The sequence below is a fragment of the Oncorhynchus clarkii genome, chromosome 3, assembly GCF_045791955.1.
Source record: "Oncorhynchus clarkii lewisi isolate Uvic-CL-2024 chromosome 3, UVic_Ocla_1.0, whole genome shotgun sequence".
In the NCBI taxonomy this organism is placed as follows: domain Eukaryota; kingdom Metazoa; phylum Chordata; class Actinopteri; order Salmoniformes; family Salmonidae; genus Oncorhynchus; species Oncorhynchus clarkii.
The window spans coordinates 61,119,895-61,368,116 of NC_092149.1; the positions used below are offsets into that span (position 1 = coordinate 61,119,895).

The 248,222-nt window shown below is 42.8% G+C and overlaps 7 protein-coding genes across 7 annotated transcripts; 5 read left to right on the top strand and 2 right to left on the bottom strand.

The window, feature by feature from the left end:
• Positions 1-437: 437 nt before the first annotated feature.
• Positions 438-1,344, bottom strand: LOC139400697 (gamma-crystallin M3-like). The gene is made up of 3 exons (XM_071145389.1): positions 1,294-1,344; positions 914-1,156; positions 438-790 (listed from the first exon to the last, which is right to left on the bottom strand). Exons 1-3 carry the CDS (start codon positions 1,303-1,305, stop codon positions 491-493), a joined length of 555 nt encoding a protein of 184 aa, XP_071001490.1. The 5' UTR covers positions 1,306-1,344; the 3' UTR covers positions 438-490.
• Positions 1,345-6,253: 4,909 nt separating this feature from the next.
• LOC139400685 (gamma-crystallin M3-like) lies at positions 6,254-7,569 on the bottom strand. The gene is made up of 3 exons (XM_071145380.1): positions 7,480-7,569; positions 6,780-7,022; positions 6,254-6,649 (listed from the first exon to the last, which is right to left on the bottom strand). Exons 1-3 carry the CDS (start codon positions 7,489-7,491, stop codon positions 6,347-6,349), a joined length of 558 nt encoding a protein of 185 aa, XP_071001481.1. The 5' UTR covers positions 7,492-7,569; the 3' UTR covers positions 6,254-6,346.
• Positions 7,570-20,239: 12,670 nt separating this feature from the next.
• Positions 20,240-21,079, top strand: LOC139406068 (gamma-crystallin M3-like). Its single transcript, XM_071148534.1, has 3 exons — positions 20,240-20,287; positions 20,409-20,657; positions 20,760-21,079. Exons 1-3 carry the CDS (start codon positions 20,273-20,275, stop codon positions 21,039-21,041), a joined length of 546 nt encoding a protein of 181 aa, XP_071004635.1. The 5' UTR covers positions 20,240-20,272; the 3' UTR covers positions 21,042-21,079.
• An 8,244-nt stretch (positions 21,080-29,323) lies between these two features.
• Positions 29,324-30,991, top strand: LOC139406069 (gamma-crystallin M2-like). The gene is made up of 3 exons (XM_071148535.1): positions 29,324-29,405; positions 29,696-29,938; positions 30,580-30,991. The coding sequence occupies exons 1-3, from the start codon at positions 29,397-29,399 to the stop codon at positions 30,853-30,855; spliced, it is 528 nt and encodes a 175-aa protein (XP_071004636.1). The 5' UTR covers positions 29,324-29,396; the 3' UTR covers positions 30,856-30,991.
• A 3,376-nt stretch (positions 30,992-34,367) lies between these two features.
• Positions 34,368-35,319, top strand: LOC139406070 (gamma-crystallin S-1-like). Its single transcript, XM_071148536.1, has 3 exons — positions 34,368-34,456; positions 34,583-34,825; positions 34,988-35,319. The coding sequence occupies exons 1-3, from the start codon at positions 34,448-34,450 to the stop codon at positions 35,267-35,269; spliced, it is 534 nt and encodes a 177-aa protein (XP_071004637.1). The 5' UTR covers positions 34,368-34,447; the 3' UTR covers positions 35,270-35,319.
• A 3,356-nt stretch (positions 35,320-38,675) lies between these two features.
• On the top strand, positions 38,676-41,938 carry LOC139406071 (gamma-crystallin M2-like). Its single transcript, XM_071148538.1, has 3 exons — positions 38,676-38,795; positions 39,190-39,432; positions 41,592-41,938. The coding sequence occupies exons 1-3, from the start codon at positions 38,778-38,780 to the stop codon at positions 41,853-41,855; spliced, it is 525 nt and encodes a 174-aa protein (XP_071004639.1). The 5' UTR covers positions 38,676-38,777; the 3' UTR covers positions 41,856-41,938.
• A 39,051-nt stretch (positions 41,939-80,989) lies between these two features.
• Positions 80,990-235,777, top strand: LOC139406072 (diacylglycerol kinase beta). The gene is made up of 26 exons (XM_071148539.1): positions 80,990-81,212; positions 112,707-113,160; positions 126,423-126,499; positions 137,330-137,480; positions 140,635-140,697; positions 141,208-141,471; positions 143,026-143,163; positions 144,640-144,689; positions 154,080-154,154; positions 154,330-154,449; positions 154,810-154,927; positions 155,279-155,367; positions 156,220-156,336; positions 158,816-158,914; positions 159,292-159,399; positions 159,534-159,607; positions 162,937-163,011; positions 176,671-176,756; positions 176,853-176,942; positions 178,903-179,063; positions 185,651-185,715; positions 208,480-208,570; positions 211,792-211,993; positions 232,548-232,668; positions 234,463-234,523; positions 235,238-235,777. The coding sequence occupies exons 2-26, from the start codon at positions 113,085-113,087 to the stop codon at positions 235,340-235,342; spliced, it is 2,676 nt and encodes an 891-aa protein (XP_071004640.1). The 5' UTR covers positions 80,990-81,212; positions 112,707-113,084; the 3' UTR covers positions 235,343-235,777.
• Positions 235,778-248,222: the final 12,445 nt, after the last annotated feature.

Here is a 248,222-nt window from a genome sequence, read left to right on the forward strand (position 1 = left end):
CTCCTTCATCTCATCTTGCAGCGCTTAAATAGCCCGAACAATGGAGTAGGGTCCGGTGTAAACAAGGGAAAAGCTGAGTTGACGTAGGAGCCGAAATCGAGGTCGAAGTCAAGGTCGAGTTGTAGTTCAAAATTATAATGGTGTGAGCTATCTGTACAAAAAAATACGGAGAAGCAAAAAAAGTCACAAAATAGCAAAGTCAATTTGGAGCAAGTAAGATGTTGACCATTTCTGTCCGCGCCATCTTATTATTCTTCACTTCTTACATCTAAAGAAATACATATGTATTTAGATCTGAGATATCACTGGATATTATCGTACATCGAGCATACAGTACATCCATTGTATGCTTTGAAATGTTAAAGATGCAGGGATTGAAATAGTGAAATGCTTAAACATGGAGTGTTCTCAGTAAGATAATCACAAAAAGAAGTCAATTTAGCAGTGTAAATACGTTTAATCAACAATTTTCATACAACAATTGAGGAAATTACATAGTCATGTTATCCATGATACGCCTCATGCTCATGAACCTCATGCCACCGCTCATGCCTCCCATTCCCATGCCCATATCCCTGAAGTTCCTGTACTCTCCAGGCCTCATGTACATCTGCCTGCCTTTGTAATGGGGCTGCTCGTACATCAGCCAGTGGCCGTCCATCACGTTGCAGGACTGGCAGTCAGACATGCGGTAACGCTCCTGGATGGAGTCACAGTCGTCCATCATCTCGTGCATCTGACCTCCGAAGTTCTCCCTCTCGTAGATCCTCATCCTGAAGTTTCCACGGTGCTGTACGGAGGAAATAATAGGTTTCATTGATCAGATAAATCATGTGTAAACTTGTGTTATATGAGATTTATATTTTCAGGAGCAAGATTATGCTATTTTAAAGATTAAATATTTTCAACCTACCATGGGGATCATGCGGCTGGACCTGATGCAGTCGTTCATTCCCATCATACGCTGGTAGTCTGAGTACTCTCCCCTCCTCATGAAGTACTGGTTTCCCATGAAGTTGGGGCGGTCGTAGACCATGAAGCAGCCGCTCTCAACCCTGCAGGAGTGGCACCTGCTCAGGTGGGAGGACATGTCAGGGCAGTCCTGGCTGGTCTCATAGGAACGACCCTGGAAGTTCTTGTCCTCGTAGAAGATGATCTGAAAATGCAAAAATAAATCATTGGTAAAAATTATTACCAAAGAATGAAATTGAAAGATATTGCCATTGTAATTGACTAAACCAGCCATTATTCAAGCAATAAACTTAAAACTGTAGGCTAAAACGCTGTGCCTACCTTGCCCATCATGGTTGCGATTGTTTCTTTGAGCTGTGCTGTTGCTAAACTGATGTCCTGTCTGTGTTAACACTTACTTTTATACCTGACCAAACCCAAAGAATCTGTGGCCCCATTGTGTAAACCCCTGACCCAGCAACACTGCCTATAGAGTGCTGAAGTGCTTTCCCTACATTTCCATGTGACTGGATCCCATGAAGACTTTAGAATGGGGGTTTGCATTGAGAAGTAAATACAACTGAGCTTTTGGAAATAGTATACAATGGTCTGTTGTACATATGTCAGAACACACTAGGTATTTTAGTGAAACATGTTCAATAAAAGTGTTATTTTGCTTGAGTTTGTTTTTATGCTATAGCTGTGACATAATCCATAAATCTTTCCAAACAGCTTGAATTTTGGTTTCATGGGTTGGTTGGTGACTGTGAATAGCTTTAAGTCATTTGGTACATTCAATAAATTCAAAGAAAATATATTATATTAATAGTTAAGAAAATATTTTACAATCACATAGATTAATGTATATATACACTCTCGGTCAAAAGTTTTAGAACACCTACTCATTCAAGGGTTTTTCTTTATTTTGACTATTTTCTACATTGTAGAATAATAGTGAAGACATCAAAACTATGAAATAACACAAGGAATCATGTAGTAACCAAAAAAGTGTTAAACAAATCAAAATATATTTTATATTTGAGATTCTTCAAATAGCCACCCTTTGCCTTGATGACAGCTTTGTACACTCTTGACATTCTCTCAACTAGCTTCATGAGGCAGTCACCTGGAATGCATTTCAACAGGTGTGCCTTGTTAAAAGTTAATTTGTGGAATTTATTTCCTTCTAACTGGGTTTGAGCCAATCAGTTGTGTTGTGATAAGTTTTACAGAAGATAGCCCTATTTGGTAAAATACCAAGTCCATATTATGCGAAGAACAGCTCAAATAAGCAAAGAGAAATGACAGTCCATCATTACTTTCAGACATGAAGGTCAGTCAATGCAGAACATTTCAAGAATTTTGAAAGTTTCTTCACGTGCAGTCGCAAAATCCATCAAGCGCTATGATAAAACTGCCTCTCATGAGGACCGCCACAGGAATGGAAGACCCAGAGTTACCTCTGCTGCAGAGGATAAGTTCAATAGAGTTACCAGCCTCAGAAATTGCAGCCCAAATAAATGCTTCACAGATCATGTGTCTGTTCAAGTAACAGACACATCTCAACATAAACTGTTCAGAGGAGACTGTGTAAATAAGGCTTTCATGGTCGAATTGCTGCAAAGAAACCATTACTAAAGGACACCAATAATAAGAAGAGACTTGCTTGGGCCAATAAACACGAGCAATGGACTTATGGAAATTTGGACCGGTGGAAATTTGTCCTTTGGTGTGCTGTCCAAATTGGAGATTTTTGGTTCCAACCGCCGTGTCTTTGAGAGCGGATGATCTCCGCATGTGTATTTCCCTCAGTGAAGCATGGAGGAGGAGGTGTTATGGTGTGGGGGTGCTTTGCTGGTGACACTGTCGATGAGTTATTTAGAATTCAAGGCACACTTAACCAGCATGGCTACCACAGCACTCTGCAACGATACGCCATCCCATCTGGTTTGTGCTTAGTGGGACTATTATTTGTTTTTCAACAGGACAATGACCCAACACACCTCCAGGCTGTGTAAGGGATATTTTACCAAGAAGAAGAGTGCTGCATCAGATGAGTGCTACATCAGATGACCCGATGAGAAACCCTTTAATGAGTTGGTGTGTCCAAACTTTTGACTGGTACTGTGTGTACATACAGTTGAAGTCAGACGTTTGCATACACCTTAGCCAAATACATTTAAACTAATTTTTCCACAATTCCTAACATTTATTCCTAGTAAACACTCATTTAATTTCTTTCATCACATTCCCAGTGGGTCAGAAGTTTACATACACTGAATTCATATTTGGTAGCATTGCCTTTAAATTGTTTAACTTGGGTCAAACATTTTGGGTAGCCTTCAACAAGCTTCCCACAATAAGTTGGGTGAATTTTGTGTAACGCTCGTCGTGGGTGTAAGAAGAGGAGGACCAATGCGCAGCGTGGTAAGTGTCCATATTGTTTTAATAAGAATACTGAACACTGAACAAAAACAACAAAACGACAAAACGAACAGTCCTGAACGGTGAAGCAAAACACAGAACAGAAAATAATCACCCACAAAACACAGGTGGGAAAAGGCTACCTAAGTATGATTCTCAATCAGAGACAACGGACGACACCTGCCTCTGATTGAGAACCATACCAGGCCAAACACAAAACCCCAACATAGAAAAAAGAACATAGACTACCCACCCAACTCACGCCCTGACCATGCTAAAACAAAGACATAACAAAAGAACTAAGGTCAGAACGTGACATTTTGGCCCATTCCTCCTGACAGAGGTGTAACTGAGTCAGGTTTGTAGGCCTCCTTGTTCGCACACGCTTTTTCAGTTCTGCCCCCAAATGTTCTATGGGATTGAGGTCAGGGCTTGTGATGGCCACTCCAGCACCTTCACTTTGTTTTCCTTAAGCCATTTTGCCACAACTTTGGAAGTATGCTTGTGGTCATTGTCCATTTGGAAGACCCATTTGCGACCAAGCTTTAACTTCCTGACTGAATTTAATCTCCACTCTGTTATAATCTCCGCTGGCCACCCCTCATAGCCTGGTTCCTCTTTTGGTTTCTTCCTAGGTTCTGGTCTTTTTAGTTAGTTTTTCCTAGCCACCGTGCTTCTACACCTGCATTGCTTGGGGTTTTAGGCTATGTTTCTGGACAGCACTTTGAGATATCAGCTGATGTAAGAAGGGCTTTATAAATAAATTTGATTTGCACAGGATCTGTACATCCGAACATCACACCTGCGGGACAGGTACAGGATGGCAACAACAACTGCCAGAGTTGCACCAGGAACGCACAATCCCTCCATCGGTGCTCAGACTGTCCGCAATAGGCTGAGAGAGGCTGGACTGAGGGCTTGTAAGCCTGTTGTAAGTAAGTCCTCACCAGACATCACCGGCAACAACGTGCTCTTCAATGACGAGTCACGGTTTTGTCTCACCAGTGGTGATGGTAGGATTCGTGTTTATCGTTGAAGGAATGAGCGTTACACCGACACCTGTACTCTGGAGCGGGTCCGTCATTGTCTGGGGCGGTGTGTCACAGTATCATCGGATTGAGCTTGTGTCATTGGAGGTAATCTCAACGCTGTGCGTTACAGGGAAGACATCCTCCTCCCTCATGTGGTATCCTCCTGCAGGCTCATCCTGACAAGACCCTCCATTATGACAATGCCACCATGAGCCATACTGCTCGTTCTGTGCATGATTTCCTGCAAGACAGGAATGTCAGTGTTTTGCCATGGCCAGCGAAGCGCCCGGATCTCAATCCCATTGAGCACGTCTGGGACCTGTTGGATCGGAGGGTGAGGGCTAGGGCCATTCCCCCCAGAAATGCCCAGGAACTTGCAGGTGCCTTGGTGGAAGAGTGGGGTAACATCTCACAGCAAGAACTGGCAAATCTGGTGCAGTCCATGAGGAGGAGATGCACTGCAGTAATTAATGCAGCTGGTGGCAACACCAGATACTGACTGTTACTTTTGATTTTGACCCCCGTTTGTTCAGAGACACATTATTCAATTTCTGTTAGTCACATGTCTGTGGAACTTGTTCAGTTTATGTCTCAGTTGTTGAATCTTGTTATGTTCATACAAATATTTACACATGTTTGCATGTTTGCTGAAAATAAACGCAGTTGACAGTGAGAGAACGAGTTTATAAAATACTCTGCTTTCTTAAAAGGTTGTCAAAAGTTATCAAATCAGTAAATCAAGTTGAGTTGGAAAAAAAGGTAACAAAAGATTTGTAACATTATAATATACAAGTTCATACAACCCAACATTTTATGTACATCTGGAAACAAATATTTTAAAGTTGAAAAGGCTTATATTTTACAGTGAGATTGTTTGACAGCTTCTCATCACCCACTTTTCGGAACTCCCACTCCCGTGTGTCCCCTTCCCAATTCCACCCCTGCTAGTCTAACCGCTTGTTCTTTTAACTGACATTAAAAAGAACATGCAAATGGGTATGACTAAAAATAACAAGATTATGTAGTGTACCTGCTCAACAGTTCTGATGTCATCATCCCTTCTAGAATCAACACATCATCACTTCTAGAATGGCCATCATGCACAATTTAATTGTTGTTGGTTATTTCAGTAAAACAGTACATATCACATCTAAGAGCATGTCACGTATATGAAACAACTGCAGTTTTAGTAAAGTACAATGTTCCGTTACATAGTTTCTCAGAGCTGTTTAATCCATGTATTTGAGTGGTGGGGATATGTGACGATCAAAATAAGGAAACATGATTAACTGTGTTAAACTTTTTAGGATATTTTAAACTGAATTTGCATTCATTAGCACATTAACTTTGACAGCCCTGCTTTCTGAATAGAGCCTACTTGCAAGTATGTATGCATACTTTCTGTTTATGTTAAGATAGTCTTTGTGCCTTCCTATAGTACTTGACCATCCAACTATTTTGGCAAAAGCAACATAAGCAACTATTGTATGGTGATGAATCTAGCTAGTTTTAAATATGAATTTGTTGAATTTATGTAAAAAATTAAGAAACAATTGTTTTACTGTAGGTGTAACTCTGTCGATGTGAATACAATTTACCGACATTTTTGCTGTAAAAGCAACCATATTGCAGATACTTGAATAAGTAATTTAAGAAAAATGTATGCCTTTAAAAACAAATCACAAAAATGCTCCTTTTTCATTCTATTTTCTTATTATTTTTATGTATTATATAGTTTTGTATGTATAACAATATATTTTGTAGTATTTTGTAGTAGATTACTCTGATGTTTAAACATTGTGCGGTGGCATTTAAATTAAAATAAATATACTGTCACTCATAACAAATCACTGAAACTCAGAGTTTTATTGTTTTCGCTTCCATGAATTGTCCCACAGAGACTAATCAAAAATACATTTTTTTATACAACATTGGAGCATTTACATCATGGACATGTTATCCATGATACGCCTCATGCTCATGAACCTCATGCCACCACTCATGCCTCCCATTCCCATGCCCATATCCCTGAAGCTCCTGTACTCTCCAGGCCTCATGTACATCTGCCTGCCTCTGAAGTTGGGCTGCTCGTACATCAGCCAGTGGCCGTCCATCACATTGCAGGACTGGCAGTCGGACATGCGGAAACGCTCCTGGATGGAGTCACAGTCGTCCATCATCTCGTGCATCTGACCTCCGAAGTTCTCCCTCTCGTAGATCCTCATCCTAAAGTTTCCACAGTGCTGTCCGGAGGAAAGTACAGTATAGGGTTACTTAATTGATTAGTGAAATAATCAACAAACTCATGTTGTAGGAGAACACTACCATTAAAGCATTATTTTCAAAGACTAGATATATAAATGATCAACCTACCACGGGGATCATGCGGCAGGACCTGATGCACTCGTTCATTCCCATCATGCTCATGTAGTCGGAGTACTCTCCTCTTCTCATGAAGTACTGGTTTCCCATGAAGTTGGGGCGATCGTACACCATGAAGTTGCCGCTCTCCACCCTGCAGGAGTGGCACCTGCTCAGGTAGGAGGTCAGCTCAGGGCAATCGGAGCTGGTCTCATAGGAACCACCCTGGAAGTTCTTGTCCTCGTAGAAGATGATCTGGGAATTTAAATGTTTAAAAAAAATGTTTTTTAATTTAACTAGGCAAGTCAGTTAAGAACAAATTCTTATTTACAATGACTGCCTAGGAACAATGGGTTAACTGCCTTGTTCAGGGGCAGAAAAACATATTTGTACCTCGTCAGCTCAGAGATTCAATCCACCAACCTTTCGGTTACTGGCCCAAAGCTCTAACCACTAGGCTACCTGCCGCCCCAAATAGTCAACAACTTTGAATGACAAACATTTTGTCAGTAATACTGTTATAAAGAGCAGAGGAGCTACAATTGACAATGCACAACTGAGCTATGATAATGAACTACATCTGCATTGAACTACATTTTACCTGAAACTCTTTCTGACATTATGAAATTGTTGTAGATGTCAAATAGTCTATCACATAAGGTATGCAATGTAGATAAAAGAAACCGAGGGCAAAATATTTTAATTTGCCTACCTTGCCCATCATGATGACGTTTGTTCTTCAGGACTGCACTGTGACTGCACTGAATTCCTGTCTGTTTTAACACTTACCTTTATACCTGACCAAAACCAAAAGAATCTGTGGCCTCTCATTGTGTAAAGTCCTGACACAGCAACACAGCATAGGGGCCTACTGCTCGATGTGGACTTTAAATGGTTAATTTCTGTCTCTGTATGCTTTTCTGTCACAGATGCATGTGTGGCCATATTGTGTTCTACACATAAAGAGTAAAACAGAAGCTTCTGAACATCCTGCATGTATATGTAAAACACATTGTCATACATTCAGGTATAAAATTATTGTCACCCTTGATATGAATGAGCAAAAAAGACCATATGAAATAAATAATTAAAATACTGAGCTATATTGTATGCTTCCAAAAATTGAAAAATACTATTATTTTATACTAATAAAATTGCTCAGAGAAGGAGATTTTGTTTAAGAGGTAACACTTTATTTTCTCAAAAAGATAGCTGGCAAAAGGATTGGCTCTCCTAAAGATGATTAAACACTGGACAAAAATACAAAAATACAAACGCAAAAATACAAATACAACTTCAAAGATTTTACTGAGTTACAGTTCATATGAGGAAATCAGTCAATTGAAATAAATAAATTAGGCCCTAATCTATAGATTTCACATGAATGGGAATACAGATATGCATCTATTGGTCACATCACAGATACCTTTAAAAAAAATGTAGGTGCGTGGATTAAAAAAAACAGTCAGTATCTGGTGTGACCACCATTTGCCTCATGCAGCGCAATACATCTCCTTCTCATAGAGTTGTTGTCTCAGGTTGTTGTTTGTGGCCTGTGGAATGTTATCCAACCCCTCCTCAATGGCTGTGCGAAGTTGCTGGATATTGTCAGGAACTGGAACACGCTATGGTACATGTTGATCCAGAGCATCCCAAACATGCTCAATGGGTGACATGTCTGGAGGGTATGCAGGCCATGGAAGAACTGGGCCATTTTCAGCTTCCAGGAATTGTGTACAGATACTTACAACATGGGGCTGTGCATTATTATCATGCTGAAACATGAGGAGATGGCGGCAAATGAATGGCACAAAAATGGGCCTCAGGACCTCATCTTGGTATCTCTGTGCATTCAAATTGCCATAGATAAAATACAATTGTTTTCATTGTCCATAGCTTATGCCTGCCCATACCATAACCCCACCGCCACCATGGGGCACTCTGTTCACAACGTTGACATCAGCAAACCACTTGCCCACATGGCATTATTCACATTGTCTGCCATCTGCCCGGTACAGTTGAAACCGGGATTCATCCGTGAAGAGCACACTTCTCCAGCGTGCCAGTGGCCATCGAAGGTGAGCATTTGCCCACTGAAGTAGGTTACGATGCTGAGCTGTAGTCAGGTCAAGACCCTTGGTAGGATGTCAAGCGCACAGATGAGCTTCCCTGTGATGGTTTCTCACAGTTTATGCAGAAACTCTTCAGTTGAGCAATTCCACATTTGCATCAGTTGTCCGGGTGGCTGGTCTCAGACGATCCCACAGGTGAAGAAGCTAGATGTGGACGTCCTGGGCTGGCTTGATTACACGTGGTCTGCAGTTGTGAGACCGGTCGGACGTACTGCCAAATTCTCTACCATACGGCTTATGGTAGAGAAATTAACGTTCAATTCTCTGGCAACAGTTCTGGTGGACATTCCTGCATTTAGGATGCCAATTGCATGCTCCCTAAAAAATGGAGACATCTGTGGCGTTGTGTTGTGTGCCAAAACTGCACATTTTAGAGTGACATTTTATTGTCCCCAGCACAAGGTGCACCTTGGTAATGATCATGCTGTTTAACCCCCTAAGGATGATGTTCGCGCCCCAGAGGAAATCTAATTATCATAATAAAACAATCTGATCTGTTCTTACATCGGATGTGTCTCAAATCCACCACATCCACTGATGTCGCACTTCCTCTGCGGTGAAAGTTAAGAGAGTTAGAGTGTGGTTTGTCAGACCATGAGATATCCCGAAATCGGTCTTCTGACAAAATTGTCTCTAGGGTCCGAAACGGTTTGGCCTCCCAAACTATTATGGTTTAACTGCAGTGTAGGTACATTATGTACTTAATAAAAGTACATATTATGTATCTAATGTCCACTGCAATTATATCAATAAGCATTTTTCTACAGCTGGCCATGCTTTCCACTTGGCTACCCCTACCCCGGTCAACAGCCCTGCACTCCCCACAGCAACTCGCCCAAGCCTTCCCCATTTCTCCTTCTCCCAAATCCAGTCAGCTGATGTTCTGAAAGAGCTGCAAAATCTGGACCTCTACAAATCAGCCGGGCTAGACAACCTGGACCCGTTCTTTCTAAAATGATCTGCCGAAATTGTTGCCACCCCTATTACTAGCCTGTTTAACCTCTCTTTCGTGTCGTCTAAGATTCCCAAAGATTGGAAAGCAGCTGCGGTCATCCCCCTGTTCAAAGGGGGGGACACTCTTGACCCAAACTGCTACAGACCTATGTCTATCCTACCCTGCCTTTCTAAGATCTTCAAAAGCCAAGTCAACAAACAGATTACCGACCATTTCGAATCCCACCATACCTTCTCCGCTTTGCAATCTGGTTTCAGAGCTGGTCATGGGTGCACCTCAGCCACGCTCAAGATCCTAAACGATATCTTAACCGCCATCGATAAGAAACAATACTGTGCATAAACAAAGAGATCTTCTGACAATTAATCTTAATGGTTGTACAGTCGTCTCAAATAAAACTGTGAAGGACCTCAGCGTTACTCTGGACCCTGATCTCTCTTTTGACGAACATATCAAGACTGTTTCAAGGACAGCTTTTTTCCATCTACGTAACATTGCAAAAATCAGAAACTTTCTGTCTAAAAATGATGCATAAAAATTAATCCATGCTTTTGTTACTTCTAAGTTAGACTACTGCAATGCTCTACTTTCCGGCTACCCGGATAAAGCACTAAATAAACCAGTTAGTGGTAAATACGGCTGCATAGAATCCTGACTAGAACCATAATATTTGATCATATTACTCCAGTGCTAGCCTCCCTACACTGGCTTCCTGTTAAGGCAAGGGCTTTACTACTAACCTACAAAGCATTACATGGGCTTGCTCCTACCTATCTCTCTGATTTGGTCCTGCCGTACATACCTACACGTACGCTACGGTCACAAGACGCAGGCCTCCTAATTGTCCCTAGAATTTCTAAGCAAACAGCTGGAGGCAGGGCTTTCTCCTATAGAGCTCCATTTGTATGGAATGGTCTGCCTACCCATGTCAGAGACGCAGACTCAGTCTCAACCTTTAAGTCTTTACTGAAGACTCATCTCTTCTGTGGGTCATATGATTGAGTGTAGTCTGGCCCAGGAGTCTGAAGGTGAACGGAAAGGCTCTGCAGCAAGGAACCGCCCTTGCTGTCTCTGCCTGGCCTGTTCCCCTCTTTCCATTGGGATTCTCTGCCTCTAACCCTATTACAGGGGCTGAGTCACTGGCTTACTGGTGCTCTTTCATGCCGTCCCTAGGAGGGGTGCGTCACTTGAGTGGGTTGAGTCACTGAAGTGATCTTCCTGTCTAGGTTGGCGCCCCCCCTTGGGTTGTGCCGTGGCGGAGATCTTTGTGGGCTATACTCGGCCTTGTCTCTGGTTGAAGCTGTCCCTCTAGTGGTGTGGGGGCTGTGCTTTGGCAAAGTGGGTGGGGTTATATCCTTCCTATTTGGCCCTGTCCGGGGGTATCATTGGATGGGGTCACAGTGTCTCCTGACCCCTCCTGTCTCAGCCTCCAGTATTTATGCTGCAGTAGTTTATGTGTTGGGGGGCTAGGGTCAGTTTGTTATATCTGGAGTACTTCTCCTGTCTTATCTGGTGTCCTGTGTGAATTTAAGTATGCTCTCTCTAATTCTCTCTTTGTCTCTTTCTTTCTCTATCTCAGAGGACCTGAGCCCTAGGACCATGCCTCAGGACTATCTGGCATGATGACTCCTTGCTGTCCCCAGTCCACCTGGCCGTGCTGCTGCTCCAGTTTCAACTGTTCTGCCTGCGGCTATGGAATCCTGACCTGTTCACCGGACGTGCTACCTGTCCCAGACCTGCTGTTTTCAACTCTCTAGAGACAACAGGAATGGTAAAGATACTCTTAATGATCGGCTATGAAAAGCAAACTGACTTGCTGCACCCTCGACAACTACTGTGATTATTATTATTTGACCATGCTGGTCATTTATGAACATTTGAACATCTTGGCCATGTTCTGTTATAATCTCCACCCGGCACAGCCAGAAGAGGACTGGCCACCCCTCATAGCCTGGTTCTTCTCTAGGTTTCTTCCGAGGTTTTGGCCTTTCTAGGGAGTTTTTCCTAGCCACCGTGCTTCTACACCTGCATTGCTTGCTGTTTGGGGTTTTAGGCTAGGTTTCTGTACAGCACTTTGATAATATATATATATTGTTTTTTAACCTTTATTTAACAAGGCAAGACAGTTAAGAACAAATTCTTATTTTCAATGACAGCCTGGGAACAGTGGGTTAACTGTCTTTTCAGGGGTAGAACGACAGATTTGTACCTTGTCAGCTCGGTGATTTGAACTTGCAATATCAGCTGATGTACGAAGGGCTATATAAATACATTTGATTTGATTTTGATTTGTGCAGCCGTATTCATTGACCTGGCCAAGGCTTTCGACACTGTCAATCACCATATCCTCATCGGCAGACTCGATATCCTTGGTTTCTCAAATGATTGCTTTGCCTGGTTCACCAACTACTTCTCTGATAGAGTTCAGTGTGTCAAATCGGAGGGTCTGTTTTCCGGGCCTCTGGCAGTCTCTATGGGGGTGCCACAGGGTTCAATTCTTAGACCGACTCTCTTCTCTGTATACATCAATGATGTCGCTCTTGCTGCTGGTGAGTCTCTGATCCACCTCTACGCAGACGACACCATTCTGTATACTTCTGGCCCTTCTTTGGACACTGTGTTGACAACCCTCCAGGCGAGCTTCAATGCCATACAACTCTCCTTCCGTGGCCTCCAATTGCTATTGAATACAAGTAAAACTAAATGTATGCTCTTCAACCGATCGTGCCTGCACCTGCCCGTCTGTCCAACATCATTACTCTGGACGGCTCTGAATTAGAATATGTGGACAACTTCAAATACCTAGGTGTCTGGATAGACTGTAAACTCTCCTTCCAGACTTACATCAAACATCTTCAATCCAAAGTTAAATCTAGAATTGGCTTCCTATTTCACAACAAAGCATCCTTCACTCATGCTGCCAAACATACCCTTTTAAAACTGAACATCCTACCAATCCTCGACTTCGGCGAGGTAATTTACAAAATAGCCCCCAATACCCTACTCAATAAATTGGATGCAGTCTATCTCAGTGCCATCCGTTTTGTCGCCAAAGCCACATATACAACCCACTACTGCGACCTGTACGCTCTCGTTGGCTGGCCCTCGCTTCATACTCGTCGCCAAACCCACTGGCTCCAGGTCATCAACAAGACCCTGCTAGGTAAAGTCCCCCCTTATCTCAGCTCGCTGGTCACCATAGCAGCACCCACCTGTAGCACGCGCTCCAGCAGGTATATCTCTCTGGTCACCCCCAAAACCAATTCTTCCTTTGGCCGCCTCTCCTTCCAGTTCTCTGCTGCCAATGACTGGAACGAACTGCAAAAATCTCTGAAACTGGAAACACTTATCTCCCTCACTAGCTTTAAGCACCAGCTGTCAGAGCAGCTCACAGATTACTGCGCCTGTACATAGCCCATCTATAATTAAGCCCAAACAACTACCTCTTTCCCTACTGTATTTATTTAGCTCCTTTGCACCCCATTATTTCTATCTCTACTTTGCACATTCTTCCACTGCAAATCAACCATTCCAGTGTTTTACTTGCTATATTGTATTTACTTCGCCACCATGGCCTTTTTTTGCCTTTACCTCCCTTATCTCACCTCACTTGCTCACATTGTATATAGACTTATTTTTCTACTGTATTATTGAATGTATGTTTGTTTTACTCCATGTGTAACTCTGTGTTGTTGTATGTGTCAAACTTCTTTGCTTTATCTTGGCCAGGTCGCAATTGTAAATGAGAACTTGTTCTCAACTTGCCTACCTGGGTAAAAAAGGGGAAATAAAAAAATTAAATAGAAATACTCTCTGTGAAAGTAGTGTAGGAGTGAAGTGGGATGTAGCAAAGGGTTTGAACAATGCCACACAAATGTGTCTGACCTCAACTGTCCTAGTCGGCAACACATGACCATTTTTTTTTTTTGAACATTCATTTAAGTAAACAGCGTACACGTATAATCTGTTTTTCATGATTTATACACGATTACACAGTGCCTTCAGACAGTATTCATGTGGAATTCCCTTGACTTATTCCACATTTTGTTGTGTTACAGCCTGAATTCAAAATGGATTAAATGTATTGTTATTATTATTTTTTTAATAATACTGAAATACAGAAGTATTTCATTAACATAAGTATTGACACCTTAGAATTACCTTTGGCAGCGATTACAGCTGTGAGTCTTTCTGGGTAACTCTCTAAGCGCTTTACACACTTCAATTGTACAATATTTGCACATTATTATTATATTTAAAATTCTTCAAGCTCTGTCAAGTCAGTTGTTGATCAGCCATTTTCAAGTCTTGCCACAGATTTTCAAGCCAATTTAAGTTAAAACTGTAACTAGGCCACTTAGGAACATTCAATGTCGTTTTGGTAAGCATCTCCAGTGTTTAATTCGCCTTCTGTTTTAGGTTATTGTCCTGCTGAAAGGTGAATTAATCTCCCAATGTCTGGTGGAATGCAAACTTAACCAGGTTTTCCTCTAGGATTTTGCCTGTGCTAAGTGTCATTCCATTTATTTTTTACGTTGAAAAACTCCTCATTCCTTAACAATTACAAGCATACCCATAAAATGATGCAGCCATCATTATATTTGAAAATAAGGTGAGTGGTACTCAGTAATGTGTTTTATTGGATTTACACAAAACACAACACGTATTCAGGACAAAAAGTTAATTGCTTTGCCAATTTGTTTGCAGTATTACTTTAGTGCCTTCTTGCAAACAGGATGCATGTTTTGGAATATTTTTATTCTGTACAGGCTTCCTTCTTTTAACTCTGTCAATTAGGTAAGAATTGTGGAGTAAAATGTTGTTGATCCATCCTTAGTTTTCTCCTATTATAGCTATCAAACTCTGTAACTGTTTTAAAGTCACATTCGTCTCATGGTGAAATCATTGTGCGGTTTCCATCCTCTCCGGCAACTGAGTTAGGTAGGACGCCTGTACCTTTGTAGAGACAGGGTTATTGATACACCATCCAAAGTGTTATTATTAAGTTCACCAAGCTCACTCGTTATTTTTTCACTGCTCAACTGAGGGACCTTCCAAATAATGTCAAATCAATCTAATTTACCACAGGTGGACTCCAAGTTGTACAAAACATCTCAAGGATGATCAATAGAAACAGGATGCACCTGAGCTCAATTTCGAGTCTCACAGCAAAGGGTCTGAATACTTATGTAAATATGATATTTCAGTTTTTTATTTTTAATAAATCAACAACAATGTCTAAAAACCTGTTTTTGCTTTGTCCTTATTGGGTATTGTGTGTAGATTGCTAAAGATGTGAATTTATTTGATATATTTTAGAATAAGGATGTAACGTAACAACATTTTGGAAAATAAAGTTGTAAAGAGGCCACGACAAAACCCATTCTCCTTCAGGAGAGACCATCGAGAGCATTCTGACGGGTTGCATCACTGCTTGCTATGGCAACTGCTTGGCCTCCGACCTCAAGGCACTACAGAGTGTAGTGCGTATGGCCCAGTACATCACCGGGGCCAAGGTTCCTGCCATCCAGGACCTCTATACCAGGCGATGTCAGAGGAAGGCCCTAATAATTGTCAAAAACTCCAGCCACCCTAGTCATAGAGTGTTCTCTCTGCTACTGCACGGCAAGCGGTACCGGAGCACCAAGTCTAGGTCCAAGAGGCTTCTTAACAGCTTCTACTCCCCAAGCCAGAAGACTCCTGAACAGCTAATCAAAAGGCTACCCAGACTATTTGTACACCCCCTCCCATACGCTGCTGCTATTCTCTGTCATTATCTATGCATAGCCACTTTAATAACCCTTACCAGCATGTACAGTTGAAGTCGGAAGTTTACATGCACTTTGGTTGGAGTCATTTAACTTCTTTCGGACAGGGGGGCAGTATTGAGTAGCTTGGATAAAAAGGTGCCCAGAGTAAACTGCCTGCTATTCAGTCCTAAAAGCTAGAATATGCATATATTTAGTAGATTTGGATAGAAAACACTCTGAAGTTGCTAAAACTTTGAATGGTTTGAATGATGTCTGTGAGTATAACAGAACTCATATGGCAGGCAAAAACCTGAGAAAAAATCCAACCTGGAAGTGGGAAATCTGAGGTTTGTAGTTTTTCAACTCTTTGCCTATCCAAGATACAGTGGAAATGGGATCATATTGCACTTCCTAAGGCATCCACTAGATGTTACCAGTCTTTAGAACCTTGTTTGATGCTTCTACTGTGAAGGAGGGGGGAATGGGAGCTGAATGAGTCAGAGGTCTGCCAGAGTGCCTTGAGCTGACCACGCGCGTTCAAGAGAGAGTTAGCTTGCATTCCATTGCATTTCTACAGACAAAGGAATTCTCCGGTTGAAACATTATTGAAGATTTATGATCAAAACATCCTAAAGATTGATTCTATACATTGTTTGACATGTTTCTACGGACTGTTATGGAACTTTTTGACTTTTTGTCTGCTCACGCCTCATGAATTTGGATTACTGGGCTAAACGCACAAAAAAAGGAGGTATTTGGATATAAATTATGGACTTTATCAAACAAATCAAACAGTTATTGTGGAACTGGGATTCCTGGGAGTGCATTTTGATGAAGATCATCAAAGGTAAGTGACTATTTATAATGCTATTTCTGACTTTGTTGACTCCACAACATGGCGGATATCTGTATGGCTGTGTTTTTCTGTGACTAGGTACTGACCTAACATAATCGTTTGGTGTGCTTTCGTCGTAAAGCCTTTTTGAAATCGGACACTGTGGCTGGATTTGTGTATCTTTAAAATGGGGTGAAATACTGGTATGTTTGAGACATTTTAATTATCATGCACTAAGTTGACTGTGCCTTTAAACAGCTTTGAAAATTCCAGAAAAGATGTCATGGCTTTAGAAGCTTCTGATAATTATAATTGGCATCACTTGAGTCAATTGGAGGTGTATATGTGGATGTATTTCAAGGCCTACCTTCAAACTCAGTGCCTCTTTGCTTGACATCATGGGAAAATAAAACTAAATCAGCCAAGACCTCAGAAAAAAAATTGTAGACCTCCACAAGTCTTGTTCATCCTTGGGAGAAATTTCCAAACGCCTGAAGGTACCACGTTCATCTGTACAAACAATAGTAAGCAAATATAAACACCATGGGACCACGCAGCCGTCATACCGCTCAGGAAGGAGATGCGTTCTGTCTCCTAGAGATGAACATACTTTGGTGTGAAAAGTGCAAATCAGGCCTAGAACAACAGCAAAGGACATTGTGAAGATGCTGAAGGAAACAGGTTCAAAAGTATCTATATCCACAGTAAAACGAGTCCTATATCGACATAACCTGAAAGGCCGCTGAGCAAGGAAGAAGCCACTGCTCCAAACCACTATTAAAAAGCCAGACTACGGTTTGCAACTGCACATGGGGACAAAGATTGTACTTTTTGGAGAAATATCCTCTGGTCTGATTAAACAAAATTAGAACTGTTTGGCCATAATGACCATCGTTATGTATGGAGGAAAAAGAGTAGGCTTGCAAGCCGAAGAAGACCATCCCAACCGTGAAGCACGGGGGTGGCAGCATCATGTTGTGGGGGTGCTTTGCTGCAGGAGGGACTGGTGCACTTCACAAAATAGATGGCATCATGAGGGAGGAGAAGTATGTGAATATATTGAAGCAACATCTCAAGACATCCGTCAGGAAGGTTGAAGCTTGGTCGCAAATGGGTCTTCCAAATGAACATTGACCCATTGCATACTTCCAAAGTTGTGGCAAAATGGCTGAAGGACAATAATGTCAAGGTATTGGAGTGGCCATCACAAATCCCTGACCTCATTCCTATAGAACATTTATATGCAGAACTGAAAAAGCGTGTGCTGAAATAAATCATTCTCTCTACTATTATTTTGACATTTCACATTCTTCAAAAAAATGGTAATCCTAACTGACCTAAAACAGGGAATTTTTACTAGGATTAAATGTCAGGAATTGTGAAAAACTGAGTTGAAATGTATTTTGCTAAGGAGTATGCAAGTTTATTGCATTCAGATGACTCGTAATGTCACACAGAAAAGCCATTTCACACAGAAACATTTCGTCTCGGAGTTGTGTTGTGTCTTTCCCTTTGCTGTCCAAGAACAGACAAATCTCCTCACGAAGCTCGAAACATCTTTGAAGCACCTTTCCCTGGCTTAGCCATCGCACCTCTGTGTGATAAGGCAAATCACCATGCTCCGTTTCTAACTCCGTCAGAAATGCCTTGAACTGGCGGTGATTCAAACCTTTGGCTCTGATAAAGTTAACTGTGCGCGTGATGATGCTCATTACATGCTCCATTTTCAAGGCTTTACCGCACAACGCTTCCTGGTGTATGATACAATGATAAGCTGTCAGCTCACCTGTCGCGTTTTCCTCTTGCATCTTTTCCCGTATCTTCGCCACCAGTCCGCTCCTGTGTCCACACATCGCAGGTGCTCCGTCGGTTGTCAAACCCACGAGTTTTTCCCAAGGCAGCTCCATCTCATTTACACATCTTGACACCTCTTCATACAAATCATGCCCCGTAGTTGTGCCATGCATAGGACGTAAAGCCAAAAACTCCTCTGTCACGCTTAGGTTGGAGTCCACTCCGCGGATGAAAATTGACAACTGGGCAATGTCAGAAATGTCGGTGCTCTCATCCACAGCCAAGGAATATGCAATAAAATCTTTTCCCTTTTTCACAAGCTGCTCTTTTAGATTGATGGACAACTGGTCTACTCTCTCGGCAATGGTGTTTCTGCTCAGACTCACATTTAAAAAGAGTTGCCTTTTTTCTGGGCAAACTTCGTCACAAACTTTAATCATGCAGTTTTTGATGAAATCCCCCTCCGTAAATGGCCGGGCTGATTTAGCGATCTCTTCTGCCAAAATAAAACTGGCCTTGACAGTTGCGTCCGCGTGTGTGTCCGCGTGTTTCGTTTCATAATGTCGTCTCAGATTATACTCTTTCAGTACCGCCACACTTTCTCCACACAGAAGACACACAGGGTGGTGTATGTAAAACCTCCAACTTCAACTGTACATAATTACCACAATTAATTTGACACCTGTGCCCCTGTACATTGACACATTGACTCTGTACCGGTACTCCCTGAATATAGCCCCACTATTGTTATTTAGTTATTTGTTTTTCTTGGCTCTTACTTTTTTAAGTGGAATTTCATAAAACTGCATTGTTGGTTAAGGGCTTGTAAGTAAGCATTTCACTGTAAGCATTTCACTACACCTGTTCTATTCTGTGCATGTGACAAATACGATCTGATTTTATTTGAAAAGTCAAGGGTTCTGAATACTTTCCAAAGGTGCGGTCACGGGCATCGTAAGAAGCGGACCAAGGTGCGGCGTGGTGAGCGTACATATTCCTCTTTATTAGAAATGTCGCCAACAAAAACGAAACAACCGTGACGCTTAACAGCGCAACACATAGAATGCCCACCCCCATCACACCCTGACCTAACCAAATAGAGAAATAAAACGGCTATCTAAGGTCAGGGATTGACAGATGCTATATATTTGCAGAAAGGCACAACACAAAATAGAATTGAATAGAATAATTGGGTACTAGGGTACTAGGGTAGGCTTGTATACCAAACAAACTTCCTTAAATCCTTTCTTAAAAGCTTCCCAACCTTGCTTATGTTGATGGTATTTTAGGAAATACAATAACTCAGTCTCTTGAACTAAATAGATTTACGTAATGAGTACATAATGCTTGCATTTACTTCTGAGTGAAGTCCACACATTACTGTTGACTCCAAGTGATCTAGCTTAGACTAGGGCTTCTTGTACTTTAGACCTAGTCCTAGCTGAGACACTTCAACATACAGTATGAATGACTGCAAACCTTTTTGAATGATAGTTTTAGGTCGATTTTAAGTTTAAAGATCTCAATGTAGTACCAAAAATGATGTTATAATCACAATTGTGTGCATTTTCTGTGGCCAAACACTGAAAACCTTAGCAACAGGTGTCAGAGATTGCAACCACAGGTATCACAGAGTGATTTCAACGTAACAAAAAATAGTGGCAGACCCATACTCAGTGTTCTAGTGAACCTCCGTTTTCTTTTGTAGTTGGCACAGTTGGCGGTGCGCCAACCTCCATCTCTACTTCTAGGTCATGTACATATTGTTTTGAATTATAAAGCACAGTTAACGTTCCATGAACAAAGCCATAAGTAATTGACATGTTTCATTTTCTACAGTATACTAATTCATTGAAACATTATGCAAGTTCTACTAAAAGTAATAATATTGAACCTGCTTTCGTTTACATTACATTTCATGGTGATGACTCAGGAATTTAACACAATGTGGTCACATATGCTGCGGATATCTAACAAGGTATAAAAGGGCAAGGGAGCCACTAGCATTGACAGTCAAGCTTAAAAAACCAACAGCCACCATGACCATGGGCAGGGTAGGTGGATTTTCAACTATTTTCTTAATCATTCTAACTAAATGAGTGCTTTACATATGTGTTCACTATACCTTACTGCTGCAATAGGTGTTGTATCGCATTCTTACAACTTGTCATGCAGATCATCTTCTACGAGGACAAGAACTTCCAGGGTCGTTCCTATGAGACCAGCCAGGACTGCCCTGACATATCTTCCCACCTGAGCAGGTGCAACTCCTGCAGGGTTGAGAGCGGCTGCTTCATGGTCTACGAGCGCCCCAACTTCATGGGACACCAGATGCTGGTCAGAAGAGGAGAGTACCCTGACAACCAGCGCCTAATGGGCATGAGCCAGAGTGACTGCATCAGATCCAGCCGTATGATCCCCATGGTAAGGAAAAGAGAGCATTTCCTCCTTTAAATTACAAAGTAGGCTTCTTAAAATGTCAGACCTTGGTATGAATACAAATTGTTTTAAATTCTCCACCAACAGCACAGAGGCTCCTACAGAATGAAAATCTATGAGAAGGAGAACTTTGGAGGTCAGAACATGGAGCTGATGGACGATTGTGACTCCATCCACGATCGTTACCGCATGTCCGATTGCCAGTCTGCCCAGGTCATGGATGGACACTGGCTGATGTTTGAGCAGCCCCACTTCAGAGGAAGAATGATGTACATGAGGCCTGGAGAGTACAGGAGCTTTAGGGATATGGGCATGGGTGTCAAAGGCATGAGGTTCATGAGCATGAGGCGTATCACTGACATGTGCTAAATCATCTGATTGTCAATAAAAACATTTTTTAAACGGTATCTACCAGTATGTCTTACTCATTACATACACCCTCTTCAGTTTGAAATATCACTTTCATTTTATAATATATTATGTCATAAGACATACTATACAGTGTTGATCTGTGCATGTACACCTATTTTATAGGAGTTACAGCATTTCCATAGGTATTTTTCTCCTCTAAAGAGCTGTGCTCTCACTAAATCGACTGTCCATAAGTAACTACTTTACATGCTATTTGGTCACATGAGGGAGCAACAATAAACCTGTACATCTAAAACTCTTTACCTATTTGACGTGGAAGTGACGTGACTGGCACACAGACATTGTGGAGCCAAGAGATAATTGGTTCCCCCTCAATCATCCCTTCACATGGTTTAAAATAGACGTTTACATATGAACATTAATAAAACATCTTATTTATAAATGTTACCTAAAGGTTTCTGATTCTGCCACGACAGGCCCCTCAGAGTTGCATGCTCAGTCCCCTCCTGTACTCCTTGTTCACTCATAACTGCACAGGCCCCCCACAACTCCAACACCATCATTAAGCTTGCTGATGACACAACAGTGCTACTTCTGATCACCGACAACGATGAGAATATAGGGAGGAGGTCAGAGATCTGACCGTGTGGTGCAAGGACAACCTCTCCCTCAACGTGATCAAGACAAAGGAGATGATCATGGACTACAGGAAAAGGAGGACCGAGCAAGCCCCCATTCTCATCGACAGGGCTGTAGTGGAGCATGTTGAGAGCTTCAAGTTCCTTGGTATCCACATCACCAACAAACTAACATGGTCCAAGCACACCAAGGCAGTCGTGAAGAGGGCACGACAAAACCTACTCCCCCAGGTCCAAGCTTCCTACCATCCAGGACCTCTATTACCAGGCGGTGTCAGAGGCAGGCCCTAAAAATTGTCAAAGACTCCCTTAAAATTGTTAAACACTCCAGCCACCCTAGTCAAAGACTGTTCTCTCTGCTACCGCATGGCAAGTGGTACCGGACTAGCAAGTTTAGGTCCACAAGGCTTCGAAGGTACCAGTCAAAAGTTTGGACACCTACTCATTCAAGAGTTTTTCTTTATTTTATTTTGTCTTGATGACAGCTTTGCACACTCTTGGCATTCTCTAAACCAGCTTCATGAGGCAGTCACTTGGAATGCATTTCAATTAACAGGTGTGCCTTGTTAAAAGTTAAGTTGTGGAATTTCTTTCCTTCCTAATGTGTTTGAGCCAATAACTTGTGTTGTGACAAGGTAGGGGTGGTATACAGAAGATAGCCCTATTTGGTAAAAGACCAAGTCCGTATTATGGCAAGGACAGCTCAAATAAGCAGCAAGAAATGACAGTCCATCATAACTTTAAGACAATCAGAAAAATGTCAAGAACTTTAAAAGTTTCTTCAAGTGCAGTTGCAAAAACCATCAAGCGCTATGATGAAACTGGCTCTCATGAGGATCACCACAGGAAAGGAAGACCCTGAGTTATCTCTGCTGCAGAGGATAAGTTCATTAGAGTTACCAGCCCTCGAAATTGCAGCCCAAGTAAATGCTTCACAGAGTTCAAGTAACAGACACATCTCAAGATCAACTGTTGAGAGGAGACTGTGTGAATCAGCCCTTCATGGTCAAATTGCTGCAAAGAAACCACTACAATGGAGTGCTGCATCAGATGACCTGGCCTCCACAATCCCCCGACCTAGACCCAACTGAGATGATTTGGGATGAGTTGGACCGCAGAGTGAAGGAAAAGCAGCCAACAAGTGCTCAGCATATGTGGGAACTCCTTCAATACTGTTGGAAAAGCAATGTGCAAAGCTGTCATCAAGATCAAGGGTGGCTACTTTAAAGATTCTAGAATCTGAAATATATTTTGATTTGTTTAAAACTTTTTTGGTTACTACATAATTCCATGTGTTATTTTATAGTTTGATGTTTTCACCTTTATTTAACCAGGTAGGCTAGTTGAGAACAATATTTAATTTTGGATTGGAGATGTTTAATATGAGTCTGGAAGGAGAGTTTAAAGTCTAGCCAGACACCTAGGTATTTGTAGTTGTCCACATTAGGGTCAACCGATTAATCGGAATGGCCGATTAATTAGGGCTGATTTCAAGTTTTCATAACAGTCGGTAATTGGCATTTTTGGACACCAATCATGGTCGATTACAATGCACTCCACAAGGAGACTGCGTGGCAGGCTGACTACCTCTTATGCAAGTGCAGCAAGGAGCCAAAGTAAGGTGCTAGCTAGCATTAAAAGTATCTTGTAAAAAACAGTCAATCTTAACATAATCACTAGTTAACTACACATGGTTGATGATATTACTAGTTTTTCTAGCTTGTCCTGCGTTGCATATAATCGATGCAGTGCCTGTTAATTTATCATTGATTCATAGCCTACTTCACCAAACGGGTGATTTAACAAGCGCATTCGCGAAAAAAGCACTGTCGTTGCACCAATGTGTACCTACCCATAAACATCAATGCCTTTCTTAAAATCAATACACAAGTATATATGTTTAAACATGCATATTTAGTTAATATTGCCTGCTAACATGAATTTCGTTTAACTAGGGAAATTGTGTCACTAATCTTGCGTTCTGTGCAACAGAGTCAGGGTATATGCAGCAGTTTGGGCAGCCTGGTTATTTGCGAAATATGAAGACTATTTCTTCCTAGCGAAGACAGCCAACTTTGCCAAATGGGGGATGATTTAACAAAGCGCATTTGCGAAAAAAGCACAATCGTTGCACGAATGTACCTAACCATAAACATCAATGCCTTTCTTAAAATCAATACACAGAAGTATATATTTTTAAACCTGCATATTTAGTTAAAAGAAATTCATTTTAGCAGGCAATATTAAACTAGGGAAATTGTGCCACTTCTCTTGCGTTCATTGCACGCAGAGTCAGGGTATATGCAACAGTTTGGGCTGCCTGGCTCGTTGCGAACTAATTTGCCAGAATTGTACGTAATTATGACATAACATTGAAGGTTGTGCAATGTAACAGGAATATTTAGATTTATGGATGCCACCTGTTAGATAAAATACGGAACGGTTCTGTATTTCACTGAAAGAATAAACATTTTATTTTTGAAATGATAGTTTCCGGATTTGACCATATTAATGACCTAAGGCATGTATTTCTGTGTGTTATTATGTTATAATTAAGTCTATGATTTTATATTTGATAGAGCAGTCTGACTGAGCGGTGGTAGGTAGCAGCAGGCTCGTAAGCATTCATTCAAACAGCACTTTCGTGTGTTTGCCAGCAGCTTTTTGCAATGCTTCAAGCAATGTTTATGACTTCAAGTCTATCAACTCCCAAGATTAGGCTGGTGTAACCGATGTGAAATGGCTAGCTAGTTAGCGGGGTGCGCGCTAATAGCTTTTCAAATGTCACTCGCTCTGAGACTTGGAGTAGTTGTTCTCCTTGCTCTGCAAGGGCCGCGGCTTTTGTGGAGCAATGGGTAACGATGCTTCGAGGATGGCTGTTGTCGATGTGTTCCTGGATTAAGCCCAGGTAGGGGCGAGGAGAGGGACGGAAGCCATACTGTTACACTGGCAATAATAAAGTGCCTATAGGAACATCCAATAGTCAAAGGTATATGAAATACAAATGGTATAGAGATAAATAGTTCTATAATTCCTATAATAACCTCAACCTAAATCTTCTTAACTGGGAATATTGAAGACTCATGTTAAAAGGAATCACCAGCTTTCATATGTTCTCATGTTCTTAGCAAGGAACTTAAACGTTTGTTTTTTACATGGCACATATTGCACTTTTACTTTCTTCTCCAACACTGTTTATGCATTATTTAAACCAAATTGAACACGTTTCATTATTTATTTGAGGCTAAATGGATTTGATTGATGAATTATATTAAGTTAAAATAAAAGTGTTCATTCAGTATTGTTGTAATTGTCATTATTACAAAAAAAAAAAAAGTAAATAAATTGGCCGATTAATCGTTATCTGCATTTTTTGGTCCTCCAATAATCGGTATCGGCGTTGAAAAATCATGATCAGTCGACCTTAAGAGCAGTTGGAGGCCACGGAAGGAGTGTTGTATGGCATTGAAGCTTGGTTAGAGGTTTGTTAACAGTGTCCAAAGAAGGGCCAGATGTATAGAGAATGGTGTTGTCTGCGTAGAGGTGGATCAGGGAATCACCTGCAGCAAGAGCGACATCGTTGATATATACAGAGAAAAGAGTCGGCCTGAGAATTGAACCCTGTGGTACCCCCATGGAGACTGCCAGAGGTCCGGACAACAGGACCTCCGATTGGACACACTGAACTCTATCTGAGAAGTACTTGGTGAACCAGGTGAGGCAGTCATTTGAAAAACCAAGGCTGTTGAGTCTGCCGATAAGAATACGGTCGAAAGCCAGGTCGATGAAGACGGCTGTCTAGTACTGTTTTTTATCGATGGCGGTTATGATATCGTTTAGGATCTTGAGCGTGGCTGAGGTGCACCCGTGACCAGCTCGGAAACCGAATTGCACAGTGGAGAAGGTACGGTGGGATTCGAAATGGTCAGTGATCTGTTTGATAACTTGGCTTTCGAAGATTTTAGAAAGGCAGGGCAGGATGGATATAGGTCTGCAACATTTTGGGTCTAGAGTGTCACCTCCTTTGAAGAGGGGGATGACCGCAGCAGCTTTCCAATCTTTGGGGAACTCGGATGATACGAAATAGAGGTTGAGCAGACTGGTAATAGGAGTTGCAAAAATGGCACCGGATAATTTTTAGAAAGAGATTGTCTAGCCCAGCTGATTTGTACGGGTTCAGGATTTGCAGCTCTTTCAGAACATATGCTGTCTGGATTTGGGTGAAGGAGAAGCTGGGGAGGCTTGGGCAAGTAGCTGCGGGGGGTGCGGATCTGTTGGCCGGGGTTGGCGTAGCCAGGAGGAAAGCATGGCTAGCCGTAGAGAAATGCTTATGAAATTCTCGATTAACGTGGATTTATCGGTGGTGACAGTGTTTCCTAGCCTCATTGCAGTGGGCAGCTGGGAGGAGGTGCTCTTTTTCTCCATGGACTTTACAGTGTCCCAACACTTTTTGGAGTTAGAGCTACAAGATGCAAATTTCTGTTTGAAATGTCTGCCCTGGAAGTTAATGTCCTCGTAGAAGATTATCTGCAAGAGACCACACATCAAATGTTCAATTCCCTGTCTCAAGTCGTTTGCTGAAGTTCTGTGAAGTTCTGTTAGTAATACACGAGGATAGGCACCCTACTATTAAGCAATAAGGCCCTAGGAGGTGTGGTATATGGCTAAGGGATGTGACACATGACGCAACGTGGAGTGCCTGGATACAGCCCTTATCCATGGTAAATCGGCCATATACCACAAACCCCGAGGTGCCTTATTGCTATCAAGAACTGTCTACCAAAGTAAATAGACCAGTAAAAAATATTTTTTGTCGCGGTCTGATACACCACGGCTTTCAGACAATCATCCTTCATGTCTCAAACCACCCGGTTTATAATATGCAATAAACTATGATGATCTAAATATCCATCCTTACCTATCTTTATTCCATTTCAAGCTATCTCCTGTACTTTTCCATTAGCTGAATCCAAGATTGGGCTGTGTTAGAGGACTGACAGGCTGACCCAGAGCTGGCTGATATGTGCACACCTTGTTTGATGTTCTTTGTGGGATTCTGTCCAATGACCTGCGGCTGCCAGTGGGATTTATACTTTATACGCACCGTAATGAGGTTTTGTTATTCACATTTTATGGAACCTGATGAATAAGCAGGTATGCAATCACTGTCTTTCTTTTTCGCTATCACAACTCACAACGAGGGAGTGCCCAAGGCGCTGAAGACACAAGGAGGAAGCAGGAATGTAAAGAACAGAGTGGATTTCTTAAAGTCCAGTGAAAATGCCACTTTTAAAAATGTATATTCTGTTAACTCATACCCAAATAATGTTGAACAATGACTCGTATTTGTGGCAAAAGCATTGGAGAAAAAATGTAATCCCACCTCAAACTTGTATTTCAAACAGAATGCTTGCTATTTCCTCATAGTGTATGATATCATACTCCTGAGGTGGATGAGCTGGCCAATTAGTGGTCTAGAGGAGGATGAGCTGGCCAATCAGCGGTCTACTTGCATGAATGTTTTTTATGACTGATATACTCCTACACCATTCTGTTGAAAAATGAAAAGCTGCATTTTAACATACTTAGTTTTTAAAATATTGGAAGGAAAACTATGCTGTAGGTCATATTTCATTTAAATCTGGAAACTGGACAGTTACTTGCATGTTTAGGAGTCTACCGTTTTTGAATGCTGTACAGATGCACAAAATTATGGTATTTATGAAATATTATGTTAATAATCGGCTAATTTCGGGAAAGTGAGTTTAAACATTGAACCGTCAATATCACACTGAATTTATTGCTCTCTTTTTCAAGAGAGAGACTTGTCTATAAAATACATTTGTCAGTCCCATTTCCCACAATAGTAACCCTAATTTGTGGGAACTGTCATAATGCAACTGTCATAATCTCTGTTAATCTCTGTTAATCATAATCTCATAATCTCTAATTAACTACAGTGTATATGATTGTGTTGTCATGTGTGTCTTTGTAAACAAACAAAGTATAGTTTGAAAACGTTCAAAGCTATCATTTCAATCTCATGGACAGTCAATCCTTGCATCCATAGCTCTGTTGTTACGTTTCCCCAGCCCCATCCCCCATACAAAGCCAAGTGGTGGAATTGCCATTGGGCTGAAACAAACTCAGGATTGTGGCTTCAATCAAGGGCATGCTTCAAAGTACCAATAACAGTAGTTCGAGAATAAGGGGCTCAGCCTTTACAAAATTGTTTTTGTAAATGAATGTATTGAAGGATGTAGGCTTTAGCTCAGCAAGTTTATACAGTCATGTGATGGTCAGCAGACCCAGGTTTGATCCCAGATGGGTCTCTTTGTGAAGGAGGTTCAAGTGGATCGGAGGTGCTTCAATAAAGTACAGTCATGGATTTTTGCCTGAGACATAAAGACTTCACTAAGCTCCCTGAAGTAACACTGGCTTACAGGGGACACACATAGCAAAATCACAAGTGTTAAATGTAACACTCAAAAGTGTCTATATAGTGCCATACCACACAGAGTTAACGTTACTGCTTCTGTCACTGGCCAACAATATTTGTTGTAATCACTTTGCACTGGTGTTAAGTGTTTAAAATATTTTTAATCATGTAAAGGAGATAAAATAACCACTCAAATTCATGGACAGAGATATGGATTTAAGAAAACATGGTCCATGAGATTACCAGCAAAGTTTCAAACATTTTGAGGCTATACATTGTTTGTTAACAAATACTAAAAGCTCTGAGGAAGGCCTTTAGGCTGATAAGTAAAGTGTATTAAAGAGCAGTGATATTAGCAAGAGCAGCGTGCGGGTTTCTTCTTTTCTTTTTCTCTCTCTCTTGTTAACAAATACCAAAATTACAACAAAATCAAACGATGGCATAATACAGCTGTAGATTGAGGGTTAATATCTCTAATCTGTGGTTTCAGATTTGTTTGTTATCGAGTCACAAAGACCCTATAGTCATCCAAGAACTCTCTACTCTGACTGCACATAGCCCACAGAGGAGTTCCGTACACACTTTGTCATTCTTGAAATATCTCAATAATTGTTCCCGATCTGAATGAGACATAAATTGAAGGATTGAAGAAAGTAATTCATAGTGGTCACACTTTCAAAATGAGAAAATATCCCTGTTCTGGTTCAGAGTTTACGTTGTGTCAATCATTTGACAGCTTTCTTTACAATGCATTGCCATGCTCTTTCCTCTGTCTCCACAGTAAATTAAGAGCACATCAAAAGCCACAAGAGGATCCCATCAGCGACTACTAAATTCTGACTCGATATTGACTATTGGGATGAAAGTTCAGTCATTATCGCTCCTACAACTTCAGACTTGCACGACGAGACAACACAGTTGCAAAACGAGACAGTTCCTGAACATGATGCTAAAGACAAAATAAAATCACAAAAAAAAATGTATTTTAGATCGAACAATACTAGATGCCATAAGAAACCAATAAAGATTCCATGATAGCAGACTGCTTGGATAGGCTGGGAGAGGTGGCCATTAGAACTTTCACATCACAGTTCTGGAAATTCTTTGATACGGAGCCATTGCAAAGGGAAATTAAACTTGAACAAAACATTTGGCTGATATGCAAATCAGGCTAATTTGCTTAACAAAGGCTTTCCTTTGTCGGCACATTCTGCATTTCCATATAAACCTCAGCAGTACAGCTGGTGAGTGGGAGGTGAGCAATAACAATAAAAAATGGGGAAGGTAAGAAGGAGTCTTTAGATTATATAGATAATATCATAGAATATTTGTAAAACGTGTATGAGAAACTTTGCTCGACAGAAAAAGTGCTTATGCTTTTAGTTATGTTAATTTGCCTTGATTTGACTACTGACTTTGATTTGATTTTTTGTCACTTCTGTAACTTCAAGCAGCATTGTAGGTATTGCAGCTTGGCAGAGGAGCAATCATTACAGCCACATATTGGAAGAAGTACTGTATAAAAGGTATGGCTTGCATCTTACCAGGCTTTTCTGTATCTATCTCTCTTCCAGATTGTATTCTTTGAGGATAAGAATTTCCAAGGTGGTAGTTATGAATGCAGCAGTGACAGCCCAGACCTGCACTCCTTCTTCAGCCGCTGTAACTCTATCAGGGTGGAGAGCGGCTGCTGGGTTCTGTACGAGCGCCCCAGCTATGCAGGCTACCAGTACATCCTGACCCCTGGGGAGTACCCTGACCACCAGCAGTGGATGGGCTTCAACGACAGTATCAGATCCTGTCGATCTATCAAAAACGTAAGACTACCTACCAAAAGTACAAACTGTAAGCCTAGTTTGAAGATGGGACTGACAAATCTGACGTTTATTTGTGTCAGTAGATAGATACTGACAACTTGAGGCAAGAAGTTCATAATCATTGCTCAAAGTCTCCAGGAAACAGTTTATTGATTTGCATTACTTCTAGCATTTATTTTGCTTTTTGACAGATGTTTTCTCGATCTTAAATGTACCCATTTTAAATCAGACAGACATCACTAACTTGTTTTTATTTATTTTATGCTTGTATATTTGGGTTTTGGCAATTAGGATGTTAAAATGTGTCTGACCAGATTTGGATGCAGGGCAATGCCCAGCTTGAATGGAATGCCCCAGGGTGCACCAACCAGGCAATGATCAGTCAAAAGCCAACAGACAATAAGGATAGATAAAAGGCTCATGTTTTGGCAGCAGTTTGCCTCATGTCCAGGCCCATCTACATCAGTTGTTGAAGGAAACCAGGACAACAGCCAATAAACCAATTTAAAGAGGCATCCCACATTTCTAATATAATTTTGCATACTAGATGAATGACAATTCAAATAATTAACATGATTACTTTAATATGATTAATTAAGGATACTGGCATTTATATATTTTTGGTTGTATTTATTTTGCAGGTCTATGGAAATTCCTACACAATCAGATGCTATGACAGGCCAGATTTTGCTGGCCATATGGCAGAGTGGAGTGAGGACTGCCCATTGGTCCACGAAGCATTCAAGTTCCATGAGTTCCACTCTGCTGTGGTGATGGACGGTGCCTGGGCATTCTACGAGCTGCCCAACTACAGGGGGCGCCAGTACTTCCTGGAGCGCAAAGAGTACCATAACTTCACGGACTGGGGCGCCGCCTCCCCTGTCGTGGGCTCCTTCCGCAGGATCACAGAGTTCTAGAACCTTACAACCTCTAGAGTTCTAGAGCCCTACGATGACCCCTTTCCCAGAAACCTCTCTGCAGTGCCTTATGACACCCACCTCTGTGTGAGAGTGTTGCAGTCTAACAATTAAAACTCTGTCTGATTCCCACATACCCCATTGTCTTCATTAATTTGACATGGGAATCACCGGGCACAAGTACTGTATGTCAACACCAGTAGATCTACTCACACTGTTTCTTTAGTCGTCTTTGCAACCATATCAACAACACTAAAATAGAATGTAACAGAATACAATACAATCCTGTATTGCCTTCCAAGGAACAAAGTCTTTACACAATCCTATAGGAGAAACCCATACAAATGAACACACAAACAGTTTGTAACACGGTACAGTGTCACACAATAAAAAGCCAGTTAAACATGCACAGTCTAAGGGGCAGCGTTACATTCCGTAAAGACAACCCTAGATGTCATCGCTCAACAGAAAAGGGAACTAACAAAGTAGTCACTTTGACAACCAAATCAAAACAGAAAGTGTTTCAGACGGGTTCTGAAAGATACCCATGAGGGTGTCCACAGAATGTTGGCAAAGCAACTAGAAAGACAACCCCTATGGATGCCCACTTGAATTCCTCATAAATTCCTCATAAAAGACAAATTAAAATAAAAAACTGACAAAAACTTAGGATAGGGAGTTACAAAAAATGTAGACCAAACCTAAAAGGGGATTAAGATTACGGCTTTGTTTGGCTACCTAAAGTGGAAGCGCTAATGTGAGGCGTAACTCTCCCAACATCTCCTTTTCCAGCAGATGTACTGGGCTAGCAGGTCTTAAATACCAGCTGGGCCAGCACTGGTGAAACACATCCTCACTAACGAGATCACTCTCTGGGCCAGCTCAGGTGTAACCCATTTTAACAAGGTAACCAACCTCGAAGTGGAGAGAAAACCCAAAGCCAGTAATAGCACGCACAGCAGACAAATACAATTCTGAGTTAAAAGTTGGATGATCGACACTTACATGTTTAAATTCAAGATGCATTACAATGAATCAGATTGTATGCAATTTTGCATTACTTTACCACTCAAAGACTTCTAAATAAAATGCTAGCATACCATGACATCTCAGCACACAACACAACTCATCAAGAGTAGGATTAAAAAGGTATTTCTCTGAGCAATGCACGCACTACCCATCTAGTATTTAAGTTTAGAAACAAGGGATATTCAGTACAACGGCCCATGTCAACATAAGCCCTTGTCACTGTGACAGTTTGCATATTACATGTGATGTACTACAACAACTTTATCCAGGATAATATTCAAATGTTCTGACTGTGAAACATGTTCACTTTGATGTTACACCTGCATCGTCATTTAGTTGTGTTGATCCTGGATCGTAATGGAATTATGTTTATCCTGTATTCAACCCCCTGAGTCGATACATATTAAAATCACATTTGCCGGCATTTACAGCTGTGATTCTTTCTGGGTAAGTCTCTAAGAGCTTTGCACACTTGGATTGTACAATATTTGCATATTATTATTTTTAAATTATTCAAACTCTGTCAAGTTGGTTGTTAATCATTCCTAGACAGACATTTTCAAGACTTGCCATATATTTCAATCCGTTTTAAGTCAAAACTGTAACTAGACCATTAGGAACATTCAATGTTGTCGTGGTAGTCAACTTCAGTGTCTATTCAGCATTGTGTTTTACGTTTTTGTCCTACTGTTTCCCAATGTATGACAACCAGATTGTCCTCTACGATGTTGCCTGTGCTTAGCTCTATTCCGTTTATTTTTATCAACAACAAAAAACTCCCTAGTCCTTGCCGATGCCAAGCACACCCATAACATGATGCAGCCACCACCATGCTTGAAAATATGAAGAATGGTACTCAGTGATGTGTTGGATATACCCCAAACATAACACTTTGTTTTCAGGAGATAAAGTTCATTTCTTTGACACATTTTTTTTAAAGTTTTACTTTGTGCCTTATTGCAAACAGGATGCATGTACAGGCTTTTCACTCTGTCAATTATGTTAGTATTGTGGAGTAACTACAATGTTGTTGATCCATTGTCAGTTTTCTCCTTTCACAGCCATTAAACTCTGTAACTGTTTTAAAGTCACCATTGGCCTCTTGGTTAAATCCCTGAGCGGTTTCCTTCCTCTTAAGAAGGAATGTTAAGAAGGATGCCTCTATTTTTGTAGTGACTGGGTGTATAGATACACTGTCCAAAGTGTAATTACTAACTTTAACCATGCTCAAAGGGATATTCAATGTCCTTTTTTTACCCTTCTACCAATAGGTGACCTTTGCGAGGCATTGGAAAACCTCCCTTCATTTGTAAAAAAAATAATATATACAATTACATTATGGTGTATTGTGTGTAGGTCACACACAATCTCAATTTAATACATTTTGTAAAACAACAAAATGTTGAAAAGGTCAAGGGGTGTGAACACTTTCTGAAGGCACTGTAGCCATAATATATCGATCCTGGATTGTAATTGAACTGTTTATTCCTGGATCTGTCTATATACATTTTGTGAATCAGAGCAAAAACAATTCTAACAAAAATGTGTCCTATTCATTTGAGATAGCTACAATCAGGACCATAAAACTATATTGACTTACAAAAGTTGTTAGAAATCTGTCTTGGAGTTGTGCTAGTGGGCTGTTTGAAACTGAGCTACGTATATGGAGGACCTCTGCACAAAAGAATTGAGGGTTTCATCAACAACGGCATGAAAGCTAGCAGTTGGCATGAAAGTGGTATGCTGATAATACAGGACTGCATTTGCATGAACTGTATGAACTGCATATAGAATCATATTTGGCCTTTTTAAGACTTTGCGTTTAAGACATTTACTTCTGGGTTCTGTAAGAGTGGCCTAGCAACTACTTCCTCCCTTCCTCTATAATGAAAGGTTGCACATATCATAATGAATACATAGACAAAAGGGCATTTGTATTCCCATAAAGACAGAATCATGTATTTCATTCATTACAAAGTTATTACAATGTATTACTGCTGGACTTTAAAAAAATTATTTTAACAACATATTAGAATGACACAATACAATAGTTTCAATATTTTATTTTCATTTTGATGTGAAGATAAGGGGTTATCTAGAATAAGGGATACTGAAACAGAGTAGTACAGTTGTAACATTTAGTTGTTTGTCCATTCGATACAGACAGCCTGTTAAGAGCTTGTGAAGTCCTGGCCTAAATGTATCATGACATGGATTTTCATGGGTTAAAACATACAGCGAGACTCATTCGATTTCCCATTCAATTTATTTGTTTAATGTTTATCTTAAGCTGCCCTTGGCGGCCCTGGATTGTTTTGGATCCCTCATGAACTGACTGAAATGTGGCACTTTCTACCTGCTATTGTGTGTGGATCAGTGATTCAGTGCTTTAGAACAATGCGTTGAGCCTAGATAAATATTTGAATAGCTGATTGAAATATCTGATTCACTTTGTGCTAACCATGTGCTTGGTGTTATTGTCTCTGCCATCTATAAAGAGTATACTTGCAGGCCCTGAGCTTTAGTGTCATTTACTGTGCCTGGTATTCTGAACTCTGAAGAGATGGAGAAGGTGAGTTGTGTTCCGGTGGAGATTCATATAATGAATGAGCACCTGTTCCAAAGTTTCATAGTTCTGTAATTTTTTGAACTATATGGAATTCAGAAATGTCACACGCTGTCTCTTCTCCTCCAACAGATTGTGTTTTATGAGGACAGGAACTTCCAGGGGCGGTCCTACGACTGCAAAGGAGACTCCGCTGACCTGCATGACTTTTTCGCTCGATGCAACTCTTGTCGGGTGGAGGGCGGCTGGTGGGTCCTCTATGAGCGCCCCAACTACATGGGTTACCAGTACATCATAGGTCCCGGGGAGTATGCAGACTACCAGCACTGGATGGGGTTCAACGACTGCATCAGATCCTGTCGGGTCATCAAAAAGGTAAGTCATGTAAACTAGGAGACTAACATTCTTTTTTATAGAGAAACATGATCATGGCCTTATTCAGGTTACTATCAGAACTTAGGTAGGCCCACACCTTTCAGAACTTCATAAACAGCCAATAATGACACATTCTTCGATGTTTGATCAACTTTTTCCCAGACCACTGGCCCCTACAAGCTGAGGCTGTTCGAGAGGCCCAACTTCGATGGTCAGTCCCTGGAGGTAACGGAGAACCTGCCCTCTGTCCAGGAACGTTTCCACAGCCGCGAGATCCACTCCTGCAAGGTCCAGGAGGGTTCCTGGGTCTTCTTCGAGCACCCCAACTTCCGCGGCCGCCAGTACCTGCTAGAAAGGGGGGAGTACCGTCGCTACACCGAGTGGGGAGCTCTGCATGCCACCGTGGGCTCCATCCGTCGCATCATAGCCACTGGAGAGAGATGATTGTAGTCGCATGGTGAGATTCGAATAAAGTTTTCTGATGATAAACATGAGCTTGATTCTGAGTATGATTGAGGTCACATGGAAGTTATAGAAGAACATGGAACTTTTATATCAAAAGGCATATATTATAAAACACAGTGGTCAATATCTTAGTAAATATAAATAGATTTGTATAATAACAGTTACTGTATACAATGAAAGGTGTATTTAAGGAATCCAAGAAGTAAAAACACAGAATGTTGCTCTGAGAATAAAAACACAGAATGTTGCTCTGAGAATAAAAACACAGAATGTTGCTCTGAGAATAAAAACACAGAATGTTGCTCTGAGAATAAAAACACAGAATGTTGCTCTGAGAATAAAGAATGTTGCACATAATGTTGCTCTGAGAATAAAAACACAGAATGTTGCTCTGAGAATAACAACACAGAATGTTGCTCTGAGAATAAAAACACAGAATGTTGCTCTGAGAATAAAAACACAGAATGTTGCTCTGAGAGTAAAAACACAGAATGTTGCTCTGAGAATAAAAACACAGAATGTTGCTCTGAGAATAAAAACACAGAATGTTGCTCTGAGAATAAAAACACAGAATGTTGCTCTGAGAATAAAAACACAGAATGTTGCTCTGAGAATAAAAACACAGAATGTTGCTCTGAGAATAAAAACACAGAATGTTGCTCTGAGAATAAAGACACATAATGTTGCTCTGAGAATAAAAACACAGAATGTTGCTCTGAGAATAAAAACACAGAATGTTGCTCTGAGAATAAAAACACAGAATGTTGCTCTGAGAGTAAAAACACAGAATGTTGCTCTGAGAATAAAAACACAGAATGTTGCTCTGAGAATAAAAACACAGAATGTTGCTCTGAGAATAAAAACACAGAATGTTGCTCTGAGAATAAAAACACAGAATGTTGCTCTGAGAATAAAAACACAGAATGTTGCTCTGAGAATAAAAACACAGAATGTTGCTCTGAGAGTAAAAACACAGAATGTTGCTCTGAGAATAAAAACACAGAATGTTGCTCTGAGAATAAAAACACAGAATGTTGCTCTGAGAATAAAAACACAGAATGTTGCTCTGAGAATAAAAACACAGTGTGTAAGTTTTCCAGTTATTTCAATGAATGAAATATCCTTGATTTGGAAGAATAGGTAACACTTCACTGTAAGCACTTTATGTACTGTACTTATTCATAAAGCCTTCATAACTACTACATAAGAAATGATCAAATCTGTCATAGGCCGTTATTAACGATATGAACAATGGCATAAGATGTTATGAAGATATTTATAACGGCCTATATGACTGGCAAATCTGTTGTCACATGCTCTTCTATCAGCTGTAACAAGTGACTTAAGTATATCTGCATAATACTGATTTTTACTTAACCTAGTTGACTTGGATCTCTTGACCACATCTACAGGCACAGCATTTAAACATCTTCCCAGATTCCACTAAAAAAAGTAAACAGTTCATGCAAACAACTAGGTAGGCTAATATATATATAAAATATTGTCCTTGCCTTTGTGGGTTGTAGATTTTAGTTCTATAAAATAAGTGGGTAGCTTCATGCTAAATTCACAGGGTGGCACTCTTTCTGTTATAATTGACCACTTTGACAACCAAGGGCTCTCTTCGGAAAAAGACACTAGTTGTGTTGCCTTTGGAATCCACAACATCCATTTAGGGATCCAAGTACTTTGCTTGAGAGAGTTTTAACTCCTGATAGAAATATGCAATACGCATGGGTAGAAATTATTATTAAGTTCAAGCAAATATGAAGTTGGGCATAAATGGCTAACTAAGAAATTGGAAGATACATAAAACAATATACCACAATGTTGCATTAACCTTTATAAAACACACTTTTACTAGAAAACCCTTTAAAAGTGTTAAATGATAAATAATGGTGGATCCCTGGTTGTGACTCCACTCTCCGAAGGTGTCTCAGGGGGAGTGGGATGTGTAAAAAATACATTTCCATTTCACACCACACACTTGTACAGGTTACACACTTGTGTGAAACGGGACAAATATAAGCACCCCCTATTTGCATTGTGTGATTGTCCTTTGGATGCTTGCCCAAAGCTGAGCTTATACGTGGTCAGAGTCATGACCCTTTTTCTCAGGTGTGAAGGCATTTAGTGTTACTGACTTCAAGAAGAGTGATCAGAAATTACAATCCATCTACTGTATCTGAGTTAAAACTTCTTTGGGATCGGTGTCCCTTCCACGGGACAGTTGAGCTAACGTAGGCTAATGCGATTAGCATGAGGTTGCAAGTAACAAGAACATTTCCCAGGACATAGACATATCTGACATTGGCAGAAAGCTTAAATTCTTGTTAATCTAACTGCACTGTCCAATTTACAGTAGCTATTACAGTGAAGTAATACCATGCTATTGTTTAAGGAGAGTGCACAATTTTGAACATGAAAAGTTATTAATAAACAAATTAGGCACATTTGGGCAGTCTTGATTCAAAATTTTGAACAGAAATGCAATGGTTCATTGGATCAGTCTAAAGCTTTTGACATACACTAATGCCATCTCGTGGCCAAAATCTAAATTGCACTGGGCTGGAATAATACATGATGGCCTTTCTCTTGCATTTCAAAGATGATGGTACAAAAAAAATAGAAAATAACGTTTTTCTTTTGTATGATCTTTTACCGGTTCTATTGTGTTATATTCTACTACATTCCTTTTACATTTCCACAAACTTCAAAGTGTTTCCTTTCAAATGGTACCAATAATATGAATATCCTTGCTTCAGGGCCTGAGCTACAGGCAGTTAGATTTGGGTATGTCATTTTAGGTGAAAATTGAAAAATAGGGGCTAATATTTAAGAGGCACTACAATGTTAGCCAACTCCAACTCTAAATGTGGTAGATGAAGGGTGAGGCATTGGTGTTGGAATCTTGAGGTGTATTGAACTGTAAGGACAGTCAAGACTTCATAAATACTGATCGGAGACAATAATCCAGCTATTCTTTCTGGGTAACTCGATGTTGGTCGACTCTTTCTACAGTAAATGTGGTGGTGTGCTGTGTACAGTAGCCTAGATGGAGGGTGGGGCATGATGGTTGTTGGAAATGCACCTGTCAGTTCCATTGCAGATGTTAAAGCTTACAGAACAGAGCAGTTTGGCCAGAAGCCAACTTCATGGAGGCCATCGCACAACCAGCAACCTGGAGAACAATTTAATTACATCAATAAATCAGTTTCTGGAATCAGGCATTGTAAGATCAAAAGGTCAACCTGTATACAATCACTGGGTAAACATTGTATAAAACGGGCACACTTTTAAAACAGTTGCTGCATCAGCTATTGTGCCGATATAAATGCTGAGGCTATCCAAATGACAATGATTCCCCTGGCATTGCATTTCAATGTCCCACATATATAAATCTGGCCCATGGCAGTGGTGATACCACTGTATGTGAAAGGAGGCATAAATATTGAGTTATCAAAAAAGTCGGAGATAAGCCCCAATCATGGACCGCATTGGAAAGGTAGGTCATTTAACAGTCATTTTCCTTTTTGCCCCGTCTCTATATTCGCACCAAATTGGGTTGCAAAAGTCCAGAAACTTTCCAAAAGTTACCTGTTTTTTCAGAAATCCTGGTTGGATGATCCTCGGAATCAGGAGGGAATGAGCAGAGAAGGAATTATCCAATTTGGAATCCTCCAACCAGGATTTCTGAATATTATGAACTTTGTGAAAGTTTCAGGAAATTTACAACCACCTAATTTACCTTGCATACTCCCACCTACTTGCCTGGTCAAGCAAAGTGACCTCTGCGCTCACATTTAGTTTTACTTAAAGTTAAAGAAAATGTGGGCCACCGTGAGATCAGTCTGGTTTCACAAAGCTACTGACCCACCTCCCCTATTTTGAATCCACAGATCGTCTTCTATGAGGACAAAAACTTCCAGGGTCACCACTTTGAATGCTGTAGCGATTGCCCTGAGTTGAGTTCCCACTTTAGCCGCTGCAACTCCATCCGTGTGGAGAATGGGAACTGGGTGTTGTACGAGAGGCCCAACTACCTGGGCACTCAGTACATTTTGACCAGTGGAGAGTACCCCGACTACCAGCGCTGGATGGGCTACAATGACAGCATCAGGTCCTGCCGCGTCATCCGCAACGTGAGTCCTATCAAGGAGGCAAAGGGTTTGGCTTGAAGATTGGGGGCCATGCCGGGCAATATTAGTTTGGGTTAATGCTGATTGAGAATACAATTATCTCCTTTTTATTTCTCCCCATCTCTCTCTCTTTCTCTCTACCTCTCTCTCTACCTCTCTCTCAATCACACAAATGTATACATACAGGTTGGCACACACAAACCTGCGTGTTAATACATACAGTGGGGCAAAAAAGTATTTAGTCAGCCACCAATTGTGCAAGTTCTCCCACTTAAAAAGATGAGAGAGGCCTGTAATTTTCATCATATGTACACTTCAACTATGACAGACAAAATGAGAAAAAAAATCCAAAAAATCACATTGTAGGATTTTTAATGAATTTATTTGCAAATTATGGTGGAAAATAAGTATTTGGTCACCTACAAACAAGCAAGATTTCTGGCTCTCACAGACCTGTAAATTCTTCTTTAAGAGGCTCCTCTGTCCTCCTCCAGTTGAAGAAATCAAGCAATTATTAGGAAATGGAAGACATACAAGACCACTGATAATCTCCCTCGGATCTGGGGCTCCACGCAAGATCTCACCCCGTGGGTTCAAAACGATCACAAGAACGGTGAGCAAAAATCCCAGAACCACACGGGGGGACCTAGTGAATGACCTGCAGAGAGCTGGGACCAAAGTAACAAAGCCTACCATCAGTAACACACTACGCCGCCAGGGACTAAAATCCTGCAGTGCCAGAGCATTTGGATGATCCAGAAGAAGATTGGGAGAATGTCATATGGTCAGATGAAACCAAAATATAACTTTTTGGTAAAAACTCAACTCGTTGTGTTTGGAGGACAAAGAATGCTGAGTTGCATCCAAAGAACACCATACCTACTGTGAAGCATGGGGGTGGAAACATCATGCTTTGTGGCTGTTTTTCTGCAAAGGGACCAGGACGACTGATCCGTGTAAAGGAAAGAATGAATGGGGCCATGTATCGTGAGATATTGAGTGAAAACCTCCTTCCATCAGCAAGGGCATTGAAGATGACACGTGGCTGGGTCTTTCAGCATGACAATGATTCCAAACACACCACCCGGGCAACGAAGGAGTGGCTTCGTAAGAAGCATTTCAAGGTCCTGGAGTGGCCTAGCCAGTTTCCAGATCTCAACCCCATAGAAAATCTTTGGAGGGAGTTGAAAGTCCGTGTTGCCCAGAAAAATCCCAAAACATCACTGCTCTAGAGGAGATCTGCATGGAGGAATGGGCCAAAATACCAGCAACAGTGTGTGAAAACGTTTGACCTCTGTCATTGCCAACAAAGGGTATAGTAACAAAGTATTGAGATAAACTTTTGTTTTTGACCAAATACTTATTTTCCACCATAACTTGCAAATAAATTCATAAAAAATCCTACAATGTGATTTTCAGGATTTTTTTTCTCATTTTGTCTGTCATAGTTGAAGTGTACCTATGATGAAAATTACAGGCCTCTTTCATCTTCTTAAGTGGGAGAACTTGCGCAATTGGTGGCTGACTAAATACTTTTTTGCCCCACTGTATGTCCTGTGCAGGCTTCTGAGGAGACAGAAAAGAACACAAAAATGGTAGATAAGAAAAATGTTGCAGCCAAGCTGTCACAACTCAAAACCTAGAGCAGTGGAGGATGCTTCTTGGAGAAGGAGAGTCAAATGTCTTCCCACATATTTTTGTCTGTGTTAAATTACTGCCACCGCTCTGGAGCCACGTCATGTGGGACCTAACGTTGCATATCTCCACCCAGCATTTTTCCCAATAGCTTTCCCAATAGCTCTTCCCATGTTCTCATCAATCATAATGTACAGCCATATGACGTGAATATTCTGTAGTGTATTCAATCAAAACCACTGACCAGGTATTCGAAATAAGCAAAGAAAATGTAACAAACATACTAATATGCAGGTGTATTTTTTTCAAGCTGAGTGGGGTGTTAGACTAGTTAATTACATGAATCCTAAAGTGCAATTTCACAGCACAAATCTGTAATCAGATATGCAATGCCTTAAAACAGTTCAAAAGTTATGAGCATGGGTGTGCAAATATGAAACGATACAATATATGTATAATGTATATTTGCATATCCTAAATACAAATCCTATTGGGTGTTCCCCCCCTACCATCCACCCTCCCCCCAGACATCTGGCAAGTTCAGGATCCGCCTCTACGAGCGTCCCGACTTTGCAGGTCAGATGATGGAGTTCAGCGAAGACAACCCTAACATCCCCGAGCACTGGCGTCACCCCGAGGTGCACTCCTGCAACGTGATGGATGGCGCCTGGGTGTTCTACGAGCTCCCCAACTACCGCGGCCACCAGCACCTACTGGAGAGGGGCGAGTACCGCCACTTCAACGACTGGAGGTCCAACGTGGGGTCCATTCGCCGCGTTCAGAACCTTTAGAGCTGCCTCACAGCATGCCTGTTTATAATCATAACTTTTATTTTCACATTTATTAATAAAATGAAAACGTTGTGCTCAAATGAGAGATGGCTCTTTCTGTTCTTTCATCTGACACCTGAATGTCCCCACCCCTACTGGTGCTTCTACACCTGCATTGCTTGCTGTTTGGGGTTTTAGGATGGGTTTCTGTACAGCACTTTGTGACATCAGCTGACGTAAGAAGGACTTTATAAATAGATTTGATTGATTGATTGATCACTGCTTTCACTACTACACCCAAGAATGGTCATTTAGAAAACAGCACATTCTTTTACATGGGGATTGACCTATCATCAGAGGAAAAGTAAGCTTGACTTGACAAATTAACTTAAAACACCTGTGATATCACAAACTATCGTCAAACTCCGGTGTTATATTTTACTGTAAACTGAGACCCCTCTATACTGGTGGTTTCTAAAACAAGGGGTATATTTCATTAATTTAAATTACTTTAACGGTTAAAAAGTAGTCACTTCAATTAACTTCAGCCATGAAAAGTTTGGATGCTGCAGCTATCAAGACTTATTGCTGTCAGACTATCAAGACTTATTGCAGTCAGACTATCAAGACTTATTGCAAAGTAAACTCCTTGCAGATGATAAAGACGTACAGCAGACTATCAATACTTATTGCAGTCCAACAATACTTTTTGCAGACAATCAAGATTTAATGCAGACTAGCAATATTTGTTACAGACTGTCAAGACTTATTGCAGACTACAAAAACTGTATCGTAGACTATCAAAACATATTGTAGACTATAAAGACCAACAATCAGAATAAATCACAATCACTTTACATTCTAATTTGACTTAGTGAATAGGTGCTGCCAGCAATAGACCATGTACAAACAGAATACAGACAAAGTCAACATAGTCAACGTACAGGATATATAATATAAGTATAATAAACATAAAACATAAAACTCTGGAGTAAAAGTTGATTTACAGTGAGGATATACAGTGCATTTTACAGAGGGAATATATATCTATATATACAGATGAAGGGATGCTGCCGTGACAAATACTTTATATAAAGTGTATATACAGTGTAGTGTAGATGTGTACATAGTGCAAATGCAGTATAGTACAATCAAGACTTATTTCATACTATCAAGACTATTGGAGACTATCTAGACCTTTCAAAATCTATAAAGACATATTGGAGACTATCAAGACGTATTGGAGACTATCAAGACATATTGGAGACTATCAAGACATATTGGAGACTATCAAGACGTATTCAAGACTATCAAGACGTATTGGAGACTACCAAGATGTATTGGAGACTATCAATACGTATTGGAGACTATCAAGATGTATTGGAGACTATCAAGATGTATTGGAGACTATCAAGACGTATTGGAGACTATCAAGACTATCAAGACATATTGGAGACTATCAAGACATATTGGAGACTATCAAGACATATTGGAGACTATCAAGACGTATTGGAGACTATCAAGACGTATTGGAGACATTCAAGATGTAGTGGAGACTATCAAGACGTATTGGAGACTATCAAGACATATTGGAGACTATCAATACGTATTGGAGACTATCAAGACGTATTGGAGACTATCAAGATGTATTGGAGACTATCAGGATGTATTGGAGACTATCAAAACGTATTGGAGACTATCAAGACTAACAAGACATATTGGAGACTATCAAGACGTATTTGAGACTATCAAGACATTTTGGAGACTATCAAGACATATTGGAGACTATCAAGACGTATTTGAGACTATCAAGACGTATTGGAGACTATCAAGACATATTGGAGACTATCAAGACGTATTGGAGACTATCAATACGTATTGGAGACTATCAAGATGTATTGGAGACTATCAAAATCTATTGGAGACTATCAAGATATTTTGCAGAATCATACTGTCAATATTTGCGAAAGCATTTCACTCTTCTTTGTTTCCTGACTCTCTATTCTCTCATTGAGCCAGCATCTACTGTACATTGCCTCCCAGCCTGGTTGTCAAATTGAAGCTTTCCCTCAATCATGCAACACTCCCCTCTACTGGAAATGCTCAAAAAAAAACTTTCATTACAGAATTTTGTGGGGAAATCATTTTTTTATTGTTATTTTATTTTATTACCCGTTTTCTCCCCAATTTCATGGTATCCAATTGGTAGTTACAGTCTTGTCCCATTGCTGCAACTCCCGTATGGACCCAACCAAGCCGCACTGCTTCTTGACACAATGCCCACTTAACCCGGAAGCCAGCTGCACCAATGTGTTGGAGGAAACACCATACACCTGGAGACATTTCAGCGTGCATTGTGCCCGGGCCCGCCACAGGAGTCGCTAGAGCGTAATGGGACAAGAACATCCCTGCCAGCCAAACCCTCCCCTAACCCGGACGATGCTGGGCAAATTGTGTGCCGCCACATAGGTCTCCCGGGCGCGGCCGGCTGTAACAGAGCCTGGACTCGAGCCTAGTTGCACAGCTAGCACTGTGGTGCAGTGCCACTCGGGAGGCCAGGGGGAAATTAATATTGAATACATTTCTCAATGGGAGCACTTCTCTTGACTTCTGATCAATACAAATGTTTTCTGTCAGTAACATGAAATGCTATAACGCTTTAAAAATTGCACTAAAACTTGTAGATAGAGATCGAGTGTAATTACTGTAGGGAGACTGTGAAGTTTTCAAAAAAATGATGTGGTAAAGGTAGTAGGACTGTGTATCGTCTCTGTTTGTAGGCACTAGGTGGGAGGGTTGGAGAGAGAGGGGTGTGTGTGATGCGTCAGGTCAGGGGGTAGGCCTACGTGCATCCGCAGAGCGTGTAATGTGGTATGCCAGGAGTGCAGCACCGTTACCATTGAAGGTGGTCAATAAGCAGCATGCAGTTAAACCTTCTAACAAAAAGGTCAGACCACCGTGCTGATGACTCATGGGATTTGCCAACAAGGGCCCAGAGCATGCCAGTCCTGCTTTGTGCTGATGTGAGCAGGCACAGGGCTATCTGAAACAACACAGGCATTATCAACACAAAGGCCAGCACTTTCCCCCAGCTGGGTCACTGACCTCTACTGTACCCTTGTTAACCTACACTGGCCTCTTCTAGCATGTGTAGAGGTTCAGAAAGACAGACAGGCTATACAGTGCCCTCTGCTGTTTGGTTTGGTGTGTCACACCAGGGTCATTTGGTCATAGCATAATGGCCTCCATCCAGATGGGGAAGCCAGCCAGCCATGCTTGCCCTGGTCAACAACTGGGAGGGAACACACTTGAATTGCCAATACAGGGAATGTTTCAGTGTTTTGACTTTGGGCATGGATAAGAATACCTTCCAGGAAGATGTATCAAGCCAAAGCCATGCCACCAGGCCAATTCAGGTGTTAATTACCTGGTACCTGTGGGATCTGCCACTGCATCTCATGCCAATGGAGCATCTCTGTGTCCAATGGAGACATCTGACACAGAGACGTAGCAGGTTGCCACCATAAGATCACAGCTTGGGGAATTAGGCTACTCTTCAGAGCCTTGCTGCTACTCATCTTCCGCTGGGGCGCAGGGAATGACAACTGACACAGAAGGAAAAACTACCAAGCAATATAGTACAGAGATGCACTATAGAGGATATATACTGTCAAAGTCATGGAGAGATAAACAAACATGTCCCTCTCCGATATGGCAGTGGTGGAAAAAGTACCCAATTGTCATACTTGAGTAAAATTTAAGACACCTTAATAGAAAATGACTCATGTAAAAGTCACCCATTAAAATACTACTTGAGTAAAAGTCTAAAAGTATTTGATTTTAAATATACTTAAGTATCAAAAGTAAATGTAATTAAAAATATATACTTAAGTATCAAAAGTAAACATATAAATAATTTCAAATTCCTTATATTAGGCAAACTAGACAGCGCAATTTTCTTTTTTCTTTTCTTTTTCTTACGGATAGTCAGGGGCACATTCCAACACTCAGACATCATTTACAAATGAAACATGTGTGTTTAGTCAATCTGTCAGATCAGAGGCAGTAGGGATAACCAGGGATGTTAACTTGATAAGTGCGTCAATTGGACCCTTTTCCTGTCCTGTTAAGCATTCAAAATGTGACGATTACTTTTGTGTGTCAGGGAAAATGTATGAAGTAAAAAGTACATTATTTTATTTACGGACTGTAGTGAAGTAAAAGTAGAAGTTATCAAAAATTAAAAAAGTAAATTATGTACAGATACCCCCAAAAAAGTATTTTTTACTTAAGTACTTTAGACAACTGCGATGGTCATGTTTGTGGTTTGTGAGCTGGACCACACTTACATGCTTATGGCCCCAAACCTCTTCCTCCATCCAAGATTCAGGCCAACATCCCCCATCCTCTGAGCTATTTATTTATGTTGGGGTCAGTGATAGGGCCCCACAGCTGAAATGAATTACTTGAATCCTATTGGAAAGAATGTGAAAATAAACTTTCCAGACCAGAGAGTTGCCATGTATGGCTGTGATGAATGAAAGGGAAAATAAAGGAACTTAGCTAGAGAAAGAGAGGGAGAGCGAGAAAGAGAGAGAGAGAAAGAGAATCTGAAAATAAAAAATGACAATAAAAAAACAGGAGAGAAGCAAAAAAGAAAGAGAAATGAGAGGTGGTGAGGTAACTCCTTGACAAGGGCCTAACCATCTCTGTAGGTTGACTGAGTACGACCAACACAACAGTGTTATATATCTCCTTGGGATAAAATTGCACCAGGTTTAATACCTGACAACATTATTATATTACACTAAGAAGTTAACAATGCTGCCAATACAGTTAACAGCCAGAAGCTGTGATGAAATCCTTCCCCTGCCCCCCCCCAGAGGTCTGTCTAAGAGGTTGACATGCTGAGGTACCTCTTATAGCGAGGGTTTTGCACACCAAACCCGATGCCAAGCCTAACCCGACATCAGCTATTCTCATGATCAGTTCTCTCTGCAATAATCTTAAAAGACTGTTCAATAAATGATGACCATTTAGGCACGTAACACAAGGGGATAAAATTAAAGCCATATTTGACTCAGCTCAAACGGATTTAAGACGATGAGGTCCAGTGTTACTAGAATGTCTCTGATCCAAAATGATGCTTTGATAAAAATGATCTTGGCTATAAATAGCCATACATAATGTATATACATACTGCAATATTTAGTGTGGGGTGATAGTTTTTGAAGTTTCAATGTTTTATGACAAATGCAATATGTTTTTTTTTATGGCAGTGTCCCCTTTTCAGCCGAGCTTTTTGTAGTTCATCTAAACCACATCCACTTTTCAGCCATCAGGTCCGGAGATTTAATTCAAACAAACATTGTTGCTCATGAAAGCTTTTCATTAGTGTCATGTCACTCACAAACCCTTCTTTGGACGGGTGCAGAAAGAGATGAAACAGAAGTAACCTTTTCCTCACACGTTGTTTAACAATGATGTAATGATGGGAGCCATGAAAGTGCTTTTGTAAACAACATAAACAAATCCAATAAATAAATGTTTTAATTTGTCAGACTAATGTCTTTAAACATTCACAATTTACGAACTCAATTACAAGATCCATTTTAAAACCGGCGTCTATCATCCCGAGAGACAAAAGCATTATGGGGAATGACTTTGGAACGATGGGGATGGGAAGATAGATATATAGTTGAGTCATTTGTCTGCTATGGCTTGTGATCAAAATATTCTCCCTAAAAAGCAAACAAGGGTCACACAACCCTAATTAATATTCAGCTTGCTGCTGATAGTGTTCTTAAAATAATCTTCAGTCCATTAGGGTGAACAGAGGTGCATCGGTCTTAATGATTTTCTCTCAGCAAGTGCTCATGAATTGATCGTCTGACAGTGCCACTCTCCCTCCATCTCTCTCTCTCAGTCTTTCTGCTAGTAAGAGAGGAGCGGCCACGCTGACTTACTGTATTTCTGGACATGCAAGCAGACAACTGCCATCTAAACTAGTTGTATCTAGTGTAAGAACCATAGAGTGAGGATGCATCAATAATTCTAGAATTGATTCAATGTTTTGGAGGCCATGTGGTTGAGGTCACGTTAGGTCAGTGTGCTGTGGATTGTCTGCCCATCATACTCCCAGCTGGCAGTGACAACAACCTCCCTGCCCGCCACACAAAGGCATGCTGGGACATTAATTAGGGCCCATGGGCCAAGCAGGGAGGACGTCCCACTGGTCCTATACTGAACCTGTCAGTAAGTCAATACGCATCTCTCTCTCTCGGACCTGTTGGACACAAGCACCACCCTCTGACAGTGCAGATGGAGAGTGGGATGATTAGGAGTCACGGTTTAGGATTATAAGCATGTGGCTAGTAACAAAAGGGGATTTGTCCACAACACTATCTAGTCCACATCAGTGACAGATAGTATTGGACACACATTGCACATTGTCGGTTGTCATGTGTGCAGTAGAGCCAAAGATTAGTATGAAATAAACCAAGATAGAACACAGCCTGTCGTTTCTAATGGGGAAAAAATTGCCATAGTGGGCAGAACAAGCACAAGCTATCAAGGTCCTATTGGCACGTTCTAGCATCATCTGCATATTTCCGCTAGGAAAGTGCGCACGTGCAATAACTAAATTCTAAATAATGCATTTAAAAAATATACTTTTGCAAAGGGTTAGGTTACAAACCTTAGTCCACTCTGTTCATAACAGATTTTAGTTTGGGGAAAAGAAAACTCTATTGAGATCAAATGTTTCATCAATGAGAAAGGTTGCAGAATGTCGGCAAAAATTCATCTCGTTCCGTCTTCTCCCACTACCTGCCAGTGGGCTTCCTCTGGAAATGCCAAGCGGATGCTTCACATTTAAACATCCAGTGAAACATCTGTCTCATTGTTCGATCTGTGGCAGAGCTCTTTAAGGTCAAGCTTTGTCTAATACTACACTATTTACAATGTTATTTTGTCACCAATAGGTGGCAGCATTGCTCATTACAGTCCTTGAATGTTGGTTGACTTTGAACATGAACACATTATGAAGTCTGTCCAAACTGGGCACCTTCAAAGCATCATTTTTGCATAGTCTTACCATTTTATATACAGTTGTGACATTGCTCAGTGTTCAAGTCAGCAGAGTTAAGATGTATCCCTATCAATACTGTATGTGTCATATTTGTACTGTATCAGGTTGGTGTCCTGTAGCTCCATTTTACAGTAGAGTTGCTGATTTATAATGTCCTTATCAAGCCATACAACACAACCAAACTGAAGCAAGGGTGAGGTGTAGCCTATAATTACGCAGAAACAGCAATATGACTGTCTGACTTTGTCCTTGATCAAGGCAGTCAATAGACAACTCAAATTACTGTCATCTTCCTCTAGCTATCGATCCTACACATGCTTTCCATCCTCTCTCTATATCTCTCAGTCACGCACACGCGCACACACACACACACACACACACACACACACACACACACACACACACACACACACACACACACACACACACACACACACACACACACACACACACACACACACACACACACACACACACACACACTAACCTTTGTGCAAAGGATTTACCAGAGGCAGATGTGACGTCAACAAACCTGAATAAAAGGATTGCCATGGAAACCCATCTCCCTCCTCCTTTTCCCCATCCTGCTGGATCTTCAGGCATGAATGCAGTGCTCCTATGACATCAGACTATTTTCAACACATACATCACATCAAGAAATTGATCACATTTTCTTACATGCATGATGTAGGCCTAGTACATGCTTACAAACATCAATTATTAAGGTTTCTCTCCCTTACCACTTACCAGTAATCATTTATTCACATGTTCGTATGGCGTGTAGGTCTATTTGACACAGTCCTACTTATGCTTAAGGCTATTTGTTAGTTTGCTTTATACATGACTGACTTGCAGCAAAACATTGTGTTTAGATTTGTTGAATAAGTTACAGGCCCTACACAGACTGTAGGAATGGTGTATTGATTAGCGAGTACTAGACCTAGCCTACACATCACATTTATAATGTCAGGAAAAAACTTCATTTGCATGTTGCTTTTAAAAGGCCCTCTAAAAAATAAATTGTACAATATTGTAACATGGTGACCTCTCACAAAAATGCTTTCCCCTAAAATTCAGTACAACATATTATCATGCCAAAATAAATCTGAAATATTGCTCTTTATTTTATAAATGTAAGACCAATTTCAGAACAACATTTTGCAACATTCACTGTGACTGCATCACCTTGGGTATGGACCGATTTTAGTGGCAATAATTCTTAATTTGTATTCGGTTATTGAATTTGAATGTAATACTTTTGCATTTGTAATGCACAAATTAAATCATTGAATTCATAAATTGAACTTGTATTTCATGATTTAAAACTGAATTGAATGAGTATTGCATTCAGTTAAAAAAAAAAAAAATCAAGTTAACAGTTGTAAAGTATTCATACCCCTTAATTTATTCCGCATTTTGTTGTGTTACAGCCTGACTTCAAAATGTATTAAATATTTACTTTTTCTCAACCATCTACACACAAAGCACCCCATAATGAAAAATGTAAATCATGGTTTTAGACATTTTAAACTGACTGAAAATGAAATACAGAAATATCTAATTTACATCCTGTAAGTATTCACACCCCTAAGTCAATACATGTTAAAATCAACTTTCGAAGCGATTACAGCTGTGAGTTACAGCGGTAAGTCTCTAAGAGCTTTGCACACCTGGACTGCGCAATACTTGCACATGATTTGTTTTAAAATTCTTCAAGCTCTGATGGTTGTTGAGCATTTGTAGACAGCCATTTTCAAGTCTTGCCATAGATTTTCAAGCCAATTTAAGTCAAAACTGTAACCAGGCTACTCAGGAACATTCACTGACTTCTTGGTAAGCAACTCCAGTGTATATTTGGCCTTGTGTTTTAGGTTATTGTCCTGCTGAAAGGTGAATTCATCTACCAGTATCTTGTGGAAAGCAGACTGAACCAGGGTTTCCTCTAGAATCTTTCTTGCGCTTATAGCTCCATTCCATTTATTTTTCATCCTGAAAAACTCCCCAGTCCTTAATTACAAGCATGCCCATAGCATGATGCAGCCACCACTAAGCTTAAAAATATAGAGAGTAGTACTCAGTAATGTGTTGTATTGGATTTGCCCCAGACATATTACTTTGTATTCAAAACAAAAAGTTTGCTTTGACAGTTTTCTCCTATCATACTCATTAAACTCTGTAACTGTTTTAAATTCACCAATGGCCTCATGGTGAAATCCCTGAGCGCTTCCCTTCCTCTCCAGCAATTGTTAGGAATAACTTCTGTATCTTTGTAGTGACTGGATGTATTGATACACCATCCAAAGTGTAATTAATAACTTCACCATGCTCAAAGGGGTATTCATTTTTATATTTACCTACCACCAATAAGTGCCCTTCTTTGTGAGGCATTGGAAAACCTCCCTGGTCTTTGTGGTTGAATCTGTGTTTGAAATTCACTGCTCAACTGAAGGACCTTAGACATAATTGTATGTGTGGGTACAGAGTCATTCAAAAATCATGTTAAACACTATTACTGCACACAGTGAGTCCATGAAACATGTGACTTGTTAAGCACATTTTTAGTCCTGAAGTTATTTAGCCTTGCCATAACAAAGGGGTTGAATACTTATTGACTCAAGACATTTCACCTTTTCATTTTTAAAACATAATTCCACTTATGAGGTATTGTGTGAAGGCCAGTGACTCAAAATCTCAATTTAATAGATTTTTTAATTCAACCTGTAACACATCAAAATGTGAAAACGTTCTGAATGCACTGTATTAGATTTGATTAGATATTGCATACATTTTCTGTGTATGTAACGGTTTTCTTAGTGAGAAGGAGAGTCGGACCAAACTGCAGCGTGTCGATTGCGATCCATGTTTACTTAAACAAACGTAAACACGACTAAACACGAACACTACAAAACAATAAACGAAACGAAAACCGAAAACAGCCTATACTTGTGTCAACTAACATCAAACAAGGACCTCAAGACACTCAAGACAATCACCCACGACAAACTCAAAGAATATGGCTGCCTAAATATGGTTCCCAATCAGAGACAACGATAAACACCTGCCTCTGATTGAGAACCACTTCAGACAGCCATAGACTTAGCTAGAACACCCCACTAGCTACAATCCCCATACATACACACCACATACAAAAACCCATGCCACACCCTGGCCTGACCCAATACATGAAGAAAAACACAAAATACTTAGACCAGGGCGTGACAGTGTATTACGTTTAGAAACTGACATTTCAAGTTTCATATTCAATTTCCTCAGATTAATTTTTCCAATTCAGCTCTCTAAATTCAGATTAAAAGCCAAAGACAACATCCAGCCAGGAAAGGTAGAGGAGAACAGATATAATCAAATGCTCTCTCTGTAGTAAAAGTCACTTCTGGCAGGTTATGAAGACAATGTGGCATGTTGAATTTATTGTCTTCCTACGAATTTGTCTCTAGAGTTTGGACCATTTTAACTAAACTCAGCAAAAAAAGAAATGTCCCTTTTTCAGGACCCTGTCTTTCAAATATATTTTGTAAAATTACAAAGAACTTCACATATCTTCATTGTAAAGGGTTTAAACACTGTTTCCCATGCTTGTTCGATGAACCATAAACAATTAGTGAACATGCACCTGTGGAACGGTCATTAAGACACTAACAGCTTACAGATGGTAGGCAATTAAGGTCACAGTTCTGAAAACTTAGGACACTAAAGAGGCCTTTCTACTGACTCTGAAAAACACCAAAAGAAAGATGCCCAGGGTCCCTGCTTATCTGCGTGAACGTGCCTTAGGCATGCTGCAAGGAGGCATGAGGACTGCAGATGTGGCCAGGGCAATAAATTGCGATGTCTATACTGTGAGATGCCTAAGACAGTGCTACAGGGAGACAGGACGGACAGCTGATCGTCCTCACAGTGGCAGACCACGTGTAACAACACCTGCACAGGATCGGTACATCTGAACATCACACCTGCGGGACAGGAACAGGATGGCAACAACAATTTGTGCATTACAAATTCAAAAATATAAAATTCAAGTACAGTTTCTGTTGTTACTGAAATATCCCCATACCTGGGACTCACTTTTGCGGGAAAATGATCGAGACTAACTCTACACGGATAGTCAACCAGACACAGCAGGACATTTCAAACAGTCAACGAAGGGGTTGAATTTCTTCAAATGTTTTGCGTTTGTTACCTGAAGGATGAATGCCACGTTCTAGACAACTGGGAACTCGCAAAAAAAAAAGCTCATAATGGGAAAAGTTGTTTTGAACGGTTATCCGGACGTGCTACCTGTCCCAGACCTGCTGTTTCAAACTCTCTAGAGACAGCAGGAGCAGTAGAGATACTCTGAATGATCGGCTATGAAAAGCCAACTGACATTTACTCCTGAGGTGCTGACCTGTTGCACCCTCGACAACCACTGTGATGATTATTATTTGACCCTGTTGGTCATCTATGAACATTTGAACATCTTGGCCATGTTCTGTTATAATCTCCACTTGGCACAGCCAGAAGAGGACTGGCCACCCCTCATAGCCTAGTTCCTCTCTAGGTTTCTTCCTAGGTTCTGGACTTTCTAGGTAGTTTTTCCTAGCCACCATGCTTCTACACCTGCATTGCTTGCTGTTTGGGGTTTTAGGCTGGGTTTCTGTACAGCACTTTGAGATATCAGCTGATGTAAGAAGGGTTAAATAAATACATTTGATTTGATTTGATTTATCCAACTCGGAATTCCAAGATGGGAACTCCGGCCTCTTTCTAGAGTACCGACTTGGGACAGGTACATGATGGCAACAACAACTGCCCGAGTTACACCAGGAACACACTATCCAGCCATTAGTGCTCAGACTGTGCAATAGGCTGAGAGAGGCTGGACTGAGGGCTTGTAGGCCTGTTGTAAGGCAGGTCCTCACCAGACATCACTGGCAAGAACGTCGCATATGGGCACAAACCCACTGTCGCTGGACCAGACAGGACTGGCAAAAAGTGCTCTTCACTGACGAGTCGTGGTTTTGTCTCACCAGGGGTGATGGTCGGATTCGCGTTTATAGTCGAAGGAATGAGTGTTACGCCGACGCCTGTACTCTGGAGCGGGATCCATTTGGAGGTGGAGGGTCCGTCATGGTCTGGGGCGGTGTGTCACAGCATCATCAGACTGAGCTTGTTGTCATTGCAGGCAATCTCAACGCTTTGCATTACAGGGAAGACATCCTCCTCCCTCATGTGGTACCCTTCTTGCAGGCTCATCTTGACATGACCCTTCAGCATAACAATGCCACCAGCCATACTGCTCATTCTGTGGGTGATTTCCTGCAAGACAGGAATGTCAGTGTTCTGCCATGGCCAGCGAAGAGCCCGGATCTCAATTCCATTGAGCACGTCTGGGACTTGTTGGATCGGAGGGTGAGGGCTAGGGCCATTACCCCAGAAATGTCCGGGAACTTGCAGGTGTCCTGGTGGAAGAGTGGGGTAACATCTCAAAGCAAGAAGTGTCAAATCTGGTGCAGTCCATGAGGAGATGCACTGCAGTACTTAATGCAGCTGGTGGCCACACCAGATACCGACTGTTACTTCTGATTTTGACCTCCCCCTTTGTTCAGGGACACATTATTCAATTTCTGTTTGTCACATGTCTGTGGAACTTGTTCAGTTCATGTCTCAGTTTTTGAATCTTGTTATGTTCATACAAATATTCACACATGTTAAGTTTGCTTAAAATAAACACTTGACAGTGAGAGGACGTTTCTTTTTTGCTGAGTTTATCAGCTATTATGACCCCATTCCTGAAAGCTTAGACTCTGTGGAACATGGGACCGCGTTTTGTTCTCATCACAGGCCCTGCAGGACATGTTACAATCAAAGCAATAGAACTGTATTTGTCACATGCACCGAATACAACAGGTTACCGTATAATGCTTACTTACAAGCCATTAACCAACAATGCAGTTTTAAGAAAATGAGAGTTAAGAAAATATTTACTATATAAACTAAAGTAGAATAAAAGTAACAATAAAATAACAACAAGGCTATATATGCACAGGGGGTGACTATGCATAGTCAATGTAAATAGTCCGGGTAGCCATTTGCTTAATTTTTCAGCAGTCTTATGGCTTGGGAGTGGGAGCCTTTTGGACCTAGACTTGGTTCTCCGGTACCTCTTGCCGTGTGGTAGCAAACAAAAAAGTGTATGATTTGGGTGGCTGGAGTCTTTGACAATGTTTTGTGCCTTCCTCTGACACCGCCTAGCATGGCGGTCCTAGATGGCAGGAAGCTTGGCTCCAGTGACGAAGCTCTCGACCCACTCCACTACAGCCCCCTTGATGTGAATGGGGGCGTGTTCAGCCCTCCTTTTCCTGTAGTTCACAATCAGCTTCTTTGTCTTGCTCACGTTGAGGGAAAGGTTGTTGTCCTGGCACCACTCTGCCAGGTCTCTGATCTCCAACCTATAAGAAGTGTCACAAAACGCAATTTGGCCCCCATAAGAATTTAGTTAAATAGTACTGTCATAGCCCTTCTGAGGACTTTGCGCCAAACTTTCAGGTCTCAGACAAGTTAATCATGTTCCAGAGAGTCTAAGCTTTCAGGAATGGGGTCATAACAGCTTATAGCCAAAACGGTCCAAACGCTAGAGCCAAATTCATAGGAAGAAACTAAATTTAACATGCCACATTGGCTTCAGAAACCACCAGAATGCTTCTGTTGATCTGTGCTACCTTTTCTGGCTGGCAAAGTACCAGGATTTTGTCTCTGGTTTTGAATATGAATTTAAATTACTGAATTTGAAAACTGAATCTGAATGCATCCGAGAAGTTGAATATATGAAACTATTCAATTTGAAATTATAGTTTGTTAATATCTACCATATTGAAACTGAATATGTAAATATTGAATTTGAATATTCAATTAGATAGAAAATTCATTTGAAAACTGAATGCAATATTAATTAAATTTCAAATCATGAAATACGCATTCAATGATACAATTTGTGCATTACAAATTCAAAAATATTAAATTCAACATCCTAATACAAATTCAAAATTCTGAAATTCAAGTACAGTTTCTGTTGGCACTGAAATATCTCCATACCTGGGACTCACTTTGCGTGAAAATTATAGAGACTAACTCTACACAGATAGTCAACCAGACACAGCAGGACATTTCAAACAGTCAACGAAGGGGTTGAATTTCTTCAAATGTTTTGCGTTTGATACCTGAAGGATGAATGCCATGTTCTAGACAACTGGGAACTCGCAAAAAAATAAGCTCAGAATGTGAAAATTTGTTTTCACCGGTCTTCCAACTCGGAATTCCAAGATGGGAACTCTGGCCTCTTTCTAGAGTACCGACTTGCCGACCTGAAGATCACAGCCATCATGATTTGACCTAGTTCTTTTCAGCACTATGAAATGAGCCACCTGCGATTCCCAACATGGCAGCATCTTGTCATTGTTGCTAGCTCTCTGAATGTTCAGAATCATAACAACTCACGCCTTCCGGCCACATCAATGCATGAGCATCATTTCCATAAAGTTGTCAGACAACCCATCTATAGAGAACAATAGTAATGGCGTCTTTTTGTAGGCACCATAGTGTCACGCCCTGATCTGTTTCACCTGTCCTTGTGCTTGTCTCCACCTCCCTCCAGGTATCGCCCATCTTCCCCATTATCCCCTGGGTACTTATACCTGTGTTTTCTGTTTGTCTGTTGCCAGTTCGTCTTGTTTGTGCAAGTCAACCAGTGGTTTGTATCTGCTCCTGCTTTTTCCCACTCTCTCTTTTCTGCCCTACTGGTTTTGACCCTGACCCTGAGCCCGCGTGCCTGACCTCTCTGCCTGACCACTCTGCCTGACCACTCTGCCTGACCACTCTGCCTGACCTCTCTGCCTGACCTCTCTGCCTGACCTCTCTGCCTGACCTCTCTGCCCAACCTGAGCCTGTCTGCCGTCCTGTACCTTGGCCCCACTACTCTGGATTATCGACCCCTGCCTGCCTTAACCTGTCGTTTGCCTGCCCCTGTTGCTGTAATAAACATTGTTACTTCAACACAGTCTGCATTTGGGTTTTACCTGAAACGTGATACATAGAGATAGATAAATAAATAATGTGCCTTTAAGCATCTGTGACAGCATGGGAGCGCCATTGAAGCTACAACCCATAGGAATCCACACCCAGTTGACTACATTGACTACTTTAAAATGGTGGAAGGCCTCAATGACAATGTCCATGGTAAAACACAGGCTAATGAGATCTTTACTTCATTCAATTTTAAAACATACAATCTACCTTCAGTGAAGACGCTCAAACATTTACATTACATTCCGTCATCTGGCAGACATCCCATCCAGAGCGACCCACAGGAGAAACCAGGGTTAAGGCTTACGATATCTTATATGTTTTGCTCTATTATTTCATCTTCATCAGCTAACATCACTTTTGGTGAATTTTTAAGGATTTATGTAATCAAAAAAGGCACATAAAGGCTTCATAATTCAAAGGTCATTCATTCTAGTCATATCTTATCCAGAGCAACTTACAGTAGTGAGTGCGCATATTTTCATATTTGTTTGTACTGTTCCCCCGTGGGAATCGAACCCACAACACTGGCATTGTGAGGTCCATGCTCTACCAACTGAACAAAACATATAAGATCTCCTAAGCATGTGTTAACCTACCTCAGACCTTATTTTCGCCATATATCCCAAAACCCTATTCTTTCCCCATTAATTTTCCCTGTGGGGGAAAAACGAACCATAGGTAACTAATTTCCGTTTTTTAGGACTACAAGCTGGCGAGCTATATGGGATAAACACCGAAAATAAGGTCTGAGGTAGGTTAACACATGCTTAGGAGATCTTATATGTTTTGTTCTGTTGGTAGAGCATGGACCTCACAATGCCAGTGTTGTGGGTTCGATTCCCACGGGGGAACAGTACAAACAAATATATAATGATTACATGTAAATATCCTGTCCATAGGGGTTTCAAAACATCAAGAAGAACATAAGACCAGTTCTCTTCATACATGCTTGGCAGTGACTCCAACATCTGCAAGTTTAGTATAAAATTAATTTACTCCCATTCAACACAGCCTAGTCTACATGAAGAAGATAGCCTTTTCTCAACTGTCCTTTGACATTACTGTGATGTGCTGTATCAGCGCCAAGGTGTCCCAGATTTTAGGGTAGATGAATATTGTTGTTTTTCAAACCACCTGAACTGAGCCATAAAGACTACATCAATAAGATAACAGGGCTTGTCCAGCTCCAGTCATTAAAAGGCTTGATATCATCTTTATAGGATCCTAGTAAATTCATCTGAGATCCTCCTACCATAATCAACCGATGACTGGCAATCTTGCTTTTCACTTTGATTTTGTATTTTTTCTTTAATTCAATTGAGATGATGATATGCATCAGCATTACACGTCTTGGATGATCTAAATTGAACCTTTATTTATACTGGTTAGACTGTTGTTGTAGTGATTGTAGTAACATTGATTGTACAGTAAATGCCTCAGAGCCTGTTTAAGTAACACCACAGATGGCTTTCATTGTATCCTACCTCGTCCTCGCTTTCCCGCTTGATTATACATTGCCTGCCAATCTAAACATTGGTTTAAATGGGATGAGGAGCAGAGCAGCCCAGGCTGTAGGGCTGCAGAGTGTCTGCCTGTGCAGTGATGCTGCCTGCTGTCGCTGGGCTGGCTCAGAGTGTTTATAGTGTGAGGGGGGGGACTCCTAGGAGGCTGCTATTTTTAGCTCTGCTTTCATCATACCTCTCTGCTCTGCACAGCGTGGAAGTAAGGGATGGTGGGAGGGAGCCCCGGGCTGCATTCTAATGAATATGACAGCTGAATCTGAACAACTCTTTCTGTAAGGTCGCGTGTGTGTTGTGTGTGTGTGTGTGTGTGTGTGTCGGCTGTGAAACAACTCCATCTGCAAAGGGGGGCCCCTTCTCTCTCTATAGCAACGTTGTGATGGTTGTAAATCCATGGAATGAGCTAGCTGAGGAGGGGATGGGATGGGAATTAAGAACCACTCTTTGGTCCCTTTCATTTTCTTTCCCTTGTTATTTTGTTGCATGTTGTTTCCTCACTGTTTATTTATGCTGCGTTGAGAGTGAAAGTGCATCACACAATCAGGATGATGTAATGGTGTTCGAATTGTATCTGTTGAACAACTACTACAGTAGAACAAGCTATGCTATTGTGTGTCTTGTAGAGCGACACATTGGAACCCCAAGCAGTGTTAGGGTTTATTGTGAAAGATGGCAGACAGCTTTATGTAGTGCAGTCTTGTGTAATGCATTCAGTGACACTCTGGCTGCCCAGCCAGTGTTTCTCCTCAGGTTGCCACAACAGATGGTAAAGTATTCTTTCTGCTCTTTATGATTTTTAAAATGACGTAATAGCCCCTTCATATATCATTTTTAAACAATACACTTCATAACATAATCACAAGACAAAGAGTAGGCTAATCTTCCCTTTCTGAGGTTGTGACCAGATGGGTAGGATACAAAGCAGGATAAATGAGTTAGCCAGCTAACATGCCTAAATATTATGAAATAACTTTGTCTTTTTTGAAAGATACTTTTGAAATGGGCATGGTCTACTCAACAACCAAAAATACATATCCAAGTTTAGCTTTCTTAATTAACCTGAAAATCAATAGTTATTTCTGGTTGTTTGTCAAAGTTAGCTGGCTAACTTATTGATATTGCTTTGTATGTAGTATATCCCTCAGCTCTGGTATATAGATGTATGCTGGTTAAGGCCCTTGACTGTAATTAGAAACATTAAACACACACACACCTCAACCCCTCATGGAGGGCCATTGGAGCATGAGACCTCTAGGAGTGAATACTCATGAAATGAGAATCTAACCAATACCTCCCTGGCCTTGCCAGTCAGTCCATCCTCTGTGTGTGTATTTTTGGATGTATTTAAAGTGAAGCTATAACATGTCCTGAAGGAATCACCATGGAGATAAATGGCAAAACAAGCAGATAATGGAAACAAAGTTCCCTCAGTCGAGGCCTATGTTAGACCTCTGGTCTGAGGGAAGAGAACAGATATCTATTTGATCATTAAGAGTGGTGTGTTTTGAACCTCTGCTCCTGTCACTATTGCCCTCTGTTCTGTTTGTCCAGATCTTGTAACTGGAGGCTTTTGTTCTATCTGAAGTCTTCATTTAAACTGGAAGGATTTATAACAAGAAACGTTACCAAGCAGAACTATTCTCAGTAACACAAATTGAGTTTGCAGACAAGTCCGACCTCCCGAAATGCCTCAGGATTCAGCAGCACGTATTTGTCTGTGGCTCGTGGCAGGTTGCATCACAGGGTAGAAAGCAGGGACAGTTATAATATAGCTGACACTCTCTGTGAAAACAATGTCCTCATGAGGACTAGGCTAGATGGGCTAGACAGTCCCTGCAGTGAAAGCTAAATAGACACATTACACCTTCAAAACACCTTGTCTGCATCCCCGATGGCACCCTATTGCCTATATAGTGCACTACCTTTAACCAGGACCCATAGCGCACTATATATGGAATACGCTGCCGTTTGGGAGGCACACACTGAGATTTTCCATCATGTGATGAGAGTGCCGAGATCGCTGGGCAATCTTGCCAAGGCTCTTGACTGAAGAATATCCTGCTGGATGTTATGTGGCTGTTTGAGTGAAACCACAGGCAGGTTAAAAGAAAGTTGATATATTTTAGTCGTCATTTTTCTCACCTTCTCTCCCCCACCACCAACCTCATCACTCTTTCAACACCTTGTTTTTCTTTGTCTCATTATATCCCAAAATAGCTAGATTATTTGTCACAAACGGCAGACAAGCATCGATCATCATGTCACCAGAATAAGTTCGATTTATTTATTGGAAAGGAGCATCTAGCTCATCACCGTGCACTTTCACCACCCTGTGAAGTTCATCATAACATACTGTATTTCATCTGTAGCATAACAAACTGCATGCTTTCCTGAGTCATTCCCAAGTCATAGTGGGAGGACCTCACAGCACATCATCGCGTGACTCCAAGTTTGCTTTGATATAATGGTTATTATATCAATATTTGCACATAAAGGCGTTTCCACTGTAATTTGTCATATATATTCATTTTACAGACACGAAAAGATCCCACGTTGTCTAGCGTACTTAGTTTTGTCGACATTTGGAAAGTTTACAGAAAACGTTGCTGTTTCCATCAGGCCTGTCATGAAATATTTTATAGGACTTGCACTTTACTTGCATAAAAAAGGATGGATGGAAACCTGGTTAGTGATTTCAAAGGATAGTGTTGTTTTAGTCTTTGTAAATGTGACTTGGATTCACTCAGCCAATAACACAGTCAGGCGATCATTTAAAGTCCAATTGTTCTCTTTATTGGTATACATATAGCTGTGATGAGAAGACAGAGAAAAGAAGAGCCTGGTTAAGGTCATCATCCATCATCCTCCTAAATACAGCTGCGCTTGTCTTGTTTGAATGTGTGTGAATTTGATTTACAACGTGGAATAACAGAGGAGGTTAGGGCAGATGAGTCAGTTTCACCAAAGAGAAGGAGCCCACTACTGTTTATTCAATTTATCCAGGAAGACAAATAGTGGGATTACCCACAAATAAAAGAAAATAAGATTTTAAAAAAAGTGAGATTTTGCAGTATAATGCCAGTGCCTGGCTTCTCTGGAATCAATAGTCCCTGCCTCTATGGTCGAAAAGAAGCATAAAGCCTAAATTAAAGTGTACAGTACAGCTGGTTAAATTTCTCAGCCACATAATATGGCTTGTTGTAACGACGTTCGTCTGTAGGAGGAGAAGCGGACCAAAAAGCAGCGTGGTGGTTATTCATGTTCATTAATGGAAAACTGAACGATACATGAAATAACTCAAATCTACAAAACAACAAACGGACCGTGAAAACCTATACAGCCTATCCTGTGACAACAAACACAGTGACAGGAACAATCACCCACCAACACACAGTGAAACCCAGGCTACCTAAGTATGATTCTCAATCAGAGACAACTAATGACACCTGCCTCTGATTGAGAACCATACTAGGCCGAAAACATAGAAATGCCCCAAAACATAGAAAAACAAATATAGACTGCCCACCCAACTCACGCCCTGACCATACTAAATAAATACAAAACAACGGAAATAGAGGTCAGAACGTGACACTTGTTATCTATCTAAACAATATTAATCAGCCTTACTAGCCAAAACAGCTTCTCTCATATACATTCATTACATTATTCTAGCCTGTACATTGGTGGCTAGAACAGAAACGCTATGTGAAACAACCTGCACTCTCCACACACACACACACACACACACACACACACACACACACACACACACACACACACACACACACACACACACACACACACACACACACACACACACACAATAGACACAGAGGACGATTGATGGTGTGTTCTAAAGAGATTGGAGACAGGGGTAATCGTGTGGGACACTACAGAGCGTCTCTCTCTTAAGTAGCTGCAGTTACTCTGACATCGCTGACAAGGTGAGGGTCGCCAGAACGGGTGGGACTGAGCGCAGGCGGATATGGCTCCTGTGTAGTGATGATTATCTGACAGGAGATAATATTTGCATCCCAAATGGCTCCCTATATAGGGCACTACTTCTGATGAGCCCTATGAGCCATGGTCAAAAGTAGTACACTACATACACTAGGTAATGGGTTGCCATTTGGGACAAAGATAATGACAGAAGTTGGCTCCTCAGGTACAGCAGGCAACGAGGCTGGTACAGAAGAGGATAATTTTAGGACAGTGTTAGCAGCATTATTGTTATAATGGCCTGGAGTGGCTGGGGAGAACACCGTGGGTGAAAAACACAGAGGAAAGGAGGGAGAGATAAAGTATTTCTGTACAGGGTAGGGAGGTGTGTGTGTGTTTGTCTTTTCTTCTGTGTATGTGTATGTATTTTTTCTTTATTTCTGTGAGCTTGTGTGTGTGTGTGTGTGTGTGTGTGTGTGTGTGTGTGTGTGTGTGTGTGTGTGTGTGTGTGTGTGTGTGTGTGTGTGTGTGTGTGTGTGTGTGTGTGTGTGTGTGTGTGTGTGTGTGTGTGTGTGTGTGTGTGTGTGTGTGTGGAATGTAGTAACTGAGTTACAGTTCATATAAGGAAATCAGTCAATTGAAATAAATAAATTAGGCCCTAATCTATGGATTTCACATGACTGGGAATACAGATGGTTGGTCACAGATACCATAAAAAATGGTAGGAGCGTGGATAAAAAAAAACAGTTTGTATCTGGTGTGACCACCATTTGCCTCAAACATTCCTCCTTTGCATAGAGTTGATTAGGCATTGCGGCCTGTGGAATGTTGTCCCAATCCTGTTCAATGGCTGTGCAAAGTTGCTGGATTTTGGCGAGAACTGGACACACTGTTGTACACGTCAATCCAGAGCATCCCAAATATGAGCAATGGGTGACATGTCTGGGTATGCAGGCTATTGAAGAACTGGGACATTTTCAGCTTCCAAGAATTGTGTACAGATCCTTGCGACATGGGGCTGTGCATTATCATGCTGAAACATTAGGAGATGGTGGAGGATAAATGGAACGACATTGGGCCAGGATCTCGTCACGGTGTCTCTGTGCATTCAAATTGCCATTGATAAAAATGCAATTGTGTTCATTGTCCGTAACTTATGCCTGCCCATACCATAACCCCACCGCCACCATGCTGGCCTTCTAGGCAGAGTTGCAAAGAAAAAGCCATATCTCAGACTGGCCAATAAAAATAAATGATTAAGATTAAGATGGGCAAAAGAACACAGACACTGGACAGAGGAACTCTGCCTAGAAGGCCAGCATCCCGGAGTTGCCTCTTCACTGTTGACGTTGAGACTGGTGTTTTGCGGGTACGATTTAATGAAGCTGCCAGTTGAGGACTCTAGACACTGTTTCTCAAACGAGACACTCTAATGTACTTTTCCTCTTTCTCAGTTGTGCACCGGGGTGTCCCACTCCTCTTTCTATTCTGGTTAGGGCCAATTTGTGCTGCTCTGTGAAGGGAGCGTTGTACGAGATCTTCAGTTTCTTGGCAATTTTTTTATAAGAAAAAGCCTTCATTTATCAGAACAAGAATAGACTGACGAGTTTCAGAAGAAAGGTCTTTGTTTCTGTCCATTTTGAGCCTGTAATTGAACCCACAAATGCTGATGCTCCAGATAGTCAACTAGTCTAAAGAAGGCCAGTTTTATTGCTTCTTTAATCAGGCCAACAGTTTTCAGCCGTGCTAACATAATTCTAAAAAGGTTTTCTAATGATCAATTAGCCTTTTAAAATAACAAACTCTGATTAGCTAACACAATGTGCCATTGGAACACAGGAGTGATGGTTGCTGATAATGGACCTCTGTACGACTATGTAGATATTCCATAAAAAATCTGCCGTTTCCAGCTACAATAGCCATTTACAACACTATATTTCTGATCAATTTGATGTTATTTTAATGGTCAAAAAATGTGCCTTTCTTTCAAAAACAAGGACATTTCTAAGTGACCCCAAACTTTTGAACGGTAGTGTATATATGTCCCCCCCACTTCTAAAACCAAAGTTACATATTTGTGCACAAAATCGGAGAGAAATAAAACAGAAATAAATAAACTAGAATGCCCACCCTAGTCACACCCTGGCCTACCCAAAATAGAGAATACAAGCCTCTCTATGGCCAGGGCGTGACATATCTCTTATTTTTCTTTTTCTTTTATCCCATCCCTGTGTATCTTATCCATCTCCCGTGTGCATTCTCTCTTGGCTTTATGATTTATTAGGGTACGAATGGAGCATTCGCTGGGAGATTGCATTGGGGCAAATCTGATTAGGGGTTGGAATGATCATCTAGGAAATACAATAACTTGTTTTTGGAAATCCATCCAACCGGTATCCACTCCCCTCATTATAGAATTGTATGGTCATTAGGTTCAACTGGAAATCGGAAAGAAATGTAGGCAACCTTAATCTATTTCCAGACGATGATACTCTGATGACAATTTTATTTATTTGACTAGGCAAGTCAGTTAAGAACAAATTCTTAATTTCAATGACGGCCTAGGAACAGTGGGTTAACTGCCTGTTCAGGGGCAGAATGACAGATTTGTACCTTGTCAGCTCGGGGGTTTGAACTTGCTGATTACTAGTCCAACGCTCTAACCACTAGGCTACCCTGCCGCCCCAGGGCGTGGTCCATCAGATCAGATAATATGTTTGACGTATAGAACATCCTCTGCCAAATCCTCTGCCAAACCGAGGGAGAGGAAAATGACCATGTGAGAAGAGAGCACTCCAATCACAGAGAGAAAAATGATTTACATTGGTTGTGACAAGATCCCAGTAGAGGAGATTCATATCAGGCCAGCGCAGGATTTAATCATCAAATGAATCTACTCAGTAAGTATGGATCACAAGTGTGTTTAAGTGTGTGTGCGTGCATGTGTATGCGTGCGTGTGTGTTTTGGAAGGGCTGAGGGATTACGTTGTGAAGAGCCTGCTTCTTTAGTAGATTGATTCATATTTCAGGGGAATGTTCATCATGTCATGGTAGTGTGTGACGATTTGCAAATCCGACATTTAAAACTGATGCATCATGGGTGCTTTCTACTTTGTGCTTTTCTTCATTGTTTTAAGAGAATTATGTTCTTTTCTATTCATACTATATATCTTCAGTACATTTTGAGAACGGGCCAGTAAGTCAAAAATGAAATAGCTTATTTCCTCCTTATTTTTAAATGGGCAATCAGTCTTAGTTCCAGTCAATAACGGTATAACAAACCCACACGGTATTTAAAGGACCGGGAGGGTATCGTTTCTAATGCACTGTGGTGAAACCACAGGACAAAGTCAGCTGTCTTGAGATGAATACACTAATATATTCTGGTGTATTCTCCCTGCCAAGCGTGGGTAGTTGGTACAAATGGAGCGTTTTAATAAAAAAAACTGCTAAGACACAGTGAACCAGGATGAAGACAGGCTGGCAGAGCAGTGCCAAGGTCTCCCACACATAGCCTAGCCTACACACTAGGCTTGGGTGATATACAGTTTATACCGTATTCAGGTTTTTTCCAAATACCAATGCTATGATTTTCAATACGTAACAAAATAAATAAGTAAATAAAAAATAAAACAATTATATATATGTATATATATATATATATATACTTTATTTTAAGAATGTGAAATGTCAGAATAATAGTAAAGAGAATGATTTATTTCAGCTTTTATTTCTTTCATCACATTCCCAGTGCGTCAGAAGTTTACATGCACTCAATTAGTATTTGGTAGCATTGCCTTTAAATTGTTTAAGTTGGGTCAAACGTTTTGGGTAGCCTTCCACAAGCTTCCCACAATAAGTTGGGTGAATATTGTCCCATTCCTCCTGACTGAGCTGGTGTAACTAAGTCAGGTTTGTAGGCCTCCTTACTCGCACACGCTTTTCCAGTTCTGCCCACAAATGTTCAATAGGATTGAGGTCAGGGCTTTGTGATGACCACTCAATACCTTGACTTTGTTGTCCTTAGGCTGACCAGATGGCTCATAAAAGGACAGAGAAATGACACTGTAACTTGACTGCATGTGTTTCTTCTGTCAGACAGGCCATCCACAGCCATGTTGCCTTTTAGAGAAGTCAGAGCATGTGGCCCAACTTCTAATATTATGAAGCATTCTGTTTTATCACAAAGATGTTATTCCTCTATAAACCTGTCCTATACCATGAAGCATGCATTTTTATGTATATTGTGGTTATTATAGTATGTTATGTGCATAGTACCTCTATGATGTTAACATGTCCATCCATTCATCTACTGTGTTGTATGATTAGTGTTCAACATGGTTTTCCAGTATTTCCCTGGTTTTATAGCCGTGCAACACATCGCATCGTTATGCACGTGTCAATTGAGATGTTTTCCAGCGCGTTGGCCTCCTCCATCTCTGCACGGCCAAATCCAGGGAGATTACCGTTGTTATGGTTACAGAAAGCTGCTGATGTAATTCGGCCAGTTCGTCAGGTTGGACAAAGGTGGGCAGTGTGCTTCCCCCCTCTCCCCCTCCCTCCCTCTATTCTTTTCCCCTCCCGTCTTCCCTTCTTTCCCGCCCCTTCTCCAGTGAGAAAATTGAGGAAACCAAAACATCATTGATGGGTTGGTTACAACATCATTGATGAATAGTAAGGTGATTAAAATGAGATCGTTCTCTAAATCTCTCTTTTCACGTGACTAATTTTCGAGGTGAATAATTGGAAAAACGAAACAAGGTGGTTATTTTGGGTACATTTCCCTCTACCCCCCCCCCCCCCCCCCTCTCAAATTGGTAATCAAGTCCCCTTCATAACGATGGTTGGAAGCATGGTAATCACATTATAGCCATATTTACTGGCATGGGAGGGTCAGGCTGGACAGACAGGGTGTATATTTACTAGGGTGCAGCTGGAACACATCAATAATCGTGAGCGGAAATGCAAGGAAATGTTCCTAGGATGTCTTTCTAACCAAGTGTATTTGGTTCCCATTAATTTGGACATTAAACCGGGCAGCTAATTGTCCATTAGGGCTTAATGTATTTTTTTCCCCTGCAACTCCAGTCCTGGTGTGTCTTATGATGGCAGTGTTGTTGCCATTGACAGGCTACACACTGTAATAAGACAGAGAGAGGCAGCAAACTAAAATGTGAGTCGCTGTGACTTAAGTTATTGGGTAGGCCCCACTGTAGTCATTACAGAGCAAACTCAATGGACCAAGTACAGCTCTCTCTCTCTCTCTCTCTCTCTCTCTCTCTCTCTCTCTCTCTCTCTCTCTCTCTCTCTCTCTCTCTCTCTATGTCTCTCTCTCTCTCTTTCTCATGTCCAGGAAATGGTCAACGAAGATAGTGGGTGTGGTAAGGATCGACCATAAGTTAATCAAAGAGTCATCTATCTATGATGCAGGTTGCCCTGGTGAACTGGTGCGTTCTGCATTGTGTGCATGTACCTGATTTGAAAATGCCATTGGTCTGATTTGAATGGCAAATTTGAGGAAGTACCCATCGTCGTGACATTTCAATGTTTGAATAGAGGTAGGCTATCTGTGCCACATGGGGCCATTGTCCCTGTGAACGTGAAGGGACTCCCAGTCAAGCCCTGGTGCAGGACTGCCCTGTTCCGTTTTGTCCTTGAATAGCCAGGTGCAGCCTAACTCAATAATTCATCATGTAGACTACTTTGAATGGCCTTGAAAGTGTGTTTCAGGAGAGCAGAAAAAACGGTTTATTAAATACTACAAGACTGCATAAAGAATGCCCCTACCTCTCCCTCTGTCCTCTCCCTACCCCTCCCCTCGCATCCCTTACCTCTCCATCTGTCCTCTCCCTACCCCTCCCCTCCCCTCGCATCCCTTACCTCTCCCTCTGTTCTCTCCCTACCCCTCCCCTCACATCCCTTACCTCTCCCTCGGTCCTCTCCCTACCCCTCCCCTCGCATCCCTTACCTCTCCCTCTGTTCTCTCCCTACCCCTCCCCTCGCATCCCTTACCTCTCCATCTGTTCTCTCCCTACCCCTCCCCTCGCATCCCTTACCTCTCCCTCTGTCCTCTCCCTACCCCTCCCCTCGCATCCCTTACCTCTCCCTCTGTTCTCTCCCTACCCCTCTCCTCGCATCCCTTACCTCTCCCTCTGTTCTCTCCCTACCCCTCCCCTCCCCTTACATCCCTTACCTCTCCCTCTGTCCTCTCCTACCCCTCCCCTCCCCTCGCATCCCTTACCTCTCCCTCTGTCCTCTCCCTACCCCTCCCCTCACATCCCTTACCTCTCCCTCTGTCCTCTCCTTACCCCTCCCCTCGCATCCCTTACCTCTCCCTCTGTCCTCTCCCTACCCCTCCCCTTGCATCCCTTACCGCTCCCTCTGTTCTCTCATTCCCCTCCCCTCCCCTGCCTCTCCCTCTCCCTCTGTCCTTTCCCTACCCCTCCCCCTGTTACACTCCACACTGTTTACCTTTCCACCACGACCACAGCGGCCTCTCAATAAACAGCAGCATCTTCAGTTCAGTCGTTCCCATGCAAATACACACAAACCCCCAAAAGATATGATTACGAGAGTAGCAAACACACTCAGTGGGCTGGATTGACTCTCAGCTGCTGTTGCAGCCAAGGTGACAGTAAAAACAATATGAGGAACTGTGGAAAAAGCAGTTAAATGATATAGCCTACTGTAACTAATCATGGCCCAACACTGTGTTTTATTACATTACCAGCTAAACAATGGTTATCTATGGAACTGTAAATGGAAAAACCTCATTGGGTTATTTTTCCGTTGGTCTACCCACACACACACACAGCGATAATCTGAAGCAGAATGGGCGATATCACCAAATGGATAAGGAGTGCCTTGCGCAAATGTGGGTGTTACTTGACAGTTTATTACGGGTGATGTTTTGTTATGCAAGTTATGAAGTTGTCAACCAAGAGTCAGAAGCACCAATTCAACCAATGAGCTTTAGAGTTGCTCCCCACGTGCTTTATCTTGAGTCTTGAAAACCTCTGCACTATCGAAACAACCTTTGCTTGAGGGGTCTAATGCACTTGAATGTTTTTATGCAATTTCTGCATTTTTTTAAAATTAAAGATTGAATAATTGAAACTTGGGTGTTTAATTATTAAGAGGTGTTCAGGAAGCCAAGGTTTGAAGGATAGGGCCAGCGATCCATAATAAGGACGCTGGCAGCAACGGGGTGGCAGGTAGCCTAGTGGTTAGAGCATTCGACTACTAACCGAAAGGTTACAAGATCAAATCCCTAAGCTGACGAGGTACAAATCTGTCATTCTGCCCCTGAACAAGGCAGTTAACCCACTGTTCCTAAGATGCAATTGAACGTTAGAATTTGTTCTTAACTGACTTGCCTAATTAAATGAAGTTAAAATAAATTAGAATGAACATATTCTCAATAGGAGTTGTTATGGGGAAGGAGACAAGGCTTGACAAGGCCTGTTCTTCCTGGAGAGTCCTGCATGCTACTTATACTTGGAAAAGTCTTCTCATTAGTGTAGGTTGTCTGCGTGTGTGTGTGTATGTCACCGGGTGACCATCCTCTCCAGGGACACGGGATTCCCTATAGCCTCTAAACTTAGTGTCAACTAGATCCACTCACACACACACCTCCTCACCTCCAGAGGCAAAGGTCAATGTTTCCCAATAAAGCCTTTGGTTTGGACAATATTAAAGAATAGTGGATGGAAAACGTAATTCATAAAACCATTCATCAATATGCTGCCTTGGCTTTATTGTTCACCTGGGTGGAGCCAATACTTAAATGTACAGATGGGTTTCCTGTCAGAGGTGTAGTTGTATGTAAAGAGAATGAGCACTACCATTTATGACTAGTTTTATAGGTTTGAATACATTAGCAGGGCTTGTCATTAACTTTTTTAGCCACTTATCTTTCGGTAGGACTGATGTTTTTCTTGTCTGAAAGCTCACGTCACTAAAAATAGACTGGTCTGTAACGCCATGGGCCAAAAATGTGACTGAAAATTGTGTTGTATGATGCAAGGAGCCACTTTACAAAATAAAGTGAATTATTATAATTATTATTACCCTACCGAGAATCAGACAACATGTAGGCTGCCCTCTGCCTAGAGCTGGGCAATAGGGCCAAAAAGTCATATCATGATAAATGAACCCATTGAGCTCATTAACTTTTAAATGCACAGTTACTTTCCATTAGTGGCAGAAAAGTAGACATACAGTACTTTATCCAGTGCCAAGTCGGACATGAAAGAAGTTAGCTATTTAACTAACATGTTCAGGGAATGCATGATGGATATTTTGTCAAAATAGGATCCAGAATGATCAGATTTATTTTGGGGTCTGATGAGATACCTTTTCTTTAATATATTTGGTGCATGTTTGCCTAAGCTATAGGCCCCATGCTACATACTGTATTTCAGGATGTGGGAACGCAACACATATTATCTAGATTGCTAACCTTAAATACAGTCGTGTAAAGCAGTTAAGTAAAAATACTTTAAAGTACATCTTAAGTAGTTTTTTGGGGTATCTGTACTTTACTTGACTTTTTATATTTTGGACAACTTTTACTTTTACTTCACTACATTCACTCCATACATTTTCCCTCACACCCAAAAGTACTGTTACATTTTGAATGCTTAGCAGGACAGGAAAATGGTCAAATTCACACGCTTATCAAGAGAACATCCCTCGTCATCCCTACTTCCCCTGATCTGGCAGACTCACTAAACACACATGTTTCATATGTAAATGATGTCTGTACATTAGAGTGTGTCCCTGGCTTTCCATAAATACATTAAAAACATTAACATTTTGCCAACTAGTTTTCTTAATATAAGGAATTTTAAATGATTTGTTATTTTACTTTCACTTTTGATAATTAAGCATATTTTAGCAATAACATTTTCTTAACATAATTGCAAAAAGTTTTTTTTGTTGATCCATTAGCCTTTTAAAATGATAAACTTGGATTAGCTAACACAGTGTGCCATTGGAACACAGGAGTGATAGTTGCTGAGAATGGGCCTCTGTACGCGTATGTAGATATTCCATTAAAAAATCTGCCTTTTCCAGATACAATAGTCATTTACAACATTAACAATGTCTACACTGCATTTCTGATCAATTTGATGTTATTTTAATTGGACAAAAATAATGTGCTTTTCTTTCAAAACCTAGGAAATTTCTAAGTGACCCCAAACTTTTGAATGGTAGTGAATGTTTGAAACGAAATACTTTTAGAATTTTACTCAAGTAGTATTTTACTGAGTGAGTTTCACTTTTTCTATTAATAAGGTATCTTTAATTTTACTCAAGTATGACATTGGGTACTTTTTCCACCACTGCTAGAATATATGATATTGTTAATAGATAGAAATTACTGTTACAGTGCCTTGCAAAAGTATTCATCCCCCCCATCCCCGTTTTTCCTATTTTGTTGCATTACAACCTGTAATTTAAATATATTTTTATTTGGATTTCATGTAATGGACATACACAATATAGTCCAAATTGTTGAAGTGAAATTTTGACTTGACTTGTTTCAGAAAATAAAAAACATGCATACGTATTCACCCCTTTGCTATGAAGCCACTAAATAAGATCTGGTGCAACCAATTACCTTCAGAAGTCACATAATTAGTCAAATAAAGTCCACCTGTGTGCAATCTAAGTGTCACATGATCTGTCACATGATCTCAGTATATATACACCTGTTCTGAAAGGCCCCAGAGCCTGGAACACCACTAAGCAAGGGGCACCACCAAAAAGCGGCACCATGAAGACCAATGAGCTCTCCAAACAGGTCAGGGACAAAGTCGTGGAGAAGTACAGATCAGGGTTGGGCCTCCCGGGTGGCGCAGTACTACAGCGCCAGCTGTGCCATCAGAGTCCCTGGGTTCGCGCCCAGGCTCTGTCGTAACCGGCCGCGACCGGGAGGTCCGTGGGGCGACGCACAATTGGCCTAGCGTCGTCCGTAGCGTCGAGGGATTGGTCGGTAGGGATCTCCTTGTCTCATCGCGCACTAGCGACTCCTGTGGCGGGCCGGGCCAGGGGGCGCTAGCCAAGGTTGCCAGGTGCACAGTGTAGCCTCCGACACATTGGTGCGGCTGGCTTCCGGGTTGGATGCGCGCTGTGTTAAGAAGCAGTACGGCTGGTTGGGTTGTGTATCGGAGGACGCATGACATTCAGCCTTCGTCTCTCCCGAGCCCGTACGGGAGTTGTAGCAATGAGACAAGATAGTAGCTACTACAACAATTGGATACCACGAAATTGGGGAGAAAAAGGGGTAAAATTCAAAACAAAAAAAACTCTGCGCGCTCAACGATCACTTGTGTCTCTCAATGCCCACATTATTTTTCCGTATAGCAATGATAGGAGTGACCATGTGAGGATTTGACAGTACTCAGTAACTCTTTATCTAATTTCACTTAATGTGACACTTGAAATCCAATCGATTGTCATGAATGTGAATTGTGAGTTCAGTTCCTCCTTTGCTGTCTAGGTTGTTTCTAGTTTGCACACACACACACACATCAAATCAAATCAAATTGTATTTGGTCACATAGATGTGATTAGCAGATGTTATTGTGGGTGTAGGGAAATGCTTGTGCTTCTAGCTCCGACAGTTCAGTAATATCTAACAAATTACACGACACATACCCAATACACACAAATCTAAGTAGGAATGAATTAAGACTTTATACATATGGACGGGCGATGTCAGAGCGGAACGGACTAAGATACAGTAGAAGAGTATAGAAAACAACATATACATACGAGATGAGATATGTAAACATTAATAAAGTGACTAGTGTTCCATTCCTTAAAGAGGCCAGAGATTTGTAGTCTATGCCTATAGGCAGCAGCCTCTAATGTGATAGTGATGGCTGTTTAACAGTCTGATGGCCTTGAGACAGAAGCTGTTTTTCAGTCTCTCGGTCCCCGCTTTGATGCACCTGTACTGACCTCGCCTTCTGGATGATAACGGGGTGAACAGTCAGGGGCTCGGGTTGTTGATTTCCTTGATGATATTTTTGGCCTTCCTGTGACATCGGGTGCTGTAGGTGCCCTGGAGGGTGGGTAGTTTGCCCACGGTGATGCATTGGGCAGACCGCACCACCCTCTGGAGAGCCTTGCGGTTACGGGTGGTGCAGTTGCCATACCAGGTGGTGATACGGCCCGAAAGGATGCTTTCAATTGTGCAGCTGTAAAAGTTTGTGAGGGTTTTAGGTGACAAGCTTCCTGAGGTTGAAGAGGCTCTGTGGCGCCTTCTTCGCCTCACAGTCTGTGTGGGTGGTCCACACACAAACACACAGATGTACAAACAGTTTGATGACCTAGCTTCCTGTCTCTCCCCCTGCCCTGTTCCGGTGGGGCGTCCCGGGCCACTGGCTGCTCGATGTGCCCGATATGGATCTGATTATTGGCTGCAGTGTAATGTATCTGCATGGCTGGGCTCAGACTGGCTATCACCCAGCTGGGAGACTCATACATTATCACAGGTAGAACCATGGTCCTACTCTGGTGAGGGATTGTTACGGCTGTCTAGGTGTGTAGAGAAGAATCAGGCGCAGAGATTTCCAGGGGAAAGATGCACTTTAATGCGGCACCAAAAGTAAATGCCCAAACACTCAGGGCGCAAAACACTGACCATCCCAAAACAAGGGGTAACACGGTTCAGAGCACAAACAACACCAACGACCCAACGTGGACATCAAAATAATCCCGCACAACAAAGGGGCGGGTTCCACACGCTAAATAGGGAAGCAAATCAAACACACACAAAATGGGAACAGGTGAAACTAATGAGACAAAACTAACCGAATAGAAAAAGGGATCGGTGGTGGCTAGTAGGACGGTGACGACGACCGCCGAGCACCACCCGAACAGGCAGGGGAGCCAACTTCTAGTAGGCCGGTGACGACGACCGCCGAGCACCACCCGAACAGGCGGGGGAGCCAACTTCTAGTAGGCCGGTGACGACGACCGCCGAGCACCACCCGAACAGGCAGGGGAGCCAACTTTGGTGGGAGTCGTGACAGGGATGGGTGTATTGGGACTAAGTGGCCGAAGTGGTTGTATTTTGTACTGGATTGTGTAATTGTATTTTTAAAATATCAACATCAAATATATCTTCTATCTAATCTGTCAACCAGTAAGTTGTAGTTTGGCATTAGAAAGCTAGTAGTTATTATAGTACCTTCTCCCACCTATATATATATATATATATTTTTTTTTTACCTTTATTTAACTAGGCAAGTCAGTTAAGAACAAATTCTTATTTTCAATGACGTCCTAGGAACAGTGGGTTAACTGCCTGTTCAGGGGCAGAACGACAGATTTGTACCTTGTACCAGCTCGGGGATTTAAACTTGCAACCTTTCGGTTACCAACGCTCTAACCACTAGGCTACCCTGCCGCCCCATATTACTGGTAAGCATTATTGAGATGGTGTTCTTACATTTTTGTTCCTTGCCTACATTGATGAATATAATGGCTTTAGTGAGGTTTAGACATAATAATTCTGTGAAACTAATCCTGTGAAACTAAACCGAAGATCTCAAAGGCATCCAACACACTACTCAGCAGGTCAAATATTTACACTCCAATGTCTTATAGTTAACAAATACATTGTTCTTCTGTTTTTCCTCTCAACAAACCCACAAACAAATAAAAGCATCCAATTTCTCCCTGTGCACACTTGCTGTAGCTATTCTATTGTGGCCACTTTTCACGAGATGGTGTATTCTCACACCTACCAATCCATGGGGGTTCAGTTCAGATCACCTACCCTTGACTGTCTGATTGAACCATTTTCTTCCAGGTCTGCTCTCTCTGTGAGCTCTGTGGTCCAGTCTGAGGTGCCAGGGAACCACGCTGCTCTACCATGTGTTACTCGGATTACTAGAGGTTTCAGTCACAGTCAAACCCCCCGCACTGCAGGGATGCACACGCATGCACATGTACGTATGTACCATGCACGCCCATACTGTATGCATGCACATATGATAACACATGCACACCCACACACAGGAGATTACAGCCACCACGCAAGACGTAGGAGGAAGTAAGAGGCCGTAGATCAACATACATATTGGATGTATAGGGAACGTAGGGACACACAATCTCTGTTACAACAGCAGCAGGTTCTCCCCACGACAATCAACCCCTCACCTCAGTCCCCCCCCCCCCCAACCCCTGTGTGTGTTAGTATGTGGAAATGCATGTCTATGTGATACAATTTTGATTGTAAACTAAAACTGTGTGTGGTTTCTGGTTTGTGATGCTATCGGTGATACTCACTTGAAAAATAACAGACACATGAGAATAGGAACACGGCAGGAAGTGAAACAGCACACCACAATATTACACACACACCTCCCATACACAATGACACACCTACACCTTCGCATGCCCTTTAGAGCATTTGTTGACAGTGTGCGTTAAGTGCTGTCATTCACTCGTGTAGTTTATAACTCAATGTTTCTATTGTATTACGTAGACAGTATTATGTATAAAGTTGTACATCCAGTGTCACTATTATGTACAGTATTTACGTTTTATGATTGTCTATTGTCTATTGTCATTTACATTTTTGTATATATATATTTTTTTACTGTATATTCAATTTCTATATACAGTTGTTTATCAGGTTCTTGTTCTAGACTCCAAAACCCATACAGTAGTTGGTTTTGTCACCCTATTCCCTATATAGTGACTAAGTACAGAATAGGGTGCCATTTTGGACACATCACACATGCAGTACCTTCAAAAAAGTATTCACACCCCTTGACTTCTTCCACATTTTGATGTGTTACAGCATGAATTTAAAAGGGGATTCAATTCAGATTTTGGGGGTCACTGGCCTACACACAATAGCCCATGTTGGAATCAAGATTTTTTTTTAATTAATAAAAAATGAAAAGCTGAAATGTCTTGAGTCAATAAGTATTCAACCCCTTTGTTATGGCAAGCCTAAATAACTTTCATGAAAATGTGCCTAACAAGTCACGTAATGAGTTGCATGGACTCACTTTGTGTGCAATAATGCTTTTTGAATGACTACCTCATCTCTGTACCCCACACATAAAATTATCTGGTAGGTCCTTCAGCCGAGCAGTGAATTTCAAACAGATTCAACCACAAAGACCAGGGAGGTTTTCCAATGCCTTGAAAAGAAGGGCATCTATTGGTAGATGGGTAAAAATAAAAATGCAGACATTAAATATCCCTTTGAGCATGGTGAAGTTGTTAATTACACTTTGGATGGAGTATCAATACACCCAGTCACTACAAAGATACAGGAGTCTTTCCTAACTCAGTTGCCGGATAGGAAGGTAACCGCTCAGGGATTTCCCCATGAGGCCAATGGTGACTTTAAAACAGTTACAGATTTTAATGGCTGTTATAGGAGAAAACTAAGGCCATATCAACAACACTGTGGTTGTTCCATAATACTAACTTAATTGACAGAGCTTTCTTTCTTGAATTCAAAGTGTTGTGTTTGGGGCAAATCTAAATTAACATATTACTGAGTACCACATTCCATATTTTCAAGCATAGTGGTGGCTGCATCATATTATGGGTATGCTTGTAATCGTTAAGGACCTGGGGGTTTTTCAGGATAAAAAATGAAACGGAATGGAGCTAATCCTACAGGAAAACCTTGTTCGGTCTGCTTTCCACCAGATACTGGGAGACGAATTCACCTTTCAGCAGGACAATAACCTTAAACACAAAGCCAAATCTACACTGGAGTTTCTTACCAAGAAGACAGTGAATGTTCCTGAGTGGCCAAGTTACAGTTTTGACCTAAATCTACTTGAAAATCTATGCAAGACCTGAAAATGGTCATTATGGGAATAGTGTGTAAATGGGCAAACAAACACAAAAATAATCCATTTTGAATTCAGGTTGTAACACAATGAAATGTGGAATAATTCAAGGGGTACGAATACCTTCTGAAGGCACTGTAAGCTCTCCAGAGGAACTGTATTGTTGTGATGTTTAGTGGGTGTTGCATGGGAGGCAGGCCATCTCTATTTAGTGCGGTGACACTTCTGTAATTTCAGAGAAAACCACCCTATCAGGCACGCCTACGAAACCTTCCCAAGGCGGTTAGACACTTAAAGGTCATCAACGACAGAGACCACACATGTGCCCAGTGCCCCCACCCTTATTAGCCAACTTGAACTTAATGTGTGAGGCTGAGGGAGGATAGGGTGCAAGTGGAGTCGTGAACAGCACTGCAGTGAATCAGAATTGATTGATTTGAATTGATTAGATAAATAAAAGTAGTAGGCATCTCCAACCGGAGACACCATTTACATACAAAATTATCGAGGATAAAAACACAATAAAGACTGGAAGCTTATTTCCATTGTCCTCTTTGGCAGCAAGGTGGCAGGTGGGCAAGATGGACACTTTACACTCAATTCAATCAAAAACAACAACAGTAGCACCAATTAAAAATATTTACAATTTACAACAATATCAACAGCCCAGAGCCCGTTTAAGAGTCACCTCGTAAAAGAATACCCCTAATCAAATCACCATGTTATTTCTCCTTGACACATTACAGTGATACTCTTATGACAGTTTTCTGGTAGCTTGGTAAACTGTTCCACAGAACAAGGAGATTTGAGGTTGTAACTGAAGCAGTAACCTTTCTTCTACTTTCCTTGACAGTTGTTGCATCATGGAGCTTTGACTACAGGTTGTCTACCAACATGAAGGACTTGAGCTAAATAAAGTTCTCTAAGAGTAGTGCTGTACTGTAATTGCGGCTTTGCCAAAAAAGAAAGAAAGAACAAGCCAGATTAAAACAGTCTGCTTTTGATCAGGCAGGAGGGGTGGAGCACTCTGGAGCTATTTTTATCCCTTTGTCTGCCACTCAAATAAAGCAATGGACTGTTGGTATTACTAAAGCCCCTTGCACTTTGATAAACTAAAGGCTGGCTGAGATTCGGGTGATAAGAACATATAGCTTTGTCTGATATTCAGAGTGGTAAAAACATAGCTAATATTTGAGCTGATAAGAACATTATTTGGCTGATATCCAGGAGGGAAAGAAAACCCTTATTGTTATCCTCCCAATCTGACCTTTAAGTTAAGTTGCATCATCCCTCATGACATTTTAACAGCCTAGAATCTTCTGAAAGTCTCACTGAATATCAAAACATTCTTTAGAAAGTGGAAAAGACTTTAGATACAAGTAGTTTTTTTCTGATGCTAAAGCATTTTACTGGCACTGTGGAGGAACTCAACAAAAGCAATGTTCCTTTGAGTACGTATTCACCCCCCCTAGGGTATTGTTTCTGTTGCCTGTCCAGGGGCTCGTTCTGTTTGGGACGAGGCTTTCTTATGGCATTGTGCATGTCCTTCTACAGAGCACTCATGGCATAGGGCTGTTCTCTCTGTATACTACCACCCTTCTAGGTGCTTGGCATTATGCCCCCTGCCTATCCACGTTATTAGAAAGAAGGTGAAGAACCTAAAGAACCTAAAGAAACCTTGTTGGTTCCGGGTAGAACCCTTTTGGTTCCAAGTAGAACCATTTTGTGTTCCATGTAGAACATAGGGTTCTACATGGAACCCAAAATGGTTCTACCTGGAATTAAAAAGGGTTGTACCTGGAACCAAAAATGGTTGTCCTATGGGGACAGCCAAATAACCCTTTGGAACCCTTTTTTCTAAGTGTGCATGGCTACTTGTATCACTATAGTTCTTGTTTTGTTTGGCTGATGTCCTTTTAGTTGTGTCAGAGAAATAGCCATAACTCTTTTAATAATTACAAATGTATTGAGTTAATTTATTTAAAGTAACTGTCCAGTGTTTCCAGATTTCTATGAAATATGACATAATTAATTACGATATGAGTGAAATACGTACTTTTCTAAGTATGAGTGGGTGTATATCGGTCATAAAAATATTCACATGAGTAGACTGCTGATTGGCAAGCTCAGCCAGCAGAATGACATAATTCTCTATGAGGAAATAGCAAGTTTGAGGTGTTTTTTAAAAGTGTTTTTCCTCCAATGTATGGTTTGGGCACAAATACAAGTAGAAGACGAGTCAACAACATTATTTGGGTATGAGTTAACAGAATATTAACTTTTAAAAGAAAGATTTTCACTGGACAGCTACTTTAATGAAGCTGAAATAAGTTCAGTGTAAGATTAATTGGCAAACAAACAGAGGTGAGGTAGTGAGAGACAACAGAAGAGATAGAAAAGACTGAGAGAGAAAGAAAGGGCATGCTCTCTCCTGTTTCTCTGACTATACATTATCCCTATTTAGCTCACATTTGCCAGGAAATAATGCAGGATTTCTGTCAAATTAACATCAACTTGTGTGTGTGTGTTACGCGATTGTGTTTAGAGGTAGGTGAAGGAGTCAAGAGCAGGAGAGCAGAGATGTCCGAGTAACGTTTTTTACCGGGCAAGTCCACAAACATATAGGTCAGGTACAATACCAAAATAACGCCCTCGACAAAAGAGAAACCAGTTACTCACGGAAAGAGGAAAAACTACGCTCCTAAACTTATACACACTCGGTATAATACGTGAAAATAAATAAGGCACAACCTTAACGAGCAAGATGACACGAACAATCCCACACAAACCTAAGCAGGCAACAGGGGTAATTATACACACAGAAATTAAAGCAAATGAAAGCAGGTGTGAAAGAAACAAAGACAAAACAAACGGAAAAGAAAAAAGGATTGGTGATGGCTAGGAGGCCGCTGACGCCGACCGCCGAGCCCCCCCCCGAACAGGGAGAGGAACCACCTTCGGTGGAAGTCGTGGCAGTGTGTGTTGCTGTGCATGTGTGTGATGATGGTTGTTTTTGAGTGGAAGACACACTTGAATTTTCCCATGAATTGTCTTTTCTAAGAAATGGCCTGCGCAATAGGCCAATACATTGAAATTATATATTTGGAATTCTCTGAGATATACATACTACCAACACACAGGATGCACTGTGAGTGTGTGAGGGAGGGAGGGAGATGGGGAGGGAGAGGGAGAGGATGAAGGGGAGGGGGAGAGGGAGAGAGAGAGGCACGAGCTCTAGTGGTTTACAGGGTAGGGGGGCTGGAGGCGTTGTGGCAAAGCAGTGTCGATAAGAGAGAGAGAGAGAGAGCGAGAGAGATAAAGAGAGAGATTGATGGAGAGAGCGGGAGAGTGAACAGATCTATGTAATCAGGGTGTCAGAAAAGAAAGTGCAGGGACATTTTCAGCCTGCTAAGGCTGGGAAAATAATCACATAGGATCTGCAAAGCAACACTCACTAGGGCAGAGATAGAAACAGAGAGAAGAGAGAGAGAGGGACGAAACTGAACAGAGAGAGTCGGTGACAGTGAGAGAGACAGAGAGCGAGAGAGAGACAGAGAGAGAGGAAGCTATATAGCAACAGAGCAAAGGAGAGGAACTAAGCAAAAGGGAGAGAGAGGAAAAAAGCTTAATTAATTCAGGCTGAATGGGAGGGAGGGATGTTGCTACCTCTGCCGGGGCTCCAGTGCCTTTGCTGTGCCTCTCTGTGTAGCTGGAGCTGTGTTGTGTAGCTGTGGCTCTGCTCTTTGTAGCTGTAGCTGCCGGTTTGTGTTGTGAGGGGCTCGCTGCTCTGCTCACGGGGGAAGGGAGAGCAACCCATGCCCCGGGCAGCTTGGAACGGACTGCCTATCAACCCATACTGAAGGAAGGAACACACACACAGACAGCAAAACTGCTGGGATGGGCAGAGGTATGGGACAAGCTGTGATTCTCTGTATCTCTTTCTCTGTCACTGTGTTTCTCTCTGTTTCTCTGTTTATCTCCATGTTTCTCTCATTCTCTGTTGATCTCCATGTTTCTCTCTATCTCTTTTCGCAGACAATCATTGTCCATTGATTATTACTTTCTGACCAGCCCTTGACCGCTTTCTCGCTCTCGCCATCTGTCCCTGTTTCGCTGGAATGTGTGTGTGCGTGTGTGTGTGTCTGTGTGAGTGTGTGTGCGTTTATTTGTCCTTCCATCTTGCCAAGTGCCTTTCACTTTCACTCATTCTGTTTTGTCCTAAGTAACAGTGTGTGTTGATATCTTGGTTGTTGTGGTCAGTCTCTTAGTGAAAATGATACTAAAACTTGTTTCGGCCTAATGGGGGCCAGTGTGTGTGCTTGTGCTGATTGTGGCTATGATGGATGTATGGGTAATATGGTGGAGCCATAAAGAAACACAGTTACTCTGTCATTCCACTGAACTCACCCTACTGTCCTTTCTCTCAGACACATCAAGCAGGATTTATTTCTTATATTTAGCCATGCTGGATGATGTCTAAGACGGATAGTCATGTTTTGGACATATTTGTAGAATGTCTACATACACAAAAATGTGGATGAACAGTAGGGGAGAGTGGGGTAAGTTTTTACATTCAGCATCACTCCGTCAAGGGAAATATAGTGTTCTTTCTATCAAAGATATCTACATATATTTCAGGATGTTGTGTATCCCTGGAAATAATCGGAATTATTGTAAACAAAACAGTTTTGAAAAAATTGCTTGTCCAAAATAAGTGGTCTCTTGGCACAACTCAGGGTAAGTTAAGCCATCTACAAATTTCTGTACTGAATTAAATATTACCACTACCTTTTTAAAACCATGTCCATCTTTATTTATTTTATCTTTATACCCTGATGAAGACAGCTTGTCTGTCGAAACGTTGGGCATAAATATTTTTGCATCTGAGCTCCTAGAGTGTGTGGCTCTCTTATTTTTTTTAAGTGTTCCACTCCGCTAGCCAGCACCTCGCCTAAATAGGTGTGCGTTTCTTTCACCTCTAGATCTTTATTTCACCAACACAGTTCAAGACAATCCCAATCACGTTTTCGTCTTTTAATCCTTTTAAGCATATTTGAAAACAGGCTTAACACCTAAAACATCTTTGTTATTTTTTTTTAAAGACTTGTAACACAGGCTCTATTGTTGCCCCATATACCAGCGATAATGCCTTGCAATACGCCTGGGAAGAAACCACTTGCTCAACTTGCCATTGGTTCAACCATTGGCTCAACCTACCTCATGACCATTGGTTCAACTTACCCAAAGGCAAACATGTTGATAATATTAGCCCACACAGCTATAAAGATGCATTTTCTTGTTAGGTTAAGGACTTCATACTCGAGCTTATATTGCATCCTCCTAACTGATGTTTAGAACAATCTGAAAATGATCTACTTTGGTTTAGAAACGGGCATCAGGAAACCTCTGACATGATACATTCATTTGACTTGGTGAAAATCATTTGATTTTTACTTTACTTGCTTATCACTTTTCCCAAGTGGTTTCTTCCTTTACAGACTCCATGAAATGATGACCTCTTCCTAAATATTTTGTCAAATGATCCATTTTGAGTATGGTTTGCCAGAAACAAGGGTGGCTCAACTTACCCCCTTTTTGTCATGGTTTATTTCTCACAAGAACTTGTGTTGTCAGAAGAGTTGCATTCTCATAAATAGATTCTAATGTTGCACATTTTCACACATTAAAAACCACGCAGCACATTCTTGACTGTGCTGCTGTGAGACGGGTCGAGTGATAGCTGTCACAGATTTCCAGTCCTCACCTCTGTTTGTCAAGGCTGTCACCGTTTACCTCAAGCTTTGCTCTCTCTCTCTCTCTCTCTCTCTCTCTCTCTCTCTCTCTCTCATTCTCTCTGTCTCTCTCTCTGTCTCTCTCTCTGTCTCTCTCTCTGTCTCTCTCTCTGTCTCTCTCTCTGTCTCTGTCTCTGTCTCTCTCTCTCTCTCTCCCGCTCTCTCTCTCTCTGTCTCTCTCTCTCTCTCTCTCTCTCTCTCTCTCTCTCTCTCTCTCTCTCTCTCTCTCTCTCTCTCTCTCTCTCTCTCTCTCTCTCTCTCTCATTCTCTCTCTCTCTCTGTCTGTCTCTCTTTCTCTCTCTCTCTCTCTGTCTCTCTCTCTCTCTCTCTCTGTTCCATGTGATTCAGGCGCCAGACTTTGATCAAATCGAATCAGCACTCTTAATTACGCCTCATCATCCAATTACTGAAAGCAATGGTTATTCACGCCCGGACCGGATGCCTGAATCGCAGGCTGGGTAATAAACAATGTAGGATGCTTCTGTTCTTGCACGATACACCGAGTGAAGACCTGCCTGTCTACAGAGAATGAGGAGGAATGAGAGTCTCATTCACCACCACCACTAATTGACTATGCTGATCACGTTCTCTGAGCTCAAAACAAATCAAATCAAATGTTATTGGTCACATACACATGGTTAGCAGAAGTTATTGCGAGTGTAGCGAAATGCTTATGCTTCTAGATCTGACAGTGCAGCAGTATCTAACAGGTAATATCTAACAATTCCACAACAAAATCTAATACACACAATCTGGTAAAGGAATGGGATGAGAATATATAAGTATAAAATATATGGATGAGCAGTGACAGAGCAGCTAAGATGCAATAGATAGTAAAGAATAGATAGTGAAGGATACAGTATATACATATGAGATGAGTAATGTGAGATATGTAAACATTCTTAAAGTGACATTAATAAAGTGGCTAGTGTTCCATTTATTAAAGTGGCCAACAGAAAATTGCATCCCAAATGGCTATTTTCTATGTGGTGCACTATATTTGCTTGGAGCCATACAGAAGTAGTGCACTGCCATTTGGGATTCAACCAAAGACATAAGTTAAGCCTAGTTATCAGAAAAGGCAAAGATGCCCATCTGTAACCATATTATTAGAATGAGAGGTTCTATGTCCATTCTATTCATTTCTAATTGTGTGGTTACAGCTTATCATCTTTGCCTTTGAATGGAGAATCCTGTTCTACTCATTCTAATTCTATGGCTGTAACTAATGTTGGGTGACATGTTGTTGCTTTCTCTCTTGAGAAGTTGATCAATAGTCCTAGGTAAAATTAAGATAATGCAATGTCTGATAATAGTGATTTCATTACAATGGTAGTTAATAGTGATTTCATTTGTCAAACAAGTCAAGTGCAATTGGACAAAATAGTCGTAACCCGTGGTTTATACACTTTTCTCTTGGGTATTCGATCTAATGTGGAGTCGTGCTGAATTATCAAGTTAGTTATTGCTTTTGTAATGAATAACCCATCCTGCGAATGTCTGTAGATAGGGAGCCGCCTCTCTGTGCTAGTGGTGGCAGTTTAACAATCTGATGGTCTTGAGATAGAAGCTGTTTGTCCTTGATAATCTTTTTTGCTTTCCTGTGACATTGGGTGTTGTAGGTGCCCTGGAGGGCAGGTAGTTTACCCCCGGTGATGCGTTGTGCAGACCGCACCACCCTCTGGAGAACCCTGCGGTTGTGGGCAGTGCAGTTGCCGTACCAGGTGGTGATACAGCCCGATAGGATGCTCTCAATTGTGCAGCTGTAAAATTTAAGGAGGGTTTTCAGGGACAAGCCACATTTTTCCAAGCTCCTGAGGTTGAAGAGGCACTGTTGCGCCTTCTTCACCACACTGTGTGTGTGCGTGAACAATTTCGGTTTGTCAGTGATATGTACACCGAGGAACTTAAAACTTTCCACCTTCTCCACTGCTGTCCCATCTATGTGGATAGAGGGGTGCTCCCTTTTCTGTTTCCTGAAGTCCACGATCATCTCTTTTGTTTTGCTGACATTGAGTGAGAGGTTATTTTCCTGACACCACACTCCGAGGGCCCTCACCTCCTCCCCTGTAGGCTGTCTTGTCATTGTTAGTAATCAAGTTTACCACTGTAGTGGTGTCTGCAAACTTGATGATGGAGTTGGAGGCGTGCATGGCCATGCAGTAGTGGGTGAACAGGGAGTACAGGAGGGGGCTGAGAACGCACTCTTGTGGTGCCCCAGTGTTGAGGATCAGCGGACTGGAGATGTTATTTCCTTCCTTCACCACCTGGGGGCAGTCCATCAGGAAGTCCAGGACCCAGTTGCACAGGGCAGGGTCGAGACCGAGGGTCTCAAGCTTAATGATGAGTTTGGAGGGTAATATGGTGTTGAATGCTGAGCTGTAGTCAATGAACAGCATTCTTACATAGGTATTCCTCTAGTCCAGGTGGGATAGGGCAGTGTGCAGTGTGATGGCGATTGCATCGTCTGTGGACCTATTGAGGCGGTAAGCAAATTGGAGTCGGTCTAGGATGACAGGTAGGGTGGAGGTGATATGATCCTTGACTAGTCTCTCAAAGGACTACATGATGACAGAAATGAGTGCTATGGGGCAATAGTCATTTAGTTCAGTTACCTTAGCTTTCTTGGGAACAGGAACAATGGTGGTCATCTTGAATTATGTGGGAACAGCAGACTGAGATAGGGATTGATTGAATATGTCCGTAAACACACCAGCCAGCTGGTTTGCGCATGCTCTGAGGACGTGGCTAGGGATGCCATCTGGGCCGGCAGCCTTGCTAGGGTTAGCACGTTTAAATGTTTTACTCACATCCACCATTGAAAAGGAGAACCCACAGTCTTTGGGAGTGGGCCTTGTCGGTGGCACTGTATTGTCTTCAAAGCGTGCAAAGAAGTTGTTTAATTTGTCTGGGAGCAAGATGTCGATGTCCGCGACGGGCTGGTTTTCTTTTTGTAATCCGTGATTGTCTGTAGACCCTGAGACACACGTCTCGCGTTTGAGCCACTGATTTGCGATTCCACTTTGTCTCTATACTGATACTTTGCTTGTTAGATTGCCTTACGGAGGGAATAACTACACTGTTTGTATTCGGCCATGTTTCCAGTTGCCTTGCCATGATTAAATGTGGTGGTACATGCTTTCAGTTTTGCGCAAATGCTGCCATCAATCCACGGTTTCTGGTTAGGGAAGGTTTTAATAGTCACAGTGGGTACAACATCTCTTATACACTTCCTTATAAACTCGCTCACAGAGTCAGCGTATACATCAATGTTATTGTCTGAAGCTACCCTTCCTGTTTTAGTTTCTGCCTATTTGATTGTGAGGAATTCTAGGTCAGGTGAACAAAAGGACTTGAGTTCTTGTACAATTACACCATGAGTTGTTAATCATGAAACATACACCCCCGCCCTTCTTCTTACCGGAGAGATGTTTGTTCCTGTCAGTGCGATGCACTGAAAATCCTGTTGGCTGTAATGACTCCAACAGCATGTCCCCAGCTAGCCATGTCTCCATGAAACAGAGTATGTTACAATCCCGGATATCTCTTTAGAAAACAAATCTTGCCTTAATTTCGTTGACTTTGTTACCTAGGGACTGGACATTAGCGAGTAATATACGTGGAAGCGGTGGGTGGTGTGCACGCATCCGAAGCCTCACTAGAAGACTGCTCCGGCACCCTCTTCTCCAACGGCTTTGTTTTGGGTCGGCGTCTGGAATCTGTTCAGAGAGATAGAGACCTCTGGGAAATCAGAGGGTGTGCATGCCTGTGTGTGCGTGTGTAGTGTGTGCGCGCCTGCGTAGGTGTGCGTAAGTGTGTATATTATGTGTGTGTTTACTGTAGGAGGGTCTGTGGTGCCACTTAGATTAATGTTTACAATCATCCACGATATAAGGAGGTTGTCAGGGTTAAGTTAGGTTTGTAATAGCAGGTAGTGGTTAAGGAAGTTAAAAGATGGGGGACATTGACAGTGACGTCCCACTGTAGCCGTTGTGGACAGCTCCTGTTTCGTGACATGGAGTGAAAAAGGATCAATAAGTGAGTAAGAATATTCCTCCAGTGGTTCCATGTGATTAACATGACCAATCTCATAGGATGTCTCCAGGGGATTGATTACTAACAGAAAATTGCATCCCAAATGGCTACTTCTTATGTAGTGCTCTATATTTGCTTAGTGCACTGCGTAGTAAATAGGGTGCCATTTGGGATTCAACCAAAGACATCTGTTAAGCCCAATTATCAGAAAAGGAAAAGATGCCCATCTGTAACCATATTATTAGAATGAGAGGTTCTACGTGTGTGGTTTCCGCTTATCATTTTTGCCATTGAATGGGGAATCTTGTTCTACTCATTCTAATTCTATGGCTGTAACTAATGTTGGGTAACATGTTGTTGCTTTCTCTCTTGGGAAGTTTATCAATAGTCTGATAATAGGGATTTCATTACAATGGTAGATAATAGTGATTTCATTTCAAACTATTACAGACTACAAAGGGAAGCACAGCCGAGAGCTGCCCAGTGACACGAGCCTACCAAAGGAGCTAAATAACTTCTATGCTCACAACGAGGCAATTAACAATCAAACATGCATGGGAGCATCAGCTGTTCCAGACGACCGTGTGATCACGCTTTCTGCAGACGATGTGAGTAAGACCATTAAACAGGTCAACATTCACAAGGCCACAGGGCCAGACGGATTACCAGGACGTGTACTCCGAGCATGCGCTGACCAACTGCCAAGTGTCTTCACTGACATTTTCAACCTCTCCCTGTCTAAGTCTGTAATACCAACATGTTTCAAGCAGACCACCATGGTCCCTGTCCCCAAGAACACTAAGATAACCTGCCTAAATGACTACCGACCCGTAGCACTCATGTCTGTAGCCATGAAATGCTTTGAAAGGCTGGTCATGGCTCACATCAACCCCATTATCCAAGAAACCCTAGACCCACTCCAATGTGCATACTGCACCAACAGATCCACAGATGATGCAATCTCTATTGCACTCCACACTGCCCTTTCACACCTGGACAAAAGGAACACCTACGTGAGAATACTGTTCATTGACTACAGCTCAGCGTTCAACACCATAGTGCCCTTAAAGCTCATCACTAAGCTAAGGACCCTGGGACTAAACATATCCCCCTGCAACTGGATCCTGGACTTCCTGACGGGCCGCCCACAGGTGGTAAGGGTAGGTAACAACACATCCAACACCCTGATCCTCAACACGGGGGCCCCCAGGGATGCGTGCTCAGTCCCCTCCTGTACTCCCTGTTCACTCATGACTGCACGGCCAGGCACGACTCCAACACCATCGTTACGTTTGCTGATGACACAACACTGACAATGTTGAGACAGCCTATAGGGCGGTCATAGACCTGACCGTGTGTGGTGCCAGGACAACAACCTCTCCCTCAACGTGATCAAGAAAAAGGAGATGATTGTGGACTACGGGAAAAAGAGAACCGAACATGCCCCCATTCTCATCGACGGGGCCGTAATGGAGCAGGTTGAGAGCTTCAAGTTTCTTGGTTTCCACATCACCAACAAACTAACATGGTCAAGCACACCAAGACAGTCGTGAAGAGGGCACGACAAAACCCATTCCTGCACAGGAGACTGAAAATATTTGGCATGGGTCCTCAGATCGTCAATAGGTTTTACAGCTGCACCATCGAGAGCATCCTGACGGGTTGCATCACTGCCTGGTATGGTAACTGCTCGGCCTCCGACCGCAAGGCACTACAAAGGGTAGTGCGTACGGCCCAGTACATCACCATGGCCAAGCTTCCTGCCATTCAGGACCTCTATACCAGGCGGTGTCAGAGGAAGGCCCTAAAAACTGTCAAAGACTCCAGCCACCCTAGTCATAGACTGCTCTCTCTGCTACCGCACGGCAAGCGGTCCCAGTGCGCCAAGTCTAGGTCCACGAGGCTTCAAAACAGCTTCTACTTCCAAGCATTAAGACTCCTGAACATCTAATCAAATGGCTCCCCAGACTATTTGCATCCCCCCCAACGCTGCTTCTACTCTCTGTAATTATCTATGCATTATCCCTTTAACTCTACCTACATGTAAATATTACCTCAATTACTTCGACACCCTCTGTATTTTGTCCCGCTATTGTTATTTACTGCTGCTTTTTAATTATTTGTTATTCTTACCTCTTACCTTTTAAAATATATATTTTTTAAACTGCATTGTTGGTTTTAAGGGCTTGTAAAGTAAGAATTTCACTGTAAGGTGAAATACCTGTTGTATTTGGCGCATGTGACAAATAACATTTGATTTGATTTGTCAAAAAAGTCAAGTGTAATTGGACACAATAGTCGTAACTCGTGGTTTATACATGTTTCTCTTGGGTACTCGATCTAATGTGGAGTCGTGCTGAATTATCGAGTTAGTTATTGCTTTTGTAATGAATAACCCATCCTGTGAATTTTTATATTCAGAGCCCGTAGTAAGATACTCTACATGACTAAATCTAAAATATGTTTTCATGTTCCATAAAAAACCCTCTTACCTCTGATGTACAGGTGTTCATTTTCATCATATAAATGTTTGCCTCTCAGTCTGGTTGTCTCCCAGCCCCAGGCCTCTTCAGAACCAGCCCTCCCAATGCTGGAGCTGGTCAGAAGGGCTAAGGAACAACCTGAGTCTGGGATGTGAACAGGTCTGGTCTTGCTTGCCCATGCATGGCCTTTAGTATCTAGTACAGTATACTGTAGCTTGGCTTCACCACTACCACAACAGACACAGTTCCACAATGTCATACCAATCCCCCTGTTGCCATGACACCCAGCAGCCCCTCCATAAATACTTGTGGTATTTCTGAGCCTCCCCCCGCCCTCAAGAGAATAGAGAGCCCTAACAGCCTGGCTGCTGAGCTCTGATGCTTTCTCAGCTAAGGAGGTGCACAAGGGGGAGAAAGCTGAATAAAAACAGTCAAGCTACATTTTGTGTGATGAGGAGTTAGGGGAGGCACTAAGTACAAGATCCTATTTAGAAAGATGACGAAGATGAGTTGTGATTACATGGATGAGAGGTGCTAATTCTGTGTTTGTCTCAGATCAAGAAGAAGGATTGTGTGTGTGTGTGTGTGTGTGTGTGTGTGTGTGTGTGTGTGTGTGTGTGTGTGTGTGTGTGTGTGTGTGTGTGTGTGTGTGTGTGTGTGTGTGTGTGTGTGTGTGTGTGTGTGTGTGTGCGCATGCGTGCATGTGTGTGTTGGACTGTTTCAGCATCCTGTCTGACGTACCGACAGCGCAAATCATGGACAAATACCATTTATGGGCAAAGTCCAAGCTCCCTCAGTCCAGGGCCCTAAGGTTGACTATGCTCCAGTTCTCTCACTAAACTAACAGGAGATGAAAGATTTGACTTGAACTTTGCCTTTGGTCTGTACCCCTTTCCTCATGTCCTGTCAGAACATCTAATGAAGTTCAGTCCTCCAATCCACAGTTATCGGCACAAGAGTGATGAGCTGCTATACTGTAGCTGATAATGAGCCTGGCTGAGTCAGGAAGGACGATCAAAGAGCAGGGCTCAAGTGGTTCAATCCATTTTAGACTGACCTGTATACCCTACTAGACCTCAGTGGGCTGCTGGATGCTCAATTAATAAGACATGATGCTTTTTCCTCTGTGTATCAATCCGAGTGTGTGTGTCATTCAAATGTACTATTAGTCCCATTCAAATTGAGTTATGGCAAGGCAGTTCATAGAGCTTCATGGAACTGATCCTAGATCGATGACTGTGATCGTTTGAGAATAAGCTAATATAAGACATATTTTAAGGTGTTGCCTATGTGGTCTTCACAATGATGAAGAACACACATGCAAAGCAGGTGGCACCCAAATAAACAGTAGGGGGATTGCAGGTGTGCGCAGGTCAGGCCCATTCCTTACGGATGGATGTTCATAGTGACCTTATAGGTTCAGGGTCAGTGCATATCAGAGATAATTGCGTGCTAGTGTTCTTTAGCTATGATACCTGAACATTTATTTTGCAAGCTATGAAAGAATCCCTGACATTTTTCTTTAGGGCATTGATTTTTTGGTGAGTAGCTGTTTGAGGCTCAGCATTCATAATGAAAAAAAATAATAATTTAAAAAAGTTGATCTTTATTCCTTCTTTGCATTGCTTTAAACACTAAGTGGACTACACAATTGCAGTTTAGTATTTAGTATTCAGTTGTTTGGAGTTTGGGCTGTGATGCTGCAACATGCAGGCCAGGCAGACACAGGCTGTTGTATTGTGTGGTAGTTCAAGCTGAGCTGTTTTTTTTTTTTTTTTTAATTGCCCAGAAAGTCATCTGGACCTCCAGCTTGTCTGTAAACAGAAACTGTCTTTAGATTTTAGGTGCAACTGCCATGACAAAATTCCTTCCTCAACCATCTGTAATTGTCTTTCCTCGATTGCCCTCTCACACACTGAGACCATTAGGGTTATGGAAAGGGTTAATGTCAATTCCATTCAGTCAAGTCAGGAAGAGTTTTTCTCATTCAGTGTATTTATTGAATTGGCTGAATTTAAATTAATTTGACCCTTACCCTGGTTACAGTCGGAAGCCTTTGACACAGTGACACTTTGGTTCAACATTAGCTTGTCCTCTTTCCTGAGTGCCCCACTGTTGACATGGTTTTCTTTTGTTACCCAGTAAATGGGTTATGTTTTTTCCAGACCAGCAGTTATTCCTATTTCTGTCCCCATCTCATCTCTCTTCCCTACACACACACAGGCACATAATATCAAGTGGAATAAATAGACAGTGAGTGACGATAACTTGGCTATACAGTATACACAGGGTACCAGTGCCGAGTCAACTGGCAGGGATACGAGGTCATTGACTAATGATTAGAGCATTGGGCCAGTAACCGAAGGGTCGATGGTTCAAATACCCCAGCCGACAAGGTGAAAACCTGTTGATGTGCCCTTGAGCAAGGCACTTAACCCCAATTTGCTCCAGTGGCACCATACTACTATGGCTGACCCTGTAAAATAACACATTTCACTGGACCTATCTGGTGTACAAAACATTAAGAACACCTGCTCTTTACATGACATAGACCGACCAGGTGAAAGCTATGACCCCTTATTGAAGTCACCTGTTAAATTCACTTCAATCAGAGTAGATGAAGGGGATGAGACAGGTTAAAGAAGGATTTTTAAGCCTTGAGACAATTGAGACATGGATCTTGTATGTGTGCCATTCAGAGGGTGAACGGGCAAGACAAAAGGCTTAAGTGCCTTTGAACGGTAGTAGGTAGAAGGTGCCAGGCACACCGGTTTGAGTGTGTCAAGAAATGCAACGCTGCTGGATTTTTCACTCTCAACAGTTTCCTGTGTGTATCAAGAATGGTCCGTCACCCATCCAGACAACTTGACACATCTGTGGAAAGCATTGGAGTCAACACGGGCTAGCATCCCTGTGGAACGCTTTCAACACCTTGTAGAGTCCATTCCCCGAATTAATTTGAGGGCAAAAGGCGGTGCAACTCAATATTAGGAATGTGTTCCTAATGTTTTGTACACTAAGTGAATGTGACAATAAAAACATTTATTCATATATTTTTTGGGAAGGGATAAAGTGACTATGCAACAGGCTAGATAATAAGCAGTAACATTTAGTATTTAGCAGCCTTATGGCTTGGGGGTAGAAGCTGTTCAGTTTCAGACTTGGTACATCGGTACCGCTTGCCGTGCGGTAGCAGAGAGAACAGTCTATGACTTGGGTGGCTGGAGTCTTTGACAATTTTTAGGGCCTTCCTCTGACACCACCTTGTATAGAAGTCATGGATGTCAGCTCAGCCCCAATGATGTACTGGGCCATGCACACTACACTCTGTAGCGCTTTGTGGTCGAATGCCAAGCAGTTGCGATACCAAATGGTGATGCAGCCAGTCAAGATGCTCTCAATGGTGCAGCTGTAGAACTTTTTGACGATCTGAGGGCCCATGCCAAATCTTTTCAGGCTCCTGATGGGAAAGAGGCGTGGTAGTGCATTCTTCACGACTGAGATGATGTGGACACCGAGGAACTTGAATATCTCGACCCCCTCCACTACAGCCTATGTGGATGGGGATGTGCTTGGCACTCCGTTTCCTGTAGTCCATGACCAGCTCCTTTACTGAGGTTGTGGGACTGCCAGGTCACTTACTTCCTCCCTATATAATGTCTCATCGTCATCGGTGATCAAGCCAACCACTGTTGTGTTGTCAGAAAACTGAATAATGGTGCTGGAGTCGTGTACTGCCACACAGTCATGGGTGAACAGCGAGTACAGGAGGGGACTAAGCTCACACCCCTGAGGGGCCCCCGTATTGACAGTCAGCGTGGAGGATGTATTGTTGCCTACCCTCACCACCTGAGGCCAGCTCATCAGGAAGTCCAGGATACAGTTGCAGAGGGAAATGTTCAGTCTCAGTGTCCTGAGCTTAGTGATGAGCTTGGAGCTCACTATGGTGTTGAACACTGAGCTATAGTCAATGAACAGCATTCTCAAATATGTTTTCCTTTTGTCCAGGTGGGAGAGGGCAGTGTGGAGTGCAATAGATATTGCATCATCTGTGGATCTGTTGATGTGGTATGCAAATTGGAGTGGGTCCAGGGTGTCTGGGATGATGGTGTTGATGTGAGATGCTCTCAGACATGGTTCCGTGTTGCTTGCCTCGAAGCAAATATAGAAGGATTTTAGCTAGTCTGGTAGGCTAGCATCACTGGACATCTCACGGCTGGGTTTCCCTTTTTAATTCATGATAGTTTGCAAGCCTTGCCACATCCCCACACTCATACAAACAAGTCACTTCAAGCTGACAGCAGATAGAGGGTCAGGGCCTATACTGACTGATGAGGAGACATTGTGATGCTTTTATCATGAGTACCACAGTCACTTCCTGAAGAGGGGATCCTGCATTCCATTGTTGCTTCCTGCCAGCAAGCATGTCCACATTGGCACAATGTGTTGCTATCAAATATATTTCTATACTTGAGATGTTTCACATATGTCACATGTACTTTATTATTGGCAGTGTACAAGTTTCATTTTTTGAGGACTTTACACCAAGGAACATTTAAACTGGAATGGCACTCTCAGTAATGGTTGCACAAAAATAACTAGTGACCTTAGAACTATAAGGTTCTATCTGAAAAAATATGTTTCCAAGATAATTGGTTTTAAAGTTCAGAACACTCATTGGTTTGAAAGATGGCAGCAATTTTTAATAAATATCATGAATTGGGTAATTTGCAAACCACGCCCTCAAATATTTTAATGAGCACCCATCTCTACATTATGAAATAACTGGGCTTGGTATGGGCTAGCCCGTGCTGGGCTTGGTGTGGGCTATCCCATGTTGGGCTGGTGTCCTCTAGCCTGTGTTGGACTGGTATGAACTTCGTGTGGGTTAGCCTGTGGTGGGCTTAATATGGGCTAGCACCTTGTTGGGCTGATGTGAGCTAGCCTGTGCTGGGCTAGTGTAGGCTAGCTCATGTTGGGCTGGTTTAGGCTAGCCCGTGTTATCTGAATGGAAGATAAACTGAATACTGGGTGAAACATGAGTGTATCAAGAGTCTCAGAGCAGGAGTGCTGACTTAGAATCAGACGCCCCATCTATATAATCTTATTCACTATGATCTAAATTGATACTAGATCAGTACCGAGATGCTTGTGGATTTGAGTCCTAGCTGTGCCTGTCTGGCATTGGCTGTCTTCTCATTACCTTTGACTGATTATGCTCTTTCAAACTACCCCTCACTCCATGTATTTCCTTATCTCTCTCTCCCACTACCTCTCTCCCCCTCTCTCGCTCCCCCTCTTTCTCTGCCTCCCTCCCTTTCTTCCTCCTCCCCTCTCTCCCCTTCTCTCTCTCTCTCTCTCTCTCTCTCTAGGGAAGGTGATGTCTTGCACCTCCATTCCTCTTTTATCGTCGTGGTGATCAGTATCCTAATTTGGCAGTGCTGTCTCTCTAACATGCTCCAGCCATTCAGGCGAGATAAACGGCTCACTCCAGTGCAAGTTGTGCATTTATGTTTCAGTAGGTACTAGCGAGGTGGAGTACACTCGAGGTGGAGTACACGCTCACTCCCTTTAGTACTACCTTGATTTTTCTTTACACGTTTTGCAGGTCGTTCTTAACACATTTTGCATGTCTGTTTCCTGAAATGGGAGAGGACCGGTAAACATTTGCCCTGGTTGTAATAGAACTAGGGAGGGACGGTAAAGTTTGTTTCCCTTGGCAGTGTAAAGATAAACAGATCTGGGATCAGACTGTGCTGTCTTGACCTTGAATACTGGCAAGACATCACAAACAGATCTGGGACTAGGCTACCCTTGGAGAGGAATACGATTCAGATGCTGATCAGTAGGTGGCTGATTGTGCTCTCAGAATTTGGACACACACAGGTGGAAGAGGAAAGTGTGAGTGTTATTTTGATTGCTGTGTTCAAAAGAGACTGTAGGTGAGTGTGTGTAAGAGAGAGAGGTAGAATCAACTTACAGTATATAAATGTAAATATGTTCCTTTCAATTTTGTTTTTAAATCACATCAACACAAGCATTTCGCTACACTCGCATTAACATCTGCTAACCATGTGTATGTGACAAATAAATTTGATTTGATTTATTATTACTTTTATTATTACGTGTTATACCTTTTATATTATTTCTCTATTTTCTTTATTTCTGCATTGTTGGGAAGGGCCCGTAAGTAAGCATTTCACTGTCAGTCTACACCTAGTTCACCCTGTTTACGAAGAATGTGACAAATACAATTTTCTTTGACATTCTAGTGTGAGAGAGAGAATACTGTGTCTCTAAATATGGTGGGGAAAAGTGTACATTTGGCAAGCCCTGGGTGGCACTAAAAGTATACTATAGGGGAGAGTGGGATAAATTGAGCCAGCCCTTCCCACTGGGCACACATTAGTTGAATCATCATTGTTTCCACTTAATTTCAATGAAATTATGTTGAACCAATGTGGAATAGACATTGAATTGACGTCGATGCCCAGTGGGTTGTTTCTAGGAAACCAGATACAAAATGAATTATGTGGCAAATAATTAGGAAGAGGTCATCATTTCATGGAGTAGATGAAGGAAGAAACCACATGGAAAAAGTGGTAAACAAGTTAGATAGAGAAAAAGGACTTTCCAGCCAGGTCTCATAGACTAGATGTAACATAGTACATGAAAATCCAGGACACGCAAAGACAGAAGGTTACTTCACAAAAATGAAAGGAGGGTGGTTTGTCAGGGTGTATGGGTAGGTGTATGAAGCGAACAACTAGAAACCCAAAGGTTGCTTGTTCAAATCTTATCATGGACAAGTTTAGCAGTTTAGAAACTATGCAACTAATTACTACTGTTTAGTTATTTTGCAACTACTTAGCATGTTAGCTAACCCTTCCCCTAACCATAATCATAACCCTTTAACCTAATTCCTAACCCTAACCCCTAGCCTAGCTAATCTTAGCCACCTAGATAACATAAGCATTAGTCACCTAGCAACCTAACTAACGTTAGCCACAACAAATTGTCATTCATACAAAATGGATGATGGAGATCCACAAATGAATACATACCATAAAACGTTACATATCAGACTATATTGAGTTTCCCCAGATTTAATTTTACTATGTTATGTCTACCCCTGAGTCCAGGTTAGATTTTGACAAAGTCAAATGAATGTATTGTGTTATAGGTTTCATGATGCTTGTATCTAAACCAAAGTTGAACGTTTTAAGATTGTTTTGTACAGCATTTGAGGTTCCAAACCTAGCATCTTTTTAACTGTGTGGGATAATATAGTCAGAATATTTGCCTTGTGGTATGTTGAGCCAATAGCCAACATACAAATGATTATAACATGTTGCCAGTTTAATGCACAATATTGTTGCAATGTGTCATGCATATGAACTCAGGATAGTGCATTGTTATAGAGCAGATATCATCATGCCCTGTGTTCACAAACGTAAAACAAGTAGGGGTCTAGCCCCTTCAGGTTCTTGAGCGAGCAGGCAAGGAAGTGAGAGAAGGGAAGAAGTCCATTCGAGCAGCATCAAGGGATGAACAAATAAACTGAATGGCACTGAAGACATACAGTACATGGACAAAAAAGAAAACAAACATGTACCTGTTCGAAGGAGAGGCAATGATACAGTAGCAGAGGCACACAAGGTCTTTTCTGACTACATGGAGGCTGAGCTTGCTAATTATATTAAGAATCTGGTGGACCAGTTTCATGGGCTTAGTAGCCTCAAATTGGCACATTGAAACAACATCCCCGTCCCAGACAACTGGTCAAGATTTGGAAGGGTAAGTGATATTTAACAGAGAGATCTATATCTAAATACAGGCATACATTTAAGATATGCAATATACCACATCCCCAGAAATTAAACCTTGACCTACCAGCACCATCACCCACTGTCACAGGACACCGCCACCCACTTACCCCAAGGCGGCTCAACTTACCCTGTCCCTATGCCAAGAGACCACATTTTTGGAAAAGCTACGTTTTCAAAACTGTGATGTTTACATGAATTCCAAGAATACACAACATCCTGAAATATACAAAAACACCTGAAGTGTACAAAACATTGCACCCTCTTTTGCCCTCATAACAGCCTCAATTCATTGGGGCATGGACTCTACAAGGTGTTGAAAGCATTCCACAGGGATGTTTACCCATGTTGACTCCAATGCCTCCAACAGTTGTGTCAAGTTGGCTGGATGTTCTTTGAGTGGTGGAACATTCTTGATACACATGGGAAAATTTTGAGCGTGAAATACCCTGCAGCGTTGCAGGTCTTGACACACTCAAACCGGTGCGCCTGGCAACTACTACCGTACCCCATTCAAAGGCACATAAATATTTTGTCTTGCCCATTCACCCTCTGAATGGCACACAGATACACAATCCATGTCTCAAGGCTTAAACATCCTTCTTTAACCTGTCTCCTCCCCTTCATCCACATTGATTGAAGTGGATTTAACAAGTGACATCAATAAGGGATCAAAGCTTCCACCTGGATTCACCTGGTCAGTATATGTCATGGAAAGAGCAGGTGTTCTTAATGTTTTGTACACTCAGTGCATGTAAATATCTTTGTTAGAAGGAATATTATATTTCCCTTAACTTCTATCAAGTTAAAGTAGTGATGCTGAATGTAAACAATGGCTCAGCATACCCCATTCTCTCCTACTTTACAGAAGAGGTGGTCAGACAATATGGAGGATCCACTATTCTAAGGGCATTAGAAAACATAAAGAGACCTTTGTCTGTACATAGACTATGGGGCAGCATCTAGGCCTATTTTCAGTACCTATTCTTAATACAACCAAACACAGATGGTCTGATCTCTATGAGTGTGGTCTGTATTTGTCCATGTTCCTGTCAAATCATCCAGTTCCTGGAAAGTCATTTGAGAGCAGATTGTCTGAGCTTGTGTGTGTGCTCATCCAATATTTTCTTACTATTTGAGGGAGCCTGGCAGGGAGCCAGGTGGGTGTTAGTGTCCCGATATAATTAAAGTGCCCAGTTGGTGTTTGATTTGGGCAGTACTTTGCCAGCACTGGGCCAGGTTACATCTGTCAAGCTAGCCTGGCACAGCTTTATCAAACCTGAGGTACAATATCTTCTTTCCTGTTCATTTTGATCATTAGTGTGATCCAGAGTTTCATAACATAATTTTTCAGTTTGTCCATTAATCATGGCTGGTGTTATTTCTGTTACTCTCCCATAACAGCAATAAACAGGAATATGTTTCCTCACAGGAACAGTTTACTTCCAACTCGGAGTCCCAAAAAAATAGAATATTATCATATTCCTTTGAGAGTACTAAGCTAGTGGAATATATGGAAATCATCATATTTGGAGCTAGCGAGGTCACGTCTCAGTTCTCCTGCCTATCAGTTCTTAACAAATGACTCGATGAATCAATCAATATCCATTGCTCAAGTTCTATAAGTATGACTTTTGCTCAGGTCGACACCTGGTTATGCCATTACTTCACAAATTGCTGAGTGGACTATCCTGACTAAATATAGATTAATTGATTGAATACACTTAAACTAATGAAGATTTGAGTTTGTGTAGGCCTATCTCAAGGGTGAATGGATGTAAAAACCCAACTGTGAAGCACCACAGTGTCACTTTCAGACAGTGACATTTCTTGGCATTTTCCCAGACACGGCCATACTGTTTCTGTAAACAGATGAGTTGAATAAAGGTGCTATGGGTTTGAGAATGAAGGAAGGCAAAAAAAAGAAAGAAAAAGAAAAAAAGAAAGTATGAATCCCAATTATTGGATAATCAAGCCTGAAAGGAAGTCTAAAAACAGAAATGTGTTCAGAACTGGTCAGCCTGCGGTCATGTACTTTGTAAATATACTAAAATAGACCAAACAAACATTCTCCATGTGTAGCCTATCAGTCTCCCCTTTCTCTCCTCTGTCTCACAGCCAGTCACAGGCTGTAATGAGTGCGTACTGGTGGCAGAGAAGTCAGACGCAGGAGAGCAAAGGCTGTGTTACAACGGCGCAGTTTAACCATAAAAATCACTGTGAACAAAAACAATATATACAATGGGACAAAACCCCTTCGCACGCCAGACATAACGTGCAAATACATTTACAATAAACAATTCCGGACAAGGACATGGGGGAAACAGAGGGTTAAATAACCAACATGTAATTATGGAATTGGAACCAGGTGTGTGGGAAGACAAGACAAAACAATTGGAAAATGAAAGGTGGATCAGCGATGGCTTGGAGGCCGGCGACGCCGACCGAACAAGGAGAGGGACCGACTTCGGCGGAAGTCGTGACACAGGCAGACAGGGAGAAAAAGGTGTTGTTCCAAAATGAAAGTTCTGTCGTACCTGATAACTTTCCACGTCCAAACAACATTCAAGGGTGGCATGTGATAATGGGGCAGCAGCACAGCATGCATGCTTGGATATTGGAGACGTACAGTGGAGGTGGAGGACAGAGAGAGGAGTGGAGCTGGTTGTCTGTGTGTGTGTGTGTATGTGTGTGTGTGTGTGTGTGTGTGTGTGTGTGTGTGTGTGTGTGTGTGTGTGTGTGTGTGTGTGTGTGTGTGTGTGTGTGTGTGTGTGTGTGTGCGTGTGTGTCATTTCACAAGAAAATTTGATCTTGTTACTTACTTGGAGTTCCCCGAAAAATCTGAGAATGACTATGATGCATGTGATATGCAAACCATGATGCCTTCACTGCACGTCATCAGAGTATGTGGGAAGACAGAGCATACTATGAGCTCAATTATACAGACTAGGAATCGGGGAATCCTTTTGATACACACCTCCCCCAGTCTGCAGGACAATGACAAACATGACCTGTGAGTGGTATGAGTAAGGCTTCTATTTTTAAGTTTTTCCACAGGAAGAAGAGTCAGGTCTTGTGGTCCCCCCTGATGATTGAATGAATCATGCAATGAGCAACATGCAACCCTTATTATTTCTGAGTCAGAAACTTTCCAAAAGCCAATGAGAAAAAAGCCCACACAGACACAGACAGAGAGAATCAATCTAACCATCCTTTTGCCAGACCTCCTCTCTCTATTTAGTGTTCTAATGGACTGCATGCAGTAAGTTGTTCAGCCATTTAGACTGTTGATTTTGTGAAGAAAAAAGAGAGGAAAGGAGAGTGGATATTACCACCTCTAAGTTTATACTCAGCCTTCCATCTCTCAGCTCTGTAGAGCACTACCACTACTACACTGTGATAATGAGGCTGCAGCAAGGCTAGTTCAGACGTAGAGCATGCATGCTTGGAGATTGGAGATGTACAGTGGAGGTGGAGGACAGAGAGAGGAGTGGAGCTGGTTGTGTGTGTGTGTGTGTGTGTGTGTGTGTGTGTGTGTGTGTGTGTGTGTGTGTGTGTGTGTGTGTGTGTGTGTGTGTGTGTTTGTGTGTGTGTGTGTGTGTGTGTGTGTGTGTGTGTATAGTTGTGTGTGTTTGTGCATGAATCCGGGGGAAGGAGAGAGGGTAGGGTAGTGGAAATGAGGGGAGGGGCCGAGGGGGAGGCAGAGGCACTTTCCGATCAACGGGATGGGACTTCCCCTCTGTGCAGAGGGATTCTGTTTGCTCACAAGGTTGCCTAGCAACTCTGACGTCATACAGTAAGTGTGCACACAACAAGCACAATAGGAGGAGGGGGAGGTAGGGGGAGGTTCAGCAGCAGAGTGGCACCTTGTGGATCAGTACTCTCGACAGTTTATATGTCTAGAAAGGTACAGTACCAGGCCAGTCTGGCTGTATTTTTACTTCTGATACTAAGATGCTCTGTCTGTTGCAGATCATCATTCTCCCAAGTCGTCCTATAATAACCTGGCAGGCCCCGTTTTTCAGGAAAGCTTAAGGTGCGCTCTGCCTCCTCTCCAATCCAAGCAGCTTTTCCACACACCTAGAACCTAACGCTTCAATATAGTCAACATATTTGTTGTTTAACTTTTCAAATGTGTTACATTTTATATGTGGCATAATCACAACCAGTCACAGTGTTTTAATCTGATTAGGCTACTTAAAAAGTAATTCCAGCATCATCAACATGGCCTAACATTAACCTGGTTTCCATCCAACCTTTTTATGTGAGTAAAGTACATGTCGGATAAAAAGGTCACAACATCATGTGAAAGCGTGCAATATATTAGGCTAGATTAAACAAATGATTATGAACTTCACAGGGTGGTGAAAGTGCATGTTGATGAGCTTGATGCTCCTTTCAATAAATACTGAGGGTCTTATTCTGGTGACATGATAATCGATGCTTGGCTGCCGTTTGACAAAAAAAACCCACAAAAACCCCACTTTTGTCCATAATTATCTCATCATGTAGTAGACTATACCTGCATTGTATGTGCGAGCTGTTCGCTGGAACACATGTGTAGTACCAGAGTGGGCACACTCGCTGTACCTACGCAACATTTTTTCGTGACAAAACCATCAGACTTATCACGGACTCAGCCCCCAGGAACTTAACTATTTTTCATTTGTTAGAGATGTACACCAGCGTATTACCAGAGCCAGAGACGCTAATATTCACTGTTTTAAATATACCAGTGCGGTTGAGTGGAACAAAGCAACTCAAAACCATACCAACCATAACCACTTTTAAAAAGAATGTTAAAAGCTGGCTAATGTGTGAACATTTGTATGCATCTCTGTAATGTGTCTGTATCTCTGTAATGTGTCTGTATCTCTGTAATGTGTCTGTATCTATGTAATTGCATGTACTGATAGGGACCCCGATGGAAATAAGTCCCTTACTTTAATGTGCAATCCCGGTCACTTGTTTTTTTTTTTACTCTTTGTGTTTATGCATTTTTTTGAACTGACAAATAAAATCAACTAAACAATCTAAACTGTGCGGCGGGCATTTGATGAATGAAAGAGACATCTGTTACAAAACACCCAAAATATGAATGACATTCGGAGATACTGACAAGGGAAGGAGGGACCTATTTTCTGTTTGTCGAGATTGAAGTCAGTGTGCTTTGTTTATTGCATTGTCACAAAAACCTGTTGGTGGAACATTTGTTGCATGTATTTTATATAATTATAAATATGGCATCTTCATTTGGAAAATCAGATTTCCCACTAGCTGATCATTGTCTGCTGCCGGCTTTGGTCATAGTGTAAGCCTAATGAAACAGGCAGGGAGAGGGTGCTTGTCCGCGGTGGTCGGCAAACCCTCAACCTTCTGTCCCGTAGCCATGCGTGACATCGACTGTGCCACAAAAGCATGCTGAAGTGGCAAAGTTAATACCACGTTTATAAACACAGGGTCGCTACAGTTATTGTTATGTGTGGTCGTAAACATTATTCTTAGTTAATTCTATGATGGGGAGGATGTGCAAAAAAACATTTCAGTACAAAAGAAGTGCTGTCCTTAATGAGCTGCAGTGAGTCAATCAGCCATTCAGACTGTTGATGTGGGAAGGAAAATAAAGAGGAAAAGAGAGTGGATATTACCACCTCTAAGTTCATACTCAGCCTCTCGTTTCTGCAGAGCACTACCACTACTACACTGTGATAATGAGGCTGCAGAAGTACAGACGTAGAGCATGCATGCTTGGAGATTGGAGACCTACAGTAGAGGTAGAGGACAAAGAGAAGAGTGGAGCTGGTTGTCTGCGTGTGTGTGTGTGTGTGTGTGTGTGTGTGTGTGTGTGTGTGTGTGTGTGTGTGTGTGTGTGTGTGTGTGTGTGTGTGTGTGTGTGTGTGTGTGTGTGTGTGTGTGTGTGTGTGCGTGCGTGCGTGTGTGTGTGTGGGGCCGAATGGGAGACAGAAGCACTTGCCAATCAATAGGATAGGGCCTCCCCTCTGTGCAGAGAGGGATTCTGGCTTGCTCACAAGGTTGCCTAGCAACTCTGACATCATACAGTAAGTGTGCACACAACAAGGAGATGCACAATAGGAGGAGGGGGAGGTAGGGGGAGGTTCAGCAGCAGAGTGGCACCTTATGGATCAGTTTCTGTCTTAGTGTGGAGTATGTGTGCATGGGCATGTGAATACACACAAAACATGATCGTTTGCAGTGCAAGTCAACCTGTGACGTCCACACACGATGTGGAAGGACCAATCCACTATCACAAATTATCGTGAAATAGACGCAAATTACTTTTGCTAAACTCGTGATAGAAAAACGAAAAGAAAAAAATGGTGTCAACCACAATTATTTTTATACAGTGCATTTCAATCACAGATGAAGGTAGTAAGTTATTAAGGCAGAAACAATAGGAGGGAGGTTGGTTGGGAAGGATGGGTAGGTGAATACGCAGCCAAAATGTTGTGTGTTTTAACCACATGATAGACAAATGTAGCATTTTAGTTAATTACTAACTTTGCAACTACTTACTACTTTTTAACTACTTAGCTAGCATGTTACCTAACCCTAATCCCTACCACTAACACTCATACCTAGCCATAACCCCTAATTCTAACCTTAAGCCTTAACCTAGCTAATGTTCGACACAACAAGAAAAACGTGAATTGGGCACGAATGCTTTATGAAGAACATTTTGTGGTGGACACAAAAAACTTTGTGTGCCTGTCACAAATTTCAAACAAGTAATTTGTGTTTATTTAATGATAATCTGTGATGGTGGGTTGAAAGGACAGAGTATACTGAATGAACTCAATTACAGTGCATTCGGGAAGTATTCAGACCCCTTTTACTTTTTTCACATTACATTACAGCCTTATTCTAAAATGTATTAAAATGTTGTTTTCCCTCATCAATCTACATACCATACCCCATAATGACAAAGCAAAAAACAGTTTATACACATTTTTGCTAATTTAAAAAAACAACAACAGAAATATCACATTTACAGTACTTTGTTGAAGCAACTTTTGCTGTGATTACAGCTTAGAGTCTTCTTGGGTATGACGCTACAGGCTTGGCACACCTGTATTTGGGAATTTCTCCCATTCCTCTCTGCAGATCCTCTCAAGATCTGTCACATTGGATGGGGAGTGTCGCTGCACAGCTATTTCCCGGTCTCTCCAGAGATGTTCAATCAGGTTCAAGTCCGGGCTCTGGCTGGGCCACTCAATGACATTCAGAGACTTGTCCCAAAGCCACTCCTGCGTTGTCTTGGCTCAGGGTCGTTGTCCTGCTGGAGCAGGTTTTCATCAATGGATCTCTCTGTACTTTGCTCCATTTATCTTTCCCTCGATACTGACTAGTCTCCCATTCTCTGCCGCTGAAAAACATCCCCACAGCATGATGCTGCCACCACCATGCTTCACCGTAGGGATGGTGTCAGGTTTCCTCCAGATGTGCTGTTTGGCTTTCAGGCCAAAGAGTTCAATCTTGGTTCCATCAGACCAGAGAATATTGTTTCTCATGGTCTGAGAGTCCTTTAGGTGCCTTTTGGCAAACTCCAAGAGGGCTGTCATGTACGTTTTACTGAAGAGTGGCTTCCGTCTGGCCACTCTACCATAAAGGCCTGATTGGTGGAGTCCTTCTAGAAGGTTCTCCCATCTCCACATAGGAACTCTAGAGCACTGTCATAGGGACCATCGGGTTCTTGGTCACCTCCCTGACCAAGGCCCTTTCCCCCGATTGCACAGTTTGGCCGGGCGGCCAGCTCTAGGAAGTGTCTTGGTGGTTCCAAACTTCTTTCATTTAAAAATGATGGAAGTCACTGTGTTCTTGGGGACCTTCAATGCTACAGAAATGTTTTGGTATCCTTCCCCAGATCCGGTCTTGGAGCTCTACGTACAATTCCTTCGACCTCGTGGCTTGGTTTTTGCTCTGACATGCACTGTCAACTGTGTGACCTTATATAGACAGGTGTGTGCCTTTCCAAATCATGTCCAATCAATTGAATTTACCACAGGTGGACTCCAATCAAGTTGTAGAAACATCTCAAAGATGATCAATGGAATCAGGATGCACCTGAGCTCAATTTTGAGTCTCATAGCAAAGGATCTGAATTATGTAAAAAAATAAAATCAGTTTTTTATTTAGAATACATTTGCTAACATTTCTAAAAAACAGATTTTGCTTTATCATTATAGTATATTATGTGTAGATTGATGTGGGCAAAAAATATTGTTTCCATTTTAGAATAAGGCTGTAATGTAACAAAATGTGAAAAAAGTCAAGGGGTCTGAATACTTTCCGAATGCACTGTATGCAAAATGTTAAATGGGGAATCCTGCACTCGAGTCTCCTTCCTGACAAAACAAGGTCTATGAGTGGTGTAAAGCTTCTATATTTCTGTAATTTCACAAGAAAATAAGATATTGTTAATTGGAGTTCCCCGAAAAATTCTAGATTTAATATGATGCATGTATACGAAATGCACAACATGGTGCCTTCACTGTCATCAGAGTATGTGGGAAGATAGAGGATTCTTTATGAGCACAATTATACAGACTAGGAATCGGGGAATCCTTGCATATACACCTCCCCCAGTCTGCATAACAAATGACAAAACATGGCCTGTGAGTGGTATGAGTAAGGCTTCTATTTTTAAGTCGTTGCACAGGAAGAAGAGTCATGGAATGAGCAACGTGCAACCCTTTTATTTATGAATCAGAAACTTGCCAAAATTAAATGAGAAAAAAGCTCACACAGACTTCCTCTCTCTGTTCAGTGTTCTAATGGACTGCAGTGAGTTTTTCAGCCATTCAGACTTGATTTTGTGAAGAAAAGAGAGGAAAGGAAAGTGGATATTGACGACTTTGTGTTCATACTCAGCCTCTTGTCTTTTTTTGTCTCCCAGCTCTGCAGAGCACTTCCACTACTACACTGATGGGGCAAGGTTTTCTCTATCTCCACTCAACATGCTCTATCTGTTCCCTGGTAAAAGTCGGCTTTTGGTCGCTAAAAAAAACATAACATAACATAAATGCACAAATTGAAACGTAAATGCATAACTTGCACTGGAGTGAGTCGTTTATGGCTGGAGCATAAAAAAAATGAAAAGCCGCTAAGTAAAACTGCTGCCCGCCAGCTGTCTGTGAGAATTAAAAACATTTTGCCTATTCATTGATGGAAATACCAGTCGATGTAAATACATTTCACTGATCATGTTTATCGGTCCATAGGTTAATTTGCATAATTTTGTGGAATTAAATTGCCGGGTGACTATTTTCGTTTGTCGTTATCTTTATCAAACAAGCACAGCATACAGATACAAAGCTTATGAACAGAACATCTCAGACAGTGCGAGAGCTGCTGCTACAGCTTCTCAAACAGCTTCTTCATTGCTGCTGGAGTGAAACGTGCTTTTATAAGCCCAATCATTGTATAACAATTCTAAATGCAATCCCATGTTAAAAAACCTTTAAAAAGTGCTACTATTTTTATTTCTCAACTAGTAATTGAAGAGCGCTTCCCATTCGCCATTCAAGTGTATATAGGCAATGGTAGGCAGGCTTCAGCGCATCACACACCACTTTGCAATGAGCTGGAAGCACTAGGCATTTTGAAAACATATACTTAAAGCGTAGGAAGCCTTTCGTTTTTACTCACCAATGTAACAACACAGTGTGGTCAAAAACGTAGTAACTTAGTTATAGTCACGATCTGGTTACCTATAAGTGTAAACATAGTTGTTTAGAGTTATTACATATTTATTCACTTATTTCCGGATAACCTCTAAACTACCCACAATGCACTATTTCTCAACGTTATGAGGACGATCTACTTTGTGCTACCGAGTTTGCATGCTAGCTCGGTAGCTAGTGCAAGCTGGCCGCACCTAATACTATTCACATTTGTGGCTGTTTTATTTAGTGGGAACCCATTAGTGCTTTCTTGCTGTGGGTTCAAAACTAAAGAGAAAATCATAACTGCTACCTCTTTGTGTAGTACTTTGTCTGTTCTCCTTTTTGTTTTGTCAACTTTTCGGCATGTTCTCTGTGAAGTAGGCTAGAGAAGTCTTGTAAATAAGTAGCTCTCTAGCTGACTGACATCTAGAATTGAGCTATTTTGGATTTCAGCCAGGTGAAGCACCCACCTCCCCTTCGCTTTGATAGCTAACTCAGTCTGCACTCATTGGATGGGCCCCAACCATCAATCTGTAAGTCTCTGCTTTCTCTTTGCTTCTAATATGCGGTTATGTTTCAGTAAATGTGGTGGTTGGCTAGGGTGGCTAAGCTAATAGCTAGTTGGCTAAATAGCTAACTTTAGCTGGCTGGCTAGCTTTCTGGCTAAGATAAATGCATATAGCTAACATTATTTGATAACTGGTTAGATGGCGTTATGTATTTCCAAAACTTTATTTTATTTTAATGTAGCTGTAAGCTAGCTATTAATAGCAACTGGCTGACTCATTCAGTTTTAAAGTAACATTAGCTGGCTGGTAGGGCTATCGTTAGCAGGCTAGTTGGCTAGCAACATTGCCAGTTGATTTGTTACAATAATTTCATTAAGTATTTGCTTGTAAGTTGGCTGACAATTAAATTGTTATACATCACACACATGAAATCGCTGACATCCCACTGGGCACACACTGGTTGAATCAAGTTGTTTCTACGTCATTTCAAAGAAATTATATTGATCCAACGTGGATAGATGTTGAATTGACGTTTGTGCCCAGTGAGATGTGCTTGGCACTTCTGACAAAGGTGTTTTCCAGCTAATTGCATTATGCAATGAACATTTGCGCGTTGCCTACTGCCTATAATGTGGGCTCCCAAGTGGCTCCCAAGTGGCTCCCAAGTGGCTCCCAAGTGGCGCAGCGGTCTAAGGCATTGCATATCAGTGCTAGAGGCGTAACTATAGACCCTGGCTTGATTCCAGGCTGTATCACAACTGGCCGTGATTGGGAGTCCCATAGGGCGGCGCACAACTGGCCCAGCGTCGTTAGGGTTTGGCCGGGGTAGGCCGTCATTGTAAATAATAATTTTTTCTTAACCTACTTAATAAATGTCACATCTCCTCCTCCTCCTCCTCCTCCTGTACGACGTCGCCGGTAACCACCGTTCCACCATTGTTCATCATTACGCACACCTGGCGCTCATCATCACGCGCACCTGTTAATCATTATGATGCACACCTGGACTTCATTACCTTCATCATTTCCTCCCCTTTATATGTCACTCTTATGTTCACTCACTAGTTGGTATTATTCTTGTGTACCGGCTTGTAGCCACATGGAATTGTCTCATTCCAGGTTTTGTTTTATTAAACGTTTCACCTGCTTCCCGACTCACAGTTCCATTATTACAATAATGTAGCCTAGGTCTAGTGGTTGTATGAATTTGGGATCTATTGTCCTACAACTGCCCCAAAGTCTGTTTGGAATAGACCATTTCTTTCTTGCACAGAACGAAAAGCTGACCAATATAATAAGTTAACTTTTCTACTATGGGAGATATTAGATTGATATAGGCTAGTGATTTTGCTGTTCCTTACTTGTTGGCTGATGAAAAGTCAATGTAGCAGTTTTTTGAGCATCTTTAAAGTGCCCATCGGAATTAGGTAAGAAGGATGCACGCTGATTCCTTGAGTTGCATTTTCTGTTAAGATGAATAACCATAATCAAAATGTGATTTCTGTCATTCTGAGCACCATGGGTGGTTACGCACCCAATGCATATGGGTCTGCTAAATTCCTCAAATGTCTGTTAAATTAAAATGATGCCAGTCAACCCCTGACCTGTCTGGTACTGTAGAGACAATGGTGACTCAGAGGTTTTCTATGTCCTCAAGCCATATGCAGTGTCGTCAGACAGTACACTGAGTACTACTCTCTCCAGACTCACTGACCACTGTTTCTTCCTCTACTGTAAGCTTTAATATTTCATTCGGCTGAGGTTTTTGAAAGCTCTATATCATATATACATAGTTCCGACAATGCAGTAATAACCAACGAGTAATCTAACCTAACAATTCCAAAACTAATACCTTATACACACAAGTGTAAAGGGATAAAGAATATGTACATAAAGATATATGAATGAGTGATGGTACAGAACGGCATAGGCAAGATGCAGTAGATGGTATCGAGTACAGTATATACATATACATATGAGATTAATAATGTAGGGTATGTAAACAAAGTGGCATAGTTTAAAGTGGCTAGTGATACATGTATTACATAAAGATGCAGTAGATGATATGGAGTACAGTATATACATATACATATGAGATTAATAATGTAGGGTATGTAAACATTATTAAGTAGCATTGTTTAAAGTGGCTAGTGATATATTTTACATCAATTTCCATCAATTCCCATTATTAAAGTGGCTGGAGTTGAGTCAGTGTGTTGGCAGCAGCCACTCAATGTTAGTGGTGGCTGTTTAACAGTCTGATGGCCTTGAGATAGAAGCTGTTTTTCAGTCTCTCGGTCCCTACTTTGATGCACCTGTACTGACCTCACCTTCTGGATGATAGCGGGGTGAACAGGCAGTGGCTCGGGTGGTTGTTGTCCTTGATGATCTTTATGGCCTTCCTGTGACATCGGGTGGTGTAGGTGTCTTGGAGGGCAGGTAGTTTGCCTCCGGTGATGCGCTGTGCAGACCTCACTACCTTCTGGAGAGACTTACGGTTGTGGGCGGAGCAGTTGCCGTGCCAGGCAGTGATACAGCCCGACAGGATGCTCTCGATTGTGCATCTGTAGAAGTTTGTGAGTGTTTTTGGTGATAAGCCGAATTTCTTCAGCCTCCTGAGGTTGAAGAGGCGCTGCTGCGCCTTCTTCACGATGCTGTCTGTGTGGGTGGACCAATTCAGTTTGTCTGTGATGTGTACGCCAAGGAACTTAAAACTTACTACCCTCTCCACTACTGTCCCATCGATGTGGATAGGGGGGTGCTCCCTCTGCTGTTTCCTGAAGTCCACAATCATCTCCTTAGTTTTGTTGACGGTGAGTGTGAGGTTAATGTCCTGACTCCTCACCTCCTCCCTGTAGGCCGTCTCATCGTTGTTGGTAATCAAGCCTACCACTGTAGTGTCGTCCGCAAATGATTGAGTTGGAGGCGTGCATGGCCACGCAGTCGTGGGTGAACAGGGAGTACAGGAGAGGGCTCAGAACGCACCCTTGTGAGGCCCCAGTGTTGAGGATCAGTGGGGTGGAGATGTTGTTACTTACCCTCACCACCTGGGGGCGGCCCGTCAGGAAGTCCAGTACCCAGTTGCACAGGGCGGGGTCGTGTATTGATAACAATGTGTATTGATAACTTGGCTATTCTGGTAACTATACACATGGGTATCAGTACCGAGTTGATGTGCAGGGGTATGAGGCAATTGATGTAAATACTGTATACATATAACTAGGAATAAAGTGACTAGGCAACAGGATAGATAATAAACAGTAGCAGCAGCGTATGTGATAAGTCAAATATATCTATATATGTTTGTGCAAAAAGGGTCAATGCAGATAGTCCGAGTAGCTATTTGGTTTACTATTTAACTAACTATTTAGCAGTCTTATTGCTTGGTTCATCGGTACCACTTGTCGTGCGGTAGCAGAGAGAACAGTCTATGACTTGGGTGACTGGAGTCTTTGACAATTTGTAGGGCCTTCCTCTGACACCACCTGGTATAAACTTCCTGGATGGCAGGGAGATCAGTCCCAGTGATGTACTAGGCCGTACGCACTACCCTCTGTAGCGCCTTGTGGTCGGATGCCAAGCAGTTGTGGTCTGCCTATATCAAACTAGGTCTCTCTAGTCATCCCTCCTCTCTGGGCCTTTCAAATCAGCTTATGCTTTACAATACCTAGAAGTAATTTTAGTTTTTACTATTCTGATTCTCTCAGAATTTACACTGTATTCTCTCTCATTATTGTTCTGTCAGTCTACACTTGAGGTCTACCTAACTAGTATACTAAATCTCTCTTGTAATTTCCCTCTCCTCTTTCTGCCAATCAAGTCATCCCATGCCACAGTACTGTTAAATATTGTAGTTTTACCTAGAAGTCATTTCATCTTTACGACTTCTAGGAAGAGAATGCATCAGAAAAGCTCTCATAGAATTGGATCAGTTGCAAATCACAGTGTGTGTCTATTCAGTATTCTTGCACATGTTGCATGCACGTGTGTAAATGTGTATGTGAACATGAATGTGTGTGTGTCTGTGTTTGTGCATCTGTATACGCGCGCGCGCGCGCGCGTGTGTGCGCGTGTGTGTGCGCGTGTGTGTGCGCGTGTGTGTGCGCGTGTGTGTGCGCGTGTGTGTGCGTGTGTGTGTGCGTGTGTGCGTGTGTGTGTGCGTGTGTGTGTGCGTGTGTGTGTGCGTGTGTGTGTGTGTGTGTGTGTGTTTGTGTTAGTACATATGTGGTTGACGAGATTCAACTTTGATCTCTCCACACCAACCCCAGGAGTCCAATCTACACCTCTGTGATGAGCTCCCATGGCTAACATCATCACCTAACTCTCACTGAGGGTAGGGCAGCTATCATCACACAACCTTGGCCTCAGTTATAGGTCCTCTCCCCGATCCTTCCCCTGTGTTACTGTTTCTCCTTCTGTTGCATTTACACCAAGTGTCAAACTCATTCCACGGTGGGCTGAGTGCCTGTGGGTTTTCTTTCCCCTCTTGATTGATACATTTGATTGATAAATTAATGTCACAAATTGGTAAGGAGCTCCCCTCACCTGGTTGTCTAGGTCTTAATTAAAAGGAAAAGCCAAAAACCTGCAGACACTCGGCCCTCCGTGGAATGAGTTTGACACCCCTGATTTACACCTTACAGATGTTTGATGCTTGAATCTTTCTCCCCACCCTCCTCCCTGTCCATGAACGAGTACATTTTGTGTGAGTGTGTGTGTGTGCGCAAACATGTGCGCATTTGTGTGTGTGCATGTGTGAGTGTGCGTGTGTCTATGAACTGGTAAACTGCTGTGCATTTTCCACCTGGCTGCATCCCTGTGAGGATGTCCACCCAGAGAGATGTATTGATTTCTCATCCACAGAGCAGAGCTGGCTCCATTTAGGAGCGACACTTTTTAACTCTACGTACTGTATGTGGTTTTTGTTTATCCAGGACGGGATAAACAACAGGGGTATAACCTTTCTGTTTGTATTCTATGTATGTACTCTGTGTTCTTAAATGGTGAAAGATGGTTTGATAAAAGCTAAGCTGCACCTTCTCTCTACCCCCCCCCCCCCCCCTACCTATCTAGGTCATTATAGGTCATTGGTGCAGCAGACCTGCTAAGGGACCCTGTGTGGACTGACTGTGGGCTGTGGACATATCACTTCCTACCAGAGATGAGGGGAACAGCTTGAGTCTGACGTCAGAGAGCGGGAAAGACCTAGAGACCTGCCTCTAGCTGGACCTCCATATCACATACTGCCCGTCCTTATCCCCCTTCCCCCACCCCACCATCTCTGGCATCTGTTTCTACCACCACCTCCACTCACTGGGAAGGATTTGGGATGACAGTTAACCTCCTCAGCTCTACCTCACTCCTCTTCACCACCCAGGGATAACCAGCACTAGAACCTCTGTACCCTGAGAGGCACACTACCATCCTCCCTCACCTCCCCCAGCTGGCATCATGATGGGAGATGGAGTTGGGAACTGGGAGTGTTTGAGTCCGTCTGAGTTTGGACAGCTGCAGCAGTACAGCGAGTGTGAGTACTAGCGATACCTGTTATACCCATAGGTAAATTGAGCTAAAAATGCCAATACCTTTGTCAGACCTGGGTCAAATACTGCACATACAAACACTGATCTTGAGTTAATTTTCGCCAAAAGTGTAAACTAAATCAATGCATTTGACCCAGGTCGGATACCTGTGATACCCTTAGGTAACCAGCATGAGAGTCAATTGCCAGGTTGTGCAAGGAGTAGGGATGGAAATTTGAAATAATTTCACTATTCGAATAATATCCAGATTTTTGGAGGGAATATCCGGATAGTCGAAATACATGTGTTTTTAAAAAAAAGGTTGTTTGTACTGGGGTACTTGCATGCTGCTGAAGCTGCGAAACACAGGGGAGAGCGGCTTGCTGCTGTTGCAGCGGGGCTGGGGAGGGGGAGGCAGAGGCTTGGGATATTTTGTTGCATTCCCCGTTCTTGTCTACAGCAACTCCATTCAGACTAAACATCAGCCTACCTGTCAGTTGCTCGTTGTAGCCTACTCCTTCTCATTTTTATTTTATTTTTTTTATTTTACCTTTATTTAACTAGGCAAGTCAGTTAAGAACAAATTCTTATTTTCAATGATTTCCTTTGAACAGGGGTGGCAGGTAGCCTAGTGGTTAGAGCGTTGGACTAGTAACCGGAAGGTTGCAAGATCAAATCCCTGAGTGAACAAGGTAGAAATCTGTCATACAACCATCATTAAAAGTAAGAATTTGTTCTTGACTGACCTGCCAAGTTAAAAAAGGGTCAAATTAACAGGAACATTTAGCTAACTTCATTCTGATATTTTAATTCCAATTTGCATGGATTAGAATGGAGTCTCTGACTGCAGTGCCACTTTGATTGGCTGACAATAACAACAACTTTCACGAGTGAAACCTGTGTGGGCTGCACTGTCTTTTTATGGGGCGAACGTCATAAAAACTACATTCAAAGTGTGTTTCATCAAATTAAGAGCTTGAAATGTCATGTTATATCATTGTGTGTAGCAATGTCACATGGATCATGTAATCAAGTAAGTAATCAAATACTAACATCCATTCGGATATTTGAATATTTTATTTATTTAACCTTTATTTAACCAGGAAGGGCTCATTGAGATTTAAAATCGCTTTTTCAAGAGCGTCCTGGCCAAGATAGGCTGCACCAAGTCATTAAACAACATGAAAAACTACAAGTAATCTATTAAAAACAATAGAATTCACAAGAGTATAACAAAATCAAAAACAGCAAATTAAAAACATTGACAGGTCAGGGAATCAGTCTCAAGATCATTCATCAGTGATTTAAAAATACCAATCGGGACAAGTTCTTACAGTTTAAAAGTATTTTGTAAGGCATTCCAAGACCATGGCGCAGAGTACATAAAAGCCCTTTTACCAAATTAAGTTCGGACATTTGGAACAGTTAACAGGATAAAGTCCAGCGAACGAAGAGTACCCACCACATTTCTGAACAAGAAAAATGCCCAAATAAAAAGGTAGTAACCCCCCCAAATGGCTTTGTAAATAAAAGTATACCAGTGCCTGAGCCTACGAGTGACTAGAGAAGGCCAGCCAACCCTGGTATACAAAGTGCAGTGGTGCGTAAGGATTTTATAGTTTAAAATAAATCTCAAAGTGCCATGGTAAAGGGTGTCAATTGATCTCAAACACTGAGCGGGAGTATTCATATACAAAATATCCCCATAGTCTAGTAAAGGCATAAATGTAGCTGATACTAGCCTTCTTCTGGCTTCAAAAGAAAAACAGGCCTTATTTCTAAAATAAAATCCCAATTTCAAATTCAATTCTTTTGTAGGTTGTTGAATATGCAATTTAAAAGAGAGGCCGTCATCAATTAAAATTCCAAGATATTTACATGAGGTTACAACCTCAATCTCCTTGCCCTGACAGGTTGTAATAGGTGAAAAGGTTCAGAGGTCTATTTCTTGCATTAGAAAACACCATTAGCTTAGTTTTGTCAGTATTGAGGATAAGCTTCAATTGACACAAGGTATGTTGAATAGTATAAAAAGCAGTTTGCAAGTTCTGGAAAACTTTTGTAAGAGACGAGGCACAACAGTAAATAACAGCATCATCAGCATAAAAATGACATTTTGCATTTTGGATATTTTTGTCTAAATCATTTATATAAATAGTGAATAAGAGAGGACCAAGTACAGAGCCTTGGGGCACACCATTAAAGACAGACAATTTAACAGACATAAGACCATCAAATTGAGTGCACTGAGTTCTATCAGACAGATAGTTAGCAAACCATGCAACTGCATGCTCTGAAAGACCTACACTCGACAATCTCTGCCTTAGCATGATCAACTGTATCTAAAGCCTTAGAGAGATCAATAAAAAGTGAGACACAGTGCTGTTTTTTATCAAGGGCTTCAGTGATATCATTTAAAACCTTCATGGCTGCTGTAATTGTGCTATGCTTCTTCCTGAAGCCTGATTGGTACGTTAATAAAATAGAGTTAGTAAATAAAAACTATTTTAGCTGTTCATTCACAAGCGTTTCAAGAATTTTCAGCAGGGGTGACAGCTTTGAGATTGGCCTATAATTATTTAAAAGAGTTGATCTCCCCCTTTTAAAAGTGGTAGGGTGAGATTATTCCAGGGTTAGATTGAACAGATATGTAAGTGGTTCAGCTATGAAATCAACTGCCAGATTTAAAAAGCAGGGATCCAAAAGATCAGGACCTGCAGGCTTTCTCTGATCTAAGGATTTCAAGGCTTTATGTACCTCCTGCACTGAGAATGGCAAAAAGCTCAAAGTTTGACCAGCTCTCACTGGTTCATCCACACAAGGTTGAACAGAGACAGAGGACACTGAATCAAACAGCCTACCAGATGATACAAGATGCTCATTGAAACAATTCAGCATTTCAGTTTTGACATATACAGCAACAGAGTCCTTCAAAACACATGCCGGTAATTCATTAACATTACTGTTACCAGACATAGACTTAATAGCCTTCCAAAACGTTCTAGGGTCATTCAGGTTATCAGTGGTGACAGATAAAATATTCAGTCTTGGCCTTCCTGAGAACCAAGAAAGAGAAGAAAGAAATATTAGAATAACCATGGCTATTCCGAGTAAGGAGAGGCCAAAGCAATGCAGCTCCCCCTTTGAAGCCTAACTTCCTACACATTTGCCTAGGTGGTATAACTTAGGCTGTTGTTTTTCTTTGTGCTTGAAGTTAAGTGATTCATGCAGACTAGTATTTTTCCCCTCCCAATTGACTATTTCTAGCATTACACTATTTTGCTTGATTTTTCCATTAATGAGGTGACTCATCCGTATCAGCAGTCTTCCCATCACAGACATTTGCTAGTCAAAAGAGAATACATCACTAGTCTGGCTTTCCCTGTAATAGATTAGGTTTCGTTTTTCACTTCCTTACAACCTATTGAGCAGATACAAAGCCACACAACAACTAAATAGATTGTGGTGTCTGAGAGAAACCCAGTTTTTCTATCTGAGGATTCCTATATGCATAGACCTACTGTACCTAAGAACACAGTACTTATATTCCTTGGACATATGCAGTACATCTGTTGTCTAGGGATATACTCAAGTGTTGAGTGAGCTTGTCATTGAAACAGAAATGGATTAAATACAAAGTCTAACAAATAAACGGTTCTGTGTTAGATTACATCACCTCTAGTAAGGACAAATTGCTATTGTATATCTCTGCCTTGTACATCTGTGTAATTTATTGACAGCCACAGCTAACAATACTACTCCTGGCTCTTTCTTTTTCATTCTCTCTATCCAGAAACACTTGTTTGTTTTGGTTTATTTTATTTGATGTAGTTTGGCTCAGTAACATACATATGGCGATCCAGATGAGCTGGAAGTAAGCAATACTGTATGTGACTCCATATGTGTCCATGGTGAACAGTCAATCTCTACAGCCAACTAAACCACTTAAGTGGTACTGTACACTCCTGCGTTGAAACAGGTGAAAGGTACACACTCAGTAGGTGCGTTTGTGTGGATGCTAAATATCACCCAGTATTAATTCACTGGCGTATCACTGGGCCACTCAAGGACATTCAGAGACATGTTCAGAAGTCACTCATATGTTGTCTTGGCTTTGTGCTTAGGGTCGATTTCCTGTTGGAAAGTGAACCTTCGCCCCAGTCTGAGGTCCTGAGCGCTCTGGAGCAGGTTTTCATCGAGGATCTCTCTATGCTTTGCTCAAGTCATCTTTGCCTCGATCCTGACTAGTCTCCCAGTCCCTGCCGCTGAAAAACATCCCCACAGCATGATGCTACCACCACCATGCTTCACCGTAGGGATGATGCCAGGTTTCCTCCAGATGTGAAGTTTGACATTAAGGCCAAATAGTTAATTCTTGGTTTTATCAGACCAGAGAATCTTGTTTCTCATGGTCTGAGAGTCTTAGGTGCCTTTTGGCAAACTCCAAGAGGGCTGGCAAGTGCCTTTTACTGAGGAGAGGCTTCCGTCTGGCCACTTTACCATAATGGCCTGATTGGTGGAGTGCTGCAAAGATGGTTGTCCTTCTGGAAGGTTCTCCCATCTCCACAGAGTAACTCTAGAGCTCTGTCAGAGTGACCATCGGGTTCTTGGTCACCTCGCTGACCAAGGCCCTTCTCCCCCGTGAGGCCAGCTCTAGGAAGAGTCTTGGTGGTTCCAAACTTCTTCCATTTAAGGTTGATGGAGGTCATTCAAATAAAATAAAATAAAATGTATTTATAGCCCTTCGTACATCAGCTGATATCTCAAAGTGCTGTACAGAAACCCAGCCTAAAACCCCAAAAAGCAAGCAATGCAGGTGTAGAAGCACGGTGTGTTCTTGGGGACCTTCAATGCTGCAGAATATTTGTTGTACCCTTCCCCAGATCTGTGCCTTGACGCAGTCCTGTCTCGGTGCTATACGGACAATTCCTTCGACCTCATGGCTTGGTGTTTGCTCTGACATGAACTGTCAACTGTGGGACCTTATATAGGGTGCATTCATAAATTCACTCTGGAGTGCCAAAGAACTTTCAGAATGTGCTCTGGGCATTCGTAAATTCATAGAGTTGTCAGATTGTCTGTTTGTAAATTCAGGGTGTTTTGCTCTCGGAGCGTTTAGAGCGCACACTGGACGCTCTGGCCGAGGAGTAGGGTTGATGCGAGCATTCTGACCTCACAACGGCAGTCAAGCACCCAAGCTAACTGGCTAAAGTTAGCTGGCTTGCTAGCTACTTCCAAACATAAATACAGTGCCTTGCGAAAGTATTTGGCCCCCTTGAACTTTGCGACCTTTTGCCACATTTCAGGCTTCAAACATAAAGATATAAAACTGTATTTTTTTGTGAAGAATCAACAACAAGTGGGACACAATCAGGAAGTGGAACGACATTTATTGGATATTTCAAACGTTTTTTAACAAATCAAAAACTGAAAAATTGGCCGTGCAAATTTATTCAGCCCCCTTAAGTTAATACTTTGTAGCGCCACCTTTTGCTGCGATTACAGCTGTAAGTCGCTTGGGTTATGTCTCTATCAGTTTTGCACATCGAGAGACTGACATTTTTTCCCATTCCTCCTTGCAAAACAGCTCGAGCTCAGTGAGGTTGGATGGAGAGCATTTGTGAACAGCAGTTTTCAGTTCTTTCCACAGATTCTCGATTTGGATTCAGGTCTGGACTTTGACTTGGCCATTCTAACACCTGGATATGTTTATTTTTGAACCATTCCATTGTAGACTTTGCTTTATGTTTTGGATCATTGTCTTGTTGGAAGACAAATCTCCGTCCCAGTCTCAGGTCTTTTGCAGACTCCATCAGGTTTTCTTCCAGAATGGTCCTGTATTTGGCTCCATCCATCTTCCCATCAATTTTAACCATCTTCCCTGTCCCTGCTGAAGAAAAGCAGGCCCAAACCATGATGCTGCCACCACCATGTTTGACAGTGGGGATGGTGTGTTCAGCTGTGTTGCTTTTACGCCAAACATAACGTTTTGCATTGTTGCCAAAAAGTTCAATTTTGGTTTCATCTGACCAGAGCACCTTCTTCCACATGTTTGGTGTGTCTCCCAGGTGGCTTGTGGCAAACTTTAAACAACACTTTTTATGGATATCTTTAAGAAATGGCTTTCTTCTTGCCACTCTTCCATAAAGGCCAGATTTGTGCAATATATGACTGATTGTTGTCCTATGGACAGAGTCTCCCACCTCAGCTGTAGATCTCTGCAGTTCATCCAGAGTGATCATGGGCCTCTTGGCTGCATCTCTGATCAGTCTTCTCCTTGTATGAGCTGAAAGTTTAGAGGGACGGCCAGGTCTTGGTAGATTTGCAGTGGTCTGATACTCCTTCAATTTCAATATTATCGCATGCACAGTGCTCCTTGGGATGTTTAAAGCTTGGGAAATCTTTTTGTATCCAAATCCGGCTTTAAACTTCTTCACAACAGTATCTCGGACCTGCCTGGTGTGTTCCTTGTTCTTCATGATGCTCTCTGCGCTTTTAACGGACCTCTGAGACTATCACAGTGCAGGTGCATTTATACGGAGACTTGATTACACACAGGTGGATTGTATTTATCATCATTAGTCATTTAGGTCAACATTGGATCATTCAGAGATCCTCACTGAACTTCTGGAGAGAGTTTGCTGCACTGAAAGTAAAGGGGCTGAATAATTTTGCACGCCCAATTTTTCAGTTTTTGATTTGTTAAAAAAGTTTGAAATATCCAATAAATGTCGTTCCACTTCATGATTGTGTCCCACTTGTTGTTGATTCTTCACAAAAAAATACAGTTTATATCTTTATGTTTGAAGCCTGAAATGTGGCAAAAGGTCGCAAAGTTCAAGGGGGCCGAATACTTTCGCAAGGCACTGGAAGAGAACACCTTACTCTGACCATTTTACTTGCCTTAACATAGCTGGTTAGGCTGTTTTCATGTTATCCAGAGCTTTGGTGACCGTATCAATTGAACTAAGCTTTTTTGTTTACTGACACCGGCCATATTCAGCGGGTGTTGAGTGTTCGTAAATGTATCAGTTATTCTGCGCTCTTGCACACTCATGTCCAATCAATTGAATTTACCACAGGTGGACTCCAATCAAGTTGTAGAAACATCTCAAGGATGATCAATGGAAACAGGATGCACCTGAGCTCAATTTAGAGTCTCATGGCAAAGGGTCTGAATACTTATGTAAATAAGGTATTTCTGTTTTTTGTTTTAATACACTTCTAACAAATTCTAAAAACCTGTTTTTGCTCTGTCATTATGAGGTATTATGTGTAGATTGATGAGGATTTTTTTTCTATATAATCCATTTTAGATTAAGTATGTAACTTAAGAAAATGTGGAAAAAGTCAAGGGGTCTGAATACTTTCCGAAGGCACTGTGTATATATATTATTTATCCTGAGCTCCACTCTGAGGCCTGTTTTCTGTCCCTGGCTGAACATCCCCTTTCCGCAGAGCAGAGTGATAAAGGGCTTGTTTATTTTGATGCTGCTGTGCTAATGAGAGGAGGATATTTGATATCTATTTATGCTGGGTTGCTAATGGGCCCTCAGTCACATGTACTGTAGCACCTAGACCCCTGGTGATGGTGATGGAGATGTGTCTGGGACCTGCTGTCAGGGACCACAATGCTGGCGGTGGCTGAGTGGGTGGGTAGATGGGTGGGTGGGTGGGTGGCAGTGTCTGTTATACCGTACAGCAGATTGGAGTTAATTAAGTACTTGTTTATCTTTCAAATACTTTTTGTGTTTTATTGAGCCTGCCTTGAGGTGGGATTTGCACTTTTGGGACTATTCCATTTGTTCCATTGTGCGAGACAAGCTCAGTCAAGTGCATATGAAATATTTGAAAGAATGCAAATACTATTTGAACCCAGGTCTGGTGTGTTGGATGGATGACCGTGTCTGTGTTCATGTTACTATATACATGACATGTGTCTGTTTCCAATATGGGTTAATAAAGGAGAGATATAATATGTGAGGTGAAAGGTTAGTGTCCATTACAAAGCCACATGTCAGTTCAATGAGCCCAGCTGCACTACACTGAAAAGCTTGCTTCGTCCCAACTGGCACCCTATTCCCCCACAGTAGTCTAGCGTAATGTACTGCACTGTATTGAGAATAGGGTGCCGTTTGAGATGCAGACGTTCTTTTACTCAGTGTTCTGGTCTTATCTTCCCCTTGCGTTACATACTAATTGGCTCAGTGCTGTTTTTCTCTTCTATAAAGAATTAATAAAGGAAATGAAGTTGAAGGCAAAGGAATGCTGATGACGTACGATGCTGATTTACTGTTAACCTTCAAGCTATTGGCTGTGATTCTTCAGTCCCCACTGCATTTAGCCTACTGGCTTCTGTTCTGTTGTGATTCAATGAGAGTCTGCCTTAAATTTACATCAAAATGTTGGTCCTTCAGTAGATGCTCTTATCCAGAGTTGTAGTGACAACAAAGAAAACAGATTAAACTAGCTAGAGCTACAGTCTAGTTAGCTGTCTGATCTGGTTAATGGATGCTGTTATGGTAAATACACTGGACATACTGTAGCATATGTTGTCTCAGTTCATGATCCATTAATAACTGATTCAGCAAGCAAATACTTTATGATTGCTCAGATCAGAGATTTGCCTCGGTGCGTGTACCTGTGTACACTCATACCTGCATGCATAGATGTGTTTGAGCAATTTAGTGAATGAGAATGCCTTCTCCAGAGCGGCCCTAGCCACTGGGCGACATAAGCGACCGCTTAGGGCAGGGTTTACCAAACTCGGTCCTGCACCCCCCGGGTCCACGTTTTGTTTTTACAGGACTACACAGCTGATTCAAATAACCAACTCATCATCAAGCTTTGATCATCTGAATCAGCTTTCTAGTGCTAGGGCAAAACACTAAACAGAATGTAGTTTTTTAAGTGCAATTTCTAAATTTGGTTGTACAACAAGTCAGTCACTTTTTTTCCCCAAGATGGCGTAGCAGTCAGACATGTGTTTATCTTGTCCCGTGTACATAGTAATTTCCTCTGTTTTTTTGTATATACTTAGTATATATTTTAATCTCACTTTCCATCTACGAACCGAATATACTTTCCTGCAACCCTCCTCACCCAATGTGGTATGGATCTGCTATTTTTATACTTTAGAATCGGAACCCCCATCAGAAGCAAGCCAGCTAACTAGCTACTAGCTAGTAGTCAGTTAGCCACTGCTAGCAATACCTGCCAGTCTGCACAGCGCGATATCAACCTAGAGATTGGTGTGGTACGAACTCATTGGTGAGACCCGGGTCCATGCAGATTCACGGGCTATACGACGTTCAGAACGAGATTGGTAGAGGCAACTGGTTAATTAGCGGCTGTGGTAAAATCGATATTCTGATATTCTTTGAGTTAATTTGGGAAATAGAAACTCAATAAAAAACTACTTTTCCCATGGTGCCCCAGGTTAATGAGTTAAATAATTGCTTAATTCAGTTAATCACGCAATTAGAAACTTTAATCATTCGATGAACAACAGTTGTCACATTAACTAATACAACGTCACGACAGGTGCCACAGGGTTCAATTCTCGGGCCGACTCGTTTCTCTGTATACAGTATATCAATGATATCGCTCTTGCTGCTGGTGATTCTCTGATCCACATCTGGCCCTTCTTTTGACACTGTGTAAACAAACCTCCAAGCGAGCTTCAATGCCATGCAACACTCCTTATGTAGCCTCCAACTGATTATAAATGCTAGTAAAACTAAATGCATGCTCTTCAACCGATTGCTGCCCGCATCCGCCTGCCCGACTAGCATCACTACTCTGGACTGTTCTGACTTAGAATATGTGGATAACTACAAATACCTAGGTGTCTGATTAGACTGTAAACTCTCCTTCCAGACCCATATTAAGCATCTACAATCCAAAATTAAATCTAGAATCAGCTTCCTATTTTGCAATAAAGCCTCCTTCACTCATGCTGCCAAACATACCCTTGTAAAACTGACTATCCTACCGATCCTTGACTTTGGCGATGTCATTTACAAAATACCCTCCAACACTCTACTCAGCAAATTGGATGCAGTCTATCACAGTGCCATCCGTTTTGTCACCAAAGCACCATATACTACCCACCACTGCGACCTGTATGCTCTCGTTGGCTGGCCCTCGCTACATATCGCCTTGCCTTATCTCAGCTCACTGGACACCATAGCAACACCCACCTGTAGCACGTGCTCCAGCAGGTATATATGCTCCACTCACTCAGTTTCCCACAACAAAACACCAGAAAATTGCCAAAAAGGGTAGAACCACACTATGATTTGACTATTAGATGTTCAATGTTTATTTGTTTAAAAGTTAATTAAAAGTTTCACCTTATTAAAATAAGAGTTCAGCTCACATAACAGGGTTGACCTTAATGACCTTATACAGAATAAATAATCATTTTCAGAAATGACTGTGAAAGCAACAAAAATAACTTGGGCTCTACAATGATGGTGAAAACTTGGGGAAATGTTGGGGTTAATGGGGTTGAAATATTACTGGATGTCTCAGAGGATGCACAGAGGAACTGTCACGATCGTGTGTAGAGGCGCAGCGGAGGTTGAGTTCCACATCTTTATTTCTAAGTGAAACTTAAGCAAAACAAAACAATAAAGAAACAACGAACCGTGACTAAGTGGTGCACATGCACAAAACACATAAACAATATCCCCCAACCCACAGGTGGAGAAAAAAAAGGCTACCTAAATATGATCCCCAATTAGAGACAAATCGCCAACATAGAAAAACAAAACTAGAACCCCACATAGACATAATAACCTGGACTAACCCCCCAGTCACGCCCTGACCTACTCCACCATAGAAAATAAAGACTCTCTATGGTCAGGACGTGACAGGAACATGTCAAAATGCTGAATTTTTGCACTTTAGGAAGTCTTTACCATATTACAAATCGGATTTATTGAATTCTCCATGTGGTCTATATTAAAGGTCTCTTCATTAAATTGTCAGGCTTTTAAAATTCAGTATTTGATGCACAATTTTGCATTACTTAAATTATCAGAATGACACCAAAGGCACTCATTTTGTGGACCCAGCTATCTAAACTTGTAGTTATCATGGTCGAATTACCGACCGGGTACGCAGGGCATGACCTTCAAGAAGAGGACATGGACCGAACAACTGGGACCACAGTAAAATTAACAACTTGTTCTGTTGTTGTTCAGACATCCCAGGAGTCAGACACTAGACACTTTCATTTTATTGTAAACAGCAGAAAATGTTGTATAGATCTGTTTTTTCAGACACATTTGTACTATTGTTCAGGAATATTTGTATCTACACTCTGACACTAATTATATTTAATTGACACCTGCTATTTACGTGTATGTTCTTCGCAGAGACTTTTGAATTGTGGTTTACATTGAGACCATATGCATAATAAAAGTTTACGTTTGTGTGCAGAAATAGCTATGTTTCTTCATCTAAATACAAGATGTTTCAATGCATTCCATTTGAACATCCAGTGCTGGGAACGTTGAGAAGAGCTGTGTGCCACAGACTTTACAGTCTTTGTTCTACTTGTGTGGCGCGGTTCAATCTAAATGAATGGACACAGACATCATAGAATCAAGTTCAATTGTATTAACAAGATTTAAACTTTACACTTTAGCTCAAAGTTCAAGAAATAAGAACTGTGTGAGTCTGCGCATCCATCAATGTGTGTGTGTGTGCAGTCCAAACAAATGCCTATTCTGCATGATTGGCTGGCCTTGGGATGAGTTGTCCTCTCCTAACAGTGTCTTCCTGCCATGGCACACATCCAGATGGGGAGAGGAACAAGTCCCTTAGCTTGTTTCTTGTTTGACTTGCAAGCCGTTACACCCTGGAATGAGAGTCTCACTAGCTCTTGGAGATTGTTGTCCCCTGCCACGACCCTCCTCCACTCTCCAGGTTGGTAGTTGCCGGAAGGGAGGGGCGTGTCAGCAAAAGCAGGAGGCATGTAATTGCGAACCAAACGAGTGTGCCCGCATACTCCCTCAACAGACCTTGGAAAACAAGAAAAAAGCAGCAATAGTACTGTTTGTCCATCTTGAGACGTCGTAACCAGTATGCACCTCAAAATAGTCCGAATTAATCTAAGATAACTCAAGAAATGTGCCATTAATTTTGACGTAAGATGTTTGGTCCAGTATTTCGCAAGTCAAAAAATGTGCATGTAAATGATCCCTGCTGTTGGTCAATCACCGATGAAGGGGTGTAGACTTCAGCTTGCCTCGAGAAAATCTTCACAAAATGTCGTCATAACATATGCATGACCTGTTTCGAACATTTTTTGATGGGAAGCATGTGGACACCGTTAAGTCAACTTACCTGGTTAGATAAAGGTTTAACACTGCATTCCCTGCATCCCTGCCTTGCCTCAGTATGACGTAACTGACGTTGGGAGGAGGACAGGTTATCTCTGGGTCTGTTGGGGGAAGCCTCCTGTAGCGTCTTTCAGCCCTGAGAGAGATTAGCATCTCTGGGTGTAAATCCCCATTACCCATGGCCGGTAGGAACACACCCTACCCTGGTCCCTGTGACTCACACCCTGCCTGGTCAGTCAGTCTCCTCAGATCTCCCAACACCTCGTTGGCCTTTGTTTTAGAGAGAGGAGAGAGCGGGTCCAGCCTTACTCCACAAAGATGATTTACTTAGATAAGGTATGCTATGTTTTTTCCAAATCTAAACTACTCAGCTCACCTAACACGAACTGGACTGCTGCATATTAGAGAGAAAGTGTGAGGCATGCAAACCATAGATCTAATTCTATACCCAACTCCAGAGATGATTCCATATATTTTAAGGTATTTTGTACTAGAGAGAGTAGAGAGAGAGTGGAGTGTTTATCCAACCTATTATATTTCTGTGGTCTATATTTCTTAACTTAAATTATTTAATGTGCTATTTCTTGTATTAGAAAGAGAAGAGAGAGTGGGGTGTCCAGTGTAACTTCACAGAGTTGATACATTCAGATAATGTTTGCTCTGAGGGTTTTTTGTATTTCAAGGAAATTTCCTGGCTTAATTGGTCTATTTGTTTAATTAATTAGCTAAACTTATTTTCACCTCTGTGAAATGTTTGCCTCATGATCTACCCGGATGTTCCTCTCAAATACAGCTAGCGCCCAAAAGACAATCATCACATCCAGCAGCACTTTCCCGCTAAATGATACGCCTGGTGCCAAAATGACTAAATTATGAGGTTTGTAAAGCCTCTCTCATCCCTGTCTCATTCTCAGATTCCACCAAGAAGCTCAAGGATGTTCTGGAGGAGTTTCACGGTGAAGGAGTCCTCTCCAAGTACAATCCTGAGCAGGTACAGTACGTCACTACCTCAACCCTTCTCTCCCTCCCTCCCACCTATCCTCTCTTCTACACTCCACTCTTCTCTTCTCCTTTTTCCCTTCATTTTTTCCCTCTCCTTTCCCTTCCTCTCCTCACTGTCATTCTTATCCTTTCCTCTATTCTCTTTTCCTCTCCTCCCCTCCTCTCTTTTCCTCCCCTTCCTGAGTGAGATCATCATTATTTTTGTTAAGACCCTGGCAATCCCCTGACTCAGTCCCTGCTCCATCACTGATACACTAAGTCATCCTCTGTGTTTAGACAGTAGTAAGGTGAGCAACACTTCCTCCCTCCCTCGCACTCACCATCAACGTCCAACTGACGCCCTTTAACTTCGAAGTGACGACAGAGGGCCGACGAGTTATGAAGGACAAGTGGAGCTGACATTTTTATTATGGTCTGTCTGAATGGGTCACCGCCCCACTCCCCCCCCCCCCCCCCCCCCCCCCCCCCCCCGCCCCACCACCCCCGCCCTACTCCTCTCCCAGCCAGGGTGCATCCCTTCTTCCTCCTTATAACTCCAGCACTGTGATATGAGTAACAGCCTCACAGAGGCTGGTTGGCGCCATCAGAGCCCTGTTGAATTCAGACATCATGTGGCCTGTGGTGTGATCACCAAAGCCAGCAAGTGCAGGCGCCAGGCCAGTGGTATTTTCTGCACTGTGTGGGAAGGAGCGAGGTGACTCTTCCCACTGGGAACAAACTGGTTGAATCAACATTGTTTCAACATAATTTGTTAAAGTATTGTGACATGGAATCTACGTGGAAAATACATTGGATTTGAAAAAAAGTAATCAACATACTGTGGTTTTGAGGGTAAGATTTCAACCACAGGATTATGTCATCATGGTAACCACTTTTTAACATTGACAAACCTCGTATAAAATATGTTGAATTTATACCTTTGAAACAACGTCAGATGTCAGATCTTCAACATAATATCCACTAGAAGAAAAAAACAATAGGCAGGGCAGCACCTCCTCTTGGAGAGTTGATCTATCTACAGCTATTAATTCAGTCTACCATCCAGGGTTTTAACCAAGCCCAGTCCTGCTTAGCTTTTCTATCTGTCACTGACTACTACCAATGTGCTATCGTGAGAATGATTGCTTAGAAATCTCCACTTAATAGATTCACTGTTGCTATCGAAGTAGGTTCAACAAAGCAAATTAAATGTAACCATACTATAGCAATCCTATATCATCAATGATGCTATTTAGGCCTATATAGCATTTGGGAAGTCATCAACAGCTATTGTTTAAATTCAGCCCAGGATTTAACTCAACATTGACAATACATATTGGCCTAGGGTTTAAAGTTTTGGTTGATTTCAAATGGAATCTACAACTTAATAATAAATATGTTGGATTCACGTCTCCATCTCAACCAAAAACAAAAGTTGAAGAAGAGGATTTAAATCAAATCAAACTGTATTTAAAGTGCATTTAAAATTTGACTATATTTATTCCTATTCTTTACCTTAGGTTTTTGGTTCAAATGAATAAGTGAATCCAACACATACATTATTCATTTCTAGACCAACTGGAAATAAAGCCAGACTCAGTGGCACAGATGGAGCTATCCATGCAGAAGATACATCTCCTTCAAAAGTTGATATTTGGTTGCGTTGACAACCAAACACAATTCAATACCACTTTTGCAATACGTTGAATAGCCTATTAACTTTTCCACAAGTTAACAAATGATATGTTGGACTCAGGTCTCCATCTCAACCAAAACTAAAAGTTAAAGTATAGGATTAAGATTAAGACAGTGGCTCAGATGGAACTATCCAAGCTGTAGATACAGTGCATTCAGAAACTATTCAGACCCCTGGAATTTAAGAAAATGTATTAAAAAAAAAACACTGAAATATCACCTTTACAATAGTATTCACACCATTTACTCAGTACTTTGTTGAAGCACCTTTGGCAGCGATTACAGCCTCAAGTCTTCTTGTGTATGACGCTACAAGCTTGGCACACCTGTATTTGGGGATGTTCTCCCATTCTTCTCTGCAGATCCTCTCAAGCTCTGTCAGGTTGGATGAGGAGCATCACTGCACAGCTATTTTCAGGTCTCTTCAGAGATGTTAGATCGGGTTCAATTCCGGGCTCTGGCTGGGCCACTCAAGGACATTCAGGGACTTGTCCCGAAGCCACTCCTGTGTTGTTTTGGCTGTGTGCTTAGGGTCGTTGTCCTGTTGGAAGGCGAACCTTCACCCCAGTCTGTGATCCTGGGCGCTCTAGAGCAGGTTTTCATCAAGGATCTCTCTGTACTTTGCTCTGTTCATCTTTCCCTCAATCCTGACTAGTCTCCCAGTCCCTGCCGCTGAAAAACATCATGATGCTGCCACCACCACAGTTCACCGTAGGGATGGTGTCAGGTTTCCTCCAGATGTGACACTTGGCATTCAGGTCAAAGAGTTCAATATTGGTTTCATCAGACCAGAGAATCTTGTTTCTCATGGTCTGCGAGTCCTTTAGGGGCCTTTTGGCAAACTTCAAGCAGGCTTTCATGTGCTTTTTACTGAGGAGTGGCTTCCGTCTGGCCACTCTACCATAAAGGCCTGATTGGTGGAGTGCTGCAGTGATAGTTGTCCTTCTGGGAGGTTCTCCCATCTCCACAGAGGAAGTTCTTTAAAGTTCTGTCTCAGAGTGACCATCAGGTTCTTGGTCACCTCCCTGACCAAGGCCCTTTTCCCCCGATTGCTCAGTTTGGCCAGGCAGCCAGCTCTTGGTGGTTCCAAACTTCTTCTATTTAAGGTTGATGGAGGCCACTGTGTTCTTGGGGACCTTCAATGCTGCAGACATGTTTTGGTACCCTTCCCCAGATCTCGGCCTCGACACAATCCTGTCTCGGTGCTCTACGGACAATCCCTTCGACCTCATGGCTTGGTTTTTGCTCTGACATGCACTGTCAACTGTGGGACCTTATATAGACGGGTGTGTGCCTTTCCAAATCAATTTCTGACATGGAATAGCCTTCATTTCTCATAACAAGAATAGACTGATGAGTTTCAGAAGAAAGTTATTTATTTCTGGCCATTTTGAGCCTGTAATCGAACACACAAATGCTGACGCTCCAGATACTCAACTAGTCTAAAGAAGGGCAGTTTTATTGCTTCTTTAATCAGGACAACCGTTTTCAGCTGTGCAAACATAATTGCAAAAGGGTTTTCTAATGATCAATTAGCCTTTTAAATTATAAACTTGGATTAGCTAACACAACGTGCCATTGGAACACGGGAGTGATGGTTGCTGATAATGGGCCTCTGTACGCCTATGTAGATATTCTATTAAAAATCTGCCGTTTCCAGCTACAATAGTAATTTACAACATGAACAATGTACTACTTTTGTAAGACAGTAAATAGCCTAATGTTAAGGCTATCTTACAAACTAATGTAACAGTATTTACTCAACCTTAAAATGAGTAACACATCCATGGCCACATTTTGAGTTTACTGTAACAATACATGTCTTATGAAAGCGTGCATGTTCAGGGTCACAGGTCTGTGGAGATCTTCACAATTGCTATAATAATCTGCGCAGAATCTCAAACGGCATTGATCACTTGTACCATGTAATCTCAACTAACTGCAATCCAGGTCATTTGGTTGTGCTATTAGATCAAGCACAGTGATAACACATTAAGTTGCTGTGTAAATAAACCAAATATCTGACATCTTGTTCCCATTTGAACTTTGATGTACTTTTAGATAGTTGAAAGCATAGTGATACATATTGGGAATTCAACAAACTTGTGGCTGTCTTTTTGAGTGGGTGAAATAGGTTAGAATCTCATTGATCAACGTATCTACCAAATATTACCCAGTTCTCCACGTTGAAATGACATGGTGTGCCCAGTAAGTTGTACTCGTGTCATCAATTATTCGTGCTCTTGGTGACTCACCAATCCTCGCCTGTCCTGGAAGCTGCCCTAAACGCCAGTGACACCCCATCAATGGCCTCGCCTCCCCCATCTCTGACTGTATTTCTCAGGCAGACAAGGGACTGTAAACTAAGGGTGGATGGGTTTCCACACACACACACACACACACACACACACACACACACACACACACACACACACACACACACACACACACACATTTCACAGCAGGCTCTGAAGGGGGGGAATGTCAATCAGGTAGTCTAATTCACGACTGGGCCATTCAGTTGAGCTCATCTGGCTGTGAGACTGTCGTCCCTGAGAATGTACAGTGGCAAGAAAAAGTATGTGAACCCTTTGGAAATACCTGGATTTCTGCATAAATTGGTCATACAATTTGATCTGATCTTCATCTAGGTCACAACAATAGAGAAACAGATGGCTTAAACTAATAGCACACAAACAATGATACGTTTTCATGTCTTTATTGAACACGCCATGTAAACATTCACAGTGCAGGGTGGAACAAGTATGTGAACCCTTTGATTTAATAACTGGTTGACCCTCCTTTTAGCAGCAATAACCTCAACCAAACATTTTCTGTAGTTGTGGATCAGACTTGCAAAACGGTCAGGAGGAATTTTGGACCATTCCTCTTTGCAAAACTGTTTAAATTCAGCAATATTTTTGGGATGTCTGTGAACTGCTCTCTTGACGTCATGCCACAGCATCTCAAATGGGGTTGAGGTCAGGACTCCAGAAGGCGTATTTTCTTCTGTTGTTGATTTACTTCTCTGTTTTGTGTCGTTGTCCTGTTGCATCACCTAACTTCTGTTGAGCTTTAATTGGAGGACAATTACATCTCATAGTGTTGTGTGTTCCTTCCTTACAAACAACACAACTTTAGTTGAATCTGTCCACAGAATATTTTGCCAGTAGCGCTGTAGAACATCCAGGTGCACTTTTGCAAACTTCAGACACAGCAGTGGCTTCTTCTGTGGTGTCCTCCCACATACACCATTCTTGTTCAGCGTTTTATGCATCGTTGACTCGTCAACAGAGATGTTAGCATATTCCAGAGATTTCTGTAAGTCTTTAGCTGACACTAGGATTCTTCTTAACCTCATTGAGGATTCTGCGCTGTGCTCTTGCAGTGATCTTTACAGGGCGGCCACTCCTAGGGAGAGTAGCAACAGTACTGAACGTTCTCCATTTATAGACAATTAGTCCTACCGTGGACTGATGAACATCAAGGCCTTTAGAGATGCTTTTGTAACCCTTTCCAGCTTTATGCAAGTCAACAAGTCTTAATATTGTGTCTTCTGAGCTCTCTTTTGTTAGAGGCATGGTTCACATCAGACAATGCTGCTTGTGAATAGCAAACTCAAATTTTGTGAGGGTTTTTTATAGGGCAAGGCAGCTCTAACCAACATCTCCAATCTCGTCTCACTGATTGGACTCCAGGTTTGTTGACTCCTGACTCAAATTAGCTTTTGGAGAAGTCACTAGCCTAGGGGTTCACATACTTTTTCCAACCTACACTGTGAATGTTTAAATGATGTATTCAATAAAGACAAGAGAAATACAATAATTTGTGTTAATAGTTTAAGCACACTGTTTGTCTATTGTTGTGACCTAGATGAAGAACAGATCAAATTTAATGACCAATTTATGCAGAAAAACAGGTAATTCCAAAGGGTTCACATACTTTTTATTGCCACTGTATGTCACTTTAGTGACGAGGACCCGAGGAGTGACGAGAACAAGTTAATATGTATTGAGAGCACAGGCAGGGTGGAGAGACAGAGTTTGCTGTGCTGCCATAGTGTGGTGGTTTGACTTGTGCTCTGGTGATAGGTCTATACTTGAGTTTTTTATGCAACATTCTGCAGTGTTTACTTCTTTCTCATGGCTTTCTTGGCTCAGATAGCATGGCGTCTCCTTATCCTTACCCTTTACCCCCATCATAACCTCTCTCTGTCAAGACTGCATGTGCCCTCCAATTTTAATCATAAATATATCCGAAGGGCGAGTATGATGACACACCTAGCTAGCGTGTGCACATTCTTTTTTACATGTTGTGTTCGCATGGCTTCCAGAATGGATTTGATTGATTTCTCGAGGCCATCAATGCTAAAAGGGAGATGGAGACAGCTGGATGGAGACATTCCAGAAATGCCTATCAAATCACTCTGGGTGTTCTTATTGCAGACAAGGTTGTCTGTCTTACGATATGTGACCTTATGGCTCCATCTTTTTTCTTTTTTTGGATACGTTTTTGGAACTTGTGTGCATGTTTGTGTGTGCATTTTTCTCAAAATCTGCTGTTACATGATGCAAAGTAAAGCTTCACCAAGGAGGAGAGGAGAGGAGAGGAGAGGAGAGGAGAGGAGAGGAGAGGAGAGGAGAGGAGAGGAGAGGAGAGGAGAGGAGAGGAGAGGAGAGGAGAGGAGAGGAGAGATATGAATGATGGTTCAGCGGGTCTGGCCTGCCAGCCCAGTGCTCTCTGTCTCTCTGTTTGGGTTAGATCAACAGCACAGAACCACTGCTGTGAGGTCCGTCAATCATACAACACATTAATAAGATATAATCAGATTCAGAATCACCTTTATTTACCAAGTACAATTACACATATCCAGAATTTGCCTTAGTGAGAAAGTGCTGCCAGCAATAGAAAATATACAAAAACAATAAAGACACATAGACATCATAAAGAATATACAATATTGGAACAGTAAACATACAACTCTGAAGTATAGGCTGATTACAGTGGGAATATACAATTTACTGAGGGGATATACAAATTTATACTATATATACAAAGGTATGTGGACATGCCTTCAAATTAGTGGATTCTGTTGCTGGCAGGTGTTTAAAATTCGAGCACACAGCCATGCAATCTCCATACACAAACATTGGCCGTAGAATGGCCTTACTGAAGAGCTCAGCAACTTTAGACTTGGCACCGTCATAGGATGCTATCTTTCCAACAAGTCAGTTCGTCAAATTTCTGCCCTGCTAGAGCTGCCCCGGTCAACTGTAAGTGCTGTTATTGTGAAGTGGAAACATCTAGGAGCAACAACGGTGCAGCCGTGAAGTGGTAGGCCACACAAGCTCACAGAACGGGACCACCGAGTGCTGAAGCGTGTAGCTTCACTCTGTTCTTGGTTGCAACACTCACTTCCGAGTTCCAAACTGCCTCTGGAAGCAACGTCAGCACAAGAACTGTTCGTCGGGTGCTTCATGAAATGTGTTTCCATGGCTGAGCATCTGCATACAAGCCTAAGATCACCATGCGCAATGCAAAGCGTCGTCTGGAGTGGTTTAAAGCTCGCCACCATTGGACTGTGGCGCAGTGGAAACGCATTCTCTGGAGATATGAGTCACACTTCACCATCTGGCAGTTTGACGGACAAATCTGGGTTTGGCGGATGCCAGGAGCATGCTACCTGCCCGAATGCATAGTGCCAACTGTAAAGTTTGGTGGAAGAGGAATAATGGTCTGGGGCTGTTTTTCAAGGCTCGGGCTAGACCCCTTAGTTCCAGTGAAGGGAAATCGTAATGCTACAGCATACAATCACATTCTAGATGATTCTGTGCTTCCAATAGTTTGGGGAAGGCCCTTTCTTGTTTCAGCATGATAATGCCCCCATGCACAAAGCGAGGTCCATACAGAAATGGTTTGTCGAGATCAGAGTGGAAGAACTTGACGTGGCTGCAGAGAGCCCTGACCTCAACCCCATCTAACACCTTTTGGGATGAATTGGAACACCAACTGCGAGCCAGGCTTAATCGCCAAACATTAGTGCCCGACCTCACTAGTGCTCTTGTGGCTGGCTGAATGGTAGCAAGTGCTGGTTACAACGTCTAGTGGAAAGCCTTCCCAGAAGAGTGGAGGCTGTTATAGCAGCAAAGGGGGGACCAACTCCATATTAATGCCCATGATTTTGGAATGAGATGTTCGAAGAGCAGGTGTCCACATATTGTTGGTCATGTAGTGTATCTAAAAGGCTTGATTCTGCATACATACTGTACATGTGGCATTGTTCGTTCAGATAGGAGGGAAAGGCCAGTGCCAGTTGCGCACTGCAACATCACCCACCTTACAATCTGAGCGGAGGCAGACGACATTTTCAAACTATTTAAACATCACCCACCTTACAATCTGAGCGGAGGCAGACGACATTTTCAAACTATTTAAACATCACCCACCTTACAATCTGAGCGGAGGCAGACGACATTTTCAAACTATTTAAACATCACCCACCTTGCAATCTGAGCGGAGGCAGACAACATTTTCAAACTATTTAAACATCAACTTAATTGTTTAAAACCTGGATAATTTTTTGGTCATTTTATGAGGTATGTCTCACCTTGTTCCAACCGTAGGAATGTTAAGGGGATTGTTTTATAAAGACTTCCTCACATGCCATTGAAACCAGTATTTATCTTATGTTCTGAACTTTCTTTGATGTCCAGCAGCAGCCACTTCTAGTCCTATTAACAACCCACGCTTGTTGTTGCATCTTTAGATCTTCCCTCTTTCTACATTTCTGAAGTATATTTTCATCGCTGTCATTAAAAAACACTCACATTTGCAGTGCACTTTTGACAACAGTGTTTTCCAGCTAATTGTGTTTTGGGACATTATATCCTACTGCCATGTGCACATTGCTGCACTTTTAATGCGAAGAAACAGCTTAACAGTTTATCAACATATAAGCTAAACGTTCTTATCTGTTGCATCAGCCTACTTGGTTTTAAAATATTTGTTTTATCTACAGGGATTGTATTAATTTGGGATCTATCGCGTTCCACAACTGTCCCAAAGTATGTTTGGAATATTTAATTTAATAGAATAAGTCAACTTTTGTACTATTGGGGATATTAGATTGACATAGTGGATTGGCTAGTGCTTTTTCTGTTCGTTACACATCTTTTGTTGGTTGACGAAAAGTAAATGTGGACAGTTCTTCTAACATCTTCAACATGCCCCTCGGAATTCAATAAGAAGGAAATCAAATGTGAGTGAGAGGTGCTTCGGATCACGGCCTATTGCAGCCGGGAGAAGGGAATTCTAATTATTATATTCAGCCCAAGGGCACAATGGCCAAAGTGGCCGTAAGGCATTATTTTTTTTATCAGGCATTATGGCCGTCGATGCCGCCGGGAAATTAGAGTCCTGTACTTATGACTTAGGGGTTAGAAGCTGTTCTCGGTCTCGTCATCGTCGGTGATCAGGCCTACCACCGGCATGTCATCAGCAAACTTAATGATGGTGTTGGAGTCGTGGGCAGCCACTATATAAGCAGAGGGAGGGATGCTGCTGTGGCGAATATATACAGTGCATATACAGTGTTTTGTGGATGTGTACATAGTGCAAGGTAGTACACTGGTACTGGCATACTGTAGGTAGTACACTGATACAAAGGGTTGATAGGTAACCTGAATAGATGCATTATGTCCCACAAACTTGCCATAGGCACAGCATAGCTTGTTCGCCGTTTTTATCTTGAATTATTAATGCATAGTGCATACAGGTTAATTAATTTGATAAATTTTTGGGGTTAACTATGGCAGATATTGTCTGTAAAAAGTCCAGAGATTGGATGCTGCATGCATGCGTGTGTGGAAGGGAATGAGGACTAGCTTCCAAAAGAGGGTGTGGCCTCACCCCTGGCTAACCCTAGCTCTAACTGCTTCCACACCCTTTACTACTGCTGCCAGACCACTATAAAGTAACCCCTATGTCTCCTTCTTACCTCTTCCTGTTCCCTCTGTCAAACAGAAGCAAGACGTTCTCAACCAAGTAAGCCACACCCACTGCTGGGGGCTGCATGATCTGTGGTTTCCGTGTATACATGTACGCTACAGACTGCATGTAACATGTAACATACTTAACCCTATATCATCAGAGGCACCAAGGCAAAGGTCAAAGGTCAGGTGTCAGAAACCTGTGGTTTCAGTGTCTAACACTACAGAATGCATGTAGTATACAGCACATAACCTTATCCCATCAGACACCTATAGCATGATGTACTACAGTACTCATAATGCTCTCCCACAGTCAGAGGTCAAAGGGGTCAGGTGAAGTGCTTCAGTTTGCCAGCTATGTGTCTTTGTGACGCTCAATTTACCAACATGTATCAACAGTGTTTCCATAACAGAGGAATGTTGATGTGCCGTTTTTTTCTCTTTCTTTTTCATTTGTTTTTCAACCGCAAGACTAATGGCACTGATCACTGTCTGAAAGCCAGTTCAGACAACCTCATGTTGTTTCTGTAAAGGTATCTGCCCTGAGTAATCTCTGTCAATTATTTTACTGTCTGCTTGCTGATAAAGTGAGTCAGGATTGTTTCTGTGTACTGTCTGTATGCCTTTTACGTTTGAAGGTTTATACTAATATTACACTTTTAAAGGCTAAAACCACAGCCAGCGCACCACCCTGTCTGAAATCCATGAAATCAACTGATTTATGTTTTCTCCAAATTGACCATTTCCAGTCTCCTCCAATCCGTAAAGCTTTTTTCAAAAAAGGCCCAAAGCGATAACTGTTATCATCATGCTCTGTCTGTGTTGTAGAGAGATGATTGAATACGACATACTTATCTAAAACACAATACTGCAGACCATCAATAGAACTTCCAGCATACAGGCAAACAACTTTTCTAAAGGATTCAGTCCTTTTATATACTGAAACAGATTGTTTCTACTGCAGCAGTATGTGGTTTACAACACTTCACAGGTGTTGCCTTCCCACATAAACAAATTAGGGACGTATGGTCACAGCCTTTCACTCAATGTCACCATTGTGTACTTTTTTGCTGCCCAGACTCTGTTGTTTACAATATTTATATCCAAGGTATCTGACTCTTCTTTTTCTCTATCTCTCCATCCATCCGTGTGAGCAGCCCATAGACTATGAGGGTTTCCAGCTCTTCATGACCACATACCTGGAGAACGACATCCCTGAGGAGCTGTGTCAGCACCTGTTCACCTCCTTCAAGAGCAAGACAGGGGGCTGCTCTCCTGAGGTGCCCCGCGCTGGAGCAGGACTGCTGGGTGAGTAGTGGCCTCCTTCAACCTGGTGGTGATTTACTCTGGCTGGGACTGGTGAAAACCTGGGTTGTGTTCAGTAGGGTTTATTTTTATTTTTTGTGTTATTGGAGAAGTTCAGGTAATACCTTCCCGTTCCAAATTGTTTCTCAATGTTTTCTCACAAACTGAACATGACCCTGGTAGATATCAACAGTGTCTTTCCTGGCCCTCAAAAGTTTTTTGGATGGAGTTAGGCTAAATCGTTGGTGTACTATTGTATGCATCTCCCAAATTAGATTCCCTCGCAGGTTAATGCTTGTCTCAGGGAGAGTGTCCCTCGCTACAGATTGTAGTCAAGGGAGTTAGTTGTAGTCTGCACTCACAAATTCCTCAAAACACTTTCCAAAAAAAACACACAATGCAAACACTGCTGCTTTACTTGCCATGGCAGATCCCTCAGGAATACACACACGCACACATGTTCATGTACCATTTGATTGAACTGTTTAAGCCTAAAGTGGTGCTGGAGTGGCCACAAACAATGACAGTGGTTTAGGGAGAGTGGTTCAGGTTCATTACTTCCACTGCACCTGGACAGCTTGTAAACTGTGTGTCCTCCTCCACCATATGGGTTTATATGTGGTCTCTATCAGCCTGCCTGGCTGTCCCTCACTGCTGAACGGCTGAACACTAGGGGACAGATGGGAGTAATCTAACCCCTCTCCAAATGGAAAGATGGAGGGATTTGCATGCGAGCCCACCCAACCATCTGAGATGGAGAGATGGAGCGATAGAGAGAGGGGGGGAGAGGTGGTGTTACTCCTGAGCCTCTTCATTTGATCAGATGTGGAGAAGAAGAAAAAGGGCAGCCTACACTGCCATCTGGTGTTTGATCTCTCTACTAACCTCCGTGGGTGTGCAGAAATGAGAGGATCAGATAGATAGATACACATTTACCCAGCTAGTGTCTGTCTTTCTCTTGTTTTCCTAATCTGTCTGTCTGTCTGTCTGTCTGTCTGTCTGTCTGTCTGTCTGTCTGTCTGTCTGTCTGTCTGTCTGTTCTTCTCTCTCTCTGTTCTTCTCTCTCTCTTTTCTTCTCTCTCTCTTTTCTTCTCTCTCTTTTCTTCTCTCTCTCTTTTCTTCTTTCTCTCTCTTTTCTTCTCTCTCTCTTTTCTTCTCTCTCTCTTTTCTTCTCTCTCTCTTTTCTCTCTTTTCTTCTCTCTCTCTTTTCTCTCTTTTCTTCTCTCTCTCTTTTCTCTCTTTTCTTCTCTCTCTCCTTTCCTCTCTTTTCTTCTCTCTCTCCTTTCCTCTCTTTTCTTCTCTCTATCCTTTCCTCTCTTTCTCGCTCTCTCTCTTGCTCTCCCTCTGTCAGAGTCCCATCATGGTTTTATCATTCAGGACCAGAGAGGCTTGCGTTTCCTTGCCTGAATCAATCTCCCAGTCCCCAACAAAAAGAGACAGGGAGAAATAAGTATTTTTAGTGTGTTGTTGACATTATTTTTCACTCCTTTGTCTTGATAGAAGGTCTCTTTTGTTGTGTGTTGGGCAGGCAGGGGCCACAGTTCTCTAATAGGTTGATATTCTGCTTTCCTCTCAGGGCCAAACAGACTATCTGTCTTTCTTTTATGACTTTTGTGACTTCCTGTCCTGTCCTTCCTTGCCTACAGCACCAGTAGAGGATTTTACTATACGGGCCAATAGGTACCTGCTATTGACCCTAGCAATGCATGACCCTAGCAATGCACTGGTTATAAGAATGTTTGTTGTTTGACTATAGACAAGGTCCCATAATTTGTCAATAGTCATTGAAGCAATAGTCCGCTTCTTTAGACTACTGCAACCTCTAATCTGCTTTGCCTTTTTATATAGCTTTATCTTCTCTTTAAAATGTCACCAGATAAATTTTTACTGTATTTTATTATAGTTTTATTGAATTTGAATTTTTTTGAATTTTGCCTTGGTTATAAATAGAATCCACCCTCATATTGCCAGACATTCCTATATATATCTGACTCCTTCTCCTTCCCCTTTAACACAGCCTATATCACACTCCTTCTGTTTCCCATTTAACACAGCATATATCACACTCCTTCTCCTTCCCCTTTAAAAACCTCTTAGCGCACAGATCCTGTTAATGGGATCAAAATCGAACACATCCGGTGAAGCTAGAGTGCGCCAAATTCAAATGACAAAATTGTAATATTAAACATTCATGAACATACAAGGGCCCTACATCATTTAAAAGCTTAACTTCTTGGTAATCCAATCGCGTTGTCAGATTTCAAAAAGGCTTTACGGTGAAAGCATACCATGCGAATATCTGAGGACATCGCCCCGCATACGAAAGCATTATAAACATTTTCCAAACCAACAGAGGCCTCACAAAAGTCAGAAATAGCGATAAAATAAATCATTTACCTTTGAATATCTTCCTCTGTTTGCAATCCCAAGGGTCCCAGCTACACAACAACTGGTTGTTTTGTTAGATAAAGTCCTTCTTTATATCCCAAAAAAGTCAGTTTAGTTCTCGCGTTTGATTCAGTAATCCACCCGTTCCACTAGTTCAACATGCGTACAAAGGAATCCCAAAAGTTACCAATAAACTTAGTCCAAACAAGTCAAACAATGTTTCTATTCAATCCTCAGGCACCCTAATATGTAGATAAATGAGCCACCTTGAAAAATTACAACTGCTAATTTCTTTTTCAGAAAACAAGGCTGAAACCCTTTCTAAAAACTGTTGACATCTAGTGGAAGCCATAGGAACTGCAATCTGGAAGCTATTTATTTGTATATCCCATAGACAAGCATTGTAATGAACAGTGAGCTCAAATAAAAAACTTCTGGATGGATTTTCCTCTGGTTTTCACCTGCAATATCAGTTCTGTTATACTCACAGACATTATTTTTAACAGTTTTAGAAACTTCAGAGTGCTTTCTATCCAATGCTACACTCCTTCTCCTTCCCATTTAACACAACCTATATCACACTCCTTCTCCTTCCCCTTTAACACAGCCTATATCACACTCCTTCTGTTTCCCCTTTAACACAGCCTATATCACACTCCTTCTGTTTCCCCTTTAACACAGCCTATATCACACTCCTTTCTCTCCCTTCCTCTATTTCACATCCTCTCACTTTCTCTGTCTTGCTTTTCTTGCCCTGATGTGTCTGCAGAGCCACGTTCCATTGATGCAGGCATCTCTATACAGACTGAAGTGGCCTGTGCCCCCATAACAGGTACCACTGCAGGACAACAGGGCAATGTTTAGATAATCCTACTAAGACTCATGGTCCAGCTACTGTCTGTCAACAGTGTTTGACTGCTGTTATAAAGTTACTTGTGATCTGTGTTTTGGAGCAGGTGACATGATAGTAGTCTGTACCATGGCTCAGTGGAATTTAGTTTGTTGTAAACTGTTGTTTTGTGTGTGGAGTATATCTCACCTGACCTTTCTTGTTTCATCTGTACCATCCTTGTTATTGTTGTGAAAAATTGAAAAAAATGTCTCGTTTTTGGTTGTTGTGAAATGCTGAAACGTTTTCTATTTGTCATTTTGAATCTCTCTTCATGACCCATGGTTGGAAAGTGAGGTATCTTTACTTTGTGTATTTTATTGTGTAGGCTTAATCCTCAATGCTAAATGTCTGCTTCTGTAAACACAACTGTTTGCAAATTAATGAGTCCACTGCCTACCTATCTCGCTTTATCTTTCCTGAAATCATCTTTCCCCCTTATCTGTCTTCTAGGAATGAATGGGAAGAGCATCCTGACAGCAATGGGCCGGCACACACCAGAGCATTCCATTGTGATGGCCACATGTTCAGGTGCCGTGTCTACCTCTCCCTGCTCCTCCCATTCCTCCTCACAGCACTCTGGGACAGGGGCCCACACACCCGGGGGTTCCTACCACTCACCTGCCTGCACCCAAGCCAAACTCTCCACAGGTAGCAGTAGTAATGCTCTGACCCCCACCCCAGCCAAGTCCCCAGCCTCCCCTCGCCTCTCCCCAGGTAAATACCTTGTTCAGGTGCTGTAGGCAATTACACTGTTTTCCTGGAAAAGTTGTGACGCATGCTGTATTAGACTATGGTATTGCCGTAAACAATGAATTCCAATGACATCAATGTTAGAGAAATGTTGTGCCTGGAACATTACTAATACCACAGCACTAAAAAACACTACATGACCAAAAGAATGTGGACACCTGCTCCTCGAATATCTCATTCCAGAATCATTAATATGGAGTTGGTACCCCCTATGCTGCTATAACAGCCTCCACTCTTCTGTGAAGGCTTTCCACTAGCAGAATCCACGTAAAAGCACTAGTGAGGTCAGGCATTGATGTTGGCAGATTAGGCCTGGCTCGCAGTCAGTTCCAATTAATCCCAAAGGTGTTCGATGGTGTTGAGGTCAGGGCTCCGTGTAGGCCAGTCAAGTTCTTTGACACCAATCTCAACAAACCATTTTTGTATTGACCTCACTTTGTGCACGGGGGCATTGCCATGCTGAAACAGGAAAGAGCTTTCCTCAAATTGTTTCAAGTTGGAAGCACAGAATCGTCTAGATTTATCTTCACTGGAACTAAGGAGCTAAGCACGAACCATGAAAAACAGACCCAGACCATTATACCTCTTCCACCAAACTTTACAATTGGCATTATGCATTCAGGCAGGTAGGGTTCTCCTGGCATCCGCCAAACCCAGATTCGTCTGTTGGACTGCCAGATGGTGAAGTGTGATTCATTACTCCAGAGAACGCGTTTCCACTGCTCCAGAGTCCAAAGGCGACAAGCTTTACACTGCTCAAGCCAACACTTGGCATTGTGCATGGTGATCTTAGGCTTGTATGCGGCTGCTCAGCCATGGAAACACATTTCATGAAGCTCTGGACATTCCCGTTCAGCACTCGGGGGACCCATTCTGTGAGCTTGTGTGGACAACTACTTTGCGGCTGAGGAGTTGTTTCACCTAAACGTTTCTACTTCACAATAACAGCAGTTACAGTTGACCGGGGCAACACTAGCAGGACAGCAATTTGACAAACTGACTTATTGGAAAGTTGGCATCCTATGACAATGAATGTCACTGAGCTCTTCAGTAAGGACATTCTACTGTCAATGTTTGTCTATGGAGATTGCATGGCTGTGTGCTCAATTTTATACACCTGTCAGCAACGGATGTGGCTGATATAGCCGAATCCACTCATTTGAAGGGTTGTCCACATACTTTTGTACTGATTATCACTCACAGCAGGGCATTTTAGCTAGCAGTTTGATAAAGTGTACTGGTTAATATTGTCTGAGCTGTGGCCATTGGTTTCTGTTAGCTCAATACTTTGCATGGCAATGTAGGGCATGTGTATTGGTAGCTACCTAAGCTTTACCAGCTTTACACAGGCTATGGTATTTATTGGATTTGATTTATGCGCCTATCACATCATATCACCATATCTATATCACCATGCCATATCACATTTCAATCTGCCATGTTGCTTAGTCCTGCTCATGGTCATTGCTGTATAACATCCCCATCATCCATTGATCTCTTGTTACATTACATCCATAGAGAGGATCAGAACGGAGAAGAGGAGTCCATCACCCCAGAAGGGCTCCCCTTTACTCTCCCCCCAGGTGGTGTTTCTGAAGGACATTGTGTGTTACCTGTCCCTGCTGGAGAGGGGCACACCAGAGGACAAGTTGGAATGTGAGTTATAGGAGTTGGTTGGAGGCAAGTTTGTAATGACTTGTGGTTGAAAGACCAAGAGGGTCATGTGGAGTCAAAAGGTCTGTCCCTAAACCACTCAGAAAGACATCCTACCATCATTTGCGAGGATTAGTCTAATTAATTAATTCAGGTAATACACTCAAAAGAAATCCTGGGTTTTAAACAACCCAATTTTGGTTATTTGGTGACCCAGCGCTGGGTAAATATTGGACAGAACACATGCTGGGTGATTTTGACCCAGCCAGTTAGGTTGCGTGAATAACACAACAGGTTGGGTTTTCAGTTGGGTTTTAATTCACTTTCATACTGGGTTGACCCAACAGCTGGGTCTTTTTTTAATGGAATAGGTTATTTTCAGGAGGCGTGGCCTATTAGGGGCGTGGCCTTCAGATCGTTTTATGGGGCCACATGTGAGTGTAAATGTAATTCCTGCTCAGGTTGTTTGTACACTGCAAATTAATATTTTTGCATATTACATATTTTAGAATAAAATTACAACATTGGGATATGCATACGCTCTTGAAGAACTCATATGTGTAAGCCTCATTAAAGCTACAAAAGTGTCAGTGTTCAACTTTATCATGTGATAACAATACAACAGACAGATAAACCAGAATGACATTTACTCTTGCGGGTGACCAAAAATAACTATCTGAAAGCTACGCCCTACTAAGCCACACCTTCAGTTTTCTGATCTGACCCACTGGGTCATATTTCAATAGCCCAGCATCAACAACCCAACCTCACTATTTTTAAAGAAAACCACCCAACTAAGTGACCCAATGCCTGCAAACCAGCAGTTGGGTCATCCAAAAAACCCACATTTTTTTAGATTGTACATTTAATTATTTAAGCAAATAATGTTTACAGACATATCTATGTGGCCAAATACAGTCGAGCTCTCACACAGGCACACACACACACACACACACACACACACACACACACACACACACACACACACACACACACACACACACACACACACACACACACACACACACACACACACACACACACACACACACACACACAACCTGCCTACACACCTGCCTGCAGTGGCCTCAACACTCAGCAGTACAGTGTAAGTGAGTGACTGGTTGCTAGCAGTAAATCAGGAGCAGGGCTCCCCTGGGGATTATCTCAGCACCTGTCCTTGTTAGCCCCTTGACATCCTGAGCCGTGGTGTGTCTAATAGACTTCTTTAGCATCAGGAGCTATATCTGCACACCCTGACACAGCTAATCTCAGCTAACCGATTCCGACATCTCAACAACACAGAAGTACATGTCACGCTCTATTACCTCCCCCTGCTTCAACACAGGAGTGGTGTCGTGTAGCGCTCTAATATTTCCCCTGCTTTCCAGAGGGGGGTCTGACTGGGAATGTTAGCAGTGCTAACAAGAACTCATTATAGCTGAATCATGGGGTCTCTTTTCTCTCTTTCCCCTCTAGTCATGTTCCGGCTGTACGACACAGATGGCAATGGAGTACTGGACAGCTCGGTAAGTCTGGCCCTCTCTCCTCTTTTCTCATCTCCTCTTCTCTCCCCTTTCTAGTCCAATTACATACCAACCTTCCCACTGGGCAAGACGTTGATCAATGAGATTACAACCTTTATTCACCCAGTCAAGTAGAGCCAAAAGTTAGTTGAATTTCAAATGTGTTATCACTAGGCTTTCAACCATCTAAAAGCACAACCAAATTCCAAAGAATAAACTATCAGATTTTTTTGTTTAGTTGTCACCCAAATGTCTATCACTGCACTTTCAACCATTTAAAATCACAGCACATTTCAAGTGGGAATACAATGTCACATATCTTGTTAATTTATACAACAGATTGTGTTACTTATCAATGTGCTTCATCTAATAGCAGAACCAAATGACCTGGATTGTAGTTGAGATTGCATTAAAAGTACATGGTGCAAGTGATCAATGCCGTTCAAGATTCTGCACAGATTATTATAGCAATTGTGAAGATCTCCACAGACTTGCGACAACCTACGTATGCTATCTTGAACATTCACACTTTATATGATTACATAAAGATACATTTATAGTTACAGTACTTCTCCATTTCAACCAAAAATCTATCAAATCAAACTTTAAATGCACGTTTTAAATAAAGTTTAATTTGATTTAGTCCTATTCTTTAGCATAGATTGTTGGTTGAGATGGAGATGTGAATCCAACATATCAATTATTAATTTGAAAGATCTAGTTTATCTAAAAAACTGGAGGCCTCTTATACTTCAATGTTGTGATGCAAAAATACTAGGGAAATGCCTAGCACTCAGAATTAAAAAGGTTTTACCGGGTATTGTTCATCCTGATCAGACAGTTTTTTTTACATTTTTGATACATTAGAGATAATATACGACAACTACTAGAAATAATAGAACAACATGAAACATCTAAGAAGCCATGCCTGGTATTTATAGCGGATTTTGATAAAATAAGACTTGATTCTAGTTATAAATACCTGGATTTTTTTCAATTACAATGAGTCTCTTATAAAATAGGAAAAAGTTATGTATAGCAACCCCAGGTGTAAAATAGTAAATAGCAGTTACTTCTCAGAAAGTTTTGATTTGTCAAGGAGTTAAACATGGGTGTCCACTGTCACCATATCTATTCATTGTGGCCATCGAAATGCTATCAGCTCAAATAACAACATTAGAGGATTAGAAATCCAAGGCTTAAAAACAATGTGTCCATGTATGCTGATGACTCAAGTTTTATATTAAGTCCGAAAGCTATATTCCCGCAATGTCTCATTGAAGATCTAGATAACTTCTGGACTCTCTGGACTAAAACCTAATTACGGTAAGTGTACAATATTACGTATTGGATCTTAAAAAAATTCACGTTTTACATGACTTTGCAGTTTACCTATAAAATGGGCTGACGGTGAAGTAGACATACTTGGTATTCATATCACTAAAGACATAAATGAACTCTCCACAATCAATTTCAATAGAAAACAAGTAAAAATGGACAAGATCCTGCAACCATGGAGAGGTAAATGCCTGTCTATTTATGAAGAAATTACACTGATTAACTCCTTAGTCATATCTCAGTTTACTCACTTACTTATGGCTATGCCTACTTATGATTATTCGTTTTTCAAATCATATGAAAAAAATATATTTTGCTTTATCTGGGATGCTAAACCAGACAAGATAAAACGTGCCTATCTATATAATGAAAATGAACTGGGTGGGTTGAGATGATTAAATATAAAAACTCTAAACCTCTAAAAGTTTCACTTATACAAAAGTTTTAATTGAACCATAAATGGTTCTCAAGTAGATTATTGAGAAAAGCTCATCCATTGTTTGAAAATGACGATTAATTGAAAATTAAACCTTTTTCAAAGTCTCTCTCTTTTCCAAACCAGCATTGCTGTAAGGGCGTTCGTCTGTAGGAGGAAGAGAAGCGGACCAAAGCGCAGCGTGGTGGTTATTCATGTTTTAATAAATCACTACACATGAACAAACTAACAAAAACAAGAAATGTGAAAACGCAAAACAGTCCTATCCTGTGACACCAAACACAGTGACAGGAACAATCACCCACAAACACACAGTGAAACCCAGGCTACCTAAGTATGATTCTCAATCAGAGACAACTAATGACACCTGCCTCTGATTGAGAACCATACTAGGCCGAAAACATAGAAATGCCCCAAAACATAGAAAAACAAACATAGACTGCCCACCCAACTCACGCCCTGACCATACTAAATAAATACAAAACAACAGAAATAGAGGTCAGAACGTGACAGTACCCCCCCCCCAAAGGTGCGGACTCCGGCCGCAAAACCTTGACCTATAGGGGAGGGTCTGGGTGGGCGTCTGTCCGCGGTGGCGGCTCTGGCGCGGGACGCGGACCCCACTTCACCATTGTCTTAGTCCGCCTTATTGTCCGCCTCCCTGGCTTACTCACCATGACCACCCCTCTCAATGACCCCACTGGACAGAGGGGCTGCTCGGGACAGAGGGGCAGCTCGGGACAGAGGTGAAGCAACTGCTCGGGACAGAGGGACAACTGCTCGGGACAGAGGGACAACTGCTCGGGACAGAGGGGCGATAGCAGCTCGGGACAGAGGGGCGGCAGCTGCTCGGGACAGAGGGGCGGCAGCTGCTCGGGACAGAGGGGCGGCAGCTGCTCGGGACAGAGGGGCAGCTGCTCGGGACAGAGGGACAGCTGCTCGGGACAGAGGGGCGGCAGCTGCTCGGGACAGAGGGGCAGCTCGGGACAGAGGTGAAGCAGCTGCTCGGGACAGAGGGACAGCTGCTCGGGACAGAGGGGCGGCAGCTGCTTGGGACAGAGGGGCGGCAGCTGCTCGGGACAGAGGGGCAGCTGCTCGGGACAGAGGGACAGCTGCTCGGGACAGAGGGACAGCTGCTCGGGCGGCCCCTGGCTGACTGGCGGCACAGGCGGCCCCTGGCTGACTGGCGGCCCTTGGCTGACTGGCGGCACTGGCGGCCCCTGGCTGACTGGCGGCACTGGCGGCCCCTGGCTGACTGGCGGCACTGGCGGCCCCTGGCTGACTGGCGGCACTGGCGGCCCCTGGCTGACGGGCGGCACTGGCGGCTCCTGGCTGACGGGCGGCACTGGCGGCACTGGCGGCGCTGGGCAGACGGGCGGCACTGGCGGCTCTGGGCAGACGGGCGGCACTGGGCAGACGGGCGGCCCTGGCGGCGCTGGGCAGACGGGAAGCTCAGATGGCGCTGGGCAGACGGGAAGCTCAGATGGCGCTGGGCAGACGGGAAGCTCAGATGGCGCTGGGCAGACGGGAAGCTCAGATGGCGCTGGGCAGACGGGAAGCTCCGATGGCGCTGGGCAGACGGGAAGCTCCGATGGCGCTGGGCAGACGGGAAGCTCCGATGGCGCTGGGCAGACGGGAAGCTCCGATGGCGCCGGACAGGCGGGAGGCTCCGGCAGTGCTGGACAGGCGAGGCGCACTGTAGGCCTGATGCGTGGTGCTGGCACTGGTGGTACTGGGCCGAGGACACGCACAGGAAGCCTTGTGCGGGGAGCTGCTACCGGAGGGCTGGGGTGTGGAGGTGGTGACGGATAGACCGGGCCGTGAAGGCGTACTGGAGATCTTGAGAGCAGGGCTGGCACCAACCGCCCTGGCTGGATCTTCACCCTAGCGCGGCAGATGTGGGGAGCTGGGATGTAGCGCACCGGGCTAAGCACGCGTACTGGGGACACCGTGCGCACAACTGCATAACACGGTGCCTGACCAGCACCATGCCCGCCACAGTTAGCACTGCTAGGAGCACTGTAGTGCTGAGATGGCACAGGACGTGCAAGGCTAGGGAGATGCACAGGAGGCCTGGTGCGTGAGGCTGGCACAGTCTTCACCAGACCCCTCGCACGCACCTCAGGATGAGTATGGAGAGCTGACCCCGGTGCCATTAAATCCCTGACACGCTCCGTCGGGCGAATGTCGTGCCTCATGCACCAAACCAGCAAGTCCCTCATATCACTCTCCTCCAATTTCCCCATTAACTCCTTCACAGTCTCTGCTTCGCTCACCTCCAACACCAGCTCTGGTTCTGAGCTCCTCCTTGGCTCCTCACGATAAACGGGGAGAGTTGGCTCAGGTCTGACTCCTGACTCTGCCACACTCCCCCTGTGCCCCCCCCCAAGAAATTTTTGGGGGTGACTCTCGGGCTTCCGTCCGCGCCGCCGTGCTTGCTTCTCAGAATGCCGCCTCTCTGCTTTTGCTGCCTCCAGCTCGGCCTTGGGGCGGCAATATTCTCCTGGCTTAGCCCAGGGTCCTTTCCCGTCGAGGATTTCCTCCCATGTCCAGAATTCCTTACTACGTATCTCCTGCAGCCGCTGTTGCTTCTCCTGCTGCTCCTGCCTGTTGACACGCTGCTTGGTCCTGTTGTGGTGGGTGATTCTGTAAGGGCGTTCGTCTGTAGGAGGAAGAGAAGCGGACCAAAGCGCAGCGTGGTGGTTATTCATGTTTTAATAAATCACTACACATGAACAAACTAACAAAAACAAGAAATGTGAAACCGCAAAACAGTCCTATCCTGTGACACCAAACACAGTGACAGGAACAATCACCCACAAACACACAGTGAAACCCAGGCTACCTAAGTATGATTCTCAATCAGAGACAACTAATGACACCTGCCTCTGATTGAGAACCATACTAGGCCGAAAACATAGAAATGCCCCAAAACATAGAAAAACAAACATAGACTGCCCACCCAACTCACGCCCTGACCATACTAAATAAATACAAAACAACAGAAATAGAGGTCAGAACGTGACAATTGCAGAGCTGGTTGCAATTTCAATTTCATCTCCCTGAAAAATAGAACAAATGTTACAAATACTATGTCTGAACTCAAATGTGCTGGTGGATAAAATACCTGTATTTATGAAAAGGGAATAACAAACAAAAAAAGATATATTGTACATTGGAATGGTAGAGTTGTCATTCATGCAGTTATCTTTATTGTTGGAAAGGTCTGCTCAATCCAAGATTACAACCAATTGATTACAGCATTACCTAAAAAATGGAGGAGGCAGGTGGCAGCGGGAGGAATAAAAATAGCATAAATAGGAAAGTATACCAGTTTCATTTGAGGACCAGGATGTTGACAGCTGTGCCATGCAGATTACAAAATACTTGAGAAGAGATTTGATGGACCGATTCTATGGTAGAGCATGTATGAGTTGATATATAAAACGAAGCAAGATTGAAGAATTCATGCTTTCATCTTAAATTATAAATCTTTATCTCACAATCTGTGGATTCTATTCGATTAGATAGAAATTGCACGTTAAACATCACAGCATAGTTGAAAGATACAGTGCCTTGCGAAAGTATTCGGCCCCCTTGAACTTTGCGACCTTTTGCCACATTTCAGGCTTCAAACATAAAGATTTAAAACGGTATTTTACTGTGAAGAATCAACAATAAGTGGGACACAATCATGAAGTGGAACGACATTTATTGGATATTTCAAACTTTTTTAACAAATCAAAAACTGAAAAATTGGGTGTGCAAAATTATTCAGCCCCCTTAAGTTAATACTTTGTAGCGCCACCTTTTGCTGCGATTACAGCTGTAAGTCGCTTGGGGTATGTCTCTATCAGTTTTGCACATCGAGAGACTGACATTTTTTCCCATTCCTCCTTGCAAAACAGCTCGAGCTCAGTGAGGTTGGATGGAGAGCATTTGTGAACAGCAGTTTTCAGTTCTTTCCACAGATTCTCGATTGGATTCAGGTCTGGACTTTGACTTGGCCATTCTAACACCTGGATATGTTTATTTTTGAACCATTCCATTGTAGATTTTGCTTTATGTTTTGGATCATTGTCTTGTTGGAAGACAAATCTCCGTCCCAGTCTCAGGTCTTTTGCAGACTCCATCAGGTTTTCTTCCAGAATGGTCCTGTATTTGGCTCCATCCATCTTCCCATCAATTTTAACCATCTTCCCTGTCCCTGCTGAAGAAAAGCAGGCCCAAACCATGATGCTGCCACCACCATGTTTGACAGTGGGGATGGTGTGTTCAGCTGTGTTGCTTTTACGCTTTTAACGGACCTCTGAGACTATCACAGTGCAGGTGCATTTATACGGAGACTTGATTACACACAGGTGGATTGTATTTATCATCATTAGTCATTTAGGTCAACATTGGATCATTCAGAGATCCTCACTGAACTTCTGGAGAGAGTTTGCTGCACTGAAAGTAAAGGGGCTGAATAATTTTGCACGCCCAATTTTTCAGTTTTTGATTTGTTAAAAAAGTTTGAAATATCCAATAAATGTCGTTCCACTTCATGATTGTGTCCCACTTGTTGTTGATTCTTCACAAAAAAGTACAGTTTTATATCTTTATGTTTGAAGCCTGAAATGTGGCAAAAGGTCGCAAAGTTCAAGGGGGCCGAATACTTTCGCAAGGCACTGTATGTTGCATAGAAATCCGAAGAGGGTGGCCAGCAGAGATAGGTGGGAAGGGCTGAGGGAAGCTGAGGGTTGGGATTGGTTTATTTTAGTCTGAATAATTTTGAGGGGGGGGGGGGGGGGGACGACTGTGAGGGGTGGGTCTCGGATGGTTGAGGGGCAGCTCTCTGGGAACTGTGGGAGGGGGGCGGGGGGGGGGGGGGGGGGATCTTGGAGGGCTGGTGGCCTGGCAGTTGGGAGCTTGGGCCAGTGGCTGATAGTTCGCTGAGATCTGTCGACATGCACTTGAGCAGGGCGTTGATCCTGGTTGCTTCTGTGGGTCGCCCTGGATGTTAGTCTGTTAGATGACTGAATGTAATGTAAATGCTGAGTGGCTTCACTGCAAGTACATCATATGTTTAAATATTCAACAAACATTTTACAAAAATTTAAAACAAACTGGAATTAAAGCTACACAGATGGAACTATCAAAGCAGAATATACATCTTCAAATGTTGATATCCTGTTGCTTTGACAACCAAACACAATGAAATGTAACTAAATATCATTACATTTGAAATCAACCAGAGCTTGAAACCCTAGGCCTTAAGAAAATAGTCACACATCTTGACTTTAACATTTTGTTCTGTAACAGCCTGAATAAAAAATTGATTACATTTAGATTCTGTCTCACTGGCCTACACACAATGCCCCATAATGTCGAAGTGGAATTATGTTTGAGGAAATTTTACAAATTAATACAAAATTCAAAGCTGAAATATCTTCAGTCAATAAGTATTACACCCCTTTGTTCGGGCAAGCCTAAATAAGTTCAGGATAAAACATTATTGCATAACAAGTCACATAAGTTGCATTGACTCACTGTGTGCAATAATAATATTTTTGAATGACCTCCTCTCTGTACCCCACATATACAATTATCTGTAAGGTCCCTCAGTTGAGCAGTGAATTTCAAACACAGATTCAACCACAAAGACCAGGGAGGTGTTCCACTGCCTTGCAAAGAAGGGCATATATTAGTAGAAGGGTACACATCTGACATTGAAGTTATTAAATACACTTTGTATGGTGTCTCAATACACCAAGTCACAACAAAGATACAGGTGTCATGTCACGGTCGTTGTATGGAGGACACCAAGGCGCAGTGTGATAAGCGTACATTCAATTTTATTAAACGAATGCAACACTGAACAAAACTATACAAAATAACATAACAAACAGTGACGCAATATGACTAGTCCTAACAGGCAACTAAACATAGAAAAATAACCCACACAACCAAAATGGCAAATGGCAACCTAAATAGGATCCCCAATCAGAGACAACGATAAACAGCTGCCTCTGATTGGGAACCAATTCAGGCCACCATAGACCTACATATACCTAGACATACTGAAACCCCATAGAATTACAAAAACCCTAGACAGGACAAAAACACCTAGACAATACAAAAACTAAACCAACCACCCTTGTCACACCCTGACCTAACCAAAATAATAAAGAAAACAAAGATAACTAAGGTCAGGGCGTGACACGTCCTTCCTAACTCAGTTGCCAGAGAGAAAGGAAACCGCTCAGGGATTTCACCAATGGCTGTGATAGGAGAAAACTGAGGATGTATCAACAGCATTGTTGTTACTCCACAATACTAACCTAAATGATGGCGTGAAAAGAAGGACGCCTGTACAGAATACAAATATTCCAAAACATGCATCCTGTTTACAATAAGCCATTAAAGTAAAACTTCAGAAAATGTGGCAAAGAAATTAACTTTATGTCCTTAATACGAAATGTTTTGTTTGGGGCAAATCCAACACAACACATCACTGAATACCAGTCTTCATTTTTTCAGGCATGGTGGTGGCTGTATGATGTTATTGGTGTGCTTGTCATCAGCAAGAACTATGGAGTTTTTTTAGGATAAGAAAGAGTGGAATAGAGTTATTCACAGGCAAGATCCTAGAGAAAAACCTGGTTCAGTCTACTTTCCTACAAACAATGGAAGATAAATTCACCTTTCAGCAGGACAGTAACCTAAAACACAAGGCCAAATATACACTGGATTTGCTTACCAAGACGACATTGAATGTTCCTGAGTGGCCTAGTTACAGTTTTGACTTAAATTGGCTTGAAAATCTATGGCAAGACTTGTCAAGCAATGATCAACAGCCAACTTGACAGAGCTTGAAGAATTTTTTAAAGAATCATTTTCAGATATTGTACAATCCAAGCGTGCAACGCTCTTAGAGACTTACCAAGAAAGACACAGCTGTAATCGCTGCCAAAGGTGATTCTAACATATGAATGAGATACTTCTGTATTTAATTTTCAATAAATGTGCTAAAAATGTGTTTTCACTTTGTTATTATCGGGTATTGTGTGTAGATGTGTGTGGGGAAAAATCTATTTAATCCTTTTTGAATTACGGCTGTAACACCACAAAATGCGGAGTAAGTCAAGGGGTATGAATACTTTCTGAAAGCACTGTATTGTCTATTTGAGGTTAATCCTGGGTTTAATTGAAAAAAATGTCATAGCTAAGCAGGGCTGGGCTAGGTTGAAACCCTGAATGGGAGACTGAATTAATAGCTGTAGATTTTCTTCTTCTTATAGTGGATATCATGCGACGTTGTTTTAAAGGTACAAATTCAATATACAGTACCAGTCAAACGTTTGGACACACTTACTCATTCAAGGGTTTTTCTTTATTTTTACTATTTTATACATTGTAGAATAATAGTGAAGACATCAAAACTACGAAATAACACACATGGAATCATGTAGTAACCAAAAAAGTGTTAAACAAATCTAAATATATTTTATATTTGAGATTCTTCAAAGTAGCCACTCTTTGCCTTATGTGTGGATGAGGTCATTTATTATCAAGAAGACTACCACAATGTTGTTGTTGTTGTGGTCTAACGTTTTGCCCTCTTCCTGTGTGTGTAGGAACTGGACCGCATCATCAATCAGATGGTCCACGTGGCAGAGTACCTGGAATGGGACTCTACAGAGCTGCGACCAGTAAGAATGCACACAGCCTTATGTGTCTTGTTTTCCCTGGTCCCAACATATTGGAGCGTTGGAGTAGGTCGACCTGAACAGGCTAGCATAACTACAGTGACAAGGAAATAACGGAACGAAACAGTATCACAATTTGGCAAGACTTTACTGGACTTTCCTCCCCGTCTCCTCCTAGATCCTGAAGGAGATGATGGAAGAGATAGACTATGACCGGGACGGAACAGTCACCCTGGAGGAGTGGATCAGGGGAGGCCTCACCACCATCCCTCTGCTGGTCCTGCTGGGCATGGAGACGGTGAGGCACTTTGTGTGTGTGTGTGTAATATAATATGATAATGGATGCCATTTAGCAGATGTTTTTATCTAAAGCAACTTGCAGTACAGTGAGTGCATACATGAGTGCATACATTTTAGTAAGTGTATGATCCCTGTGGGGAGAGAGAGAAAGTGTTTGTGTGTGTCTCTGTGAGTGCGTTTGGGGCGGCAGTTCCAAAAAATCAATTCTGAAAGATCTTTTTGTGGTGATGGATTACTTTAAAAAAAAAAAGGATTAGCCATCTCTTAAGCACTCTGGTCTATCATGCCATTCTCTCCACTGATCTCTTGCTCTCTCTCTCTCTCTCTCTCTCTCTCTCTCTCTTCTCTCTCTCTGTAGAATGTGCAGGAGGATGGGCAGCATGTGTGGAAATTAAAGCACTTCAACAAGCCAGCCTACTGTAACTACTGCCACACCATGCTGCTGGGAGTCCGCAAGCAGGGCCTCTGCTGCTCTAGTGAGTCTGTGTATGGCCCTCAGTTCCACTCTCTCTCTCCTTCAGTCCCTATTTCTGTCCCTTGTTGGCATTCACTACTCTACTCTCTCTGTTCTGTCGCCTCCTGGGTGCCTTTCAGTTCCTCTCTCTCTTTCAACCAGATGCTTGTCTCTATTTCTCTCTGACTCTGTTATCCCATCCTCCATTCTGTGAATAACAAACATGATTGCGTGACTAATTAATGATCTATTATCAAGGCAAATGTTATGTTATCGCTGGGTCATTTTATTACATGTTTCAATGAAAGGGTTGGTCTGGTGTTTGGTGTTCATCCATTGGTTAACTGTCTCTCTGTGTACCTCTGTGTTTCAGTATGCAAGTACACAGTCCATGAACGCTGTGTGTCCAAAGACATCGCTGCCTGCATCAGCACCTACGCCAAGTCCCGCAGACACACTAATGTGAGTACTATACATACAACTAAACACACACACAAACACAGACAGTAATGATATTGTCATGTGTGTCATTGCAGTATCTATTATGTGCCTATGTTTTAGAAAAAGTGTGACAAATATTGAGAAATGTAGGTCTACACTTTACTATATGACTCACAATTCTCTTGCGTGCATTACTCATTCTAGTGTAATCCTCTCAGTCAGTGAGCTTGACTGTGACTCAGGCCTACAATATCCTACCTTAAGTGACTCTTTAGTGTGATGCCTTAAGCTGAGAGCTAACCCACAGCTAACCCCTAACCTCCATCTGACTAACGTTGTGTGAATAGAACGCCCTGTCGTTGCTAAGCAACCTGTTCTGGCTGTTGGCCGAGTGCTAAGGACTGGAGAGGAGCAGGAGGATCATGGGAACAGGGACTCACACACACACACACACTCTCTCTCTCTCTCACACACACACACACACACACACACACACACACACACACACACACACACACACACACACACACACACACACACACACACACACACACACACACACACACAATCATGGCGGCAGGGAGATCATGCAGAGCTACTTATGTTGTTAACCGGTCTCTATATATAACCTCTGATTTAATTAGACCTCTTCTGGAACTCACAGACCTTGAAATTGTCCCTACTCTGTTTCAGCTCCACTTCACTTTCTCAAGTCTGGTTCACTAGCAGATGATGTCTTTCAGAAGGCCTTTTATTTTTGTAGATATCTGGCACTAAATATAGCCCATTTAGCACTGGATTTATGTTGTGACCTCGTGATAGTTACTGTCTCTATCTTTCTCGTTCTTTCTCTCCCCCCCCCCCTCCCTCCAGGCTATGCAGCACGTGTGGATGGAGGGAAACTCTCCCACTAAGTGCGACCGCTGTCACAGAAGTATCAAGTGCTACCAGGGCTTAACGGGCCTACACTGTGTGTGGTGTCAGATCACTGTGAGTAGTACTAACTCAGGGCCATAACTACATATGAGGACACTGTGTGTGGTGTCAGATCACTGTAAGTAGTACACACTCAGGGCCATAACCACATATGAGGACACTGTGTGTGGTGTCAGATCACTGTGAGTAGTACTAACTCAGGGCCATAACCACATATGAGGACACTGTGTGTGGTGTCAGATCACTGTGAGTAGTACACACTCAGGGCCAAAACTACATATGAGGACACTATGATAATACAAATATATATATTTGTACACAATAAAGAAAATCAATTATGAGTAAACATGAAAATATTGCTCCCAGCATTGATCAAAGCTCAGAACACTTATATTCTTGCTCTGACTGAGTTCTAATCGCGACTGCCTCTTTGCGAACTAGTGGAATCATGAACAGTTTTTTTTTCGTTATGTTCGGCTGCGTCCCCTGGATTTGCTTCACAGATTTGCATTTTTAGCAGCACAGGCCGAGGGCCTGAGACGTGAAACGAACTACCCCAGCTCGGTCAAGCAAGCAAGCTGCTGACAGTGTGTTTGCCAGATGCCAGACAAAAGGCAATTTTAGAGCTGCCAGCAATTCGTGTCGCGTCTACAGACATCCCCCAAACAAACAAAAAGCAACTCTCGGAGTATGACTTGGAAAATAGTTGCTTAAAAATGTTTCAGTAATGTTGAATTGCTCTGGCTAGTATTATTATTATTTTTAATGTTATTTTTTACCTTTTTTTCATGATATTCAATTGGTAGTTACAGTCTTGTCCCATCGCTGCAACTCCCTTACTGACTCAGGAGAGGCGAAGGTCGAGAGTCATGCATCCACCGAAACACGACCCTGACAAGCCGCACTGCTTCTTGACCATCAATCAATCAATCAAATGTATTTATAAAGCCCTTCTTACATCAGCTGATGTAACAAAGTGCTGCACAGAAGCCCAGCCTAAAACCCCAAACATCAAGCAATGCAGGTGTAGAAGCACGGTGGCTAGGAAAAACTCCCTTGAAAGGCCAGAACCTAGGAAGAAACCTAGAGAGGAACCAGGCTATGAGGGGTGGCCAGTCCTCTTCTAGCTGTGCTGGGTGGAGATTATAACAGAACATGGCCAAGATGTTCAAATGTTCATAGATGACCAGCAGAGTCAGAAAATAGTAATCACAGTGGTTGTAGAGGGTGCAACAGGTCAGCACCTCAGGAGTAAATGCCATTTGGCTTTTCATAGCCTTTCATAGCCTTTTCATGGCTTTTCATAGCCGATCAGCCGAGTATCTCTACCGCTCCTGCTGTCTCTAGAGAGTTGAAAACAGCAGGTCTGGGACAGGTAGCACGTCCGGTGAACAGGCCAGGGTTCCATAGGCAGAACAGTTGAAACTGGAGCAGCAGCACGACAAGGTGGACTGGGGACAGCAAGGAGACATCAGGCCAGGTAGTCCTAAGGCATGGTCCTAGGGCTCAGGTCCTCTTAAATCTTAAATTCACACAGGACACCGGATAAGACAGGAGAAATACTCCAGATATAACAGACTGTCCCGAGCCCCCCGACACATAAACTATTGCAGCATAAATACTGGAGGCTGAGACAGGAGGGGTCGGGAGACTGCTCGCTTAACCCGGAGGCAAGCCACACCAATGTGTCGGAGGAAACACCGTACAACTGGCGACCGTGTCATAGGCCTATATTAAAATGCAAAAAATACAGTTCTAAAAATGTCATACGTTTTCATTTATATCGTTTGTTGTTTGTCTTAATCTCGATCACCCACTGGAGTTGATAGTTTACCCATTACCTAGCTTGTTTTTACCATTACATCACTGATATTAATATAGAATTGTAAGTGATTAATACAATCATCTGTGTGCTCCATTGATGTCTGTTTGTGCGGAGGTTGATTAGTAATGCCTACGAATACAAAGTGAAAGCTTCATAAAACTCAAACCCTGATTATGGCCCTGTACGCACTCCCCTCTACTGGATAACTCCTAGAATTGGGGCAATGTTTCTGTTCATAGTGCCTCAAATGCCTCAGAGAGCTTCTGATGATAACAATGAACCTGAGGAAGTTCACGGGAATAGTTTGTAATCTACCTATTTTCTCATTTCTACTTTACCTTATATGTCCACTAGATGTCCCCATTTAGGTAAATGCTCAGATGAAAATTCAAACTGTGGTACCTCAAACCACCAGTAAGGGGAGTTCAAAGATCTTGCTAGGGTTGTCAATTGATATATATACTGTATATATAGTTTAGTAATGTGCTCATCCCTGTAGCATCACAGCAGGCATTTATTCATCCTCAGTCTTAGAAGCAGCTACTGTACTTTACATTATATCTGGTACTGTTATGCAATATCTGGCACTGTGTCAAATGCCTATTTTTGTTTTTCTTTTCCACTCTTCTCCTTCGCCTCATTCTCCTTCTTCTACTCCTTCTCTGCTCCTTTCCTCCCTCCATCCTCCTCATCCTCCTTCCTGATCAGCTCCATAATAAGTGTGCGTCCAACATGAAACCAGAGTGTGATGGAGGAGCCCTTAGAGACCACACTCTACTCCCATCCTACATCTGCCCTGTAGTCCTGGTGAGATCACATGCCGTAAATCACACTCTGAATCTCTAAATGTTTTATCTCCAATACTTTCAATGCTGAAAAAAAAAACTTGAAATATATAATTATAGACCCACAAAAGTATACTGAGGGGTGGACGGTTCATAATAATGGCTGGAATGGGCTGAATGGAATGATATCAAACACATGGAAACCATGTATCTGAGGTACATTTATTCCATTCCAGCCATTACTATGCACCCGTCCTCCCCAATTAAGGTGCCACCGGCCATCTGTGACATACATCTTTTGTCCAATTTCTCTGTCACAATTCATATACGCATTAACACATTTATATTTCTGTCTATTTATGTGTCTCTATGCCTGCTGGCCTATCTATCTGTCTATAGGACCGTCATTCTGTTGTGAAGCGGGGTGAAGGGGACTCCCCGCCCAGCACCAGCCCTGACGACCCGAGTCAGAGCTTCAAATTCACAGGAGACGGACAAGCACTGCAGGTGAGTGAATCGAGCCCAGAGCATCTTCAGAGCCTTGGAGTCTGTTGTGTTAGCTCATGGCAGGCTAAAATGTTGATTGTGTATCTATGGATATACAAGATATCTCATGAGACTGTCTCTGCTCTCCTGTCCAGATCACTCCTCTCCCAGGCACACATCCCCTCCTGGTCCTGGTCAACCCAAAGAGTGGCGGGAGACAAGGGGAGCGGTAAGTGACAGAGCACAAATTTCCTAGGTGGTAAAGGTCCGGAGGGATATTGTCTATCGGCATAGTAACAAACCCCCCCATCTCGTGACCCATGTGACCCCAAACTGTTCACTCCCCTCTTGTTGGCACAAAGAAAATATTGCCTTTCTAAAGCTAATTTCCTGCAATTCGACAATTTTGACATAGGGCAGATAATTTGTTTTGCAGGTTTATAGCTAATTTCTTGCAATTCTACATATTTTGCCATGTCTTATGTGTGTTCATATGATACCTGAGCGAGCCAAATTGGCACCTTTAATTGGATGGGTAAAACAAAAAAAGCAGATATGGTGAAGTTATTAATTACACTTTGGATGGCGTATCAATACACCCAGTCACTACAAAGATACAGGAGTCCTTCCTAATTCAGTTGTTGGAGAGCAAGGAAACAGCTTAGGGATTTCACCATGAGGCCAATGGTGACTTTAAAACTATTACAGAGTTTAATGTTTGTGATAGGAGAAAACTGAGGCTGGATCAACAACATTGTAGTTACTCCACAATACGAACCTAAATGACAGTGAAAAAAGGAAGCCTGTCCAGAAACAAAATATTTAAGTAAAACTGCAGAAAATGTGGAGAAGAAAAATACTTTATGTCCTGAATACAAAGTGTTCTGATTGGGGCAAATCCAAATCAAGACATCACTGAGTACCACTCTTCATATTTTCAAGCATGGTGGTGGCTGCATCATGTTATGGGTATGTGTGTCATCAACAAGGACTAAGAAGTTTTTTAGGATACAAAGAAACAGAATAGAGCTAAGCACAAGCAAAAACAAAAGAGGAAAACCTGGTTCGGTGTGCTTTCCTACAGACACTGGGAGACAAATTTACCTTTCAGCAGGACAATAACCTAAAACACAAGGCCCAAAAAACTCAAGCTGTCAGGTTGGATGGGGAGTGTCGCGGCACAGCTATTTTCAGGTCTCTCCAGAGATGTTGGATCGGGTTCAAGTCCGGGCTCTGGCTGGGCCACTCAAGGACTTTCAGAGAATGGTCCCGAAGCCAGGGCCGTTGTCCTGTTGGAAGGTGAATCTTTACCCCAGTCTGAGGTCCTGAGCGCTCTGCAGCAGGTTTTCATCAAGGGTCTCTCTGTTCTTTGCTCCCAGTCCCTGCCGCTGAAAACCATCCCCACAGCATGATGCCACCACCACCATGCTTCACCGTAGAGATGATTTCCTCCAGACATGATGCTTGGCAGACATGCCAAAGAGTTCAATGTAGGTTTCATCAGACCATAGAATCTTGATTCTCATATTCTGAGTGCCTTTTGGCAAACTCCAAGCGGGCTGTCATGTGCCTTTTACTGAGGAGTGGCTTCTTTCTGGCCACTCTTCCATAAAGGCTTGATTGGTGGATTGCTGCAGAGATGATTTTCCTTCTGGAAGGTTCTTCCATCTCCATAGAGGAACTCTGGTGCTCTGTCAGAGTGAGCATTGGGTTCTTGTTCACCTCCCTGAACAAGGCCCTTTGTTCTTGGGGAGCTTCAGTGCTTGTGTGGTACACTTCCCCAGATCTGTGCCTCGACACAATCCTGTCTCGGAGCTCTACAGACAATTCCTTCGACTTCATGGCTTGGTTTTTGCTCTGACATGCACTGTCAACTGTGGGACCTTATATAGACAGGTGTGTGCCTTCCAAAATCATGTCCAATCAATTGAATTTACCACAGGTGGACTCCAATCAAGTTGTATAGTCATCTCAAGGATGATCAATGGAAACAGGATGCACCTGAGCTCAATTTTGAGTCTCATAGCAAAGGGTCTGGGTAGCTATGTAAATAAGGTTTTTCTGTTTTTGTTTTTGCTAAAATATCTTAACCTGTTTTCGCTTAGTCATTATTGGGTATTGTGTGTAGATTGATGAGGATTTGTTTTTATATAATCCATTTTAGAATAAGGCTGTAACGTAACAAAATTTGGAAAAAGGGAAGGGGTCTAAATGCTTTTTGAAGGCCCTGTATAATATTCATTTTTTTGGTCACGACCCGTGGTCCGTATTGACCCCATTCTGGGTCCGGATCCTGACCGCTGTCCACCAGTTGAGAATGGCTGACATAGAACGTCTCAGATTATTCACTCTGATTGAAACACTCCTGCAATATGTGTTTTATAGAGTCCTGTAATGCTACTGCCAAAGTGTTCTAAACCTTTGGCTAGCTACTCATCATATAATCTAAATAATGTGAAGCTAACATAGCTAACAACAATGACTACATTCAAGAATTTTAAGGCTTTGTAATTGCAGAGGATTTTAAATTTGGTAAATAATTATGGTCATTTCGTTGTTCCGACACAGTCCTAAAGTCCCAAGTGCCATTCTGGCTGTAAATGAATGTGTTCACTGTTTCAGTTCTCTCTCCTCTGTCCTCCCACCATGCATTTCATAGCACTGTGAGGACACTATTTTGGCTTCAGAAACACCATCACCATAGCAACATAGTCTTAAATACCACTTAAAGGTAGAATTATTCTCTATTAATAGATGTGTTCTCATAACAAAAATATGCATTTACTCTCTGAGTACAAAAAGCAAGCCTATTTATTTCTCCCTTTGATGTAAATAAGGAAATGTTGGTGTCACTAATTGGTCTTGTTTTTGTAAATGAGCATTTTAAATGACATACAGTTCTCTTAAATTAAGTAGTATATCTCTACTATTTTCTCTTTTTTGGGTGAACTTGGTAACACTTAAATTGAAGTGTTCTTTATGACACATTCATAACAGTATCCTAACACGTTTACTGCCCAAGTAATCTGCCACACTACTGTACATAGTATGAGTTGCATTCTAGGACAAATGGTTAGTTCATCGTGACGCATTCTAACCTAGCTGTCGGTTTTCCGTTGTCTCCTCTACCCACTCCTCTTCATCCTCTGTTCTCACTCTGACCAAAGTGCTGTGTGGGTATCGGAAGCTAACACAATTACCAGTGCAAGGCTCCATGAAGAGCACTGTGGAGGCTTCAATAGAATAGTCCTCTGATGCATCTCCCGCTTTTCAAGGTTACAGGAAACTACTGTGTCATTGGGCACAGTAAGCTATAGAGATATTGACCATTTGTGGAGCAGAACATTTACTGTAGACGGTGCTTTTAAAGTAAAACTTGTACTATTTGGATGGTGCTTCTTTACATGTTATATGTCTGTCTTTGTATCCATGAAATATTACCTCTCTCTCTCTCTTTCCGTCTCTCTCTGGCTCCATTTGTGCACAGACAGTTTGTGAGTTTGTCAGTTTGTGTGTGTGTGTGCAGTAACTCTAATACTGCTGTTATGTCTCCTGCAGGGTATTGAGAAAGTTCCAGTACCTGCTGAACCCCAGACAGGTGTACAGTCTAGACCGAGAGGGACCCATGGTGGGGTAAGTCTCACCCTCATCACTCACAGTCCCATGGTGCCACTTCTCAAGGCAACACTTGCTCTATGATTGGATCTATACAAAAATATTTTTTTGTTTGTTATAACATTGTTGTGTCTTTGGCTATGCCGGATTAAGTGATATGACATGCTATTCTATAAAATAATTTCTCCGTAATTAATATCACCTGATTGAGCTAATCATGTAAGTGTAATTAACTAGAGAGTCGGGCACCACAAAATAATATTTATAGACCTGTTATCTTCCGAATAAACTCTTAAAGACCTAGTAATATTTTACATCAATAGCAGTCAATATTAATCCTCATCTTAATTCAGTCTCATCTGAAAGTTGTAATTTCTTGGTTATCGGCACGAACCCTGGCTAACAATTTGAATCAGCAATACAAAATTGGGTTTAGTTATTTATTTACTAAATACCTAACTAATCACACAGAATCACCCATACACATAATTAAATCATAACTTGATTACAAATTACATCATAAAGTAAAACGTCCCTAGCGGGCGGAACAGATATGACAGCTTGTTACACAAAAGAAAAGGGGCTGGGTTTGAGTGAAGGTGCGGGAAGACAGGAACAAAGGCGAAGCTGTGCAATCGTAAATACAGTACCTGATGCATTCTAAATTAACGCCCATTCAGAAAAGGGAAATGCAGTAAATATTTACTCTGAGCTGCGCTTCAGTAGGTTGGTGGTAGATGGAAGGCCGTGTTGCCCAACCATGTCCTTTGAAGAATGTCTCTGGTTGTCAATTGGATACGTTGTAGCAACGTCGTTGGGTGATAGACGGAATACTCTGTCTGTTCCTTCCTAACCCTCGCTGTTGCTAACTCAACGTCTAGGAGGTATCACTTCTGTAGTGAATAAGAGTTCAAAGTTCATACCATTCGCAACCAAGCTCACGCGTAGTTATTATCTGAATCATTCTGACATTGGACCATCGTCCTCACGTCATTGGAACAGAAAGTTATATTGTCGTCAAGGGCTTATATAGGAAGGGAGAGGAGGGCGTGTTTGAAAAGTTTTATAGCCCTTGTCCCTTCACAGGGCGGGCCACTGATTGAGCAGAGCCATATCTTATGAAAACCCAAATCTCACATTTTAGAAGCTAAGATCACATTTCATCCCATCACGAATAATTTCATATTCAAACATTTAAATTGAACAACAATTCCATGTGAATCCGATAACTCTGATGTGTAGACTTTCCACTGTAGAGTTTATGTCATCTTATCATTGAGGAGAATGTCTCAGATGACCACCTGCACCATCACCACCATATGTTCCATTGGTCGGATTACCAGAATGCACCATCCTCAGTAGGGTAGAGAGAGGAAAAAGGGGGGAAGAGGTATTTATGACTGTCATAAACCTAGACAACAACATGCAAAGTCCATGTAAAAAAACGTTTCGGATCCTCTCCACACAAACACACACACACACACACACACACACACACACACACACACACACACACACACACACACACACACACACACACACACACACACACACACACACACACACACACACACACACACACACACACACACACACACACACACACACACACACACACATGCATACTTCACCCACTTGACACACAAACACACACCTGATGTGCGTATCATCCTAGCCAGAGGGACACCTTGTACCTGAGTTGTGCAATATGGAACAGTTCATTCAGGAGAAATGCCCTATAGAACATCAATAGACATGAATCCTTTCTCTGAGAGCGGCCAACCTATTCTATCCCTGCCTCCCCCACTCCTCCCTCTGCTGTCACGACTAGGGCTGCTCTCTCTCTCAATAGCCCATTGTAGGAGGAGAGACAAACTACAGTGACGCACTTCTCTCCCGAAGATGACCACTAGTAGATAATGGACAGGGCATCAGGACAGTCCAGGTTAAATGAACATGATGTAATGCCATTATTGTGGTAGTTGTATAATTATTTGTGATAAGTTGCACTGCCTGTCATAACGAGAGCAGTGATGAAACTGATGATGGTGTATGTATGGGGTAGTAAAACACGCAGTCGGTCACTCTGTGTAACATTATATAGTAGGGATTAATTGAAGCTCAATGTTAAATTCAAATCTCCCTACTATCATATTTAAGCCAATATGACACCAATGTCGACATAACTTGGCAAAATCAACTTGATTTGTATTACCGAGAACAAAATACTAGATTTTTAACGGGGTCTTTAGCATTAAGAAAAAATACAATTTCTTGTCCTGACCTAGCTCAATATCTAGGTGTTGGATAAGAGCAAGATTACAGCATCCATAAAGTGACCATTAGACATGCCACCTTTCGGACTGAATACGTTCGTAAGGGCAACAGCTTTAATTACATGTATAATTTACTGCTCTCATGTGCCAATAGAGAACCAAAGATGTGCTACTTTTTTGTAGCATTTCTGACAATGCTAATATCTTTTCAGCTGAATCTCAGTTCTAAAAAAAGAAAAAGAAAAAGTACCCAATTGTCATAACGCAAAACACCAGTATCAATGTCAACAGTGAAAAGGTGACTCATGGATGCTGGCATTCTAGGCAGAGTTCCTCTGTCAGTGTCTGTGTTATTTTGCCCATCTCAATCTTTTCTTTTTATTGGCCAGATATAGCTTTTTCTTTGCAACTCTGCCTAGAAGGCCAGCATCCCAGAGTCGCCTCTTCACTGCTGACGTTGAGACTGGTGTTTTGCGGGTATTATTTAATGAAGCTGCCAGTTGAGGACTTGTGAAGCATCTGTTTCTCAAACTAGACACTCTAATGTACTTGTCCTCTTGCTCAGTTGTGCGCTGGGACCTCCCACTCCTCTTTTCTATTCTGGTTAGGGCCAGTTTGAGCTGTTCTGTGAAGGGAGTAGTACACAGTGTTGTACGAGATCTTCAGTTTCTTGGCAATTTCTCGCATGGAATAACCTTAATTTCTCAGAACAACAATAGACTGACAAGTTTCAGAAGAAAGTGCTTTGTTTCTAGCCATTTTGAGACTGTAATCGAACCCACAAATGCTGACACTCCAGATACTCAAATAGTCTAAAGAAGGCCAGTTTTATTGCTTCTTTAATCAGGACAACTATTTTCAGCTGTGCTAGCATAATTGCAAAAGGGTTTTCTAATGACCAATTAGCCTTTTAAAATGATAAACTTGGATTAGCTAACACAACGTGCCATTGGAACACAGGAGGGATGGTTGCTGATAATGGGCCTCTGTACACATATGTAGATATTCCATTAAAAATCACTCAGCCGTTTCCAGCTACAATAGTCATTTACAACATTAACATTGTCTACACTGTCTTTCTGATCAATCTGATGTTATTTTAATTGACAATAAATGTGCTTTTCTTTAAAGTGACCCCAAACTTTTGAACAGTAGTGTGTGTGTGTATATATACAGACTAAAAACATGAAACATGGACAAATAGATACAACTGAATGTTTATATATATTTTTGGCTTTACACCATAGTTTTCCCACTAAATAATAATTGGTGTCATTGTAGGAAAGGGTTGTTTTCTTAAATGGAGAATTACAGCAAACTAAAAGTGTAGAAAGTGATATCAGGGACACACATAAAGTATAAAATAATAATAAATGCAATAATCATGAGAAAAAAATGTTATTGATGAAAGAGACTTTATGTAGGACTATAAAATAATGAAGAAAGATTTTAATCATTTAATTATTTTATGGCTAATATTTCTTGTGGAAGTTGATAATTAACACCAGGGGACATGGCAAAACCGCTTACATCCACTATCAAGTGTTTAAAATGCATAGAATTCCCTTTCAGGATCCATATTTTTGGTGTTTTTAAGGTAAAGGACACCTGACCTTATATTTAAAGCCTTTTGGAATTCAAATTTTACACTAAATAAGATCTGATAATTCCTGGGGACAGAAAAAGGCACTGCATTGTAGGAATGAGAAGCAAGCTACAAGCAAAGGAGGTAGCTATATTTTGCTATAGAAGGTTTTTATATGACTGAAGTCATTGGTGTAAACTAAACCAGAGCACAAATATAGCTATGTCCTTGGCTGCTATTATAGCTAGCCAGTTAGCTACTAGCCAACGAGACTGTTGCATAACTGTATAGATCGTAGACCACAACTCAACATTGACAATATCTCCTAGCTAGCTACATTCTTCCATAAAGCATAGCTAGCTAAGTAAAGTTCATAGTCAACAACTTTGGGAAAACGTTTTCGAGAGTCACGTCTGTGGACGTCGAAATCAAGACCACACCAAAAAAAGGTGTCCGGTCCGGACAGGACCATAAAAAGAGGTCCAAAAGACATCCTCCATAGGTCCCTTTAGTGAGAAGTAACAAGTAATAAACTGGACAGGGTTCTGGGGGAACTCCCACAGATATTTGCAGGGATTTCTTTCCAAATGCTCACTCGGCAAACTTATCAGTACTTTGAGAGTCACTTACATAAACTGGTATGTTTACGTTAACGGGATCGATATGACAACAGCCAGTGAAAGTGCAGGGCGCCAAATTCAAAACAACAAAAATCTCATAATTAAAATTCCTCAAGCATACAAGTATTTTACACCATTTTAAAGATACAACTCGTTAATCCAGCCACAGTCTGATTTCAAAAAGGCTTTACAGCGAAAGCTCCACAAATGATTATGTTAGGTCACCACCAAGCCACACACAGCCATTTTTCCAGCCAAAGATAGGAGTCACAAAAAGCACAAATAGAGATAAAATGAATCACTTACCTTTTATGATCTTCATCATATGACTCTCATAGGACTTCATGTTACACAATACATATCTGTTTTGTTCGATAAAGTTCATATTTATATAAAAAAATCGGAGTTTACATTTGCGCGTTACGTTTAGTAGTTCCAAAAACATCCAGTGATTTTGCATAGCCACATCAGTTTACAGAAATACTCATCATAAATGTTGAAGAAAATACAAGTGTTAGACATGGAATTGTAGATATACTTCTCCTTAATGCAACCGCTGTGTCAGATTTCAAAAAAGCTTTACGGAAAAAGCAAAACATGCAATAATCTGAGAACGGCGCTCAGAAAACATTTATATATATCCGCCATGTTGGAGGCAACAGAAGTTAGAAATAACATAATAAATATTCACTTGCCTTTGATGATCTTCATCAGAATGCACTTCCAGGAATCCTAGTTCCACAATAAATGTTTGATTTGTTCGATAATGTCCATCATTTATGTCCAAATAGCTACTTTTGTTAGCGCGTTTGGTAAACAAATCAAAACTCACGAAGCGCGTTCACTAGTTGCAGACGAAATGTCAAAAAGTTCCATTACAGTCCTTTAGAAACATGTCAAACGATGTATGGAGTCAATCTTTAGGATTTTTTTAAACATAAATCATCAATAAGGTTCCAACCAGAGAATTCCTTTGTCTTCAGAAAAGCAAAGGAACGCAGCTCCCTCTCATGTGAAATGCGCGTGACCAGCCTGTGGCACTCTGCCAGACACCTGACTCATTCCCCTCTCATTCGGCTCCACTACAACGTTGAAGCCTCAAACAAGTTTCTAACGACGGTTGACATCTAGTGGAAGCCTTAGGAAGTGCAACTTGACCAATTGTTGAGTATTCGTAAATTCATCAGTTATTCTGCATTCTTGCACAAGTACACTCAGATAAGAGTGCTCTAAAATTGGAGTAGATAGCCACAGCGAATTTACGAAGGTACCCAAATGTCCATTAAAAACGCACAATGACTATACCACTTAGCTAAACTATGAATGACGGGAATAATCAAGTCAATAAACGTTGGGTAGTTAGTTTGATACAATATAGTTAATATACTGGCAAGTTCGATGTATTAGTAGCCAACTAACATTAGGTAGCTAGCTAACATACCGGTACATACTGCTGTAATGATATGCTATGTGGTTTAGTAACTTTAGTAACGGTGGTTTTAGGAAACAGCTGAAGATTTAACAAAGGTTTTAACGATGAACTTTGTCTTAAGATATTTTTTGGGAAACCGGGCCTTAAATTAAATTATGTGTGACTAAACACGTCTTTTTTTATATTTTTATTTTTTTTACATAATTTGAAGCTCAACTTAAATTTTCGAAAGACACCTTTTGCATGTGGAAATGTTGTATAATTTTGTATAATCACCTTCCGGTGTAAAAACCATGGAAATTAAAAACAAACAAATATGTTTTAAGTGAGGAGTAGGGATTGGCCGAAAAAGAAAGGAAATCCACATGAGCACCACAATGCCGACACCCATGGTCTACCAAGATTTTCCAGTACACAACATGGATCTACTACAGTAGCTATGTCGGTCTATTGTACAATGTGTATGCAGGTTGCTTGAAATTCAAACCTTCTCAAACAGCCTAATTTGTACTCTTCAGAAGAAGATTGGACTTTACCGTGTCTTGCTATATACAGTGCCTTCAGAAAGTTTTCATTTAGTTTTCTTACAAGGTGGGATTGATATGGATTTCATTGTCATTTTTTGTCATCGATACACACAAAATACTCTAATGTCAAAGTGGAATAAAAATTAAATGAATTGACTACATAAGTATTCAACCCCCTGAGACAATTCATGTTAGAATCGCCGTTGGAAGTGATTACAGCTGTGATTCTTTTTGGGTAAGTCTCTAAGAGCTTTGCACACCTAGATTGTGCAATATTTGAATTTTTTGTATTATTATTTAAGCTCTATCAAGTTGGTTGTTGACCATTGCTAGACAGACATTTTCAAGTCTTGCCATACATTTTCAATACGATTTAAGTCTAAACTGTAACTAGGCCACTCCATAGCTCTATTCCGTTTCTTTTCATCCTAAAAAAACTCTCTAGAACTTGCCGAGGACAAACATACACTTTACATGATGCAGCCACCATCATGCTTGAAAATATGAAGAGTGGTATTCAGTAATGTGTTGTTGTTGGATTTGCGCCAAACATAACGCTTTGTATTCAGGACATGTTTTTGCAATTTTACTTTAGTTAAACAGTATGCATGTTTTGGAATATTTTTATTCTGTACAAGCTTCCTTCTTTTTACTCTTTCATTTAGGTTAGTATTTTGGAATAACTACAGTGTTGATTGATCCATCTCCTGTCACAGCCATTAAACTCTGTAACTGTCTTAAAGACACCTTTGGCCTCAAAGGGAAATCCCTGAGCAGTTTCCTTCCTCTCCGGCAATGGAGTTAGGAAGGACGCCTGAATCTTTGTAGTGACTGGGTGTATTGATACACCATCCAAAGTGTAATTAATAACTTCACCTGTCTCAAAGGGATATTCAATGTCTGCTTTAAAAAATACCCATCTTCCAATAGGTGCCCTTCTTTGAGAGGCATTGGAAAACCTTCCTGGTCTTTGTGGTTGAATCTGTGTTTAAAATTCATTGCACGACTGAGGGACCTTACAAATAATTGTATGTGTGGGTACAGAGATGAGATAGTCATTAAAAAATAATTGAAAATACTATGATTGCACACAGAGTGAGTCCATGCAATTTATTAGGTGACTTGTTAAATATAAATATACATTTATTTAGATTTGCCAAAACAAAGGGTTGAATGCTTATTGACTCAAGACATTTCAGCTTTTAATATTCAATTAATTTGTAAGAATGTAAAAAAACAGAATTCCACTATGACATTATGGGGTATTGTGTGTAGGCCAGTGACACAAAATCTACATTTTAGGCTGTAACACAACAAAATGTGGAAAAAGTCAAGGGGTGTGAAAGCTTTCTGAAGGTGCAGCATTGAAGGTCCCCAAGAACACAGTGAACCTCCATCATTCTTAAATGGAAGATGTTTGGAACTACCAAGACTCTTCCTAGAGCTGGCTACCTGGCCAAAATTGAGCAATCGGGGGAGAAGGGATTTGGTCAGGGAGGTGACCAAGAACCCAATGGTCACTCTGACAGAGCTCTAGAGTTACTCTGTGGAGATGGGAGAAACTTCCAGAAGGACAACCATCTCTGAAGCACTCCACCAATCAGGCCTTTACAGAAGCCACTCTTCAGTAAAAGGCACATGGCAGCCCGCTTGGAGTTTGCCAAAAGGCACCTAAAGGACTCTCAGACCATGAGAAACAAGATTCTCTGGTCTGATGAAACCAAGATTGAACTATTTAGCCTGAATGCCAAGCGTTACGTCTGGAGAAAACCTGGAACCTTCCCTACGGTGAAGCATGGTGGAGGCAGGGACTGGGAGACTAGTCAGGATCGAGGGAAAGATGAACGGAACAAAGTACAGAGAGATCCTTGATGAAAACCAGTACAATGACCCTAAGCACACAGCCAAGACAATGCAGGAGGGGCTTCGGGACCAGTCTATGAATGTCCTTGAGTGGCCCAGCCAGAGCCCATACTTGAACCTGATCGAAACATCTCTGGAGAGACCTGAAAGAGACTTGGAGAGACCTGAAAATAGTTGTGCCAAGACCCTCCACATTACTTATGTAAATGTTATATTTCCAATTTTTTTTTTTTATTCGAAAAAATGTCTAAACATCTAGTTTTTGCTTTGTCATTATGGGGTATTGTGTGTAGATTGATGGGGGGGGGGGGGGGGGGGGGGGGGGTGGAATCATATATTTTAGAATAAGGCTGTAACGTAACAAAATGTGGAAAAAATCAAGTGGTCTGAATACTTTCCAAAGGCACTGTATTTGGATAAGGTTATTTGGCTCTGTTATGTAATCCTTACCGGCCCGTTTCAAGGAGAAACAAAAATAGGAATCAGCTCTCCTTTTCACACCAAAATAAACACAGTTCCTTTCTCACATTCAGACACGGTTGTCAAGAGTGGTAGATATGAAAACAAGGATGGCATAAAAAACAAATTACCCCAATCCTCAGGGTGGCACTCTGCCCATTCAGGAGATAATGTATGGGAGACTGGCAGTGTGCTCCGTCCAGTGGCGGGCGTGCGCAGTTTCACCATGGGTAAAGAGGACGGTGACAAAAGGGTACGGTCTGCAGTTCATCCTCCTCCTTTTCGTGGTGTCATTACGTCAATGGTCTCCGAGGTCCTAGCGCCTGTCTTTGTCGCTAGTCAGGAGATTTCCTCTCACCTTCAACAACAGGCTATTCAGGTGGTGCCCGTGTCAGAAGTACAGAGCGGTTGGTGCAGCTGGTACTTCTTACTTCCTAAGAGCGATGGAACGTTGCATCCCATCCTGGACTTGTGTGTTTTATACAACCACCTCAAGGTTTGCATGTTCAAAATGCTGACACTTTGCTGGCTATTGCAGTCGGTGCGTCCCAGTGATTGGTTCACGTCCATAGATCTGAAAGATGTGGCTATACTGTACATCCTCCCCACAGAAAGTTTCTGAGATTTCATTTTGAGGATGTGGCCTACACGTTTCTGGTCCTGCCTTTCGGGCTCTCCCTATCGACCCCGCACCTTTTCTATGGTGGTGGAGGCGGCTTTGGCACCGTGCCATGGGATCAGAGTATTGGCCTGTCTGGATGATTGGCTGGTAGTAGCGGAGTCGAGAGAACAGGTGGAGCGCCACACTACCATGCTAGTTTCCCATATTCAGTCTCTGGGGTTCATAGTGAATAACAAGAAAAGTTGCTTGACTCCGGCTCAATGCATTCAGTTTCTTGGTCTGGTTGGGAATAAATGCTTTGGCGTATCAGTGTCTGTGGGCCCTGCTCTATGAGTTTCCTCCGATGGACCTGATTCAGCCTACCGTGGAGAGGGTCCAACAGCAGGGTATTTTTATTCTGGTTGCTCCCTGTTGGCCCCGACAACCCTGGTTCCCGGACTCATGGAGGATTCCATGCCGTTGGGATCTATTGAGTTTGGCACCCACAAACGCAGATATGGAATCTGTGGGTTTGGTCCCTGAAAGGTTGAATTTTGACAGCATGTGCCCCCTATATGAGAGGGTTGTATACATATAAGTGGTGCGTTTGAGGGTTGATGTCAGGTTAAAGGAGTTTGTCCTTTTCAAAGATCTTTGGTGGACATTGTTATGTTCTTGCAAGAGCTTTTTGAACAGGCCTTTTCTTTTTCCACATTGAAGGTTATTATGGTAGCCATCTTGACGTGTCATGTAGGGATTGATAGCTCTACCCCAGGGTCTCATCTTCTGGTGGTGATGTTCCCTAAAGGCATGCGTTGGCTCAGACCACTGTCAAAGCCTACGGCACCGACCTGGGACCTGGCTTTGGTCCTGGACGCTCCGTTTGAACCATTGGACTCTGTGGACCTGAAGGTATTTTCCTACAAGCCTGTCCTGCTCATGGCTTTGGCATCACCCAAGCACGTTGGGGATCTCCACGCATCAGTACACCCTTCCTGTTTGGAGTTTGCGCCTGGCAACTCCAAAGTGACGGTAGGTCTTAAAGCAGCTTTTGCTCCCAAGGTTATGCCTATGTCTTATTTCCTTTCTCACATCCTCGGTTTGCTTCCAGTGAACAACAGAGGTTGCATGGCCTGTGTCCGGTGCGCGCATTACGCACGTATATGGATAGGACCAAGGATATCCTCGTTTGTGACAACTTTTTCTTTCTCTAATCCAGTTTGGGGTAGGGCATTCTCTAAACAGTGTCTTTCTCATTGGATTGTGGAGGCATATGACAGCAAAGGACAAAGGTTGCCTAGCGGTGTGGGTGCTCACTCCACTAGGGGTCTGGAGGCTTCTTGGGCATTGTTCAGGGGCATGACGATTGGTGATATCTGTGCTGCAGCGAGTTGGAGTTCTCCACCTTTGTGAGGTTTTATCACTTGGGTGTAGGGCTGTTACAGTGGCCCTATTACCGCTACACCAGCAGTCAGGAGTCATGACCGCAGTCAAATTCCAGTAGCCTTCTCCAAAACTGTGCTCTGATAACGCTGATGGTCATTAGTAGCCTACCAATAACTCTGACATCAATACAAATGCAAACACTTCATGAGAGCCCTGGCATTCAAAGTTAAAGTGGAATAGGATCATGGAAAACGAGCATAGTGTAAAGAGTAATTGTAAAATCTAAACCGCTGTGAAATATGTTTTCCATAATCAGAAATATTGTACAAAACTGAAAGTAAAGGATGCAAAAACAAAACTTAAGACTGGGAAGCATAGAAATAGCACACATAGAAGTACGTAGAATATTGGAAATGTGTTTTGAAAGTTCAGTTTATGTTGCGCTGCTGATTCAATCATATCATATTTTGGAACCAATCTTATTTGTGTCCTATGGAATTCTATAAAATCTTATAGGATAAAGTTCTATAGGATGGGTCATATAGGATTCTAAAACTATAAATATCAATAACTTTAAATGCTGTTTGTTCATATGCTGTTTTATTGACATTCGAGTGTAAGGCGCAGTCCAATGAATGTCAACAATCTTTGAGAGTTTAATATTGATGAGGGTTGGAGGTTATAAGGAAGATAATCCACTATTCACATAGCAGTCTGGGTGGTTACGGGGTATCCTTACATGGAAAACATATTATAGTGTGAGACTGCTGTTGTGTGATTGTTATGTAGGACTTTTATTTGGATTAGCCATTAGCCATTAGTCTGGCTCTTGATAGCTTTACTCATCATATGTGTTAACCTATTTTGTTGTTAGCTAATGTTATGCGTGGGTTTGTTAGGGAACACACAGGAGTCGTGGGTGAAGTTTAGCCATGCTTTATTGTAATTACCTGCTGGGCCTCTGCACATGTCATGTCATCAATAAACCCTGATGAAGACAGCTTGCTGTTGAATAAATTATTGCATCTGAGCTTCCAGAGTTTGAGAATTTTCCTTTTCTTTTAATGTCATCAATACATGCCAGCGTGGTGGATCAATCTGATGTCATGACAAATAAGTTGCTATCTTCATTCTCTCCTCGTCTCTTGTATAACTCCTCCATTGTTGGTCATCCTTGCATCACTTACAAAGGCATATTTGTCAGGACAGTGTGGATAGATACATATCTCAATACTGTATGTAGAGTTGTAAACCAGCCCAAGCTGACCTAATTTGTACACTGTCCAAATGTATATTTGTCAGGACATTATGGATACATATCTTAATGCGTACAGCCAAAGACAGGCCTAATGTTGTCTGGCTATATAGCATAGCAGACACGGGGTTAATATAGACCCAGACAAATTCTCCAGTGTCGTTACCATGGGCTCCATGGCAACAGGCTCAGTCACCACCAGGCTTTTCGAGTGGCAGATTGAAGCTGAGTGATTTGTTTAGAGAATACAATTAGTTGTTTTGTGTTGATTAAGAGTGATGTCTCCATCCTAATGCAGATGGTCGTTTGGCCCCGTTGTTGATGCGCTTTCTCCAACTAAGCCCACATGCATAAAACATTGTCACGATTTGTCAAGCCTCATGTGGTGAGGTTAAAGGATATTAATGTTTAATGTTGATGTGCAAATGTTTTGTTAAATGTGATACATACGCAGCTCGGTGCTGTACCTACAGATTTCCCTGGAGTGCTGGCATGCTTGTGTTGTGCGTCACTAAGGGAGAGTGCAGTTCACTTCAACTACCAGGAGAGAGGGCAGTCTGTCGCACTGTTGTCAACCACCATGTCAGTGATACACAGAAATCAAATCCAATTTTAATAGTCACAGGTGCCGAATACAACAGGTTGTTTCACCTTACAGTGAAATGCTTACTTATGAGCCCCTAACCAACAATGCAGTTTAAAAAAAATATGAATAAGAAATAAAAGTAACAAGTAATTAAAGAGCAGCAGTAAAATAACAATAGCGAGACTATAAACAGGGGGGTACCGGTACAGAGTCAATGTGCGGGGGCACCAGTTAGTTGAGGTAATATGTACATGTAGGTAGAGTTATTAAAGTGACGGTTTGCTGTGTGGTAGCAGAGAGAACAGTCTATGACTAGGGTGGCTGGAGTCTTTGACCATTTTTAGGGCCTTCCTCTGACCACCTGGCAGGAAGCTTGGCCCCAGTGATATACTGGGCCGTACACCCACCCTCTGTAGTGCCTTGCGGTCAAAGGCCGAGCAGTTGCCATAGCAGGCAGTGATTTGATTTGATGCTCTCAATGGTGCAGCTGTAGAACCTTTTGAGGATCTGAGGACCCATGCCAAATATTTTCAGTCTTCTGAGGGGGAATAGGTTTTGTTGTACCCTCTTCACGACTGTCTTGGTGTGCTTGGATCAAGTTAGTTTGTTGGTGATGTGGAGCTCTCAACATGTTCCACTACAGCCCTGTCAATGAGAATGGGGGCGTGCTTGGTCCTCTTTATCCTGTAGTCCACAATCATCTCCTTTGTCTTGGAGATGATTGTGGACTACAGCCGCACACTTTGTGGATTGTGGACACAGAAGCACACTTATGCACACACACACACACACACACACACACACACACACACACACACACACACACACACACACACACACACACACACACACACACACACACAGGGTGTTTGTGATGTTTGCACTGCAGCTGTTTTTTGGGGGCACATGAAAACACCTTTGTCCTGGCCCAGATTCAAGGTTGCTTTGAAGGTGACCCAGACACTCTGTAAGGCTGGACACCAGCCACATTAATGCATTGGTCTCTTGCTTTCTTCCTATCTCTCTTTCTCTCCGTGACTGTGTGTGTGCGTGTGTATTTACATATTTATGTATTTATGTCTTCCAGGCTCAACTTCTTCCATGATGTCCCTGATTTCCGGGTGCTGGCATGTGGAGGGGATGGGACAGTGGGATGGATCTTAGACTGTATTGGTGTGTCTCAATTCTATTGGATTAAACTCATGTACTCATGTGATGCAATCCACCAGAATTGTAATCATTATCTTATTGTTATCTGTCCATCTGCAGACAAGGCCAACTTCACCAGAGATCCCCCTGTGGCCATCCTCCCTCTGGGCACAGGGAACGACCTGGCAAGATGCCTACGCTGGGGCGGAGGTGAGGAGTGTGTGTGTGTGTGTGTGTGTGTGTGTGTGTGTGTGTGTGTGTGTGTGTGTGTGTGTGTGTGTGTGTGTGTACATCGAACGCAGTGAGAGTCTTGTTTTACTTTTTCCTGCTCACTGAAAGCTTCAGTCAGCATTATTTTCCCCAATATCCTCACAATGCTCCTGTTGTGTCCTTGTGATCCCTAACAAATCCTCATAGACCTTATATGAAAGTGCTATATAATGCAAAGCAGAGTTCTTATATAATCCCTGTTTGCTTATTGGCTGGGCCTGTTTTGGGGCCAATAGTTGTGACCCTGATTATGACTGACTGCTTGACCTGACCCTGGCTTGTAGAGGCCAGCAGAGCACTTTAGCCAGGCGGCAGGCATATAATGTTATGATGCTTGTAAACTAAATAGACAGATAGTTCCCAGGGGCTTTTTGACCAAGCACAAGTTGAATACATTATGTTCTCTGAAAAATCATTTAAAAAGCAGCTGGATTCTTTGAATTTTTCTGACCAGATGTACAGCTGTACAGTATTAGACAGTAGCTGTGAGTGACTGTGTGTGAGAGCGGTAGCTGTGTGTGAGAGCGGTCTTTGTGGAAACATATTGCACATGCTTTTTAATTCCTAGCACAGTAAACCAATCATCAAAATTGTGTTTGGTGATACAATTTCCTATTGGTCTCCTATTAAGTGGTAGATGTTATATGACAGATGGTATAGGCCTGTTGTAACTATATGAGGCAGGATTGGGCTGTATGTTAGCCTGTGTGTGTCATGGGTATTAGAATATACTTGTATGCTTTTGCAAACATGAATGAGTATAAGTAGTCTGTGAATTGTTTGTTTAATATTCAGGGTATGAAGTATGCTAATTGACTTGTTACATTACATCCTCATTGCTTTCTCCCTCTGTGATTTGGTATAAGTGTGAGCTCAGACTGTTGGAGATCACATGAGGGGGAACAAGTGTCATCACACATGGCCCCTGGCTAGGAGATAGGAGAATATTCAGCCTCTCCTGGAGGACAAATAGTAGAAGTAGATTTCAGATGTTTCTTTATTATTACAACGAACGTGTTTCAGCGTGACGCCCTCTTCAAAACCCTGGAGCTCCCCATGCGCCTTGTTTAGAGAGGGAGGTAGCAATAGTTTTCCTTTCCCTTAAGTCATCATGTGTTAGTAGCACAGGAGGGGGGAACATGTGTCATCACACGTTGGCCCCGGCTCTCAGGACGTAAGTGGCAGAGTCCCCTGGTGTTCTCAGTGTGATGGGTCCTCATTATACGCTCACACCCCCATGACAGCCAGTGATATAACACTAACGGCCCACCTCTCAGCAGCACTGAGCACAATCATCATCAGAGTCATTGTGGTTCAGACCCACTGGGTCTCAGACACAGAGGACCTGGTTACCGGAGCCTGAGATGGGGTTCTATCCCATGGCACAGTGTAATGATGGCTCTATTGTGTAGGCTCATACTGTTTACCAACACTCTCTCAGAGAAGCCCGTCAGTTGGTTGGAGTTCTATTTCCTGGCATTGGACTTACTTACTTGCTCCTCTTCATCCCCTCTGGGACATAAGGCCACAATGAGGACTTTACTGTGTACACTTATACCATTAGGCTGTTTTGTCATTCACTGTGTGATGACTTCTTAGTCCTCTGGAGACACGCAGGAGGAGAGGGCTGTGGGTCTTTTCAGATGTACTCCCTTGAAACCATTTCCTTTTTCTCTTTGCTTGCTTCTAGGAATCGAAGGCCTCTGACCTCACATTAAATTAAATACCGAAAGCACTATGCAACTTGATGAATACTAGACCTACTTGCATTTATAAAAGTTGGTCTGAGAGCCCGGGTCTGAGAGTGTGGGTGACCTTAGTGTGTGTGATGGCTTTGATGGCTTTATCTCGTTGCGTCCTATGTCTGACTTCTCACCTGTCTCTATCTCCTTTCCTGTAGGTTATGAAGGAGGCAGCCTTCTGAAGTTCCTGCGGGACATAGAGCACAGCACAGAGATGGTTCTGGACCGATGGAACATCGACATCGTCCCTGTTGACAAGGAGGAGAAGGGAGACCCTGTCCCCAACAGCATCGTCAACAACTACTTCTCCATCGGAGTGGTGCGAGAGCAGCACACACCTCTACACATAGACACACTACACACGTAAACAGACATCCATACATGCATGCACACACACACTCACATACACACACACACACACACACACACGCTATAGTTATTCGTTTCACCAGGAAATGTTCGTTGACATGCAGAACCAATTTTCACCCTCAAATTCTTATCCTTAAAACAGACACACAATCCTACATGCCTGGCTCTCCATATTTAGTTCAAACCATAAGCAGGACATAGCAATGGTCAAATTGTGGTGTAGATATTGGGGGGGGGGGGGGGGGGGGGGGGGACACAGTAGACAGGGGTTCCGGTGGTCCTTCCCCAGAATTGCTTTGACATTTTAAAACAAATTTCCTACAATTCTACACAGTACGACATGACTTATTATGCCTATTTTGAGGGGTACATGGGTATTTTGAGGGGTACATGGGTATTTTGAGGGGTACATGGGTATTTTGAGGGGTACATGGGTATTTTGAAAACTCAGTATAAGTGGAAGGATACGTGGAAGGACAATTCTTCACCATCTTTTATGAAGGTATTTCAAGGCAAGTATTAGGAATCCATAAAAGATGAAGACTGAGTTGTATTATAGTCGGACTTCGACTACCTTATACCCAGTCCACATGTCCCCCTATCCCCCGTGGCAATTTCGCTTTTGGGACATAGGCTCAGTACTATGCCACAGTATGGGATTGCCTATCCCAGCAGGAGTTAAACAATTTGCAGAATCCCCTGAGGTTTTTAAGCCTCTCAGGCAGGTTAATTACTGTATTTCCCCTTTTAATGGGAAGGAACCAGCATCGCCCTGGTCCCTGTTGCTTAGCAACCATTTATCGCTCTCCTCACGGTCCCACTGTTCAAAACAAATTACCATGGGCATGCCTCAAACGTATTAGACTAGAGGGACCAGAAGGACAAGGTCAAATGGGTGCTGTCTCAGTTGTCGACACTTCAGATGGATGTTTTATATCTCTGTTATCAAATCTATGGTTGCTTAACAGTAAGGTGCCTGCAGCACCTCATTTGAGAAAGCAATCCCTTTTATGGTCTTTCCTCTCTTTATTTTCCTTTGCAGGGAAGCCTAAAAATACACAAACAGCCAGGAGTAGACAGTGAGACTTAGCCGAAGTTTGATTGGTTCAGACATATTATGTACCAATCACAGGTAGGACAAGGATGAGGGAGGAAGGGGCGAACTTGGCAGGGATACGAGGCACTATTGTGATGTTATGCAACCCGGCCTCCCACTGGTCCCAAGCCTGCCACATATTCAGCAGGTTTCTGCCAAACACATGAATCTACCATCCTGTTACTGCTGTGCTATGAGTACACCTTAGCTTGCTGGACCCATATACTGTATGTTTGTCCTGTATTGCCAACAATGACAATATTGAAAGCAGTTGACTGGGATCAGTACTTTGTCTCATAATTTTCAGCATATTGCTGATCGAATGGAAAGACAAAATGGTTTAATTAGAATGTGGATGTTATTAGCAAACGACCAACCCTCTGACCTTTCTATCTAGACAATGGGTCTTTCTCCACTGTGTAATGCCTGTGTCAGAAGGGCCAGAGGATGAAGGCTAGGGGGTGGCCAGGGGACAATGCCCTCTCTGTGGGATTCAGATGTGGGCCGGGTGGGTGGTAGTGCCAGTGCCAGGATGGTCCAAACTTTGGTTGCAGCCACTGTCAAGCATTTACCCTGGCTGTACACCATTTCTAAAGAAGTGCTGGCTACATTTAAAACTGTTATTGATGATATAACAGTGATTTACAGTCCATTTACATTCAAATATATCTCAATTCTGTGTTCCTGAGAGGACCTTTTAAGCTCAAACTGATCCCTTCGAAGGATTCTGTGTTTATGTAATCCACTATGCCCAATGCCATTCCCATGTTGTTGATGGCACTTTTGGTCTGCTGTAGGCTAGTCCTAGCTCTCTGCCCTGATCTAATGCGGCATGGCATGGCCCTGTAACAGGGCAACAGATCTCATCTCCATGGCTTCAGTTGCCATGGACAGATGGCTGCATATCTGTGCACCAATGACACCTGAGCAAACGAGCGCTAGCGCGATGACTCACGCCGTATCATGATGTAATCATTAGCAGCCCCGAATCAGGTTCAATGTCCATATCCATATTGGGGCATCACTTCCTGCCATCACAGTCACAGACCTTCCCCTCCCGGGACAGGGATTGGGTTGCCATGGCGTTGGCGCTCTCAAGGCCAATTTTCGAATCTCAACTGTCATCTGTTTCTTGTTGCAGTGAGTTAATTGAGGATGACGTGGTAGCCATATTGACTGTCACTAAGATAATGCTCTAGGCTAGAGATAAAGATGTGTTTTGTGGTATTGCTAATTTGTTCCCTGCCTCAGATTACTTTGTATTGCTTTTGGGCATCAGTGCTCTGCACTAAGTACACACTAAAACTTGATCATATTAAATAACAAATAAAATCTAACAAAATCATACAACATACATCCTAAGAAGAGTCAACCATAAATCCATATTGAGAAGAGCTTCATATAAAATCCTTCTCTGGTCACTGTCAAACTTTAGTCTGGATACAATGACTGAAGCGTGTCTACAGGAAACCAACTCTTTGACAAGATGGCTTCATGTCAGCCATTCTGGATCTATTTCACCATACAGACACTACATTAACATTAACCCTCAGTCATTACTGTAACCCTAACACACTGATCAGATGGGAGAGGAGTCTACATGTACATATGGCAGGCGCCTTGGGTTTCAACCCCAAATCCTGAGCCTCACTTCAATACCACATCCCCATATTGCATTCCAAGACTTCCTTCCTTCCTTCCCTACCTTGCCTTGCCCTCTTAAAACCCCTGTAATTCAAACAATTCAGCCCCACTTCAGTCTCACATCCCCACGGAAATCCCCAAGACTTCCCTCCCTGCCGTGCCTTTACAGTACTGTATGTATTAGGCACTCCATATACTCCTATAATGTATTGCATCCCTGCACCCTGAGTGATCCCGTTCCCAACCCTCACCCTAAAAATAATCTGTGTGAGGAATTAGTGAGAGGGAAATCACACCATGTCAGCAGCCATTAAAGAAGCCACCTCACCCCTTCCTCACCCCAGCCCCTTAGCTTGAGGAAGCCGATCTCTCCAGGGTGCGAGAGAACGATGAAACGGGTCCTGCCATCAACAAGCTATCTGCTCTCCAAGCGTGGCTCTATGCCTAGCTATGAGAAGTGGAGATTGCCTGGGACTGGCTCTGACCCTTCTACCATGTAATGCTCTCTGGCTCTCTAGCTATGTGTTAGCTACTGCTACTTACCCACCGTGTTACTCTGTGGTCTGTGGATCCAATCCACAGTGACCTGTCCTGTGTGTTGACAGCAGGGTGTGTAGTGCTTGCTCAGGGGACAGCCAGGCCAGGCCTCTAGGGAGGGTAGAGGGAAGTGAAGGTTAGACTGGGGGGATAAAGATGGGAGAGAGAGAGGTGCAGGGGGAGGAGTAGTGCTGGCAACACCAAAGGTCAGGGGAAGTATCAGTGACAGGAAGTTAGCGTCTGCCAGGTTCAGACCAGGTTACCGCGGTAATGAATGACAGTGCTGAGTGACACCTGGCTGGGTCTTAAAGATAGGGAGGGAAACAACCCCCCCACCCCGTACTCTTCTCTATGTCTGTCGGAACACACATGCACTCACACAGATACACATCATAGGTACTGTACACATCATACACAAAGATACAGTATAAACCCTTTTACAAAATGAACCCACATATTCACACAAAATATTTGTCTCCCTTTCGCACACACACACACACGCACACACACACACACACACACACACACACACACACACACACACACACATACACACACACACACACAAACACACAAAGATACTGTATATAAGCAGAATGCATTGCTTACATAAAAACACAATTCTCTCAGGAACAGGTCCCCAGCGTTAGCGTTAGCACCTGCTACCTACAGCTATGATGACAGGGGCACAGATGGACTCCACACAGGCACAGTGGCACAGCAGCTTGCTACAATAAGCTCACTATGACCCTGTATGGGCATTCAGATCTAGAGCTCCGGTTCCGTTTGACCATCCTAATTTATCTTATTCAAAAGCAATTTCAATGGAAATTCTCAATTTAGAATTTAGTCCAAGCCTTGGCTTAATCTGTGTCCAGGAAACCAACCAATAACAGTTTTGTAGAGCTGTATTTGTCAAATTGCAGAGTGTGATGCCCCTAACCAATGGGTGACTGGACTGGATGGATGGCTTTGAAGTATGTCCCAGTGCTGCAGAATGGGGTGAGGGTTGACGGGGGGAGGTAGGGGTGAGGGTTGACAGGGGGGAGATAGGGGTGAGGGTTGAGAGGGGGGGATAGAGGTGAGGGTTGAGAGGGGGGAGATAGGGGTGACACCCACTTTTCCCCAGATCACACTTTGATGTTCCCGAAAGGGCACCAACCAAAATGGGTTGAAAAAGCAACCTATTTCTACCTCTATCTGGGGGCTGTGATAGAAATGGTTCTGAGGTGACATTTATTTTCCAGCGAGTGATTTGTTTGTTTGTCCACTCCCCATCCTCCCTCCCGCCCCCACCATGTGCCAAACATCAAATGGCAAGATCAAAACAACCTTCGTCACACAGAGTCAACTATGGTGGATAGCAAATGTCACATATTTACAGTGACAGTATTTGGGGACAGTATAGGCTACTGGCCGGTGCTTGCTCTAGGAGCACTGGACACAATCCAGTGTCACATATAGTTGCTATTTGTTGTGTTTTTTCGGAGGCTGTTGTGATACTGTGACACTGCGAGTCACATTAAGGTATTGCCCTAGATACAGGACATGCAGTCCTTCAATAAAAACAAATGTCATGATTTCTTTCCCACCTCTCTCCCTCCCTTTTTTAAACATGGCTCAAGGCCCAGAGGTTAACAACAAACCAACTCCCTGCATCCACCTATGTTCTAATCACTATGCCTAGTATTTGGCGTATGGTGTGTGGTTTTCATCCAGACCTCCAATAACACCTGTCCCCCCAGGTTCCAGTTTAAATGCATCCCATATTCACAGCCAAAGAGCCTGACCAAGTGGGCAGGTGCAGAGCTATTTTGGGACCCACTAGTTGATGATGTTGTGGGACATGTGTTAAGTTTGATGGAGGGAGAGCCCTGGAGATGACACAGGTTCCAAAGGATAGTGGGGGGAGGGTGACAGGGTGAGGGTGATTCGGCGTGCCTTACCCCCAACCTTCCAATCTTTTCCGGTCTCCTCTCTGGCGACCGCTGAAACACCTGCACAGGCGGGCAGGAATCCAACCAATGCCCTCTCTGTAGGGCTCCAGGTCCGTTTCCTATTAGTGCCATGACCTGTGCCAGGCTGAATGGCGACCTGAACTCTGGTCCCTAGGGCAGTGGCTGGCACGCAGGGGTCTGGTCCCACTTCCTCCTTCTGTCCCATGTGGTGGGAAAGGAAAGGGAAGGAGGGAGAGAGGGGAGAGTGAGAGAGAGAGACCTGCTGACTGCAGGATGTGGTAGTGTTGAGCTGCCTGCCAGTCAGCATTCGACTGCCTGCCTGCCTCCAGTCTAAATATAGGAGCAGATCTGTTACAATGACAGGTCTGATTTGTCAATTATTCCCTCCTTCATTCTCTATGACTTTCTCTCTCACTCTCTCTCTCTATTGCTCTCTGGATCTCTCCCTTGTCTTTTCTCTGGCAATATCTCATTCTCTCTCTATCTCTCTCTTCTTCCACTTCTCTCTCTCTCTTTTGACATTCTGTCTTTGCTTTAATCATTCTTTGTGTTAGCAGAATGTGCTCTAGTTTCAATTTCAGCAATGTCGCCAATACTTTTTTCCATTGTTGAGAATAGGTTTGACCTGATGGCCTTTCCAAAGGTTCGTTGTCCATTTATTTCTATGAGCAGATCAAAATGCCAAAAATAATTGCCATCTTCATTGCAGTCTAGTAACTATTCTCATAGCCACCATCATCACCATCACCACAACTGGTAGGAAGCCAGCTGTCTATCTTTCAGGACATGACGTCCATCGCCGCATTGACCATTTCCTCCATACCCCATCTTCTCTGCCTGTCCATTACCAGATAACCTCTCCTCCCCATCTAGTAAAATCACTTATTCATCCAGCGTGATGCTTTTTATCCTACAGTACAAAGTCACCATCTCTCATTCTGGGCTCTGTCCACCACACAATACTAATATGAGTGAGATCACCCTGCCCTCAGGCCTCAGGTCATGGCAGAGCTAAGACGGGCTCTGGAGAACACACACACCCATACCCCATATTTATAAGTGGGGTCATTCCTAGTGTTGGAGCCATTTGACTGATTACGTTGACCCCCTACCCCCAGAGGTCATCCAGGGCTGGGGTCAAACATACAACACAGGGGGTAGGCAGGGCATGGGGATAGGTGGTGACTTTTTAACCCTGTTATCATCCCCAGCGCAGTCCTAGGATCACATAGGCACAGGATCACAAGCACAAAGGTGATGCCCCAGTAGTAGCTTATAACTGCTCTATGTCTCCCACTATAGGATGCGTCCATCGCTCATCGCTTCCACTTGATGAGAGAGAAGCACCCAGAGAAATTCAACAGCAGGTGAGAGATTGATATAGACTTTGTTTCACTTAACTTAAGATGTATTGGTGTCCCTGTATTGTCTCAAGCTGCTACTGACACAGTGAATGGTCACTACTCATTAGCTGCTCTCAACTTCCATCAACCAGATTGAGTCCCTCCATGCTGGGAAAACCTATAGCATATTAGAATAAATGAATAATCAATGGTCAGGAAAAACCCTGCCTGCTTAGTGACATCAATAGATTGGCATTGCCTGGCTTCTGTCTATGATGGTAATGGAAACTAGCTAGCTGATTTTGTGACATAAAGAAGGGATCCATGCAGCCAAAGTACAGTGTCTATGCTAACTGACTAGCTGGCTGGCTGGCCGGTCCTTACTACCATTTTGAGTCCTGTTCTGATGCAATGGCTGTGAAATTTTGTACATGGGTCAAACATTTATGGAAGTAGTTATGCACACCGGTTTGTACACAATTTGTAAAAATATTTTATTTTACTGAGGCATTTCTGACATTTTGCATGGTAATATGCAAAGATATTGTCCAATTTGTCACAAATTGTCTGACGAAGGAAAACATTTGTTAACTTGTGGCTTGATTGAACAATATTATGCAGTAAATGTGGGGAGCCAGGTAGCCTAGTGGTTAGAGCGTTGAGCCAGTACCCGAAGGTGCTGAGCTGACAAGGTAAAAGATATCTGTCGTTCTGCCCCTGAACAAGGCCTGTCCCACTGTTCCCCGGTAGGCCATCATTCTAAATAATAATTTGTTCTTAACTGACTTGCCTACTTAAAAATGTTTTTTTATTAAATGTGTGATGATAGGTTGAAATTGCAAGCCCTTTTTTTGTACTGTAGTGATCAGTCAGATTTATGCAATAATATTGCAGGCAGATCGCTCAAGAGTGGCTTCAGCGGGAAGTGCCTTCAAAACCGGACACTAGGGGCAACAGTGAGCGCTATTACCATCAAGTAGGCTTGAGTTTTGCTAGGGAGATGTGGATCAGAAGATTTTTGTTGTTATTTGTTTTAACCCTATCCCAAATCTTAACCGTTACCTTAACCATTTGGAATGAGTGCCTAAATTTCATGTTTTAACCCCATCCAAAACATTAACCCTCAACCTTCTAAATTTGACGTTTGAAGCAACTTAGAAATTTGACTTTTGGAGAAACGGAATAATACTGAGTAGGAAGAGTCAACCCAGGGTGTCAAAAACACAGAAGTTTGACATTTGGAGCAACTTTGAAATTTGACATTTGGAGGAATGTGGATAAATGTCTAATTCTGCAGTGTGAGAGCTTGTTGTTGATTTAACTGTTTTATGCAGTAATAGTGCAGTGATTGGACAAATTTACAAGTCCTCACAGAATCACAAAATCCTGACGGGACTGAATATTGTCCATTGAATTCCTTGCCAGTCAGTCCTTGTGTAATATAAATGCTCATAATAGAAGCAGCCGGAATCCACGCAACTCTTACTACCAGTCAAATGAATGACATGAATCATTTAGAACACCGGCTCCAGCTCTGGCCTTCAACTTTCCTTTCATAATGTTTTTTTTTACTTTTTATGATTACGTCACATTATAGTATATTTAATCAAAGGGTTATTTTCCTTACGACAGACAGACAGACAGACAGACAGACAGACAGACAGACAGACTAAATGCTGCCTGTCAATGTCAGTTCACACAATGGAGGCTTGCTTCACATGACGGAGGTAGATTCAGATTCAGAGTGTTTAATAGTCACATGTACAGGGTTGCAGGTGTGATTGTAGGGTACAGTGAACATCTTAGGCTTCGAGCTCCAATATGCAGGACTAAGTGAAATAAAATATTGAAAATGGTCGTAAAAAACAACAATAGAAACAATACTATATACAATGCATTCAGAAAGTATTCTGACCCCTTCACTTTTTCCACATTTTGTTATGTTACAGCTTTATTGTAAAATGTATTAAATAAATGTTATTCCTCATCAATCTTTACACAATACCCCTTAAGGACAAAGTGGAAACAAGTTTTTAGAATTTTTTTCAAATGTATTAAAAATAAAAAACAGAAAAACCTTATTTGCATAAGTATTCAGACCCTTTGCTATGAGACTTGAAATTGAGCTCAGGTGCATCCTGTTTCCATTGATCATCCTTGAGAAATCAGCCAGTTGAAATCATGAATCAGCTGACATAATTTGTATGGATATATACAAAGAAATGAAAATTGAAAAAAAGGTCAGACAAAACATTTTCGATTTCCCGGTGAAATTGCGCCACATTAGCTCATTATCCAAATACATGTCACTAGAAAACAGCTGAAACAAATGCAAATGCTGCTACTTTGCTGTTATTCTGGCTGCAATTTGATGTGACTGTAAGTTAGCCTTAGTTGGCTAGCTAGCAAGGGATAAGAACGTTGCCAGCCAGTATGACAGTGGAACATTGAGAATGGTTTGCCAGCCCTCCACTTCGTCTCGGGCCTAACAACACCCATACCGATATAACCTCCAAACACCGGCTTCTCAGGCATTATCATTTAAATAACAACTGTGGCAGTGATGAATAAATTAATGTCCATTTGGTGGAGACAGAGTAAAGACTGTTGAAGAGGTGGGGGGAATGGCCATAGGGGGAGCAGCATGACCATAAAAAAAACAAATTAAAATTGTAATAAAAAAGTTATGATATACATATTAACAACTGCAACAGTGATGAATAGGGGGGGGGAGCAGCAGGAGAAAGAATGTAGTTAACTATCACTACGGTGTCCGTGTGGTTAGATCATTTCAGCCTCTCTGACATGTGTACGCAGAGGAATTTGAAGTGATTGACCATCTCCCACGGTGGCCCCGTTGATGAGGATGGGGGCGTGTCCAGCCTGGTTCCTCCTGAAGTCCATAATCAGCTCCTTTGTTTTGCTAACGTTGAGGGAGAGGTTGTTTATCTGGCACCAAACCGTCAGAATGAGAGAGACCACTGTGACTGACCCAAAATTAAGGAAAGCTTTGACTATGTACAGACTCAGTGACCATAGCTTTGCTATTGAGAAAGGTCGCCATAGGCAGACCTGGCTCTCAAGAGAAGACAGGCTATGTGCACACTGCCCACAAAATGAGATGGAAACTGAGCTGCGCTTCCTAACCTCCTGCCAAGTGTATGACCATATTAGAGACACATATTTCCCTCAGATTACACAGATCCACAAAGAATTCAAAAACAAATAATCACATTTCTATGAAATCCCAAAACTATTGGGAGAAAAGGCAATGTAAACATGTTTTCCGTGCCAATAAAGCCCCTTAGAGAGAGAGAGACTCCCTGACTGACTGAGGTTGAAGCTGTCATCTCTATTTAAGGAAAGGGAACAAAGTGTAAGAACCAAATCACAGTTCTCAGCTCAATTATGTCCCATTGTGTCAAATTGCAGCAATTGAGGGAAAGAGGAACATCATTTGGGAGGTTGATGGGCTTAATGGGCAGCAACAGTGATGTCATGATGTCTCGATGTGTGACTGAACTGTACTGTATGTACTAAATACCTTGTGGATTTTTTAAATAAAGACGTTTCTCAGAACTGGATTGTCCCCCACCCCGTCACACACACACACCCTCCCAGTGGTCTTTTACAGTGCATCGTAAGTCCTTTGATGTTCATCTTTCATTTCCAGTCTTTGCTTGTCTTTAACCCCCCCCCCCCCCCCCACATGCCTCCTCTACTCACTGATGACTTTCATTGAGATGCGCAGTAAAAAGCACACATAACATAGCCCAAAGCTGGATGGGCTTTTGAGAATGCAGTTGGAAGTGTATGGCCTGCCTGTCTTTCCTCTTTGATGGCAGTCGCAGTGTGTGTGTGTGTGTGTGTGTGTGTGTGTGTGTGTGTGTGTGTGTGTGCGTGCGTGTGCGCACGTGCGTGCAGCGGCTGGTTCAAAGAGGGCTGTGTGTAGTGGCTGGTTCAGGAGAGGTGAGTGGAGAACTATTGCCTGTATAGCTGCTACTGCTGCTGCTGCCAGTGAGCCTGGCAGACTGTTTGGAACTGATCTACAAGGCACTCGGTGGGGTGCTTTACACAACCGGAAGTGAAAGTGTGTGGGTGTGGGTGCGTGCTAATGTGTACCTGTGTGTGTGTCTGTCGGTGAGTTGGTAGGTACAGTATGTGGGACATATAATCTAGGCCAACACTGAACCTTTTCCTTGGTGACTAGGGGATGTTCTTTTACTTTGTCTTTGTTGTGGTGTTCAGTGAAGTATGTGTCAGCAGGTGGTCTGTGACTGAGAGGGACAGTGACTGATTTAGAGTCCTATCTCCCTGTTGCAGCTCTTCATGTTGTATCTATGACACACACATACACACATGGGTGCCTCTGTTGTTGTTTACCACTGCGTCTAATTAGCCATATGTAGGCTAGTCCATGTATGGAAGTTCTAAAGAAGGAGGGGGGAAGCTTGTTACCAGTTTGAAACTTAATAATTCATGCGCAAGACAAGACTTATGTCTCAGACCTAGATTTCCTCTCCCCATTCATCCAAAGACACGTGGCAGAACAACAGGAGGTAGAAGGATGGTTGAAACAGACAGGCTGTTATGGTGAGTGAATGAGGACCCAAAAGCGAACTAACTTAAACAGAGCTTCTTTAATAACCAAACATAGGTAGGCTCAGATAGACCGGCAGATTCCGACAGGACAGGACAAGGTTACAGCAAACATGACGATAGTCTGGCTCAGGCATGAAACACAAACAAGAATCCGACAAGGACAGGAACAGAAACAGAGAGAGATATAGGGACCTAATCAGAGGGAAAAAGGGAACAGGTGGGAAACGGGGTGAATGGGTAGTTAGAGGAGACAAGGAACAGCTGGGAGAAAGCGGGGGAGAAAAGGTAACCTAACAACGACCAGCAGAGGGAGACAGGGTGAAGGGAAAGGACAGAGACAAGACACAACATGACAGTACCCCCCCACTCACCGAGCGCCTCCTGGCGCACTCGAGGAGGAAACCTGGCGGCAACGGAGGAAATCCTCGATCAGCGCACGGTCCAGCACGTCCCGAGAGGGAACCCAACTCCTCTCCTCAGGACCGTACCCCTCCCAATCGACAAGGTACTGGTGACCACGGCCCCGAGGACGCATGTCCAAAATCCTGCGGACCCTGTAGATGGGTGCGCCCTCGACAAGGATGGGGGGGGGGGGGGGGGGAAGACGAGCGGGGGCGCGAAGAACGGGCTTAATACAGGAGACATGGAAGACCGGGTGGACGCGACGAAGGTATCGCGGAAGAAGAAGTCGAACTGCGACAGGATTAATGACCCGAGAAATACGGAACGGACCAATGAACCGCGGGGTCAACTTGCGAGAAGCCGTCTTAAGGGGAAGGTTCTGAGTGGAGAGCCAAACTCTCTGACCGCGACAATATCTAGGACTCTTAGTTCTACGCTTATTAGCAGCCCTCACAGTCTGCGTCCTATAACGGCAAAGTGCAGACCTGACCCTCTTCCAGGTGCGCTCGCAACGTTGGACAAAAGCCTGAGCGGAGGGGACGCTGGACTCGGCGAACTGAGATGAGAACAGCGGAGGCTGGTACCCGAGGCTACTCTGAAAAGGAGATAGCCCGGTCGCAGACGAAGGAAGCGAGTTGTGGGCGTATTCTGCCCAGGGGAGCTGTTCTGACCAAGACGCAGGGTTGCGAAAAGAAAGACTGCGTAAGATGCGACCAATAGTCTGATTGGCCCGTTCTGCTTGACCGTTAGACTGGGGGTGAAAGCCGGAAGAGAGACTGACGGAAGCCCCAATCAAACGGCAAAACTCCCTCCAAAATTGAGACGTGAATTGCGGACCTCTGTCCGAAACGACGTCTGACGGAAGGCCATGAATTCTGAAAACATTCTCGATGATGATTTGTGCCGTCTCTTTAGCAGAAGGAAGCTTAGCAAGGGGAATGAAATGGGCCGCCTTAGAGAACCTATCGACAACCGTAAGAATAACAGTCTTCCCCGCTGACGAAGGCAGTCCGGTGACAAAATCTAAGGCGATGTGAGACCACGGTCGAGAGGGAATAGGAAGCGGCCTGAGACGGCCGGCAGGAGGAGAGTTACCGGACTTAGTCTGCGCGCAGACCGAACAAGCAGCCACGAAACGACGCGTGTCATGCTCCCGGGTGGGCCACCAAAAACGCTGGCGAATGGAAGCAAGCGTACCCCGAACGCCAGGGTGGCCGGCTAACTTGGCAGAGTGAGCCCACTGAAGAACGGCCAGACGAGTAGGAACGGGAACGAAAAGAAGGTTCCTAGGACAAGCGCGCGGCGACGGAGTGTGAGTGAGCGCTTGTTTTACCTGCCTCTCAATTCCCCAGACAGTCAACCCGACAACACGCCCCTCAGGGAGAATCCCCTCGGGGTCAGTGGAGGCTACTGAAGAACTGAAGAGACGAGACAAAGCATCAGGCTTGGTGTTCTTAGAGCCCGGACGATAAGAAATCACGAACTCGAAACGAGCGAAAAACAGCGCCCAACGCGCCTGACGCGCATTAAGTCGTTTGGCAGAACGGATGTACTCAAGGTTCCTATGGTCAGTCCAAACGACAAAAGGAACGGTCGCCCCCTCCAACCACTGTCGCCATTCGCCTAGGGCTAACCGGATGGCGAGCAGTTCGCGGTTACCCACATCATAGTTACGTTCCGACGGCGACAGGCGATGAGAAAAATACGCGCATGGGTGGACCTTGTCGTCAGAGAGGGAGCGCTGAGAAAGAATGGCTCCCACGCCCACCTCTGACGCGTCAACCTCGACAACGAACTGTCTAGAGACGTCAGGTGTAACAAGGATAGGAGCGGATGTAAAACGATTCTTGAGGAGATCAAAAGCTCCCTGGGCGGAAACGGACCACTTAAAGCACGTCTTGACAGAAGTAAGGGCTGTGAGAGGAGCGGCCACCTGACCGAAATTACGGATGAAACGACGATAGAAGTTCGCGAAGCCGAGAAAGCGCTGCAGCTCGACGCGTGACTTAGGGACGGGCCAATCAATGACGGCTTGGACCTTAGCGGGATCCATCTTAATGCCTTCAGCGGAAATAACAGAACCGAGAAATGTGACGGAGGAGGCATGAAAAGTGCACTTCTCAGCCTTCACAAAAAGACAATTCTCTAAAAGGCGCTGGAGGACACGTCGAACGTGCTGAACATGAATCTGGAGTGACGGTGAAAAAATCAGGATATCGTCAAGGTAAACGAAAACAAAGATGTTCAGCATGTCTCTCAGGACATCATTGACTAATGCCTGAAAGACAGCTGGAGCGTTAGCGAGGCCGAAAGGAAGAACCCGGTATTCAAAGTGCCCTAACGGAGTGTTAAACGCCGTCTTCCACTCGTCCCCCTCCCTGATGCGCACGAGATGGTAAGCGTTACGAAGGTCCAACTTAGTGAAAAACCTGGCTCCCTGCAGGATCTCGAAGGCTGAAGACATAAGAGGAAGCGGATAACGATTCTTAACTGTTATGTCATTCAGCCCTCGATAATCTATGCAGGGGCGCAGAGACCTGTCCTTCTTCTTGACAAAAAAAAACCCCGCTCCGGCGGGAGAGGAGGAGGGGACTATGGTACCGGCGTCAAGAGCTACAGACAAATAATCCTCGAGAGCCTTACGTTCGGGAGCCGACAGAGAGTATAGTCTACCCCGGGGGGGAGTGGTTCCCGGAAGGAGATCAATACTACAATCATACGACCGGTGTGGAGGAAGAGAGGTGGCCCTGGACCGACTGAACACCGTGCGCAGATCGTGATATTCCTCCGGCACCCCTGTCAAATCACCAGGCTCCTCCTGTGAAGAAGAGACAGAGGAAACAGGAGGGATAGCAGACATTAAACATTTCACATGACAAGAGACGTTCCAGGAGAGGATAGAATTACTAGACCAATTAATGGAAGGATTATGACAAACTAGCCAGGGATGGCCCAAAACAACAGGTGTAAAAGGTGAACGAAAAATCAAAAAAGAAATGGTTTCGCTATGATTACCAGAAACAGTGAGGGTTAAAGGTAGCGTCTCACGCTGAATCCTGGGGAGAGGACTACCATCCAGGGCGAACAAGGCCGTGGACTCCCTTAACTGTCTGAGAGGAATGTCATGTTCCCGAGCCCAGGTCTCGTCCATAAAACAGCCCTCCGCCCCAGAGTCTATTAAGGCACTGCAGGAAGCTGACGAACCGGTCCAGCGTAGATGGACCGACAAGGTAGTGCAGGATCTTGAAGGAGAGACAGGAGTAGTAGCGCTCACCAGTAGCCCTCCGCTTACTGATGAGCTCTGGCTTTTACTGGACATGAAGTGACAAAATGACCAGCAGAACCGCAATAGAGACAGAGGCGGTTGGTGATTCTCCGTTCCCTCTCCTTAGTCGAGATGCGGATACCTCCCAGCTGCATAGGCTCAGCTCCCGAGCCGGCAGAGGAAGATGGTAGTGATGCGGAGAGGGGGGCAACGGAGAACGCGAGCTCCTTTCCACGAGCTCGGTGACGCAGATCAACCCGTCGCTCAATGCGAATAGCGAGTTCAATCAGGGAATCCACGCTGGAAGGGACCTCCCGGGAGAGAATCTCATCCTTTACCTCTGCGCGGAGACCCTCCAGAAAACGAGCGAGCAAAGCCGGCTCGTTCCAGCCACTGGAGGCAGCAAGAGTGCGAAACTCAATAGAGTAGTCTGTTATGGATCGATTACCTTGACATAGGGAAGACAGGGCCCTGGAAGCCTCCTCCCCAAAAACAGATCGATCAAAAACCCGTATCATCTCCTCCTTAAAGTCCTGATACTGGTTAGTACACTCAGCCCTTGCCTCCCAGATTGCCGTGCCCCACTCACGAGCCCGTCCAATAAGGAGAGATATGACGTAGGCGACACGAGCAGTGCTCCTGGAGTAAGTGTTGGGCTGGAGAGAAAACACAATATCACACTGGGTGAGGAACGAGCGGCATTCAGTGGGCTCCCCAGAGTAACACGGCGGGTTATTGATTCTGGGCTCCGGAGATTCGAAAGCCCTGGAAGTGGCCGGTGGATCGAGGCGGAGATGGTGAACCTGTTCTGTGAGGTTGGAGACTTGGGTGGCCAGGGTCTCAACGGCATGTCGAGCAGCAGACACTTCCTGCTCGTGTCTGCCTAGCATCGCTCCCTGGATCCCGACGGCTGAGTGGAGAGGATCCGAAGTCGCTGGGTCCATTCTTGGTCGGATTCTTCTGTTATGGTGAGTGAATGAGGACCCAAAAGCGAACTAACTTAAACAGAGCTTCTTTAATAACCAAACATAGGTAGGCTCAGATAGACCGGCAGATTCCGACAGGACAGGACAAGGTTACAGCAAACATGACGATAGTCTGGCTCAGGCATGAAACACAAACAAGAATCCGACAAGGACAGGAACAGAAACAGAGAGAGATATAGGGACCTAATCAGAGGGAAAAAGGGAACAGGTGGGAAACGGGGTGAATGGGTAGTTAGAGGAGACAAGGAACAGCTGGGAGAAAGCGGGGGAGAAAAGGTAACCTAACAACGACCAGCAGAGGGAGACAGGGTGAAGGGAAAGGACAGAGACAAGACACAACATGACACAGGCAGAGATATTACAGCATACCTCAGGTTAATCAGGATATTGTCGTAAAACTGTTGTGAACTGCCACAGATTGATAGCCTGGACCCAGATCTGTCTTGCCACTTAGGTGCCTTCCAGATTGAGACCAAGAGCCAGAGACGAGCAGTGGATAAAGAGATATGTGTAGGACACATTCTAGTCTTTATTTCAGTTCTATTCTAATTTTAGAAATAAAATAAAATCTACTTCTGCATGGGGAGTTATTTCATGTGGCTTGATTATTGCTACAATTCCAGTCAGTGGGTTTCCAAGTCAAACATTATATTTATGCTGTTCCCAAATGCCACTGGACCTACGAAAAGGAGAGAGGTTGCCATGGAGTTATCCTGCTGACAGAATGGCTGGTTATCATGATTGTTATTTTGTCACATTGTAAAACTATTTAACAGAAGATAGACACTGTCTGGGCATCCCAATTGGCACCCTATTCTAGTGCACTACCCTATTCTAGGGCACTACTTGGACCATAGGGTTCTGAAAGTATTCCCCAGAATATCAACACTGTGATGCTGTTGACTCTGTGACTGACTGACTCTCTGTCTGTGCCATTTGGCTGGCGTTCCGGACACAGAGACAATGGTAGCACTGCTGGCCAAGGATGTTTGCAACAAGGCTGTAACACATCAACTTTGGTTTGTAAAACTTCTGGGGCTTTTTTGGTGCAGGACAGTGGCTCTATATCTAGAGATGATTAGACTACCAGGCACTTTGGTCTCCCATTACTGTGAGAGCCAGAGAGAGAGAGGGGGGACTGGTGAGAAAATATCACTCAATGAGTGACCTTTGACATGGCTGAATTCAGAGAGTGAGTGGCCTAATGGACTATATGCCTGAGTGCTTTGTTGTGCTCCATGTCACACACAAACACACACACACTCACACACATACACCCACCCACCCACCCACACACACACACACACACACACACACACACACACACACACACACACACACACACACACACACACACACACACACACACACACACACACACACACACACACACACACACACACACACACGGCCCCTCTCGCCACTGTGTGAGATCTGACACCTTAGCCAATGGAGGAGCCATCAGCATGTGTAAGCCTCAGTAGCCTCAGTAGAACCAGTAGCCCCAGTAGTACCAGTAGCACCAGTAGCCCCAGTAGCCCCAGTAGCTCCAGTAGCCCCAATAGTCAGACCACAGGGAGCGAGGAACCTTGGTGCTAATGACCACAGAGACATAGCACAATGCAATGGGGTGCGTGCATGTGTGCGTGCGTGCTTGCATGTGTGTGTCGGGCCCCAGGGGGAAGGGGTGGAGAGGAAGTTTTAGATTAGTGTCAGATTGCCCTGTGAGAAAAAAGTAAAACATCTCTTGATGCTTTTGTTGGTCTCATTACAATGACACTGTAAGGTCTTGGTTAAGTCCAATGGACAATCGGTTTCCCAATGGTTTCCCAGCGGTAACAATGCAGATTAGAAGAGAGGCAGGGCGTCTAGGCTGCATTTAGTCAAAGAATGTAACAAAAGACCGAGCCTCACCTTTGACATTATGATATATTATATTTCACTCTTACAATTCAGCCACCACAGAAAGAGGAGGGGGCAGGGGCTTTGACAGGAATTGTGAATGACACCCACCTAGATGTGAGAATGGAACACTCCTGGCCTGAATGGGCTAATGGGGCTCCTCCTTCTCTAGGGGAGAAGATCTTTATTCGTTTATTCATCCCTTTACAGTCAATATGTAGTAGACTACAATAGACTTTTGTTGGGCACTACCAAGAGCATTCACACTCTGAGCACAGAGCACTGACCTGGATCTGTGCTGCTGTGCCAGCTGCTGTCAATATGAATTATTCTCAAGCTAATCGGGGCATTGCTTCATTATTTTCACATTGATGAATCAAGTTCAATCAATGCAATCTGCTTTGCTTTGTGTGTGATGAGCAGAAAGAGACTCTGTCTATAGCAAGGTCATCAAAATTGTTACATTTACAACACATATATATAGGTTATATATATATATATATATATATATATATATATAATTAATGTAATGGTTGAACAATATATGAACATACTCCAAACATTTAGAACGTTTAAAATCCATCAGATATTGACTGAATTGTTGCACATAAAACATTTTACTGGCACAGACAAATAATTAATGGAGTTCAGGGATTTTTGTGAGAATTAAGGTATTCAATTTATTCTAACATTTCTTAGAAGGCACTCATTCAGTGCATTCAGAAAGTATTCAGACCCCTTCCCCTTTTCTACAATGTGTTACGTTATAGCCTTATTCTAAAATTGATTAAATAAAACATTTTCCTCATCAATCTACAGGTCTGAATACTTACAGTTGAAGTCGGAAGTTTAGATACACTTAGATTGGGGTCATTAAAACTCGTTTTTCAACAACTAAATTTCTTGTTAACAAACTATAGTTATGGCAAGTCAGTTAGGACATCTACTTTGTGTATGACACAAGTCATTTTTCCAACAATTGTTTACAGATTATTTCACTTATAACTCACTGTATCTCTGTATTCCAGTGGGTCAGAAATTTACAATCACGAAGTTGACTGTGCCTTTAAACAGCTTGTAAAATTCCAGAAAATGATGTCATGGCTTTAGAAGCTTCTGATAGGCTAATTGACATTGTTTGAGTCAATTGAAGGTGTACCTGTGGATGTATTTCAAGGCCTACTTTCAAACTCAGTGCCTCTTTGCATGACATCAATGGAAAAGAAATCAGCCAAGACCTCAGGAAAAAAATTGTAGACCCTTAGGAGCAATTTTCAAACGCCTGAAGGTACCACGTTAATCTGTACAAACAATAGTACTCAAGTATAAACACCATGGGACCACGCAGCCGTCATACCGCTCAGGAAGCTCTGTCTCCTAGAGATTAATGTACTTTTGTGCGAAAAGTGCAAATCAATCCCAGAACAACAGCAAAGGACCTTGTGAAGATACTGGAGGAAACGGGTAAAAAAGTACCTATATCCACAGTAAAACGAATCCTATATCAACATAACCTGAAAGGCCGCTCAAGCAAGGAAGAAGCCACTGCTCCAAAACCACCATAAAAAAAGCCAGACCACGGTTTGCAACTGCACATGGGGACAAAGATTGTACTTTTTGGAGAAATGTCCTCTGGTCTGATGAAACAAAAATAGAACTGCTTGCAAGCCGAAGAACACCATCCAAACCGTGAAGCACGGGGGTGGCAGCATCATGTTGTGGGGTAGCTTTGCTGGAGGAGGGACTGGTGCACTTCAGAAAATAGATGGCATCATGAGGAAGAAAATTATGTGGATATATTGAAGCAACATCTCAAGACATCAGTCAGGAGGTTGAAGCTTGGTCGCAATTGGGTCTTCCAAATGGACAATGACCCCAAGCATACTTCCATAGTTGTGGCAAAATGGCTTAAGGGCAACAAAGTCAAGGTATTGGAGTGCCCATAACAAAACCCTGACCTCAATCCCATAGAAAATGTGTGGGAAGAACTGAAAAAGCGTGTGCGAGCAAGGAGGAATGGGCCAAAATTCACCCAACTTATTGTGGGAAGGTTGTGGAGGGCTACCCTAAACAATTTAAAGGCAATGCCAACAAATACTAACTGAGTGTATGTACACGTCTGACCCACTGGGAATGTGATGAAAGAAATAAAAGATGAAATAAATCATTCTCTCCACTATTATTCATACATGGCTTCCCTGAGTTATAACTTAATCTCCTCCCAACGAATCAGTATAGTTGATCTGGAACTGGGATAACCATTGTATCACTCTTACTTAATAAGCACCTTTATCAACTGCAGGTCTTTAGGTTGATGTAAACTGGTCATCTGATTGGATTAACTGAGATCCCAGAACAGGGTTAGTTACTGGGATTAGTATTCCCCAGCATTCACACACGCACAGCCCCTCCCTAGTCTTGCCTCATCTCCCACTTCCAAACCAAACACCCCAGGCATTTCACAAAATAAAATGGTGATTTTAACTGACCTAAAGCAGGGAATATTTCATCGGATTAAATGTCAGGAATTGTGAAAAACTGAGTTTAAATGTATTTGACAAGGTGTTTGTAAACTTCCGACTTCAACTGTATGTAAATGTGATATTTCTGTTTTTTTCAAAGTTGCTAACGTTTCTAAAAACGTGCTTTTGCTTTGTCATTATGGGATATTGTGATGTCATTATGGGATATTGTGATGTCATTATGGGATATTGTGATGTCATTATGGGATATTGTGTGTAGATTGATGAGAGGAAAAAACTATTTCATCAATATTAGAATAACGCTGTAACCTAACAAAATGTGGAAAAAGTCAAGGGGTCTGGATACTTTCCGAATGACAATGTACTGTATTGCACTGAGCCCATTTCAGCCATTACCAGGATGTGTTTGACAGGTCATTTCAATTATTTCCGTGGTCGTAACATTAACGGGTTAAAATAAAGCAATCAATCCAGTGAGATTTAAGTGACAAGTGGATTTGTCATGTCTCAAACACAGGAAATAAATAGATTGCTGGAAGACAGATCCTCACGTGGGCAGGGCATGCGTGTTGCTACTGTCTGCCTCCCATGGTAGCACTCCAGCTCTCTGTTTATGTAGTGTGTGGTCATGTGTTGGCCTACAGTATGGTTTTGAGTGTCCAGATAAGTATAGCACACTGTGTGTTAATGTTTATTTTAACCGTTTAAACCGGTCATGTCGTGCTGTTGTGTTCCTGTGGTGTAAAGGATAAATATACCTAGTCGTCTCTGTTGCCTGACTCTCTGACTCGCTGCCAGACATTAGCTCTCCACTGACATGCTTCCTCAGATCATATGGCATGTTTCATATGGTGTTTTTATTTTTAGGACTCTGAGAAAGATCATACACCATGTGCCTTTATAACTAGTGGATCTGTGTCAGATTTATTGGTGTGTGTGTGTGTGTGTGTCCCTTCATATCAACTGTTACCCTACAAGGTCCAGAGCCTGCTGGTTTATTGTTCTACCTGATAACTAATTGCACACCCCTGGTGTCCCAGGTATAACTCAGTCTTTGACTAGAGGGGAACAATGAAAAAATACAGTGGAACTGGCTTCAAGGTACAGAGTTGAGTTTGGGGGCTTTATACAATAGGTGAGCCAGGTCACTTACTCTATCTGTCTTTTCTATTCTCAGATCGGTATAAACCCTGTGGCTCCTCTCCTCACCCCACAGACTCTCTGTCTGCTGCTGCAAGCTACCTCGTCAGTCATTGGCAGAACCTGTCAGTGTAGTGGGGAAAGGAGAGGGTCATCAGGGCTTGTCTACAGCCAGGAGACGGGGTCAGAGGTTATCAAACCATGGGTGGGGTTGTGTCAACACAACATTTTAAATGGTTATTCATACATGGCTTCCCTGAGTTATAACTTAATCTCTTCCCAACGAATCAGTATAGTTGATCTGGAACTGGGATAACCATTGTATCACTCTTACTTAATAAGCACCTTTATCAACTGCAGGTCTTTAGGTTGATGTAAACTGGTCATCTGATTGGATTAACTGAGATCCCAGAACAGGGTTAGTTACTGGGATTAGTATTCCCCAGCATTCACACACGCACAGCCCCACCCTAGTCTCGCCTCATCTCCCACTTCCAAACCAAACACCCCATGCCATTTTATCATCAGCACCTCCCTCTCTTCTGCCTCCCACCCCCTCCTATCTCTGGGTGTAACAGTGCAAGCCATGGCACAGCCATACACACACAGCCTCCCTCTGTCTGTATCTCAGTCAGGATCAACCAGATAAAGGCTGCTGGGTCCTTCCATCAAATAAGTACCTTTTGGGTTGTGTACCTCAGTCAACAAAGTTTTATTTCACCTCATTTTAACTTTCTGTCATAAATTGTTCAAGTTAATACATTTTAAAAAATCCATCTTAAGAGGTTAAATAAAAGCATAGTAAGTGCCTATTAAGTGCAAAATAAAGTAACCTTGCATGCATCATTTTTTCCCCGCAATGGTTGGTATTCTTAAATGTTGACCTTGACGGGAAAGTGTGCATATCTCCGCGTAAATCTCAAACCCTGCTTGAACACAACTTCTAGAAGGTTGATCAACTGTATGGCAAGCAAATAGGCTTATTGTTAGTTTGTGGGAAATGGGAGGTGTTTGATGCACCTCCCATAATCATGGTAGGCTAAAAAGAACATTAAAACGTAGGCCTAATGATAAAACGGATGCATTTTCCATTGGTAAGGAGATCGCATAGCTGCATGTCCTCTAATAAGTTTATTTTACTTGTATTATATAGGCTTAAATCATAATCATATTGCAGGACGTCTCTCTCCTTTTCTGACATAACTAGTTTCAATTATTCCCACGACACAACAAATAGTAGGCTACTATTTATCAATCGCTCATTCAATAGCCAAGCATGCTGGAAAGTAAATAGACCGGTAGCCTTGACAGTAGACCTAATCCTATGTGACAGTATGGGTAGGCTCCAGTATTGCTGTGCAATAGGATTAGGAGCGTGAAATCGTAGCCTAACCTATTTAATTTCAGAGCCTATACCAAGCCAGGAGATATCAATATATGATTGTGTTTATAAACAAAATATTGAACAACAATTCATAATTTGCATGGAAGTGTGGAGTGTAGCATTTACTTTTAAATTGCTTGAAAGGACAATCAATCCTGCAGAATGCACGGCCAGTGCTTGGCATTCGCTAGGCAGCGTGCATTTTGTTGTTTGGAATGGTCACTGTAACATTCTGCCCACACCTCTACAGAAATGTGATCAAATTTGCCATTGCACTTTCTTTTAGGAACTATCATGGCCCAGTTCCAACATCTCAAAATAATACAGCAAACGAGGGCGTTTTTGTTACCATAAAATGTGAATGGAGGGTGTTTTCCAGGAGGTATTGTAGCACTCGTTCACCACCGCACAAATATAATATGGCTCTAGTTTATCAATGAAAATATGTATATATGTTGTGCGCGACAGTTTGATAAATCCCAATCATTTGTGGCGCACAAAACTCCTAGACCTAGAATCTAATTGTATGCCAGAATTGAATAAGAAATGTAGCACGGTTGATAAATGAGGCCCACAAAACGGCCAATAAGAGCAGAACCAGGTCACCTGCTTCTCCACTACGATTTGACTATTAGTTGTTCAATGTTTCTTTTGATATATTTTTTTTCAAAAGGAATAGTTTCACCATTTATATGAAACTTCAGTTCACGTAACAGGGTTGACCTTAAAGTGAGGGATAGATATTTCGTATGATTAGATTAATCACTAATCACATTAAATAAATAATCATTTTCAGAAATGACTGTCAAAGCACCAAAATAACCAGGGCTTTACAATGATGGTGAAAACTTGGAGAAATGTTGGGGTTAAAACAGAGGAACGTCAAAATGCGGATGTCTTTATTCATATTAAAAATCAGATTCATTGAATTTGCCATGTGGTCTATATTAAAGGGCACTTCATTTAATATAACAGGATTTGAAAATGAAATATTGGTGCACAATGTCATATTTTCGTGGAACGACCCTACTGTTGCTGCCCATGCAAGCCGAGGTAAGCTTTGACTGATCTGTACCAGAGATACAGGAAGGGAGGGAGGGATGAGGAAGCAGAGGGGAGGTCAGTTGGTCACTGCTCTCACTGGGGATTAGGAGAGATGGTTATCACTCTGATGGGGGTGGGGGGGGGTTTGAAGGATGAGTGGGCGTAGGGGTTTAGTGCCCCAAGGACTTTTGTGAATCTGAAGCCACTGTTTTAACCACAACACTGTCATTTCATACCACCTGTATCTAGGTCTACGTTTGTATCCCCCTCCCTTTCCCATCCTTAAGATGCTGCTAACCACAATGTCCTCCCTCCCGTAATTAAATATCAATCCATCCATCAACGTTGGTTCTCTCTCTAGTGTGTTTTGGCTGGGCTCCAATCAGGAAGACTGATCAGTCTTTGCCTCCTGAGGCCACAGTTAGCCCAGTTTGAACCTGTGAACCCATTCCTTTCCATTCACCAGCCCTACATACAGACAGGCACAGCTTTGCATGTTGAGCTGGAACTCTCAAAGCATATGAATGAAAAAACCTTTTCTCATCAGTATACAAAATGGTCTCTGAGTCTGAAACACTAGTGCCAGAAGGCTGTGAGCCTAGGCCAAATGCAGCTTTTATTCAGTACATTTTCTGAAGGTTTTTCTCAGCACTCAGGGGGATACAAGCAGGGCTTGTGGAGGTACCTTTCTCTCCCTGGCGCTCTCCTCTGTCCAAAAGAGAGAGAAAAAACATTTCAGTTAATTGCATTTTTACAGGGCTTCTCAAGTGGAAGCTAGCTAATGAGGTTAGGCAGTTTGGCTCATTGAGAATTGAAACCGTGTCTAATTGTGATCTCAAATATGCTCATAATCCTATAATTGACAGAGCAGGGGTTTCTAGTGAACCGTGAGGTGAGTGTGAGGAAGACTGAACATTGAACTATGTCTTCAAGTAACACTGGATGATTATGGGGTAGTTACTGAGGTGGCAAGCTGCTTTGAACTATACTTACAGTTTGAGACTCTGGAGGGACATATGTTACAAGTACCTAGCTAATGTAGTAAAAAGCATACACTACCGGTCAAAAGTTTTAGAACACCTACTCATTCAAGGGTTTTTCTTTATTTTTACTATTTTCTACATTGCAGGATAATAGTCTATTTTTATATTTGAGACTCTTCAAATAGCACCCTTTGCTTTGATGACAGCTTTGTACACTCTTGCCATTCTCTCAATCAGCTTCAAGTGGAATTCTTTTCCAACCGTCTTGAAGGAGTTCCCACATATGCTGAGCATTTGTTGACTGCTTTTCCTTCACTCTGCAGTCCGACTCATCCCAAACCATCTCAATTTGGTTGAGGTCGGGGGATTGTGGAGGCCAGGTCATCTGATGCAGCACTCCATCACTCTGCTTCTTGGTAAAATAGCCCTTAACACAGCCTGGAGGTTTGTTGGGTCATTGTCCTGTTGAAAAACAAATGAAAGTCCCACTAAGTTCAAACCAGATAGGATGGTGCATCACTGCAGAATGCTGTGGTAGCCATGCTGGATAAGTGTGCCTTGAATTCTAATGTCTAGTCTAATGTCCATTGCTCTTGCTTCTTGGCCCAAGCAAGTCTCTTCTTCTTATTGGTGTCGCTTAGTAGTGGTTTCTTTGCAGCAATTCGACCATGAAAGCATGATTCACACAGTCTCCTTTGAACAGTTGATGTTGAGATGTGTATGTTCCTTGAACTCTGTGAAGCATTTTTTGGGCTGCAATTTCTGAGGCTGGTAACTCTAATGAACTTATCCTCAGAGGTAACTCTGGGTCTTCCATTCCTGTGGCGGTCCTCATGACAGCCAGTTTCATCAGGGCACTTGATGGTTTTTGCGACTGCACTTGAAGAAACTTTCAAAGTTTTTGAAATTTTCCGTATTGACTGACCTCGTCTTAAAGTAATGATGGACTGTCGTTTATCTTTGTTCATTTGAGCTGTTCTTCTCATACTATGGACTTGGTCTTTAACTAAATAGGGCTATCTTGTGTAAACCACCCCTACCTTGTCACAACACAACTGATTGGCTCAAACACACTAAGAAGGAAAGAAATTCAACAAATGAACTTTTAACAAGAAACACCTGTTAATTGAAATGCATGAAGCTGGTTGAGAGAATGCCAAGAGTGTGCAAAGCTGTCATCAAGGCAAAGGGTGGCTAGTTTGAAGAATCTCAAATATAAAATACATTTTGATTTGTTCAACACTTTTTTGGTTATTACATGATTTCATATGTGTTATTTCATAGTTGTGATGTCTTCACTATTATTCTACAACGTAGAAAATAGTCAAAATAAAGAAAAACCCTTGAATGAGTAGGTGTTAGAACATTTTGGACCGGTAGTGTATATCTCCCTCTAAAGCTTAGATTGACACATTGTGTTTGTTTGGTTTATTCCCACTGTACTGAAATACACTGATGTCTAGTCTAGAGAGCCCTGCTGCACCACTGTGTAACAGTAACATGGTACCGGCTTTGCCCACATGGCAACAGAGCTCGCTTTACCAATAACCATGTTGTCAATATCAGCAAGACAGCTAGACCTGTGTTTGCCATGTTTCTGGAACACACTGTAAAACTGACCTGATTTCTTGTTAGCATAGAAGAAGTACAACACATGACTTTTTGTTTTGACCAGACTGACCGTGAAATAATTGTGCCTTTCACTGTAGTCGTTGAGTAGAACAAGTCCTCAGGGAAGCAGTAAATGTTCTGAGGCCTGGTACAGGATGAGGTGCAGACGGAGGTGTTGTGTAGGACCATGCAGTGAACGACTGAAGGCTGATTCTTGCAGTCTGAAATGTACAGCCTTGTCTGTCTGATTGATCAGTATCGACACACTGTCTCTGTCTGTCTGTCTGTCTGTCTGTCTGTCTGTCTGTCTGTCACACACACACACACACACACACACACACACACACACACACACACACACACACACACACACACACACACACACACACACACACACACACACACACACACACACACACACACTCCCAATACTGGCTCATGTTGCCCTTGGGGATTTGAATCTCTCTTCACAGCCAGTGATGTTCCTTTCCCACACCTAACAGCTGTCTCACTGAGGTTTCTTTGTGTAGCCCATCAACCTTTCACCAGGACTGGGGAGGTACAGTAGAAGAGATGAAATAGCAGGGCTCAGTAGGACAGTAGAGTCCAAGTCTTTACAATCCAGATCCATTTAGATAGGCAATTCTTTCCCCTGGGGACAAGGATGTTGTAATCTGATCATAAAATGGAGGAAATCAAAATGATTCATTATAGTTAAATGTAATTGCAGTTAAGTTAATTTCCTTACCTCTCTGTTCAGTTCCTCTCTCTCTCTTGAATCCAGGCTGTGTTGACAGTCAGAAGCATTAATCCTTTGTCTTTTGTTACATGATTCTTTGTTGTATCATGATGCAGGACTAAAGCACTAGGGAGAATCCTTGGACAGTGTGCAGGGCTTCCCTTTCTTAATCTACCGTATGTTTTGCCCAGTACAGGTTTTCTGAAGTTTAGGATGTGCATATCACCTCTGTATGCATCTTTGTTACTAGTGTAAATCACAGAAAAAGTGATACATCTACATTTACAAAAATGCCACACAGGTCTCCTCTGGCAAGCCAAACTCCAGGGCAGAACTAAACATGAACTTCAACTTTGTAGGGCTAAAGGTTGTTGTATGTTTTTGAATTGGGGTGGTGGTGGGGGGGAGGGGGGTCATTAAACATGATCTTATGGTAGGCTTGGTCGCTGTTCCACACCCAAAGTCATTGTTGTCATGCAAGCCTTTGCTGAAGCGAAAATGACCATGTGGAGGTGTCCTGTGTGCTTCATTGCTCTGAAAATGAAATGCTGTCCCCTAGTTGAGTTTAGGTGTTGGGCTGCATTAGCAGTGCTTCGACCTGATCCTCACATGACAGCAAACATGACAGAAAACTGTCAAAAGTTGTTGTGTTTAATTTCCCTACCCTGACAGGACTTGGATAGTAGACAACTAAACTCAGCAAAAAGAGACACGTCGCTTTTTCAGGACCCTGTCTTTCAAAGATAATTCGTAAAAATCCAAATAATTTCACACATCTTCTTTGTAAAGGGTTTCAACACTGTTTCCCATGCTTGTTCAATGAACCATACACAATTAATGAACATGCACCTGTGGAACGGTCGTTAAGCTTACAGACGGTAGGCAATTAAGATCACAGCTATGAAAACGTAGGACACTAAAGAGGACTTTCTACTGACTCTGAAAAAAAACAAAAGAAAGATACCCAGGGTCCCTGCTCATCTGCGTAAATGTGCCTTAGGCATGCTGCAAGGAGGCATGAGGACTGCAGATGTGGCCAGGGCAATACATTGCAATGTCCGTACTGTGAGATGCCTAAGACAGTGCTAGAGGGAGACAGGACGGACAGCTGATTGTCCTCGCAGTGACAGACCACGTGTAACAACACCTGCACAGGATCGGTACATCCAAACATCACACCTACGGGACAGGTACAGGATGGCAACAACAACTGCCCGAGTTGCACCAGGAACGCACAATCTCTCCATCAGTGCTCAGACTGTCCGCAATAGGCTGAGAGAGGCTGGACTGAGGGCTTGTAGGCCTGTTGTAAGGCAGGTCCTCACCAGACATCACCGGCAACAACGTCGCCTATGGGCACAAACCCACCATCGCTGGACCAGACAGGACTGGCAAAAAGTGTTCTTCATTGACGAGTCACGGATTTGTCTCACCAGGGGTGATGATCGGATTCGCATTTATCGTCAAAGGAATGAGCTGGAGCTGGATCGATGTGGAGGTGGAGGCTCCAATGAGATTGTTGTCATTGCAGGCAATCCCAATGCTGTGCGTTACAGGGAAGACATCCTCCTCCCTTATGTGGTACCCTTCCTGCAGGCTCATCCTGACATGACCCTCCAGCATGACAATGCCACCAGCCATATTGCTCGTTCTGTGCGTGATTTCCCGCAAAACAGGAATGTCAGTGTTCTGCCATGGCCAGCGAAGAGTCCGGATCTCAATCCCATTGAGCACGTCTGGGACTAGTTGGATCAGAGAGTGAGGGCTAGGGCCATTCCCCCCCAGAAATGTCCAGGAACTTGCAGGTGCCTTGGTGGAAGAGTGGGGTAACATCTCACAGCAAGATCTGGCAAATCTGGTGCAGTCCATGAGGAGGAGATGCACTGCAGTACTTAATGCAGCTGGTGGCCACACCAGATACTGACTTTTACTTTGGATTTTGACCCCCCCCCCCCCCCCTTTGTTCAGGGACACATTTTTCCATGTCTGTTAGTCACATGTCTGTGGAACTTGTTCAGTTTATGTCTCAGTTGTTGAATATTGTTATGTTCATACAAATATTTACACATGTTAAGTTTGCTGAATATTAACACAGTTTATTCCATGTACCGTAGGCTTCCTATGCGTTGACATATTCTGCCAAAGAATCAATGAATAATGGAAATACAGTAAAAACCAGTGCAACTGTAGTACCCCTGATGACACTTCCTCTCTTTCTCTTCCTGTTCCTTCCTGTTTGATTGACAGAATGAAGAACAAGTTGTGGTACTTTGAGTTTGGCACCACAGAGACCATCTCCGCCACTTGCAAGAAACTCAACGAGTGTATCGAAGTGGAGGTGAGTCACCGGTATTCCCTTTAGCTGGACTTTTTTTGACAGCACCAAAATGTTATTTTCTCTCTCTCTCTCTCTCTCTCTCTCTCTCTCTCTCTCTCTCGCTCTCGCTCTCTCTCTCTCACTGTCTCTGTTTCTCTCTCGCTCTCTCTCTCTCTCTGTCTCTCCCTCTCTGTCTCTCTCTCTCTCTCTCTCTCTCTCTCTCTCTCAAGAGTTTCACTTTGGCTGGAGATCAGTTGGTGATTTAAATTGTTTATCAACACATCTTATGGACATCTTGGGATGACAAAGTTTAAACAGTTCACCGCTGTTGTTTTAATTTTCTTTTAAATGACAGACTTTAACCTGCAAACAAAAAAAGACATCTTAAAAGACATCAAAGTGAAATTAAAACAAATTATTTTAATCCCATGGGGAAGGTAGCTATTCTTATCTCTCAGCGAAGGCTTCATTATACACACAACAGTGGCAGTCAGTGCTGTTTAAGATTAAGGAGGATGATCCTGTTTTTGTGAGCATGGCCTTATTTCTATTGCAGCAAATTGGATGACTGTCATTCATATTCCATTCACCCAGCTTAATGTAACATCTATAGGTTTAGGCTACTACATTATACTCAAATTTTCCCTGTACCCATCATGAGGTTGCTACAAAGTAGGTGCACAGGTCGATATAATGTTTTGTAATCAAGGTGACAGACAGTGACACATTCAATACCGCCTTGCACACTGCATCTATACACCCCTGATCACACGTAAACACAGTTCACTTTCATAGCAGCCACATAAAAACAGCATGATCCTTCTCGCAACTATCTACACGCTCTCCTCCTCTCACTTTTTTCCTTCGCTTGTGGACTTCAGTGCACAACACATCAGCTGTTTGTAACCAGGTGAAAAACGTTCATATAATGACCGCTAACCACTACACACAGCCTACATCGTTGTCACGTCATAGTCAACATACTGTATCTACTAGAACTAACACAAGTACCGTGTACAGTCAGAAAGTAGCAATTACACCGGCGGGCCCCAGTGGCAATAAATTAATAAAAATCTAAAGATTGCCTTGAATTGGAAGAGTTCCGGTGTTGGATAGCCTGCTAGCTAACATAGCATCCCTCTCTGTTTGAGCCAGGTGTTTGAGTAGGCAAAAACAATACAACCAAATATAGCTAGCTCTCTTTCTCTCTCGCTTCTCCTTAATTTTGGAATAAATTAATTTGTTCAAAACTGTTCAACTATTGTCTTTCTCTCTCTTTGAGTCAACTACTCACCACATTTTATGCACTGCAGTGCTAACTAGCTGTAGCTTACACTTTTAGTATTAGATTCATTCTCTGATCTTTTGATTGGGTAGGCAACATGTCAGTTCATGCTGCAAGAGCTCTGATAGGTTGGAGGACATCCTCTGAAAGTTGTCAAAATTACTATATAAGTCTATGGAAGGGGGTGAGAACCATGAGCCTCCTAGGTTTTGCATTGAAGTTAATGTACCCAGAGGAGGACGGAAGCTAGCTGTCCTCCGGCTACACCATGGTGCTACCCTACAGAGTGCTGTGAGGCTACTGTAGACCTTCATTCCAAAACAGTGTGTTTTAATCAATTATTTGGTGACGTGAATATATTTAGTATAGTTGCATTCAAAAAGGATATCTTTAATGTTTCGCTTTTTATTTTTATGAAATTCACTGAGGAGCCTCCACTATTTTCAGTGTGTAACAGACACACACACAGACAGACCTGACAGACAGACAGACAGACAGTCTGCCAAGCAGTCAAATCCCCGGTTTAATGCCTTGAAGCAGAGAACAGAGTGATGGGTGGTAAAATGTGGTGTAGCAGGATTCACCACTGAAGTTATATCGCCCTGCAAGATGTAATTAAACTGGGCTATTAAAAGCTTCACAGAGTAGACTGACAATGAAAGCACTTTCTAGACTGTGTGTGTGTGTGTGTGTGTGTGCGTGTGTGCGCGCGTATGCGCGTGAGAGTATGTGTGAGTCATATTCTGTGTGTGTTCCTGAAACTGTTTTTCATGGGCACTCAAACCTAAATATTTCTTTGCTCTGACAGCACTTGTGGGTTGAGGTACATTCAAACATCATTTGCTTTCACCGAGGGTGGTCGCTGAATATTGTGAATGTGTTTTCTTTTTCTGTTTCTACATTAGCTTATTTGAACACATTTGTTGATAGGGACTTTATGGAAAAGTGCACACTTGGACCGACAATGTCGAAGTGTACACAAAGAATGTGTACATTTTCTAGTTAATCACTAGCTGGGACACAGAGGTTGTTTTCTTCTAGAATTTCGATACACAGTCTGGTAGAACGCTCAAAGGCAACATTATGTAATGTATTGATACAAACATGCACTGTGATGCTACTGTAAAAATGATTCATTGTATACCATTGCTCCTCCCAATATCCACACATGGATACTGTTATAAACAATATTCTATTATTCTCCATCACAGTAGAAGGCCCCTTTGATTTTCAATCTGTAACAGATAGCCTTATACTGTCTGTGGTTCACATGAAACATACTGTCAGGTGACACCATTCATTAGCATAGCTTCAATGAAAACACAAGGATGTAATCTCTATAGTTCTTGCCTTGAATGGATGTGCAGAAAAGACAATTATCTCTAAGTACCTTTTGAAGAGGAGCCCTTTTTGACACTGTTTTTTAAATTTAACTAGGTAGTCAATTAAGATCAAATTCTTATTTACAATGACGGTCTAAACCGGCCAAACCCGGACGACGCTGGGCCAATTGTGCGCCGCCTTATGGGACTCCCAATCACGGCCGGTTGGGATACAGCCTGGATTCGAACCAGGTTGTCTGTAGTGACGCCTCTAGCACTGAGATGCAGTGCCTTAGACCGCTGCGCCTGTAATTAGCAAGTAGCAGCGCTGCGAAGCCTCCTTGAAGATACTCTAGGCTATCTATTAGGGTCCACAGTTCTGTCTCAGCCATTGTTTCAAGTATTTGTTCATGATCTCTCTCTCTCATCTCCCCTCCCCTCTGTCTCTTTCACTCTTTCTACCTCTCTCTTTATCTCTCCATCTCTCTTTCTCTCGTTCTCCCTCTCTCTCTCTTTATCTCCCTCTCCCTCTCCTCCTCTTTCTATTTATTTATTTCTCTCTTTCTCTCCTTCCCTCCCCCTCTCTCCCTCGCTCTACCCTCCTCCATCACTTCCCCTCTCTCTTTCTCCCTCAGTGTGATGGTATCATCCTGGACCTCAGCAGCACGTCGTTGGAAGGCATCGCCGTCCTCAACATACCCAGCATGCATGGCGGCTCCAACCTGTGGGGCGAGACCAAGAAGAGGAGGAACTACAGCCGTATGAGCAAGAAGGTTCCAGACAGGATGCCCGCCAGTACCGTCATCGATATAAAGGAGCTCAAATTCTGTGTTCAGGGTGAGTCAACTAAACTCGCCCTCAGCAACACCAGTGTGATGTACCCTTTTCACACTATCCTGATCTTTTCCGTGTCCTTTTCAGAACAGTTCCAGTAACTAATGTGGATGCATAACCAGGCCAGCTCAGTACAGTTTGGTTCAGCATGGCTTGCCTCAGCTCTATAGTGGGAAAAGGCCTAAGTTGGGAAGTGGGGCCAGTTCTGGCCTCTTCAATATACCACTATATAATGTTCTTGATTTCAGCCATTAGGATTTAGTGTAATGTGGTTCAATGGGTGTCAAAGGATCCATTGTGTCTGATTGGTCTGCCATTTCTTGACCACATAAGCCTCGTAGTTGTATGCCAAACACTATGTCATTTCCACACTTAGGGAAGTCTTGTATTCCCTTCCCTCTCTTCCCCTTCCGTAGCCCAGGCTTGCCATATGGAACGAGTTAGCCTGCACTTTCTGTTGAAGCTTGTCTGTGAGAGACTGGGAGGGATCACTAAACAGTTCTAGTGTCATTTTGTAAGTGTTCATACTTTCACCCACCAGCCAGCGACCAGTAGAATGTCAGCTCTTTTTTTATTTACTTTTTAATTTGACCTTTATTTAACTAGGCAAGTCAGTTAAGAACAAATTACTATTTACAATGACGGCCTACCCCGGTCAAACCTGGACAATGCTGGGCCAATTGTGTGCCGCCCTATGGGACTCCCAATCACGTCCGGATGTGATACAGCCTGGATTTGAACCAGGGACTGTAGTGACGCCTCTTGCACTGAGATGCAGTGCCTTAGACCACTGCGCCACCCGGGTGATGCTGTGGCCCCCATGAACATCTGCCCCAGAGGACATTGGGTACGAGCTGCGCCGAGCCGCTGACACACACACACACATTGTGGACGAGCTGTGCTTGCAGGACCTGGTGCACACTGGCCAAGGTCGGTGACAAGCAGCTGTTTTCGGATGCCATGAATTAACCAAGAACACTGAACACTTCCTCAGAGGCTGGGCTGCTGGATGCTGGGCTAGCGGGTCTGTTTCACTCTGCTGAGCGGAGGAGAGGAGAGGATAAGAGGGGAAAGGAGGGAAGGGGAGAGGAGAGGAAGGGAGGGAAAGATAGAGGAGGGGGGGAAAGAGGAGAGAAGGGGAGAGGAGGAAAGAGGAGAGGAGGGGAGGGAAAGATAGAGAAGGGGGGGAAATAGGAGAGAGAGGAGAGAAGGGGAGAGGAGGAAAGAGGAGAGGAGGGGAGAAGAGGAAAGGAAAGAGGGGAGGAGAGGAGGGAAGGAGGGAAACAGAAGCTCCCTCTCCTCTTATTTAACTGCCCCGCACCCCCTCTATCTGTCCATCTCTCTTTCTCTTGTGCCTACAGTCTTCTCTGGCCTCATTATTACTGTCCCAAAACATGCCCTGTGTGTAAGCAGACAGACATATGGTAGTGAGGACGATGGTAGTGAGGATGATGATGATGGTAGTGATGATGACGATGACAGAGAGGATGATGATGATGATGATGATGATGATGGTGGTATTAAGGATGATGATAATGGCAGTGATGATGATAACGACGATGGCAGTGAGGATGATGATGATGGTAGTGGTTATGATGATGATGTCGATGGCAGTGAGGAGGATGATGATGGTATTAAGGATGATGATGATGATAATGGCAGTGAGGATGATGATGGCAGTGAGGATGATGATGATAATAATGGCAGTGATGATGATGATGATGACGATGGTAGTGATGATGATGATGACGATGGCAGTGAGGATGATGATGATGATGGCAGATTCTTTGCAGTGAAAAGGCAGATTCTTTGTCCTCTATTTGTTACATCACTTCCTGTCTATGACACTCTCACTCTTCCTCCTCGCTCTTCCTCTTTCATTCATCCTCTTTCTCTCTCTTCCTTAACCACCCCGCATCTGTGCTTCTCGTTCCTGACTGAACTAGTTTGAATCCTGTTTCCATGGAGACCTTCGGCTCCACTGAACCAGAGAGAGAGGCAGAAAGAGACAGAGAGAAATGAGAAAGGGGTGGAGAGAGGGAAAGACAGAGAAAGCTGGAGAGAGAGGGGAAGCCAGAGACTGAGAGAGAAATGAGAGAGGGGTGGAGAGAGGGAAAGACAGAGAAAGCTGGAGAGAGAGGGGAAGCAAGAGACTGAGAGAGAAATGAGAGAGGGGTGGAGAGAGGGAAAGACAGAAAGCTAGAGAGAGGAAGACAGAGTAAGCTAGAGAGAAGGTAGAAAGAGTAAGTGAATGAGAGAGAGAGAGAGAGAGAGAGAGAGAGAGAGAGAGAGAGAGAGAGAGAGAGAGAGAGCAAACAAGGAGGATTTGCTGCCAGCTGTGTGACTCATATCATTAATCTTTAACTGCCCTCCAGGCAGCCTTCACCGGGCTCAACTGCTTGTGCCTTAGCAACAGTTGAGCCTCTATGACCTGCCCTTCAGCACTACCGTACTGTAACATACTGTACAGTACGCTCTCACGTTGTCACCCTCCCCCCGGCCTCTCACCTGACCACCTAAACACGCTCCCTCCGAGGCCAACGCCCCAGCTTCTCTCTCTCTCTCTCTCTCTCTCTCTCTCTCTCTCTCTCAAGAGATTACTGAGTGACAACCCTGTCCCCTCCTGTCCCCTCTCAGATGCATACACACAAACAGAGTGTATATGAATGCATCTCACGCAATGTCATATTGGCTGTGAGCACAGTAACTTTTGTTGTTGTTTTGTGGACTATGGTGTGAACGTGTTTTGGCAATAACTTTGGTAATTGACCAGTTAACTGAGACATGAAGACATTTCATTCTTTCATTTCATTCTCAAATAGTCTGTTTTGTGACTTGTGAAGTTTCATAACATCATTGTCTCATGTCAGATAGCCGTCTACACTGATCTGCCTGATAACTCACAAACACTCATACAATATTCTGTCCTAACATTCAAAAATGTCACAAAGGTGCCATCGTCCACTGAACCCTCTTTCATCCTCAGTCAAAAAAGTGTCAGAGTTAATCTCACCAAAAAAACTATAAACCTGTAGCTAATATTAACGGTTTTTAATGAGAAAGTATTCATTACCTAATTCTACATTTAGCTAAGGTGTTTTGTGATGGTAGAATCAGTATTTATGAAATTTGAAATGTGCATGAAAATGATCTAACTAAGTCTCTGAACCAGTCTCAAATCAATCCATATGAAACAAAAGGCGGGGATGCTAACAACTCCTGTTCACACACTCAATGTGACGTCATCTGACATGAGACAATGTCCATTGCATCTTATCATTGGTGTTGCCCCATCTGCATTTCTGACTCCTGAACACCGCAACAGTGAACTGTCATGGCTCCTACTACTAGCCTAATTACAGTCTGGCATTCCTGGCCCTTTTCAGGTCAATGAAAAATCGATATCATCAAATGTCAAGCAATGTTTGTTTGCCTCAGGCACACTGATTAACAGTGCTTTTAAGCTGTCAGGTCATGACTTACCTTTAAACGATCTGCCTTGCTTGCTATTTGCACTACGCTCACAGCACTGTGTTTTACGACTTTTTGTTTTGCATGAGTGTCTGTGTGTCAGTATGTATATGAGTGTCTGTGTGTCAGTATGTATATGAGTGTCTGTGTGTCAGTATGTATATGAGTGTCTGTGTGTCAGTATGTATATGAGTGTCTGTGTGTCAGTATGTGTATGAGTGTCTGTGTGTCAGTATGTGTGTCAGTATGTATATGAGTGTCTGTGTGTCAGTATGTATATGAGTGTCTGTGTGTCAGTATGTGTATGGGTGTCTGTGTGTCAGTATGTGTATGAGTGTCTGTGTGTCAGTATGTATATGAGTGTCTGTGTGTCAGTATGTGTATGGGTGTCTGTGTGTCATATGTGTATGGGTGTCTGTGTGTCAGTATGTATATGAGTGTCTGTGTGTCAGTATGTATATGAGTGTCTGTGTGTCAGTATGTGTATGGGTGTCTGTGTGTCAGTATGTATATGAGTGTCTGTGTGTCAGTATGTGTATGGGTGTCTGTGTGGCAGTATGTATATGAGTGTCTGTGTGTCAGTATGTGTATGGGTGTCTGTGTGTCAGTATGTGTATGAGTGTCTGTGTGTCAGTATGTATATGAGTGTCTGTGTGTCAGTATGTGTATGGGTGTCTGTGTGTCAGTATGTGTATGGGTGTCTGTGTGTCAGTATGTATATGAGTGTCTGTGTGTCAGTATGTATATGAGTGTCTGTGTGTCAGTATGTGTATGGGTGTCTGTGTGTCAGTATGTATATGAGTGTCTGTGTGTCAGTATGTGTATGGGTGTCTGTGTGGCAGTATGTATATGAGTGTCTGTGTGTCAGTATGTGTATGGGTGTCTGTGTGTCAGTATGTGTATGAGTGTCTGTGTGTCAGTATGTATATGAGTGTCTGTGTGTCAGTATGTGTATGGGTGTCTGTGTGTCAGTATGTGTATGGGTGTCTGTGTGTCAGTATGTATATGAGTGTCTGTGTGTCAGTATGTGTGTCAGTATGTATATGAGTGTCTGTGTGTCAGTATGTGTATGGGTGTCTGTGTGTCAGTATGTATATGAGTGTCTGTGTGTCAGTATGTGTATGGGTGTCTGTGTGGCAGTATGTGTATGGGTGTCTGTGTGTCATGTGTTTGGTTGTCTGTGTGTCATATGTGTATGTGTCTGTGTGTCAGTATGTGTGTCATGTGTATGTGTCTGTGTGTCAGTATGTGTGTCAGTATGTGTATGGGTGTCTGTGTGTCAGTATGTGTATGGGTGTCTGTGTGTCAGTATGTGTCTGTGTGTCAGTATGTGTGTCTGTGTGTCAGTATGTGTATGGGTGTCTGTGTGTCAGTATGTGTATGGGTGTCTGTGTGTCAGTATGTGTATGGGTGTCTGTGTGTCAGTATGTGTATGGGTGTCTGTGTGTCAGTATGTGTGTCAGTATGTGTATGGGTGTCTGTGTGTCAGTATGTGTATGGGTGTCTGTGTGTCAGTATGTATATGAGTGTCTGTGTGTCAGTATGTGTGTCAGTATGTATATGAGTGTCTGTGTGTCAGTATGTGTATGGGTGTCTGTGTGTCAGTATGTATATGAGTGTCTGTGTGTCAGTATGTGTATGGGTGTCTGTGTGGCAGTATGTGTATGGGTGTCTGTGTGTCAGTATGTGTATGGTTGTCTGTGTGTCAGTATGTGTATGGGTGTCTGTGTGTCAGTATGTGTGTCAGTATGTGTATGGGTGTCTGTGTGTCAGTATGTGTATATGTGTATGGGTGTCTGTGTGTCTGTGTGTCAGTATGTGTGTCTGTGTGTCAGTATGTGTGTCATATGTGTATGTGTCTGTGTGTCAGTATGTATATGAGTGTCTGTGTGTCAGTATGTGTATGAGTGTCTGTGTGTCAGTATGTGTGTCAGTATGTGTATGAGTGTCTGTGTGTCAGTATGTGTATGGGTGTCTGTGTGGCAGTATGTGTATGGGTGTCTGTGTGTCAGTATGTGTATGGTGTATGGGTGTCTGTGTGTCAGTATGTGTATGGGTGTCTGTGTGTCAGTAGTGTATGGTTGTCTGTGTGTCAGTATGTGTATGGGTGTCTGTGTGTCAGTATGTGTGTCTGTGTGTCAGTATGTGTATGGGTGTCTGTGTGTGTCAGTATGTGTATGGGTGTCTGTGTGTCAGTATGTGTATGGGTGTCTGTGTGTCAGTATGTCTGTGTGTCAGTATGTGTGTCTGTGTGTCAGTATGTGTGTGTCTGTGTGTCAGTATGTATATGAGTGTCTGTGTGTCAGTATGTGTATGGGTGTCTGTGTGGCAGTATGTATATGAGTGTCTGTGTGTCAGTATGTGTATGGGTGTCTGTGTGTCTGTGTGTCAGTATGTGTATGGGTGTCTGTGTGTCAGTATGTGTATGGGTGTCTGTGTGTCAGTAGGTGTATATGGTGTCTGTGTGTCAGTATGTGTGTCAGTATGTGTATGGGTGTCTGTGTGTCTGTGTATGGGTGTCTGTGTGTCAGTCAGTATGTGTATGGGTGTCTGTGTGTCAGTATGTGTATGGTGTGTCAGTATGTGTATGAGTTGTGTGTCTGTGTGTGTATGGTTGTCTGTGTCAGTATGTGTATGGGTGTCTGTGTGTCAGTATGTGTATGGGTGTCTGTGTGTCAGTATGTGTATGGGTGTCTGTGTGTCAGTATGTGTATGGGTGTCTGTGTGTCAGTAGGTGTATGGTTGTCTGTGTGTCAGTATGTGTATGGGTGTCTGTGTGTCAGTATGTGTATGGTTGTCTGTGTGTCAGTATGTGTATGGGTGTCTCTGTGTGTCAGTATGTGTATGGGTGTCTGTGTGTCAGTATGTGTGTCAGTATGTATATGAGTGTCTGTGTGTCAGTATGTGTATGAGTGTCTGTGTGTCAGTATGTGTGTCAGTATGTGTATGAGTGTCTGTGTGTCAGTATGTATATGAGTGTCTGTGTGTCAGTATGTGTTTCAGTATGTATATGAGTGTCTGTGTGTCAGTATGTGTATGAGTGTCTGTGTGTCAGTATGTGTATGAGTGTCTGTGTGTCAGTATGTGTATGAGTGTCTGTGTGTCAGTATGTGTATGAGTGTCTGTGTGTCAGTATGCATATGAGTGTCTGTGTGTCAGTATGTGTATGAGTGGCTGTGTGTCAGTATGTGTGTCAGTATGTGTATGAGTGGCTGTGTGTCAGTATGTATATGAGTGTCTGTGTGTCAGTACGTGTATGAGTGTCTGTGTCAGTATGTGTGAGTATGTGTGTCAGTATGTGTGTCAGTACGTGTATGAGTGTCTGTGTCAGTACGTGTATGAGTGTCTGTGTCACTATGTGTATGAGTGTCTGTGTCAGTATGTGTATGAGTGGGTGGGGAGTTTTTGCATTTTGAATGTTTTCTAGGCATATGCAATTGAATGGTTATTGTCATTTACTCTTCAGCACTGTGTTTGTGTGTCTTTCTTGTGCACGTGTGTCACAAGTGCGTGTGTATGCATGTTTGTGTGTGCATGTGCATGTGAGGGAATGTTGTGCTTTAGTCTAGCTACATCCCACAGAGTTGAACCTTTATTAAATTAACTTCTGGGAAACAGAATGCAGAGAAGAGTGGAGAAGGACGTCTCTTCGAGAGGCAAAGGGAAAGGAGTGTGTGTGAGAGTGTGTGTACTTGGTTTCCTACATTATCAGGACCCCAATGTCCTAACATTTCACCTTAATGTCCTGAAAAGGTTGGAAAACAAAACTGTTTGGAAAAGAGGGTTTTCATCAGGTCCTGAATTTGTTCCAATTCTATTTTAAGCTTAAAGGTCTGGTTTAGGTTAAGGGTTAGGTTTAGGGGTAAGGGAACATAGGATTTTTAATGGTGATAGCATTTTTACAACCCAAAGAAATCCAGAAATTTCCAAAAAACACAGCTGTGTGCATGTACGTGTGTGTGTACAGCATATGACTAATTGTTGATGACACTTGTTTACTCTGCAGCAATAAGATCATGCTTTTTTAAGCTGTGCTCTACAGATAATACAATCAGTCAGTTTACCACAGAGTGAAAACCCTGCTGGCCTGATTCTCCAGACTGACACCTCAAATTTCTGATTCACCTCCTACAAATCTCCTACAACTAGAAGGTTCACCCTATGGAAGTGTCACACAACTGGGAACAGGAGATAGCTAGAGTCAAGCCAGCTCGAGTTACAGAGCAAGGAAGGAAAGTGGTGAGTGTAAAATACTGTCTGTCTATAGATTAAGTCAGGGGTTATTTACTGCTGTTGACGGGGAGGAAATGGATAATGGTCAGAGGAGGGGAACACTTGAGAGGAGGTGCTGATGGGTCCTTTAGTGACCGGGACAGGGCAGGAAGCACCCTTGTTACCACCCTCCTCCTCCCCAACTCTATCTCTTCAGTCTCTCTCTATCTCTCTCTCTCTCTCTCTCTCTCTTTCTCGCTCTCTGTCTCTCTCTCTCTGTCTCTCTCTCTCTCTGTCTCTCTCTCTCAATTCAATTCAATTCAAGGGGCTTTATTGGCATGGGAATCATGTGATAACATTACCAAAGCAAGTGAGGTAGATAATATACAAAAGTGAAATAAACAACAAAAATTAACAGTAAACATTACACATACAGAAGTTTCAAAACAATAAAGACATTACAAATGTCATATTATATAATATACAGTGTTGTAACAATGTACAAATGTTTAAAGTACACAAGGGAAAATAAATAAGCATAAATATGGGTTGTATTTACAGTGGTGTTTGTTCTTCACTGGTTGCCCTTTTCTTGTGGCAACAGGTCACAAATCTTGCTGCTGTGATGGCACATTGTGGAATTTGGGAGTTTATCAAAATTGGATTTGTTTTTGAATTCTTTGTGGATCTGTGTAATCTGAGGGAAATATGTCTCTCTAATATGGTCATACATTGGGCAGGAGGTTAGGAAGTGTAGCTCAGTTTCCACCTCATTTTGTGGGCAGTGAGCACATAGCCTGTCTTCTCTTGAGAGCCATGTCTGCCTACGGCGTCCTTTCTCAATAGCAAGGCTGTGCTCACTGAGTCTGTACATAGTCAAATCTTTCCTTAAGTTTGGGTCAGTCACAGTGGTCAGGTATTCCGCCACTGTGTACTCTCTGTTTAAGGCCAAATAGAATTCTAGTTTGCTCTGTTTTTTTGTTAATTCTTTCCAATGTGTCAAGTAATTATCTTTTTGTTTTCTCATGATTTGGTTGGGTCTAATTGTGCTGTTGTCCTGGGTCTCTCTCTCTCTCTCTCTCTCTCTCTCTCTCTCTCTCTCTCTCTCTCTCTCTCTCTCTCTCTCTCTCTCTCTCTCTGTCTCTCTGTCTCTCTGTGTGTGTGTGTGGTAAAAGGTGTGCCATTGCAGGTTAAAGCCTGGCCAGGTTCCCACAACCTCTCCCCTGCAGGAGTCATCTCCACCCACCCTCCCCCTGAACAGCTCCTAGTTTAAGTCCCTCCATTGCCATAGTGTGGGCTATTTCAGGGCTCTGCCATACAGATTATTGTTGTTGCTCTCTCTCACACAGCTAAAACAGAAGGGTTAATTTTTCATTTCCCTCCTGTGTTGTTTGCCATGACAGAAATAGATACAAATATAATAAAACTACCCACCCAGAGAGGATTGTGGGAAGAGCTATTGCTTCCTGGCACATACTTACAACAGTCTAGAAATTCTGGTTCAATGAGCCAGGCTTTCTTATGGGATAATAGGAGCCTTTTCAGAAGTGTCCCTCATATCTGAAGAGTTTGAAGTTCAATTGGGTTTTTTCCCTTGAGAACTGAATCATAAAAGATCTGTGTCGTTTAGGAATGACATTAGAACATAGTTTGGAGCATCTTAACAAGAGATGCATAGACAGCTAAAGAGTATGTGAATATTATTGTTATATTAGATAGCATGTGTTATGTGAACAGAACGTGTATAAATATACAGCATGTGAGAAAGGAAGATGTAGGAAAGGTTAGTGAGAGGAGAGGAGCTAATAATGGGTATGTGTATCATTCCTGTATACTGTCAGCAGGCCAAGCAGGCCACACCTGCCCACACACCTTTACTGCCCACGCACCTTTACTTTACCGGAGTAACAGTTTCATGGTGGGGTCTAGTTCCTCTTGACCATCTGTCCTCACTCCGGCCTCCACTGCGGCCACCCCGAGACAATGACATCCGGACTGAGCCAGGAGCTAGGGGACAGAGGAAGGAAACAACAACAAACACTAGTTTATAAATAAATACCAGAGCAATTATTGGAACAAGTACTGTACTTAGGGGCTGTTCTGGTTGTTCTCAGGGGGTTCACATCTACATATAGTATCATCAAAGCAATTGTATCCAAGTGGTTCATTATGAAAACTATTGAACTGGTGTGGAGAATAGCAGGACTGGTTGCCAAGGACTGATCACAATCCTCAAACATTATTTTGTAGAACTGTTTCATATTTCTCCTTTTCTCCTCTCTCTCACAAACACATCCCATTCAAAAATGTAGTCCTTTGAACTGTTGTGTGAACAGTATGTTTCACTGCATCACATTAGTCTTAACCTAATTGTTGAGCATCTCTGTACTATACCCAGCGTGGGTTTGCCAGTGGCACGGCAGGAGCAAAAGTCGTTTGGCCAGCTACCCGCCATCCATCCCACAATGCACTGGGTTTCTGTGTTATGTAAGAGCTCTATTCTGCTCTATTATTAGTTCTACCTCATTGTCGAAGCGCTGCAGTACAGCATCTCAGATCTGATGGAGCGGGAAACATTGGAGAGGAGAGAAAAAAGTATCATGGTGATTCTCTCTCTCCCTCTCTCTCTCTCTCTCTCTCTCTCTCTCTCCTCTCTCTCTCTCTCTCTCTCTCTCTCTCTCTCTCTCTCTCTCTCTCTCTCTCTCTCTCTCTCTCTCTCTCTCTCTCTCTCTCTCTCTCTCTCTCTCTCTCTCTCTCTCTCTCTCTCTCTCTCTCTCTCTCTCTCTCTCTCATTGCTTTATTGGCTTGAAATACAATTTGTAGATATTGCCAAAGCTGTATAGTGGTACAGCATTTCAGTAAATGCAATGAGGATAATGAAATCCAGTTTATAATAATCATGTATACAGGTACAACGCTACTGCTGTTGTATTGTGTAATCTTTAGTTGATACATTTAATTCAATACAAATATGATTATGAAAAAATGAACAAATAAAAAACAAATGTACATGGATGATGGTTACACTGTGTATCACTTGTAAGTTACAGTGCCTTGCGAAAGTATTCGGCCCCCTTGAACTTTGCGACCTTTTGCCACATTTCAGGCTTCAAACATAAAGATATAAAACTGTATTTTTTTGTGAAGAATCAACAACAAGTGGGACACAATCATGAAGTGGAACGACATTTATTGGATATTTCAAACTTTTTTAACAAATCAAAAACTGAAGAACAAGGAACACACCAGGCAGGTCCGAGATACTGTTGTGAAGAAGTTTAAAGCCAGATTTGGATACAAAAAGATTTCCCAAGCTTTAAACATCCCAAGGAGCACTGTACAAGCGATAATATTGAAATGGAAGGAGTATCACACCACTGCAAATCTACCAAGACCTGGCCGTCCCTCTAAACTTTCAGCTCATACAAGGAGAAGACTGATCAGAGATGCAGCCAAGAGGCCCATGATCACTCTGGATGAACTGCAGAGATCTACAGCTGAGGTGGGAGACTCTGTCCATAGGACAACAATCAGTCGTATATTGCACAAATCTGGCCTTTATGGAAGAGTGGCAAGAAGAAAGCCATTTCTTAAAGATATCCATAAAAAGTGTTGTTTAAAGTTTGCCACAAGCCACCTGGGAGACACACCAAACATATGGAAGAAGGTGCTCTGGTCAGATGAAACCAAAATTGAACTTTTTGGCAACAATGCAAAACGTTATGTTTGGCGTAAAAGCAACACAGCTGAACACACCATCCCCACTGTCAAACATGGTGGTGGCAGCATCATGGTTTGGGCCTGCTTTTCTTCAGCAGGGACAGGGAAGATGGTTAAAATTGATGGGAAGATGGATGGAGCCAAATACAGGACCATTCTGGAAGAAAACCTGATGAAGTCTGCAAAAGACCTGAGACTGGGACGGAGATTTGTCTTCCAACAAGACAATGATCCAAAACATAAAGCAAAATCTACAATGGAATGGTTCAAAAATAAACATATCCAGGTGTTAGAATGGCCAAGTCAAAGTCCAGACCTGAATCCAATCGAGAATCTGTGGAAAGAACTGAAAACTGCTGTTCACAAATGCTCTCCATCCAACCTCACTGAGCTCGAGCTGTTTTGCAAGGAGGAATGGGAAAAAATTTCAGTCTCTCGATGTGCAAAACTGATAGAGACATACCCCAAGCGACTTACAGCTGTAATCGCAGCAAAAGGTGGCGCTACAAAGTATTAACTTAAGGGGCTGAATAATTTTGCACGCCCAATTTTTCAGTTTTTGATTTGTTAAAAAAGTTTGAAATATCCAATAAATGTCGTTCCACTTCATGATTGTGTCCCACTTGTTGTTGATTCTTCACAAAAAAATACAGTTTTATATCTTTATGTTTGAAGCCTGAAATGTGGCAAAATGTCGCAAAGTTCAAGGGGGCCGAATACTTTCTCAAGGCACTGTATATACAATGTAAATACTTCAGAGAATGAATGTTCATGGGATGTCCCTGAGGCTATGGCAATCATATACATATCTGGCAGGAACATTTGTGATTTCTTCCTCACCCAGAATAATTCCCAGTTTTGTGTCATTAGTAAATACACAGACGTTGTGAATTGATTGAGATATATACAGTAGCAGTAAAAAGTTTGGACACAGATACTCATTCCAGGGTTTTTCTTTATTTTTTAAAACTATTTTCTACATTGTAAAATAATAGTGAAGACATCAAAACTATGAAATAGTGTTAAACAAATCTAAATATATTTTTTTATTTGAGATTCTTCAAAGTAGCCACCCTTTGCCTTCGCACAGTCTTGGCATTCTCTGAACCAGCTTCATGAGGTAGCCTGGAATGTATTTAACAGTTGTGCTGTGTTAAAGTTCATTCAAAATCAAATCAAACTTTATTTGTCACATGCGCCGAATACAACAAGTGTAGACTTTACCTTGAAATGCTTACTTACAAGCCCTTAACCAACAGTGCAATTCAAGAAGAAGAAAATATTTACCAAGTAGACTAAAATAAAAAGTAACACAATAACAATAACGAGGCTATATACAGGGGGTACAGGTACAGAGTCAGTGTGCGGGGGTACAGGCTAGTTGAGGTTGGGGCGAAGTGACTATGCATAGATAATAAACAAACAGCAAGTAGCAGCACTGTACAAAAGGGAGGGGGGTCAATTGAAATTGTCCGGTGGTAATTTTATGAATTGGGGGTAGAAGCTGTTGAGTAGCCTTTTGGTCCTAGACTTGGCGCTCCGGTACCGCTAACCGTGTGGGAGCAGAGAAAACAGTCTAAACTGGGTGACTCGAGTCTCTGACAATTTTATGGGCTTTCCTCTGACACCGCCTATTATATAGGTCCTGGATGACAGGGAGCTGGGTCCTAGTGATGTACTAGGCTGTTCACACTACCCTCTGTAGCGCCTTACGGTCAGATGCCAAGCAGTTGCCATATCAGGCGGTGATGCAACCGGTGCTCTCGACCCATGACAAATCTTTTCACTCTCTGAGGGGGAAAAGTTTTTGTTGTGCCCTCTTCACGACTGTCTTGCTTTGTTTGGACCATGATAGTTTGTTGGTGATGTGGACACCAAGGAACTTGAAACTCTAGACCCTCTCCACTACAGCCCCGTCGATGTTAATGGGGGCCTGTTGGGCCCGCCTGTAGTCCACGATCAGCTCCTTTGTCTTGCTCACATTGAGTGGGTGAACAGGGAATACAGGATGGGACTAAGTACACACCCCTGGGGGGCCCCAGTGTTAAGGATCAGCATGGCAGACGTGTTGGTGCCTACTCTTACCGGCCCATCAGGAAGTCCAGGATCAAGTTGCAGAGGGAGGTGTTTAGTACCAGAGTCCTTAGCTTAGTGATGGGCTTCGTGGGCACTATGGTGTTGAACGCTGAGCTGTGGTCAATTAATAGCATTCTCATATAGGTGTTCCTTTTGTCCAGGTGGGAAAGGGCAGTGTGGATTGCGATTGCGTCATCTGTGAATCTGTTGGGGCGGTATGCGAATTGGAGTAGGTCTAGGGTGTCCAGAATGATGGTGCTGATGTAGGCCATGACCAGCCTTTCAAAGCACTTCGTGGCTACTGACGTGAGTGACACGGGGCAGTAATCATTTAGGTAGGTTACCTTAGCTTCCATTGGGCACAGGGACTATGGTGGTCTGCTTCAAACATGTAGGTATTACAGACTCGGTCAGGGAGTGGTTGAAAATGTCAGTGAAGACACTTGACAGTTGGTCCGTGCATGCTTTGAGTACACGTCCTGGTAATCCGTCTGGCCCAGCAGCTTTGTGAATGTTGACCTGTTTAAAGGTTTTGTTCACATCGGCTACTGAGAGCATTATCACACAGTCATCCAGAATAGCCGGTGCTCTCGTGCACACTTCAGTTCACACTTCACACTTCTGGTTGGGATATGTACGTACAGTCACTGTGGGGACGACTGTGGGGACGACGTCATCGATGCACTTATTGATGAAGCCGATGACTGAGGTGGTGTATTCCTCAATGACATTGGATGAATCCCGAAACATATTACAGTCTGTGCTAGCAAAGCAGTCCTGTAGTGTAGCATCCACGTCGTCTGACCACTTCCGTATTGAGGGAGTCACTGGTACTTCCTGCTTTAGTTTTTGCTTGTAAGCAGGAATCAGGAGGATAGAGTTATGGTCAGATTTGCCAAATGGAGGGCGGGGGAGAGCTTTGTATGCAACATATATGTGTGTGGAGTAAAGGTGGTATAGGATTTTTTTCCCCTGGTTGCACATGTGACATGCTGGTAAAAATGTGGAGAAACTGATTTAAGTTTGCCTGCATTAAAGTCCCCGGCCACTAGGAGCCGCTTCTGGGTAAGAATTTTCTTCTTTGCTTATGGCCTTATAGAGCTGGTTGAGAGCGGTCTTAGTGCCAGCTTCATTTTGTGGTGGTAAATAGACGGCTACGAATAATATAGATGAGAACTCTCTTGGTAGATAGTGTGGTCTACAGCTTATCATAAGGTACTCTACATTAGGCAAGCAACACCTCGAGACTTCTTTAATATTAGACATCGCTCACCAGCTGTTATTGACAAAAAGACACACACCCCCACCCCTTGTCTTACCAGAGGTAGCGTCTCTGTTCTGTCGGTGCATGGAAAATCCCGCTAGCTCTATATTGTCCGTATCTTCGTTCAGCCACGTCTCTGTGAAACATAAGATGTTACAGTTTTTAATGTCCCGTTGGTAAAATAATCTTAATCGTAGGTCATCGATTGTATTTTCCAATGATTGCACATTAGCAAGAAGAATCGAAGGCAGTGGAAGTTACTCGCTCGCCTCCGGATTCTCAAAAGGATGCCCGATTTGCGGCCCCTTTTCTGGCGTCTTTTCTTCACGCAAAAGGCGTGGATCTGGGCCTGTTCCAGTGAAAGCAGGATAACCTGCTCGTCGGACTTGTTAAAGGAACAAGTTTTTCCAGTCCACGGTGAGTAATTGCTTTTCTGATGTCCAGAAGTTATTTTTGGTCATAAGAGACGGTAGCAGCAACATTGTGTACACAATAAGTAAATAAATAAGTTACACAAAACGCAAAGAAAATGACAAAATAGCACAATTGGTTGGGAGAATGTAAAACGTCAGCCATGTTCTTCGGCGCCATCTTTTGGCATTAATGCGTTTGAGTCAATCAGTTGTGTTGTGACAAGGTAGGGGTGGTAAACAGAAGATAGCCCTACCTTTGCAGCAGAGGGTACATTTATTAGAGTTACCAGCCTCAGAAATTGCAGCCCAAATAAATGCTTCACAGAGTTCAAGTAAGACATCTCAACATCAACTGTTCAGAGGAGACTGCGTGAATCAGGCCTTCATGGTCGAATTGCTGCAACGAAACTTCTACTAAAAGACACCAATAATAAGAAAATAATTGCTTGGGTCAATAAGCACAAGCAATGGACATGAGACTGTTGGAAATCTGTCCTTTGGTCTGATGAGTCCAAATTTGAGATTTTTGGTTCCAACCACCATGTCTTTGTGAGGCGGCGAGTAGGTGAATGGAGGATCTCTGCATGCGTGGTTCCCACCGTGAAGCATGGAGGAGGTGTGATGGTGTGGGGGTGCTTTGCTGATGGCACTGTTGGTGATTTATTTACAATTCAAGGCACACTTAACCAGCATGGCTACCACAGCATTCTGCAGTGATGCGCCATCCCATCTGGTTTGCGCTTAGTGGGACTATCATTTGTTTTTCCACAGGAAAAACACACCTCAGGTTGTGTAAGGGCTATTTTACCAAGAAGGAGAGTGATGTAGTGCTGTATCAGAAGACCTGGTCTCCACAATCCCCTGGCTTCAACCAAAATGTTTTGGGATAAGCAAAGCTGTCATCAAGGCTAAGGGTGGCTACTTTGAAGAATTTCAAATATAACATATATATTTAGATTTGTTGAACACTTTTTGTTTGCTACATGATTCCATAAGTGTTATTTCATAGTTTTGATGTCTTCACTGTTCTACAATGTAGAAAATATAAAAAATAAAGAAAAACCCTTGAATGAGTAGGTGTGTCCAAGGAATTTTAATTATAAGGATATAGGAATATATCAATGTAATAAACAAAAGTAACATAATACAATATGTAAATATTTAACATTTGTATAACATTTCTAACATTTTGCTATATAATTATTAGGCAATGAATATATCCAGCTATTAGATATAGAACATGTTCTATTAGGTTGAATATTCTCTATGTGTTTATTTACTCAGCTCTGCTCTTATTAAATCATCTCATGTACCAAGAAGAGCTCTGCTGTTTCTGGATAGTCCAGTCCCTGTAGAGTCCCATCTGTCATGTGAAACCTGCGTATGTACTAGTGGCTGCATAGCGTTCATAGTGTCACTAGTCCCTCCGCCACTAATCCAGGGCTATTCATGCCCAGTTTTCTCTTAATGGATCGCAATCCTATTATTCTTTCTGGGAAAAACTACTGGGACTGAGCCTGAGGTTGCATCCCAAATGGCACCCAATTCCCTAAATAGTGCACTACTTTTGACCAGACCCCTAGGGCATAGGGTGCCATGTGGGACACATGTCGAGGGTTTAGTTAAGACGCGTCCTTGGTGCTCTAGTCTAGTCCCCTGGGTTGTGGAAGGACGAGGCATTGGCTGGCAAAATAGCCACCACCACTGGGACGCCCTGGGTTAAATGTCCCCAGTGGACCAGGGAAACAGAAAGATGGGGGTGTTTGTATTTAGGATGTGTCCCATGTCTGATCAGTCAGGGGGCATCCAGGGCACAGGAGCACAAAATGGCCCCCATAGGCCAGGCAGGCAGGCAGAGGGATGGGGGATGTTTGTATTTAGAGTGATTTCCCCTGCTCTGACTGATTTAGGATGGTTTCCCCGCTGGTTGATTAAGGACGGTGTGACCATAACTGATGAGTGGGCATATACCCGGGGCACAGGGGTAAAGGGGAGAGGCTACAGGGCTATTTGTTCCCATTTGTCCCCATGGCAAGGGTGTTTTGTCTCCTCGGTGAAACCCAGCAGATCTATTCTCACAGCAATCAGTTATTTTCTGTGCATGTCAAATACTGCTTTCTCAGCCCAAGCATCATTTCAGTTGTGTAGAAAAAATTGAGACCACAAAATGTATTTAGGATGACTCACTCTGAAAACTAAAGTCAAAGCAGAAGTACATTAAACATCAGATTTCGCTGTAGGATTACACTGTGTGTTTGTAGTTTCCAGTGTATTAATGATACTTTACAGTTGTATTTGCTTTAACCCCATAGGTAATGTGTCATGCTGTGGAGCCAGCATCTTTACTTGTGTTTTACCTTTGGTGATTTTGAATGGTTCACCCCATCCCTCATCTGTCATTTGCTGCAAAATTGTCATGTAAAATATTTAAGAGTGCGAGAGACTTACTGACTTACTTATTCCCATATGAACTTTAACAGCATCTAGCGTGAAGCACGAAATGGCTAAATTCTTAAAATGGAACACACATGACCGGTACTTTATGTATTGCGATTCCACAGAATGCAGCACAGCATCAACAGTATGTTTATAAAGACTTTAAGTAGTCAAAATCTAACTTAAAATAAGCATAAACTCCAAAGAAGTAAAAATCCAATACTTCACACTAGTGTGTGTATTTTGTCTCATCTGCTCAGCTGTGCTGAAGATATAGATCATTTTAGCGAGAACAATGTATAGCCACTTTGACCTCTCACAGACTTTGTGGAAGTAATCTCATTTCCTTTGTGTACATTACTAAGTGTTCACCACCAATGACAGTTCATCTCACACAAGCTTCAGCTTGCATCAGATCCCTTGTGCAAGCCAAGCCAGTCGTCTCCTCCCTCCCTCTCAAATAAAGCAGCCACGCGACCGTTTCCTGTTTGTTGCATAAAGGCAGAACGGTTCGGGTGACAGCGATGTGAAACTGCCCAGGGCCGTACAGCACGCCTATAGCCCTAGTCAATCAAAACAGGCATGACTACACACACACACACAGTCACAGTCCCCCTATAGCCTAGTCAGTCAAAACAGGCATGACTGCACACACACACACACACACACACACACTGTCACAATTCGACTATAACCTAGTCAGTCAAAACAGGCATCCCTGCATGTTAGGGCTTGTATGGGACAGGAGTGAAATTAGGTACGGGGCCCTTTGAGATGGTCCGATCAGTGCTGTGTGTGTATGTGTTTGTGCGTGTCTCTGCGTGTGTATGTCCCTCACTGGGCTGAGGATGGCTCCAGTGATTCACTATCGCAGACAGACAGGCAGGCTCAGCTCTCTCTGTGTGGATAAACTAGGCAGGATATCTTTAGGTGGTCAGCTGGCAGAGCACTGGCCCTGCACTGTTAATCAGTTCAGGAGCACCTGAGATCTGCTCACACTGACATGGCTGATTAACTGGGGATATGGTTAAGTTAGACAGAGAGTGAGAGGGAGCAAATGAGAGACATTGAGATTGTAGTGGGTAGAAAGTAGAGGAAGAAACCAGACCTGAATAGTTGAAGAATCTATTTAAATTGTATGCGGAAAATCTATTTCCTGGGTGCTTTATGAAGGCATTAATTATCTTCTTTAGCTATCTAAAGTTCCTGAACCATAAGCAGATGAGGATGTGTGTATTCTTAACGAGAGGATGAATAAAAATACATCAGTAGAGAGATAAAGTGGAGTCGCAATTCAACGACTCAGACACGAGACGTATGTGACAGGGTCTACAGACAATCACGGACTACAAAGAGAAAACCAGCCACGTCGCGAACACCAACGTCTTGCTTCCGGACAAGCTAAACACCTTCTTTGCCCTCTTTGAGGATAACACAGTGCCACCGACCAAGGACTGTGGGCTCTCCTTCTCCGTGGCCGCCGTGAGAAAGACATTTAAATGTGTTAACCCTCACAAGGCTGCCGGCCCAGACGGCATCCCTTGCCGCGTCCTCAGAGCATGCGCAGACCAGCTGGCTGGATTTAAACGCTCCCTATCCCAGTCCGCTTTCCCCACTTGCTTCAAGATGTCCACTATTGTTCATGTACTCTGCAAACTGAACTAAATGACTTTCGCCCTGTAGCACTCACTTCTGTCACCATGAAGTGCTTTGAAAGGCTAGTTAAGGATCATGTCACATCTAGCTTACTTGACACCCTAGACCCACTTCAATTTGCTTACCACCCCAAAAGATCCACAGATGATGCAATCACATCGCGCTGCACATTGCCCTATCACATCGCGCTGCACATTGCCCTATCACTCTGGACAAGAGGAATACCTATGTAAGAATGCTGTTCATTGACTATAGCTCAGCATTCAACACCATAGCACCCTCCAAGCTCATCATTAAGCTCGGAGCCCTAGTTCTGAATCCCGCCCTGTGCAACTCGGTCCTGGACTTCCTGACGGGCCACCCCCAGGTGGTGAACATCGGAAACAACATCTCCACTTTGCTGATCCTCAATACAGGGGCCCCACAAGGGTGCTCAGCCACCTCTTGTACTCCCTGTTCACCCATGACGGCATGGCCACGCACGAGTCCAACTCAATCGTCAAGCTTGCAGATGACACAACAGCAGTAGGCCTGATTCCCAACAATGACGAGACAGCGAAAATAACCTCTCACTCAATGTCAACAAAACAAAGGAGCTGATCGTGGACTTCAGGAAACAGCAGAGGGAGCACGCCCCTATCCACATCGACGGGACAGCAGTTGAGAAGGTGGAAAGCTTCAAGTTCCTCAACAGGTGCACCAAAGCTGGGACAGAGAGACTGAAAAACAGCTTCTATCTCAAGGCCATCAGATTGTTAAATAGCCATCACTAGCCACCTTCCACTGGTTATGCTACCCTGCACCTTAGAGGCTGCTGCCCTATATACATAGACTTGGAATCACTGGTCACTTTAATAATGGAACATTAGTCACTTTAATAATGATTACATACTGCTTTACTCATTTCATTTGTATATACTCTATTCTATTCTACTGCATTTTAGTCAATGCCACTCCGACATTGCTCGATCCAGTATTTATATATTTCTTAATTCCATTCTTTTACTTTTACATTTGTGCGTATTGTTAGATACTACTGCACTGTTGGAGCTAGGAACACAAGCATTTCGCTACACCCGCAATAACATCTGCTTTATATCTGTAAGTGACCAATAACATTTGATTTGATTTATTTAAAAAATAGGGGCCACAATCAAAAGGTACTACAGCCTGTCTTTAGCTGTTTTAGCGCCCTTCTATGACCTAACTAAAACTCTTCAAAACTCGTTAATGCACTTTACCATTCTCCATTTCCTTTGTTCTTTCTTTGCTCAGAAAGTATTAACTGATCTCCCTCTCCCTCTCCCAGACCTGAGCGACCAGTTGTTAGAGGTGGTGGGTCTGGAGGGTGCCATGGAGATGGGGAAGATCTACTCAGGACTGAAGAGTGCTGGCCGCAGACTGGCCCAATGTGCTAACGTCACCATCAGGTCAGGACCCTTTCTGCAACTATCCCCTCTGTCTCTCCATCCATCCCTCCACCCCACTTCCATCCCGTTGTGTCTCCGTCACCAAAACCAGAGCTGAGTCCCGCAGACAGAAGTGTCTCCTGCTCCCTTCTCTTCCTCACTTCACACTCTTTAAAACGGAAGTGTCTCCTGCTCCCTTCTCTTCCTCACTTCACACTCTTTAAAACAGAAGTGTCTCCTGCTCCCTTCTCTTCCTCACTTCACACTCTTTAAAACAGAAGTGTCTCCTGCTCCCTTCTCTTCCTCACTTCACACTCTTTAAAACAGAAGTGTCTCCTGCTCCCTTCTCTTCCTCACTTCACACTCTTTAAAACAGAAGTGTCTCCTGCTCCCTTCTCTTCCTCACTTCACACTCTTTAAAACGGAAGTGTCTCCTGCTCCCTTCTCTTCCTCACTTCACACTCTTTAAAACAGAAGTGTCTCCTGCTCCCTTCTCTTCCTCACTTCACACTCTTTAAAACAGAAGTGTCTCCTGCTCCCTTCTCTTCCTCACTTCACACTCTTTAAAACAGAAGTGTCTCCTGCTCCCTTCTCTTCCTCACTTCACACTCTTTAAAACAGAAGTGTCTCCTGCTCCCTTCTCTTCCTCACTTCACACTCTTTAAAACAGAAGTGTCTCCTGCTCCCTTCTCTTCCTCACTTCACACTCTTTAAAACAGAAGTGTCTCCTGCTCCCTTCTCTTCCTCACTTCACACTCTTTAAAACGGAAGTGTCTCCTGCTCCCTTCTCTTCCTCACTTCACACTCTTTAAAACAGAAGTGTCTCCTGCTCCCTTCTCTTCCTCACTTCACACTCTTTAAAACAGAAGTGTCTCCTGCTCCCTTCTCTTCCTCACTTCACACTCTTTAAAACAGAAGTGTCTCCTGCTCCCTTCTCTTCCTCACTTCACACTCTTTAAAACGGAAGTGTCTCATGCTCCCTTCTCTTCCTCACTTCACACTCTTTAAAACAGAAGTGTCTCCTGCTCCCTTCTCTTCCTCACTTCACAATATTTAAAACAGAAGTGTCTCCTGCTCCCTTCTCTTCCTCACTTCACAATATTTAAAACAGAAGTGTCTCCTGCTCCCTTCTCTTCCTCACTTCACACTCTTTAAAACGGAAGTGTCTCCTGCTCCCTTCTCTTCCTCACTTCACACTCTTTAAAACAGAAGTTTCTTCTGAGCCTCTGTGTCCAGTAAACAGAACATTGACCTGCTGACTCACTCATTACAGCCACAGAGAGTCTGGTCATCATGGCCTGACAGATTAGCTTTTTCACACGTCTGAGGGCACTCAGGCCACTTTTGGATATGCCAACCAACCAATCTGTTTTAGAAAAGTGGAATTAGTTCACATGTTGTTGTTGCTCTAGCAGTTCCCGCTCCATTAAACATTCACAGTAAGGCCAGTTAAAGTACAGTTTATAGCGTACTCAGTCAAAGCTTTCCCCTCACCAGTTTCAGCCTACCCTTAATATTTTCCGAAAACAGAATTAAAATAACATTCATCAGTCATTCTCCCATACTGAGTTTCCCTAGCTGGTGAGGCATACATGAAAGGCTTAAACTATCTTTGTGTGTGTGTGTGTGTGTGGGGGGGGGGGGCAGGTCTGTGAGTTTGTTTAGAGTGGGGGCCTGACTGGGAAAAGGACTTGTGGGAACAAAGACAGCAGTGTTTGACTCTGGTCCTGGGATGGTATGGACAGTATGAATGGGAAAATCGGGCCTCAGAGGTGCATGTGATCTGACTCTGACCCCCTATCTCTCTACTCACAGGACATCCCGGCTGCTTCCCATGCAGATCGATGGGGAGCCTTGGATGCAGCCCCCATGCACGGTCAGAGACTCACCACACACACTAACACACACCCTACACCCACGCTACACCTCCACCTGCCTCCCTTCCTGCTCCCTATGCCGTTTTAATTTCCTTCTCTCCTTCTCTCTTCCCTCCATCCCTCTCCATCACACTCCCCACCTTCACTGTGACAGCTGTGTTAATTGAAACAGTGTTTTGTCACAGCGTACCACTGACTGGTTATGTCATTAGAGGAGGAGGAAATGCTCGCTGGAATCCATTCACACATCACGTAGCAACAGCAAAATGCCCTCTGCTATATATAGAACAATTCAATTTAAATAGTGTTGAGAAAAGAAGTGTGTCACCCTAAACCTCAGCGCCCCATCCTCCTTTATGCAGTTGAACCTGCGGGGATGTCAGGCTGAGCTGAGGCACAGTGTTCGATGTTCTGTACTTTGTTGGTTATTTGGATTTCAAGGTCAGATAGTTGCTCTGAAAAGTGAATCTTCTATCTGTGGGTTAGCATGAAAAGCTGGCTATTTCTTTAGCAGGAAATGATGGTAAAATAACATAACTTTATATGTTAAGGATTTAGAAGTAGAAAAGAAGGACCAGACTTTTGGACACTTCCTGGTCAAATGTCCTCTTGTCCCTCCTATGGATGAAGGAACATTGGTTTCTGAAGCAAACTTCCATTGTCCTACAAGAGTTGCTGAATATCGTTTCATCTTGTCCCTCCTCCCCTTACAGATCAAGATCACACATAAGAACCAGGTTCCCATGCTACTGGGCCCTCCTCAGAAGACCCCCTTCTTGTTCTTCAAGAGACGCAACAGAAGTCGGGACTATGAGTGAGGAGGACACTTCAAACTCCCCCCTCTTCACAAACACATTCACCAACCCCTCGGGACAACTCAATAGGTCCCACAGACCAAGGCATTGCCCCTTGGACCTACAGTACCACTTCAGAATGAACTGACTTCCTCTCAGTGTAATGACCACTTCCTGTGTATCCATGTTCTAGCTTCTAGAACTTCCTGTGAACTCTGAACTCTGACCCTGCCACTGGCACACTAGCTCAGTCAACCTCAGCTCCAGACTCAGCTTCAGCCCGAGACCCATCAGTAATGCCACACTGCCTTGGCAAAACACAGTGCCAGCAGCATATAGGTTCATCTAGGATACTGCCTTGGATCTCAAATGGAGGGATAGAGAGATGGAGTGATAAGGAAACACATAAAGAGAGAGAGAGACAAAGAGAGAAGCAGCAGAAGGGGATTGGGAAGAGAAGAGTAGAAGAAAAGAAAGAGCGCAAAAGAGCGAGAGCAAGGGATGGGATGATTGACATACAGCAGATGAAAGTAGTATGGCTGTGTTGTGTGTGTGCGTGCGTGCGTGTGTGTGTGCGTGCGTGTGTGTGTGTGCGTGTGTGTGCGTGTGTGTGTGTGCACGTGTGTGTATGTGCGTGCGTGTGTGCAAGTTCTCTCTCTCTTTGAGGAGCCTGTTGAATAATGGATCAGAGCTTGTAGAGTATTCACTCCAGTGTCTCTCCACGGCACAGAACACTGCACTGCCTGAGAGATGAAACGGAAAGAGATCATCTATTATTGACTGCTTCGTTTACGCTTGACGGTGGCAGCAGGGCAAAACACACAGTAACAATGGCCTGGGAAGCATGGGAAACTCAAACTAACATGCAGGGATTTTTCCCCCCTAGCATATTTGCTCACAACAACCATCTTTAGCCTAGTTTTGTAGAATATCAATAGCTGATCTGGTGTCAGGTCAAACAGATGGCAAGGACTGGAGGTTTGTCTGTTTATCTTCATGTGGCTTATTCACATACTGTAGACAGGTCACCCACCATCTTAGTAAGTGTATAAACCCCTCTGAGACTCAGTCACACAGGTCCTCAACTTAGACTGGTTTTATTGTTCTCCTCCAAATGGCAAGGCCATTGGTCCTTCGAGCCAGATCAGTGGAACAGAGCCCAGTGTACAGGGGAGACCAAAAGAGGTTGGAGAGAGACGTGGACCTTACTTATATGTATCACTGTAGCGACGTGAGATGAGAGCGGAGTCCCATGTCCCCCTCAGAAGTGCCGAGTAGGATCAGCTATAGGTTGAAGAAAGAAACCCAGTGTAGAGAAGACCAAAGGAGTTTGGGGTGAGGAGTGAGGAGTGGACTAGATATATATCACTAGAGAATGTGAGATAAGTCTGTTGCCCAATCAGAAGAGCCCAGTAGGACCTCTGTAAGTTCAGTGTAGAGGGAGAGGAGACTGAAGGAGGGTAGGTCCTTACTGTAATGTTACATGTATCACCGTAGAGATGAGAGAAGTCCCGATCAGAAGTGCCCACTAGGATAGCTTTAGGTTGAATAAGCAGTAGTACCTGCTGCCTAGTAGGATATCTATAGGTTGAATCAACAAGCCTCATCCATAGGTTGAATCAACAAGCCTCATCCAGCTACAGATGTCCCAGAAGACTTTTAGAGATTGAAATGGATTCAGCTAGCTAGTGCTGGTATATAACAGCCTGCCCTGACTGCCCCAGGCCTTAGGGGTCTGATTTACCATAGCGTGGACAGGAACTAAATTGAACCTGCTATTTCGGGAGGATCTATCCTGTGAAACACTATTCCTAATTACAGTGTAAAAACATTCGCTCGCAATGTGAAGTGTCCAAGAGTGCAAAACTAGGAGGCCAGGGATGAGGGCTCGCTGGCTGTAAAATGGTGGGTGTTATTCAAATCATGTTTGTTGCTGGATGGCACCATTGAAGCAACAGGAAGATATGTTATCAATTGAAATGGGCTGAACTGAAAATTACACATAGGAGTCAAACCTAACGGCAAAAGCTGAACAGGCAAGACACCCGTGTGGCAGAATGTGGTATCCATCTACTAAGATATACCACTACCCGTATGAATGTGGTATCCATCTACTAAGATATACCACTACCTCTATGAAAATATTACTGTCCCAACTATAGTGGCCAACTATATATGTGCAGATACAGTATTTGTATATTCTGGAAGATGTGTATTACACATACATTTTTATTTTATTTTATTGAACCTTTATTTAACTAGGCAAGTTAGTTAAGAACAAATTCTTATTTACAATGACGGCCTAGGAACAGTGGGTTAACTGCCTAGGAACAGTGGGTTAACTGCCTAGGAACAGTGGGTTGACGGCCTAGGAACAGTGGGTTGACGGCCTAGGAACAGTGGGTTGACGGCCTAGGAACAGTGGGTTGACGGCCTAGGAACAGTGGGTTAACTGCCTAGGAACAGTGGGTTAACTGCCTAGGAACAGTGGGTTGACGGCCTAGGAACAGTGGGTTGACGGCCTAGGAACAGTGGGTTGACGGCCTAGGAACAGTGGGTTGACGGCCTAGGAACAGTGGGTTGACGGCCTAGGAACAGTGGGTTAACTGCCTAGGAACAGTGGGTTGACGGCCTAGGAACAGTGGGTTGACGGCCTAGGAACAGTGGGTTAACTGCCTAGGAACAGTGGGTTGATGGCCTAGGAACAGTGGGTTGACGGCCTAGGAACAGTGGGTTAACTGCCTAGGAACAGTGGGTTGACGGCCTAGGAACAGTGGGTTGACGGCCTAGGAACAGTGGGTTGATGGCCTAGGAACAGTGGGTTGACGGCCTAGGAACAGTGGGTTGACTGCCTAGGAACAGTGGGTTGACGGCCTAGGAACAGTGGGTTGACGGCCTAGGAACAGTGGGTTGACAGCCTAGGAACAGTGGGTTGACGGCCTAGGAACAGTGGGTTAACTGCCTAGGAACAGTGGGTTAACTGCCTAGGAACAGTGGGTTAACTGCTTAGGAACAGTGGGTTGACGGCCTAGGAACAGTGGGTTAACTGCCTAGGAACAGTGGGTTAACTGCCTAGGAACAGTGGGTTAACTGCCTAGGAACAGTGGGTTAACTGCCTAGGAACAGTGGGTTAACTGCCTAGGAACAGTGGGTTGACTGCCTAGGAACAGTGGGTTGACGGCCTAGGAACAGTGGGTTGACGGCCTAGGAACAGTGGGTTGACGGCCTAGGAACAGTGGGTTGACTGCCTAGGAACAGTGGGTTGACTGCCTAGGAACAGTGGGTTGACGGCCTAGGAACAGTGGGTTGACGGCCTAGGAACAGTGGGTTAACTGCCTAGGAACAGTGGGTTGACGGCCAAGGAACAGTGGGTTGACGGCCTAGGAACAGTGGGTTGACGGCCTAGGAACAGTGGGTTAACTGCCTAGGAACAGTGGGTTAACTGCCTAGGAACAGTGGGTTGACTGCCTAGGAACAGTGGGTTGACGGCCTAGGAACAGTGGGTTAACTGCCTAGGAACAGTGGGTTGACGGCCTAGGAACAGTGGGTTGACGGCCTAGGAACAGTGGGTTAACTGCCTAGGAACAGTGGGTTGACTGCCTAGGAACAGTGGGTTGACGGCCTAGGAACAGTGGGTTGACGGCCTAGGAACAGTGGGTTGACGGCCTAGGAACAGTGGGTTGACGGCCTAGGAACAGTGGGTTGACGGCCTAGGAACAGTGGGTTAACTGCCTAGGAACAGTGGTTTAACTGCCTAGGAACAGTGGGTTGACGGCCTAGGAACAGTGGGTTAACTGCCTAGGAACAGTGGGTTAACTGCCTAGGAACAGTGGGTTAACTGCCTAGGAACAGTGGGTTAACTGCCTAGGAACAGTGGGTTGACTGCCTAGGAACAGTGGGTTGACGGCCTAGGAATAGTGGGTTGACGGCCTAGGAACAGTGGGTTGACGGCCTAGGAACAGTGGGTTGACTGCCTAGGAACAGTGGGTTGACTGCCTAGGTACAGTGGGTTGACGGCCTAGGAACAGTGGGTTAACTGCCTAGGAACAGTGGGTTAACTGCCTAGGAACAGTGGGTTGACTGCCTAGGAACAGTGGGTTGACGGCCTAGGAACAGTGGGTTAACGGCCTAGGAACAGTGGGTTAACTGCCTAGGAACAGCGGGTTAACTGCCTAGGAACAGTGGGTTGACTGCCTAGGAACAGTGGGTTGACGGCCTAGGAACAGTGGGTTGACGGCCTAGGAACAGTGGGTTGACGGCCTAGGAACAGTGGGTTGACGGCCTAGGAACAGTGGGTTGACGGCCTAGGAACAGTGGGTTGACGGCCTAGGAACAGTGGGTTGATGGCCTAGGAACAGTGGGTTGACTGCCTTGTTCAGGGGCAGAATGACAGATTTAGTTTTTGTGTTTTTAATAATATATTATAATATATTATTAGTGTAGAGCTTTGAGGCATCCCACTGGGCAAACACTGATTGAATCAATGTTGTTTCCATATCTGTTCCACGTTGAACCAACGTAGAATAGACATTGAATTGACATCTGTGCCCAGTGGGATAGTTTAGAAGAGTACACACAGATCAGTGTTCTTCAGTGGGTCACTTGAATAACTGTCTGGGGCTGGTTCACAACACATTCCCTTTGGTGTCGAGCACCCTCATACCCTAGGATGTAGGGGTTAGGGTGCAGGGCCCAGGGGGGTGAGGGCAGTGAGCCTCCATGGTACACTGAGTGTTTGTCCCAAATGGCACCCTATTCCCTTTGGTGCCATTAGGACTCACCAGAGCACCACTCATGGGGCGAGGCTTTGATGTCTTCGCCCCGAGTTCCCTTTAAAACCACACTGAGCCGAGACTCTCGTGTCCAGGCCCCACTAAACAGAGACACATGTCCAATGACCATGGGGTAGAGGTAAAACAGTGGTTTAGTCCCAAGGCACCCTAATCCTAATATAGTTTACTGCTTTTGACCAAAATCCTATCAAAAGTAGTGCACTATATAGGGAATAGGGTGTCATTTGGGACACAGACTTTATCTCTGTGGACCACAGGGTCTGTCTGACCCTGCAACACCTCTAACCAGTACGTATGGGAAACATTTCAATGACCACATCACCTCTACAATCCTAACATAGCATCATTGGTCGACGGTCATTGGACACATTTTTTGTGTGTAGTCCTTACGGAGCCTGGATCGAGGCGACTCAGTAAAAAGTGTGCATGTTTACAGTTTACTTTTCATTAATGGGAAAAGGATGATTTTAAATTGAAACCGTTTTAATTATGTGTAAATAGATACTTGATTATATATTTTATCTCACCACCGCATGCCTGCTGAAACAAAGGAGACAGAAAGAAATGTCTGTCTGCTTGAGGAGAGACCACGCTGATTGTTGCAACCCTCTCCCTCAAGCTAGGACCTGTCCTGCTGTCAGGTGATATTAGCTATTCAACCCCCTCAGCCAATCCTTTGCTTAAAAACCCATGATCTTGTGTATTTACTTTGTCTTTCCCTGTTGGTAGTTAGCATAGCATGTTGATACTTCTGTGCAAGAAAAGGACTGTGATGGCTTGTCTTGGTCGAATAGAGAGACTTTCCAGGAGAAATGTACACCATTGCCAAGCGGCCATTTTGTGTTTCATCATCAGGAGATGGAAGAGAGACACCGACACGACATCACAACCACAGAACTTAATCCTATCAGACGCTATATCAACCTTCAATGTTTGTGTCATTCACCAGTTACCACTCATCTCCAATTCCAGTCATCAGAAATGACCAATAGCCTTAACCAACAAACAAACAAAAGGAGCGGCTTTCTCTTGCTTTCTCTGCCAGGACACAACAACAGCACAATTGCAATACAAGCCACCGACTTAGAAGGAGTAAAAAAATATATAGAAACAAGTCAAAGAATGATGGTGACTATCTCCTCTTACTCTGTGTTGCAATAACTCACTGCCATCACCAACTACCCGCCTGGTCTGTACCATCACTGCCTATGGTGTTGGTCCACTTCCACTTCCAACTACATCCACTTCTAAGAGGATTTGGTTTAGCCCAGGTTGTCAATGACGTCTGTAGAATGTGGCCTCTCATCATTTTAAAAAGTAGGAGGGCCGGTGTGAAAACATTTGTTTTCTTGTTGACAGAGTGTCCCTTGGCAGGTCCTGGAAAAGGCTGCCGTTTGGGACGACACCAATAAGTTGTCCACCGTGATGCAGCAGGGATTTCTATGTACTGCACCACATCCACTGTTATAAACATAGCCATAGTGTGTGGCCGTGGCCACTGTCTTTGTTGATGTACATGATGTGATGTGACTTGTTGAAAACACGCTGCCTCTGAGGTAACCTAATGTAGGAGGTGTGAGAGATCCCCTACATACTGGTCTTGACAAGAAGAAGAAAAAACTGTAAGGGGAGGTTCTCTTCTGCACTGTTCAACCAATCCAGTAAATGTGGAGGAGGAGTTAATTTGGAGTGTCACCTTGCTAATGTCCAAAAGCGGAAATCGAGTCACAGGTTGTCTTTTAATTTCCACTGAAAACCGGAACATCCGGTTGTTGGGAACTCGGCAGAGGCTACCTCTGAGGTGACCTAGAGGAGGGAGTTTGAGTGGTGGTTAAAGGGGGTGTTTGTGGTGTTGTTTGTGTTATATCAAATAAACCAATTATGATGATAGTGTACACAGTCTATTACAATTAGGATTGTGTAGTTAATATCTAATATCACTAATATCTACATTCTTCCACTGAATTGAGACAACCGGGCACAAAAAAGGCTCCCATATCCACGCAAGCATACCATTTAGAATATGGCCAATACGTTGCTGCATTTTAAGTAGTATTTCAGTTGGGATTATTGGAATGGAGCCAAAGACAGTCCTCCCCATGTGTAACTATTATCCCCTTGTCTCCACTGTCGCTCCCGCTTCCGACCTTGTTTTATTTCCACCTTCAGAGACTCACATAGGCAGTGAGGTTTATCGTACTGTCACTGTCGTTGGTGCATTCCTATTCTTAGGCATGGGCAGATTAACTAACAGTATTGAGTGACACTAGTGGCCAGGACACATGCAGTAGATCCATGCATACAGTCCATTTCATTCCTGAGTGTGATGTTCTACATGTATGCATAAACCCATAGGCCTGTTGTGTTTACCATAGAAATATAATTAATAGAAAGGGCTTAGAACATTTGACAATAGCAATTTGACTGCTAAATTCATGGGTACACTCAAAATGGCTGCCAGTCCTCCCATTATTGTATCATTGACTTGAATGGGGAGGCCCGTTCTACTTATTCTAGTTCTGTGGTGTTTACCCCCTCAGGGTCAGTGTGGTATGTAGCTATCCATACGCCTGTAGCACCCAATGAGGATCAAGGGCAGACAGTGACAGTAGCCCCCCCCCCCCCCCCCTACCCACCCACTCCCTCTCTGTGATTGGACAAAAAGAGGACTGTGAATCAATATTCTCATCTTGTGCCCTAGCTGTGTCTACTGTCTGTCATTCTTCCTCGCCGGTATGTTTGTTAGCTGTATGTTGGCATCCTCCATTTTGATGGACAAAAGATTTATCAAATAAACAGAGGTTGAATATGCTATGTACTCTGTTGGGTTTTGTTTTGGTGATATGGTCCAATGAGATGTTTGTTTTATTCTCTACAACATTTCCACACACACGTACGCACGCACGCACGCACACACACACACACACACACACACACACACACACACACACACACACACACACACACACACACACACACACACACACACACACACACACACACCTGGCTCTGTCTTCTACTTAAATGTATTGGATTTAAATGTAATCAGATATTGTAGAGCTGTTATGTTGACGATAAGGACTACTTAGTGTGGCAGGAGAAATGCTAAGGTTTCAACGCAGGGCACTCATCATGACATGATCACAGAGACAAATATTCTGGATCCTTATTGCGAACAGAGCGAACTGTTGCAACTTGCTTTTGTTTTAGACTGAAGCAGAGATACTGCTAAAATGACTATCCATATTGATATATCTATACTGAATCAGTGAAATGCACACTAAGGAACACACCCATATCACTGTCAAACAGAGTGAAGAGACAATGGGAGCGTTTGACATTGCAGCCAACTTTAATGGTGAGTCGAGATTGACTGATCTACAAATCACCTTGCATCATAAATAACTACTCAATAACTATCTTATTTGTAGATCAGTCAGTCAGTCACAATTTACCTGTGATACATCACCGTTTTGATGCTCTCGAACACGGCTAATGACTAATGTGATTGAATGACCAAACTGCAGAAGACCCATATCCCCCACCACACCCATGACACACTGCTCCTTCACCCACCCCCTCTAGCCATGCTCCTTCCCCTCTCAAGACCTCGGGTCCATGCGCACACACACACAGGTTGTTCTCGTCCCAGCCCACCATAAAATGCAGCTTTGTTTTTCCTATGACTGAGGGGATTGTTTCCAACTTTGATGATATTAAAGCAAATAAGCCTAGAACCAAACTTAACTAAATGCTTACTTCCCCTTACAGCCTTTGCAGGAGTTATGAAGCCTAAATGTGTACTCTTAAAACCTCTTAAGTAACCCCATACACTTCAAACAGTTAAAGGGAAAGTAAGTGAAACAATACTCTTATTTTCTCAAGTTCTGATGTAAGGATAAAACTTAACAAACATTGTTTAAAAATACATTTTGTGAGATTGCCTCCCAAAACAATTTTGTGCCCTCACATCAATTTAATATCTAAAATGCAGTCATTTGCACTGACAACCCCAAACTATCAAATTAATATAACTTAAAGAATGCTGGGCTATTTGGAGTGCTAAGTGGAGAGCTCTCTCCTCTCGCCTCCTTTATCAAGGTCTTCTAACTGTGAGGAGTGTATGCATTAACATATGGAGAGCTCTCTCCTCTCGCCTCCTTTATCAAGGTCTTCTAACTGTGAGGAGTGTATGCATTAACATATGGAGAGCTCTCTCCTCTCGCCTCCTTTATCAAGGTCTTCTAACTGTGAGGAGTGTATGTATTAACATGGAGAGCTCTCTCCTCTCGCCTCCTTTATCAAGGTCTTCTAACTGTGAGGAGTGTATGCATTAACATATGGAGAGCTCTCTCCTCTCGCCTCCTTTATCAAGGTCTTCTAACTGTGAGGAGTGTATGTATTAACATGGAGAGCTCTCTCCTCTCGCCTCCTTTATCAAGGTCTTCTAACTGTGAGGAGTGTATGTATTAACATATGGAGAACTCTCTCCTCTCGCCTCCTTTATCAAGGTCTTCTAACTGTGAGGAGTGTATGTATTAACATATGGAGAGCTCTCTCCTCTCACCTCCTTTATCAAGGTCTTCTAACTGTGAGGAGTGTATGTATTAACATATGGAGAGCTCTCTCCTCTCACCGGTGTGTAATTGTTTAATTACTCTTCTCCAGCAGAGACACAGAGACAGGCGTTTGAGCAGAAAGCGAGAGCAAGGAGAGAAGATCTCTCTCTGGTTAAGTCCCAAATGGCACCATATTCCTTAGTTAGTGCACTATAGGGCTCTGAGTCATGGGCCCTGGTCAAAGGTAGTTCACTACATCGCAAATAGGGTGCCATTTGGGACGCACACGTTGTGAAGCTATTAATAGCAAGGCAAGACAAGCCACATCTTGTCTGGCGTCGCGGAGAGCATCATTTGACCTCAACACTGATTTTTCTAGTTTTTTATTATCTTGGAAATAGCACATTGACAGTCAGACATTCCCTTTGGTATAACTGCCATGAAGACTCAATTATTAAGATTTGAGAGTGATCCACTTATTTAATACTACAGTACAATGATCTGGCTGTGAGGGGACCTAGTTAGCTGAAGTGAGGAATGAGAGATGGGCCTAACAGGGGACCCTGAAGGAAAGACTGAAGGGACTCTGAAGGAAAGACCCAGATTTGATAAGGCTTTAATGAAGGCTATTGCTCACTATATTTTATCCCATTGTGGGCTAAAAGAGGTCCTAATAAACAATCAATTAAACACACACCTCCCTGGTATACCAGCAGGAGTTACTGGGACATCACTTTGGGAAGAAGAAGAGCTGGATTAGCTTACATTGCATAAGGAGCAGAGATCTGTGTCACACTGACCCAGTACCTGCTGGCACAAATAAGGTTGGGACGGGAATAATGCTGCTCACTGTAGGCCTCCTCAAGATGGATGCTCTCGGACACAGAGGTCCTTCAGGAGAGGTTTGTACTTGTATACATGCAGCAGTCTTTGGCTGCTTTTACACAGTCAACCCAATTATTTTTCAGAGCTGATCTGATTGGACAAATGGACAATTAGTGAAATAAAAGATTAAAATTGGTCTACTTGTGTAAACACAGCCAATGTGGCATGTGTCACTGTGTGTCGCATTTATTTAAGGAAAGAATTGGAATACAAATACATTATGCTCGCTCTCGAACAATGCCCCCGCTAGCTCCCACACACACACACACACACACACACAGACACACACACCTCCCACCACATCCGCCCCAACAGAGAGGGACATACAGGCCAATAATAAAAAGACCCTACTCCCCAGACCTTAGGGCCAGGCAACAAAGACTCCACTATACATACAGTATATTTATCTATTCATACTATTCATGTCCATCCTCCAATCTTATAGTTTTATTTTTATTTTTATTTCACCTTTATTTAACCAGGTAGGCTAGTTGAGAACAAGTTATAATTTACAACTGCAACCTGGCCAAGATAAAGCATAGCAGTGTGAACAGACAACAACACAGAGTTACACATGGAGTAAACAATAAACAAGTCAATAACACAGTAGAAAAAATAAATAATAATAATAATAAAAATGTTTTAAAAAATAAAGAAAAAAATAGTCTATATACATTGTGTGCAAAAGGCATGAGGAGGTAGGCGAATAATTACAATTTAGCAGATTAACACTGGAGTGATAAATGATCAGATGGTCATGTGCAGGTAGAGATACTGGTGTGCAAAAGAGCAGAAAAGTAAATAAATAAAAACAGTATAGGGATGAGGTAGGTAAATTGGGTGGGCTATTTACCGATGGACTATGTACAGTTGCAGCAATTGGTTAGCTGCTCAGATAGCAGATGTTTAAAGTTGGTGAGGAAGATAAAAGTCTCCAACTTCAACGATTTTTGCAATTCGTTCCAGTCACAGGCAGCAGAGAACTGGAAGGAAAGGCGGCCAAATGAGGTGTTGGCTTTAGGGATGATCAGTGAGATACACCTGCTGTGCTACATCCCAGCTATTGGCTTTTAGGGATTATGTTTTACATACATCACAGCTATTGGCTTTTAGGGATTCTGTTTTACAGAACAGCTGTTGGATATTCCCCATATATTTCTCATTGGCGTTTTTAGGAGAGGGTTTAGGTTTATATACAGATGATAATGATGATGAGAATGGTTTACTACTTTTCTTGTGACCAACCTTTGATTCTTTCTTTTTTTTCTGTGTTGGGTTCAGATCACAGACAGGCAATAATATTCAAAAAGTACATAGATAAAGAGTTTAAACAGTAAAAAAATTTAAACATGGATACAGGATAAAACACCAAACAAACCAAAAATAAATAAGTTAATGAAATAAGAAGTCAATAATTGTCCTGTCCGTCCCATCTCCCCTCTACCTCCCCCTTCTCAGTAGGTGCAACCCATTCCCACTCAAGTGGTGAAGGTAAGAAACAACACTTCCACTTCGCTGATCCTCAACACAGGGGCCCCACAAGGGTGCGTGCTCAGCCCCCTCCTGTACTCCCTGTTCACCCATGACTGCGTGGCCACGCACGCCTCCAACTCAATCATCAAGATGACACAACAGCAATAGGCCTGATTACCAATAATGACGAGACAGCCTACAGGGAGGAGGTGAGGGCCCTGGGAGAGTGGTGCCAGGAAAATAACCTCTCACTCAATGTCAACAAAACAAAGGAGCTGATCGTGGACTTCAGGAAAAAGCCGAGGGAGAACGCCCCTATCCACATCGAAGGGACCGCAGTAGAGAAGGTGGAAAGCTTCAAGTTCCTCAGCGTACACATCACTGACAATCTGAAATGGTCCACCCACCCAGACAGTGTGGTGAAGAAGGCACAACAGCACCTCTTCAACCTCAGGAGGCTGAAGAAATTTGTCTTGGCCCTAAAACCCTCACAAACTTTTACAGGTGCACAATTGAGAGCATCCTGTCGGGCTGTATCACCACCTGGTATGGCAACTACACCGCCCGCAACCGCAGGGCTCTCCAGAGGGTGATGCGTTCTGCCCAACGCATCAACAGGGGCAAACTACATGCTCTCCAGGACACCTACAGCACCCAAAATCACAGGAAGGTCAAAAAGATCATCAAGGACATCAACCGCCCGAGCCACGGCCTGTTCACCCCGCTATCATCCAGAAGGCGAAGTCAGTACAGGTGCATCAAAGCTCGGACCGAGAGACTGAAAAACAGCTTCTATCTTAAAGCCATCAGACTGGTAAAATAGCCATCACTAGCCGGCTTCCACCCGGTTACGCAACCCTGCACCTTAGAGGCTGCTGCCCTATATACATAGACTTGGAATCACTGGTCACTTTAATAATGGAACCCTAGTCCCTTTAATAATGTTTACATACTGCTTTACTCATCACATATGTATATATTGTATTATATTCTATTGTATTTTACTCAATGCCACTCCGACATAGCTCCATCTAATAATTATATATTTCTTAATTCCATTATTTTACTTTCAGATGTGTGTATTGTTGTGAATCATTTTTAGATACTACCTGCACTGTTAGATACTACTGCACTGTTGGAGCTAGGAACACAAGCATTTCACTACACCCGCAATAACATCTGCTAAATATGTGT

Coding starts and splice junctions, on each gene's coding strand:
- LOC139400697 (XM_071145389.1), bottom strand. Junction 791..913: donor CCAGCCGCATGATCCCCATG/GTAGGTTGAAAA, acceptor TCCTCCGTACAG/CACCGTGGAAACTTCAGGAT.
- LOC139400685 (XM_071145380.1), bottom strand. Junction 6,650..6,779: donor CCTGCCGCATGATCCCCGTG/GTAGGTTGATCA, acceptor TCCTCCGGACAG/CACTGTGGAAACTTTAGGAT.
- LOC139406068 (XM_071148534.1), top strand. Junction 20,658..20,759: donor CCAGCCGTATGATCCCCATG/GTAAGGAAAAGA, acceptor CTCCACCAACAG/CACAGAGGCTCCTACAGAAT.
- LOC139406069 (XM_071148535.1), top strand. Junction 29,939..30,579: donor CCTGTCGATCTATCAAAAAC/GTAAGACTACCT, acceptor TTTATTTTGCAG/GTCTATGGAAATTCCTACAC.
- LOC139406070 (XM_071148536.1), top strand. Junction 34,826..34,987: donor CCTGTCGGGTCATCAAAAAG/GTAAGTCATGTA, acceptor ACTTTTTCCCAG/ACCACTGGCCCCTACAAGCT.
- LOC139406071 (XM_071148538.1), top strand. Junction 39,433..41,591: donor CCTGCCGCGTCATCCGCAAC/GTGAGTCCTATC, acceptor CCCTCCCCCCAG/ACATCTGGCAAGTTCAGGAT.
- LOC139406072 (XM_071148539.1), top strand. CDS start 113,085: ATGATGGGAGATGGAGTTGGGAACTGGGAGTGTTTGAGTCCGTCTGAG. Junction 176,757..176,852: donor ATGGATCTTAGACTGTATTG/GTGTGTCTCAAT, acceptor GTCCATCTGCAG/ACAAGGCCAACTTCACCAGA. Junction 211,994..232,547: donor GCTCAAATTCTGTGTTCAGG/GTGAGTCAACTA, acceptor TCCCTCTCCCAG/ACCTGAGCGACCAGTTGTTA.